A 288,358-nucleotide genomic window follows, 5' to 3' on the forward strand; every position below is an offset into this window, starting at 1 on the left:
TAAGGCTCTTCCTTCCAAACCCTCTACAATCCACTCCCTGTTAGATATTAAGCCTCTGTAGTTACTGGGACACTGGGACATTTTCTTAGCTGTGGGGGAGGGGCTATCTTCCCATGCTGCTCCCTACACTCACAGGCTGACAGATCTGCAGACACTGTGAAAACAATTTCCACAATACCTGCCACTCCTACTGTTATAGCGTGTGTGCGCACATTAAACTGGCTTTACTAATCATTTAGCCAGAATGTCTATAAATGCCCAATTGTCCTGGGAAAGCTGAGGGACTGGCATTCGGATACTGCTTCTTTGCTGACTTGCCCAGAGACAGAACAATGCAGCATGGAAGTGAGGAAAAGGAAGTACAGGACAGTGAACTACTGGCAGAATGCTAAGCTTGCATAATGCCCTCTTCCTTAAAGTGGATTGCAGACAGCAGAAAAATGGAGAAGACCACCTGAAAATCTGAATTAAAAAACATGAAATAGGGTGCAAACAGCAGCAAATGAGTAGATAAGGAGAGCTTGTTATAGTTTAGAAAACTTGTTGAAAATTCAGGTATGCTTTAAGCTTGCTAAGCACATACAACAGCAGTCGGCTAAGCTCATTCATTGAATAGCTATTCCTCCCAACCTTCTCATACCAAAGTTAAAATTAAAGATGCCCAGTCCTTCTTTTCCCTGATATTTGCTGTAGGGGGTGAGTCAGAACACCCCAATACACATTAGATAGCCGCCTAATCCCACTTATATCTAATGTGTATAGGAACCTTTAAAAATATGGGGCGGCTAGGAGGTGAGGAAAATGGCAATTCCCCCTAATAACATACATTAACATAGTTAGTCACACATACTACTGATTTAATGTATGCTTTGATAGTAGGTAAGCTTTAAGACACATTGGTCAATGGTTACTAGTGGTATGAAAGGTAAATACCATATTTAGACAACAGGAATATAGCATTGAAGGGATGAATAGAGCACTCATTGCCATCTATGTTATACATAAAATATATACTGGTCATGTGGAGACAGAATGTAGAAGAAGTAGGACAAGAACAGCTAATAGTATAGGCTTTATTGCACAAATTTACAGGAGCTCACAGACAAACATCATAGAAACAGTCTTATCTAAAGTATTCCCCATGCAGTATCTCAAACATCCTGTCGGCACTGACTGTGACCACTAGGATAAGGCCAGGAAGACAATAAAATACTTTCCTTTGTAACAGACCCAAGTAGATATGAGGTTACCCTACTTAGAATGGATACCTCCAACCCCAATGAGATCCTCAGGTCTACTCATGCAAGGGTCCTCAATGTTAAAAATGGATTTCCTAATTCCTGACCCCATTCTCCATTTTACAATGTATTCTCAACAATTATAGCCCCATCCATTATGTGCTGTCCCACCACTCCTTTATCATTATGTGAGAGCTTCTGCTGCAGCACCATTTTGATCTGATGACTTTATTTACACCATTAAGAACAGAAACACTCATAAAGTACTATGTAACCTGGTGACCGGCGAGCCCTAATGTAATCATGGCAGGACTCATATGGGTTATGTGCAAAGTAAACAAGCATTTCACACAAATGACTAACAAACAACTAATCCCTGTGGTAAGTTTTGTCACATCACGATGAGGTCAGGTGCTTGCATATAGTTCCTCCAGTGCTCGTGACCATAGCATCCCGCTACTTCTTGATAGGATATACGAATTTGTAAAACATGAAATGGTATTACAAGATACAGTGGTGCAGTGATTTATAGGTCATGTAGGACTTCGAGCACAACAGATATGGACCAGGCTTGTGTCTCACAGCTGAAGGAACAGTACTGACCATTCTCGTTGGTTAATTCAGGGAGACCCTTCCAGGAGGATCTGGAGAAGACAAATTCTCAACGTTACCAGACTGCAACATATATTATGACACATCATAATTGAGTTGATATATGATTACCGGGACCAATATCTCTGGAGATTACTATGGTAATACACTTGTTCACATTTTCGTTTCCACATAGGTATACATTAAATAGCTCTGCGAATACACTGGTCCCGATTAACAACCTATATTTTAGTTCAGAGCTGTATTTACTAGTCTGCTAGTGTTTCATACATCCAATAATTGGTAGTGCCCCGATGTAAAGATAACACTTCATTGAATGGAAATCATCAGAGCAAACTCGGCCAGAAAAGGATGCAGCTCTGAGCTACAATTTACGTTAAATGGCCGTATTTACAACTATCTGTTCATGGTTGTCTAAAACATAACATTAGGTAAACATGGACCATTATTATGGAGCTGTTAATGCAGACTTAAGGCTCATTTACACGCAAAGCTAATGTTTCAAAGGATTGAAAGATTGAAAGTTTTAGCGATCTTTTTGCATGAAGTGTTAACTGCCATTAACACTTTATGATCTTCATTTGCATGTAAAAGGGCCTACAGGAGCTGTTTGCAGAGCCCAGCATGTGATTAATCGCATTGTTCTCGTAGGGGCTGTCTGCAAATTACAATGTAATCTCCAAGCTTCCCTGGAGATAACAGCATGCAGTCTATTGGGAGACACTATCTCTCAGTAGCTGAACGATGGATTTTAAGTTCATCCTTCAGACAAAAAGTTCATGATGCCTGCATTTACATGCAACGATTATCGCTCATTTTACATTGTTTGAAACTAATTTTGAGTGATAATCATTACGTGTAAATGGGCCTTAACTAATGGTGCGCTTACACCGGCCCATATGGTATTTGCAGAGTTGCCCAACATGTTACCTATATCAACTCCTTCAAGCGGTTAATGGAATTAAAGGGGCAGTCTCACTTAGATAGCTCCCTTTCCAAATGCTCTATTAGAACACATAGAGAATATAGAAGGGGTCCACTGCTCAGGACTAACCTTGTATGAGCCAGAGAACCACTAACTATCAGTAACTCAAGCTCTAGTGGATTCAGCTCGTCAATGGATAGCAGTTAATTTCATGTTAAACAGTATGGACCGGATGCTGTTTAACATGAAGAAGCTTTCTTTCTGTACTACTTTTCCCCACCTTTTTCTTACTAATGTCCTTTTTAATGGCCAAAAGCAGTATGGAAAGAGCCAAGATAACTGCCCTGCACTATCATGAAGACTGTAAATAGTCACAAAAGTCCTTTCTGTTACAACTAATGTTATTACGCCGGTCTTCACCTCTCCAGATGTATGTAGTGCCGAGACAGTACATTCTTCACCAACACTACTGTTTTCTGGTATGTCTCCTGGTCTATCAACTTGGCAAAGTGCAGTTTGGCACGCAGGAAATAACCAATGGGCCAGAGCCATTCCTGGAAAAGAAAGCAGATTTGCTGTCACGCCTGGCTCAGCACAGGCAGACATAAAAAAAATGCACAAGCGTCTTACCGGTCCCTGGTGGTAATTAAATCCTTTAGCAACATTGTAATTCTCATTGTCCAGAGCATTGTCATATACTCCGCAGTAAACCATGTCACTAAACGATAGCAAAAAGAGAAAAATTAATTAGTCCTGAAAGTGTTGGGGCTTATGTTATGGCAGACTGACAAATGATTATTACCAATAAGATAGATATGACCTGTTGGCCTCGTGTACAAGAACAGCCGTGTACAGGGGGCCGTACTGTACTGTTCGGATATGGAGGGTACACAACTACTGTAAGCAACAGCTCTTGGCAGGAATGTCAGAAATTCATTGACAAATACTGATACTTCTTGGCACACAGTATAGGCAAAAAATGATTTGCATCTCAATTATAAATTTATGACTTACCTCGCTTATAATATAAGCAAGCTAAGTCAGTAACTTCTGTTCCCTATAGGTGCTTTAACCCCTTAACACTACAGGACGTAGTTACATCCTGCAGTTTCAGGGTATGTCTGAAGGGAGATCGTGGGGCGATCTCGCTTCATACAACGCGGGTGCCAGCTGTTTATTACATCCGACACCCACCAGCAAAAACTCCCATAAGCCACGCCGCTCATCAGAGCTGATAATCCATCAAATGTTGCCATCAAATCTAACAGCAGCATTTAAATACCCCGACCTATGTTCAGGGGTCATGCACTGCCCCCCACGATAAGATCAGAGGTTGCCGTGTGGGTGTCATGGCAACCGGTGGCCTTCTGAAAGGCCACAGGACTGTCGTTACAAAATTGCCTATCAAGCCATGCCTTTGGCGTGGCTTGATAGAATGCATGTCAGATCACGGTATAATTTAATGCTAATGCATTACATCATACTGCAGGAGTGATCAGAGCAGCAAAAGTTCTTGTTCACTTAAAAAGAAGTTTAAAAAAGTTTTACTAATTATTAAAAGGAAAAAAAAAAGTAATAAAAGTTTTTAAAAGACTCCTTTCGCCATATTTATAATAAAATAATCTAAATAATAAAACAAAAATACATATTTGGTATCACTGTGTCCATAAAAGTCTGATCTATCAAAGTAATGCATGAATTCCCCACACGGTGGACATCGTCAGAAAAATAAAATAAAGAACGCCAGAATTGCGCTTTTTTGGTCATCCAGTCTCCAAAAAAGAAAAAAAAGTTACAAAAAGAGATCAAAACGCTGTATGAATTTCAAACTACAGGATGTCCTGCACAAAATGAGCTCTCGCATAACTAGGTTAGTGGCAACATTAAAAAGGTATATCGATCAGAAGATGGCAACAGAAAATAATAAAAAAATGAAATATCTTTGAATAAAAATAAAAATAGTACAGCAAAAAAAAAAAAGAACACTTTACAAGTTTGGTATCGTAGTAAGCGTACTGTCCGTAGAATAAAGTGATCATCTCATTTTTGTTGCACTTTGTGCGCCGCAAAAACAAGACGTGCACAAAGATGATGGAATTTCTATTTTTTCCATTTCACTCCGCTTAGTTTTTAAAATTTTTCAGTACATTATATAGCACCGCTGAAAAATACAACTCGACCCGCGAAAAACAAGCCCTCAGACATCTATGTCGATGGATAAATAAAAGCATTAGGATTCTTTAAAAGGGATTCCGTTTTTTGAAGATGGGGACAACATTTGCCCTTTTCCAATCTTCTGGGACTTCTGATCTCCTGGAATTTTCACAGATTATGGCGAGTGGTTCAGCAATAACGATTATGGCGAGTGGTTCAGCAATTACCTCTGCTGCTTCCTTTAATATCCGAGGATGTAATTCATCTGGACCTTGAGACTTGAATTCATTTAAGTTAAGGCCCATTTAGACCCAACGATTCTCACTCAAAAATCGTTCAAAGTCGTTTTTTGAGTGAGAATCGCTGGCTCTAACTGCACGGACATCGTGCAGTTTTCATTAATGAGTCATTCATCGTTGTCTTTCAGCAAGCTGAAAGAGAATGATAAGCCTTATGAGTTTTCAGCTGGTATCCCGCTCGGAGTACACAGCCGGAGTATGAAGAAGACATCGTTCCTGCTCTGTTTTGCATACCCCATAAGGAACAATCAGCTGTATATTAGCTGAGCGCTCCGTAAACACAGCAGGAGTATGCAGAAGACAGCACTTCAGCTGTGTTCTGCATACCCCGCTCGGAGCGCTCAGCTGTATACCAGCTGAGCGCTCTGAGAAGACAACAGCTATACACAGAAGATAGCGGTCCCGCTTGTCTTCTGGATACAGCTTGAGTCTTCATTTACACACTTATGCAAAGTGAACTCTCAAAACAGTCACTCAAACTGCCATTTGAGCGAATTTTGAGCGATCATCATCTTGCTGTGTAAATGCACACAACGATTATCGCTCAAAAGATGTCTGCATTATTTTAATCCCCCAATAGCACAAGGAAGATCAGTTGATGTTACATCTACTTTCTGAGAGAAAACAGATACAAAATAGGAATTTAAAAGTTTAGCCTTCTCAACATCATTCTTAACTAATTCACAATTTTCATCTTGTAAGCATCCAATAGCATCAATAGTTTAGTGCCAGAAAAACCCTGTAAAGTGACTGTACTGCAATCCAGCTGCCAAGTAAAACTTGCTCTAAGTTACTACAATGTGTCCTTGCTCCTCCACGGTGGGATGATACTCCTACATATTTATAACTCAACGTATTTGTAGCTAGCTGCAGAAATAATTAATACAGATTCAGCAAAGTTTAACTTGCCTGCGATAACGTTCGTTGACAAGTTACCTTTTCTCCTTTTCTTGTCCGTATGATTGGAGGACCATTGCTATAGCTATTGCCTCTAGGAGGCAGACACTAAGCAACAGAGAAAATGCTAACTCCTCCCACTAGCTATATATTCCCTGCAGGCACCAAGCTAATCAGTTTTAACTTAATGCTTAATGTACCGAATGCATACGCTTGCACTCACCGACACCTCCCTCGGTTCTGCAGACGGCCATGGGCTGTCTGCATACATTATGACATATCCTCCCATCCCCGAGGACTGCTCTTGAGCGTCCCATAGTCAAAGTGGTGTCCCCCAATGATACAGATGAGAAACACCTCAATTTTTCAATTTTATTTATTTTTTTATGTTAATCTGCAGCATAAATGACATGATAAATTTTTTTCCAGTTAGCTGGTATGATTACAATATCAAAATTATTTTTTTTTTAGGTTTTCCCACTTCTGCACAATAAAAACCCTGCTTTGGAAATTGCCTGATTATGGTAAGATGTAAAAAACAATCCGCGCTCCTTTAAACAAAAAAAACTTCCATACAATGCTCCGAGATATGAAAGCACGATCTTCTTTTATTGTACAACGCGTTTCATCTCATAAAAGAGACTTTTTCAAGTACAACAGGCTCAGGACTCTACAGCACACCGGGTGAGTTTACACCTTGTCATAAGTTCTTTACTGCTATTTGGAGTGTTTGTTCCGTTGAGCGCTATTCTCATTGGTTGTATTTCACTGCTTTGGAAATTATTATTTTTTACAAAGCCTCATAATGTTTTTATTTTTTTATGGACAGAGCTCTGTGAGGGCTTTTTTTGGCGTAACGTGGCGTAACATTTTATTGGTACTTTTTTGGGATACATACGGCTTTTTTTAATCACTTTTATTGTGTTTTTTTGGGAGGCAAAATGAAAAAGTTTTTCTTCTTCTTTTTACTTTTACGTTTTTTATGTTTTACATTTTTTTGTCTCTGTAGGTAACTTGAACCCTGATCGCTATGATAATGAATTGCAATACACTAGTATTGCAATGCATTATTGCTCACAATAGCGATCACAGGCCATGGCAGGCCCAGACACCACTATATGGCAACTGACTGGCCTTCCGCGATGTAATTGCACTCCATCTGTGAACCCTTTACATGTACAATATGATCGTGGTGTGTAATGGGGAGGGAGGCCGGCTATCAGTCATAGCTGGCTCCCACCTGCAGGATGACATGGGCTCACTTCTTAGCCCGCACCATCCACAGGATGTAAGTTTACGTCCTATTAGGTTAACTACCACCCTGCCAGGACATAAATCTACATTCTGCAGCATTAATAGGTTAAAAAACTATTGCTCTCTTATCTTAATACAACATAACCTATTGGAAAAGGAATAAAAAGTGTAAATACACTGTTTTACATAAACTTCTAATGCATTCAAAAACATGTTAAATGTAACAAAATGAAGACAACCGTTTCAGCAAGCGTGGACGTCTACTTACTCCGGATCCAGGGTTTTCATCCCCAAAGGTCCCATTAATTTCATCTCTACAATTTCAAGAGCTTTCCATGCTTTGGAAGCTGTAAAGAGCTCCGGAGCCTGAAACGGGTAGCAATAAGATTGGGAATTGAAAACCAAGCCAGAATCCATACACAGACAGCCGTTTCAGGGTGTTTGCCCCTCATTAATATGCAATCTTTGTTAAGACCTGTATAAAAGGTTGGACATTGATTTGAAGGAATGCTGCCATCCAATAGGTGGCTCTGCAGAGGCATTATTCCATCCTCCTTATTTGCATATTACCCAGAGGAGCATGCATAGTCTTATAAGTCTCCTCACTCACCTTCTAGGTGCTCTCCTCAAGGAGAGACAATACCCCTCCCGACGTCTAGTAAGCTTCACACATAATCATTCTAAGATTTCTTCCGGGCCACACTAATACTCTGGAACGAGCTACCCGAACACATCAGACTCTCCACCACCTCGCTTCAAAAGGAATCTGAAAATGTATCTTTTCAGAAAAGCCTAGAACCTACAGTAATCCCTACTGCCATCATATTAGCAGCTTCTACCTTCATCTAATGTATCCTTCCTCTGTAGATTGTAAGACCTCCTGGACAGAGTCCTCTCTCCCTCTATAACAGTCTAACTCATTTAGTTTATTGTTACTTAGTAACTCAGTATGCTAGGCTGAAAAAAGACAAATGTCCATCCAGTTCAGCTTGTTTCCACCCCTCGCCCCCCACTTTTTTGTTGATCCAGAGGAAGGCAAAAAAAAACAAAAACTGTGGGCAGATGCCAATTTACCCTCCTTCTGGGGAAAAAAATTCCTTCCCGACTCCAAAATAGTAGTCAGAATAACCCCCGGATCAACATTTGCCTTTGCAGCAGCTGACTGGCTTTGGTTGCTCCAATTGAGTCTACAGTCAACCAGTACCCACAGGGTCTTTTTCATCTCACTTTTCCCTAGCAGTACCCCACTTAGTGGATATTGGTGACACCCGTTTCTCCTGCCCACGTGCATAATCTTCCTTTTAGAGATGTTGAACTTCATTTGCCATTTTTCTGCCCAAGCCCCCAGCTTTAGGTCCTTTTGTAGCCGTATATTGTCCTCATTGTATGAATTATCTTGTATAATATTGATATTTAACTATGCAGACCCTCTATCAGGTCATTGATAAATATATTGCATGGAATCGGGCCTAACAAGGGGGCCACTTGTTCTCTGCATCCAGCTGTTCCCCGCTGGGAGAGCCCGGCTGTCATACAGCCAAGCGCTCCCAGTGGAGGATGCAGAGAACAACCAGGGGGACGCTTGTTCTCTGCATCCAGCTGTTTCCTGCTCTGAGCGCCCGGCTGTTATACAGCTGAGCGCTCGGAGCAGAGGATGCAGGAGACAAGCATGACAAGCAATGTCATCAGCATTACTGGTGGGAAAAGATCTTTTAAAATCCTGCAAATCTATGTCGGAACGAACATCAAATGAACGAGTACATTGATAGAGAATATTTTGATTCCTGATAAACACTCACCACCACCATGGCAACAGGGAAGTTTGGCCGGAGCTGGTAGTCACACCAGGGACTGGACGCTCCACAGCTATCTTTGTAAATGCCACGTTTGTGAACTAAGTCTGGGCGTTGTTCATTAGGATCATTGGGATCTTCAGAGACATGGAAGTGTCTTTCAAAGTGATTTTGTATGAGCTTATCCCACTCGGAGAAGGTAAGCAACACTTCTTTCCCTGAATATATAAGACACAAGAACACAAAATGGTAACGTCAGAATATGAAGAGGTGGAAGTGGAAGGTAAGATGAAGCCACGGCCATGAATCATGGTCTACAGTACAGGGTTGAAAATGTAGCTGAATACTGCTGAAAATATATGACATACTATATACTGCTGGTCTTCCCCTTTAGGCCGCATACACACGGCTGGGTTGGATTTGAGATCCCACAGTGCGATCCAACCCTGTACCCGGCAGGTGACTCCCTGCGTATCTGTCCAGATTGTTCTTCTCTGTGCTGTGGATGTACTGACTGGCACGCCGCCGCACATGCGCAGTGCAGAGAATGCTGTGTCGGCGATGACACAGATCCGTGGCGATTTCAAAATTGACTTTTCAGAACCGCTGCGGGTCGGATTGCTTCTATCGACTGCAATGGAAGCCGTCCATGCGAGTCTCACACGAAAATAACGCGTGCTGCGATTCTTCCTTCGCAAGCGGAAATCGCAAATGATTTCTACTTGTGTGTGAAAGAATCATTTTACATTGCATGCTGTGGACGGACATTGCTGCGGAATTCGCGGCAGGCGTCTGGCAATGAATTTCGCTACAAAAATCAGTCCGTGTGCATTGGGCCATACGTTCAATCTTAATAATCCTATTTCAGTGTGTTCACATCACAACACAATGCGCTCACCCATAGGATGTTTTATTCCAAAATGCTCTGTTCTCCAGATGTTGATTCCTCTGGTTGTTTACTGATTGTTGCCATGGAAAAAAAAGAGTGCCTCTCCAATGGAAAGAAATAGCAGAGCCCAGTGAAAGTGATGGAGAGGAGCTAGTACGCATGCGCTCCTGAGAGCCCGGACACCAGATTTACATGAAGGTGGTATGAAGTGCACAAGCTCTGCTGCCTCTGCTATTTCTTTCCATAGAAGAGGTGGTCAGTTTCCCTGGCAACGCGCAGTAAACAACCAGAAAGCAGAGGAGTCAATATATGGAGAACGGAGCATTTTGGAAATACACATCTTATGGGTGAATGCATGTGATTTAGAAAGTATTGAAATTGGATTCCCAAGATATAAATACCTGTAAAAAGAATCTGAATACCCCTTTAGGCCTCATGCTCACGGCCGTGACAAACTCCGCCAGCTGAATATCGCAGCGGAGTCCGCCACGGCGCCCCTCAAAACCCCCGTACTCATCATTGCAGCTCTGCTGTGCGAGTCGCTCATGAAGGGCCGGGCGCATGTGCAGTACAGCGCATGACGCGCCGGCAGTGCTGGATAACGGGGCCGTCGGTGACACGTATTCACACAATACTTCCACTATGCTCCAGCGGAAGTATAGTGTGACGGCCATTTTCTATTGACTACAATGGAAGCCAGCTGTGCGTATTCTCGCGGCAAATAGAGCATGCCGCGTTTTCTTTCACGCTGCGGAATTCCGCAGCATGAACATTGAGTTATGAGGTTCAATAAACCCAATAGCACTGGGGTAACACCGCAGATTTATGCTGCATAGAACGCAACAGAAATCCGTCCGTGGGCATTAGCCCTTAAGCTTATTTATTTAGGAGCAATCCACATTCTCACATGCAGGATGGAAATTTGCACTTCCATTATTGCTTACAAATATTAGAAAATTGTGTTGTGAAAGAGGCCCTTTTACACGCAACGATTAATCGCTCAAAATTTGTTCAAATGGACGATAATGAATGATAAGTAGAGATGAGTGAGCACGCTCAGATAAGGCAGTTACTCGAGCAAGCATCGCTCTTCTCGAGTAACTGCATTCTCATCCGAGCAGGCTCGGGGGTGGGGGTGGGGGGGAGAGAGAGATCTCTCACTCTCCTCCCCGCCCCCCCCCCCCCCCCGAGCCTGCTCGAATGAGAATGCAGTTACTCGAGAAGAGCGATGCTTGCTCGAGTAACTGCCTTATCTGAGTGTGCTCGCTCATCTGTAATGATAATCGTTACATGTAAACATGGGCAGTCGTGCACTATTCATTCAATTATCGTTAGCCAAGGTTTTTAGGCTGGCATAAAATCCATTTTGCTAGAAATTCTTTCAGTGTGAATGCAGTTCGCTCAGTGTTTCAATGAATGCAGCATTTACTCAGGTGCAGGCCAGATGTTTGCTCAGCTGGGCGAAGTGTTTATGCAATAACAATCGCCTAAAGACACACAAAGATGAGCAAATAACTGCTGGAGGAAAACACACGATTACAGAAATTAATTTGTTATTCAGAAATGCGGCAGCTCGCCTGAATTTCGTTCAATCTTTCGGCAGTTTGAGCGATTGTGTTTGCGTGTAAAGGGGGCTTAAGTTAATCAATCTTGTACATGATCGTATTATTCTGTAATATCTTTTCTCACCTTCCCTCTTGACGGTGACTCCTTTGTATGGATATACTTTCTTCTCATTCAAGTCAGTCAGCCAGCGTACAGTTGACTTACTGAGGCCGACAATCTCCACAGCGGAGCCTTCCCTAAATCAGAAAGGAACAAGTGAGACATCTCCATCTAGTGGTAACATATAAATTGCACATCCTAAGGGTTCATTCACATCAGCATGTCCGATTTTGGTCCCTTTAAAATGGATCAATTTTAATCTATTTTTTTTAACTTCCGTGTGTCATCCCTTATATGCTTGTGTGCAAAAGAAATGGAAGGAGGCAGACTTTCTCTTCTACCATTGCTTAGCAATGATCAATGAATAATGAAGGACCCACTGATGTCAACTGTTTGCACTCATATTTTCCCCCGCACTCATTGACTTGAACAAGCGAGTGACATTCGAGAGATCGGACCAAAATAGGACATCGATTCATGGAGAAAAAGCGCACATCTGAATAGCCGCATTGGCTTTAAGGGAGTGTTCATACACAGCGGAAATGTTGCAGAATTTACAGTACAAGCAATGTGGAAGGGATTTTAAACATGGTGTGGAAGATTTCTGCAATGAATGCACAACGCTTTTGAAAATTGCTGCAGATTCTAAATCTACAGTATGTCTATTTAGGCGGGCTTCACACGGATGTCAGCGCATTACATGCGCCTGAACGCTGCGTTTTTGCAGAATAAACGATGCTTTTTTATGCACGCACCGATGTATTTAGTGTACTTTTTTTCTGCCCCTGCAAGGCATGTTGATTTGCGTGCGGCAAACAAACGTACCAATAGAAATGGTTAGTTCCAGATGTGTTTTTTTCCAATGCAATAACGCAGTGTTTCTTGAATCTCCTTACGTATTGTGCGCGCATTTGTGAACCCCCTCATCGATTTCTTTGGGGACATTTTTATTGTGCAAATACGCAGAAAAGTACAATATATTCTTTTTTTGGGAGGCTGAAATGCGCAAGAAACATACGGAAATTTGAATGAACCCATTGAAATCAACGGGTTCTATTCTCTGCGTATTGCAGATGTTAAAGCCGGCCATATTCTGTTCATTTATGCTATTGAACTCTACCTTTGAAATATAAGCGTTAAATGAGGCTGATCAGAGGCTGCAGCGTCACTGTCTGAACATCTGGCATCAACACTTACATCCTGGGCACCGTGATTCATGATGCCAGGAGTACCGAGCAGCTACACTGTGGCCTCTGATTGGCTGCAGTTATCACCTGAAGTCCACAGGACATACATGCCGAGAGCCGGTGTTGGGGCCGCGGGAGCCACTCAGCTGCATCCCAGGGGGCTGAAGAGCAGTGAGCAGACCTCTCTTTTATTTTAGAACAAGCCAACTGTTAGAAAAAAATTGAGGTGGTTGTGCCACCACTGAGACCCCCAACATTCCCAAGAATGGATGTCCTGTTTCCACCTGTTCCTCACTGCGGGCATACTACACTCCCTGCATGAAGGACATTGAATGAAGCGGCGGTCACATGTGCAGTGCCATTCAACAGAGCTGAATCATTTGGCTACTTCAGTCAGCCCGACTGAGATGCATGGAGTGGCCATTGTACATGCTGGACCCTTGCTCTATTCTATTTGATGTCATTGTGAGTGGGAAAACTAACCCCACAGTAATGAGAAGGGGGGGAAAACCAGGAACCCCGTTCTTTGGATTGGTGGGGTCTCAGCAGTGAGACCCCACTGATCAGTATATTACAGCCTATCCAATGAAGAGGTGATAAAAGTGAATTCTGGTACAACACTTTTAACATGATTGGCACATTGTGATAATTCAATACATTGTAGCTCAGGGTACTGTTGTATCTTTTCTTCACCAGCAGCTGGGGACGAACTGGCCTTAGCTAGAGGTAACGCCCCTATCACGTCCCTAACTGCCGATTGGCTCCTGGGCTCCGCTGTCCCCACTGTTAATTGCCTGCCATCCATCCATCGAAGGGCCAGCAGGGAGGAGATTGGCAGCAGAGTCAGGAGCACAGATCGGAGGCTGGTGCGGACATGTGCCAGCGGAGATGTGAGGTGCTGCTGTGCCGAGGACCAGACTGTAAGCTGGACTCTAACAGCTGAGTGCAATGATCCTTAACCCACGGCACTCCTGCGCTGACCGGCCCCCCTCTCCTCTTGTGTCAGCTTTAATGTGTGCTGCCGTTGCTGAAGACGGCCGCGCTGCTACCTTGCTGGCCCGCATGTCTGTCTCTCTGTCCCCGTCACGCAGCGGCTGTCATCCACTTTCTTCACCCCCTGTCCCGCATTTACCTTGCCGCCCCCGCTGTCTCAGTCCCTGTCCCCCAATGGCTGTCAGGCGCTTTCTTCACCCAATCGGCACATGTGGGTGTTGACTATAACTTTACCCCCACAATCCCAGGTCTCCACCCATAGTTCTGGTGGAGACAAGATACGACAGTACCGTAGTTCAGTTACTAATAACTTGTAAAAAATATTGATTTAATGCTTTACTGTAACTGTAGATAGCCCTTTCCCCATGCTAGTGTTTAGGGGCACTGTACATTACTTTCACCATCCTGTTGAATTGGACACCATGGGTGTGTTTCCTGAGAAAAGCCCCGTTAGTAAGCAGCAACCCTCCAATTAGTAAGAGAGACATTACTAAATATATACACATAAGACAGAGCAGAGCAGCACCTTGGCGTGGCTGGGATTCCTTTATTTCGGGCTTTTTCACTTTCCCCCATTTTGTCCATCCATGTCCCACAGTTCAGTCGGTTCCCTCCATACACAAAGCCAGTCACTGGATCAACTCCAACATTGATGTTAAAACCTAAAAAAAAGGGAAAACAGACATGAAGTATATAGTAAGTTACTTCTGCTAAGTGGGGTTGGTATTAGTTGGCAGGTAAGTAGTGCTGCATTCACAGAACTCACCTTCATCTCTCATATTCCTGTCAATCTGGGGGCCTGCGTTCCTCTCTCTGAAGTTCATACCTTGTGCATGGCGCTGCAGTGCTTCTTGGATAACCTCATACAGGGGCTGGTCCTTATCCAAAGCAAAACAAAGACCTTAAACTTAAAGGAGATGTCTCGAGGAAGCAGTGAATTTTTTTTTTTGCCCAGTCCCCCCCATTAAGTACACATTACTAAGCCCCCCTGTAAATGACATTTCTAGCTGGTTCGTACTTACCGTTCCAGCGTTTCAGCAACTTATAAAAGTTTCCCCAAGATGGCCGCCGGCTCTTTTCCCGTCGCTCGCTGCAGCCCGACGTGCGCGCTCCCGAGACGCTGCCAGCTGTGTCTCCATGGCAACCAGACGCCCCGCAGCCGCCGACCGGACCCACCGCAGCCGCCGACCAGTCACCCACCGCCAGGCAGCAGGTACCCGGCGCACCCCCCCCCCCATCACAGCGGCAGCCCCCCCGGCGCAGCGACAGCCCCCCCCCGGCCCAGCGCTAGTTCCCCCGGCGCAGCGCTACTTCCCCCGGCGCAGCGACAGCCCCCCCCCCCCATCGCAGCGGCAGCCCCCCCATCGCAGCGGCAGCCCGGCGCAGCGGCAGCCCCCCCCCCCCGGCCCATCACTTACCGGGACAGCTGGGCGGCTTCTCCGGACAGCTCGGCAGCTCTGCACCTTCCTCTAACAGAGGAAGGTACAGAATGCCCGCTCCAGCGCGCTCCCGAGCAGTGACAGCTCGTCTGCGCATGCGCAGAAGAGCTGTAGCGGGGAGCACACTGAAGCGGCTCGTGCTGAATGGAGAAGACCGGACTGCGCAAGCGCGTCTAAAAAAGCAAGCTGCCGGCGAATTTAGACGGAACCATGGAGACGAGGACGCTAGCAACGGAGCAGGTAAGTGGAATAACTTCTGTATGGCTCATATTTAATGCACGATGTATATTACAAAGTGCATTAATATGGCCATACGGAAGTGTATAACCCCACTTTGTTTCGCGAGACCACCCCTTTAAGGTGCATTTACACACACAGATGATCGCTCACAATTTGTCAGAAACGGACAGTTTTCAGCGATTATTTTGCATAGGTACTAAAGGGCTGAATCAGACCTTTAGTACCATATTGCATGTATTGAGAGAACAGCAGGTGGTCTATTCTCTAAATACACCGCTATTGTTCTCCAGCAGGACAGCAGCTATTAAAGAATGTTATCAGCGCTGACCCCGGAGAACACAGCGTGCGGTCCGTCTTATCTTATCGTTTTGAGGGATGAGGATTTCATGCAGATCTGAAGTCAGCGATGGACGAAAAAGGCACAGTAAGGGCACACATTTATACACAATGATTATCACTCAAAAGATGGCTTTTGAGCAAATTTTGAGCGATAATTGTTGTGCGTAAAAGGGCCTTAAGAAACCCTGGTTGTTGAAAAGCAGCAATAAGCTCCCAAAATAAGTGAATTTACACAACAACAAAAAATAACTTCTTAGTGAAGGGAGTGAGTTTAATTTTCCAACTATATGCATAATTGCTTATCAGCGAAGTGTATGAAATGTTTGTATCTCATCGGTTGTTTCATATACCAGGAAATGCTAATCATTTACCTTGTGAATGTTAATATATAATGTATATACTTAATAAATAGCTAATAATTAAGGTTCTTTCACAGTCTTTTATTTTGTTTCATTTGTAGTAACTGTACGGAGCATAAAATGTTCTGCAAAACCGTAACAATTTGTGGGAAAATACTAGTGCCATTCAGCATGTGTGAAGAACCATAAGAAATGAAGTCATTCTAAACCCCGAGATTTGGGAATAGTAGCAGTACGGATGTGTTCTGAAGTAACGCTACATATATGGATTGGAATTCAGCTGAATCACTAAATTTTAACTGTATAGAAATGTCACCATTTCAGTACTTTAAAAGATGTATAGAAAGTGATCTGTGTAATAATCCAGGAGTAAACTAGTATATAAATATAGGCAAAGAGCTCTTACAACTAATTGTTCAAGTGCCTCCAACTCTGCAAATGTTCATTAGTGAAATATATATGAAAAACAACAAAATTACCACTTGTCCTGCGGGCAAAGGAGTAGAATCATCTTTGGGATACATCCTGGAGACTGGACACTTCAGTATTGATATGCCATTAGGCACAATGTTGCAGTAATCTTGTATACATTGCAGCCACCACCACACAGCATCTCGGCAGTTATATCTAGCGTAGGTGCCTTGGCCAAGAAGATTGGGGATCAGCCCATGTCTCAGGGTGCCAGCAAATGCAAGAATAATATTCCTGAACATACAACAGTTACAATTACCAATATGATGATAAAATAGACAAATCCATTACTGCTTGATCATGAAGTACAAAACATTAATGTACCGTGATGGGTCTGTGTGATATACAAGTGATGTAATAAATATGCAACAGAAAGTTTTTTTCAAACTTTTATGCAGCATTTTTTTCAGGGCAATGGGATATAAAGCTCCCTTTACACGGGATGGATGTCAGGTACATTAGCGCCTTACAGCTGTCCTATGGACTATCGCTTCTGTGCTTTCACACAGGAGCAATAGTTGTTTAGCGAATGGAGGTGGAGTGGCTAGAACTCTCTTCTGGATGGTTGCCCCCATTCACTGAAAACAGGCAGTTGTTCATAGATGAAGTACTGCCTGTTTACACGGGCCGATAGTTGCTTGTTTTTTTCCGGTGAGCTAAAAACCAAATGACTCCAACAAGTGAGCGATTAGTTGCTCATTGCCTTGTCAGTGGCTGCGTGTACATGGGATGACTATCACCCAAATTCACTGTTTCAGCAATTGTTTGGGTGTAAAGGTACCTTAAGACAACAAATGAATATTTTGGGCCTATGGGTGATTTGCTAATGTGAATATGTTTGGAATGTTGGAGCCTATAGTCATTCTGTTGGAACAGTATATATAGGAAACTTCAATGCGATGGAAAGTACGTGGAAGCACCATGATAGAGCTGATTAATACAATGCTGTGATGCCTACTGTATAAAAATAGGCTAGGTTACAAACATTCATGACCCACCTGGCCTCGACATGCCGTCCAGTAACCAACAGTAAACCCCTCAGAGATATAAAAGTGTCTCTGCCCCAGCAGCGAAATATTCCAGAGGAGAAATGAGGAAGACCTGAAAAAAAATATCACCAAGTCAGTATTGTACAAGACTCATTAGATCCCGCTGGTTTCTGTATATAAACCTGAACCATACACGCTACGACAGAAGCTCTGAAGAACCAGTCTAGTTACCAGCCGCTAATGAAGGACAACACTGTTCCTTCTCCTGTGTGATGTTGTTGGTACGGTATGGCACATCCGTCAGAGAAGGTGATAGCACCGGCAGGGCAGGAAATCTTCCAACTCCACACATCTGCACCGATCCCAGAGCCAAGTGTTTCACTAATGTAGATCCATTTTGTACAAAGCTATGGGGGAGAAATGCACAAAAATGTCAAACAATACTTATTGGAAGACTTTACTCTTGTAAGTATAAGCATTACTCAAGGAGAAAAGATGGGAAATCGGAAAATGTCAGATGCATTTCAGATTATGTGACCCAAAGTACCATATGAAGTATTAAGAATTTAGTATATACTCGTACAATTATGGTAAAATGTGCTGGACTTTGCTAAAAGGATTGGGCATTTTATTTTCCGATTGTAGATTCTTTAAATTCTGTTTTCTCGGCATGACTATAGCGACAACCATCTGGCCTGAGCGGCAGTTAACACATGGCTTTACAGCAGCCAGATAGGCCATAGATACAATACATAGGAGGAGATTCCTATTGACTTCTAATGAAGAGTGATCTAGGTCATTGTGCAGGAGAGAGGAGGAGGTGAGCTGTAACCATCAGAGCTGCTGTAAACAGCTTCGGAGATTGGCTTTACAGCAGCCACAAGTGCCATAGCAAATGTGGAGTGGAGCTGACTCATTTACATCTATGGGAGAGCTTTCTAGGCATGTTCTGTGTAATTTCTAGAAAAAAGGAAGTCTCAGACTATTAGGAGGCACAGTGATCAGAGTGAAAACTGCAAGATTTCAGGATATTTTTTTAAAATATGGATAGTAAAATATCTATAATATAATTTTAATATAGATGGGAAATAAATAAGGGCTTCTATACTTTTATCTACCTCTGCTTTGGATCTTCCTCTGATACATTCTGCACAAGTGTGTCAATACCTTAATGGGGGTTAAAAAATCCACATTGCTGTATTCAATATGAAGGTACAGATGTACCAGTGCCACACAGGTCTGCGATAGATAAGCTACAAGATGTAGCTGATGTCTTTAGTGATGGCAGAGCAGTGTTTTAAAGGACCACCAAGTCTAGGGTAAATGCAGATGAGCTTTAGCTAAGGTGGTAGATTACGTATTGGGCTTTTGGATTAATGTGGTATAATGAGCGGAAATTCATTAAAGTATATGCAGACTGATGCGAAGGGATTGGTCTCCTTTGTTCACACAACAAGCAACCTATTACCAAACTCCATGTAGACTACTTGAAAACAATAAAAACACACAGATTAGTTGCTACTGATTATTGAGCTGTATGCTTCATACCTGGACATCTGTTTCCAGGCAGCTTCCAAAACGGTTGTGTATGCTCCGACCAATATGGCATCAAAATAACAGGGGATGAGGTAACGTGGAATCGTTTTCAAGTAAGAGAACATGGCTGAAAACCATTTACCCACCTTGAGAAAAAAAATCAACATTAATAACAAAGACATCAATGCAGATCGTATCTAAATATAATGCTAAAACAGACTTAGAATGTATAATATTTGAAGCCAATTCTACAGTGATTATAGCCAGTTCAATACTCAGTCTTTTCAAGGGATGTCATGAGAATCTTTATGTCATTCTAGGCAGGGGGACACTAAGGAGAAGGGCTTAAAATGGGCCACATTGGGCAATTTTGATGCAAGAAATTGGTCTAAAGTGATACAACTAAGGAGATGGTAAAAGATTAGGCAGAAATGTCTAAAGATGAGCCAAATTTATCAAAAACAATGAGCCACTGTGATAAATTCGGCACGTCTAGTCTAGTCTAGTTTGCTCCGGCATCCTAAACGAATGGGAACATATAGATGTAATTTTCTTTTTTTTTATAATGTGAGATACATATTGATGGATAACAGAAGTTTTTGTTTTGCTAATCTAGCATGAATCATAGGCGAGGGGGAAATTCATTAGCCTTAATGCATAGTGCACAGGAGTAAAATGTACATTAGCTATGAGCTGGCATACATTTGTATTACAATTCACATTAGCTTCTAACATGAGTTAAGGCCCATTTACACGCAACGATTGTCGCTCAAAATTCGCTCAAAAGCCATCTTTTGAGAGATAATCGTTGTGTGTAACCCCGTTTGTCTTCTGCATCCTCCGCTCCGAGTGCTCGAATGTATAATAGCTGGGCGCTCGGAGCGGGGAAGAGCTGGATGCAGAAGACAAGCGGGGACACCCTGTTTGTCTTCTGCATCCTCTCCTCGCAACACAAGGTGATCACTCATCTTGAGCGATCATCTTGCGCAATAATCGTTGTGTGTAAATGGGCCTTTATAGTAAATCTGTAGAGTAAGGGATGACTGTGCCTTCTTCTGCTAAGCCCTGCCGTTTTTTTTTTGTTTTTTTTCAAGTGGCAAGTGCTGAGTAAAAATGGAAGAAAGTTGCAAATTTTAGAGAAAAAAAGGCATTGCACCAAAATGTGCTACTTTTTTATGCCAGAAAACTGAAGTACCTTGATAAATTCCACCCCTGCACCCCTCCCCCATAGTCATTCTCATTGTGAGTTATGTGGTTTACAGTACTTTGTATGAGCTTATACAACGTTTGGTGATTTAGTTATGACTGAATCCGTCTGAAGTAATTCTGGAGAGTCAGCTGTTCACTGAGAAGATTGTAAAGCTACATTATTATCCACTGTATATACTTTATCTTTTGCTTACATCTGCACATGCTCCTCCACGAACAATAAGGCGATTACTGACGTAATCAATCATCCAATCTCCAGATCGCAAATTATCACAAAACGGATGTCCCAGATCATTGTTAGGCCTGATGTCAGCCATGACAGATAATAAACCTGGTGACCCATGAAATGCTTATTAGATATGACACTTCTTATAAACAAGTATTATATTAAGAATTCCAATGTAATAGATATATAGACGACGTAGTATTTGGCCAGTACAGAGTAAGAAAATATGTCATTCATTTAGCTGTGGATTGTCCTTTTCTTATAGTATCCTATAATACAACATTTTTTTATACATTATAATCCTGGGGAACTTTCAGAAATAAGTATATACTTGCTCAGGATCATGCTATCTAAATGACCATAGCCTAAATCCAAAGGTTATCCTTATTAAAGGGGTTTTCTAGGACTACACTATTGATGACCAATTCTCAGGATCTGCTGCTCAGGATCCCTGCCACTAAGCTGATTGAAGTGACAGGCGTGCTTGAGTAAGCCCTGATGTCACTTCGGACCATACCAGGTACTGCGCCATATGTTGTATACTGGCTGTGCCCAGTACTACAACTCAGTCCCATTCACTTTGATGGGACTGAGCTGTTCTCAGGCTATCTGACGAATGAATGAGACGTCAGAGGCCTGAGAAGAGGCCACTGAGCTCACCCAAATGCCACAGTATCTTCAATCAGCAATCATCATACAATGTTTCATCAATATTAAAAAGTAGCCAATGTACAGACAAAGGTGTAAGAACCACACCTTGCAGACCAGCATACTTTAAGGGGGTCCAGTTTGGTATGTTGTAAGTACCACCCCCATCTTCCTGTTCCTCTGCATCACAGCGATAGAGAACATGGTTCAGGTCAGCCAGAGACAGCTTAGATGCAATGCTAAAGGGTAAGAAAAACAGAAATAGAAATAGTTACAGCAGCCGATAGTGGTTCCTCGCTTGTTTCAGACGTGTTCTGGACTATACCCATTGTACAGCATAAGCGCTGCTCATCGGGGGGTTACATTTTGCATAGGAGGTTCTCAGAACACAAGTAAAAAGAAGTATTTAGGGCACTGATGAAGCAGAGCGCATAGGCTGTATGCAATTCAATGATCTACCTGTGTCAGAATCATGCAAGAAACGTTGCAAAAAATATATATACAATGTATCAAAGAAAGATAACAATCAGCTGACAGTCTTCATGGGAAGTTTGATTTACTATGGTTGTCCTGCTGTATTAAAAAACACCCTCGCTGCTAGTGCCAATAGTAATGTTATAAGGGAATCATTCCTTCTACGATAGAGTTTACCCTACAGGTTAATTCTCTCTGAAAGAATACTGCGGTTCACAGACATCTATAGACACTACATGAACGTTTGGATCCCGATATACTTTTGGGAGTGTCCGATGTTGGCATGTATGCCCATACATAAAAAGTTGCCCTGGAGTCGGACAGACTGTCTTTCATTGGATGTTTATAGGTGACTTTGATAGTAAATATGTTATAAACAAACAAGTCCAAATTAGCCCTTTCCAATCCAATTTGTATCCTGGTTTTCCTAGGCAGCTTACTCTTTTTCTGCCGTTATACAATGGCGCTATCTGCTGGCTAAAGCCAGTACTGCATGACGTGACACATTGGATAGGCTCCAACAGCAGAGGGGCTGGCAATATACAGTAAGAGAACCCCGATGGACGTCTTCCAACATCGGAGCTGTACAGCCTTAAATCATAATGTCTTAAGACATCAGACAGTGGATTGGAAAGGGTTAAGACAAGGATTATACTTGATCTGTACAATACTCACGTTTCAAATGGAATCTTCAAGATCGGATACTGTTGGTCATCCTGCAGACTGCCTGACTTGAAATGTGGCCTGAACTGGATCAAATGACTGCGCAAGATCCCCACAGACTTCTGAGCATTGGGATCCAAGCTAACCCTGCATGAAATATATATATAGGACTTTACCAATTAGAAAATCATTCCATATGTAAATTTAAATCCAATATGGGTGAAAGAATAGGGGATGTGCAGCTGCCATCGGACTGAGAGAAATGAATAGTAGATGAATACCTGAATATGATTACACTTCCTGGGGTCAGGTTCTCAAAGTCTATTTCTTGGACAAATTCATTGGGCCCTTTTGTTGTCACTCCAGCTTGTCTGACTATTTTACTATCTGCGAGCTACAAGTTAAAAATATATTAACAATCAGGTCAATAGTGGAATCTGACAGAGCCTTGCTTATTTATTGTGACTGGCCTTACCTGAATATGTTCCCTGATCTCTACAGTGTATTGTGGCAGGCCATTAATGAACCGCTCATCCTGTTTGTATGGCTCTGCGCTCCGTTCCACCGTCCGGGCTTCTAGAATCACCTCTTCGATTTTTCCTTCACACAGAAAAAATAGTAATATGATAATTAATTTTGTTTTCTATAGAAAATATAGAATAATAACAATGACATTGATGATAAATTATAATGTGATGTAACCTGGTGCTGTGATGGGGAGGAATGTAAAAAGAAATCAACCACCATAAATTACCGCATATACTCGAGTATTAGCCGACCCGAGTATAAGCCGGTCAATAAAAAATTGGTAAGACTTATTGACTCGAGTGTAAGCTGAGCTATACTCGAGTATATAGTAGGTAAAAAAAAAAGCAATACTCACCTATCAGCCGGCACCTGTGTCCTCAGCACGATGCTTCCCATGGCGGTGCGGCCGGCTGCTGCTATTTTTTCCCCGCTGTCGTCTCCCTGGCTTGCTTTTAAAATCCCCGCTGTCAGCGCTGTGATTGGATCGAGCGCCGGCCAATCACAGCCAGCGCTCGATAAACCAATCACAGCCAGTGATGTCATTCTGAATGGCTGTGATTGGTTTATCGAGCGCCCTCTGTAATTGGCCGGCGCTCGATCCAATCCCAGCACTGATGGCAGGGATTTTAAAAGCAAGCCAGGGAGAAGAATGCAGCAGCTGGCCGCACCACGGGGGGGGGGGGGGGGGGGGGGGGGGGGGGAGTATAGCGCCGGGAATGCAGACGTCGGCTGATAGGGGAGTATTGAGTTTTTTGGGGTTTTTTTAACCTCACTTGAGTATAAGCCCAGTGGGGCTTATACAGTAAGTGAACAAAACAAGTGGTAATTAAAGAATAAAGTCACCATCCTGAAAGGGTACTGGCCAGAGAAAATCATGAGGACAGTTGGCAAGTGTAAGGGTGCCTTCACATGGGGCGTATTTGCTGCAAGCTTTCCACAAAGGAAAACCCACAGCAAATAAGCCGCAAATCCGTAGTGGCCAAACTAACACCTAAAAGGTGCAGATTTGGCCGCGATTGTTGTAGCGAATCTGCTGTGCATTTTGACCCTTGTATTTTGTATAAAAAGACCTGCTGGGAATTTAAAATCTTCAGTATTTTCAAAAACTGCGCGGATTTGTTGTGAAAATTTCCAGCTGCATGTGCAGATTTTAGAAATCTCTGTGGATATTCCCTTTGATGAGGGTCCCCTAAATGTGCCTTTACTACGGGCGTAATCAGGTGTAGTGGCTAGGGCAGCATGAGCTGTAAATACAGTCATATATATACTTAACGCATATCTAATAAAAAGTTAATTTTCAGTAATCCTTCCCCGTCCCTTTTGCTTCACGATGCTTGTAAAGTTGCCGTTTTTGGTCAGGATATACAGAAATGTTGTTAATCAGCATTATTTTAGCTTTTTAACTTTAAATCCAATGTACTGGTTGACAGACGCAGTTGTGTCCTAGTATGCTACAAATATCACTGTACCTGGAATGCACATCTGTGGAACCTCCTTGCTGTAGAATGAAGTTTTAGGGTCTCTAAAAGCTGTCCTGGACACGGCCACCACTGACTGATGTGTATGGGGGCAGTGACGGGTAACGGCTACAATATCCTCGTCTACTTGATCCACGTAAACCTTGTAGGGTGCCGAGAAAAAACATTTGTATAAGACAAGGCTACACAAGTGTAAGACTGAAATAGTGATCCAACAGTACAGTTCAGGGATGCAGAACGTTCCAGCATACTGGAATGCCTACCTGAATGAACCCACGGGCCGCCAGCTCTTGGTGGAGTCTATTCAAAGCATTCTTCCCTGCGATTATTCCACTGCTAGCATTTACCTCTCCAGCGCTGAGGACAGCCACATTAGGGTTCCACTTAGTGTAAAACCTCTCCTCAGTCACCACCGAAATCTGCAAGTGGTAAGTAGAATCTAGTAAAGAACTCTACAATGTTGTGTAATTAAGTCTCACATTCATTAAAAGGGCCACTCCAGAGAATTTGTTTCTCATTCATTATGTACCTAGTCCCCAGTACATATGAATCCACTAGTATTGCCTTCTTTAGTTATTCCTTTCCCTCCTGGATTCCGTCTCTTCAGGTGAGTCAATTGATCTCTTTATGACCACCTGGGAATTAATTGGCATTGTGATCTCTTAAGAAGTCACTATTTCAGTCACCAGAACTTTGTTTGATTAAACGGCATGGACTGTACCATGAAGGCTCTTCACAGGGAAGGGGGAGAGGAAACTTCTACACAGTTATTGCTGATGACGATACAGCTCCTGTCACATAGTTACATAGTAACTTAACATCGTGTGTAAGGCTGAAAAGACGACATTTGTCCATCTAGTTCAGCCTATTACTCCCAATGTTGATCCAGAACGAAGGCAAAAAACCCAATGAGGTAAAAGTCAATTTTACTCATTTTAGGGGAAAAAATTCCTTCCTGGCTGTAGTCTGGCAATCAGAATAAATCCTTGGACCAACAACCCTTCTGAAGTAATCAGTGACTATTGTTCCTTTTACACAAGACGAAGGCTAGGTAAACGACTGAGTGTTGATGTCACCGCTAAGGTCATTAGCGCTCGTCCAGACCGTTTACACTGACAGACTTCACCACTGGATCGTGGGCTTCTCTCTCGCTCAGCTTCACCTTCTAGGTGAAGCACTGAGTGGGGAGCATTTCCACTAAACGAGGAGCCCAAGATCCAGCGATGGTTTTTATGCTGCCTCAAAGTCAGCAGTAGGAACTAGTGAGCGATTTTTTTTTTTGCATTTACACAGCACGACTATCACTCAAATTCAGTCGTTTGAACAAATTTTGAGCGATAATCGTCCCGTGTACGTGGCCCATACAACATGTAATGCTATTATACTCAAGAAAGACGTCAAGGCCCCTCTTGAACTCTTTTAGCGAGTTCACCACTACCACATCTTTAGGCAGAAAGTTCCACAGTCTCACTGCTCTTACAGTAAAGAACCCCCTTCTATGTTGGTGTAGAAAGCTTTTTTCCTTTAGACGTAGAGAATGCCCCTTGTCACAGTCCTGGGCATAAATAGATGATGGGAGAGATCTCTGTATTGTTCCCTCATATAGTTATACATAGTTATGAGGAATACGATGATATTTCAGCCCACCCGCCTGTATACTTCTAGTCTTTAGGTTAATATAGAATGTAATAACAACTACACTGTCATCTCAGCAGGCAGACACGGTTCTGTCTCTAGCTGGTTATGTGATGCTATGCATTGTGGGATTGCTGGTACAACATAGAAGAAAATAAACCAGGGACACTTCTCAGCATCAAAATGGTGCCTGGTAAGTAACAGAAAGGATGCTGCACTGCATGGAGGTGACTGTTCATAACAATCACATCTTGTGACCGCAAGGTCCAATGCATATACATGCCGTGTCTATATGATGGGACCTTGCTATGGAGGTCATGTCATTACGTAGGTTTCAAAACAAAAGGTGAGGCTACCTGGTAGAGAGCTGTGGCGGATTGTTAAGAGTGGAATTCAATGGTAAGTATATTGAAAAGTTTTTTATATTTTGGGTCAATTATATCCTGAAAAAGGCATTTAGGCTGCAACCATATATGTAATCCTTCAAGGATTGGCAAGGCCAGGTATGGAACCAAAAGGAAGGCAAAGTATAAAGCTATAAGAATCCATATAAATATCGCTCTTCTCATTTGTAACCATCAAGGTGTTTGCCACAAATAAGTGTCTGATGAAGAGGTTTGTTGCAACAATAGACATTTATGACAATCTCAACTAATTTGATGGGGACCAAGCAGCTGGCATCCAACTTGATATTTAGGAACAGCATGCATTGGTTCAATTTCTCAAAAGAAAGTTAGACAGATAAAATGAATATGTGACAGAAAACTATAAAGTTAGAGCGGCCATGAACTGTTTTATCATGGAGCCCATTTAATGTAGGTGTTTGCTGTTTCATAAAGCTACGAATCTTGGAAATGTAATAACTAACCTGATGCGGCACCAGCTCATCATATCCTCTTGTACTTCCAGTAGCGCAGCATGCCATGGACACAATGGCTGAACTAGGCAGCGAATCATAAGCAGATCGATGCTGGAAACAATTACATCAGGAAGAGGTTAGAGTTTTGCTACATAGTTGTCAAAAGACATTTTAGAGGCACTAATTTCTTATTTATTTGTACAATGATCTTCTAAATTTGAAACCCTCATAACTCACGTTTAAAGACACTCAGATGCATAAATCTGATATTAATGGAAACAGAAACTCGAAAACTTTTGTTGCACAACATCAAAAATGGTTTCCACATCAGAAGTGTTCAATGGGAGCCCTGTTTGCCATGTTGGAGCCTATAGTTAAAGGGGTTGTCCCGCGCCGAAACGGGTTTTTTTTTTTTTCAACCCCCCCCCCGTTCGGCGCGAGACAACCCCGATGCAGGGACCTAAAGAAAGCTTACCGGAGCGCTTACCTTAATCCCCGCGCTCCGGTGACTTCTATACTTACCGGTGAAGATGGCCGCCGGGATCCTCTTCCTCCGTGGACCGCAGCTCTTCTGTGCGGTCCATTGCCGATTCCAGCCTCCTGATTGGCTGGAATCGGCACGTGACGGGGCGGAGCTACACGGAGCCGGCATCCTGCACTAGAGGCTCCATAGAAGAAAGCAGAAGACCCGGACTGCGCAAGCGCGGCTAATTTGGCCATTGGAGGCCGAAAATTAGTCGGCACCATGGAGACGAGGACGCCAGCAACGGAGCAGGTAAGTATAAAACTTTTGATAACTTCTGTATGGCTCATAATTAATGCACAATGTACATTACAAAGTGCATTAATATGGCCATACAGAAGTGTATAGACCCACTTGCTGCCGCGGGACAACCCCTTTAAGTTCCTGTCGTACACGTTGTAGAGTATCACGACTGACTGATGTAATGGCTTCTGTGATATGTCCTCGCAGATCATACATGGGGGGTGGTAAGGGGGCATGTAGACTCTAACACTCCCCTAGAGAAAAAAAAAAAATCACAAGATTTAAAGGAGTTGTCTCACGGCAGCAAGTGGGGTTAAGCACTTCTGTATGGCCAGATTAATGCACTTTGTAATGTACATCGTGCATTAAATATGAGCCATACAGAAGTTATTCACCTACCTGCTCCGTTGCTGGCGTCCCCGTCTCCATGGCTCCGTCTAATTTCGCTGTCTTCTTGCCTTTTTAGACGCGCTTGCGCAGAAGGGTCTTCTCCCCTTCTGCTCGGTCCGGACACGAGCAGCGTTCTGGCTCCACCCCTTCTACGTGTCATCGCATAGCTCCGCCCCGTCACGTGTGCCGATTCCAGCCAATCTGGAGGCTGGAATCGGCAATGGACCGCACAGAGCCCACGGTGCACCATGGGAGAAGACCCGCGGTGCATCGTGGGTGAAGATCCCGGCGGCCATCTTGGAGAAGGAAGAAGTAGGAAGAAGAAAGAAGTCGCAGAGCGGGGATTCGGGTAATAATATATATATATTTTTTCTAACACATCCCTTGGGTTTGTCCTGCGCCGAACGGGGGGCCTATGCAAAAAAAAAAAAAAACGTTTCGGCGCGAGACAACCCCTGTAAGTCCAACGAATGTGGAGGCCAAGGAAGACGTTCATTATCATCACCACCTGTACGGCTCATCCAACTGTTTGGTAGTCGCCTATTGAGATCACTTCTGACTTCATTGTAAAGATGGGGGGGTGCCCCGTCCTGTTGGAAGACGAAACCTGGAATTTCCTGTTCAAACTGCAACAGAAGCCATATTTCTAGCGTGTCCAGGTACGGAATCCCTGGGATTGTTTCCGCATGGACAAATAAGGGGTCGTACGCTTTCCTGCAGGTTATAGAGCAAAACAGGTTCACCTTGGGGGAGTGGCACACACGCTCCACGTAGACCGGTGGGTTTTCCCTCCCCCGGATTCTGACATTACATTTGGTAACTGGGCCTGTAAGGTGGAAGGCGGCTTCATCACTAAACACTAAATATTCCATGAAACCATCACTTTCCATTCGAGTTTGCATACTCTTGTAGAAAGAACGTCGCCTCGCTTTGTCATCTTGATTCAAGGCCGGTAACTATTGCAATCAGTAGGGATAACATTGCAAGTGTTTGCGCAGAATCTTCCGCACAGTCGGCTGTCCAATTCTCTGCTTGCTCTGATGCTGGATTTCTGAGGACTTTGTGTGAAACTTCCACGGACACACTTCATTTTCCACGCTTACTGGTGGATGGCTGGATGATTTTCGCCTTTAGCAAACTTTGTTCGAAAATGATGTTGCACTAATAACAGACTAGTAGACGTAAAAATCAAGAACACAAAACGCTCTCCTGTCTTCGTCGGCAGTCATTTTGTCTCATATCCCTCTCAGTGACGACTATGGCAGAATTAAACTTTTTGGGCCACATTTAGCAAAACTGTCTAACAAAAAGATGTTCTTGTTGACCATAGCGACCAATCACAGCACAGCTTTCATTTTACCTCAGCAGCTTGAGAAATAAAAAGCTTTGCTGCGATTGGTTGCTGTGGTCAGCAAAGACATCCTACTGTTAAGACAGTTTTGCTAAATGAAACTTTTTGAGTTTTTGTTTGCATTTATATCAAATTTATGTATCCGAGTGTCATTAAAGTTCAGTTATGAGGGTTTCTAAGTGGAAAGATCATTTGTAACAACCCTGTATTTTAGCTCATTTTCTTAAAGTTACAAACAGAAAAAGAAAAGGAAATAAGATTTTCTGACGTGGTTTCCGATTTCCCCCCCAAACAAAGCAGATCCTTCGTACAACTATTATAACTAGAGATGAGCGAGCATACTCGCTAAGGGCAATTACTCGAGCGAGTACTGCCCTTAGCAAGTACTTGCCCGCTCGGAAGAAAAGATTCGGGTGTTGGCGAGGTGCTCCCCCCTGCTCACTCCCACAACTCACCGCTCACCCACGTCGACAGCCAAACCTTTTCTTCCGAGCGGGCAGGTACTCGCTAAGGGCAATACTCGCTTAAGTAATTGCCCTTAGCGAGTATGCTCGCTGATCTCTAATTATAACTTCAATACAATAAGTAGTTTCTCAGAGGTTTTCCACCTTAAGTCTCAATGTGATAAGTTCAAATCTTACTGTGATGGGACTCTCGTTGTCATGTGTAACATCCATAAACAGAGCATGGGCGATTCCAGGAACCAGTGGTCTAAGGGAAGGCTGCACAAAGGACCCCACCGGCTCACCACCGTAGCGATATACAAGCCGGCCTTCCTCGTGGCTGTTGTACGCACTCATGGCCTCTGGCGGAAAAGAGTCTGGTTATTTATCCCTTCCGAAACACGTAAGACAAACATTAGACACGAATGTGACTGAGACTGTCAAAAATGGACTAGCTTCACTTTCTGATTCATTGCACACACTACTGGCTGACTGAATGTAGCTGTGTATTAGGTCGCCTGTACATGGGTCAGATTCTGCACACGGAATTCGGCCCAGGCATTAGTGGCGTCTGCGCGTACTGCTTTTCTCTTTCTTCATCTTGCTGTCAAACATGCGCAGTACAGCTTTTTTTTTCTAACTCTTGCTTTCTGGCATCATCACGTAGCGATGGCGCGAAATCAGCGACCTTTTCGCAATTTGAATTGCGGAAGGACCACTGATCGGCGGGCTTCTAAGCAATCCGTGTGGAAGCCACGCCAAAAATAGAGCATGTTGTGATTTTTCCTCTGCAAGCAGAAACCGCAATTTGTTTCTGCTCGTGTGCTGAAAGAATCACTTTTCAATTGCATGCTATGGACGGTATTTGCTGCGAAATCCAAAGGCGGACGCACGCTCCGGATTCTGCAATGCAAATCCGCCCGCGTGCAGGTGGCCTTATATTGAAGAAATCATGTCTACGCTATTGTTGTAATGATATATAATAAACACCAACTAGAGTAAGTAATGACGGATTTTTCGGAGTATTGAGGCTTCCATTCTAAAACGCCGTGATCGAGTGCATGTCTGCGAGGCCCCATTGAAAGCAATGGGAGTGGTATACCGTGATTAGTCACGGTAAAAAGTGCATGTGTGAGAGTGGCCTCGTAGAGTATAATATCAAAGGTCTACTCAAATACAGGAATCATATATTGTATTGCTTTATATTCAGTGTAATAAAAGTTATGTTTTCCTTTTTAGTGACATAGTTAAGGAAATGTCACATTCCAGATGCTGAAATGCTTTTTCTGTGGAGCGGATTTCATTTACAACTAATGATATATTAAGAAATTGCTAATTGCATATTTATCTTATATTTTCTCTTAAAATATTCCCAAACCCGCATTCTTTAAATGGCGGAATTGTATGGAAGAAACTGCAATGACTGATGCCAATAACAAAATAAGCTTTAAGGTCTCATGGACATGACTGTATGATGGCTCTGTAAGCCCTCCAAGTTAGTTGGATCTGTAATACTGGACTAATAGCTGTCTATGGGGGGTCACACTGTACCTTTATATGCATTCAACATCATATGTGCCATTGTCTGTAGGTGACAATTTCTCTGTAATATGGTGCTATATGGAGGTACCACATGGCATGTTTATACTACAGAGCCATAGGCACAGTGTCACCATGCTCAGATTGTTATGTACTCTATGAGTCTGTACTGTATTAGATGTCCTTTCAAATATTGTATTCTATAAGTATAACTTCTACAAAAACTCTTGAATCTTTATCATATAAGACGATTTGTGATGTATAGCAGATTTACAGGTATGAATTTACACGTTACACGTTAGAAAAGCAGAAGTCTTAGCAAAGTTAATGCATGCAAAAACCAAGCAGCCTACCTCGTATGAGGGAGCTAATGCCCAACCTGGTCACAAACACATTGTCCAGTTCCTCACTCCCAGTGAAGAGCTCAGCCACTACATACAAGTCCGGGCGCAGCTTCCTAGCAGCATCCAGCATGTACTACAGATAGCAGGGAAATGCAGGAGGAAGAAGAGGAAGGGAAGGAAGACGAGGCGTGCAAGGCAGAGAACAGAAAGCAGTGCAATAAGGAGAGGGCGAAGAGCGACAAAAAAGTATCAAATGCAAAAAGAAACAAGGAGAAAGGACAAGTAGCGGAAAGATAAGAAGATAAGGATGGAAAAGAAGAATTAACATAAAAGACAAGGAGGAAATATGTGTTTGTGCAGACAAGAAGTGATGGGAAGAAAAGGAATTAGAGGGAGCGGAATACTAGGCACAGATGTGTTTGGGGGAGGCATGGAGGCCGGTGATCATGCACAGTCAGCAGGGTGAGAGACATGAGAAAAGTGATAAAATATTAAAGGGACAGAGAGATGGGGGAGACAAAGAAAAACATGGCAGCATTTAGTATTTGACAGCTAATAGTCTTTAGAGCAGCAGCCGATTCACAGAGCCGATACCTCGAATGAGGCTGGTTATCCCCAGGCGGTTGACAAACACATTGTCGATATATTCACTGCCTGTGAAGAGCTCAGCAATCACATAAAGATTGGGTCTGACTGACCGGGCTGCGGCCAGCATTTCCTACAGACACAAAGTGCTATGTATGATATGGTTCCATGCAAATCACAGAGAAAATACACAAGAGATATAGTTTTTACTAAATTTACTTCTATACAGTCATTCATACAATCGGGAGGGGTGGTGGTGGGTGGGGGGATCGCTACAAACATCTTAAATGTAACTCTAGGTATTCTGGAAACAATGACATAAAATAAGCACTTTCAGCATTCGTATTATTAGCAGCCTGAGTGAATGAATGTGTGCTGGGTCTACAGTTTTCACAATGATGTCTGTGCTGAAGTTGGGCAGATAATCCGCCTGTGCAAACGACCATTGACTGACAATAAGTGTGTTGGCCGGTGCTCACATCCTCCATGTACATGGGCAGATTATCCGCTTCTTGGGGATGACTGGTTGCTAACACAAATGTTCATCCATGTACAGCTGTCATTCATCGACTGCACATCTCCCCGATTACATTGACAGATGCTCCCCTACATGATATGATCAGCCAATGAATGAGCACTTGCGCAATTGTTGGTCCTTTTACATGGTTTGAATGTTTGGTAAACAGGCAGCCATAGAAACGTTCTGACCTGTGTTACCTTAAGCTAGCACTGCCTTCTTACGGTTCTCATACAAATTAGGGAAAAGTAGTCCGTACCCGCTGATTTTGGCAGGATTGGACATCTATTCCATATATATGGCGGCCTCCTGACTCTTTCCTGACAGATGATGTATTGAAAACTTTTGTCTAAAGTCTGGTGCAGTGGCATATTTGGATGGCTGGGGAAAAGGATTGGGAACTTTGAATTTTAATGCCTATTTTTTTATTTCACCTAGAGAAAAGCTGCTATCCCAACTGCATAGCAGCAGCTTATCTCCCTCTTCCTGTTAAAAAACCATGGGTGAAATGGTTGTCAGTTAGATGAGCCCTGGCCAACAGCTATTAAAGGTGTATGGCCATCTTTAAAGAGTTCTTCCCACACCAGAAAGTGGTTGCAAATAGTTCTTGCTCCATTACATGTGTAACATGGACAGCCATTTATTTGCATCTACTGCAGGGAAAATGAATGGCCAGGTTGATCTTTCCCTGGTAATTACAGCTCACATGTAGAATAATCCACAGTGGACTTGCATAGACTTTATAATACTCTGCTCAAAAAAGTTAAGGGAACACTTAAGCATCACAGTATAACCCCCATTATTTAAACTTCAGGGATATCAATCTGCCTAGTTAGGAAGTAGAAGTGATTGTGAATCAATTTTGCCGGCTTGAGTGCTAACAGGTGCATTGGAGGGGCAAGGGCAAGATAACCCCCAGGAAGGGACTGGTTTTGAAGGTGGTGGTCACAAACAGTTGCCTTATGCTTCCTGATTCTTCTTTAGTTTTGCCCTTTGCTAGTGTCCTTGCCACTACTGGTAGCACAAGGTGGCACTTGTAGCCCAATCAGGTGGCACAGGTAGTCCTGCTCCTCCAGGATGGTATAACCATACATTTCGCTGCAAGAAGGTTTGCCGTGTCTCACAGCACAGTCTTAAGAGCATGGAGCAGATATCTGGACACGGGTCATTACTTGAGGAGGGCTGGAAAGGGCTATAGAAGGGCATCAACCCAGCATCAGGACCATATCTGCTCCCTTGTGTGAGGAGGAACAGGAGGAGCACTGCTAGAGCGCTACAAAATTACCTCCAATGGGCTACTGGTCTGCATGTTTCTCACCAAAATGTCAGAAACGGACTCCATGACGGCCCGATAATCTGTAGTTGTACCTGTGCTCACACAGCATTGTGTAGCTCGATTTGCCTTTGCTAGAGAAATTGATTTTCTAGGTGATTTGGAATCCAGACGTTAATTCATTTATGATTTTCGTTTCCACTGACCATCAATAATTATTATTTTGTTCTTAACAAATTACACATTTTATATCAGCAAAGATTTTCAACTTGAATCTCTAGTTCATGGAGGGGCGATGTGCGATTTAAGGGTTTGCTTTTTTTTTTTTTATAAGCAGCGTAACTGTGCTTTCAAAAAACTTTTGACAGGTCATAGGGATATGTCAAAAGTTGAGATTGCTGGTGGTCTGGGTTTTGTAACCGCACGAACATTAGAATGCGGCAGCCGGAGTGCTCATCTGAGCATGGTCACAGCTCACTAGTTGGACACCGGCCCAATAGAAGGTCTATAAGATAGTCTTTAGCTAGTGAGTAGTAACAACACTCGGATAAGCGCTTCAGCTGCGGCATTCTCCATTGTCATTCTGCAGACCCATCGGCCGAAAAAAGGACTCTTCTGCTGACATACCGAGTTGGAAACCAGAGGGGATTTTAATTCACTAATGTTAAAACCTTTCTTCCTTATAGACTTGGAATCGCTACTGACACTCACAGACCATATACACACATCACACGTCTCACATGACACTCACAGTCTATATACACACACATCACACATGACACTCACAGACCATATACACACATGACACATCACACGACACTCACAGACCATATACACACATGACACGTCACACATGACACTCACAGACCATATACACACATCACACGTCTCACATGACACTCACCGTCTATATACACACACATCACACATGACACTCACAGACCATATACACACATGACACTCACAGACCATATACACACATCACACATGACACTCACAGACCATATACACACCTCACACATGACACTCACAGACCATATACACACCTCACACATGACACTCACAGACTATATACACACATCACACATGACACTCACAGACCATATACACACATCACACATGACACTCACAGACCATATACACACCTCACACATGACACTCACAGACCATATACACACATCACACGTCTCACATGACACTCACAGTCTATATACACACACATCACACATGACACTCACAGACCATATACACACCTCACACATGACACTCACAGACCATATACACACCTCACACATGACACTCACAGACTATATACACACATCACACATGACACTCACAGACCATATACACACCTCACACATGACACTCACAGACCATATACACACATCACACATGACACTCACAGACCATATACACACATCACACATGACACTCACAGACCATATACACACCTCACACATGACACTCACAGACCATATACACACCTCACACATGACACTCACAGACTATATACACACCTCACACATGACACTCACAGACCATATACACACCTCACACATGACACTCACAGACCATATACACACCTCACACATGACACTCACAGACCATATACACACCTCACACGACACTCACATACCATATACACACCTCACACGACACTCACATACCATATACACACCTCACACGACACTCACATACCATATACACACCTCACACATGACACTCACAGACCATATACACACATCACACATGACACTCACAGACCATATACACACATCACACATGACACTCACAGACCATATACACACATGGATGGACTAAATACGATAGTGCATGAATTTTCACTATATGCCTACCTCAGCAACGTGAATAGGAGTAGAATGGCAATTGTCAAGCCGGACTCCATGACAGTGTGTGGCAGTGATTTCTGTGTATTTCCTCATATGATCCCACAGATATGGGCAGTCTGATGGCTTGTCACCATAACGCAGCTTCACACTGTCCCCCCAGCAAATCAGCTCTCTACGGACATACACATTGGAATCTGAAAAGAAAGGAATCATTGACTGGGTCAGAAAAAGGCAACCATGTGTAATGCTCATTAAGAAACTGGCCAGCCTACAGATAGTCTGTGTGCAAATGAACACAATATCCATGTCTTTCAATACAAAGCTTTTTTAAGACAAGTATCTGTTTATATGTGTATATCTACCTGGGATTGATCAATCTATCTATCTGGAACCCCCCACACTGTTCATGAGAATGGGGGGCCAGAATCCCCATAAGTTGTGGTCTCCTATGTGCACTCCCACTCCATTCACTGTCTATGGAAGAACATTCTGCAATCTCAAATCGGGCCCATAGCCAGTGAATTTAGCAGTAGTGTGCAAACATAACCACTGCTCCATCCATGCAGGGGTCTTAGAGCCCCCATTCTCATGATTAGAGAGGGTTCCATGGTCTGACCTCCAGTAATCATGACAAATGTTATTGGTAGGCTAAGCCCTTTAAATGTGCATGTTAATAGGCAAACTGCAGACATCCAATACCAGAAGTCTACAACTTGTGGCTCTCCAGCTATTGCAATACTACAACTAACGGCATACTCTACTAGCTATACTGTATGGCTGTATAGTCCAATATGGTATACTATACCTGGTCCAGCAAAATTCCGCAGAGGATCATCTCCCATGACCCAGCCGTTGTGTGCCAAGAAGTAGCACCCTTTATCTGCCTGGTGCATAAGTGGCTCCTCCTCTTCTAGGGACATTTTTCCAAACGGGAAAGTGAAATATCTGAGAAAAAGAAAGTTTCAAAATAAAGTTCAGCCTAGGCTATGGCTTCAGTAGACTGACTGACAAAAGCACCGATTACGTTCCTCTGTACACACCACAAAATAAGAGAGTCCCCTGACTATAATATGAGACGTGCTGATTTACATGTATACAGTATGCAAAGCAATAACAAATGGCCTAGCAATAGTCCAATAAATACATAATCACAGCTCTAATATAAGAGCAGATAATTGGGTTAAAGGGGTTGTCCCGCGCCGAAACGGGTTTTTTTTTTTTTCAATAGCCCCCCCGTTCGGCGCGAGACAAACCCAATACATGTGTTTAAAAAAAAAAAACGGATAGTACTTACCCGAATCCCCGCGCTCCAGTGACTTCTTACTTACCTTGCGAAGATGGCCGCCGGGATCTTCACCCTCGGTGGACTGCAGGTCTTCTGTGCGGTCCATTGCCGATTCCAGCCTCCTGATTGGCTGGAATCGGCACACGTGACGGGGCGGAGCTACGAGGAGCCGCTCTCCGGCACGAGCGGCCCCATTCAGAAGAAAGAAGACCGGACTGCGCAAGCGCGTCTAATTGGGTGATTAGACGCTGAAAATTAGACGGCACCATGGAGACGGGGACGCTAGCAACGGAACAGGTAAGTGAATAACTTCTGTATGGCTCATAATTAATGCACAATGTACATTACAAAGTGCATTAATATGGCCATACAGAAGTGTATACCCCAACTTTGTTTCGCGGGACAACCCCTTTAATGGTAGCATCTTGTATGCAAAAGCATGTGGAACATGAATGCAGAAGTAGCATTCTGAAAGCAACAAGTTGTACTCCCACCCCAAAAAAACGCAGTTCCAGAGAGTGAAATGACTGCAAATAAGCCTGGGGGTTTTAGGGTAAAGTGGTTACTGGGATGTAAGACCCTACATGCTCTGTAAAGTGATCTCCATTATATGCTCATGGACAAGCATAAGAACATATTCTTAAGAGTATACACCAGGGTGGAGGAAGAGAACAAGCACAGCAGCCCCATTCTGTCAGGATAATTCATGATGTATGGCAAACATGATTCTAACTTGTTTTGCCATCAGTTTACATTGAATTATTTTCATCTTCAAACAACTCAAAAAACAAAGAAGACTCTGAGTTCCATTTAACAGCTAGTAATGACTGGCAGTAAGACCGCAGTACTGTGAGTGACGGCAGCGCAGGCTTGGATCTGAAACAAACTATTAAAAGGGATTTCCCAGGAGAAATACTATTGATGACCTATCATCAGGACAGATCATTAATAGTTAATCGGCTGGGGTTCATGCTGTGAGTGCTGCAATAACACAGAGGTCTGAGCGAAAGCCTCCACGCCGACCTTCTTATAGTGGCCAATGCATGTAACTGCAGGTACAGCTACCATTGATTTCAATGAGAGCTGTGCCTGCAGTTACAAGAGCCGGCCACTACACAGAGGTCGGTGCTGAGGCTTCTGCTTCAACCTCTGTTATTGCAGCGCTGACAGCGGGGCACCCGCTCAGCTGATTGATCGAGATCCCAAGCAGTGGACCTGGGCCGATCAACATTTGATGATCTATACTGGTGATATGTCATCAATAGTATTTCACTGGAAAACCCCTTTGATGGAATCAATATTCTTACTAAAATATTTAATATGAAATACATTGGCAAAACACAAAAAATGTAATAATAAACACAATAAAGTTGAGCTCAATGGAATGTTACCATACAGAGAGTAAAGAAAGGTATCAAATGTCCATAGTATCTGGGGAGAATGTCTATGTCTGTGATCAGCTTCACTGATGTTTAATCCCTCTTACCTGGTGACCATGGGATCTTTCCTTGTTATGGCTCCAAGCTTTGGACCCTGATTTGCCAAACGTTCGTATGTCACGGTTCCCAAAATGCAATTCACAGCCTAAATAAAAGAATAAATTAGCAGAATGTTACTCTGGGGTTCCTGCACAGCCCCCCATATAATGTCCATATGGTCCAATAGGGAATATGGAAAGGTGTTGTGTCTGGCCGAGATGCAATAAGCATTTGTATAGATTGTTACACTGCACCATATTCTCTCCCCTGCTGGTTGCATTGGTTATTATATTGTGATATACATTGCTCCTGGAAGTCAGCCATCACACTGTTCATTCTGCATTTCGACAAGATCCTGATATATCACCCTGGATTTCAGTTGCATCATCTATTTATGTCATGTGGTGTACCTGGCATCAGTCAATGGATCAGTATCCTTAGAATTAATTACGTTGGTGCTCCACAAGCTACCTCAATGGACTTCCCCGACTTGGACTGTTTTGGTAATATGCAAATAAGTAAGATGGAATAATACCTCCACAGTGCCACCTACTGTCTGTGCATGGAGTCTGGCTTTGCTTTTAATTCCCAATCATTGTTACAAGGCTTGTATAAAGAGTCTAACTTTGGCTTTGCCTTCCAATAGGTGGCACTGTGGAGGAGACTTGTGGTGTGACACAGACTTTTTGTGCTTCAGAAAGGAGCCTGTCAGCTCCGAAACGCGTTGCACTATATTTTACGTCTAAAGCTCGGTCTAAATAAACATCTTTCTATCTACCAAAGAGAGCTCCTATTGTTTCCCTTTTGCTTTATGGACCTTTCAGTCCATACACCTACACGCCCACCTTTATAGGTAGTCACGGTTGGCATTTCACGCGTCACCCTGAGCGCAGGAGATACTTTTTTTCTCATTTCTTATTCACTTTGCTATTACTGTAAGGCCTCCTGCATTGCAAAATCTGGAGTGGGATTCCGCAGCAAATCTAGCTTATAGCATGCTATGAGAAAACACGATTTCCTGCCCACAAGCAGAAATCGATTGCGATTTTCCGCTCGCGGTAGAGAAATCACAGCATGCTACAATCTTGTGTGGGCTACACATGGCCAGCTTACATTAAAGTCAATGGAAGCCATTCGTCCCGCGGCCAATCATCATTGCAGAATGGCCACTGGAGCCGCGCCATTGCCATAGCAATGCCATGGCGCCCTGTAAACTGCGCATGTGCCGGCCGGTGCTCTGGCTGGCACATTCACAGTAGAGGAGGCTGCGTCATCGCCATAGCGACGGCGTCTTCTGCACTGCGCATGTGCCAGCTGGCACTCCAACAGGCACATTAACTGCAGAGGAGACGACTGACGGAACAGTAAGCTGGAGTCACCGGCCGGGCATCGGGTCGAACTTCACTGCGGGAATCCCGCATGCAGGGTCCGACCCGCCCGTGTGCAGGCAGCCTAAATGCCGCGAAAATTCAGTGTGGAGAGTCTGAACAGAAAATCTGCTGCAAATCTGCCCGGTGTGAATAAAGCCTAATGGAGCCCTCTGAACATGTTTCATGTGTATTTCGGGAGCCTTCCTCACAAACACCTAAACAAAAGTATCAAAGGTGATGTGAACAGGCCATGAGACCAGCAGGTTGTGCAGATGGACAGTAATGCCTTCATACTGTACAGATAGTCTGTCACCCAGTAGAGAGCCCTGAAGAGCGCTTCTATGCTGTGTATACCAAGCAACTCAATGCTGCACAGTGTTATATCCAAAGAGACCTGTTCGTGGTGGAAGTTCATCTGCCTGTGCTTCTCAGCATTCAGTTCTTCCAGCCTCTTGCGGAACCAGTTGCAGCATTCTTCTATAGCGGCTGGCCCATTACTGCAATAAAAGGTAAGGTACACATCAGTCTACAAACATCTATTTGAGAGATTTATATATCGCATATGTATTCCGCAGCGCTATATACCACTCGATGTTCCCATTGGGACTCACAGTCTGAATACACACATCTGATAATGCCAAGATGTAGAGGACAATAAAGTGGCAAACTAATAAGAAATGCAGATAAAATATATATAACGGAAACTACCTGTTTGGTATGAAAGTGCCGAGAGCCGTGTTCATATCCACGGTGCTTCCAAAGCGTCTATATTGGGGGTCCTGGATGATCACTAGCTGCTTCTTATCAGATTTTGCTCCTTGCTTCTGAGCACCTACAATACAATAGATAAGTCATTGTTCTGGAGTGAGTGCAGAATAGGTTCACATAGAGTAATGTGTGCCATATTACCAGATGTCAGCAGGGCTCTGAATTGTTCCACGGCTTTAGCCACATTGACCTGGTAAAACTCCCAGAGTTTGATTTTGGGGTATATGTCCTCCCATATTACACTGCGGATATTCTGCAGAAAATACAACAGCAATAAACATTTTTTTTCCTGTTGCTTAAAGGGGTTTTCCAGGGAGAATAGTACTGATGACCTATCCTCGGGATAGGTCATCAATAGTTGATTGGCTGGGCTCTGACCAGCTGAGCGGAAGCATGCTGTCAGCGGGGCTAATACGCAGAGGTTGGAGCGAAAGCAGTGAAAGTCTCCGAACCGACCTCTTTATAGTGGCCGGCGCTTGTAACTACAGGTATGGTTTTAGGAAATAATTGCAAGTTGTGCCTGCAGTTACAAGCGCCGGCCACTATTAAGAGGTCAGCGCAGAAACTTCTGCTGCTTCCGCTCCAACCTCTGTATTTGCGGCGCTGACAGCATTTGCCCGCTCAGCTGATCTGTCGAGTTCCTGAGCAACGGACTCCAGCCAATCAACTATTACTAGTACTATTCTCCCTGGAAAACCCATTTAACCCTTTCCAATCCAATTTGTATCCTGGATTTCCTAGGGAGCTTACTCTTTTTCTGCCATTATACAACGGCGCTATCTGCTGGCTAAAGCCAGCACTGCATGAGGTGACACATTGGATAGGCTCTGACAGCAGAGAGGCTGGCAATATACAGTAAGAGAACCCCGATGGACATCTTCTAAGATCGGAGCTGTACAGCCTTAAATCATAATGTTTTCAGGGGTCAGACAGTGGATTGGAAAGGGTTAAATAATATGCATAATCATTCTTACAGCAGCTTTTACATTCAATTTCCTTATCTCACTTTTATTTCAGGAGCCACACCTAATATACCAATATTCATGTTAGGACAAACCAATGCATTGTGGCCAAGCGTAAAAGTCTATTTACTCAGCAAGGCATGTCAGCAATATTAGGTCACCCAGAAAATTAGGCAATACCAAGAAGGACTAAACGGGGTCTTTCAGCTACCAAAAACCTGAAATGTTTTGTTCCCTGCAGACTGGACTAAATGAACTGCTGTACTGTTCTCTGTTCTCATCTTTTATTTCACAGCCGGTTTGAGTCTTTGATTTTTGTCATGCTGATAGCTTTTAATCCAAGGACTTGTCATCTGGCAGAACCCAGAATAACCACATAGGTATCCTTACATTTGTGACTTCAGCGGTTCATCACCCGATCCCATCAGTTCAGCCATCAGTAAAAATGTCCAAACGTGAAACTCTAGAGAAAACTATGGCATGCTTAAAGTAGTAAGGTCTGCCATTAAAATACTGTACATAAAGAGATAACTCATTATATACAGAGGCATCACGGGGTGGTCGCCTATACAGTATGTGATCTTTTTGTAGATTGTTGGGATTTGCACCCTGGACTACTCAGATATGTTTTGCAGCCTTCACCACCATGCCATCAGCACTCTTGTTTTTCCTAGCCTTATTCAGCTATGTGCTCCCTGCATACAGAGATTATGTAAAAGGGGTATTTTGAGCTTTTTTTCCCCAGAGGACAGGTCATCAGCAGTTGAGGGATGGGGGTCCACCGCTCGCAATCCCCATCTATCAGCTGATTATCCATCCTGCTGTCTAGTGCAGCGGAACGGTCATCATCATCAGTGGACAGGGAAAGAGGTCGGAGCGCTGGCTTCACTCCCATTGAAATCAGTGGAAGCGCCGCACTGCTATTACACTTTCTGCTGTCCATAATAAGGAGCAGGAACTGAAATAGAAGCACAGCACTCCCAATCATTTCAATGGGACTGAAGTATGCGCAACCACTTCCTCCCCTGTCCGCTGCTGACTATGTCCAGCTCGCTGCACTGGACAGCAGGCAGGACGATCAGCTGGATGGGTCATCAGTTGGCAAAAGCCCAGAATACCTCTTTAATGACATCACCTGTTCTATGGCCAATCACAGTGAGCATTGGACTATTTTAACCCATAGTTTCTTGATGCTTCGTTATTTTGCCTGTAAGCCTGTATCCTGGTTATTGCATCACTGTGAACAGTCATATATGTGGGACATTATGCACAGAGCCTGTGCCGGTTGTTGCTGGAATTTGGAACCGTGAGTCCTGGAGATTAGTCTACATGCATGCCAAGTCATGGACCTGGGTGTGCTCCCATCCCCCAAATTGAAGTTTAGGCAGTTACTCGAGCGAGCATCGCTCTTCTCAAGTAACTGGATACTCATCCGAGCAGATGCGGGGGGTGGTGGCGGGGAGCAGGGTGGAGAGTGAGAGAGATCTCTCTCTCTCTTCCCCCCGCTCCCTCCCGCCGCCCCCCCACATCTGCTCGGACGAGTATGCAGTTACTTGAGAAGAGCGATGCTCGCTCGACTAACTGCCTTAACTGAGCGTGCTTGCTCATTTCTAGTTAGAATTATTAATAATAATTTCAGAAGGGTCGGTGATCCGGGGATTATTCCGATCGCCAGATTGGAGTCAGGAAGGAATTATTTCCCTTAAATGGGGAAAATTGGTTTCTATCTCATTGAGTTTTTTTTGCCTTCCTTTGGCTCAACATTGAGGTAATAGGCGGAACTGGAGGAATATGTGTCTTTTTTCGGCCTTACATACTATGCTACTATATTACTTTCACGTATTCACTAACCTGAGTGCTCCCCATTTCTCTCTAAATAACACACCCCTTAACCCAGTGAACATATGGGTATTCATTGAGACAGCTGCCCATTAGGCAGAACCCAGAAGAACACTGCAATTTTGCCCTGATGGAGGTTTTATGTGCTTTTACTTATATTCCCCGCCACTGTTAGGGCGGCTTCACAGTGTATGCACGCGCAACGCACAGAGAACAGGACCCATTCATTTCAGTGTGTTCATTCTCACCCCTCTCTATGGGACGTGCGCAAATGTGCACTCAATACCTGCGCAAATCCATGGAAAAAAGAACACATTAGGAAGTCATTAGGCTAAATAGCCTTTAATTTAACAGCGCGGGTGTGTCCTGCATTCCATGTGAAATGGCCCTGCAAAAGCAAAAAGTACAGTAGTATGTGCAAAAGTGCGTTGTTCACAGTGTAAGTGTGCTTCACTTACGTGGGCGTTTTTGTTCATACTCTTGTGTGAGGAGCTCTTACAGGTTAGCAAGAAAGAAAATGCTTCTCTCTTGTCCACACTAGTGTGATGCTGAATACTCGGTCCCATCCCTAGAATGTGCATATTGTCCACAGCTTCTTTTCCTGTTTTTCTAAGTCCTTTGGTCTGATCCCCAACAGACATAGCATCGGGTTCCTGCACCTACCTCCACTCCCAGTGCCTACAACTTCATAACCTGTGACTTACATTTAGCTGCTGGTCATTCTGAAGTACTGCTGGCAGTCCCCGGGACGCGTACTGCCCATCCGCCACACTGCAGGTTAGGTGCCATAGAGCTCTGTCCAGGAGCCACGCCGGCTTGAGGTGCGGTGAGTTCACCAGGTTGTAGCCGCACTCCGGGTGCTTTTGGATCCATTCGCTGTTAGAAGCTGTTGAAGAAAAAAGAAAAAAAGAGTTGAGATAAACAAGATCCTCGTTCACAGCATCCACAATATGACAAGATCTCACGGACATATTTATATGTGCTCCAAAGACGCTCATCCATTCTGCAGATTGCTCATAGCTGGGATGAAGATAGGGACGTCTATAACTGTACCATATATATATATATATATATATATATATATATATATATATATATATATATAGTCCATGAACTGCTGCTTGTATATAAATCACCTCCCTCCTAGTGATCACCTGGGCTCCATGCTATCTGAGAAGCACTAGATTATCTCAGGTGTTTTACTGCAACATACAAGACATGCCCTAAAATGAAGGGCTGCACACATCCGTTGTCTATATCCCAGCGGTCCTCATATAGGTTTCTCAGATATACAATAGGACTTTAGCCACAGTACATGGTACATCCACAATGTTAAGGCGTGCCATGAAAAAAAAAATGCACGACCAAATAAAAGAGAAATTTCTCCTAGAATTATTCATTTCAGATCCCCTTATTACCGTATATACTCGAGTATAAGCTGAGGCACCAAGTTTTACCCCAAAAAACTGGAAAAACTTATTGACTCGAGTATAAACCTAGGGCGGGTTTATACTCAAGTGAGGTCCATGCACCATTGCTTTCAGTGAATTCAATGAATGCCCCAGCGCTGCCTGTGATTGGCTGAGCACTTTGACCAATGACAGGCAGAGCCCGGCTGTCTTTCAATGAATGGATGAGAGCTGCCTGTGATCGGCTGAGCGCTCAGCCAATCAGTTACAGCCCTTTCAGCAGGCGGGGATTTTATATCCCCATCTGCTGAAAGAACTTCACTGCACTGCCGGAAGACCAAACGGCTGGATATGCCTGAGCCCCAACAGCGGCGGAGAGGTGAGTATTTATTTTTTACACGTTAGGGATGATTTTCTTATATTTAAAGCCCTTCTCCGAAAATCACAGCATGCAGCCCATTCCTTTCAGTGTGGCCGCCGGCAGCAGTGTTGGCCCCATTGAAAGAAAAGGTGCACGGACCTGCACTCAAGTATAAGCCAAGGAGGGCTTTTTCAGCATAAAAAATGTGCTGAGAAAAAAAAAAAAAAATCATCGTCTTATACTCGAGTATATACGGTAAAAATTTTCTTACCCAGTGTTTGCCAAGTTCAGCAGATCCTCGACATACAAAATTAACTAGTTCCGGGACGGCCATTGTATGTTGAAAATATTGTACATTAAAGCCATAGCTATAAGGAAAACTGGTACCTGGTTCCCAAATCCCAAAATGTCACTCAAAAGTGATACAGAATGATGATTAAAGGAAATGAAGCAGATAGCTAATACAGGTAAGGTACGTCCTCACATGTAATAGTCAGAAAGTGCAACTAGAAGCTGTAAATCTCTTTCTTTATAGAGGGCAGGAGCTTCTTCAGGGTCCACTACTGCGTATAAGGAGCCGCCCTCATCTGCTGTCCGAGAGAGCCGCTCATCCTGGTAGAGGTGAAGTACATGTAGTGCCACGCTGTATAATAGCGACGTGCTGCTAGACAGCCAATCAGCGCATGCACTTCAGTAATACAGGGGCTTTACCAGTGAAATGCCCACGCCGATTGGCTGGATTATCCAGAAAATGACGTGTGCTGCCGATCCGGACTGACATTAATATTGTATGCATGTTGGATCTGGTTCCAAATTGCAGAAAGACCATTGTATGCTGAAAATATTGTATCCTGAGGCCAATGTAATCAGCGGTCACTGCAGTAGCTTAATTATATTCGATTTTAGCAACACAAGCTGTGGCAAGCGCAAGACGCGTGTCCTTGTGGAGACAGCAATGTGTCACTAATTAGCAACAAACGTATTGATACACGCTGCCAGAGCTTCCTCTCCAATGCAGAGATGGAGCAAGATGGTTGAAATGAAAACAATTAGGCAAGTGCTCGTTTGTACAGTATTTAACACCGAGGGCACTGTGTATTAGGCCAGCTTCACATCCTTTGGAGGTTCTGTCACCTAATGTAAACTTGTGATATGTGATCGCTCCTGCAGTATGAGGTACTACCATAGCAGTACATCATACTGCGATCTGACAGGCAATCTATGAAGCCACGCTGCAGAATGAACGGCAGCATGTAAAGGGTTAACAGCTGCGACCAGCGGCGCTGCTGATTGGAGCTGTTGCGGGCGGATGTCAGCTGTAAGAAATAGCCAGCACCCGCATTGTATGGAGCGGAACCGATCCACCTACTCACGGACCCTGGAGCTCCAGGATGTAGAGTCATGGAATTAAGGTGCCTTTACACAGAAAAGTCATTGAAGCGTATGAACAACAATCGTTCATGTTTTTACACACAGCGATGATTGTTCATTAGTTGTTTGCTGGGATGTCGCTCATAAATGGGATCTACATGCAAATTTGTTTGCAAGTCGTTCAAATATGAAGACTGTGACTTTACAGCAGATGACCTTTAAATCAATGACTTACTGCTCGTCTCCCTGTCGGTGGCCGTGTTGACAATGACTCACCATTGTTTGGGTTCGCTCATTTGAGTGATTCTTCAGCTGATAGTCGTTCCCTGTAAAGCCACCCTTAGGCCACTCTCACACATGCTGTCGGCCATATGCTGCGATTTTACCGCCATTTTTGGGCACAGGTTCCTGCCTCCGACAGCAAGTTTGACGCACCCCATAATTCTGATGGGCGATGAGGTGCGTTAATCGCGGTACAATAGAGCGGACAGCGCTCAAAAATTTCAACGTGCGAGCGCAAGTCTGGGAGGCTCCATTGAAATCAAACACCGCACTAATCACGGTAAAAAACGGATGTGTGAGCGCGGCCTTACTGTTCAGACATACAAGTAGCACCCCACTACTTCTTATCTTTAGTATAAGGAGTACTCACACTATCTTGCTTTTTCTGACATGACTTCTATCCTTACCGGTGTGGTTGTACACAACATCAGTGATGCACAGCATGTTCCACTCTTTCTTCATTTTCTCCACTAGCTTCCCAACATCACTCCAATTATAGGTCTTCCCTGATCGGGAGAAGTCTGGATTTAGTTGTAACTGGTCAGCCAATGAATAACAAGATCGAGAAGTACCCAGGGTCTGAAGGGGTGTAAAGTGCACCATATTGTAGCCTACAAAATAATTACAGAAATGGCATTAAAAATTGAATAATGAGAATATTACCTACTTAAGTGCTGTAAGAGCAACTGCATTGGGTCATGTTCATATGTTTCCGATTTGATGAGGGTTTAGGTGTGGATTCCCTGCATAAACTCTCATCAAATCTGCAGACATTGTACATCCAATGCACCTTAATGGGAGTTTTATATTCCACTCAGAGGAAGAAGAAAAAAAACGGAGTAAAATATGCAGTATACCCTATAGAAAAGCCATAGTAACAACATACATAGTAACAATAGGTTAGGCCAAAAAGAAAGACACCACATGTCCATCTAGTTCATGTAACTCACTCACTTGGGATGAGGGGCCTTTGCTGATGTCACAGTCATGTGATTAGGGGCAGGGCATGTAACTCACTCACTCTTGCTCCGCTCATGATCATATAGAGTGAGTGAGTTACATGCTCTGGCCCTAATCACTTGATGGTGACGTCATCACAGGTCCTTCATCCAGAGGTCATTCCAAGTGAGTGAGTTATGCATCCCTTACAAACCCCCGTGGGCTTAGCTGCTATGGAATACGACCTGTGATTGAGTCACCGTCATATAATTAGGAGGGAACATGCAACTCACTGACTCAGAACGAAGGACCGTTGATGACGTCACTGTCATGTGATCAGAGGAGGAGCATGTAACTGACTCACTCACGCACAGACGGATAAGTGGTCGTTAGTCGTTTGATGGTGGGAGAGATATCTGTATTACCCCCTGATAGATTTATATATACGTAGTTAGTCGGTTGCCCTTCAGCCATCATTTTTCTAAAGTGAATAACAATTTTGACAACCTCTCTGGGCATTGTAGTCCACCCATTCCATTTCTTACTTTAGTTGCCCGCCTCTGTACCCTCTGAATGCCCTCCTTGCGTACCGATGCCCGAAACCGTACACAATATTCCATGTGTGGTCTGACCAGTGATGTGTTAAAAGAAATTATAATGTTTTCGTCATGTGCCCATGACCTCTTTTGATGCACCCCATGCTCCTATTTGCCTTGGCAGCAGCTGCCTGACACTGGTTGCTCCAGTTAAGCTGACAGTTAATTAAAGTACCCAAGTCCTTTTCAATGTCAGTGTTCCCCAGTGGTTTCCCATTTAGTGTGTAATGGTGACATGTATTTCCTCTACACATGTGCAGAACCTTATATTTATCAGTGTTAAACCTCATTTGACACTTTTCTACCCTAACCAGAAGTGTTAACTTTAAATTTCTGCCGCTGATCCTCTGGTAAAACACATGTCAGATTTAATCCAGGTCATAAGAACAAATCTGGTCTTAGCTGAAATCAGAAAAAGACAATGCTAGCCACTGATGTTACCTGACTCCTTGGCTACTCTCAGCCTGTCCTCCCACTCATCAAATGGCCCCAAGCATTTGGAGAGGAACGTCTGAATAGTGATGCAATCCAAGGGAAGAATATGGTTATCGGCTCCAACTCTCAGCACCGGGTCCACCACAATGTAGCCTTCACCACTCTTCTTTTTGCTATAGCAGAAAAAGAACAAAAATGTGAGAACATCGGGAGATGGTATAATTTATTGTATACATTATAATCTATTGTATATAATATATTGCATACCACAGAGATATTAAAGCTGGTATATGATGGCGGAATTCTTTGTTGACAAGATGCAATATCTCTATTCCTCCAAATTCCAGAAAACCGATCATTTGTCACGTGTGAATTGCAATTAACAAGCGCTGATCTCATGGTTTGTCAATTGGTACTTGTTACAGCAGGCTAATTCTCAACTTATAGGCCCTTTTACACGTTACGATTATCGCTTAAACAACCGCACGATTGAATGTACTGCCGATATTACACTTGCAGTTAATGGCTTTAATCATCTACATTTTTTTCCACGAGTTGTTTGCTCAGCTGGGCGTGTGTTTATGCGATGGTTATCTGACCAGCATATTCCGTTGTCTCTTCCCAGCAGAGTAAGGCTGGGTTCACACAGGGCAGATTTGCTGTGGCTTTGCCGTTGCATATCTGCACTGCTGCAAAACCGCAATGCAGTACAAATGTGTTTGGGCAAAAAGCTGTTCTCACAGAACGGATTTTTTCCACACAGCCGCAGTGCGGAAATGCAACTGTGGCACGGTTTTTCAAGACGCAGAATTTTCTTTTGTCTTTTCCGCAGTGCTTTTTTGTCCATAGATCTCTATGGACGCAGCAAAATCCGCTGCAAAAGTAAAAAAGCACTGCGGAAAAAAAAACGCTTGCGGATTTTTCCGCAAGAAAATCTGCAAGACAAAAATAACCTTTGAAGCGGTTTTGCCGCAGAAGCAGTTCTTCTGCGGCAAAACCGCAACGGAAAAAACGCAGCAAAATCGCAACAAATCCGCCCTGTGTGAACCCAGCCTAAACTGTGTACTCATTATGCATTCAAAGCAAACACAATAAGTACAATGTTAGGAACAGCCAAGGGATGGTTTTTATACAGGCTAAAAACCAGCTCTAAACAACAATACAATGAATAGTGCACGACTGCCCGCGTGTACATGTAACAATTATCGCTCACCTTCGGCTGTTTGAACAAATTTTGAGTGATAATTGCTGCGTGTAAAAGCACCTTTTTGTAAATGGCTCTTAAAGGGGTTGTCCTGCGCCGAAACGTTTTTTTTTTTTATTCGGCGGGAGACAAACCCAATGCATGTGTTAAAAATAACAAACCGTTTAGTACTTACCCGAATCCCCGTGCTGCGGCGACTACTTCCTTACCTTAGCAAGATGGCCGCCGGGATCCTCACCCACGATGCACCACGGGTCTTCTCCCATGGTGCACCGTGGGCTCTGTGCGGTCCATTGCCGATTCCAGCCTCCTGATTGGCTGGAATCGGCACACGTGACGGGGCGGAGCTACGAGGACCAGCTCTCCGGCACGAGCGGCCCCATTCACCAGGGAGAAGACCGGACTGCGCAAGCGCGTCTAATCGGGCGATTAGACGCTGAAATTAGACGGCACCATGGAGACCAGGACGCTAGCAACGGAACAGGTAAGTGAATAACTTCTGTATGGCTCATAATTAATGCACGATGTACATTACAAAGTGCATTAATATGGCCATACAGAAGTGTATAACCCCACTTGCTTTCGCGGGACAACCCCTTTAAGTCTCTGTTTACACTTGCATCATGGCTTCCGGTTCTTAGTGGAGCCATGACAGATCCGGTTCTAAACAGTTCCAAATGAATCATGGTGACAAAAACAGCTCTTCACACAATGCTATTCCTGCACTCATGAATGGGCTGCATTGTATCCCAGAACTGCTCTCTGTATACCAAGTGGATTAAAACCTCTACTTTCTGCAAGTGATCAGCCTTTAGGAGAAGCGAGATCTGCAAGAATGTTCTACTAGAGTAAAATGTACTGGTACAAAGCTGTATTTGCCATTTATGAAATGGGACATCAATGTGTATACAACGCTCGGTAATAAGTTATTCTGTAAGCCTCACTCTTCTCTAGTGTTTATTGGTAATTTCAAACACAGGCTGATTCATGTATAACCTGACTGGGCATGTCCACCATGGAGTCGGGGAAAAATAGATGTTGGCTGAACGAGCATCAAGCCAACATCTATTATAAGTGTATGGCTGGCTGTAACTAGTAAGGAGAACACAGCACATAAGTTACTAGTAATTACTAGTGCTATATGATGTCAGTTGTGTTTTAGTTTCTTACATGTAACTTGCATATAGCCATGTGAATACGACCCTAATCTATAGAACTTTCCGCATGCTCCTGAAACAAACACCTAGCAGAAATCTTGCAGACAACGCAAGTCTTAATTCCCAATTATCTCTCACTTTTTCATTTGACAGGGGTCTGAGATCTCCTTTAAAGGCTCATTTACACGCAACGATTATTGCTCAAAATTATTCAAATGACCGAAAACTAACAATAATCATTACATGTAAATGCGGGCATCATGCTCTTTTCGCCTGAACGATGATTTTAAGGTGAAGACTGTAAGCTGTGTTCTCCACAGGAGTCGTGAGATTACATTGTATTCTGCCAGCAGCCCCAACAGAACAATGCAGCTGTGTGCATAGCTGGGTGTGTTATTAATCACACATTGGGCTCTGCAAACAGCTCCTGCTGTTCATGCAAATGAAGATGATAAAGTGTTATTGGTAATTAGTGTCCATTAACACTTTATGCAAAAAGATCGCTAAAAATTTCAATCTTTCAATCGTTTGAAAGATTATTTTTGAATGTAAATGGACCTTAAGGCAGTCTTCATTTACATCTGGAGGAGTGGGGGAGGTCTCCGGCTTTACCCAATTATGTAACAGCCAAAGATCGTTCTGGTGTGAGGTTTTTTTTTAGAAAGTTGTGGTGGAAGTGGCTGATCTTTGGGACACACAGAACTCTTTAATTTATATCTCACAGTTTTTATTGCATATATGATACAGAATTAAATTAAAATAGAGGATATTAAGGGTAATCTGGCACAATGAGAAATGGCCTTCTGACAAGCAGTGCAGAAGACTACAAGATGCCTTATTAGCATATAGAGCATGGGCTGTTTGTTGGCTAATTGCAGGGGAGTGAAAGTATGTTCAAAGATAATAATGACATCATTGGAATCCGTGTCTCTTCAAACATCTACATTTTATACGAGGCCAGAGCCCCTGTTTATGGTGAAAAGTACTGCTGTGCTTTATATATATATATTTCCTGTTCTCTTCATATGGTGGCCCTTGTCTCTGTAGTGTTACGGCCATACCCAGTCGCACATTTAGCTTGCAGTCTCTCCGTATGAACGCGGTGTACTGCTCATTAATGTGAGAGCAGCATCTGACAGTCCTATCGGCTGACTTATGACCAGTTCACCTCTGTTGTGTCATAAATCAGCTGAGAAGAAGATTCAGCAGAAGAGATATAAAGGCTGAAAACAAGGCCGTTTGTCCAGTTTCACTGGCAGATCTCTTATAGAGACTCAGTCTGCAGTTTACTACATACAGGGATATGGATAGGGCTAAATCTCTTAATTAAATTGCAAAAATGATTGTCAGTCCAAAATACATGCATTTATGTGAATAAATGGGCCCCATGTGTGTCCATAGCCTTTAAACTGTTCAGATTATAACAATATATATCCAGGCCTTTACACTGTATACTGCTGGCTGACTCCCCTCCTCCAAGCTGCCCCCAATCTGTCACACCAAGTGTGAAACAAAGGACAGCAGAACAGTCGGCTCTACTCAACCAGTCTTTCCTCATTTCATTGCCCTTAAAACACATCCTCAGAATATTAAACAATGGGCATTGATTTGCATCCAGCACATCTAAATGGCTACTTTACAAACTCCAGTGGCTTGTAGTCACTCCATATGGAAACAGTGCACTTCAAGACTGATGCTCATTAATGTGACAGTATGGTCCATATTCACAATAGCAAAGCTGGCTATAGGTATAGATCTTACTAAAGGGCCATTTAAACCCAACGATTCTCGCTCAAAATTTGCTCAAAGCCGTCTTTTGAGTGAGAATCGTTCGGTCAAACGCGCGGACATTGTGCAGTTTTCGTTAACGATTTGCTCGTTGTTGTCTTTTAGCAAGCTGAAAGAGAACATTGAGTCTTATCAGGACGGCATGCTGAGATCTCAGTGGGATATCGCTGATACTATTGTTTCAGCTGGTATCCCGCTTGGAGAACACAGCAGAAGTATGCAGAAGACAGTGCTCCAGCTGTGTTCTGCATACCCCGCTTGGAGCGCTCAGCTGTATACCAGCTGAGTGCTCCATGAACACAGCAGGACTATCCAGAAGACAGCGATCCAGCTGTGTTCTGCATACCCCGCTCGCAGCGCTCAGCTGTGTACCAGCTGAGCGCTCCGTGAACAGAGCAGGAGTATGCAGAAGACAAGCAGCCCTGCTTGTCTTCTGCATACCCTACTTGGAGCTCTCAGCTGTATACCAGCTGAGCGCTTCAAAAAGAGAACAGCTGTATGCAGAAGAGAGCGGTCCCGCTTGTCTTCTGCATACAGCGTGGGCCTTCATTTACACACTTATGCAAAGTGAACGCTCAAAACTGTCCCTCAGACTGCCATTTGAGCGAATTTTGAGCGATCATCTTGCCATGTAAAGGCACACAACGATGATCGCTCAAAAGATGTCTTTTGAGCGATATTCGGTATGTCTAAATGGGCCCTTAGATTTTTCCTTATCAGAACATCAAGAAAGGAAATAAACAAAGTAAATACTACAAATGTAGCATTTATCACCACAAACTACCAAAAGCATGCTGATCAATAAACCAAGATTGTATAGCAAATTGATTCTAATAATAAAATTACCTTCCAGAGACGCCCGCGATACGTGAAAATCCGTGAAGTAGTGGCGTTATATTTACACAAATCAATCTACGGGTAAACTGCCAAACAATCGCAAAAGTGAACGAATCACGCGCTTTTTAATGATGGCAGTTTACCCGCAACGAACAGCAGTAGCCCGACTGCCAGAAGCCTTAGAAGGCGCAGAATGTTTGGGTGGCATCGCAGGGCTTGAAATACAAGATGTACTATAAATGCAGACTTGCACAAACTTTTCTCTTATGGGCATGTACGGGCACCGTGCAGGAGAACAAACAGACGGATGCTACGATTAGTGAGCCAATCGGCGCCCAGGATACAGAACACATTCCATCAGCCAATAGTGTGCCGTGTACAATTTTGCGTTGGCAAGCGCTAGTGGCGTACTGTATTTCCTGTATTACCGCAAAATTCCATGATATAGCGAAAAACTAAACTAAACTAAAATCCGCAATGCACTGAAGCCACAATCATTGAACCGCGATATAGCGAGGGATCACTATAATATATATACATATATACACACACAATAATGGTTGGCTGGATGAGTCCATGTTCGGAGAAATGGTGACACACTGTGCATTCAGCCAACATCCTGCATGACAGTGTGTGCCCCAGCTAAGCTATGGAAGGGGTATGTACAACAGTTTCCTTCTCTAAACTGAAGACCAACAGGACCTTCATCAGAAAAATTTTGCTGTCCTTAAGTTCCGCATTCTTGGCATCAGTTTCGCAAAAGAAATGGCACATTTTAAAGAAAATCAATCAAAGCCAAGTAATATCACTGTCACAAACGATGGCTTACAAATCAGGCATGGGGTTTTTTTTTTACTTACGAAAGGGAAAATCGATACTGAAAAGATCCAGCAATCTGCAAATCTATTTTACAGAATTTGTCGGAATCTTCCTCGCGGCCAGTTGGGTTGTGCCATTGTAGAGGATGGAAGGTCTCACGATTAAAGGTACCGCCAGGTGGTGGATAGTTGGTGTACACGGTGACATCTCTCCCTTGTAGAGTAGGTCCCAACCGGAATTGAAGCTCAAACCCTGAAAGAAGACAGCAAGTTGAGCATGGGCGATGTAGTCTAGTATATGACAGATAGGAACCAGAAATATTTTGTAGGCGTATTGGCTACCTGCCTCATGGGGTTTGGCCGGCCAAGATCTGGTATAATTTTATCAACAGCTAAGGAAAATTATTTATGTGTTTCAAAGGAATATGTGCATCCATTTCATATACTCTATATCTGCAATATCTCAGCTTGGGGTGACATTCACTTCCACCAGGTTATTATGAAATAAGGATAGGATACTAAAAGGTCACCTCCAGGCCCTATTCCAGTCTGGTTAATGCAATGACCGCTAATATTAGCCTGCCCTGCAAGATTATAAGTCATCGGTGTCCGGTTTCTAAGGGCAAAGACACCAGGGGAATATTTGTCTTAAATTAACTTGGCCTTATACCAACAAAGAGATGCTGGCAGTCTTAAATCTTGGGATAAGGTTAGGCATGTACTGTTACAGTCCTCCATGCAGGACTCCATGCATAACGTGCCTCAGCGATTCATGACACAGACAATATTTCTTCTGTCTGTCTATCCATCCATAGGTGAATGTTTGCTGATTCTATAGACCATAAACTACAAGAGGAACTGTAGGGGCTCATGTCCACGGGCGGATTTGAATTGGGGAATCTGCACGGGTCACCCACACGGGAGATCCACAAGTCAAAGTGCCCATAGGCAAACATTGGCATCCGTAACTGAATTTAAGCATGCAAATTTGATTTGCGCACCTCCCGTTGCAGAAAAAAACCTGCAGGATGCTCCATTTCACTGCGGTTCCCGTGCGGACAATTCGCAGTGCATCCGCAATTCAATTGCGGATGCACTGTGGATTTGAAAATTACAATCAATTAGGGGGGTGGGGAAAAGGCTGGAAGGTGATCCGCAGTGCAGCCGTGTACATCCGCGTGGAAAAAGAATTACATCCGCAATCTCCCACAAATGGTTTCCGCAGGAAATCCGCATTGGGAATCCGATCTGCCCGTAGACATGAGGCCTCAATCTATTATTTTCAGCAACTTGCCAAAAGCAAAATTCAAATATAACAAATTGAGTTGTCAATCCATCCAAATAGTCGGCATCTGATGATGAATCTGGCAGGAAATAAAATACACAGAATCTATATATCCAAAGGACACTGATACCATCGACCATGATCTGCAGCTCAGCGATCGCAAAGATCACTCAGCCACAGGCTTCCTGCTGGAGAAGGCTGACAGGTCATTTATTCCTAAACGTGATGACTTTGGTGGCTTTGCAATGCCCAAAATGATCAAAATCAGCCATTTCAGCCAACTTTAATCTCATGTGTTTGAGCATCTTTATGGTAACAATAGATAAACTGCACTCTTTCGTAGAAAATCATTAAGACTCCTTAGAAAAGAAGCATTCGGGCCTCTTTAATGTACTTTTGTATAGAGATAATTAACCGTTATGATATTTAGTAATCTTGTGCATCAGTTTGTTGTATTTGTTTTGTGTCATTTCTGAACACTTTAGAAGGTGTCTTTGTAATTTCTGCATGATGTATATTAGTAAACAATCCCTTAATCCCTGGTGTGTGGACAAGGTATCACATAATACCCAAAATTGGGGTCCGCCCACTTTCTACCCAGCTGCCACGTTTTAGAAACAGAAGAAAAATTGAATTTTCAGCTGCATCTGTGACGGAATATCCGGTCGCAGGTATCGAGATAGATATGAAACCAGCCTTATACCTGGAGTCCAAATTGGCTAATTGCCTGCAGGTTTGGGCATATTAGCATAGGACATATCCTGAGGGAGTAGAAGCAGTCAAGTAGATCATTCACAAAACTGATATTAGACTTTCCATCAGTAGATAGGCAAGGCCTGCATACCACTATATGTCATAGGGTGCTATTACACAGGACAATCTGTTGGGTGCAGATGCCCGACAGCTCGTCCCAGGGATAAGCATTCCTGTGCTTTTACATAGGAACAAGCATTGCTGACTGAATGAATGAGGATTGGCCGCTCGCCTCCACTCACAGTAAGAAAACTCCTATTTACACGGAATGATACTGCGTTCAGTTTTCTGCATTAAAATCCATTGTTCGGAACGTAATTCGCTAGACTGCAGGATGTTCTCCTCGTGGCATATTTATCCTAGCCGCAAGGAGAACAATGGAATGCTTTGGCAGCTTTTTACACAGCTGGGGCTGTGTTGAGATACACGCTGGGCTCTGCAAACAGCTCCTGGAGGTCATTTTACATGCAACTGAACATGATAAAGTGTTAATAGCCATTAAGACTTTATGCAAATATATCACTAAAGGCCCTTATACACGAAGATTACGAAGGTAATCTTTCAAATGACTGGAAAATTTAGCAATCTATTTGCATAAAATATTAATGGACAATAACACTTTATCATCTTCATTTGCATGTAAAAAGGCCTCCAGGAGCTGTTTGCAGAGCCCAGGGTGTGTCTAAATTGTTCTCCTTGCAGCTGCTTGCAGATTGCATTGTTCTCATCCCAGCAAGTGTAAACATGCTGTGGAGAACAGCATGCAGTCTATTGAGAGATAAATGTGTTTGCTTTATCTCTCAGTGGCTGAAGGATGGATTTTAAGTTAACCTTAAAATCATCGTTCAAACGAAAAGTGCCTGATGCCCACATTTACATGTAACGATTAGGTTCCCTTTAATGATGTTGTTTCACGAATGTGCTATTTAATCATACAATGTAGCTTTACTTTGGCACTACAAATATGCACACCTAATGCAACTTAACCCTTTCCAATCCACTGTCTGACGTCTAAAGACATTCTGATTTAAAGGTGTACATCTCCGATGTCGGAAGACGTCTATCGGGGTTCTCTTACTGCATATTGCCAGCCTCTCTGCTGTTGGAGCCTAGCCAACATGTCACCTCATGCAGTACTGGCTTTAGCCAGCATATAGCTCCATTTTATAACAGCAGAAAAAGAGTAAGCCCCCTAGGAAAACCAGGATACAAATTGGATTGGAAAGGGTTAAAGGGGTTTTGCCAAAATAAACTATTGATGACCCTTCTTTTGGATAGGTCATCAATAATTGATCGTCAGTGGTCCGCTACTCAGGGCCCCACCAATCAGCTGTTTGAAGAGGCGGTGTCTCTCAGGTGAACGCTGCAACCTCTTCTCAGGCCTGTGATGACACGTTCATCAGTCACATGGCATGAGAGCAGCTCAGTCCATTTGAATGGGACTGAGCTGCAATACCAGGCACAGACACTATACAATGTACGGCACTGTGTCTGGTAGAGAATGAAATGACAGCAGCATTCGCCAGAGTGCCACTGTCACTTTAATCAGTTGACCGATGATCAACTATTGACAACCTATCTTGAGGAAAGGTGAATAGTAATTTAGTGCTGAAATACTGCCTAATCTGGCCATACACAATAGATAAAAATTGGTTAAATCAACTGAAAAGGGTTCACCCTTGTACTCCGATAGTAAAAAATAAAAGTCTGTGCCTTGTAGGATTTTGGAAGTGGCTTATTTCTCTCTCCCCATTAGGCTGGGTTCACACAGGGCGGATTTGCCGCGCAGAATTTGGCCGCGGCAAATCCGCCTGCGGCCGCTAATCTCGTGCTTAGCCAGCCATGTGGATGAGATTTCTCAGAAACCTCGTCCACACGGGACGGCCAATCCGCTGCGGGAAATCCGGCTGAAACCGCGGCTGCGGCGACCGCCGCAGCCGCGGTTTCAGAGGATGCAGCATGTCTATTTACTTTTCTTTTGTTGTTTATTTTCGTCGCAGCCGCGCTCTCCTTTATGGGAGCGCCGTCCGCAACGGAAAAGCAAGCGGCCGGGCTGCTTCAAAGCCGCCGCGGCTTAAACCGCAGCGGTTCTCCCGCCGTAATCTCGCGGTTTTTGCTGCGGCCAAACCGCGAGATTTCTGACGGGAATCCGCCCTGTGTGAACCCAGCCTTAAAATAAGTTTGCACATTTGACTTAGTGTGCATTATTATAGCAGCAAAAGACCCTTCAATGAATGACATATACAGACAGTGTTTTATACTCAGGCAGATATATAATGGCAACACAAGAAATGCTTTACTTCATATATGGATGTTGTAAGACAAATGTTACTTCCTCTAAGGAAAATGTCAGCTTACTGGTAAAGAGGACATGTCATTATCCTACAGCCTGTCTGCAACTAGGAGCCAGAACTGAAGTGGGACCTTCCAAACTGGAGATGGGAAAGGTGGGCAGGAATAGGAGGTGCAGCGGGAGAGCCGCAGGCCAGGTTACACATAGCAGATCGTTGTTGCTGCAAAACCGGAAAATCCACAGCAAAATCTGCCTATCTTGCCGCGCAGTCTGCCTGTCACCACCAGGGCGGCCATCTTTCCTGAGCAATTTAACAGCATCTAGAAGATATGCTTTATGACAGCTTTATGGGCCCAGTCACACAATGGACAGGAGAAGACCCATTGACTTGTATGGGAGACTGTTCTAGACATGTGACCTGTGAGGAGGATATTCTGCAGGGAGGGGAGTAGATAGTTACAGCTTATACCTGTAGTGAGTGGTGGATCCTGTGTTATCTGCATATAGGCGTCACCTCTCAGTGTAATCCTACATGTGACTTTAGTGAGAGCAAAGAGTTCTCACACAGGCATTGGACGGGAGAAAGACGTGACCAAGTCGCGGCTAAATCTCCTGTTTTCTGGCCCAGTCATGTGGCTTGACTGCAGAGTATATACCCTGCAGCCCAGAATTCCGTGGTCTGGGGGGAAAGACCTTAACAGAGCTATGGTCTCTTCCCCTCCTCTAGCCAACTGATAGCGGCAATAGAAGCTCCCATAGAAGGCTATGGGAGCTGCTGGCAAGGTAAAGGGGAGGGACTTTAGCAAGGCGAGCCACTGCTAAACTCCCACCCCCTTCCCTTTTTTGATGGCTGTCATAGGCTTCCATAGGAATCTACTTGAAACAGCCAGCGTATTCCTGCAAAAGATAGGACAAGTCCTATCCTTTCCACCGTCGTGTAAAAGCGGCCGGCTGAAATGCGCAATCTTTTCCAGAGGGCCGATTTTACGCACGGAAAATCGGCTATCTGAACAAATGTATTGGGATTAGAGATGAGCGAGCGTACTCGCTAAGGCAAACTACTCGAGCAAGTAGTGCCTTATGTGAGTACCTGCCCGCTCGTCTCAAAAGATTCCAGTGCCGGCGGGGGGTGGGGAGATCTCTCTCTCACTCTCCCACCCCCCCGCTCTCCCCTGACCACTCCCGCAACTGACCGCTCACTCCCGCCGGCCCCCGAATCTTTTGAGACGAGTGGGCAGGTACTCGCATAAGGCACTACTCACTCGAGTAGTTTGCCTTAGTGAGTACGCTTGCTCATCTCTAATTGGAATCCGATGCATCAGGTGGTCGAGATTTTTGTCCGGCGTCTTATCACGGCAAAATAGACGTGATAAAACGCTTGTTTCAAAACAGATCAGGTAGTGACAGTAGTAGGCTCTGTGGTCAGTGTGAGAAATGCAGAATTTTAGAATTAAAAAAAAAAATAGATTGCGACCAAAAGTAAAGAAAAACAAAAAAAAACTAAAAACATCACCAAAAATTATTTCAAAATGTGATTTATATAAATAGGTCGTTTTTTGATGACACATTCCCTCTAACATCTCATGCCTGAGGCCAGCTGTTCCTGATTTGTATGTACATGGTAAACATTAATTAACATAAACCTTTAAGATCTGACCCTCATGGATTAGAAACAATTAGCATGTCAGTAAATGTAAGGAGCCAGCAAAGACAGGGTGGGATAAGAGAAACAATGGCAGCAGGTGGGGGCTGGGATCAGAGTAATATCCTTGTGTTATACCATTATCCATATTGCCTTATGCCCCATTTACATGGGACACTAAATGACTGCACGAGCGGGTGACGTCACCGCTAGCTGGCGCTCGTGCAGAACGTTTAGACAGCAGATCACTGCTGAGTATCACTGACTTCTCGCTCCGCGCTTCACGTTCTATGTGAGACGCTGAGCGTTTGGACGCAGCGAGCGAACCAGCCATGATTGTTATGCTGGTTGAAAGAAGGCAACAAACGAAAAGTAAACGGATAGTAAAAGATGGTTTTACATTTAGACATAACGAATATCGCGCATTTTCGTTCGCTTGAACGAATTTTGCAGGATAATCGTTCCATGTAAATAGCCCTCACCTTTATCCTAAGTCTACCATAAGAAGTAAATGTAGCAGTATGAGATAGACAGAGCAAGTAGCACGTGTTTTCTCATATTAGATCGTTTGGCCGCCCTCACACAGGCGTATTGTCACTGCAGGTCACGTGTGTCATTTTCCCACAGGCGATGCCAATAACCTATTGATTTCTATAGGGCCGCTCACACCAGCGGTTTTTTGCATGCATTACTTGTGTTAAAAAAAAGTGCAGCATGCACTATCTTGGTGCGTATTACGCCCGCATACACGCCGAGGTAGTGCATGGGGATTGGCCGCATGCAGCAAATACGCTTGTCATTGTAAACCTGGACTTTATGTCAAAGGCTGGAGTGTGAAACTTTGTTTCATACTTGCTCCTAAACGTTCTGCAACTACAAAGGAACAACTATCCGCGGTTTTGGCTTTGGCAACATTGTAAGTGATGTAACAGCAGCAGGGTTTTATCACATCAGCACTGTGCAACTAACATTTTAGGCCGGCTTCACACGACCAGATTTCAATAGCAGAACCCGCACAGACGATATGCAGTATTCCGTACCTATTGAAAAAAATAGTACATTCGCATGTCCACTCAGATGAGCCGATAGCGATTGCAATTTCCCTGAACGGATTTAAAAATCGCAGCATGTTCTATTTTTGTGCGGAATCTGCACAGATGGCTTCTATTGAAGTCAATGGAAGCCGTCCAACCTGCAGTCCATCCACAACTGACATTGCGGATAGGCTGCGGGTACCCGATTCATCGCCTAGTACCTGTGCGGGAAAAACAAATATTTAATTTTAAAAAATCTGTATTGCGCATGACCAAAGGCGAGCGTCCGCGGTCATCGGCAATACAGAAAGAGAAGGTACACAGGGTTGCCGGCCAGGGTCAGAGCCGGTTGAGCTCCAGCATGCGGAATCCGACCTGTTCATGTGCAGCCGGCCTTGACTGAGGGCTGTGCTGGCTTCTCCCTGCCCACATCGTGCAGACTGACTCTCTTCCCTTTTGTGCATAGGGAAAAATCTGTCAATCGGCATGCTGTGACCTGGGAGAGGTCGGTGCAGCTCAGCTACGGATCAAACATCATGAACGCGGTGATAGAATCCCTTTACAATGCAATCTCCAAATACCGTTCTCATAGTAGTGGCAGATACTTTCTGATAACACACAGGGCTGGGGGGAAGATTCACATTTTCTACTAATGCACTGCCATCTGTCAGCAGAATGGTCTAGAGTTCATTGACCGATCCCAGCTCCGCAGTCGGATTTGTAAGCCAACTATGAGACATTTACAAATCTCTGCCTCCCTGAGTATTATACCTGGTGGGGTGAGCTAATCTAACATTAGGGAATTGCTACTTCAGCAATACAGTTACTCCCCGACTTGCGAACAGGTTCCGTTCCGGGAGCCCGTTCGCAAGTCCGTTTTGTTCGCAAGTCGAACAAGTAGTAGTATGGAGCGGGATCGCGGGTGGATCCCGCTCCATACAACGTCGGGTGCCGGCTGTTCTTACAGCGGGCACCCGGCGGCAGCAGTCCCGATGAGCCGCGCCGTTTGTCGGAACTGTTAACACTTTAAATACCGCTCTGACAGCGGTATTTAAAGTGTTAACAGTTCTGACGAGCGGCGCGGCTCATCGGGACTGCTGCCGCCGGGTGCCCGCTGTAAGAACAGCCTGCACCCAACGTTCAGGGGGCCCGTACAGCGTCCCACGATGAGATCGCGGGACGCTGTGTGGTTGCTAGGCAGCCGGGGACCTCCTGAAAGGCCCCAGGGCTGCCTATGCAGAGTGCCTATCAAGCGCACGGCATGCTAGGTGCTCTGCATAGACAGCCCTGGGGCCTTTCAGAAGGCCCCGGCTGCCCAGCAACCGCGATGTGACCGGACAGGCTTCTATCAGGCTTGATAGAAGCCTCTCCGGTCCCTGCACAGCATGATGTAATGCCATAGCATGACATCATACTGTGCAAAACAGATAGTTCGTATCTAGCGAAATTCGCAAGTCGAATGTTCGCAAGTCGGGGACTATCTGTAACCTCCTATAATTCTGCATAAATGTTCAAGGGGTTTTCCGACAAACTTTTTATGGGCCCCCATCCAAAACTATATAAAATATACTCACCGTGGCGCCAAAGCTGCCTACGGCACCTGCCATCTTCAGGCCTGGTGTAGAGAGAAGGGCGGCAGTCAGTAGGTGCAAGTTTCTAATCCAACATCTTTATTCAGCTGCCACAAACAGAATGCACAACGTTTCTACCCAGCTTGACAAAGACCCTTACTGGGTCGAAACGTTGTGCATTCTGTTTGTGGCAGAAGAATAAAGATGTTGGATTAGAATCTTGCACCTACTGACTGCCACCCTTCTCTCTACAATTTGGATTGATTTGGGACTATTGGCTCATAGGACCCGGGGCTCGGCATGAAGTGGCTCACTCATTTGAGTTTACAAGGTCTGTGCTGCTGAGAAGTTGTTATCTTCTGGCCTGGTGACATTCCATAAACCGGTCATGTAGGCTAATATAGAAGCCCCCAGCGGGTTTACAGGACATCGCTGATGACGTCACTGTCAGCCCTTCTATTGGCTGCAGTGGTTACGTGGATAAACAACCCACATGACCGCTGCAGTCAAAGTAAATAGAAGACCAGAGTGCGAGGTGGGGCAGCACCGCGGCATCCAAGAGATGAGCAAGTACTGGTTCTAGTTAGTTTTTTTTTAATATAAAATGAATCCCCCACTGCCTACAATGTAACAATTACTTGGAAACCCCCTCAAAATAACATGAGTCGTAGACATCTACAATGTCCATTAGAAACAAAACATCGAAAAGAAAATCCTAATGATGTCCTCACGTTCCTCCGCTTTAGTGAAGTCTATACAATGCCCCATGCAGGGTAGTGCGGTGTATTACCTTGTTCAAGCCTGAAGAGTCTTTTCTCCAAGTTCTCCATGTCATTGAGCAGCAGAACCCGGACTTGCCTAGTGGACTGCATTGTGGCTTCCTGGCTCTGGTTTCCTTGTCAGATGACCGGCAGATGTCACATAGAAGTACAAGGGGCTCCTGCAAAACAAATAAACAATAGTAAAACTAGGGAAAAATGGAAATAACATGATCCAGAAAACGAGACTGCAGGCTTACATCACTCCAACCTGTCAAAGCTAAGCAATGAGAAAGAGGGTCAGGCCGTGCCTGCAGGACTAGGACTATGGGCTGGGATCCGTGTGGACCATGACAGTGTGACCCCAGAAATAGACACCATGTTGGCATGTAAGCAATCCTTGTTATCCCGCAGACAATCTAAATATATATGCATCTCACCTCCTCCTCACGTACTCCCCCTACAAAGACCCTCCAAATGTCCCTGAAGATCAGACAGAACCCAGGACGTGCAGAGAGTGACAGGACGGTGCAAAGAGCAGGGACCTCCCAATGTCCTCACACATGTCAGCCCTCCTCCTCCTCATCCAGGGTCCTCCCTCCTCTCTGGTAGGAGACGACATACAGGGAACACCTCCCAGTGCCTTCACAGTATACGGTATATACCCCCAGTGCTTGTACTCACAGGACACATACAGGGAACATCTCACAGTGCCTTCACAGTATACGGTATATACCCCCATTGCTTGTACTCACAGGACACATACAGGGAACACCTCCCAGTGCCTTCACAGTATACGCTATATACCCCCAGTGCTTGTACTCACAGGACACATACAGGGAACACCTCCCAGTGCCTTCACAGTATACAGTATATACCCCCAGTGCTTGTACTCACAGGATGCATACAGGGAACACCTCCCACTGCCTTCACAGTATACAGTATATACCCCCAGTGCTTGTACTCACAGGACACATACAGGGAACACCTCCCAGTGCCTTCACAGTATACGCTATATACCCCCAGTGCTTGTACTCACAGGACACATACAGGGAACACCTCCCAGTGCCTTCACAGTATACGGTATATACCCCCAGTGCTTGTACTCACAGGACACATACAGGGAACACCTCCCAGTGCCTTCACAGTATACGCTATATACCCCCAGTGCTTGTACTCACAGGACACATACAGGGAACACCTCCCAGTGCCTTCACAGTATACAGTATACGCTATATACCCCCAGTGCTTGTACTCACAGGACACATACAGGGAACACCTCCCAGTGCCTTCACGGTATACGGTATATACCCCCAGTGCTTGTACTCACAGGACTGATATAGGGAACACCTCCCAGTGCCTTCACGGTAAACGGTATATACCCCCAGTGCTTGTAATCACAGGACACATACAGGGAACACCTCCCAGTGCCTTCACAGTATACGGTATATACCCTCAGTGCTTGTACTCACAGGATGCATACAGAAAACAACTCCCAGTGCCTTCAGAGTATATGGTATATACCCTCAGTGCTTGTACTCACAGGACACATGCAGGGAACACCTCCCAGTGCCTTCACAGTATACGGTATATACCCCCAGTGCTTGTACTCACAGGATGCATACAGGGAACACCTCCCAGTGCCTTCACGGTATACAGTATATACCCCCAGTGCTTGTACTCACAGGACACATACAGGGAACACCTCCCAGTGCCTTCACAGTATACGCTATATACCCCCAGTGCTTGTACTCACAGGACACATACAGGGAACACCTCCCAGTGCCTTCACGGTATACGGTATATACCCCCAGTGCTTGTACTCACAGGACTGATATAGGGAACACCTCCCAGTGCCTTCACGGTAAACAGTATATACCCCCAGTGCTTGTAATCACAGGACACATACAGGGAACACCTCCCAGTGCCTTCACAGTATACGGTATATACCCTCAGTGCTTGTACTCACAGGATGCATACAGAAAACAACTCCCAGTGCCTTCAGAGTATATGGTATATACCCCCAGTGCTTGTACTCACAGGACACATACAGGGAACATCTCCCACTGCCTTCACAGTATACGCTATATACCCCCAGTGCTTGTACTCACAGGATACATACAGGGAACACCTCCCAGTGCCTTCACAGTATACGGTATATACCCCCAGTGCTTGTACTCACAGGACACATACAGGGAACACCTCCCACTGCCTTCACGGTATACGGTATATACCCCCAGTGCTTGTACTCACAGGACACATACAGGGAACACCTCCTAGTGACTTCACAGCATATAGTATATACCCCCAGTGCTTGTACTCACAGGATTGATATAGGGAACACCTCCCAGTGCCTTCACGGTAAACGGTATATACCCCCAGTGCTTGTAATCACAGGACACATACAGGGAACACCTCCCAGTGCCTTCACAGTATACGGTATATACCCCCAGTGCTTGTACTCACAGGATGCATACAGAAAACAACTCCCAGTGCCTTCAGAGTATACGGTATATACTCCCAGTGCTTGTACTCACAGGACACATACAGGGAACATCTCCCACTGCCTTCACAGTATACGCTATATACCCCCAGTGCTTGTACTCACAGGACACATACAGGGAACACCTCCCACTGCCTTCACGGTATACGGTATATACCCCCAGTGCTTGTACTCACAGGACACATACAGGGAACACCTCCCAGTGCCTTCACAGTATATGGTATATACTCACAGGCAACACTCATCGCATCCAGCCATTCTATACACAGAACACACATCACAAGAAAGAAGGGTGCTGCTGCAGCTTGTTGACTGCTCATCAACAGTGTCAAAGAAGATGCAGCAAGCATCGACGGGCAGCTACAATTTTTTTTTTTACATAAAAAAAGCTGCACATTGGAATGACTACGGGCCATGGACGATCGTGCATTGCGTTCCCTGCGGCCATAATCCAGCCGTGAGTAACGCAGTGCACGCTTTCCATAGCATTGCAATTGAAAGCGCGGCCTCCGGTCCATGAGTGGAAAATCATAGCGTTTCTCAGCTCGCAGGACTCAAATCGCAGCATGATGCGATTTGCCGCGATTCTCCGCAGTGAGACTATCTGTCAGATGAGCTCAACACAGAACTGTCAGCTCTCTCCCCTGCTCCCCGCCCATTGACAGGGGTCTACATTGACTTTAACAGGTCCAAGTTCTGTCAGTTGCAAACTTGTCCAAGTCCAAACAACTATACACGTCCCACTAGTGAGCGCAGAGGTGTCCGAAGCCTGCCTGTATCTTCCCGATGTACAGAGTGCCATCCGCAGCAGCCAAGATGGATTTTTACTGCATCCGCTCATGCCAGAGATTTTTTTTCTTACATTTTCAAACTTGGGCTGTGGCACATTGCGCCACCAGAAACACTGGTACTATAATTTCCTACACAACTCAGCAGTCCTTACAGAACACATTGACCTACCACCACTACAGAGATCCGATGGGCTGAAGGACCTGTGGTGATTTCCCTGTTGTGGGAGGAGCCAAGCTGTGTTTGTCTTTTGTGGTGATCAAGCTGCTGTGAGTGTGATGTGCCACCAGAAACACTGCTTCTATAATGTCCTAATAATTACTAGTCTAACTACTAATGAGAACCTGTCCATCTGTGCGTGAGTGAATCGTTGACTGTGTTTGAAATTTCTGCTTCTGTTTCTTGAGAAACGAAGATCCTTTTTCTAACTTTCTCCAGCTTCTTTAATTGGTGACCGCAGCAGATATTTCCTAGATTTGCTCTGGCGATATGCTCGGTCCCCGAGGAATAAATCATTATAGCTCTTTTCACTAAATGTGCACAATGGGAAATCTCAGAAAGCCTCTTATGAAGTGTAGACGATATAACTAATGCCAACAGTAATGCCAACCATACACACCCATTAGGCACAGTACCAAACAGTGAGTCAAACATATTGACTCTTTGCCTCTGATAGTTTTTAAATTGGATATTCTCTTTTTCAACTGAGCCAACGATGTAAAATGAGCCAGTCATTAATAGTGATAAAATAATAGTGTACAATTACTAAAGTTATAGATAGTTGCACACTTGGTTGACATTTAACCTTGGAGTCAAATTTAACAGCTTGTGGCAGCCCCTTGAGTAGTTTACAGCTCCCCCCCCCCCCCCCCCCTCACCCGACAGTGAACAGGGAAGTGATCATATTGAACATTTCCTTTAAAGGGAACCTATCTGTCACCACAAAGCCGCCGGCACAGTGTAATGTAGCATTACAAAAGGTATTGCACACATGCTTGCCCCCCCCCCCCCCCCGAAAAAACGATTTAGCGATAACTGTAAATCTTATATTATATATTTTGTGCCCCATATGCAGACATGCCACTTAAAGAAAGCTAAGCTCCATAGCAAAATTTTGAACGTGAGCATTTACCAGTCCTATGTAAAAGTTCAGGTAAGGATACCCTTTCCTGCTAAGTTGTGCTTAGAAAAACTGTTAGGTATACCCTTACAGGAACAGGAGTAGTAGGACAGACTGCTCACACAATATACATAATAACACTATATAAGGGCTCCCTCCCACGGACGGATTTCTGCCGCATAATACGCGGCGGAAATCCGCTGCGTTGCCCGCAGCTATTTTGGAATTCCGCACCGTAAAATCACCCAGACTCACCCGCGGCATTCTCTATTTGCCGCGGTTGTATGCGCAGACGGCTGTCAATGGAAGCCGTCCGTTCACGCTATCTTCCGCTGTAGCACAGCGGAAGATAGCGTGAAACAGCCTCTCCGCCTTGACGCGGCTGGCGTGTCATGTGACGCTGTGGGCGTGTCATATGACGCGGCCAGCACGTCACATGACGCTGCGGCGCGTCAAGCACTCTATTGCGCATGCGAGCCGAAACGTCATGCGGGACGTGGGACTCCGGATCCGGAGGTAAGTATTCGGGTCTCTGGGGGGCGCCGTGAAGGGCTCCGCCGCGGAATTCCGCAGCGGAGCCCGTCACGGCCGTGTGAAGCCGGCCTAAAGCCCAAATAATACCGCCCATCCGTGAACACATATTACTACAACATAGTGACAGAATAATATCACCACACTGTTACTGAATAAAGACCACTAAAAGATCAATATTACCAATAACACTATATGAAGGCCAAGTAACAACCCGAGACTATGACCACATTATACCACCATGCTGCTACGGAAGTTATTACCCCCCATACAGTGACCATATATCAGTAGGTAACCAACTCTACATAGGAGACTGTATAAGTGATTACTGTACAGTTAAGTCCAGTGATCACAGGTGATGCCCTCTCTAACTGGAGTTATTCACTTCCTCTTTTTTTTTCCTCCATCCTGCCCAGATATCTGTGATGACTTCTCCCAGTCATAACTTGTCTCTGCAGAATCTGACATATAGAGATCTTTGGCTCTTTAATTTTCCAGAAACTTGCTTTCATTTTTCACACCTCTATATGATCTCTCCACCTATAGTGCCCAAAATAGTATTAATACCACTTGAAGGGACCCCATAGTGATAGATCCTCCTTTTCGTTCCTCCTGTAGGTCCCACACAGAAAGTGCCATTTTTAGTGCCACCCACACAGTAAGTGTGTTCCCACTCAGTAGTAATGTCTTCTTTTATACTGCCCCCACTCAGTCATGACAATCCTTATATCCCCAATCAGTAGCAATGCCCCCTAATGCACGGTAAAATATTAAAAAGCCTATATGCAACTCTTCGCTCCCCCTGCCATTGCAGTGCTGCTCCAGTTCCCCTCTGACTTCTGGGTAGTGAGATTACAAGACAAGTACCCATGGTTATTGTGCCCAATCCCCAGTCTCAGCATTGTTGAGGTCAGGGATTAGCCACAGAGATCACATCAGGTAGTCATGTGATCGCGCCACCTAGAAATAGTCTGCAGAAGCAGGGAGAGCAAAAGGGGGGGATTTATTACTTGAACAATTTCCTTCTCACACAAAATTTAAAAAAAGTAAACTCAGGAGGAACCAGCTGCCATGTTGGACCCAGCTGCCATGTTGGACCCAGCTGCCATGTTGGACCCAGCTGCCGTGTTGGACCCAGCTGCCGTGTTGGACCCAGCTGCCGTGTTGGACCCAGCTGCCATGTTGGACCCAGCTGCCGTGTTGGACCCAGCTGCCGTGTTGGACCCAGCTGCCATGTTGGACCCAGCTGCCGTGTTGGAACCAGCTGCCGTGTTGGACCCAGCTGCCGTGTTGGACCCAGCTGCCGTGTTGGACCCATCAGCGCAGACCCTCTCCGAGCCAGGCCCGTGTAGCTAAACTGGATGCACAGGTTTGTCCGCCCCTGGAACCCTATTAGGCTATGTTCACAGTTTAAAAAAGAATGTGTTGAGGCTCACATATGTGCTAGGGCACGAAAAGCAACCGAGTACAACATACTTCACTAGGGGATTAACCCTTTCCAATCCACTGTCTAATGTCTTAAGACATTATGATTTAAGGCTTCACAGCTCCGATGTTGGAAGACGTCCGTCGGGGTTCTCTTACTATATATTGCCAGTCTCTCTGCTGTCGGAGCCTATCCAACGTGTCACCTCATGCAGTACTGACTTTAGCCAGCATATAGCGCCATTGTATAACGGCCGAAAAAGAGTAAGCCTCCTAGGAAAACTAATTTGATTGGAAAGGGTTAATCCTGTTTATGGTTTTACTATGTGCCAGATCTAAGGCATCATGTCCACTTGCAAGCACGGAATCCCGCAGTGACATCTGTGCGTTCCCGCGGACGTGGAGAGGGAAAATACATTTTCTTACCTCCCCTGAGGCTGCGGGGCTCTCCTCTGTGCAGGCTGGATCTTTTTTCTTTTGGCCGACTGATGTGCTCGGCATGCCGGGAGTGTGCCGTCCACATGCGCCGTGCACACCATTCTTTAAAAAAAATCTCCTGCTCTCCTGCATATCCGCGGCACAACACAAAAACAGCTGCGGCTGTGCCGCGGATACAGACGGCTTCCACTGGCTTCAATGGAAGCTACGGGGGCAGTCCGTGCGGCACATCTGCAGGAAAATGGAGCATGTTGCGATTTCTTCCCATGCGTGTGACCTGCACGACGGGAAGAAATCTCATCCGCATGCTTATAGCTGCCCTACGGATGCTAATGCATCCCTATGGGCAGTAAGACGCGTGGTTCTTATGAATCGAATCCACACGTGGACATTGGGCCTTAGGCCTCATAATCATGGGAAAAAAATCAGGCCTGCACGGATTTCTGCTGCAGATGCACTATATAATTGTCTTTTTTTTCATGCGGGAGATCAATTGAGATATGAGCTCCTGCACGTGTGATCCGCACTAAAATGGAGCAGGTCGCGTTTTTTTTATGCGCGTGAAATCCGCAAATCACTTAAAATACCATCCGTGGCTACTTAAATAGCCACAGATGGCAAATGCTTTCCTATGGGATGCGGATTTGCGTTTTTTTTCACGTGCGGATTTGCTAAATATAATTTCCCCGTGGACATGAGGCCCTGTTACTCTAAAACAAAACAAAAGGGCAAATAACTTTTTTAGGCATGCATTCCTAGCTTTAGATTAAAAAAAACCCCTATGGGGTAGAAGCCTCTTGTACTAGTGAACACCGAGATAGCAGTATATATGTATTATGTGCTGGCAGTGCCATTCTGTGGGCCCCCCGGCAGGACGGACGCTCATAGTGGTCAGTTTGTCTTTCAGGTTTAATGACCTGTATCTGGTGCCAGCCAGGCCTTCACAGCCAAAAGGAGGGGTGACCTAGTAAGGCGGCAGTGTTTATTAGGTGCCCCCAGAGAAGAATAGGGCTCTACTGCACGTAAGACACGGTAAAATAGAACATGCTGCGTTCTTTTTTTTTTATGCGCCTATTATATGCCGTGTAAATATGCAAATGTGAATGGATCAATGAAAATCCATGTACTTTCATTGCCTCCACTCACCGCGTACTATGCGCGCGTACATTGCTATTAAATTATAATGGGACCCCGTCCTTGTACAAAGTAGCTACCCAATGTTTTTGCATGTTCTCCTCCTGGTCAACCTTTTTCAATTTAGATGTTTGTCTTGCAAGCACAAAATTTATCAAGATGGAACAATACGCCTGCGGCGCCACCTATTGGAAGACAGCATTCCTGCAAGCCATTGTCAAACTATACAAGTCTTATAACACTGAATGGGAATTGAAGACCAAGCCAGAATCCACACACAGACAGCTCTTTCGGCGGTTTGCCCTTCATCGGTGTGCAGTAGTGAGAGGCCTATGACGTGTGCCGGGTAGGGCATCCTTTCTCCTCAGGGTTCATGCCCACGGATTGAGCGGGATACACCTGCGGTTTTACACTGCGGAAATTTCTTGGGGATAAACAAAAAAGTCCCCATTGGCGATTGCGGAAAAACGCGCTTTTTACCGTGATGTTGCGAGAACAAAAAAATCACGGCATGCTCCATCGTTCTGCAATGTACCATTTTTTGTTATCTCCCATGTTTCCCTATGGAGCCTCCAAACTTGCGTTGCGATGCTATTTTAATATTAGAAAGATCTATTGACTTTTGCGAGAAAAACCGCACAATTTTATCGCAGGCGGCAGCGATGCGATGCGAGATTATTCTAAAAAAAAGCATCAGTGGCGCTCAAAAATTGTAAAAACAAAGACGCGATTTTCTCACAGCAAAATCCCAATCGCGTGCGTGGAACTAGCTTTAACCCCTTGAGTGGCAGGTTTCCTACCACCCTGTCGTGCCCACCAGGGCAGGTTTTTTAAAATGGTCTAATCATTGAATTTCAACTAGTTTTGCAGTTGCGTCTCAAGAGCCATAACTTTTTCATTTTTCCATTGACATGGCCATATAAGTGCTTGTTTTTTGCGGGACAAGTGGTGATTTTTTAAACAGGGGGGAGGAAAAAAAGAAATGGGGAAAAAAGAAAAAAGGGGCCATGTCATTAAGGGGTTAAATAATGTATTAACTTCCTTCTCTGGGTCATTACGACGCATGGATACCACATGTGTGATTGTATTTTTGATTTTTTACAAAGTAAAGGGAGACAAGTGTTTTTTTTATTTTTTTAAATTTTTTTACTTTTTTTTTTTTAATTTTTAAAATTTTTTTTATTTTTTTTGTCCCTTTAGGGGACTTCCACAGGGACCCATCAGGACCCCTGATCACATTCCAGGGGTCCGATGGTGACAGCCCTTTACATGCTGCAGTGACAGCCCTTTACATGCTGCAGTCACATAGACTGCAGCATGTAAAGGGTTAACACAGCAGAGATCGGAGGTTTTCTCTGATCTCTGCTGTAAGAGCTGGTACCTACTAGCTGTCCTCTGACAGCTAACAACCAGCTCTCCCTGCCACACAGACCAGCGGCTTGCTTCTGACAAGCCGATGGTCTCTATGGCAACCTGTAAACAAAGCAGGAGGTTGCCGACATGTCGGCAATATCTTCTGCTGGTTTTTCAAAGCCCTTGCTTTGTTCTCTGTGGGTCTGTGCAGGCAGAGCACACTGTCACAGCTTGTGGCATTGTGCTCTGCAGCTCCCATAGTGATACATAGCCTGGAAATCTTCCGGGCTATGTTGCTATGAGCAGTGGAGCTTGTCCCGGAAAATTTCCGGGCGTGCCACTCAAGGGGTTAAGGAGAAACGATACACTTCCTGACCCACAAAATGTATGAGGGGCATACAAAATGTTCTGCATCTCACATTCATTGCATGGTGATCACGGTACACCGCTCCTGCCTATGTTGTATCACTGCTTATCCTGGTCGCACCATACTTATAGTTTGACTCCTGGCTCTGTCCTGACCCCGCTCACATATTGCCCATTGGCTTGGCACACCCAGTCTCCCCTCCTTGTCATGAACCTCGGCTACGTTTCTAACCATGCCACGTATCTTCCGCATTACAGACACCGATCACAACCTGCAGATTTCACAGAAGTCCATACCTCCTTGCAGGGGTTAAATGTGAATACCAAGATTCCCTCAGGTTCTGCACCCCTGTTTAGGCTGTGCCAGACAGATTGCGGCCTCAAGATCCCCATTTTGGTACGTGACCTGTAACATTTCCAACTCATCCTAAAGGTGTTTGGCGGGGTTGAAGTCTATGTAGGCTATTCAAGTTGCTCCACACCAATCCCACCTTATCTTTACGGACCTCAGTTTCTGCAGAGCTGAACAGTTATGCAGCTTTCTCTAAACTTTTGCAAAAAGGTGGAAGTATACAATTTTCTAACATGTCGTGCAATTCACTGGCAAGAGGGGCATTGAACTAGCCCCATGCCATTATTCCCACTCAACCTAATTTCAGAGTAGATACGATGTGTTCCCAGATTTGTCCACAAGACATTCCCGCTAGGCCAGAGCCTAGTGACGGATACATTACTGCAGCCGGTGTTTAGTAATATTACGCTTGTTGCAGCTAGAAACCCATTTCATGCCACTCTTGTGCTGATCTCACTTCACCAGAAGGTTCAGAACTTGTAGTGATGCAAAAGATTATAGTGCAGGCAATTTTTGATGCCATGTGCTTCAGGGCTGGATGGTGCCAGTCTGAGTTTATATGGTCTACAAGGAGACGGCTGAGCTGTTGTCCCTCTTAGCACAGCTGGTCGGGGCAAATCTAACACATTGTACATGTTACAAACTGATTTATGACAAATATTGCATCCTATGAAACGGTACTGGTGTATCTTGACACCACCGGAAGCTAGGGGCATGAAAGCTGTCACCAGGAGTGAACGGCCCTGTCACGCCCCTAGGTTATGATTGGCTGTCAAGATACAGCACTCAGGGCCACCAGCAGAAGCGCAGACAGCGGCTGACTGAGAAGGCCACCTGCAGTTATGTGCGGCGCTCCTCCTCTGAATGGACGCACCACCCTGCGGCGCACAGCTGTGCTGACACTCCGCTTCTCCATTGTGGAAGTGCTCTGCTTGTCCGATGATCACAGTGAGCACAGTCTGTGGTGCTGTCACAGCGCTACCGGCTGCCGCACTGCTACCTCCCTCGCTGTCACTGGCAAAGCTGGGAGACTGGCAGTGGGGTGAGCCAAAGCATGGCCACCAGCAAACACAGCTGCAGGGTTGCAGAGCTGGGACACTGCCGCAGGGGAGAGGCACAGCTGGTGCGGCATGAATTTAAGGTGCGTGGTCACGACGCAGGGACGCTACCATCGGGGATACTCACAGCAACAAGAGCTGGGAGTCTGCAGCCAGGGAGAGGTACATCAGGACCTGGCATCAATGAAAGCTGCGGGGTCCAGATACAGGGAAGTTGCCGCTGGGATATACTCACAGCAGAGATGGCAGCAGTGACAGGAGCCGGGTGGCCACATACTGCCGACCCATTCTCCTGACCAGCCAATCACGTTGTGGGCGTTGTTTGTGAGCGTGTAGCTTGACCCCACCCATTCTTCTAGTGGCGTCAAGATATACCAGTACTAGAGATGAGTGAGTATACTCGCTAAAGGCAATTGCTCAAGCGAGCATTGCCTTTAGCGAGTATCTCCCCCGCTCGAGACTGCAGGTTCGGGTGCCGGCGCGGGGGAGCGGTGAGTAGCGGCTGTCAGCAGAAGGGAGCGGGGGGGGGGGGGGGGGGGGGGGAGAGGGAGAGAGAGATCTCCCCGTTCCGCCCCAATCTCCCCCGCAGCTCCCTGCCTGCCGCCGGCACCTGAACCTACAGTCTCGAGCGGGGGAGATACTCGCTAAAGGCAATGCTCGCTCGAACAATTGCCTTTAGCGAATATACTCGCTCATCTATAACCAGTACCCTACGAAACATTTAAAAATACCAAGTAAGGCCTCCTGCACGCAGGCGGAAATTCCGTGATGGGATTTCCTGCAGAATGTCCGACCGGGCCATAGGATTGCAGTAGATAATGCAGTCCTATGCAGACAGCCGTGATTTGACCGCGTGGAAACTTGCGCTGTAAACAAATCGCAGCATGTCCTATTTCTGTGCGAGCCTCCAGAGGCCTGCACAGAAACGTCACCATTGACGCGCCGGCACTGCGCATGTGCCAGGTGGGCGCCAGCCGGCACATCCCAGTGCAGAGAGAGAAGACGCCGGACAGGTGAGTGTAAGGTCAAAGAATGTATTTTCGCAGCAGAATCCAACCCGGCCGTGTGCAGCGGCCCATGACCCATGGTACTTCTACCAGCGTTTGTTTGTGCACTTTTTAGCCATTTAACGTTTATTGTTTACATTTGGCAACATTTTTTCAGACATTTCAGTTTTTAGTAAGCGTGCTTCAAAATCTAGTTCATTATCAAATTTGCATACATTTTGTTTGCAGATCTTGTGAATTCAGCACCTATCCAGTGAATAGCAGACAGAAAATATATATGCTCTAGTGCCCTCTAGTGGAGTCCAAGAGAAAGAGGTCACCTGTTATTTTATTTAAGGACCACATTTATATATTAGCGCAAATCCAAAAAAGTCTGCAGTAGTTTTTTTTCACACTGATCAGCAAAAAAGTGTTCCAAATTTATAGAACAACTAATATGAATGCCAAATATGAGATGTGCACTTAATACCCCCTAAAATGTATACAATTCTTTATTATTATTACTTTATCTACTTTTTGTTAGCTATAATGTTTTGATATACATATGCACATGCAGGTATATTACATAGATGACTTTAATACTTATACAGTATGATTGATATCATATACAGGGGGTGGACAAAAATATGGAAACACTGTACAAAATGTATGCCTTAAGTTACGTGGGATTCTACATCATATTTCAGTAAGACATGTAGAGACCGATAATAAGTGGAGGTAATATGACACAGATGTTGCTGGGCAGGAGTAAACATCTGCCTGAGCAACAAGGTTCGGTTGACCAGCGGTTTGAGACACTCAGCTGCCGTTACCAGCTGGCTCCCAAAACCACCCAGAGCAGGGCAAGAGGTGAAGTAAACACAAATTCGGTGAGAAAGCTCTCAGCCCAACAGCGGTCGAAAGGGCAGCTCAGTGCTAATGATTAAAATCCCATGCATTTTGTATGGCGTTTCCATATTTTTGTCCATCGCCTATTATTCTACTGTATGTGCATGCTGGCTAAGAGCAGTATATATGCACTACAGATGATTAAGCATGAAATGACTATAGAGGTATGGCAAAGGGGAGTGCTTTACTGGGGCCATGTGTAAGAGTGGCCTAAGGGCTTTTTTTTCAGCTGTAGTCTTCATTTATCCAATTTTTGGGAACATATAACATTTTGATTTCTTTTTATTCCATGTTTTTCTAGAGGTAAAATTAACAAAATCTGAAATTCTGGCATATTTTTTATTTTTAACAGCGTTCACCATGCAGTGTAAATGATAGGTTAAAGTAATTCTGCAGGCCAGTACGATTATGTCAATACCAAAATTATAGTTTTTTTTTTTTGCAACTTTTTCACACTTTAAGGGCTTATTAACACGAGCGTATATCGGTCAGGTTTTGACGCCCGACCAATATACGCTCCCATCTAAGCAGTTCCCCCCTTACCTCCCGTTCACCGACTCTCTGCCTCTCTCCTCCCCTCCGAGCGGTTTGCAATGGGAGTGGGCGGGACAGGGGCGGAGCTAAGCTCCTGCCCCCTCTCCTTGTCTATAGCCAGCAATGGGAGTGGGTGGGACAGAGCGAAGCTTAGCTCCGCCCCCGCCTCCTCCCATCGCAAACGCCGGACTGGAGGAGAGAGGCAGAGAGTCGGTGAGGGGGAGAGAACTGCTTAGATAGGAGCGTATATCGGCCGGGTGTGAAAACCTGACCGATATACGCTCCTGTAAATAAGCCCTAAAACAAACAACAAAAAAGGTACTTTTTAATTGCTGCACTCAAAGACCTCTAACATTTTTTTTTGTCAAAGAGTTAAACACCAGGGATCAGAGGTTTCCACGATCCCCGATGTTAGAGCAGGTGCCAGGCTGTCATCCGACAACTGAGCACCCGCTCCGCATGGCAGGGCTCCACTGCTTGTGGCCCCTGGGGAACAGTTGTTATCCAGCCCAATAGGCCCTAGGCCAGCTGCACATGAATGTATGTGCATTGCAGAATCCCTGGTCGGCGTCCGCAGCGCGAATCTGCAGCAAATACCGTTCGTAACATACTATAGAAAAGCGCTTCTTCCTGCACACGAGCGGAAATCAATTGCAGCAGCCCGGGTTGGTAAGACGGGCACAGCTACCCTTTGGTTTGACTTCTTTGTGTGGTTTAATCACATGGCGGTGGTTGTCTCTCAATAACACAAACATGACCAGAATAATGAAAGTGAAAATGAAGGCAGTTTCCTTTCAATCTGCGTAGATGACTTGTAACCAGAACTTGCAAGAGCTAGCAGTGCATGACACCGACGCTCAGATAACGTCTGCATGATGGGGGTCCGCTTCGGCTTATACGTCTGCCTTATGGGGTACTTTGCTGCAGGATCAGGAGGTAAGTGAAAGTATCTTTGTATTAACCAACCTGATCTGGGCACTCAGGGGGGCCGCACAGTGATCTGCAGACACCGCATGCCCTCCTTAGCCTTCAGCTGATGGTACACCCTCTGTTTTTACACCCAGATGTCCCAATCTGCTCATCCAAGCAGCAAGCTACGGCCAACGCAGGGGAGACGGTCGTCCTGTCTTGTCACTTCTCGGACGGAGAGTCTACTAATAATGTCACAGTGATTTGGACGAAGGCAACAGAGGCAGCCGAGGACATTGTGGGGCATAAGCAGAGCAAAAGTGAGACCTCTAACAATCAAAGTGCAGCCTATCCAGCAATGTACGACCCCCGGCTCCAGAGCCACGCAGCCAGTCTGACCGTGGCCGGGATCAGAGCAGAGGATGCGGGGCAGTACCGCTGCTGGGTCCTACGGTCTCCACCAAGCCTCACGGATACCTACAGGTGTTGTACCATACATCTGCATGTGGGTCAGCAACGGAAAGGTGAGGACTTGTATGATACCATGTTTTAGGGCTTCCACAGACTAAGGCTGCGTTCAGACGAACGTATATCGGCTGGGTTTTCATGCCCAGCCGATATCCGGCGTCTCTTTCTGCAGGGGGAGGAGCCTGGAAGAGTCGGGAGCAGTGCTCTGAACTCCCGCCTCCTCTCCGCCCCTCTGCACTATTTGCAATGAGAGGGGGGATGGGGGGGCAAAGTTCTGGGAATTAGCTCCGCCCCCGTCCCGCCTCTCCTTATTGAAAATAGTGCAGAGGGGTGGAGAGGAGGCAGAGAGGGGGCGGAGAGGAGGCAGAGAGGGGGCGGAGAGGAGGCAGAGAGGGGGCGGAGAGGAGGCAGAGAGGGGGCGGAGAGGAGGCAGAGAGGGGGCGGAGAGGAGGCAGAGAGAGGGGGCGGAGAGGAGGCAGAGAGGGGGCGGGAGCTCAGCGCACTGCTTCCGGCTCTTCCAGCCTCCTCCCCCTGCTGAGAGAGACGCAATATACGGCCGGCGTGAATACCCGGCCGATATACGGTCATCTGAATGCAGCCTCATGTAAGCACAAATACGCTCGCCACAACGGAGTGTATTTGCGCATGAACAAGCGTTATCACACCCTTCACCTTGATTTTATAAACCTGCCATAGACTTCTATGGCAGCCTTTGGAATACAAGGTGAAATATAGGGCAGGTCCTATCTCTTTTTTGTGCGCAGGAAACACATGTGGGAGAATAAACCCATTGAAATCAATGGCTACACTTCATCATGATTTGCGGGCGCGAGTTTCTCTTGCGCAAAAACCCACAAAAACAAATAGTCTATTTAAACCTTTAGAGAGCGATCTCCACCACAAAATGACACAAGAAGAACAAAGCCACGTAGACACAAAATCTGGTATTTTCAGAGTGTTCTGACAAAACACATAAAAATGCACACCTTAGGTGGGCTTCACACAGGTGTATTTACGTGCCTTTGCGTGACGGCATTGCGTTTGTGTGCGTTTAGTGTATTTTTTGCCCAGCGTATTTCTGTATGCAAAAAAAAAAGAAAAACACGAGCGCGCCGTCCTACTGAATTCAATGAGCAATTACGTTTAGCTCAATATGTGCTATTTTCATGCGCAATACGACATGCTGCGTTTTTGTCTTGCGCAACTGAAATGCGGACTCTAAAAACTGAACATGTGACCGAACACATTGCAATCAATGGCTTCTATTCACGGTGTTTCCCCGAAAATAAGACAGTGTCTTATATTAATTTTTGTTCAAAAAGGTTTAACTTTTTTTTACATGTATAGCTGCCTGTACACTATTTAAATTGACTTTTTTAATTAACTGTTAGCAGGGCTTATATTTCAAGCATCCTCAAAAAGCCTGAAAAATCATTTTGCATCCTCAAAAACTCTGGAAAATCATGCTAGGTCTTCTTTTCAGGGAAACAGGGTATATAGTGCCAACAGTATATGTTGGCACTATATAAGGCCGGGCTCACACAAACGTATTAGCATTACATATTACGCTAGTATAATAAGCGGTAAATGGCGTCAAATAAAGTACATTGATTTTTATTGTTCAACTCGCACTGCGTATTTTATGTACGTAAAAAAGAACGCAGAATGTTCTATTTATTCGCATATTACGGGTGTAAGAAATGCATGGGAGCGTTCAAAACGCAGTGTATGCGCTATTACATTGTGTATCTGCTAGGAGGCATGCACAGGCATACGCGAGTAAAACGCGACAGTACGCAGTTCCGTGCGCTGCTAAAACGCTGTGATGTTTACGCATTGTATTACCATACGGTCGTGTGAGCCCGGCCTATTTCAGGCTGCTTGCACACGGGCAGATTTTTGCTGCGTAATCCATGCCAGCGCGTCCGCACCGCGGATCCACAGCTAATTCCGCCCACAGATTGCTATGGGAAAATGCTTTTTCATGCACATTTGCTGAAACCAACTGCGGTTTCCGCGAGCGGAGGAAGAGACACAGCATGCTTTATTTTTGTGCGGGTCTCGCATGGATGGCTTCCACTGAAGTCAATGGAAACCGTCCAACCAGTGGCCTGTCCACAATTAACACTGTGGACAGGCCACGGATACAGTAATATGTAATAATAACAAACAAGTACAATAAACATGAGCTTACGTAAATAAACATCTCGGACCGGTGACCATATCCTAAAGTGGAGGGCTGGTGGGAAGCCCCTTTATTAGTACATGTTCACAATCAGCAGATCTCTTGTCAACTTCATGCTGGAATTTCCTATCAAAATCCACAGGAAACTCCATTCGGTCATCACAGCCCCATTTACCACATTCAGGGAAACATCCACCCAGAAAGTGCCAGAGAGTGAAATCCGCTGTCCGACCTGCAGAAATGGGGGCTTTTCTATGAACCTTGTATTTTGTAGTTCTGCCTCCTGACTGAGATAAAGGAGTTACAGAGTGAAAGCTGATGGTTTCCTTTTCCTCCACAGGTAACGAGGTAGAAGTCGTTGTGGCTTGGAGCATTTATGTCATCGCCCTGTCGCTCTGTGTTTTCCTGCTACATAGTTGCGGACAGCAGAAGTCGCCCCCCGATAAGACCTACGACGTCTGAACAAGCAATAATTGTATCACTTGTATATGCTTTATAGTCAGTAGTGAATGTATATTGTCCCCAGCGGCACCGGTAGAAACCCTTATAGAACAAGGTATACAGCTATTATTACCAGTACATGGTAACATATATACACTTGCTGACTGCTGGAACTAATGAAGTGACCACTCCTCCCGTGTAACGGGGGGCCGCTACCCATTTCTCTCTATTTAGTTTGCAAAGATGCACATGCTACCTCCGCACCCCGCTACCTCCGCACCCCGCTACCTCACTACAGCTATTAACCCCTCCCGCTGTAGCCCTTTTTTCATTTTCTTATTTTTTTTCCTCCCCACTTTAAAAGCTCATAGCCCTTTTATTTTTCAGCTCACACAGCCACATGGGGGCTTGTTTTTTTCAAGATGAGTTGTATTTTCCAACAGTACCATAGAACACGCCGTAGAATGTGCTGGGAAACTTTTAAAAATTTCTAAGTGGGGAGAAGTGTAAAAAAAAAAAAAATAAAATTGCACAATTTTTTGGGGAGGGGGGTTGATTTGATGATATTCATAGTGCAGTAAAAATGACATGCTATCTTTATGAGTCTTGAAGCTGAAGAAAAACTATACAGAGGGGTTATTATTAGCTTCCCTATACTGGATTGTATTGTGGCTTTAAAGGGAACCTGTCACCGGGTTCATGGTGCGCAAATAATGCGCACAGCGCCCCATGTAGGTTATCCAGAATAAACACACTTTGAAGTTTGCCTCAGGAGAAGAGCTTTTAAGTTAAAAACGTGGCAAAATAGAACATGCTGCGTTATTTATTCATTGACTCCATTCACTGCGTATTACACAGTAAAATTACGCTGTTGTGAGCCCTTCCAAACACGAGGGCGCTGGTCATGCCTGGCCGGGGTTCATGCGGCCTGCGGTTCGGGTAGTATGAACCCGCTGACAGGTTCCCTTTAAAACCCTGCCTATATTAAACCACTAGTTTTATTCACTGTGCTGTGATAAATAAATATGTTTCTGATTGGGTTTTTGCTTGTATGTAAGTATGTCACCATAACGTTACACGAGGCTCCTTCACATCTGTGTTGGTAGTTTTGTCTTCCTTGTACTAAATTTCCAAATGGCAACTTTCTCCCCAGATAGAACATTACGATGCGGCGCTGGTGCTACAGACTGGTCACTATTCTTACAGGTTTTAGCAAAATCTATTTTAGAGGTCAGGAAATAAAAGTATTTTTGTAATTGTCAGCAGACCACCCCTCTTTTTTGTACCCAACAGAAAATTATTTTTGTGAGAACTCAGTCCTTGTCTTAAAAATACTAAAGCCCAATGTCCATGGGTGGATCAGATTCTGCATACGGGAGCCTGCAGCGGAATCCGACCCTGCCCATGGCCACTGCATTACCTGTCCGGGTCTTCTATTTCCTGGTCTGCGGATGCCTGCAGAAGCGCCGATCGGCACATGCACAGCAAAAAATTTTTTTTCACTCCTAGGCCTCATGTCTACGGGGAAAATCAGATCCGCTGCGGATTTGTAACGCGGATTTGGGCTGCGGATGCACTGTAATAGTCTTTTATTTTTCATGCGGGAGATCAATTGAGATATGAGCTCCTGCACGTGTGATCCGCACTAAAATGGAGCATGTCGCGTTTTTTTATGCGCGTAAAATCCGCAAATCACTTAAAATACCATCCGTGGCTATTTAAATGACTGCGGATGGCAAATGCTTTCCTATGGGATGTGGATTTGCGTTTTTTTTCTCGTGCGGATTTGCTAAATATAATTTCCACGTGGACATGAGGCCCTGTTACTCTAAAACAAAACAAAAGGGCAAATAACGTTTTTAGGCATACATCCCTAGCTTTAGATAAAAACCCCTATGGGGTGGAAGCCTCTTGTACTAGTGAACACCGAGATAGCAGTATATATGTATTATGTGCTGGCAGTGCCATTCTGTGGGCCCCCCGGCAGGACTGACGCTCATAGTGGTCAGTTTGTCTTTCAGGTTTAATGACCTGTATCTGGTGTCAAAGGGAGGGGGTGACCTAGTAAGGCGGCAGTGTTTATTAGGTGCCCACAGAGAAGAATAGGGCTCTACTGCGCGTAATACACGGTAAAATAGAACATGCTGCGTTCTTTTTTTTTTATGCGCGTATTATATGCCGTGTAAATATGCAAATGTGAATGGATCAATGAAAATCCATGTACTTTCATTGCCTCCACTCACCACGTACTATGCGCGCGTACATTGCTATTACATTATAATGGGACCCCGCCCTTGTACAAAGTGGCTACCCAATTTTTTTGCATGTTCTCCTCATGGTCAACCGTTTTCAATTTAGATGTTTGTCTTGCAAGCACAAAATTTATCAAGATGGAACAATACGCCTGCGGCGCCACCTATTGGAAGACAGCATTCCTGCAAGCCATTGTTAAACTATACGAGTCTTATAACACTGAATGGGAATTGAAAACCAAGCCAGAATCCACACACAGACAGCTCTTTCGGCGGTTTGCCCTTCATCGGTGTGCAGTAGTGAGAGGCCTATGACGTGTGCCGGGTAGGGCATCCTTTCTCCTCAGGGCTCATGCCCACGGATTGTGCGGGATACACCTGTGGTTTAACACCGTGGGAATTTCGATAAACAGAAAAATCCCCACTGGCGATCGCGGAAAAACGCACTTTTTACCGTGATGTTGCGAGAACAAAAAATCCCGGCACGCTCCATCGTTCTGCAATGTACAATTTTTTTATCTCCCATGCTTCCCTATGGAGCCTCCAAACTTGCATTGCGATGCTATTTTAACATTAGTAAGATCTATTGACTTTTGCGAAAAAAAACGCACAATTTTATCGCAGGCGGCAGCGATGCGAGATTATTCTAAAAAAAAGTATCAGTGGTGCTAAAAAATTGCAAAAACAAAGACGCGATTTTGCAGAGATTTTCTCACGGCAAAATCCCAATCGCGCGCGTGGAACTAGCTTTAAGGAGAAACGATACACTTCCTGACCCACAACATTTATGAGGGGCATACAAAATATTCTGCACCTCACATTCACTGCATGGTGATCACGGTACACCGCTCCTGCCTATGTTGTATCACTGCTTATCCTGGCCTCACCATACTTATAGTTTGACTCCTGGCTCTGTCCTGACCCCGCTCACATATTGCCCATTGGCTTGGCACACCCAGTCTCCTCTCCTTGTCATGAACCTCGGCGACGTTTCTAACCATGCCACGTATCTTCCGCATTACAGACACCGATCACAACCTGCAGATTTCACAGAAGTCCGTACCTCCTTGCAGGGGTTAAATGTGAATACCAAGATTCCATCAGGTTCTGCACCCCTGTTTAGGCTGTGGCAGACAGATTGCAGCCTCAAGATCCCCATTTTAGTACGTGACCTGTAACATTTCCAACTCATCCTAAAGGTGTTTGACGGGGTTGAAGTCTATGTAGGCTATTCAAGTTGCTCCACACCAAACCCACCTTATCTTTACGGACCTCAGTTTCTGCAGAGCTGAACAGTTATGCAGCCTTCCCTAAACTCTGGCAACAAAGGTGGAAGTATACAATTTTCTAACATGTCGTGCAATTCACTGGCAAGAGGGGCATTGAACTAGCCCCATGCCATTATTCCCACTCAACCTAATTTCAGAGAAGATACGATGCGTTCCCAGATTCGTCCACAAGACGGTCAGATAATAAAAGGGGATGCATTACTCGGGCTAACACATTCCCGCTAGGCCAGAGCCTAGTGACGGATACATTACTGCAGCCGGTGTTTAGTAATATTACGCTTGTTGCAGCTAGAAACCCATTTCATGCCACTCTTGTGCTGATCTCACTTCACCAGAAGGTTCAGAACTTGTAGTGATGCAAAAGATTATAGTGTAGGCAATTTTTGATGCCATGTGCTTCAGGGCTGGATGGTGCCAGTCTGAGTTTATATGGTCTACAAGGTAAAGCCTGAGCTGTTGTCACTCTTAGCACAGCTGGTCGGGGCAAATCTAACACATTGTACATGTTACAAACTGATTTATGACAAATATGGCATCCTACGAAACGGTACTGGTGTATCTTGACACCACCGGAAGCTAGAGGCATGAAAGCTGTCGCCAGGAGTGAACGGCCCTGTCACGCCCCTAGGTTATGATTGGCTGTCAAGATACAGCACTCAGGGCCACCAGCAGAAGCGCAGACAGCGGCTGACTGAGAAGGCTACCTGCAGTGATGTGCGGCGCTCCTCCTCTGAATCGACGCACCACCCCGCGGCGCACAGCTGTGCTGACACTCCGCTCCTCCATTGTGGAAGTGCTCTGCTCGTCCAATGATCACAGTGAGCACAGTCTGTGGCGCTGTCACAGCGCTACCGGCTACCGCACTGCTACCTCCCTCGCTGTCACTGGCAAAGCTTGGAGACTGGCATTGGGGTGAGCCAAAGCATGGCCACCAGCAAACACAGCTGCAGGGTTGCAGAGCTGTGACACTGCCGCAGGGGAGAGGCACAGCAGGTGCGGCATGAATTTAAGGTGCGTGGTCACGACGCAGGGACGCTACCATCGGGGATACTCACAGCAACAAGAGCTGGGAGACTGCAGCCAGGAAGAGGCACATCAGGAACTGGCATCAATGAAAGCTGCGGGGTCCAGATACAGGGAAGTTGCCGCTGGGATATACTCACAGCAGAGATGGCAGCAGTGACAGGAGCCGGGTGGCCACATAGTGCCGATCCATTCTCCTGACCAGCCAATCACGTTGTGGGCGTTGTTTGTGAGCGTGTAGCTTGACTCCACCCATTCTTCTAGTGGCGTCAAGATACACCAGTACTAGAGATGAGCGAGTATACTCGCTAAAGGCAATTGCTCGAGCGAGCATTGCCTTTAGCGAGTATCTCCCCCGCTCGAGACTGCAGGTTCGGGTGACGGCGCGGGGGAGCGGTGAGTAGCGGCTGTCAGCAGAAGGGAGCGGGGGGGAGAGAGGGAGAGAGAGATCTCCCCTCCGTTCCGCCCCGCTCTCCCCCGCAGCTCCCTGCCTGCCGCCGGCACCCGAACCTGTAGTCTCGAGCGGGGGAGATACTCGCTAAAGGCAATGCTCGCTCGAGTAATTGCCTTTAGCGAGTATACTCGCTCATCTATAACCAGTACCCTACGAAACATTTAAAAATACCAGTAAGGCCTCCTGCACGCAGGCGGAAATTCCGTGATGGGATTTCCTGCAGAATTTCCGTCCGTGCCCGCTGCCATAGGACTGCAGTAGATAATGCAGTCCTATGCAGACAGACGTGATTTGACCGCGTGGAAACTTGCGCTGTAAACAAATCGCGGCATGTCCTATTTCTGTGCGAGCCTCCAGAGGCCTGCACAGAAACGTCACCGTTGACGCGCCGGCACTGCGCAAGTGCAGAGAGAGAAGACGCCGGACAGGTGAGTGTAAGGTCAAAGAATGTATTTTCGCAGCAGGATCCAACCCGGCCGTGTGCAGCGGTCTATGACCCATGGTACTTCTATCAGCGTTTGTCTGTGGCTTAATTTTGTGCACTTTTTAGCCATTTAACGTTTATTGTTTACATTTGGCAACATTTTTTTAGACATTTCAGTTTTTAGTAAGCGTGCTTCAAAATCTAGTTCATTATCAAATTTGCATACATTTTGTTTGCAGATCTTGTGAATTCAGCACCTATCCAGTGAATAGCAGACAGAAAATATATATGCTTTAGTGCCCCCTAGTGGAGTCCAAGAGAAAGACGTCACCTGTTATTTTATTTAAGGACCACATTTATATATTAGCGCAAATCCAAAAAAGTCTGCAGTAATTTTTTTCACACTGATCAGCAAAAAAGTGTTTTAAATTGATAGAACAACTAATGTGAATGCCAAATATGAGATGTGCACTTAATACCCCCTAAATGTATACAATTCTTTATTATTACTTTATCTACTTTTTGTTAGCTATAATGTTTTGATATATATATGCACATGCAGGTATATTACATAGATGACTTTAATACTTATGCAGTATGACTGATATATACAGGGGTGGACAAATATATGGAAACACTGTACAAAGTGCATGCCTTAAGTTACATGGTATTATGAATCATATTTCAATAAGACATGTAGAGACTGACTTTAAGTGGAGGTAATATGATACAGATGTTGCTGGGCAGGAGTAAACATCTGCCTGAGCAACAAGGTTCCGTTGGCCAGCGGTTTGAACCGCTCAGTTGCTGTTACTAGTTGGCTCCCAAAACCACCCAGAGAAGGGCAAGAGGTGAAGTAAACACAAATTCGTCGAGAAAGCTCTCAGCCCAACAGGGGTCAAAAGGGCAGCTCAGTGCTAATGATTAAAATCCCATGCATTTTGTATGGCGTTTCCATACTTTTGTCCATCGCCTATAATTGTACTGTATGTGCATGTTGGCTAAGAGCAGTATATATGCACTACAGATAATTAGGCATGAAATGACTATAAAGGTATCTAAAAGGGGAGTGCTTTACTGGGGCCATGTGTGAGAGTGGCCTAAGGGCTTTTTTTGCAGGACAAGCTGTAGTTTTCATTTGTCTGATTTTTGGGAACATATAACATTTTGATTTCTTTTTATTCCATTTTTTTTCTACAGGCAAGATTAATAAAATCTGAAATTCTAGCATATTTTTTTTATTTTTAACAGCGTTCACCATGCAGTGTAAATGATAGGTTAAATTAATTCTGCAGGCTAGTACGATTATGTCAATACCAAAATTATATAGGTTTCTTTTTTGCAACTTTTTCGCATTTTAAGGGCTTATTCAGACGGGCGTATATCATCCATGTTTTCACGCCTGGCCGATATACACCGCTCCCGCCCCTTGCCACTGTTTGCAATGGGAGGGGTGGGACAGGGCGGAGCTACGTTATGCCCGCCTTGCCCCTCCCTTTGCAAACAGTGGTGAGGGGCGGACAGAGGGTGGAGGGGGTGTACGGGTCGGGAGTTCAGTGCACTAGCTCCCATCCCACCTCCTCCCTTTGCAGAGAGGGGCAGCGTATATCGGGCGGGCATAAAAACCCGACTGATATACGCCCGTCTGAATAAGCCCTTAAACAAACAACAAAAAAAGTACTTTTTATCGCTACATTCAAAGACCTCTAACATTTTTCTTTTTATGTCAACAGTGATAGTTAAACACCAGGGATCAGAGGTTTCCACGATCCCCGGTGTTAGAGCAAGTGCCAGGCTGTCATCCGACAACTGAGCACCCGCTCCGCATGGCAGGGCTCCAGGCAGCAGCTGTTATCCAGCCCAGTATCAGTGTGGACAGAGCCCTAGGCCAGCTGCACATGAACAGATCTGCATTGTGGAATCCCTGGTCGGCGTCCGCACTGCGCATCTCCAGCAAATACCATGCTAACATGCTATGGAAAAGCGCTTCTTCCTGCACACGAGTGGAAATCAATTGCAGCAGCCCGGGTTGGTAAGACGGGCACAGCTACCCTTTGGTTTGACTTCTTTGTGTGGTTTAATCACATGGTGGTGGTTGTCTCTCAATAACACAAACATGACCAGAATAATGAAAGTGAAAATGAAGGCAGTTTCCTTTCAATCTGCGTAGATGACTTGTACCCAGAGCTTGCAAGAACTAGCCGTGCCTGACACCGCCGCTCAGATAACGTCTGCATGATGGGGGTCCGCTTCGGCTTATACGTCTGCCTTATGGGGTACTTTGCTGCAGGATCAGGAGGTAAGTGAAAGTATCTTTGTATTACCCAACCTGATCTGGGCACTCAGGGGGGCCGCACAGTGATCTGCAGACACCGCATGCCCTCCTTAGCCTTCAGCTGACGGTACACCCTCTGTTTTTACACCCAGATGTCCCAATCTGCTCATCCAAGCAGCAAGCTACGGCCAACGTAGGGGAGACGGTCCTCCTGTCTTGTCACTTCTCGGACGGAGAGTCTACTAATAATGTCACAGTGATTTGGACGAAGGCAACAGAGGCAGCCGAGGACATTGTGGGGCATAAGCAGAGCAAAAGTGAGACCTCTAACAATCAAAGTGCAGCCTATCCAGCAACGTACGACCCCCGGCTCCAGAGCCACGCAGCCAGTCTGACCGTGGCCAGGATCAGAGCAGAGGATGCCGGGGAGTACCGCTGTTGGGTCCTACGGTCTCCACCAAGCCCCACGGATACCTACAGGTGTTGTACCATACGTCTGCATGTGGGTCAGCAACGGAAAGGTGAGGACTTGTATACCATGTTTTAGGGCTTCCACAGACTAATGTATGCACAAATACGGAGTGTATTTGCGCATGAACAAGCGTTATCACACCCTTCACCTTGATTTTATAAAACCTGTCATAGACTTCTATGGCAGCCTTTGGAATACAAGGCAAAATATAGGGCAGGTCCTATCTTTTTTTGCGCGCAGGAAACACATGTGGGAGAATAAACCCATTGAAATCAATGGCTACACTTCATCATGATTTGCGGGCGCGAGTTTCTCGTGCGCAAAAACCCACAAAAACACAGTCTATTTAAGCCTTTAGAGAGCGATCTGCACAACAAAATGACACAAGAAGAACAAAGCCACATAGACACAAAATCTTGTATTTTCAGAGTGTTCTGACAAAACACAAAAATTCGCACCTTAGGTCGGCTTCACACAGGTGTATTTACTCGTGGATTTGCGTGATGGGCATTGCGTTTGTGAACGTGTGTGTTTAGTGTATTTTTTGCCTTAGCATGCCCAGCGTATTTGTGCGTGCCAACAAAAAAAAAAAAAAAAAAAAAAATCACACAAGCGCGCTCCTATTGAGTTCAATATGTGCTATTTTCTTGCACAATACGACATGCTGCGGTTTTTGTCTTGTGCGACTGAAATGCGGACTCTAAAAACTGAACATATGAGCGAACACATTGCAATCAATGGCTTCTATTCACGGTGTACTGTGTGCATAAATGTTGCACGCGTAATACGCAGCGCAAATGAGCAAGTGTGAGTAAGCCCTTAACGAGGCTGCCAGCTCCTGTGAGCCCCATTAACTATACATCTTGATTTATATAGTGCCAAGAAAATATGTTGGCACTATATAAGGCCGGGCACACACAAACGTATTTGCATTACATATTACGCTAGTATAATAAGCGGTAAATGGCGTCATATAAAGTAGATTGATTCTTTTATTGTTCAACTCGCACTGCACGTAAAAAAAGAACGCAGAATGTTCTATTTATTCGCATATTACGGGTGTAAGAAATGCATGGGAGCGTTCAAAACGCAGTGTATGTGCTATTACAGGCATATGCGAGTAAAACACGACAGTACGCAGTTCCGTGCGCTGCTAAAACGCTGTGATTTTTACGCATTCTATTACCATACAGTCGTGTAAGCCCGGCCTATTTAAGGCTGCCTGCACACGGGCAGAGTTTTGTTGCGTAATCCATGCCAGCGCGTCCGCACCGCGGATCCACAGCTAATTCCGCCCACAGATTGCTATGGGAAAATGCTTTTTCATGCACAATTGCTGAAACCAACTGCGGTTTCTGCGAGCGGAGGAAGAGACACAGCATGCTTTATTTTTGTGTGGGTAACGCATGGATGGCTTCCACTGAAGTCAATGGAAACCGTCCAACCAGTGGCCTGTCCACAAGAAAGACAGAGAGTGAAATCCGCTGTCCGACCTGCAGAAATGGGGGCTTTTCTATGAACCTTGTATTTTCTAGTTCTGCCCCTGACTGACATAAAGGAGTTACAGAGTGAAAGCTGATGGTTTCCTTTTCCTCCACAGGTAACGAGGTAGAAGTCGTTGTGGCTTGGAGCATTTATGTCATCGCCCTGTCGCTCTGTGTTTTCCTGCTACATAGTTGCGGACAGCAGAAGTCGCCCCCCGATAAGACCTACGACGTCTGAACAAGCAATAATTGTATCACTTGTATATGCTTTATAGTCAGTAGTGAATGTATATTGTCCCCAGCGGCACCGGTAGAAACCCTTATAGAAGAAGGTATACAGCTATTATTACCAGTACATGGTAACATATATACACTTGCTGACTGCTGGAACTAATGAAGTGACCACTCCTCCCGTGTAACGGGGGGCCGCTACCCATTTCTCTCTATTTAGTTTGCAAAGATGCACATGCTACCTCCGCACCCCACTACCTCCGCACCCCGCTACCTCACTACAGCTATTAACCCCTCCCGCTGTAGCCCTTTTTCATTTTCTTATTTTTTTTCCTCCCCACTTTAAAAGCTCATAGCCCTTTTATTTTTCAGCTTACACAGCCACATGGGGGCTTGTTTTTTCCAAGATGAGTTGTATTTTCCAACAGTACCATAGAACACGCCGTAGAATGTGCTGGGAAACTTTTAAAAATTTCCAAGTAGGGAGAAATGTAAAAAAATAAAATAAAATTGCACATTTTTGGGGGAGGGGGGTTGATTTGATGATATTCATAGTGCAGTAAAAATGACATGCTATCTTTATGAGTGTTTAAGCTGAATAGACGCAATGCTCCACCGCTTAATGTGTAACTATGTCTGACAAAAACCATACAGAGGGGTTATTATTAGTTTCCCTATACTGGATTGTATTCTGGCTTTAAAGGGAAACTGTCAGCGGTCCAAATAATGCGCACAGCGCCCCATGTAGGTTCTTCAGAATAAACACACTTTAAAGTTTGCCTCGGGAAAAGAGCTTTTGAGTTAAAAACGTGGTAAAATAGAACATGCTGCATTCTTATTTACGCAAAGTACACAATTTGACTCCACACACTGCGTATTACGCAGTAAAATTACGCTCGTGTGAGCCCCCCCAAACATGAGGGCGCTGGTCATGCCTGGCCAAGGAGTTCATGATACCTGTGGTTCGGGTAGTATGAACCCGCTGACAGGTTCCCTTTAAAACCCTGCCTATATTAAACCACTAGTTTTATTCACTGTGCTGTGATAAATAAATATGTTTCTGATTGGGTTTTTGCTTGTATTTAAGTATGTCACCATAACGTTACACGAGGCTCCTTCACATCTGTGTTGGTAGTTTTGTCTTCCTTGTACTAAATTTCCAAATGGCAATTTTTTCCCCAGATGGAGCATTACGATGCAGCGCTGGTGCTACAGACAGGTCACTATTCTTACAGGTTTTAGCAAAATATATTTTAGAGGTCAGGAAATAAAAGTATTTTTGTAATTATCAGCAGACCACCCCTCTTTTTTGTACCCAACAGAAAATTAATTTGTGAGAACTCACTCCTTGTCTTAAAAATACTAAGGCCAAATGTCCATCGGTGGATCAGATTCTGCATGCGGGAGCCTTGAGCAGAACCCAACCCTGCCTGACGCTGGGGATTCTGTGTTACCTGTCCGGGTCTTCTATCTTCTGGTCTGCGGATGTGTGCGGAAGCGCCGGCCGCGCATATGCAGTAATTTTTCTTTTAACTCCTGCTTTACCGTGGAATCTGCGCCCCGTTCACAATTCAACTGCAGGCAGGCCGCAGATCGTACGGCTTCCAAAGGTCTGTAAATCAAATCCGCATGCTTTATTTCATTTGCAGATGCCCGTGTTTCCCTATGATTGATTTGCAATCTTCCGATGTGATATTAAGGCCCAATGTCCACGGGCAGCTTGATTTGCAATCTTCTGCACAGGTGCCCTTAAGCGGATTCCGCAAATCAAACCCGCCCGTGGACATTGGGCCTTAATATCACATTGGAAATATGTTTTTAAATTTTGAACCAGCAGACTTGGTCTGGACATTGTTTTGCAGCAATTATTCTCCTTCCTTTTGGCTCCCTGCACATGGCAGAGCCGGATTCCACATGCAGAATACCACTGTGGAATCCAGCTCTGTCAGCAGTGGCGTCCGTCCGTACTCTTCTGCTGTCTTCTTCTCTTCTCATCTGTACAGCGGACGGTCCGCACAGATCGCCGTCGGACATGCGCAGCTTTTTTTTTTTAAACTCCTGCTTTTCCCCGCTTTATAGTGGAATCCGCAACCTTTCCGCAAATCAAACGGCTTCCATCAACTTGTTGTGATTTTTCCTCCGCTTGCAGAAACCGCAATTGGTTTCCGCAAGTGTGCAGGAAGAATTGATTTCCCATTGCATGCTATGGGCGCTATTTACTGCAGATCTGCGGTGCTAACGCCTGCCGCGGATTTCGCAGCTAATATCCGTCAGTAGGCAGGAGCCCTTAGTTTTTCAAACTCTTCTTCTCCATCCCTCTTTTTCTGGATCTTTCCCTATATTGGAGTCACACTTCTTGCCTTCCTCACAGGCTTGATGTTCTGTACTACAGGGGAATTTTCTGTAATAATACAGTATTATGGTACACGGCACTGGACAGTAGTAGAAGGGAAAGGGACTTGTTTTTTGTATGGTGCCAACTTATTCCGCAGCACTTTCAGGTAATTTATTTATTTCCAACCCCCCCCCCAAGCTGGGGACTCATTTCACCTCGGAAGGATAGAATGCTGAGTCATATTAAATGGGTTTTCTCATCCAGTCTTAGGTTAGATGACACCATGTGCACAATTTCTTGGTTCCCCCGATCATAAGAAAAAACTATTTTATATTGCACTGATACGCAGTCTGATTATATAGCGGCATACCCACCCCAGAACTGTTCAGTGAAAAATTAAAGATACCAGAACCAAGCTTACAGCATAAATACAGGAGCAGAACCGGGTCTTTATGTTATGGGCAAAATCCATGTGCGGAATTCCCGACGCAAAAAGACACGTTTCCGCATCAAGAAGTGACATTTCATATCTTGATACGAATACGCTTGTCTCCATTTCGGAACTCCATGTTTAGATTTTGCCCATTGATCGTGCAAATTCTGCTTGTGGATGCACATCAAAAAACAAGTAAAAAAGCAGCGAATTTTGACACAATTTTAAAAGGCGGAATTCGCTATGGAAAATTTAGCGGGGAACTTCGTTGTGTGAACAAACCCTTTATGCTACTCGTTTTCTGCCTGGAAGTATTTCTTCTCCACGAGAACTTACCCTAGTGGTGGCAGAAACGCTCCTGAGCGGCGGCCTACTGGGGTTTTACCAAAACAACAAGCTATCCCCTATCACCGCTAAGACCCTCGTCGATCTCAAGAACAGGACTCCGGATTTCGCAATGCAAATCCGCCCATGTGCATTTGGCCTAAGGCCAGTTTCAGACGAGCGTATTGTCACATGCCCGTAGTAAGAACGCGTTAGCGCTCATTCACATAAATGCGTGCATAAACGCTATGGGAGTCATGCAGCGGTTTACCGGTCAGTGTGACCCCGCAGAGATTGTTTAGGCATATGAACGAATACCTCGCGCACCCAGTTATACGCAGTGTGACTTTTTTCTTTTTTTATTCCCCATTCTGTCTCATAGCGGGGTGCACATGTATGGTCGCCAAATTTATTGTGTATTGACAGCGCGGCACATGCCGCCCATAGAAAAGAATAGGGCTCACGCTGCAATGTTTTTCACGCACGTACCTACCTGCAACGGTCGTACTTATATGGACTCTATTCACTGCATGTCACGCAGCCGTGCAATACATGTTAAAATCACGGTAGTGTGAGTGAGCCCTTACAGATTACATGGCCACCGTATGTCATCTGTATTTGCCGGCCTTGCTTGTATCCTCTACTGGGCAGATACGGATCTGTACTAGCGCAACAGTAAAAAAACGAAACAAAAATCGAATTAGAATCTGCTACCGCATGCGCATAAAAGCATCGTTCATACCGCAAATATGCCGTGCTCAGGCATACGCAAATACGCTAGCGTGAAGGGGGTTTAAATGTAAACATGGAGGCAAAGAGGGACCAAAAAAGGAGTCACGCTGCGTTTTTAAGACACAGAGGTGAAAATTACGACCATGTGAATAAACACATAACGTAACGTAGCTCCGTATGGCGGTCTGTACACCACACACCCAATACGGGGTTAAAACACGCCTGTCCGCAAGAGACCGAATAGAAGGATTTGCGAGTCTTCCATATTCTGGCTTACAGTAAGTGTGAGCAACGCCGCAGACCGTCTCCGGACACAGAAAACAGAATGTCATGGAAGAAGGCAGAACCGCAGCCCACACTCCGACAGCAGTGTATATGGAGGTGCCCATTTATAGTTACAGTCCCAGCAGTGCAGGGGTTAACCAGCTGCCCGCTCTGCAGATACATAACAACTGTGTATAAACAGCACTCACCTTCCTGTCACCTCAGCTCTGCCCACAATGCTTTGTGACTCTCTTTCGGCTGACAATAAAGTTGATTCAATTTTTTTTCACCTAGCTTTATTAAAACAAAGACAATGTACAATAACCCATAAGGTAGTAAATGGCTCACCGTCTCTTTCTGTGCTACACCCACTCAGGCCGGTTGGCTTGATCTTAGGTGATCAAGATGCACTGTGTTATTTAAGTGATCAAGATTCGTCTCCTGGTCCCAAGAGCTTACAGTCTAATATACAATACATACCCTGGTCCCAAGAGCTTACAGTCTAATATACAATACATACCCTGGTCCCAAGAGCTTACGTTCTAATATACAATACAGTGGCACATTCCTCTTAAAACCCCCTATGAGGAATGTGCCAGTCGTGAGGGTTACTCCATTCACCCCATATCACACGCGTAATACGTGGTGAAAAAACATCCGTGGATAGTCCTTGGGCATTCAAGTCATAACTACACTTTTAAATTAAAAACTTGACATATCAGAGCGAAATCTTGATTAGGCCGGGTCACACAGACGTATCTGCATTGTGTATTACACGCGAATAATATGCGGGTTACGGTGTCAATGAAAGTACATCAATTTTCATTTTTCCACGCACACTTCCGTATAGTTTTTGCGTATGTTGTGTGCGTAAAAAAGAACGCAGCATGTTCTATTTTACAGCGTATTGCATGTGTAAAAGCCTTATTGTTCTCTATGGGTGCGTGTGAAACATAGTGCATATGGAATTATGGGCTTATTGGCTTCTGCCTCTTGGGGTTTTATGCCTTCCTCTGGATCAACAAGGGGGTTAAAACAGGCTGAACTAGATGGACATTGTCATCATTCAGCCTAACGTACTATGCTACTATGTTCTGCAGCGTTTTTTTACGCACATTGCTAGGAGGCATGAGAAGGAAATAAATATAAAAAAGGCAGCCGGTGCGGGACACGGCGTGTAAAATACGCTGTACATGCGCAGGCACAGATGAGTAAACACATGACAATATGCAGTTCATACACCAGCAAAATGCTGCGATTTTTACGTACCATATTACCATATGCTTGTGTGAGCCTGGCCATAGTGGGGGTCTGGGTGCTGAGACCCCCACTGATGGCTGAAATGAAGGGGCTGCACGGCTCACCCAAGTAATGTGCCCCTTCGGCTGTCTTCGTTCCTTGTCGGCTTCTCTCAGTAGCTGAAGATGGATGTGCATCCGTATTCAGCTACTTAGAGGAACTGATAGGCAACAAAGGGGGTGCAGCGATCTGTGGGGGTCTCTGCACGTCCGCTGATCAAAACATGTGATGTGTCTCTCTGGCATGTTAAAAGCTTATAAAAAGTACAGTTACTTTAAACATATGGAAACGTAAAGCTTAATGCTTCCATACATGTCCCATTGATTGGAATGAGGAGGAAGGTATACATCCAGCATACGACGAACGCTACGCTATTCTATCCTACAACAAGAGCTTGCACAAATGTAAGGAAGGTCAAACATAGCCAAAAGTATGCACTTTTGACCTAAGCTTCATCAATTGTAGGCTGTTTGTACGTTGAGCAATATGTCTGAATACATTTTTTTTTTCTGCATTCAAATGTATACGCCCAATGGCTAGCAAAAACGTAATGTAAAGCGCCCCTGAGATGCAAGGAGCTGTGTACCGTAGCCACTAGGCAGTACATCGCTGGTCAGAAGCAACAAGATGAGTAAGGGTTGGCTTCACATGGGCGTATGTGCAATTGCCCATTCTTTAGCACAATGTATATTTGCGCTATTAATGAGGTAGATTTGCGCATGTATCGACACATTTTAATGTACTTTTTGCGCATAGCAGACGAACACGCCTCAATTTAAATTACTATTTAGCCTAATGAGGTCCAGATGTGTTCACACAGATGTGTCATGTGTGCGTGTAAACTGGTTCTCTGCGTGCAAATATTATAGTAATATGCGCTATATTATATATTCCACCCACCCCGCCCCCTCCCATTGTAAACATGGGGCAGAGAGAGGGTAGAGAGGGGGTGGGAGCTCAGTGCACTGCTCCCGGCCCGGCCTGCCTTCTCCCCTTGCAGAGAGGGACAGCGTATATTGGCCGGGCGTGAAAACCCAGCTCTCTGCGTCTCTCCTCCACTCCATTGAAAACAATGCGCGCATTCCCTATGGTGCATGCATGTCCTATCTTTGTAGGCACACGCCTGTAAAGCACGGACATGTGAACACACCATAGGGAATGCATTGTTGCAAATGGAAGCGTGTTTTATGCTCGTGTGAAGCCGCCCTTAGTCGCGTAAAAAAATCACGACCATCTGAAGCATTGAAATCTGATGTATTCGTTTAGAGGAGTGGTTTTTAGGCCCGTAAAAATAATCGAGCTGGGAGAAATAGGTCATCGGCGATGGATAGGTTTGGCCCTATCTTTTGCCGAGATATGCAGGAAGCTCCTGTAGACTTCTACGGGAGCAGAAAAAATGGAAGGGGGAGGGAGTTCAGCAGTGTCCAATGCTGGGAAAGGAAGACAGCTGGCTCTATTTAAGCATTAGCCGTTATTCCGAGGATTTCTGCTGAGCGAGGGATTTCCGTGCTGCAGCATATTTTTTCCCTGGTATACTGCAGCCGGCCACTTCTTATCTTTGGGCGTGCTCTCATCACACTGCCCATTGTCATCAAAGTGGCCGGCGGCAGCATCGCACCACGTGCTAGGTGCAAACCTTCAATATAATAAGCAAAAGCAGCCAGCGGCACTCACCAATTCCCCAATCTGTGGGTGGAGTGAAATGATGCAAGCTTCAAGACGGGACTAGACCATTATCCCAGTAGTATCCACTTAGTCCAATGGTAGGAGCAGCATCAGGGATGTAACATAGCACTCCATATAATCAAGATGACTTCAAAATCAAATGGCAATTTTCTTTTTATTCCATGGTCAAGACAGCGACGTTTCGACCCACCCTCTTGAGAAAGACCCAGAGGGTGGGTCGAAACGTCGCTGTCTTGACCATGGAATAAAAAGAAAATTGCCATTTGATTTGAAGTCATCTTGATTATATGGAGTGCTATGTTACATCTCGGATGCTGCTCCTACCATTGGACTACGTGCTAGGTGCATGTGAAGCGATGTATGCAAGGTTTCCCCATTAAAAACAACTGCAGATTTTGTTAATCTTGCCTCTAGACTGAAAAGCAATCAGAATGTTATATGTGCCCAAAAATTGGATAAATGAAAACTACAGTTCACCCGGCAAAAAACAAGCCCTTTTAGAGCTCTGTCAATGGAAAAATACAAATGCTGTGGCTCTTGGAATGTGGTGACACAAAGGAAAATTATTTTAAAAAGTTTTTTTGTGTGTAAAAAAATAGCAAAACATAAAAAACTGTATAAACTTGGTATCGCTGGCATTGTACTGACCCACAGAGTAATGCTATTGCATTATTTATTTTGCACACTGAACACCATCAAAATTAAATCCCAGAAAGCAAAGGGCAGAATTTATTTTTTTCCCCAATCCCCCTAAAAAAAAAAAAATAAGAAAAGTTTTACAATACATTATATGAACCCTAAAATGATGCTAGTAAAAAATGCAACTTGTCCCACAAAAAACAACTCCTCATATAGTTATGTCAACGGAAAAGTTATTGCTCTAGGAATGCAAAGATGGAAAAGGAATTTGAGGCTGGATTCCCACAAGCGTATATCGGCTCGGTTTTCACGCCGAGCCGATATACGTTGTCCACATCTGCAGAGGAGAGAGGATGGAAGAGCCAGGAGCAGGAACTGAGCTCCCGCCCCCTCTCTGCCTCCTCTCCGCCTCTCTGCACTATTTGCAATGGGGAGAGGCGGGACCTTTCATTGCAAATAGTGCAGAGGGGTGGAGAGGAGGCAGAGAGGGGGCGGGAGCTCAGTTCCTGCTCCTGGCTCTTCCATTCCCCCCCCCATCCTGCAGATGAGGACGACGTATATAGGCTCGGCGTGAAAACCGAGCCGATATACGTTCGTGTGAATGCAGCCTAAAATTTAGTTGTGCAATTAGTCAAACCGCCTCAGGGGGTGGAATCAGAATATTTTAGTGATTAAATTGAACTCACCTGATGTGAGCAGCTCGGCACAGATAGGCTGCCGCACTGCTGGTCCCAGTTGGCCTATAAGTACAGTTGCCATCATCCACTCTACCAATGATTCCCGTCAGTATCTGCAATGACTGGGAGAGTGTCTGGGAGGATACCCAGCCTCGGACCCAAGGAGAGACCGCTCCGTGGTGTGTGCTGAAGGAACAAGGTGAAAGTGAGGAAAGTTTAAAGTTTGACCTTACTCAGGAGAGGGGTTTGTGTCCACAATGAACCTCCTCCAAAATCCAAGATAGCAGGATTTGATTTAGAAGGCTATCGTCTGGAGAGTCGGGGCTCATCCATTCTTTAATCCGTACATGATAAATCAGTGGCACAAGGTACAGTGAGTACAATGGATTTTGAAGGACTTTACAGTGTGCTGGTCTCCTTTCTAAAGCACAAACCTATAGATTTATGGTGTATGGAATAAAGAATGGATGAGGCCCAACTCTCTTAAAGACACCAGCACCATCTGTGTCATGTAGAAGGCTATCTTGGATTTGGTAGGAGATTCATTGTGGACATGCAGACCTCAGCCGAGTAAGTCCCCATTTTTACATTCCCAGATGATCGCTCAAAAGTTGCTCAAACGACAGTTTGAGTGACTGTTTTGAGCGATCATCTTTGCATAGCCTATAGTAGCTAATTAGCTACTAAAGAGCCATGCAGGTGGAACGGAACACCACCGCTATCGCTCAGCGAACAGTACAACTGTTTTGCATAAGTAAACAGCTGCATTGTTCTCTGTGATTACAGCTCAGCGGGATGCGAGCTGAAAGAATCTTATCAGCGCTGTCGACTGTGATAACAGCCTGCACCGCTGATAAGGGTTCATCACTCAATTCAAGAGAACTAGAATTGAGCAAGGAAAGACTCATGAACAAAAACTGCACGATGTCCGTGCATTTAGACCCAATGATTCTTGCTCAAAAGACGGCTTTGAGCGTATTTTGGGTCTAAATGGGTCTTAATTTCAAACTTTAGGCCTCTTTCACACAACAGCGATATCGCCGCTACAAAATTGCAGCGTTATCGCAGCTTTATCCCCGCAATTTTGTAGTGTCAGCAATATGTTTTTTCTGTGAAAAATCGCACATCACATCGCTGCTGTCCATTATAAAATCGCGCCTGATAAACTTGCATGGCATTATCTCGAGAAGGTTAAGTCCTAAGCCTTAGCTGCACTCCCAAAAAAAGGGAATACCTAAATAAAAGGCTCGGTCCGGGTCCTCCCACTGCTCTCCGGAGCTCTGCCGGGCGTCCTGCAGTCCTTGTTAGCCCACAGAAGATCACTTCCTTGTTGTGGGACTCATAAATCCTGCCTCCAGGAAGCAATGGCTCTGATTGGCTGAGCAGTGCTGAATCAACTAATCAATGCAGCACTCGATGAACCAATGTGATGGCTGTGATTGGTTCATCCAATGCTGCATTGATTGGCTGAGCAGCAGCCGAAGAATTAACAGCCAGCATGTTGTGAAGGCAGGATTTATGAATTGGCTGCGCTGTGGCATTGATCGACCAATTCACAAATCCCACCACAGCAGCGTACTGACTGTTGATTGCTTCTTCGGCCACTGCTCAGCCAATCAATGCAGCGCTGGATGAAACAATCACAGCCATCGCATGAGTCCCGCTACCAGGAAGTAATCTTCTGTGGGCAAACAAGGTCGCATGGCGAAGGCCCAGAGTGCAGTGGGAGGACCCGGACCGAGCCTGCTAGGTATGTCCTTTTTTTCCCTGGGAATCCAGCTAGGGCTTATTTTAGGGGTAGGGCTTATTTGCTAGTGTTAAAGTCGCATTACAACGCACGAAAACCGTGATTTTGTGCGTTGCGCAGCGATAAAAACAAAGGCTCCATAGGGAAACATGGGCTACAAATAAACACAATATAGAGCATGCTGCAAAATTTTTTTCCTTGCAAGACAGCACCAGAGAAAACATCGGTAATGTGAAAGAACCCATTGAAAAGCATGGGCTTCACCTACATGCATTTTCTTGCGCTATCGTGTCATGACAAAATCAAACAATTTTGTCGCCCTTGTGAAAGCAGCCTTAAACTTTATTCACTTCCTCTTGTTCCTTTAACATACGTAGAGCGTGTTTTTTTTTTTTTTTTATCATCTGTGTTTTTAGTTGGTCATTTAGGAGCAAGCAAGCTTCCCCAGTAAGGGGTTAATCATGCAAACCACACCTGTACTCTTATACTACCACATTGACTTTAGACTATAGACCAGTGATGGCGAACCTTTTAGGGACCGAGTGCCCAAGCTGCAACCCAAAACCCACCTATTTACCTTAAGGTGCCAACACGTCAGGGGGCGGGGCTTATCACGACGTACGATTTTACCCCCATAGTTCAAAAAAGGGCAGGGCCGCTTCAAAATAGACCGGGTGCAGATCTCGACTGCTTTTTGGATGCGGAAATGCTGCAAAACGTCCTCAGAGGAAATTTCAGTGGAAAATTCTGCAGCATTTCTGCATCCAAAAAGCAGTCGAAATCTGCACCCGGTCTATCTTGAAGCGGCCCTGCCCATTTCTGCCACATGTAAACATACTCCCGAGGTAACAGCAACACCCCCAGCGGCCCCCAGCAGAATAGCGACACCCCCCCAATGTAACAGTGACACCCGCTGTGGCCCCCAGCAGAACAGCAACACCCCCCCAACGTAACAGTGACACCCCCTGTGGCCCCCAGCGTAACACTAACACCCCCCAGCGTCACACTGACACCCCCCAGCGGCCCCCAGGGTCACATTGACACCCCCCAGCGTCACATTGACACCCCCCAGCGTCACACTGACACCCCCCAGCAGCTCCAAGCGTCACACTGTCACCCCCCAGCGGCTCCAAGCGTCACACTGTCACCCCCCAGCGGCTCCCAGCGTCACACTGTCACCCCCCCAGCGGCCCCCAGCGTCACACTGTCACCCGCCAGCGACCCCCAGCGTCACACTGTCACCCCCCAGCGACCCCCAGCGTCACACTGACACCCCCTCAGCGTCACACTGACACCTGCCAGCGGCTCCCAGCGTTACACTGACACCCCCAGCATCACACTGACCCCCCCTAGCGTCACACTGACACCCCCCAGTGTCACACTGACCCCCCCTAGCGTCACACTGACACCCCCCAGTGTCACACTGACCCCCCCTAGCGTCACACTGACACCCCCCAGTAGCCCCCAGCGTCACATTGACACTCCCCCCCCCCCCCCCAGCAGCCCCCCCTCCACTAACTCACAGTTATGGTGCGCTCTCCTCCTGCAACCTCTGCAGCTCCCAGGGTCGGCGCTGTCCTCTATCCCAGCTCTTCCTGTCTCGCCGCTGTCCTCTATGCTGGGGCAGCTGGCCAGGCCCTGCACTGCCTGTGCCGGCGCTCCCGGCCTTGGGCCCACCGCCCCCAGCCAATCACAAGCTGGGGGCATTAGTCAGTTGGGTGACAGGTGTATTACGTCGCCTCCCCCTGCTGCCGGTGGCAACGTGATACACCAGCATGGGGAAAAAAGTGCCCTCTGAGGAGACGTCGGGGGAAGAAGAGTCCCGGCTGCACACTGACATTACAGTGTGCGCCGGGATCGGCGCTGCTAGCAGCGCAGCTGTGTGAATGCGGGCAGGGGGAGCCCCCTGTCTGCATTCACAAGTGGTGAGCAGCCGATGGCGGCGCGTGCCAGCAGGCAGGGCTCTGCGTGCCGCCTCTGGCACGCGTGCCATAGGTTCGCCACCACTGCTATAGACTTTCAATCTGGCTGCTGGAATTAAAAAAACTGCCATAAAAACATTTGCACCCCTAGAGCTCCTCCCAAATCCATTGAAGTCTATGCTTGGTTCGCAAATCTGCACACAATATGCAAATCAATCCCATTGACAGCCTAAATACGTTGTGATGAAGTGCATGCAATAGCGCATACGCTCAAGAGAAGGAGCCCTTAGATTAGGGTGTGCATCATCCTCTATGCAGTTAGTTTTCTGGCCATACCCTACTGTTACCACCAGAGGGCAGTGTTTACTATACTGAGATTTCCTTTTAATTCTACATCATGTACTAGAATTTGTATCTAATAACTTCTGCTTGTTTTCTTCCTCAGGAAATATTTTTGTGTGTCCTTTTTGATAATCATAAACAAATCTGTCATTCTTGTTACTTTTGTTGATGACATTACATGGAGTGTGCTGTATGTTGTATATAATCCCTTAATATAGTGTTAATATCATAATAAATTCTGTTACTACCGTGTTTCCCTGAAAATAAGACAGTGTCTTATATTAATTTTTGTTCAAAAATGTTTAACTTTTTTACATGTATAGCTGCCTGGACACTATTTAAATCCTCAAAAGGCCTGAAAAATCATTTTGCATCCTCAAAAATTCTGGAAAATCATTCTATGTCTTATTTTCAGGGTATGTCTTATTTTCAGGGAAACAGGGTAGGAGGAGGTTTCAGGGTAGGCAGATGCAGGACTGCAGGCGAGCCTCACTATTGCACAGGCTACTTTTACCTACGAATTACTGCATATCACACGTGCGTACATTGCAGTAAACTTACACTTGTCTGAGCCCGGCCTGACTGCGGTGAAAAAAGGGTTGAACAGGTCGGATATTAACCTTCCCGATCCATTATTAGGCCATATTTCCATGGCTGAGAGTGCGTTACACCCAAGACTCTCTGGCGCAACTCGCATCATACAGCACACGGACACCTCATCCGTATGCTGTGCGGTGTGCTGGAGTCCGCACAGTGCAAGTCCTATATTCTCATGAGACTTGTACGAAAATTGGACATGCTGAGATTTTCCGATCTCGCACTATAAGTGCGAATAAAAAATTGCTCATGTACAGTAATTCATTGGAATTGATGGTTTTTTACAATGTGCTGGTTCTGAGAGTCTCGCAATCGCGCAGAACCCGTGCGTTATTCTCACAATGTAAATACGGCCTTGGGGCTCTGTTACTAACCATATTTTAGCACGTGGAAAAATCCTGTGCACAATATGCAGAACATAGAAGCCAGTGATTTTTTTTGTGCACAGTTTCACAGGTGCAAAATAGGACCTGCTCTATTTTGTGCGCATTTGCGCACCAAAAAGCTTCATAGAGGTCTATGGGAGGTGCGCACATATATACATGCAGGTATGCACAAAATGCTGCGCAAACCCCAAAACACCAGCACCTGATTTGACTTTATAGCCACATAGGGCAGAGGTCGTTCGCCTGCCCATCTGAACTGGCAGTGCCTGCGCAAATGAGCACAACATTCTGCATAGGCGTGTGCGCAAGGTACCCTCGTTCACTGCACAAAAAAGTTTTGCAGGAGTCAACATATTTTTCATTACACTCATGTGACGGCCGCCCACTTTCTGACAGATGAGCGGCATCGTAGTTGTCTGGGGGCCAGACATACCCTTATTGAAATAAACATGCAATCAGGTAGAGGAACTTAGAGGATTGATGGGCATAATAGAGTATGGAAAGATAGACCAGGCTAGAATATACAAAATATGCCAAATGCAATAGAAAACACTGGAAAAAGTGTGTCTGAAGGAGGACGGGTGGTTTTGGGGCTTCTTCAAATGAACATATTTGTGCGCATTTTAATGTGCAGAGATTAGAACCCATTTTGTGCATGCAAAAAATAGCAGCTGCTCTATCTTTCTGCGTATTGCACAGCAAAGGCCGCCATAGAAGACTACGAGGTCTTTTGTCCACACATGTGAACGGGCCATGCATGCACAAAAAGTAAAGAACTATGCACCAATACGTATGCATATTAAACTTGCTCATGGCGCAAGTGTGTTGCACTGAAGTCTGCATAATTGCGCATACAGTCTTCTGCAGAAACCCTTACACAGACATTTCTGGGAAGATGCTGTATTTCCATGGACTTTTCTGGGGACGCTGCGCTACGGAAGGCTATAGGGAATTATTACATGCACAGTTTTGTTTGTGTGTAGGGAAGAAATAGCAGAAGAATATCAGACAAAAATGTCATAGCCAGAGCATGCTGCGTTTTGAAACAAAACGCAAAAGAGTGCAAATAAACAAACTAAAAAGGCCACAGAAAAGTATCATTGAAGTAGTATGTTTCCCTATAAACAAAACAAAATGCTGAAAAAAGTCATAAGCTGTGAAAAATATGGCATTTGTCATAGAAATGCAGTGTTTGATTCACAGGCTGCGCTCAAACTGTATTTTTTTGTGATTATCCTGAAATCGCAGTAAAATGTTGCACTTTTGATGCCATTTACCACAAAAGTGTCATTTTGCTGCAATATTGCAGAGACTGTGACAACAACCCGTGAATATGAAATGCCTCAAGCAAGTCTCTGAAAATGGTACTGAAAATACCAATGAGGGGATAAGTACAAGTCATCATAAAAAATCGAGAAAAACAGAGCCTTGTGACTGCCCTGATATCCCTGCTGCTTTACACAAGTATGATGAGTGGCAAACACAAAGCCCCTGAGACTCTGCATTTAAGGGTGTGATTCTATGGTCCAACTAGACCAGGACTGAATGGGTGCCCATTCTACACTGAGGTCCCCAGTACTGTTATCCACTGATATTAGCTCTATTTAATCCTAATGTCTGAGGAAGGTCCATGCAGGGACCAAACGTTACCTTAGTGGCTGTGGTCTGATTACAATAAAAATGCTTTCATTGATGCAACTTTGAGTGCCGAACTATTTGTTATTTCACATTGTAAAGAGTTTGATTCTATCCAAACACCAACAAGTTATCACATGTTTTATTTATCTCTATCATTGGGATAGGTCATCACTTTCATTTCACTGTGGGGTTTTCTCCTACACTCCCGATGATCAGCTATTTGAAGTGTTGCTAAGGATTAAGCTGTAATACCAAGCTCATCCTCTATGGAATGTATGGAGCTGTACCTGGTATATAATGAAGAGGCTGCAGCGCTCGCTCAAGCACCACACTATCCTCAAACAGGTGAACAATGGGGTGGGTGGCAGGAGTCAGACCGCTCCCAAGCTGATATTTACGACCTTTCCCAAAGATAGGTCATCAGTATAAAAGTCCTAGATATTCCCTTTCATGAGTATAGCACTTATAGTTCTTTGCCTTTATTAAGAGAGATGTGCAAAAGGACTTGCTTCATATTGTTACATTCATGCCGGACCTCAAACACCTCGTCTGGATCAGACGTGATAGTTGTCCCAAAATAATGAATATACACACTGAAAATAAAGCAGAGAACAAAGAAGAACTAAAAAGGGAACTAAAATAGGGAAAACAGGGAATTTCACCTTAATATACTAATACAAGGAATTCCTGCCTAAAAGCGGGACAATCGCCCTAATGGGAGTGACCCCATGTCCGGAACCTGGGACTACCTTGCCTGTCCCTAGGTGATGACAATTGTAAGCTGTTATACACAAAACTCTCAACAGTACAAGGTAACAGATGTAATACAGCCCAGACAATAAATAGAGAGACCACAGACGTATCTGGAAGTGTCAGGTCACCAAACAACTGTTGACCGGAGCAGAACTCTACTACGCAGATGAATAACCAGCACCCTCGGAAAGGAGGAGTCTGAATAAATGCGCTATAATAATTGTTTATTGGCCAGGTACCATCCATACCCCCCTACAGATAGATACACACATATTGGCACCCAGCGCTGAATTGCAGTGTGTATGTGCCATTGCCATGATTATATGGGCCGGTATTGATGTCGTGACTTTCCCCAATACACCCCTGGATCGCAGCCAGCATGCCAAAACACATATGCTGCATGAACTCTGGACCCAGGGAAGAAGTTAGAAACATGATGGAAGAAGTGACCCTAGGGCTTGCACTGGCCCACCAAAGTACCAGAGGATCTTCTAATCTGCCCAGACTCTAACATATTTTGAGGTTCCTAATTCCACAAGCCCTCAAAGGTCCAGCAGAAGACAATCCCATTTGGAGCCAATCACTTGCAGCTAGGGCCATTTTCTTATGGGGTGATTCATAAATAGCTCGTTAGTCCTTATTATTGACTGTGTGTACAATTAAAACCACAAAGATTTTGATGCAAGTAGATATTTATATTGTGTATAGATGAAGGGTATCAGTAGTTTTTCCTTTGGCAGGTAAACTTGGTCCACAGCTTTTCCTTCTCTGCAACTGTTCTAAAGAAAATACTATGTTCTACAAAAGCACGATATATATCCTGCGTATTTGCACGATATATGCTGCCAGATTGTGAGAATCTCTGAATATATGCACCTCCGACATAATGGGGTATATTTACTTAGACCGGTATTTTAGTCATAGTAAGGTAGCGTCCCGTGAAGGGCACTAACCGTATCAAGAGGCGCAAGCTTCTGAATACATTTAGCGCCTCTTTCGGGCTGTTTGTGTGCCAAAGCTGAAACTACTGCCAGCTAGGAGATAGTGTAGGTTCCATCTGTCATTTGCGCCAGCTTCTTGCATAAATGATAGTAAATCTGATGGGCTACATGCAGCCACGTCCGCTTTGTGGACAGTTTCACAAATGTCAAAATATGTTCTGCTATAATCAGTAGATGTATCATTAAAACGAGTCTTCCTACATTTAGCTAGTTTCACACGGCCAATTGCGATAGCGAGCCATGAAACTCTGCCCAATATCGCGCTCGTGCACATGCGATGTCCCTGCGGATGCTAGCCCTTTTTTGTTAATTATGCCTCCCATCACTTCAGTACAGCTGCTTTCAGACACAAGGGAGAATCGGCAAGTGTTTCCCTTTGTTTTCAATGGGAAACCTTGCATCATACTTGCATGCGCATCGCACACCATGCAACGTTTTTTTTAGGCCCAATTGAAAACAATTGGTGATGTGTTCCAAAGCAATGCCCAAAGATAGGACATGCTGCGATTTTTTTTTCCCGCACTGCGATGCGATGCAGAAAAAAAAACACTTATGTATATGAACTCATTCAAAAGAATAGGGTTCATATACGGGCAAGATTTGTGCGTCTCGCAAGGCAAAAATCTCAAATGATTTCCTCAGCCATATGAAAGTGACCGCAAAGGGATTCTATCATCAGGTTCGCGCTGCCTGAACTACAGGCAGCGTGAACTCAGGACAGCTATGCACAGTGCCACCGTGTATGTTGTATTCTGAAAGTCTGCAGCGTTACAGAATAAGCAAACATTAACGCAGAGCTGCGCTCCAAATCATGGAGGTAAACCGCACTACTTTGGAGATAGCTGGTCAAGCTGCTCTATGTACCCAGCACAAAAATTAAAAATGACAAGAGGTATCAGTCCATTGTGAGAGCTCTGTGTGAAAACTGAGCTACTGTGTTTCAGCATTTTTATGTTTTTGATGACATAGAAAATTATTTTTAAAAAAACATGGGAAAAATAATCATATTTCTGGCCATTATATGCATTTTCGCTTTTGTTGGCTCAATTACTAATTTCCAGTCTTCCCTGAGCTGGTTGGTGGAGACAAGCTGCTATGATGTGTCCCATACTGATGCAGCCAGATTAACCTGACTGATAACATTCTGCAGCAAGTTATTTTTTCCTAAGCCATTGAAAAGCTCTTGCTATATTATCTTAACACAACACTCACTGTAAAGCAATTGAAAGAGTATCAAACTGTGACACAGAAAGTTATCATATGTTGACTCATGTTAAATTTAGCTCTTTTTATACATAAGATACAAGAGCTCTCCCCGTAGCACACCCTCACATGCAGCATAGAGAACATTATACAGCAGTGCTGAGCAGTGTAGATGTGAATCCAGAACTAAGATGAGATAGAAAACTTGCTAGAAGCTACAGCCACGTCTCTGTGTGTCTCTGCTTCTGTTTCCTTCCTCATCCTCCCCTCTCATCTCTCCATGGAAAACATAACTTTTATTGATATGCTTCAAGCCCCCTCATATTCATTAAGTTCTACCCTCTGAAGACGCTAATATAAAGCAAAACTTCTGAGGAGAGCTGTGGTAGTCTTTTTAACAGCAGCCACAGTGCTGTCAAATTATAACGAGACCCTAGGGGTAGGTCCATTAATTACTGACATCAGGATATGAGCGTATTCCTCCCTGATTAGTTGGAAGCACTGTACCGGTGGGTTTAACTAATACCAGGTGGTTTTAAACATAGAAATAAAAGTTATGTTTTAATGGGGCTCCTTATCAGGTGGTTCTGCCGTATGGGCAATTAATTTAGGAGTTTTCCCATGTAAATACAGGACTCGAGAGGGTACGGAGTATAATATCATTCAGTAGTTGCTAGTCACTTTGTTTCAGCTCACTGACTAGTGAGCGAGTTCTCCCTCAGTATGAACAGACAGTCACTCATCTTAGAATGACTGCCTGTTCACAGTATATGGAGGCAGGTGACCAGAAGAGATCTCCAGCTTGCCCTGCCTCCATTAACTGAACGACTATAGTTCCTGTGTGGAAATGTAGGAGCAATAAGTCATTGGGATGACTGTCAGGCACTTATGTGCCTGACAGTTGTCCTGTGAAAAGCCACCCTAACTGGGTACCATAATGGGGGACCCATTTTAACCACTGTTATAAGACCCTCCGTCTCATATGACCTAAGGTGCCACCAGTACTAGCTTGTTGTCGTAGCTACTTAAGAGACTTGTGCAGCAAATTTGCCTCCATTGCTAGGGAAGGGGATGGGCACTATTTAAATTACTATTTTTGGAAGTAATATATACCAAACAGTGGGCAACAATCATTTTAGTCCTTCATTGTTCCCCTCACTAGTATCCTATGAAACTCATAAAAATGGAGTCTGTAAGTGACCTGTGATGCATGAGCCAGTATCTGTCTATACGGTACATGCTAAAAGTGACATTGATTTCTCTTGATAATCTCCACCATATCTGTAATTTTTGACATGCTGATTCTATATCCAACTCTCAGCATAGTTAAATCACTAGCTGATAATAATTTGCCAAACCTGAAGTATCTTTTATCACATTACTGCCTTCTCTTCATTAAAATAAAAACCTACGCTCTGCGGAGTTCTTCATGGATGTTAATGGGGAATCAGAGGAGATAGTTGTGGGCCATGATTTATCCAGAACTGTCCAATGCACTGCAGGTATGTGATCAATTACTTTTGTACAGAGACGGAAGGAGGATGTTATAAAATCTGGTATCAGCTGTATCACATTGTCAGGCATGCTAGCTGGTTGGCCATGATGATGATGATCAACCGTTCTGGCGAGGATGACATTCGGTCACTTTATGGATCATCGTTCTCCATGCTTTCCTCACCTTGACTGCTTATTTCACTTATTCCATGTACATGTTTGTATCCGCCTTGATTGCGTCCAGCCAGCCCGTTCTTTGCATCCTCTTCACTGTGACCCACTAACTGTGCCGAACATCAATGTTGTTTCTAGAGAATTGGCTCGTATGATATGTCCCGAGTATGAGAGATGCTGTTTGGTGATTTTGGCCTCTAGCGATATTTTTGGTATGTACGCTCTAGTACCATCTTCTTGGTGACCATTGCCGTCCACGGTACATGCAGCATTCTTCTCCAGCACCATAGTTTGAAAGCATCAATTTTCCTTCTATCTGCGTGTCTGAGTGTGCAACTTTCACACGTGTATATGGAGATCGGAAACACCATTGCATTTAGCATTCGGATCTTTGTAGCGATGCTAATATCGTTGCTCTTCCATATCCTTGCCATTCCTTGTATTGCACTGCACTAGATAGTTGGCCATACCACAGTATAATTGGCAGTTCAATTGTTAGGTGACATTCACTGTAGGGCAAGTTTAAAGAAGGTAAAGATGCAAACATGTCATCCTATCAGATATATTTCCTAATATTGACTCCATATTAGATTCTGTGGCTAGGTTCCCATATATCAGATGCCATTAATGATCCTATAATAAACTATGGGATCAGTTCTGGCACCAGTTTGCCTCCGGGATTTCCTTAAAACACTAAAGAGGAGAAAAAAATGGATGGCCATATATATGTGGCCCCAGCAGATGACCGACTCTACATGCAGCAGAGTTCGTCCCGGTGCCCAGCCGGTGACCCCAACCTACCTTCTCGGCGGCTCTGCACAGCACTGCGGATGTGCCGTCCAGCACTCCATTGCGCATACGTAGTAGCCGTCGAAACTCTGGAGTGACGCAGATCCTGTGATACTTCCGCAGTGCTTCGCAATTGATTTCCGCTCGTGGAGATTAAATGGTGTTTTGCCATTGACTACTATGGGCTGTATTTGCTGCGGAGTCCGGAGACGGACGCCCGCCGTGGACTCCGCAATGCAAATACATCCGTGTGCAGGAGGCCTTAGTTATATAGTTTGGATTACGTTGCAGTTCTATTACTTCCTACGTCACATTAGCTTACAGAGACAGATACTTCAGGCTAAAGCCTGAGATGCCTTAGCTCTCCAAAGACGACCATATCAGATGTTTTATAAAACGGGGGGCATACTTTATGTAAATATCATAGGAATAACTTTCTATTGGTCCATTGTATTGGTAAAACAAAAACGTATTACAGGAGTGATAACTTTATTGGCTAAATATATAGGTTTTTCTGCTCAGCCAATCCACCTATCACTCCTGTAATACTTTTTTTTTTTGCACAAAAGTATTTGCCAACACCGATTTTTCTGGCTATCATGATACCGCGCTATTTCTGCTGAACTTGTACATATTAGTTTATACATATGTAGCCACCGATCATAGGACTTGAAGGAGTGTTTGTCTAGGAAAATCTTTAGTGCAGTACAACTTCTCCAAAAGCCGACCTCTTTGAGAAGACCTTCCTCTTATCCAGACCAAATGTCCTGTGCAGATTTACACCTCTGCCATATATTATGCATACTGGCCATCTTCTTTCAGAAGGACAGCTTTCTAAAGCTGCCTTCACACTAGCGTGAAAATCTTGCGAGATTTGTGCGCTGTGGGACAAGCAAATATGAACCCCATTCTTTTGAATGGGTTCATACACATTAGCAATCTTTTCCTGCATGGCACCACAATGCGATGATATGCAGGAAACAAATCGCAGCATGTTCTATCTAGCTGCCAGATCTTGCATCGTAGCCCCATTGACCACAATGGGAGAACTCTGTGATCCTCCACCATGGCTGACAGCTCCCTACGAACCTATTGGCATCAATGGGCTCTATTCTCGGTGCATTGCATGCGTATATTTTATGCACCAAATATGGTCATCTGAAGCCTCCCTAAATGTTGCGTGTCTGTAAGCAGGGTCATAGGGAAAAATGTACCTGCATTACACTTGTGTGAAAGTAGTCTTAGGCTAGTTACACCTGTGTTAAAATGCTTTTCCTGCCTACTGTGTATAATAAGTACAATAACATAAATGCAACCTATGGGTGATATAATGTACAAATACATTCTGTTATGTTTGACTCCAGACAAGAGGACTCATAATGCTGCTCCTGAGATAAGTTCATAGGGAGCTACATATTGCAGATACCCTGTAGATATGAATGAGTGTTTATACCCCAACCCCCTCACCCATTCCAGCCATGCTCCCTTTTCATCTTTTTGCAGGTGACCTCAGCCTTTAGTGCTATAAACGTTCACAATGAGATATAAGAATTAGTTACTGATGTACATTACAGTGTGAGATACCAAGAAACTGAGGGAGTGTGAAAGAAACTTGGATTTGTGCAAGATCTAAAATTTCAGAGAGTGGAGAAGAAGAAGGAGGAGGGATGTGGGAGAGGAAAGACAGAAGGAAAATTGGAAGGAACATCAGGAAGTTTTCCTCACAGGGAGTGGAAGATGTACTGGAGGATACACTACAAGTAAGCAGTGCATGTATGAAGAGCAGGAGGAAGAGGATGGGGCTGCTGTTAAATAGTGAATGAGGAAGAGTTACATGGAGAATGGGCTCTGCTCTCTGTTCTGTATGGATACAGAAATCTATGGCTCCAGTGTCCCGGCAGCAGCAGGGTGACCCCTGAAGAGTGACAGGTGTCAGAGGCTGGGTCCCAGTGACCAGTAACCACACAGCTGGGCAGGGCTCCTGGGTAACCTGTAGCCTGGAGGAGGAGACAAGTCTCAGGACAGGAGCAGCTCTGCTCCCTCTTCTAGCAGTATACTCGGTACTGGCTGTCAGAGTCTGCAGGAGCCGTCCTGTCCATACTGCTGGGTGAGTGCAGAGCCCCCTGTCCGGGGTGTCAGACCACATACCTGTCACTACTGACCCAACAGCATCAGTGTCTGTCGGGACAGCTGTCTTATTGTACCTACTGTGTAATACACTGTAACTATTGCATGTAAGATATGATGTTTTATATTAACACCTTGTATCTATCTAGTGATCAGAATACATCGTATCTATCTATTGCCTTTCTTATGTTGCCATTGTACCTCCTGTATCTGTTACATGTAATAACGTCTAAATTTAAAGCAACATTCTCTGCGTTAAAACGTGTAATATATTCTACCCTACAGCTCCCAATATCCAATATCTCCAGGTTCACACACACACACACACACACACACACACTATATATATATATATATATATATATATATATATATATATATATATATATATATATATATATATATATATATATATATATATATATATATATATATATATATATAATGGTATGCAAAGCCAAATGTGACATAGTGGTGTAGCGAATCATATGTTAAAGTCATTGGCTTCTATAAAGTGAATGTGTATTAGGCTGGACTTAAATGTCTATGAATAGATAACTCTGACTGATATCTAAAAAGTTGTAGAACGTTGTGGTGAAGAGATTCTAAATTAATACTGCAATAAATTGTCATTATAAATTTAGTCTAGGCCTTACTATAAGATAGTAGTTCATATATATTGTAGCATGGATATTCTATCTATCTATCTAATCTTTCATTGTGAGGTAGGTATGACCTAACTTGATATACAAGACAGATAGGAGAGATAGATGGATGCAAGAATTTCAACTGAAATAATTATTGCATACACTATTAAGGTTATTCTTTTATTTATCTATCTATCTAGCTATCTCTGTGACATAAGTATGGCCTAAGTAGACAGAAATGATAGATAGATAGATAGATAGATAGATAGATAGATAGATGATATGGGACAGAAATATTATGTCATAATTACTTCACTGAAAATCTATCTATCCCCATATCTATATTTTCTACATATTTAGGTCATACCTACCTCAAAATGATAGATAGATAGATACATTTCCAATGAAATAATTATGACAATCTATTTAGGTTATATATAACCTAAATAGATTGTCATAATTATTTCATTGGAAATGTATCTATCTATCTATCATTTTGAGGTAGGTATGACCTAAATATGTAGAAAATATAGATATGGGGATAGATAGATTTTCAGTGAAGTAATTATGACATAATATTTCTGTCCCATATCATCTATCTATCTATCTATCTATCTATCTATCTATCTATCTATCAATCTATCAATCAATCACAAACAAATACTAGCCTGTGACTGTTACACAATGAAAGGTTCAATCATTGATCTAAATGTACACAGACAACTGTATAATAATAGCATGGCTGGATCTGGGTTACTATATGACGGATGTATGTTTGTTCCCCTCAGTTTCATAATGCTTGATGGGCTTAAAATGGAAGAAAATATACAAAATGTCATTGACAAGTCAGCGGCTCTGTCTTTATTTGGTGAGTGTGACTCGGGTGTATATGTATATAATGCTGTATGTGATCTGGATATAACGGGCTGCTGCGGCTTGTCGGGACAGTCCTGTGCCTTCTAAATTACTATTGCCTCTCATGGATAATGCCTTCATCATTATCATCATCATTATCACCACCATCATCATCATCATTATTATAACTATTATTAATTGCAAACCTTTTTTCTAATTTACTAATACAAATATTCATTGCTTCAAATGAATTTGATATTTAATGGAGCAGAAGTTTCCCTACATAGAATACACCCTCCACTATGTGCCAGCCATGTAGGAGTCGTGTATATAAAGTGATTGTATGTGGGGTGAGGTCAGATATCTTGTCAGTGTGCTGTTATTGTGATCCTGCGATGTATACATGCTGAATATATAGCCGATAGTCACTCCTGCCCATGTATATACCTCTGCCATGTATATACCCCTACTATGCATATATCCCGACCACTGATCGCTACTGATCAGTTTGTATCAGCTTTAAATAATTTTCAAGAAGAACTTGTGATCTTCCTCCTCTGCTCCCCAGTAAGCCCTCAGCCAGGCAGCACTGATGTGCTAGTAATAATGCGGAGTCATTTGGGAGCAGGGGGGATCACACCTCCGGCGGAAGAAATTTAATAAAGAAATTTAACCCTTCCCGTGCCGCCTGCCCGGAGGTGACACTGATATCATCTGCTTTATGAAAAACCAAATCCCTACACCACGAGAAAAAGCGGAGCTCAAAGACAAGAGAATAGGAGCGTTACATATGCAGATATAGCGGAGTCTAGGCTATCAATGCAGCAGAGCTGACTTTGTCATTTATCAGAATTCGTTTCCCAAACCCAGCTGGGCTGCAAAAGTATGTAATTATATAGTAATAGGCTTATCCATATGGGAAGAGTGTTCACAAGTATAGACTATTTCATTTTATACAGAACTATTCACGACTGACAAATACAACTACAGGGAATGCAGTGATATATTGTCTTCATAGCAGACCGCGGTACATGTACTGAATACACTGAGATTAGATAGGGATGGATGGATATTAGATAGAATTGGTATTGACTATTACATATCACATATACTTTAAAAGAGAAAATATCATAGTATTGAATGCAAACATATCGATTTAGTAGTTGTCTATTTAATATCTATCTAATATCCATCTACTACCTCATCTTATCATATGCTGTATATATTTGGGAAATAGAGCACTAGGATATTACTAAGTGCCTGCAGAATAATCAAGGTGGAATATGTAGTGATAATTACAGTATATGCTATATGGAAGCTATTATTACATGAGAACAGTGCTTGTATTGTAAAGTGTGTCCTATACGTAGCTCTCATACACTTCTCTGCAGCTGCAACTATTTATCGGTGTGTTACTCCTATATGTGATTAATTATTATAATTTATATATAGTGATCAGACGAATCTCAGTGATCCTGGTTATGTGATCCAGATAGAGTGGGAAATATTGATTTTACCTACACCCTATTACTACTACTACAAGCTCTACTGCTGCTACTATTACTACTACTATAGATGTCACATGGTTTAGTAATGATAATAATATTAATTAGTAATAGTTTGTGTGCAGCCCTGTAGTAACAACCTCTGTGAGATGATATCCCATCTACTCACATTAAATTACACCTCCATATAACATATTATATAAAAGAATATAAAGCATAAAACTACTCTTTAAAATAATATGAAATAGCTAATTTTCTCAGGTTCTCAAAACTGCAATCATGAAACAAATCATATGTTTTGATAACTTGTATTTGATTCTTCTTGTGTAGTAGTCTTCCAAAATTATGAAATAGCTATATTTTTATTAAATAGATATTTCCCTTTTTATATGGAATATTCTGTTTATTTTTCTAGTCTGATTTGCTGCAGATCTGCAACAAAATCTGCAGCAAATGAGTGATGCGTGAACACACTTTTAACGCTGGTTTCAGATGAGTGTATTGTAACACGTCCATTATACGGATCCGTATTACAGATGTGTTATAATTGACATTACAACTATATGTTATCAGTATTTCAGCACTGTTTGATCAATATTTTGCTCCATATATTTTATTTCCTATTGGACAAATACTGATCAGTTTTTACCCAATAGAAAATAATAGCAATACAGAGGCAAATAGAGAGAAAATAGGTCATGCTGCACTAAAACAATACATAGATTTACATTAGCTATGTGTTACCGTTCACAAAACATGGACCAAATACGTAGCTTGTCTGAAAACAGCCTTATAGTGATTATAGCCTTATATAAGGCTGAAAATAGTGATTACAGCCTTATAGTGATTAGCACATAAACAATATTCAATGTTGCTTTCATTTAGAATTTGATGTCTACATTTAACAGAGAAGTGTATTAAGGCTCCTTATAGGACACACTTCATATTATATACAGTATGTCTGTATTTCCAAGTGATATCTCTGAGCTTGTACAGCTACTTAAACTCTTACCAGGCTTTTACTTGTGTGTTTGAAAGGGCCAAAGTGACTACTCATTGGACTCTTGATATGGTTATCAAAGGAGTGTTGCAGTTATCTATTAATATACTACCAAGTGTATCAAGTATATCAATGGTTGACTTGCATTCAATTGAGAACATATATCAAGTACCTGATAAATAAATGTAGGTAAAATTGAATGTCAGAAAATATGATGGGCAATGTAGATACAACCATGAACATTATTTATTTCTTAACATTAGCTACAACAGCTCAGACAGTGTTAACAATAGTGTCTAAACTGTTGCTGTGTGCATATATATATATATATATATATATATATATATATATATATATGTGTGTGTATGATATTAATACAATGCTAATATGAATATGCACAAAAAGCACTATTCTTATATGGCCTAATATCTCCTCCTAGGCTACCTTCTTCTTAGTTGCTTATGATGGATTACATACACATTATATATATATATATATATATATATATATATATATATATATTTATTTATATTTCAACATGAAAGTTATTTGCATAAAATCTTATCTTTATTTCTAGATTTTATTAATACATTTATGTCACATTACAAGATGGCTGTAGTCCATGGTTGACTTCTGCAATCACATTAGGTGCTCAAAGTGGTCACCACTGACTTCCAGACACTACTGATTTCAGCAAACTACTGCAAAACAACATTGGTGCTTGCATGTCAAGTGTGTCTCCACTGTTTGATTTGACTTTCCTAATGGCCACATGGTGGTTTTAGCAATCGTGCGACTACTGATATCTTTAGAGCTAACATAATACTACGGTATACATTGCCACCATAATTCAATTTGGATTTTAAAAAGGCCATAGATTATCACTACTGAAGTGTGTTTACATTTTTAGGACTATCTATCTATCTATCTATCTATCTATCTATCTATCTATCTATCTATCTATCTCTTATCTATCTCTCTATCTATCTATCTATCTATCTATCTATCTATCTATCTCATATCTATCTTTCTATCTATCTCCTATCTATCTATCTATCTATCTATCTATCTATCTATCTCATATCTATCTATCTATCTATCTATCTATCTATCTATCTATCTATCCCATATCTATCTATCTCATATCTATCTATCTATCTATCTATCTATCTATCTATCTATCTATCTATCTATCTATCTATCTATCTATCTATCTATCTATCTATCTATCTATCTATCTATCTATCTATCTATCTATCTATCGTATAGCAGATTGTGATCTTATTATTGCAATATTACCTTACAGGGAAAGCTCTAGATCAGAAGTGGGTATGTGAGGGCTGCGAGCGTGTGATCTGTGATCGCTTCCTTCTGCGGATCAATGACAGTCTCTGGCATGAGCAGTGTGCTCAGTGCTGTGCCTGCAAGGAACCCCTGGAGAGCAGCTGCTTCTACAGAGACAAGAAGTTGTACTGCAGGAATGACTATGAGAAGTAAGTCCTAGAATGAGGCCTCTAGATTGTGCTTCTTTATGTCTGGCCTGACATTTAGTCAAAACATTCTTATACTGTTTGCCGCCTGTTTGTAGAAACACAGGGTCTGAACAGAGCTGATATTGTTATATGCAGTGGTTTTGGACAGTTTTTCCAGTGCTTTATAGAAGTACCGGCTTGCCTGGCCCACATGAGCCTCCTTGGCGTTCATCACTTGACATTATAATATGTATATCTGTCAGCAACGTGTAATATTTAGTACGGCATACAATAATTATAAAGAAGCAAAGTTTCCTAAACAATTAACTACAACAGTGCAAAGGACTTTCCACATATTATTGTAAACGATCATTGACAGCTGTGTCTGGGTGAACTGTAATTTATGACAAGGTAGACTGTGAAATGTATACATGATGCTTACACAATGACAAAGAATTAGAATATGGCCTAGGAAATCATTTCTAACAAGGGATACAAAGTTGTAAACTCTACTCCCCAACTTTCTTTCATCTACAATCTCACCCAATTGAAATTGATGGACATATATATATATTTCATCCCATGATAAACAAAACATAAAAAGCTATTTATTTATCAAATACATAGAAAAGACAAGGATTTGTTTTGTTACATATTTGTGTTGGACATTGACCAAGTCTTGAATGAAGATTGTATATTGGAAGTTGTAGGTGACACAGCTGGATGTAATGTATATGCCAAATTCAAGAGTACAGACATTCAGTTTACTGTAACAAAACAGAGAATCTTGCATATAGTAAACTATTCGAGGGCCATGCTATGCAATATAGGGCCTGTATGTTTATTGTGTTCTGGTTTTGTGGCCCCTGCCACCTCATACATGAAAGCAGCTAAGAAGCATTGTTCTCTCCATGTGCTTCACATATGTGCGTGATGTGACAGTATCAGACAGAACATAACATTGGGTCATTGGTCAATGACAAAGCAGAAATGTATCCATGGTCATTACACAGTGTTGACCATGTCACTGTTGGTATAGTAAAAGGAGATTTACTCTCTACTACAACCTCCGGTGGAACAATTTTGGGTATACCCATACTGTCATACCTGTTGTAATGGTATATGAATAAGCATCAGCATTACTTTTGGTATATTGCAGGGTAGTGCTTTAAATTCTGACATTTTACTAGACCTACTATCACTGGATGTATTACTGCAGATCGCCCATTAAAAGGCAGTAATATTGGTATAAGAGTGGACATTAACTATTAAGTTAAAGGGGTATTCCACGCTTTCTCCATTGACTACCTATCCTCAGGAAAGGTCATCAGTAGTTGATTGATGGGGTCCATGGCATGGGATCCCCGCCAATCAGCTGATCCTCCGGCCCGCTGTCAGTGCAGTGGGGCCGGATGTTCTCATCAGTGGTCAGGACCGGAAGTGTTATAAAAGCTTAGCTCCCATTGAAGTCAATGAGACTGATGCTTCCTATTACACATCCATTGTGGTCAAAGTGAATGGGAGCAAAGCCTTTGCTACACTTCCAGCTCTGACCACCAATGGCGACATCTGGCCCCAATGCACTGACATCAGCTGGAGGATCAGCTGAGATCCCAAGTGGCAGACGCCTGCTGATCAGCTGTTCATAATCTGTACCAAGGATAGTAAAAGCCTGGAATAACTCTTTAAAGGCTTCTGTTCACTATTAGGGGAGTTATGGAAACAGCCAGTTTGGCTGTTTCTGTAATCCCAATCACTGTTGGCTGTGGCGTATAGGCTGGTATTCCCATCTACGCCATGTTTGACTGAGTGGGATTGCCCCTTTAATAAATCTGTCTAAATCCAGTTTCACAAAAGTGTATTGTAACACATCTGTAATATGGATTTTTACCGAGGATATAATAATGAAACTGCATCTTTATTGCATCAGTATTTAATGTTTATTTTCCTTCAAATATAGAATTCAATTCAAACTCACTACCTTCATCCATAAAGCTCTCCATAGCACTGTGCCGCCCTACATTGCCTCCCTCATCTCAATCCATCACTCAGCCCTCTCCCTCCGCTCCGCTAATGAAATCAGACTGAGTGCCCTTTCATACAAAGCTCTCTTTCCCACCCCCAAGACTTCTCCAGAGCAGCACCAGTCCTCTGGAATGTGCTACCCAAAACTATCCGGGCAATCCCTGACGCACAAAACTTCAGGTGTGCCCTAAAAACGCACCTCTTTAGGGTGGCATACCACATCTCCTAAACCAAACCCCTCTGTACTCTGCCTGATAACATACTCCCTGTACTAGTGACTGCAACCCCTGCTAGCCATCATAAACCGCTCCTGCAGTCATACTGATTCAGCCACCACACTGCTTATGTCCGACTATTGTCTATGAGTATAGAATCCCTCACTCTCCACCCCGCCATACCTGCACATCTCCAGACCCTCTACCTTCTGTATCACCCCACCATCTGTAGTATATAAGCTTATTGGAGCAGAACCCTCACTGTTTTTAGCAATCGATTACTACATGTAAGTATGGTTTTTGTTTCTGTTCACATCCGTTTTGTAAGCACTGCTGAATATGTTGGCTTTACATAAAAAAGTTTATTATTATTAATTTAAACTGAGCAAATACAGAACCGTTTTTTGCCTAACAGAAAATAATACCAATCAAAAATGGCCAAAAGTAGTGATGCTGCATTGTTATAATACAGCCATGAAAATAGATTTCTATTAGCTCCATTTTATGGTCACCAAAATACAGACCAAATACAGATTAAATATGCTCTCATCTGAGAGCGACCTAAAAGTTGTTAATCACACCCATTCCTTGTAAACGATGACCATTTTCACACCATTTTCAAATTATGATTGAAATGAAAAATGTAAAAGATTTTTGAAAATAGAAACAATTTTGTTAAAATAATGAAAGCAGTGGTACTTACCTGCCCTCAGACCCGGCCATCCATCCCTGCAGCCTTGCAGTCCTCTGTTGTGGAACGGCTACCACCAGACCGCTACAGACAAACAGAGGCCGCAGCGGTCAGATGTCGTTCTCCTTCTCACAGCATCTGAGTGGTGATGCCAGGAGGACGGCATCTGACCGCTGTGGTCTCTGATTGGCTTCAGTAGTCAGGTGGCAGCTGTTCCACAATAAAGACTGGGAGGACTGTGGGGCTGCAGGGTTGGATGGACAGGTCTGAGGACGGGTAAGTACCCCTTACTGTTAGTTTCAATTTTTAAAAAGTTCTTGTAATACCTGGACAACCCCTATAAATATTATTTCAGATTACTTGAGACTATTATGTTTCTGATTTTTAGAATGAACATTTCTAGCTATATTTTTTACATAACGAGCTACGACAAACATTGAGCTGCACTCCGTCTATCACAAGGTGTGGAATGTCCTCTGACAAAAAATGAAATTTACGACATGTGCTAACTCCATAAAAGCAGTTCACAGATGGGTGAGGATTTGGAGCCATATACTGGAGCAAGATCACTAAAATATAAAATGTTGCGAAAAATGCCCTTATGACATATTTGTACCTTTAAAATAGACCTATTAATGATATACAAAGGGCCTGAAGAAAACAGCCGACAGATTTTAGACCACACCCCCAAACATAAAATATCTGGCTTCATTTTTGCATGTTTTCCTTATATCTGCCAGTTTTCAAAATGCAACAAATGTGCTTGCGCCAATTTCAACATAATAGTACCGCCCCTTTTTTTTTATAACTATGTCAAATTTTGGGCACAAATCTGATCAGAATGACCCCTGTATGGAAGTGAGGGCAATGAAATCCACTTATTTGTCCTAGAGCTTTACTGTCAGCAGTTTATAAATGTAGCGAAGTGTTACAGCACACTCCAGTTTATGTGCTGCCAGCTGAGCGGATATCTTTATAGTTATTATCTGAGTGGATTCAAAAATGTAACAAATGTATTAAATGTCACACGATGTAGATACATCAAATATGTCCTGAGATCTGAAGTCACTTTGTTCGCTACCCAGGAATGAGATTATGACACATTTTATGACTTTTTTAAAATAAAAGAGTCACAATACTTAAAGGGGTTGTCCCGCGGCAGCAAGTGGGTCTATACACTTCTGTATGGCCATATTAATGCACTTTGTAATGTACATTGTGCATTAATTATGAGCCATACAGAAGTTATAAAAAGTTTTTACTTACCTGCTCCGTTGCTAGCGTCCTCGTTCCCATGGAGCCGACTAATTTTCGCCCTCCGATGGCCAAATTAGCCGCGCTTGCGCAGTCCGGGTCTTCTGCTCTATTCAATGGAGCCGCTCGTGCAGAATGCCGGCTCCGTGTAGCTCCGCCCCGTCACGTGCCAATTCCAGCCAATCAGGAGGCTGGAATCGGCCATGGACCGCACAGAAGAGCTGCGGTCCACGGAGGAAGAGGATCCCGGCGGCCATCTTCACCGGTAAGTATAGAAGTCACCGGAGCGCGGGGATTCAGGTAAGCGCTCCGGTAAGCTTTCTTTAGGTCCCTGCATCGGGGTTGTCTCGCGCCGACCGGGGGGGGTTGAAAAAAAAAAAAAAACCCGTTTCGGCGCGGGACAACCCCTTTAAAGGGGTTGTCCCGCGAAAGCAAGTGGGGTTCAGCACTTCTGTATGGCCATATTAATGCACTTTGTAATGTACATCGTGCATTAATTATGAGCCATACAGAAGTTATTCACTTACCTGTTCCGTTGCTAGCGTCTTCGTCTCCATGGAGCCGTCTAATTTTCAGCGTCTAATCGCCTGATTAGACGCGCTTGCGCAGTCCGGTCTTCTCCCTTCTGAATGGGTCCACTCGTGCCGGAGAGCTGCTCCTCGTAGCTCCGCCCCGTCACGTGTGCCGATTCCAGCCAATTAGGAGGCTGGAATCGGCAATGGAATGCACAGAGCCCACGGTGCACCATGGGAGAAGACCTGCGGTCCACCGTGGGTGAAGATCCCGGCAGCCATCTTCGCAAGGTAAGTAAGAAGTCACCGGAGCGCGGGGATTCGGGTAAGTACTATCCGTTTTTTTTTTAAACCCCTGCATCGGGTTTGTCTCGCGCCGAACGGGGGGGCTATTGGAAAAAGAAAACCATTTCGGCGCAGGACAACCCCTTTAAGTCTGTCTGAAACCCCCACTCCACTCAAACCCTGCCCTCATTTCCAGAGGCGTAACTTAAAGCTCCCAGGCCCCAATGCAAAACCTGTAACAGGGCCCCCAACTATAATGCTTTATTCATAGTACTGGACTTCCTATATGGAGAAGAGAGGCCTTATGGGCCCCCTAAGGCTCCTGGGCCCGGGTGCAACTGCATCCCCTACATCCTCTATAGTTACGCCCCTGCTCATTTCTAAATCCTTTTGACAATAGAGAGACGTAATATCTCTTTTTCTTTTTGGTGCAAATCAATAGTAAATTTGTAAATTGTATACTTAAAAAGGTGCACGTTCCATCAGAATTCTGGTGAAGCATCAGAAATAAATGTGCTCCATTATGTTGCAGAATTTTAGTGCTTTTTTTAATTGGCTTTTACAAGGTAGATAAGCTGTCAATATAGTATGCAGTCATCTATGCCTCTTATAACATCGGCACAGGTGCTAGAAGACACTCTTGCATCCCTGCAGCTCCCTCTATTAGTGGCGCAGCTCTTTAGTGGATTTGTCTCTATATTTTAGAATGCATCCAACTACTGTCTAATTTTTGCACAATTACTGTACCTGGCTCTACTCCACCCATGATCTGTCCAAGGTACTGAATGGATTGATGAGACATGCTATACTAATCATAACTCCTCTTGATGGGACACATTGTGACAGTGAATAGGTGGAGGAAACTCATTTCAGACATGTGCTGTGATGTTATTGCAGAATTGTAGTCCACTGCCAGAGTGAACCAACGGCCCTTGCTGACCATGTACTTTGCTTACTATTAACGTCAATGTACTTTGTCTGTACCACATTCACAGACATTAATTAGTGAGGCATTTTAATGAATTAATAAAAACTGTAAAAGTCCGGAAACTTCTGAACATTTATGAATAATTACCCTCCTTTTTATTAAATGAAATATTTTTTATATTTGTAGGTATTTTGAATGTCTCTTCTACCAATATTTATGGTGTTGGCCAGAGAGTTGTAGTTAGGCTTTACCGTACCCAGGGCAAAGATTCATTTTGATGTCCTAGCTATGTATCTGAATACCCTGGGAAAGGGAGACTTGCATGGTGGAGCCCCGGTGGCACTTGGCACCCAGGGCATGTGCCCCACTTTGTCTCTCCTTGTTACACTCCTGGTTGACCAGATTACATGAATGCTTTGCATTCATATTCTTCTGTCCCCATTCTATCTTATGCTTTCCTTGCAGGTTGGCAGGTTGTATCTTGTATGTGTTCTTTCTACCAGTTTTACTTCTATTGATCTCTACAGAACTATGTAATTCACAGTAGAAATCAAAGGCATAGCTAATCATTTCTGCAGTGAATTAGCATTTTCAGATGCTCAGTAGGGTTAACCCATGAATAGACAACCTGACGTAGATTCAATGTAACACACCATTTCCCCCCCCCCATGAGATACATTTCAAACCTACGCCTGAAAATCAGTGCCGTACAAACTATGATGCGGATTCCTATTCAAGTGATATGGAATTTGCAAGGAATTGGTGTGGATTCCATGTAAAATCTGCAGCAAATTCTGCGGTATGACTATAATCTAGTATGAAGGGTTTCATTCATAAATCAGTACCACCATGTTTACCTGAAAATAAGACCCAGTCTTATTTTAATTTTTGCCCCCCAAAAGGCACTGGGTCTTATTATACTTACCTAGCAGCTGCCGTCTGGGTCCCTCCCGCTGGTCTCCGGAGATCCGCTGCGTTTGCTTGCAGTCCTCAGCCACCGACAAGAGATCGCTTGCTGGTAACTGGGTTCCTTTAAGGGCTTTGATTAGCTGATCTACGGCATTCAAGAACCAACCAATGCAGCGTTTGAAAAACCAATCACAGCTATCGCATTGGTTCATCGAGCGTTGCATCGATTGGCTCAGCTGCAGTGCTCGAGAGCCCAAAAGAGCCATTGCTTGCTGGAGGGGGGGATTTATAAACCCCATTACCAGCAAGCAATCATTTGTCGTGGCAGAGGACTGCAAGCAAGCGTGCCGGAGCTTCAGACACCAGCAAGAGGGCCCTGGACAGCGCCTGCTAGGTAATGTATTGCTTTTTTTAATGTAGTGTAGCTAGGGCTTATTTTCTGGGCAGGGCTTAAATTGAAAGCCCCCTGCTTCGACAAGAATCAAGGTAGGGCTTATTTTAAGGGTAGATCTTGTTTTGGGGAAACGCGGTATTCTTGGCTCATGGATCGCTATAAATGGTATTTCCTGCTGACACACCTCAATGATGTGTCAGAAGGTAGTTGAAATCCTTAGGTCTGATACCAGTGAAAGTTAAAATAGAGCTCTGTGATCATCTCTTCAATGAAACGTTGCTCCTTAACCCCTTCCTGTAAAGTCTTGCCACAATAGTAATACAAGTGTACTGATGTAACAAGACGTGTAAAGCAGTAATACCGGCATTAACAGGTCCATGCGGTGCCAAGAAGATGTAAGAGCCCTCAGTAAGAGAAGCAAAATAATCTTGTAGATATGATACCTCGCCAAGAAGATGAAACATAATAAACAAGCTCCTGTTCGGGAGGCCAAGAACATATCGGCCCTCCGTATTGATTCAGACTTTTGTCAGTTAACTTTTGTTTGAAGACATGTGGAATTTATTTTCCTTTTGCCCAGATATCCATAGACTTAATTCTGTATTTGTTGCTTCAAAGTACTTAGTGACGATGTTGAACATTTTTAGAAGTACTTTTATTCCTGGCTGCAGATAGTTTTGCTTAAGGGGTTAATTAGCTCTTTGAACCTGCTGCTGTCTAAACTCTGAGGGATCACCAGAGCTATTTGTGGAATGTCCGAGTGGGCCATAATAAGAAGCCCCTGCTGGGTGTCAGCCCTGTGGCTACAACCTTTGTCATCCGCACAATCCCGGGCCAAAAACACTGTCTCTGACCACTTTGCTCACCGCTTTGAGTTAAAAGGTTAAAAGTGCTCATTTTTTCCACGGGTGATTTTAAAAGAAGTGTTTGAACCAAATACAGTATAACACATGGAGGGAGGCCAGATAACCAGCATTTTAATCAATGCGTTGCATATGATAAACTGTATTTAAAGGGGGTTTTGGGAACCCCTAAAAATTAAAGGTCTTGGTTGTATCCGGTTACCCTTATCTTACATGTTTTCATTGTCTTAGGCCTCATGTCCATTGGCGGATTGGATTTCTCATGCGGGAGCCCGCAGCGGAGTCCGACCCTGTCCGCAGCCAGCGATCCTGCGTACCTGTGTCTGCAGGCGGCGCCGTCCACGCGGATCTCTATTCTTTCGGGACATCTGTACTGCGGATGGTCAGCATGGCTCCTTTTTTACAAAAACGTTTGCTCTTCCCGGGAAATCCGCAGCTGACACTTCAATGGAAGCCGTCTGGAACCGCACTGAAGTGGAGCATGCTGCAATTTGATTTCCGCATCCAAAGATCAACCAATCAAATTGGCATGCTGTAATTCAGATCGGACGCCCATGTTTCCCTATGGATGGCTTGCACTGCGGATCATCCGTGCGGGCGTCCCATGCGTATTCCACAATTCCACATTGGGCCTTAGTATATTCTATTTTGCTTACTTACAGTTGAAACTTAAAAGGGACACTTTTATATGTGTCTTAAGACATATTTGGCCATATTTACATGCGTGGGTGCGATACCGGTCCAAAAATACCAATATACCAATCTTAAACCAGTGATTTTGTCTGCAAGTGCAATATGTTTTAAGAGAAAAACGCATTGCATCGCAGTACATGCAATTGTCGCGTGCATTTTTAATGCATGTGAAATTCGTATGTTATGTCTATAGGAAGAATAAAAATCGCATTGCATCACATTTCCATGAAAATGGTATCTGCATGTGAATGTGATTTTATTTCTTTCATAGGTAATAATGGGTGATATTCCTCAAAAATAGGATTTTATTACTGCTGCGAGAGATAAACCAACCATGTAAAGCCTATGTCACATGGGTGTATTTGCGCAGCATTATGCAGCTCACGCAATATGCAGTGAATAGAACACATTGATTTCAGTAGGTTCATTCACATGTACGTATTGAATGAAATACACAAATCACTGGGCGCAGTGCAAATACACATAGTTTCTGTGCACAAAAATCCAATGTCCATCATGCAAATACACAGTGTAAATGCGCTTATGACCATGTGACACCGGCCAAACTTGAGGTATGGCAAATAATCTATTTTTGTGTGAGTTTTGTGTGTCCCTGCGGTTATGCACTGTATTTTGCGCATCCCTTTGTGTTTTGCGTGTGCCTTTATGCTCCCCCATAGACTTCTATGGGGCCCTTTGGTGCACACAAGAAAGAGCATGTACTATTTTTTTGCACATGCATGCAAAGTCAAGACTTGAGAGCAAATCCATTGGGTTCTATTCTCTACATATTGCACACGCAAATCTGCCCGTGTGAAGGAGCCCGTACAGACATGATCAGGGTGAAAACAGCAGCAAATGAGAGGCAGAGGAGAACCTGGTGTGTTTTAGAAAAACTTGTTGAAAACTCAGGTATGCTTTTTAGGGGTTGTGCCGTGATGGCTTTCTCTATTCAGCTACGCGCAAATCAATATGGCTTGCAAAATAGACTGGTTCATTGTGCAAATACTTTGTGTTGAGTCACGCGCAAAAACACATGTGCCTGTGTGAAGCCGCCCTTACACCTCTGGCTCCTAACTGCAGTAAGAGATACAAGTGTCATAAAAGGCATCATTCCCATTGATTTCATTTGGAGTGACGCCATCTATGACACTTCTGGCCTTGACCAGCGATTCTGACGCCTGGCCCCATTGCACTGACAGCAGACCGACAACCAGTTGATAGGTGGGGGGTTCCAAGCAGCGTATTGACAGCCATCTATCGATGACTAAGGGCGGCTTCCCGTGGGCATAGTTGCGTGTGTATTTATGCGTGCAAAGTTTACATGTGCAATACGCAGAAAATAGAGCACATTGATATCAATGGGGTCATATACATATTCTGATTTAAGGGCGCATTTTGCATGTGCGCAAAAAAATAGAAGGTGCTCTTTCTTTCTGCGCATTTGTGCACCAGAGGTCCCCATAGACCAGTGTAGGCATATGTGTGTGCAATATTCAAGGGGATGCGTGAAACACTGCGCAAATGTGTGAAAAAAAGAACACATTTTGAACTCATTAGGCTAAAAAGCCATTTACATTGTATCTATCTGCCGCATGCAAATGAGCGTGCCCTTCGCGCAAGTACAGTAAAATACGCCAATACGCACACAAAAAAGGATAGATCATCAATAGTAAATGCCTGGAATACCCCTTTAAGTCCTAGATAGCTTATTTAATTATCCCAATGTGGCGTATTGTGCCCAAATAAAGTTCATTGCTGCATGATGTAAAGTTTACTTAAACATCCAATGCAAGCTATCATCAATAATCCATCTTTGAGATAATGTCGATGTAATACAGAAATAAACCTTTAAAATGTAGGGGGTTTTAAGCAACTGTCTGTTTCCCATATAGGAACGCCGATGAGAACCTCGAAAGTTCCGGTGTTTGTCTGCTACTAGTCTGCAGTATTTCTCTACATTCTCTTCCCTAGCCCCAGGCAATGAGTGTCTTCCTACTGTGACTCTCACAATAACCGTCATCCCTACATTTATCTTTTCCTAAGTCTGGTGACTAATGTGACTCTGTGGAGACTATTCTCTGTGTGACAGCGCAACAAATCCTATTTAGGAAAATTATCAGTGTGTTCTGATGGTAACTGATGGACCTTCCCACATAGAAGATAGATCACCTATTACAATTCATCTGCTGGGACTCAGTTATCAAATGGTTAAGGAGACCAAGGAGACGGGATTTTCTAAACATATGATGATCTATTAATGAATTTCTTAAATAGCTATTTCCTAATATAGTCTAAATAAGGAAGATGGAATAATACCTCTGCAGCGCCACCTATTGGAAGGCAGCATTCCTACAAGTCAATGTTATACTCTTCAGACAAGCCTTATAACAATGAATGGGAATGATAAATCAGGCCAGAATCCATACACAGACAGCTGTTTCATGATTTTTATTCCTCATCAGTGTGCAGTAGGTTTCTGGCTTGGCTAGTGAGAGGTTTACGATGTGAGTCAGGAGGGGTAATATCTCTTCTTAAGGAGAGCACCTAGAAGGTGAGTGAGGATACTTATAAGGTCACACATGCTTCTCTGGGTAATAGATGCAAATAAGGAAGGTGATACAATACTAGGTGCTTTCCTTAAGGAGAGCTGATACCCTTCCCAATCCAGGCCTCTCACCAGCCAAGCCAGAAACCTACTGCACACTGATGAGGGGAAAAAAAACAAAACAGCTGTCTGTGTATGAATTCTGGATTGTTTTTCAATTCCCGGTCATTGTTATAAGACTTGTATAAAGAAGTCTGACATTGACTTGCAGAAATTCTGCCTTCCAATAGATGGCGCTGCAGAGATATTTGAATATTTCCCAGAGGAGCATGCATGGCCTTATAAGTCTCCTCACACCTCCTAATATAGTCTGTATTGGCTCCCTTTCCATCCTACTTTATGTTGGAGAAACAGGACTAAATCTTAAAGCAAGGAGGAGATCTCATCACCACATAATTAAAGAAGGAAAGAGCGACTTACCCGTCGCTGAGCATTTTTGTAGCCAAAGATGCAAACTAGAATACATGAGGATTTTTATATTTAAAGACAACTTCAAATCTGATACTCTGAACACAGGTCTGAATATCGGTCCACGTTTTATTGGGAGGAGCCAAAAAAATTTGTGGACTTGATTGGCGCAAGTCTCATAAATATTTCAATGAGTATTATACCCAGTTTTTCTTTTATTAATCAATTTAACAGCAGCCAATATAACGCATTTCGGGGATACACCCCATCTCCAGAAATGACTGAGCAGCACTGAATATAGTTATACAAGTTTTATGGCAAGGTGTAACATCGTACAGACCTCGTCCATGGATAGAGGGAGCAACAGGTCTTTAAACTATTATCAATATAGAGACTACAGATGAGCGAGTATACTCGCTAAGGCACATTACTCGAGCGAGTAGTGCCTTAGCCGAGTATCTCCCCGCTCGTCTCTAAAGATTCGGGGACCGGCGCGGGTGACAGGTGAGTTGCGGCGGGGAGTGGGGGGGAGAGAGGGAAAGAGAGATCTCCCCTCCGTCCCTCCCCGCTCTCCCCCGCCGCTCCCCGACCGCCGCTGGTCCCCGAATCTTTAGAGACGAGCGGGGAGATACTCGGCTAAGGCACTACTCGCTCGAGTAATGTGCTTAGCGAGTATACTCGCTCATCTCTAATAGAGACCATAAAGCTCTTACACCTTTATCTGTGGACTAATTAAGGATTTATGCCCCTACAAGGGATGAGCATCTCATGATTCTCATGCGCCCGAGTGAACTGGTGATGACATCATCAGCTCGTTCGCGCTCAGGCCGCCAGTTTAGACTGCACAATACTCGTTGAGAATCATGCAGCCCTCCTGCACTAATCCTTCAGTGATTCGCATTCCTATGTGAAACACTGACGATCAATATTTAAGCAGCACAATAAGTGCCCGAGCCGGCGCTGATTTTTATGCTGGCTGAAACTGAACTTTGAACGAGAACCTCACGAATCTCGTTCGTTGCTCAGTCATTGCTCGCATTTAACCAGAAGAATTATCGATCAGTTTCGCTCGTTTGAACGATTTTCTGAATGATAATCATTCCGTGTGAATGCAGAATTACTCTTATCCTCACTCTGTCCTGTTATTGTTTTAAATGCAAATTCATCACACCATGGGGGACACTTATAAACCTGAGTTTCTGGTCTAAAAAGTTGCAGCTTTTTGCACAATTGGAAATTTACGCAAAAATTTGCAACTTTTTGCTGTGAGCGCTATTGCCCACCCCTTTTTTAAAAAGAGGGCGTGGTTTGTCAGGAGAGGGCATAGCCACCCTGGACCAAAACATTTATGTGTAATTTAGGCCAGAAACTGGCCTAAATTATGCCAGAAATGAACGCCAGATCAGATATTTCCCTCTGTCACTGTCCTTTTGTGTGTATGCATATATGCTTCTTCAGGTCTATCCTGTTATAAGGGCAGCTTCAAATGACGGTATGTGTAATTGCACATGCTGCAGCAGTGAACAAGATTTGATGACGTAGATTTGCATGTGTATCAAACCTTTTGCGCGCGCAGTGCCTGTTCACATATGTGCTCGACACCCTCATAGAAAGCGCCATTTCCCATGCGACCTTCACAGTGCAAAAGAGTCACGGTATCACGAGTGTTTCTGTGCATGCGCTCGTGTGAGGCCACCCTTGAAATCAATTGGATAGCGTAAAAACACAGCAAACATGCAGCTGCCTTAGTATTTACTTCGGTTTTTCCCCATATTGCCAGTGAGAAAAATAAAGTGGCATCAATTGGACTTTCATGCATTTTTTTATGAGCGTGAAAAACGCAGTGAATACGGATGCAATGCAGATGTAAAAAACTTGCACTTGCATTAAAGAAACATGCAACATGCACATACACAAGCAGTGATAACAGCAGGGGCGTAACTATAGAGGGTGCAGGGGATGCGGTTGCACCCGGGCCCAGGAGCCTTAGGGGGACCATAAGGCCTCTCTTCTCCATATAGGGAGCCCAGTACTATGAATAAAGCATTATAGTTGGGGGCCCTGTTACAGGTTTTGCATTGGGGCCCAGAAGCTTCAAGTTATGCCTCTGTGCAACATGGTTTAGGTATGGGTACGGGTACAGATACAGATAGGGGGGGGGGGGGGCATCTCACCTTTTGCATCAGGGCCCCTGAGCCTTTAGTTACGCCCCTGGATAACAGTACATTTTTTCAGGGACCAAAATAGTACATGTCCGCAGATAGAACTGCGGATTTTGGTGTGGAGTTCTGCAGCTGCGGATCTGGCTGTGTCCTGCGGCGTAATTCCCTCCCGTGTGAAAGTTCCCTGAGCATGATGTTGGATAACGTTTCATAACCGAGCGGCCCAGCCGCAGCCCGGCACGTGTCACCTTTTGCATAGTCTGTTCCTGATGTATATCTAAAACCTGCTCCTTCCTTCCATCCATTTCAGCAGCATGTAATATGTCAGCGCTACACAAAGATGTTACTGGCAAATGCCACATCCATATAGACACAAGGCTTTCTATTCTGGTACAGCTTCCATCTGGTTGTAATTAAGTCCTGCTCCTTGTCACTAACCTTTAAAGCCACGATCTTACCATATGTGATATGTTAATTATTATTAGCAGTAATAAAAGGAATACCAATAATGGGGGTGAATGCAAAAATGACGATTGGCCTGTTCATGTACTTATAGAATGATGATGATCATCCGTTCAGTAGAGGATGACTTTCGGTCACTTTATGGATCATTGTTCTCCATGCTTTCCTATCCTTGACCGCTTCTTGCAGTTCTTCCATGTATATGTTTGTAATGCATTTATCATTTGGATCTTTGTAGCTATGCTAAATCTTTGCTCTTCCATATTCTTGCCATTCCTTGCATTGCCCTATGGCCAAGTACAATTCTTTGCTTGATTTCTGGTTCTGATTCTTCATTGCTGTCAATCTTGGATCCGAGGAAGAGGAAATCTCAAACCCCTTCAATTTCCTTTTTGTTGCTTTTTACGTAGACTGTACCATTACTTGCTGTTGTCATTACCTTTGCTTTCTTTATGTTTAGGATCAGATATTCCAGGTCCTTTTCACTTTCCGCAATCAACATTGTATCATCGGCGTATTAAAGGTTGTTGATTAGAGATGAGCGAGCATACTCGCTAAGGCTAACTACTTGAGCGAGTAGTGCCTTATTCGAGTACCTGCCCGCTCGGCTGCCGGCGCGGGTGAGCGGTGAGTTGCGAGAGTGAGCAGGGTGGAGCTGGGGGAGAGAGTGAGAGAGAGATCTCCCCTCCGTTCCTCCCCGCTCTCCCCCGCTGCTCCCGCCCCCCGCTGGCAGCCGAATCTTTAGAGACGAGCGGGCAGGTACTCGAATAAGGCACTACTCGCTTGAGTAGTTTGCCTTAGCAAGTATGCTCGCTCATCTCTATTGTTGATGTTTCTCCCACCGATTTTTCACTCCATTTGTTGATTCATCCGAGTTGCATTATCTCATGATTGCTTCAGCGTATAGATTGAACAGGTGATAGAATGTAGCCTTGTTGGATGCCTTTCTCAATCTCAAACTAGTCAGTCTTACCGAAAGCTGCCCATACTGTCTGTACATATGTGTATGTAGCGACCAGTAATATAATAACCGGCCCTAGGGGTTTAATCTGAGTCATTTTGCACAGGTGATGCAGGTAACCTAGCAACCAGTTAGGTTGTTTTTATTCAGATTCAGGTGATGCAGGTCGCAGGCGGAGGACGAAGAAAGGGAGAAGCAGGAGAGAAGTGGAGAAACAGAGAGAAGCAGAGAAGGAGAGTCAGCTGTGACAGTGAGCAGAGGAGACTCAGCTGTCACAGTGAGGAGATGAGGAGATGTTGAGATGCAGAGGACAGGAGAAATAAGACAGAGAGAGCTGAGATGAAGAGAGGGAGATAAAGAGATGTAGATATGAAGAGGGATGGAGAAAAGAAATTCTGAGTAAGTGTATATAAACATGTTATACACAAGAATCTTCATTGTTGCAAATTGTATATAATTCACTGGTAATTCGCTGGAGATATCATTTGTTACTCACTGTGTGTGTTGAAGAGAATTACCTGAGCCCCCTGTCTGACTTGATAATAACACCGTGTTTACTACAAGTTAAGCAGAATATCTGTGTTATTCAGCACCTTACTACTCACTACTACAAATTGTGCCCAAGGGCACTGGCGTCTCGAACCAAACCATTCATACCGTGCTTCCCCGAAAATAAGACATTGTCTTATATTAATTTTTGCCTCAAAAGAGGCACAGTGTCTTATTTTCAGGGGGGGGGGGCTTATACTCACCTGGTCCACGGTGTCCTGATGGTATCCGGTGGCGCTGCGGAAAACTGCAGAGTCCTCCCCATCTGCCATCTCAGCTTTGCTGGTAACGGGGCTTTGAATACCCCGCCTCCAGCAACGCGCGCGCTGTGATTGGCTCATCGAGAGCCGGCAGCCAATCACAGCCAGCGCTCGATGAGCCAATCAAAGCCACTCAGGTTGTGAGTTCAATCCCCACTTAGTTTAGGTAGCCGGCTCAAGGCTGACTCATCCTTCCGAGGTTGGTAAAATAAGTACCCAGCTTGGTGGGGGGTAATAAATAAATTACCTGAAAGTGCTGTGGAATAAGTTGGCGCTATACAAATAACAAGATTTATTTATTTATATGCCCCCCTCTTAAAAATTCAGCACCAAAATCTGTACTGCTAATGTGGATTTTGGTGCAAAATTGAAAATGCAGATTATCTGTGGAATTTAGGGATGGCATATTCCACAACGCTGTTGCAGAATATTCCATCCCGTGTGTAAGATCTTTTATGGTTTACATGAGGTGGTGATTTTTTTCTGGGCAGGCAGATCATCAATATTCTATAGCATTTTTAGGGTTAATATCTAGGATGATGGACTTTGGCACTCTTGTGTGATATCTCTCACATGGACTCTTCTGGGATGATGTGATCATTGAGTCACTTCACAATTAGCTGCAGGCGTGTGGAAGTGTTTGCCTCCCTGGCCGATGGATTTTGTGTAGTTGCAGGTTCCAGCAGTTTCCTGCAAGACATTGCGGGGCTATGGTGAATTTACAGTGTAGCTATATGTGCTCCTGTTGACCGCAACACTAAGGGCTTCTGCAAATAGATGATATTGCGTGCGCAAAACTGAATTCGATTTTGCGATGTTAATCGATAGTGTGCTGTCCTGTGTAGATGGGAAAGGGCGCCGCTGCGCAGTACAGTAAAACGTGCAGATACATGGGCGATAGCCCACGATAGTGCTCTCTTCACAGATTCTCCAAATCTTACTATTGTCAGCAACTAGAGATGAGCCCGAGTAGTGCCTTAGCCGAGTATCTCCCCGCTCATCTCTAAAGATTCGGGGGCCAGTGCGGGTGACAGGTGAGTTGCGGCGGGGAGCAATGGGGAACGGGGGGGGGGGGGAGAGAGGGAGAGAGATCTCCCCTCCGTCCCTCCCCGCTCTCCCCCGCTGCTCCCCGCCCCCTGAATCTTTAGAGATGAGCGGGGAGTTACTCGGCTAAGGCACTACTCGCTCGAGTAATGTGCCTTAGCGAGCATACTCGCTCATCTCTATCAGCAACACATTCTTAAATCGTAAAGGGGTATTCCCATAATTGACATTTATCATCTATCCACAGGGTACATGATAAAAGTCTATGGGGGCCCTGTATTCTTCGTTCCTCCTCACTGCAACTTCTGTAATGGGGAGGATGTTGAATAGCGCATTAGCCAAGCATACTGCTATTCCATTCTTTCCTAGGACTATATCTATGGCACTGAAACAAATGGAACAGCGGTGCACACACTCATCTCCATTAAAGCTCTTCCTCACTGTGGTGGTGGTTGGGGGGTATAGTGAGAGGGAAAGGGATAGACAGGAGCCCCATCCTCGTGATTAGTGGGAGTCTCGATGGTGGGAGACTTTTATCACCTATCCTGAGGATCTGTGATAAGTCATTTTTGAGGAGACCCCTTTAATGCCAACGTATGCAAAAAATATAAGCATCACCTTGTAATGTGGTGGGATTGTAGATGCATGCACTTGCATTTTTGTTTACCTAGAGTCCATGGAGTGGAAGCATGGACATAATATGCAGTCCTCATTATTGGGCATGCTCCAGGAAAATGAGTGCCAGGGGCTGCAGATCTTCAGATTTATTATTAAGCGCCAATTTACTGTGTAAGTGCATTAGAAAGTGTGATCAGATTGTGTTCCATTCACTGCAGGTTGTTTTTAATGAAGCATCCCTATACATTATAATAGTGGCATTTAAAATCTTTATGCCTGTGAGTATATTATAAAGCGGTTGTCCAATTGTAAAATTCTAGATGGCCTATCCCTCAATAAGGTAATAGTAGATTGGAGGTGTCTACTGCCTGGGACCTCCTCCAATCAGCTGTTTGGGTCAGTGTGCTTGTGCACTAAGCAGTTTCTGCAGGAAGCAGACAGCTCCATTCCCACTGCAGTGGCCAGGCTTGGTATTACACTCAAAGTTCCCACTGAAGTGAATGGGAACTTTGCCTGTAATACTAAGTCTGGTCACTGTAGTGGATAGAAAGAAGAAGTAAAACAGCGCCTCGTTGAGTAAAGTGCATAAACACTCACCTGGTGCCAGGTTGGCTAACCCAAATAATTGGGAAGTCACCCGCACCTGAAATCCGGGTTTGCATATAAAGGATGTATATCCCTTTCCACAATCCAGCAGGAAGGCTGGAGAGACGTCCTGGAGTCAGTAAAGGATCCCCAACCTGGGGAGCATTGCAGCGACTAAAGATCAGAACTGAAGAAAAGTATTGACTCCGCGCTCACCGAGCCCAGGAAAATCATTAAGAATATTCCAAATAGGACTATTTGGACTATTCTTAATGATTTTCCCGGACCCGGTGAGTGCTGAGTCAATACTTTTCTTCAGTTCTGACCTTCTTTGGCCACGGTAGTGGGAATGGAGCTGTCAGATTTCTGCAGAAATCAGCTCAGTGCATAAGCATACTGGCCTGGTAAACAGCTGATCAGCAGGAGTCCCAGGTGGAAGAATCCCGGCAGTCTACTAATGATGCCCTATCCTAATGATAGACCATCAATATTTTACAACCGGACAGCCCCTTTAATCTATACACAATCACATGCTTCATTTTAATTGGGAGGATAGACTGTTACCAGTGGCTACTGTATAAGAAACAGCACCTCTACTGTCTACAACTGTTATTGCAGCTCTGTGCCATTACTAGCTTTAGGAGCAAATCACCAAGGTGAAAAGAGTTTATATTTGGAAAGCAAAAAGAATGCACATGACACATGCTGAATCTTGCTCTAAGCATGGCTCCTCAAGACTAGGTCATTGTCACTTCAGAGACATTGGGGCTGCCGATCTTCATGTTGAAACACATAGTTTATCTGACTCTAGCAGCTAACACTTCTTGACATAGCCTTTAAATGTTGAGTTGGGGCAGTTTTCCCTTCAACAGTCCAGATGTCTTAGTGCACAATAGAACTTTTCATGTTGAAGAAATAGAGGGAGCACTGTGGAAATCATCTCAAGACTTAGCACAACCTTGGGCCAAGCAAGATCAAACAAATAGGACATTGTTACAAGCTTAACGTGACAGGAGCACAGCATCTTCCACACCTGTGCTCCGGGGAGACCAAGGTAAAGCAGACGTCTTACCGAATACACAAGCATGCTCCTAATTCTTATGAAATGAGCTTATTTCAGATTTTTTTTGGAACGCAAGTAGATTCGAACGTTGAACAGTATCATTTTGTTCTATTCTTTATCTGTTCATTGTTTGTCTTATCTCCTCGGCAGAACATTCATTACTAATCCATAGTGCTGTAAGAGACTCTGGGAGTTGAGGGGTTAAAGTGTCTTGGGTTTTGTTAGTTCTTGAGTCAGTACATGGTTTTCGACAAGTAACCAGAAGGGCTCCAGGGATAGGCCAGATGTTTCACAACAATCCTCCCCATCCAGCTGTGCAGAAACCTCTCACAACTGGAAGGAGTTCCAGAGTTTTAGTCACTCTGCATTAACTCTTGCATGATTGAATATGTCTCAAATAGTCCTAGAAGATGTTTTTTTTTTCCTTTTACAAATCCTACAACCAGGAGGATCCTAGAACAGTCAAGTTCTGGTGTCTTCTAAACACCTGATATCAGTCAGTTCCCTCAAGTCATGTTCAGGTCTGCAACTTCTAATAGAATCACAGCTGCACTATTCCACATCTCCACGCTATAAGTCATCCTTTTATGGGGGGTGAGAGGTTAGAAGACGGGATCGGTTTCCACTAAATGAAATTTCATCTTGTATTATGAATCCAAATGCATATATACCAAGTCAGATATATATTTATATAACAACGGAGGGTAAATAGTGAGGGGATTAGGTCTATAAAATGTCAAATCCATGCAGGAACGTACTTATATTTAGTGCATGGATGGATTTTAGTTTTATGTTGTTTCATATACAGTTGCAAGTGAACCTTTAGGAGTGCTCTGGATTAGTGTATTGATTACTAATAAGATGTGGTCTGATTGTTATATCTAAGTCACAACTATAGACAAACACAATTTAACTAAACCAATAACGCAAACAATTGCACTCTTCGGCCGGGCTCACAAGACCATGTGAGCTGGTGTGCCTTACGTGAATCTCTCACAAGCGGGCATGCACAAGTACACAATAACGTGCATACTTGCTATGTGCTGCCAATCCCAATTCACTATTCTGGTGTGTAATACGCGCCAAGATACTGCATACTGCGATTTTTTTGTCATGTGGTGCCAGCCTCTAGTAACAGAGATAATAAGATGGAAAACAGACAATGGAGAAGGCTGATGACTCATGCTGTCCATAGAAGTCTATAGAGAGTAGAGCGGAAGAGGAGCGAGCTGCTGGAGAGAGACATGACTACAGTAAATATTTACAGTGTTATACAGATGGGTTACTTTTTAGCTTGACTTTGGGTTTTGTTGTGTTAAGAGATCAATAGCTTTTTACTTGGTTAAGATAACATTTTGTGTCCTTACAATCACAATCAAGGTAAAATGTGTCCGATCTGTAACTACTGGAATCAAATTTTCACTGCTCAGTGCTTCCCTACTGACCTACATGTTGATATTACATCTGTATTTGCACTAAAGGAGCAATATCTGCTGTTTTTTCTGTGTACAGTATATAGAACACAACAGAACAGCAGGTTAATCTTACCAGGTCAGAGAGAACTGAGAATCAGATATACAGCCTGCAGAGGGGAAAGTGTTGATAAATGAGGATACAACTCATATAATAGCCAGAAAAGGTGTTATTCCTCATGTACATACACATGATAGCTAATTCAAAAAAGTCATAAAGGTTAGGCATGTTTTAATGCGATGAGGTTAAAGGCGCAGAATGCCTGGTTACTGACTAATATTTTCTTCTCAAGAAAGATCAGTTAGTGTGAACCATTCCTCAATGCAAACAGCTTTCAGAAAACCTCATATACGTGCTGTAGAGATGCTAAAAAAACCAATGCTAAAGTCCTAAATCTACTTGTACAGCAATCCACGGATGAAAAAGATTCAGAGCACTCCCTGGGAAAGGGCATCTGGTTAAGATCACTCCAAGAGCACCATGCTCAATTTGGAAAGAGGTGAGAAAGAACACAAGGGTAACAATAAAAGACCTTCAGAAGATTATGTACATTTGTTCAATGTTGAGGAGAATTTTGGGATCTACAGGGTATTACATTCAAGGGTTAACATACTGCTTCTTCCTGTATTGTGGATGCTTACTCAATGTGTTCAATAACAAACATGAACAACACAACTATTTGTGTTGCATTAGATTCGATTTGTCACAAATTGTGACTTAGATAACAATCAGACCACATTTTATTATCAATTAATGCAGAGATACAGCTGATTACATAGGGTTCACTTACTTTTTCTTGCAACTGTATATTGTAAAAAAAAAAGTGACAGGTTCCGTCAATGGATCCCCTTCAGTTTTAGAGTAAGTCACTAACAGACACTTTCCTTCACTCTTTTACAATTTGCAGTTGCAAGAAAAAGTAAGTGCAGCATTTGGAATTACCAGGTTTCTGCATTGATTACTAATAAAATGCAGTGTATGGCTTTAGGGGCCAGGGCATGATTCGAGATTCAGAGATTCAAAGAACCCTAAAAAGGGAAGTCCGTGTATAAGGTTTGCCTGGACTGTTCTTTTAAGGGGGGTTTCCAGACAATTTATTTAAAAAAATTCTCAGGATAGATCATCAATCATTGATCAGATGGAGTCTACCACTTGGTACCCCAACCAAGAATGGTATTTAACAAGGAGAAATGCAAAGTCCTACATCTGGCCAAGAAAAATGAAGAAAGCACATACAGAATTGGAGGAATTGGGCTAAACAGCAGCACATGTGAAAAAGACTTGGGTATACCAATAGATCATAGACTGAACATGAGTCAACAATGTGATGCAGCAGCCAAAAAGGCAAACACAATTCTGGGATGTAATAAGAGAAGCATAGAGTCTAGATCACATGAGGTAATTATCCCCCTCTACTCTTCCTTACTCAGACCTCATCTGGAATACTGTGTCCAGTTCTGGGTACCCCACTTTAAAAAATACATAGACAAACTGGTGCAAGTTCAGAGAAGAGTTACAAAGGTGGTGAGCGGTCTGCAAATCATGTCCGGTGAGGAAAGGTTAAAGGATCTGAGAATGTTTAGCTTGCAAAAACGAAGGCTGAGAGGAGACTTAATAGCGGTCTACAAATATCTGAAGGGTTGTCACAGTGCAGAGGGATCAGCCCTATTCTCATCTGCACAAGAAAAGACTAAAAGCAATGGGATAAAACTGAAAGGGAGGAGACAGAGATTGGATATTTGACAGTGAGGGTGATCAATGAGTGGAACAGGTTACCATGGGAGGTGGTGAGTTCTCCTTCAATGGAAGTGTTCAAACAAAGGCTGGACAGACATCTCTCTGGGATGATTTAGTGATCCTGCACTGAGCAGGGGGTTGGACCCGATGACCCTGGAGGTCCCTTCCAACTCTACCATTCTATGATTCTGAGCTGTCCTCGTATATGTGTTATCATAATAAATACCAGCGCCATGTCTGCCCACACAGGCAGATTATATTACGGTTACTAAGTAAATATAAACCACTATTCTCTTAAAGAAGTATTCAATTTTTTCTGTGAGTAATCCATCACAGTATTAGTGACCGCTGCTGTGAAGAATCCAATTCTGTAGCTTGTCCCCTCCAGGCTATGTATTCTGCATTTTTCTTCCAGCCTTCATGAGCAGCACTCTGAAAATCCTCTGTGTCCTGCAGGTAATGTTTTTTTTTATTTTGTATTTGTACATTTTTATGTTCTGCTCTTCGAAATTAAAATTGTGCTGTGATCAGTTGCTATGGGCAAGAATGACTGTTTTTCTATGACAGTTGATATCAATCTGGCCCATTAACTGCAGGACACAGAGCTTTGTCAGAGTGCCAGTCATGTGACCTTGAGAGTAGAAGAAAAGTGCAGAACACGCAGCCTGGAGGGGGCCAACTACACAACTGAATTCCTAACAGCAGCGGTCACTGGTATTGCGATGGATTTCTCAAAGAAAAAACCCAGAGTGCTTCTTTAAGGACAATATAAACTATAGAAATATAACTATACAACTCTGTTTAGGTTCAGGTTGCTCTCTCTAGAAATGTGGCATAGGGTCTAAGTAGTTGAGTTCTGTTTTTCCACCCCTTATGGACCTTTTTATTAAGGATCTCCCTTTGAGCACAGGGACTTTCTAAGGTTGGAACAAAACAGAGTCTTCCCCAAAGTATTTTCCCAAAGTTGGGGCTTGTTCAAATGGCATACAGTAGTTCATGAACGTTTGCTATACGTGTGTCTAACGGACTTCACACAGACTGCACACTGACCCATAGTAGTCAGTGGGTATATTCACACATGCATTTTTGACATGCACGCTCATTTGAATTAGCCTTAGAAAACATACAGTTCTCCAAATTCCAACCCATGAGAATTATGAGATGATGTAGTATGAAGCATCAAAAGTCCATCATTTCTACTCTAGAGTTTAGTGGTGGTGTGTTGAATGGACAATGTACCAATAAATTAATTCAATGAATGGCTGAGCGCTGCCTGTGATTAGCTGAGCACTGGAACCAATCACAGGTAGCGCTCAGCTGTCATTCAATGAATGGCTGAGCACTGCCTGTGATTGGCTGAGTGCTCAGCCAATCAGACACAGCCCTTTCAGCAGGCGGGGATTTTAAAAAGTCGGCTAATACTTGAGTATATACGGTATCTCCAATTTCAGTAACAAAAAAAATCACAAACTTTACTATAGCATGATTAAAAAAATTGGGGTGCACAACCCAGATTTAAAAACTTCACGTGTTTTTACTAATAGCTGTAAATGAGAGCCAATCACAAGTCAAAACACATAGGAAACTATCTGAAGATTTCTAGTCACGTTATAATAGTTTGGGATTTTTTTTACTGAAGCTGGAGATACATTGTGCTTTCAAGGTACTTGCCAAAGGATCGGCTCGGCATTGACGTTCTCTCCATGCTTTGGGTAGCTTTCCAGTGCTAATAGCTTTCATAAGGACACTGTGAGTTTATATTTTATTTCTTGGACTTGCTTTAGTGGTGTTTTACTTTACATAGCCCTCTAATGGGCAACTGACACGGCTAATAGTGATCTCAAGCTTAAGGGCAGTTCTTCCCCACTAGCTAGAAAGGAAGTCCACATACATTGGTCTATATAGTGTAGTATTAGCACACAACAATATGCAGCAAGCGACAATAAGTAAGTTTAAGTGTTACTCATATCAAATGTGCTTCTTGATTCCCTTCTTTAGCCCCAACAGAGGATCTATCGGTAACCTTGACGGTCAGTCCACACTTGGCTGCTTGACACAACTAGAACTATAAATCTATACGCTCGAATTCCTACTTTGCATTGTTGGACTGAGAGCTGTGTATTTCATTAGCAAATATAGTCAGAGGGACCAACTACTGTGATGAAATTCATATATTACACAGAACAAACATCTCTTAGCCTAAACATTCAGTAATACTTGAAGAATCGCTCCCATACTAAGTGAGAACATGAGATCATGTTGTCCTAGTTCTAAGCGTGCCGTTGGGGCCTACTGAGCAACATCAGCCTGGCAAACATCTTACATTATTAGATCCTAGTCCGAGCACTATGTTGCATTAATACCCTGCCCAAACAGTTGTTTGACTTGGTCGCAGAGGAGGTTTCACCGTATTGGGTTTTGTGAATCAGCAGATTTGTGTGACTACAGGAGGTAAATGTGTGGGAAACTGGCAGGAAAAATAATATGAAGATTCATGAATTGTTCAGGATTGTAATTATATTATCTTTAATATTGGCTGAAATATATTACTATACCCATACAGGTCTAATGGTGTGAACTGTAAGGTTACAATAGTACGAAGGTCTCCAAGTATTTGTATTAGCCCAATTTACAGGGTAATGTGAGTTGTATGGGCAATGAGTTATCTTGTGGATGGATAATAGATACAGGCAGATACCAATAGATAGATACCGATAGAGATATATAGATATGAGATAGATAGATATGAGATATATAGATAGATATGAGATAGATAGATAGATAGATAGATAGATAGATAGATATGAGATAGATAGATATGAGATAGATAGATAGTTATGAGATAGATAGATAGATATGAGATAGATAGATAGATATGAGATAGATAGATAGATATGAGATAGATAGATAGTTATGAGATAGATAGATAGATATGAGATAGATAGATAGATAGATAGATATGAGATAGATAGATATGAGATAGATAGATAGTTATGAGATAGATAGATAGATAGATAGATAGATAGATATTAGATAGATAGATAGATCATTAGATATGAGATAGATAGATAGATATGAGATAGATAGATAGTTATGAGATAGATAGATAGATAGATAGATATGAGATAGATAGATAGATAGATAGATAGATAGATAGATAGATAGGAGATAGATAGATATGAGATAGATAGATAAATAGTTTTGAGATAGATAGATAGATATGAGATAGATCATTAGATATGAGATATATAGATCGATATGAGATAGATAGATAGATAGATAGGAGATAGATAGATAGATTAGATAGATAGATATGAGAGATATGAGATAGATAGATAGATAGATATTAGATAGATAGATATGAGATAGATAGAAAGATAATTAGATATTAGATAGATAGATAGATAGATAGATAGATAGGAGAGAGAGATAGATAGATAGATAGATAGATAGATAGATAGATAGATGATAGATAGATAGTTATGAGATAGATAGATAGATAGATAGATATGAGATAGATAGATAGATAGATAGATAGGAGATAGATAGATATGAGATAGATAGATAAATAGTTATGAGATAGATAGATATGAGATAGATCATTAGATGTGAGATAGATAGATAGATCGATATGAGATAGATAGATAGGAGATAGATAGATATGAGATAGATAGATAGATAGGAGATAGATAGATATGAGATAGATAGATAAATAGTTTTGAGATAGATAGATAGATATGAGATAGATCATTAGATATGAGATATATAGATCGATATGAGATAGATAGATAGATAGATAGATAGATAGGAGATAGATAGATAGATAGATAGATAGATAGATAGATATGAGAGATATGAGATAGATAGATAGATAGATATTAGATACATAGATATGAGATAGATATGAGATAGCTAGAAAGATAATTAGATATTAGATAGATAGATAGATAGATAGATAGATAGATATGAGATAGATAGATAGTTATGAGATAGATAGATAGATAGATATGAGATAGATAGATAGATAGGAGATAGATAGATATGAGATAGATAGATAAATAGTTTTGAGATAGATAGATAGATATGAGATAGATCATTAGATATGAGATATATAGATCGATATGAGATAGATAGATAGATAGATAGATAGATAGATAGATAGGAGATAGATAGATAGATAGATTAGATAGATAGATATGAGAGATATGAGATAGATAGATAGATATTAGATAGATAGATATGAGATAGATATGAGATAGATAGAAAGATAATTAGATATTAGATAGATAGATAGATAGATAGATAGATAGATTAGATAGATAGATATGAGATAGATATGAGATAGATAGAAAGATAATTAGATATTAGATAGATAGATAGATAGATAGATAGGAGAGAGATAGATAGATGATAGATAGATAGCTAAGAGATAGATAGGTAGATATTGGTAGATACCGATAGATAGCACTGCAAAAAAAAGTAAGTGAACCCTTTGGAATTACCTGGATTTCTGCTTTCATTGCTAATGAAATGCTGTGTAAATGTTAGTGAAGATCATGCTACTGAGTCCTGCCAAGCCTTGGTGCCATGTCTATGTTCACAGATCAGTGTTGAACTGAAACTTAAGTAATCTGAGTTACCTAATAATGCCCAATCTAGTACCAGGCCTCACTTTGCGTCTTTTTTAACTAGCAATCAGGAAAGGCAGAGTGTGCACAAACACATTGAGTTCTTCAGATGAATGTGAGTGACAACGCTGTCTATACAACAGTGCGGACAGCGCGGAGACCTTGGTTGTCACCTGCCAGCCACATCCCAGCAGCTTAATACTTTGCAGGAGGAGATGCACTTCGATTCTCCTTACATCTGCTGACCTGCAGACAGCTCCTCTAACAAGAATATCCAGGCTGAAGCCTTCTTGGAAGCCGCCTGCGAGTTTTAACACCACAGAAACACATTTAGCGAAGCTCTTCTAGATTTTGCCAAAGAGAAATTCAGCATGAGGTGCAGAGATACAGAATCAACATTGAAGCAACGCCTGAAAATTCAGATCTGTCAAAGCTGAAATCCATCTTTGTGAACTTAATGAAATGTGGATACAAACCTGTGACGTTCTATGTTGCCTGCGTGTGCCACCCTCCATCAAGTAGTGATACCTTGCAGAGGGGGGGGATTATAGAACTCTAAAATAAGCGCGCATTAGGCTATTTATGATTATCTCTGAAAGGGTTTGTTCACATAGGTGTTATTTTCACTCAAAATAGGTGCGTGAAAAAAATTGCACCTAACTGCAAGAAAAATCATGTGAGCAGGCAATTTCGAGCTATCAAGTCCCAAGCTTAATTAGCAATAAAATTGTTATCCAGCTCCTATAGGAGTCAATGCGCAGCTGGCACCATGGATAGGTCAGGTCCTATCTTTTCACGCAGTATAGACCTTAGGGCTCTTTCACACGAGCGTAGCGATTTTCTGTTGGCTGTATCACGGCCACAGCGTAACCAAAAATAGTGTAAACGAGCGCACAAATCTGCCGTTTGTGTGCCCGTTCAAACATCCTGCGTCCGGCACATATATACGTCATGCCCAGATTACTGTCTGGTGGGGAGAGACAGTTTAGCTCTGCTAAACTGCCTTCCCCTTTCTGCCCCCGGGGTGGACGGGGCAGGAACTAGTGTGCTAAGCCCCTTGTTGGCTGCCAGCAATGGGAGGGGTTGGGACAGTGAGGGAGCTTAGCAACTAGCTCCCGCCTTGTCCCGCCCCATCCCATTGCAAACAGCCGGCATGGGGTGAACGAGTGGAGGAAAAGGGGTGGGAGTTCAGCAAACATGCTACTAAACTCCCTCCTAGCTTCCCTTCTCCGGCAGCTACCATAGGCTCCTATAGAAGTCTATGGAGCCTACGCCGTATTCCGTATCTTGGCTGGCTGGGTGCTTTTACACCACAGGAATATGCCCATCCATACTGATGCGTTGTAGACCAATGCAATCAGATGGGCAGAGTATATTGGCTGGGCGTAAAAGTGCGTCCGATATATGCTTGTATGAATGAAGTCTTAGATGCGGCCATTGTAGCCGCGCATGTCCTCTCATTTGAAGGTGCAAGTTTTTTGCGCGTCTAAAATTCCTTCATCTGAACGTTTCTATAGGAAACCATTGGTTCTATTAGACACGATTTAGTCACACGCCTATTCTGTGCAAACACGACACCCGTGTGAATGAGGTCAAAGTCAGGGCTTCTTCAGACGGACATATTTGGGCACATTTTTGTGCACGCAAAATATACGTGCGCATATGCAGAGAATATATTTCATTTATGTTAATGGGTTTGTTCTCATTAAAAAAAAATTTGCACACATTTAGTCTGTGTGCAAAAAAATAGAACATGTTTTATTTTCCTGCATATTTGTGCACCCAGGATTCCAATAGAAGTCTATGGGAGGTGTGCTTATGCGTGCGCAATACACAGCGGGATGCGGACCTCATTAGGCTAAATAGCCTTTTAAATTACGGTGGGGATGTGTTGCACGCACACATGAACAGGCCCTGCATGTGCAAAAAAAACCAGTACAATGCACTGCAAAGACACCCAGTACTCAGCTGCATCGCTGCAAAATATAAGAAATAGAAATAAAATATACAATGTATCCAGGGGCGTAACTATAGAGGATGCAGGGGATGCGGTTGCACCCGGGCCCAGGAGCCTTAGAGGGCCCATAAGGCCTCTCTTCTCCATATAGGGAGCCCAGTACTATGAATAAAGCATTATAGTGGGGGCCCTGTTACAGGTTTTGCATTGGGGCCCAGAAGCTTCAAGTTATGCCTCTGTGCAGCATGGTTTAGGTATGGGTACGGGTACAGATACAGATAGAGGGGGGGGGGGGGCAGCTCACGTTTTGCATCAGGGCCCCTGAGCCTTTAGTTATGCCCCTGAATGTATCTATAAAATCCATCTATAAGTTACTGATGTTGATATTTGTGTCTCCTTTAATGAACAAGTCTGACTGCGAGGGGGCCGCTCCTGTGGATGTGTTTATTGCTAGTTAATGTGAATGTTACTGGCACATTGGATGACCTGAGCTCTTTAACAGTCTTCTGCCTCGTACACAGGAGACCTCTGAAATCTCTTCTGAAGAGCCAGACATATAAGTAGTTCCGTAATCTGTAATTCCCTCAGCTTCCCTCCCATCCATTGCAGGAAAAGGTTTACATTAATATAGACATTAATTATTCACCACCCATCGGGGCAAGTAATCGGAAGGTTTGGCCGCAGCCGACTTGGATAAAGGTAAATGCACTGACAGCCCAATAAAAAAAAGGAAAATTATCTTCTTAGCGAACTTGAGGTTAGCAGCTGATGGTTCTGATGCAGATAGGATGTTGGTTTTATAATATAAAAGGGATTTCTTAAACAGTCGGTTGGTTCTAGCTGCTAAGTAGTCTCTAATGCTTATATATGTCATTTTTCTAGTTCGCCAATAAAGGTATCACCTCTGGAATACTTTTGTTTTTCTATTCCAGAGTATTTAACATCACATCGATTTTTAACTATGTTTTTGTTTAATAAATAGTAAGTGATGAAAGCAAATAAAATCAACATGTTGGCACAAACATATAGACAAGTAACATAGTAACATAGTAGGTAAGGACGAAAAAAGGCACATGTCCAGTAGGGTGGCCCAAAAAACTTAACTTTCAACTACAAAGAAAGGCACCCTCTATTTTTTTTCTTTTAACAGACCTTTATTTGAGGCAGAGTTTCAGGTTTTTATATCTATGACTAGGTTGTGATCAAAGAGCATGACATTTTTACTAATGATGAAGAAGAAAAACAACTGTTGCTTCAAGTCTGTGTCCAGTGCTTAAGAACTGACTGACAAGGATTTGTGTCATAATTCTGACTATTTTCATATATTTGGAGGTATTTTTGTAGGAACGGCACAAATGTGTAGATTGTAAGGACAAATGCCATTGTCAATACTTAATGTTTTGAAGTCTGGTGGTTCTATTGCAAAAGGAAATTGTTAATATTAATGCTGTAGTTTGTGTATTTGGAAATCTTGTGCGGAAGCGCCATTTCTCATAATATACATCAGTTTTGAGCACCATTTTGCTCAAAACCCTAAAACTTTACCCTAACATTACTATTAGCAAATGTAACAAATTGGGAAAAGGTCTTGCTGTATAGCTGCCACTTTATTTTTGCCACATCTCTATTAGCCTCCCTAATGACCATCCAGTTCAGCTTATTACCTCCCAATGTTGATCAAGAGGAAGTCAATTTTTCCCATTTAGAGAAAAAAAAAAAATCCTTCCTGACTCCAATCTGGCAATCGAGGTAATTTAATGATTGTAACATATAGTATTGTATCGCTCAAGAAAGGCATCCACGCCCTCTTTAACTCTTTTATTGAGTTTGTCATCACCACATCCTCAGGCAGAGAGTTCCATAGTCTCACTGCTCTTACAGTAAAGAATTCTCTTCTATGTCGGTGTAGAAACCTTCTTTCCTCTAGACATAGAGGGCGCCCCCTTGTTGCAGTCACAGTCCTGGGTATAAATAGATGATGGTAGTAGAGTAGAGATAAAATATAAAGTACCAGCTAGAGCTGATACAATAAAGTTGTCTACATATTCAACAGTACTATGGATTTTTTTTCCACAGATTTCATCCAATATACTTTAGTGGGTTAAATCTGCAATATGTTCAATGCCATTAAATCCACGCATACTTTTCTTTTTTGAGACAAAACCCTAACACCTCATACACAGGGCACTACTTTAGGGGGATGTCCTCTTTGGAAAATCGCTTTTTGTTAGAAGCTGATCACAAATTGTGCCCCTACTTGGACCCAAAGCAATCATCTGTTAAATGTAGAGAAATTGGGTAGTGAGTGATCAATTTCCCTGCAGCGCCACCACAGATAAAATGGAGCATTACACAGTGTCCATTCAGATTAGTAGGTTGTATGTGTAATCTAGGACAGGACAAGTCATTTATAGTGAGAGATGACATTTGTAAACACTCTCTAGTCTGACCAGCAGATGGGGTCCTGGACATAGGATTCCAATCTACTTGAATTGATTAAAAGGGTTTATGAAGATAGGTTTTCTAAAGTAGACAACCCCTTTAAGTGTGGATTATATAGCGAATATATGCAACAAGGGCGTTTCATGAAAATATGACAATAGATTCAAATTCTGGGAATTCTTTCCTTCCTCTTGGAATGGGCAAGATTAACATTTTGTAATTTTGGAGGTTTAGATGGGAATTTTGTTTAAGACCACCTATCAAACCCCTAAAATAACTGCGAATTTGGGCTATAATCATCCTGTGTATACACGGCTGCCGGCAGGGCACTCAACGAGAAATGGCTCACCTGTCTGAGTCGCTTGGATTTAAACTAAACTAAATGCCGTGTAAACAGGAGTCGTGGAATGTTTCAGCGACTCCTATTTACTGTGAATAGAGGACGGAGCGATCCTGGCCCGCCCCACTTCCATTCATTGAAAGACTATCGCTCCTGTGTGAAGCAAAAGAGCGATAGTTGGGCGGTAGCCCGTGGGACGGCTGTTGGGCGCTGTGTAAAGGTGCCCTTATTCTTCTGTAAGCAAGTAAAGGAGCAACATACCTATTACTTCACTACTCTAGTCTATTCTAGAATCGCATTTCTTTGTGTGGTGGTACAGATAGATTGTATATTCCGTATGACTTTGCTTTACGCTGCCAAAGGAGCGGCAATGAAAAAAAATGAAAAAATGTAGTTAATTGTAAAGCTTATAGATTACTGTACTATGTATTTAGAATTGCATTAGGATATTAAAAAAGCCCCATCTGTTCTTTTCTTTCTCTCATACTGACTTTTCTTTCTATGACTTGACTCAGATTTTAAGGAACAGGTAATATAATCTGCTATATGCATCTTAAGAATGGGATCTCCCCTTTCAGCAATAGTGAGGAGCCTTTGTAATGTTATAAGGACATAAATGAATATGAAGTCTGTCTATGTGGCTATTCCATCTCAGGGTCATGTCTTAGTAAGATTCTTCTCATACTTCAAGCACTTAAGTAGCCATTTGAGAGTATAAAGCACAATAAGACTTCTACAATAAGAAGCAGTAATAAAGACGTATGTACTGTAACATAAACAGAATGTGAAAGGGCTTTCCTGAGTTATTGAAAAATTGGGAAGATGCAGGAAATGGTTAAAAATAATTATTTTAACCATTTTCTATCCTTTCCCGAATGTTCCCCAATAACTATAAGGGCTTCTTTACACGAGGCAGCAGGTTTTTGCGCAGGGAAGATCGCGCATGTATCTGAACATTTTACTGTAGTTTTTGTCACATCCACACAGGACACACATGCACCATGATTTAGATGGCTGTGCAGCCTAATTAGGTGTGTTGTTTTCTAGAGATGAGCAAGCACCAAAATGCTCGGGTGCTCGTTACTCAAACCGAGCTTTTTGTAATGCTCGAGAGCTCGGCTTGAGTAAGGAACCCCATTGAAGCCAATAGGAGACTCGAGCATTTTTCAAGGTGACCGATGCTGCGGGAGGAGCGTGCATTGTTTGCAATGGGGCGACGGCTGCGGCCGGCGGCTTCATTGAAAACAATGGTCTGCTGGCACCCCTGAATTGTTTTTCAGGTAAGGACTTTACATATAAGCCCTTCCCCGAAAAACTAAAATTTAGTGTAAAAAAAACACAAAACTTTCCTGTCTGCCGCTGCTGTGTCCCCTGCAGGGATGAAGAACACATCTGCCGCATGCGGCAGATGTTTCCTTCGTCTCCGCTAGTAAAAAGAATTCCCTGCTGCTGTACCTGCCACATCTGTGACAGATGCAGGAGAGGAATTCTTCAATTCCCTACCACAGCTGTCACACATGACAGCTGCAGTAGAGGATCCTGCTGCCGGCAGCCCATCATTGAATTTCAGGGAAGGGCTTTAAACATAAGCCTTTCCTTGAAAAAACAGTAAAAGTGCTGTAAAAAAATACTCACCTTCCTTCAGCTGCCGGGGCTTCTGCTGCTGTCCCCAGCTCTGTGGTTCTGTTCTTTGAGCAGGTGGGGATTTAAAATCCCTGCCTGCTGAATGAGCTGATTGTGATTGGCTGAGGTGCTCAGCCAATCACAGGCAGCTCTCGCCGAATGAATGGCGGGCGAGAGCTGCCTGTGATTGGCTGAGTGCCTCTGCCAATCATAATCAGCTCTTTTAGCAGGAAAGAACAGGACCACAGAGCCGGGGACAGCAATGAGAAGATGCGGCTGAGCTCCGGCAGCTGAAGGAAGGTGAGTATCTTTTTTTTTTTTTACACAACTTTTACTGTTTTTTTTTATCAGGAAAGGGCTTCTGTTCCCGGCAGCAGCTGCGGCTCCATTGAGGACATGTGGGGAGGAGAGTGTGAAATGTTCTTGAGCACTGTGTGGTGCTCGCTCAAGTAACGAGTACTCTCGAGTATGCTAATGCTTGAACGAGCATCAATTTCGGACGAGCATGCTCGCTCATCTCTTTTGTTTTCCCAATTGTGCAGATATCGGGTGCGTGTTTATGCACCCCTGATAAACTCCTATGGTGCCTTTGGTGTGCAAATATGCACCAAAAAAGAGCATGCATGAAATGTGAGACTGACAATGAACCCATTAAAAACAACATTACTCTTAAAGGCTCCTTCCCATGGTCGTATTTGTGAACACAAAATTAGTATCAATGGATTTGTACACATTTTCACGTGTGCTTTTCTTACATGCGTAAAAAAATAGGACTTGCTCTATTTTGTTTATGGGGGGTTGTGAAATGTGTGCGCAATGCATACACAAATACACAATATGTTGTGCAATTCTGTGAAAAAAGAACACATCTGGAACTCATTAGACTAAATATCCATTTAAATCAGAGCTTGTTCAGCTGCTGTGCGCAAAAGAACATGCCCTGCGTGCATGAAAAATACAATAAAATGCGCTGATGTGCGCACAAAAAAAGCCTCGTTCATAGTGGTGAGGAGCAAGCAAAAGATCATATGCCCGTGTGACGGAGGCCTAATGCACATAATATGCACCTTAATAGGATCTGCTGTGTTCTTTCTCACTCATGTGAAAATGCAGGTCTCTTAGGGCTGAATGGAAATCAATGGGGTTTTAGCACTGAGTATTATGCGCAAAATAAATATGCGCATAATACGCATCCAAAATATGCTTGTGTGAAGGAGCCCTAATACCCAGCTACTCCATTAGCTCATTGATATCTTCCCTAGGATATGTAGAAAACTATATATGTTCTAAAGGGCTTCTTCGCACGACCATATTTGCACACGTAAAATATATGCACACAAAACACGGAGAATAAAACTCATTGATTTCAATGGCTTGGTTCTCATGAGCATTTTTTGCGTGCACATTTCACACACACGAAAAAAAATAAACCTGCTCTATCTTTCTGCACATTAAAGGCCACCATAGAAGTCTATGGGAGGTGTGCAGATACACGAGGGGACATGTGAAACACTGCACAAAACTGGGGGTGGGGGGGGGGAGAACACATCTGGACCTCATTAGGCTAAATAGCCTTTTAATCCATGGAAGCGGTATTTCACACTCGTGTGAACTGGCCCTGCGTGCGCAAAAAGGACAGAACTATATGCAGACATGTGCGCAAATCTGCCTCATCCAACCTTGTGCATCCACAAATATGTTGTACTGAGGCGAGCATTTTTGCACATACGCTCATGATAAGCTGCCCTAATACCTATTTAAAAGGCACTTATCTCATTAAGGGAGAGCTCTTTTTCTCTCTATATCTATATATCTATCTATATCTATATATATCTAGATATAGATATATATATACTCATCAACGCAATAGATATCTCTATATTCTTATTGCATACAAGTAGCAGATGAATTGTCATATGCAGCAGTACAACAGTGGGATACATAGTCTACATCGGTGTTTCCCATCTTCAGTCCTCAGGGCCCCCAACAGGCCATTTGTCCAGGATCTCCTCAGTATTGCACAGGTGATGTAAATATTATCAGTGCCTCAGACATTGCCACAGGTGTTCTCTCTATGGGATATCTTCAAATCATGACCTGTTGGGGGGTCCTGAGGACTGGAGTTTGGGAAACACGGGTCTAGATTTATATAGAAACAGTCAGCAAAGTTGCAGAGTTTATTGTTATTATATTGTTATACAAAACACATTTACACATCAAAAAGTTTCTTTTTATAGAGGGTACAGTAAAGTATGCTAAAACCCCCTGAATCCAGCACCGCCGCCACTTTGTAGGGAGGATTACTGGCTAAATCAGTGGAAATTGGACTATATTTATATGCTATTTCTGGGACCAAGTTACTACAAAGCCCTCATAACCACTGCCTCATAGTATTATATGGCATTTAGGACATTTGATACATGTCCACCATATTCTTGTCACTGGAGATTATTTGGGTAATCAGACATACGGTATGATTTCATCAGTGTGGACAAATAACACTTAGCTGGAGAGAAAGAATATAACCTCTATTGTGGCCCATTGTGCAATCTCTTATCTTGTATCTAGGACTTATTTTCAAGCTGAACTCTCCCTCAGGCCAACATAGTCGGAGGTCGCTGCCCTAAAAATGACTCCCAAAATGTACCAAGATTGCACTATAATGCCCTTATTTTATGACTGCGAAGCAGTAGTGAGCATTAGTGCATGACATTCACATTACACAGGGTATAAAGGCAGTGGCTGGGTTGCCAGAGGCTATCAGCAGTCCTCCTTTATACTGATTAGTGCCACTGGCTCTCCACAGGGCTGTGACTATTGAATTGTGGCCTTTCTGCTAAATCGGTTTAGAGAAAATGGGACTCTGCACATCAAGTAGTTAGCCCCCACAACCATGATTAGACAGATCTTTTCCCATAATTTCTAACCCCATAATACTGTTATATAGTGCTAAGAGAACACTGCCATATACCGGGCATATAACATCTCCATATTGTGTCCATGCAATCATTCCCACATAATATTGCAATTCAATTGCCGAATAATCCCACCATACATCACTAATTCACTATGGTTTGTAGTTTGATTCTAGGGTTTAGCATCTTTGGAGCCCCCTACTACATGTCGGCTCTAGGCAATTGCACAGCTTGCACAGTTTTTTCAGGTACCATTTAGCACATAAATCATTTATTGGAGAGTTGTATAAGTAATTGTAAAAGGAAACAATGTTTATTATTATTATTATTATTATTATTATGCTTTTGTTACATTGCAAACTTATCTTTTAAGGGGTTTTCCGAATTATTTCTTTTATATAGTTCTGGGTTAATAGAACTTTACGTACATTTTTGAATTCCGGCTGCTTTCAGTACGCACCTTACTGTACAAATGGAAACCTTAATGTCTGCTGTCACCAATTCTTGCAGCAGGTATTTTTGCAGTCGCTTGAGGGTTTTTGACCACCTGCCTCCTCAGGAATCTGGTGGCAGACAGTGATAGCTTCCTCTTTCTTCCACTTCCAAGTAGTATAGTTGGTATTCCTTCAGCTTCCAACTGTATCTCTAGCGCATTCCTTGCTTGCGCTGTCTATTTGTATCCTTTTCCTTGTTTGTCCAAGGCAATAATCTCTTCTCTTAACTTTTTGGACCACTTTTTTTTTTTTACTAAGGCTGCCTGTCCACGGTCGTGACGGAATATCGCTAATGATATTCCGCCGCGGGGGAGGATGGGGGAGCACTGACAGGTCTTTGCGATGAGCTTATCTAATAGATAGGCTCACTGAGGAGAATCGTGGCAAATCGCGGCATGCTGCGTTTTGAATCCCGCAAGCAGAGAATCACCATGATTCTCCGCTCGTGGACGTCAGACTGCGCTTTCCATAGTTAGCCTATAGAAAGCGTGTCATGCGAGGTCCGCGGGCGATTTATCGCTGCGGATCCCGCAATGACAACTCGTCCGTGGACAGGCAGCCTTAGCCATATTTTTAATATGCATTCAAATGTTACAGTCAACAAAGCCCTCACCAGTCCAGGTATTTGATGTGGTTATTTCAAACGCACTTGATACAACTAATGAAGCCCTTAATTAGTTGTCTCAGGTGCACTTAAGACAACATCTGCTTTGTAAATGTGTCCTCTTGTGAGAAATTATATTTAGGTGCTGGAATAATTGTGAGACTGCAGTAGTCATTAGAAGTTGCATTTTGTGTTGAAGTTTGGAGAATCCACTTGTTGAACTATTTTGAATTGTTCTTTAACTTTTTTGCAAATAGCTGAAAGTTTGTTACATGTTGCAAACAAACATATTTTGCTATTGGGGTTCAATAATTTTGATTACAGCTGTTTATATACACAAGTATATGTTTATTTATGTGTGTGTTGGACCTGGCCAATCAGTTTTATAGCAGATGATAGGGAAATTTACTGAGCTGGAGTCAATAGTTTTCATATTCCCTTTTGTGCAAGAATACACAGAAGCATGTAAGTAGCCTGTATATATTACAATGGGAGACGAGTACGGAGACCCATCTCCTAGTGATGAACACGACTATTAACGGGCATAGGGCTGGGATCACCGCCCCAAACACAAGCTTTCATAGTCACTAACAATGAGGAGATGAGATTGTATTTAACTTTCCAGCCAGGATCTGTAATTGGTACAATAAACAGGAGCTATAAAAAGTAATTGGGGGAGAAGGGTTTATTTACAAAGCAGGAAATTAACACATCCATAAAAATAGGAGCCGGGTCTCCTTATGATGAGCCTTTTTAATTATGAAGTAAATATTTGAAAGAGGCAGAGGTAATAAAAATAAAGGCTAAAATGTTAATAAGTTCTAGCGCTCGCGTCCGCGCTGCTTCCAGAATGTGTGGGCTGCTGCTTGCATCCTTGTGGTTCGGAGAGACTGTGCTGAACAGTCACACCAGAAAGAAAAGGCTCACAACTTGCATTATGCACTTTCTTGGCAATTTTCAAACACATGTAGCAGAGTTGAGCTTGTCATTGGGAACAACCTGTGACCTTGCAAATAGATTTGCTTTAGAAACCTGCGTAAACTTTCATCATGGACTTAAAGGTTAAACGTCATTTCAAAAAACTTCTGATATGTCACAAGTTGTGATCAGTGGAGGAGTAGGTGCTGGTGATCACTGCACAAAGGTGCAGAAGTGCCCAGCTGCGCCCTTCAACTGTGATGGCTCTGCTTGTACCCCTGCTTGCTGTCTAAGGAACGCTGACCAAAGTCAATCACAACCAAGGAGGATAGGGCTCAGTTGATCACTTCTGCCTGTTTGCGTGGAGATCTGAGCACCCAAGCCCCCACTAATCAAACTTTGTCACTATTACATGTGAATAGTATTTGTAAATAACAATTATGTTTTAACTTGGGGTACTTTTTCACGGGCTGGTGATTGGTCAAAAATCGCACAAACGAGTGATTTCTAGCGATAGTTGTCTCGTTTAAAAGCAGGACTTGACAGGGAACTGAGCGAGAAAGTGATCATTTATCGCTAGTCACTTACTTTCAGCAACTGAAGAGAAACTTCTAGTTCAGTATAAACAGGAGGTCATTCAGCTTTGAACGACTGCCTGTTCACAGTGAATGGAGGTGGACAGCTGGAAGAGATCTCTGACATGCTCTGCCTCCATTCACTGAATGAAGCGCAGATGGCAGAAGCCTTTGATTACAATGGGTTTCCTCATTTCAGCCTTTTTGCGCTATATTTTCAGACACGTGAAAACATACGCGACATGCTATATTTTTTGTACGCATATATGCACCCAAGGCACTATAGGAGTTTAAGGGGGTGCATAAATGCGCACCCTGACCGCACGAAGTTGCGCACTGAAATGTGTGATTCTGCGGTGTTAATACCAGAGACTAATTAGACTGTTTAGCCTGTTCAATCACAGCGCAGTTGTGTTCTGTGCCAATGTGAACGGGCCCAGCAGCGTAGAAAAGTACAGTAGAATGCATGGATATGCGTGAGATAGCCAGCAAGAGCGTTCCCTACATAGCGCAATTATGTCACGCTATCGCGAGCATATCTATGAATACGCTTGTCTGCAGGAGCCCTTAGTTATTTGCTTACAGTGCAGGTCTTAGGGGTCCTGCAGATAAGCATATGTGTAGATACACTCGCGATAGCATGACGTAATGGTGCTATGAAGGGAGCGCCCTTGCCAGCTATATCCACCCATATCATAGGCACCCATATCCACACATTCTACTGTACTTTTCTATGCTGTCGGTCCCGCGCTGAAATTTAGCAGACTGAACAGCCTACTTAGTCCCCGGTGTTATTGATTTAACATCGCTAAATCGCGTAGTTTAGTGTGCCATTTCATGGGGCAAATTGCATATTTGCGCAGCCCCCAAAACTCCTATGTCACTTTAGGCACGCACAAAAATAGGGCATGTCGTGTATATTTCCATGTGGAGAAAATCTGGAGTAAAAAGCTGAATCTGAGGGACCCATTGAAATCAGTAAGTTTTACCCTCTGCAGTTTGCGCAAGTGATTTTTGCGCGCACAAAACTGCCCATTAAGGAGCCCTTAAGTGTTAAAAGACCATACCCAATATTTTTGTATTAAATCGCTTTATGCAAAAAAGAGACAAAATCTCCACTGTGGTAGAGTGTTTAAAATTAACATCGCACCAGAAAAATGTGATCAAAAGCATTTAAAAGTAAGGTAAGAGTATTCTAAATGCCCAGCCGCTGTAGCTTCCTGCCTTACTTCATTCCTGCACAACTACGATGCCCATCATACCGAGCTGCCAGCTCGTATAGTGGAGGCCATGGATGCATGCCCATGTATTGGTTAAAGGGTTTGGACCGCCCCTTTTTAAATCGAAGCAGCCTTTCATGTTCAGTTTCTATCACTGGGGAAGCTCTGTCGGCCACTCATGTTACCTGCAAGAGCTTTCTGCCTTGGCTCACAGACAGTTGTCCCATTATGTAAGGTCCATGTGCCCTAAAAGTTGAAAATCGCTTATGTAACTACATAAGGCATCTTCATATTTGTGCTAGCTAATTCTTACACAAACTTTAGGATTGTTCACAACCAGAGATGAATGAACTTTTCAAAAGTTCAGTTTGGCCAGTTCAGTTCTGTCTGAATTAGTTCAGAAACCCCCTCAAAACTAGCATTCCATGCAGAGGCGTAACTTGAAACTCCGGGGCCCCGATGCAAAACTTGTAACAGGGCCCCCAACTATAATGCTTTACTCATAGTACTGGGTTCCCTATATGGAGAAGAGAGGCATTATGGGCCCCCTAAGGCCTCATGTCCACGGGGAAAATCAGATCCGCTGCAGATTCTCCATGGAGAATCTGCAGCGGGTCCCTCCTGCCCCGCGGACATGAGCGCTGAAAATAACAATAAATAAGAATAAACTCATCTCCCATCCGCTCCGTTTCTTCTCTTCGCTGCGGCGTCATCTTCTCTCGTCGCGGCCAGATCTTCTTTCTTCGGCTCGGCGGATGTGCATGATGACGTCGGTGACGTGCCCCGCGCATGCGCTGGGCCGAAGCAAAATGATCCGGCCGCGACTGAGAGAAGATGGCGCCGCGCCGAAGAGAAGAAACGGAGCGGGTGAGTAAAATATGATTTTTGTCTCCCGCGGATCCGGACGGCTTCCATAGGCTTCAATAGAAGCCCGCGGGAGCCGTCCCCGCGGGAGACCCGCATGAAAATGGAGCATGGTCCAGATTTTTCCATGCTCCATTTTTTTTAAAATCACTTTTATTGACGATCCGCGGGTATTTATCTACCCCGCGGGTGGTCAATGCATCCCTATGGGGTGCGGATCCGCGGGCAAAAGAAGAGTTAAAATCCGCTGCGGATTTTAATTCTTATTTTGCCCGTGGACATGAGCCCTAAGGCTCCTGGGCCCAGGGCCAACCGCATCCCCTGCATCCTCTATAGTTACGCCCCTGATTCCATGTCCTTCAATGGGTGTAGCTCTGCTGCCTTGCAGTGCTAAGGTCCTAGGATCAAATCAAAGACCGCATTTGTAAGGAATTAAAAAAAAACTCCATGCAGGTGTTGTCTTTGGTCAGATTTGCACCTATGACTCTTACACCTAGTGTTATCCACTGAGCCTCCATACTTCTTCTTTCTCTGCAGAAGAAGAGGCAATACACAAACTCCATGCAGATGGCATCCATGCCCAGATTTGAATTGGCATTGCAGAGCTATCCACTGACTTTACAATGCAATTTCCTTCTGTGCAAGAAGAAGAAACACAAAGAGGACATACAAACTCCATGCCGATGCTGTCCTTGCTCAGATGTGAACCTAGGACAACCAGAGCAGCAAGTCAGCAGTGCTAACCACTGAGCCACTACCTTTTTCCTTTTTCGAAGGAGGAGACAAACAATAAACTCAAACACAATGAGAACATGCAAACTTCATGCAGATGTTGTCCCTGGTCAAATCTGAAACTAGGACTACAGCGCTGCAAGGCAACACTGCTAACGACTAAGCTGCTGCTTCTTTCTCCCTCTTGCACAATATTGAGGAAATTAAATTAGGCTCATACCTCTGTAGCATGTAGCTTTCCAAAGAGAGAATGCATAACGTCTCTAACCCTAAGGATATCCTGAGGTGACCTTGGCTAAAAATGATTGAAACAATATAAAATATTGCATTGGTTCTATTGTTATTATCACATGCAAAGTAATTCAAGCCAATCATAATACCCCTTATTTATTCATGGTGTGGAAAGCTGAGGAGAGGGTGTAATTAATAGACCCCCTTGTGCTTAACAAGTGGGAAAAACTGTGAGGTCACCTAGAAGGGATTATCCACGGCCATGAGCAGTGTCCATCAACTCGTTCATCTACATCACGCTGTTAAATATCCCATCAGTTACTTGGTATATTAAAAGACCCAAAACAAACAAAAACTCCGTAAATCAAGTTATCGGTATGTGCTGGGAGTCGGGTCCTGATGGCAATAATAATGCCACCAAAGATGGTCCTTTATCCCCTGGATTAAATATAGTGCTATTTAATGACCATGATTTAATACCTTCAGTATTCAATTATAGCCGTGCATATATCACATCATTGTAGTAATTTTCTCGTACTGGGGAGAACACACAGTGTTGGCCATAGTGGGGTCTCTAACAATACCTATAGACTGATAACAGAGTAGTTACAACTAGAACACAAAAGTTACACTTGGACTGCAATATCGCAAGAAAATAGAATAAAAGGAGGGAGAGAAGTCAGTGGCTGGAGCGACAATGAAGCCCCTGCTGGCTCCCAGTGGGTACATGACTGATGGCTATGCAGTCTTAATAATGGCAACAAAGACAGTGTCAACTCAGGCATCTACTGGTACAAAATTTAGGACCACTTAACTCATACTAACATTAACCCCTCAAGACCCTAATGGCCCTATTAGACACGATTCTCGTTTGCCCGAGCGAAAAGCCGGTGACGTCATAGTTGAGAATCATGCGCTTCTTGTTCAGGGTTTCACATTCCTAGGAATGATTAGAGTTTAAACTGCATGATAAGTGAATGAGCCGACGCTGAGTCTTATGTCGTCTGCAACTGAATCTCATGATTCTTGTTCATCATTGAGTTGTTGGCTCGCATTTAAACTAAACGATTATTGTTCCCCTATGTTTGTTAAAAGGAGTTTGTGAACGATAATTGTTCCATTCATACAATATCATAAGGGACGCAGTCAAAACCACAGCTTCGGAATTCCACATTTATCTATCTATCTCCTATCTATCTATCTATCTATCTATCTCCTATCTATCTATCTATGTATCTATCTATAGTATCTATCTCATATCTATCTATTTATCTATCTATAAACTATCAATCTATCTATCTCATATCTATCTATCTATCTATCTATCTATCTATCTATCTATCTATCTCTCATACCTATCAATCTCATATCTATCTATTATCTATCTATCTATATACTATCTATCTATCTATCTATCTCATATGTATCTATCTATCTCCTATCTATCTATCTATCGCTCATATCTATCTATCTCATATCTATCTATCTATCTATCTATAGTATCTATCTATCTATTTCATATCTATCTATATACTATCTATCTATCTATCTCTCATATCTATCAATCTCATATCTATCTATTATCTATCTATCTATATACTATCTATCTATCTCATATCTATCTATCTATATAATATCTATCTATCTCATATCTATCTATATACTATCTATCTATCTCTCATATCTATCAATCTCATATCTACCTATTATCTATATATAGTATCTATCTCATATCTATTTATCTATCTATAAACTATCTATCTATCTCATATCTATCTATATACTATCTATCTATCTCTCATATCTATCAATCTCATATCTATCTATTATCTATCTATCTATATACTATCTATCTATCTATAGTATCTATGTATCTATCTATCTATCTCCTATCTATCTATCGCTCATATCTATCTATCTCATATCTATCTATCTATCTATCTATCTATCTAGCTATCGCTCATATCTATCTATCTATCTATTTCATATCTATCTATATGCTATCTATCTATCTCTCATATCTATCAATCTCATATCTATCTATTATCTATCTATCTATATACTATCTATCTCATATCTATCTATCTATATAATATCTATCTATCTCATATCTATCTATATACTATATATCAATCTCATATCTACCTATTATCTATATATAGTATCTATCTCATATCTATTTATCTATCTATAAACTATCTATCTATCTCAAATCTATCTATATACTATCTATCTATCTCTCATATATATCAATCTCATATCTATCTATTATCTATCTATCTATATACTATCTATCTATCTATCTCATATGTATCTATCTATCTCCTATCTATCTATCTATCTATCTATCTAATATCTATCTATCTCATATCTATCTATATACTATCTATCTATCTATCTATTTATCTCTCATATCTATCTATTATCTATCTATATACCATCTATCTATCTCATATCTGTCTATCTATCTATCTATCTATCTATCATCTATCTATCTATCTATATATGGTATCTATCTCATATCTATCTATTTATCTATCTATAAACTATCTATCTATCTCATATCTATCTATCTATCTATCTCTCATATCTATGAATCTCATATCTATCTATTATCTATCTATCTATATACTATCTATCTATCTCATATGTATCTATCTATCTATCTCCTATCTATCTATCTATCTATCTATCTATCGCTCATATCTATCTATCTCATATCTATCTATCTATCTATCTATCTATCTATCTATCTATAGTATCTATCTATCTATTTCATATCTATCTATATACTATCTATCTATCTCTCATATCTATCAATCTCATATCTATCTATTATCTATCTATCTATATACTATCTATCTCTCTCATATCTATCTATCTATATATCTATCTATCTCATATCTATCTATATACTATCTATCTATCTATCTATCTCTTATATCTATCAATCTCATATCTATCTATTATCTATATATAGTATCTATCTCATATCTATTTATCTATCTATAAACTATCTATCTATCTCATATCTATCTATATACTATCTATCTATCTATCTCTCATATCTATCAATCTCATATCTATCTATTATCTATCTATCTATATACTATCTATCTATCTATCTCATATGTATCTATCTATCTATCTATCTCATATCTATCTATATACTATCTATCTATCTCTCATATCTATCAATCTCATATCTATCTATTATCTATCTATCTATATACTATCTATCTATCTCTCTCATATCTATCTATCTATATATCTATCTATCTCATATCTATCTATATACTATCTATCTATCTATCTCTTATATCTATCAATCTCATATCTATCTATTATCTATATATAGTATCTATCTCATATCTATTTATCTATCTATAAACTATCTATCTATCTCATATCTATCTATATACTATCTATCTATCTATCTCTCATATCTATCAATCTCATATCTATCTATTATCTATCTATATACTATCTATCTATCTATATCATATGTATCTATCTATCTCCTATCTATCTATTTATCTATCTATCGCTCATATCTATCTATAGTATCTATCTATCTATCTACTATCTATCTCATATCTATCTATCTATCTATCTATCTCATATCTATCTATCTCATATCTATCTATATACTATCTATCTCATATCTATCTATCTATCTATCTATCTATCTATCTATCTATCTATCTATCTATCTATCTATCTATCTATCATCCAAGCATCCTTTGCAATCTGGAAGATTAGGGAGCTATTCTTTTGATAATGCATTAGTTTCTAGCCTTAACATAGCAATGTGTGATGTTGCCCCTCTCTGGACAGATCATGAAGCTTCCCCTGATTAACTCTTTTTTTATTTTACCACTGACATAGTGGTATGAAGGTTTGTTTCTAATTGGGACAAGTTGAATGGCACCATGTAATGTACTGAAAAACCTTTTTTTCTAAGTTTGCACCATTTATTTTTTTGGGGGTGGGGGTCATTTTTATGGTGTTCACGGTGAAGTAAAAATAATATGTTATCGCTATTCTGTAACTCTGTACAATTACAGCCATACCAAATTTACATAGTTTTTAATGTTTTGCTACTTTTAAAAATATAACCCTTTATCAGTCTTCCTATTACATTTTTTTTACAGCAGTGGTAACTAAAAAAAAAATAAAAAATTTTGGCATTGCAATGTTTTATGGCATTCACAATGAGGGATAAAAAAAAAAACTAGTTACGTTTTTTTGATGTATATTTTTAGGCAAGAGGTGAAAAGAGGTTTTTTAAAACTGTTAATACTTTTAAAAATATATATTTTTAAAGTTTTATTATAATTCTTTCTGCATTTTTTAGTTCCCTAGTGGGACTTGAACATGTGAGCTCTTGATGATGTTTAAGAAGTACTGCAATATTTCTGTACTGTACTGTATTGGTCACTAGCTGTCATTTTATTAAATCCTACCATAGGCAGGGCATAATAGAAGTAATGCAATGGCTTCTGGCTGTCAGGATAACCAAACAGCCCCCTGCTGTCAGAGATCAGGGGATAGAAGTAGCTTCTTCTCTGTCCAACTATGTAGATGCTGCAGTCATCATTGACCACGGCATCTAAGGGATTAAATGGTCAAGATTGGAGCTAGATCTGATCCCTGGTTGTCAGCTGTGTTTCACGGATGTCACCTGCCACATATAGAGCTCCTGAGTCTGTTCTATTCTTTGACCCCCCCCCCCCCCCGACTTTGGTCGTGCATGTCGGGTAGGGTTTAAACAGAACTGATTATCTCTCTTGACATGTCTACTATTTCAGACTCAAACAGTTGCAACCTAAAGCTGCAGACATGCTGTATATGAAACCATGTATAATATGCCAATACTTCTGATTACCATTATGATTAGGCTATATGATTCAGTATGGATACGGTATCATTCTATTCATCAGTTTATCTTCTGATACAAAATGCTGGCACTGTATATATATATATATATATATATATATATATATATATATATATATATATATATAGTTTGTTATGAACTCAGTTAATGACCATCCATCAAGATAAGAGACCCCATGAGAATCTCCCGATAGTTCCCCCTGTTGAGTTGGCGTTGATACCTCCTGGTCTTGATTTGTTGTATTTCTGTACAACATCTCAATTTTCTACAATAATATGGATTTTTCATTCTTTTCTGTATAATAAAAGTCATTCTTAATATTTGTGCACTCTATACTGTCTGCAATTTACGCTAACATGGAATCGCCTATCTCATGCTGAGCCAACAATGTGCTTTCGCCATGTATATCTTAGAATATATATTATCTCTTGCCTAACATCACAATGCACTCACTGCTGTCCATAACACTAATATACGTGTTTTCGTAATGTGATATATCATGTACATAAAAGTGATTCCTGCCTCCTCGCTATTCTATCAAAACCACAGAAATAATGGCTTGCCTTTAGTGTAAGCATTCATACAATGAGATTTACGAAGCATAATATGCCGTAGCTTGCACCAAAATAATGGCACATGCTACATTTTACACCTACCTCAATGGGAAAAGTTGTACAAGTAACGTTCTATCACGCTTTAACAATGTTTTTTGATTTGATGTTATTCATATAGCGCCAACATACTCTACATATTTATACAGAATGGGGCATATTTACTTAGATTGGAGTTTTATATGCCGGTCTAAGTAAAGTTTGCATTAGCATAACTGCAAAAAATGTAGAAGAAAATAGAGGTTTTCCAAAAGCTTGGGAGGTATAACATTTGCCCTTTCCAGTAAAAACATAGATAAAAAACCCAGCATGAATGTTTGAAACGTCTACATGTTTCAAGCAGGAGGTCTTAGTCATGGCACAAGAACCATGACTTATTATATGACAAAGAGCTCCTGCTTGAAACATGTAGATATTTGAAATACACTTGCTGGGTTTTTTATGCATGTTTTTACTGGAATGCTGAAATGAAGAAATCCCTTTTATACCTAGCAGCTGCTGGAAAACTTCTATTTTTCTTCTATGTTTACCAGCAGGGGCTCAGTGGGGTGCAATAGCAAAGCTGGGTGAGCTGGCAATTTCTCCAGTGTAATTGTAACAAATGTGCTAAGAGGCACCTTTATGCACTGAATCTAGAGTAGAGCGAACGTACTCTGTCGCGCTTCATGCTCGTTCGAGTATTAGCGTACTCGATGGTGCTCGTTACTCGAACAAGCATGAAGCCGTGTTCGACCCCGCCCCAGTTTTTGGCTCCTCCCCGCTGTGACGTGCCTGTTCTGGGCCCTCCTCGCTGCAACGCAGCGTGCCTCATTGGCAATTTTTTTGTCTGGCAGGCAAGGGAGAGAGAGAGAGAGAGAGAGACGAACCAAGAAGGAAAAAAAAAGCTCGGGACTCGGTGTCCCACATACAAGAATGCTCGAGTCTCCCATTGTAGCCAATGGGGTTCATTACTCAAGTAGAGCTCTCGAATTTTACGAAAAGCTCGACTCGAATAACGCGGACCCGAGCATTTGGGTGCTCGCTCATCTCTAACTAAATCTGAAAGCTATGCCAGCCCCCCCACTTTTTTATGTTTTGGGTGGAGCCGTATAAACTTTCAAAAAGTTGTAAGTTTGACATTTAAACCAAAATTGTGGTTCTTTAACACTGCAATTCTGGCACAAGCCGGAAAATAAATATGCCCTATTGTATGCTGCTATATTCTGTCCCAGTGCCCGATCAAGTGCGCAACCCATTCTCCTTATATTAGGCTCCATTCCCCTTTTTTTTTTGGTATTTTCATGTGTATCTGTATTTTTTGTGGTAACAATAGCAATATTGTATGTAAAAATAAACAGAACTCCATCAGAGACTTGGCGGACCCCATTATAGGTCAGTAGGGTCCATCAGGATTCATTGGGATCCATTTGATAAAGAGATCCATTATAGCTGTAATAGATCCATTATGAATGATCTAATAAGCTGAAGCTTAGGGTCATAGTGTTACATAGCATCAGAATCGACTTTGAAGTCGCTAATGAATTTTTTGCATGTATGTTTCTATTTTACTTGCTATGATATTCCTGCTGATTGCAAGCAACCATTAGCTACAATGTACCACAGCCCGGGACGTAAACCGTGTACAAAGGCCAACAATCAGATACGGATTTCTGTATTTTGAGTCAAGTTTAACAATATTAAAATATTCTATGTTCCATTACTCTATTGCATACAAGGCAGTCATATTTCATTTATACAATTAGATCATATTATAACAATGTCTATCAGTGAGATTGGAGACTACTTATTCTACACAGGTTGAAATTAATATTTTATACCATTAATTACATTTATCATTTCTTAAGATTTAAAAAAAAAATCCAGATGACCTGCTGGGGCGCTGCTCTCTCCAGGGATGGATGCCCTTTCCGCCTCACTATTTCCCACATATTAACTTTATAATTGGAGATATTTATCCCTCTGGGTTTAATAATTTCTGACTGGAAGCTTCATCTCATGGCTTAGCTCATGTATCTTTCATCTCTGTATTTGTATTCATCTTTTTTCATATAGACGGACACATTCACTGTATTGAGATTGTAAAGACAATAGAAGCTGAGAGGGTTTACAGCTGTCTATGTCTATCAATTATTCATCCATCCTACTATGTCACAGATAGATACATAGATGTGGAGATAGATTATCTAATATCATATTAATGAAGACCACAATATACAGTGGTAGAGCTGAAGATAGTATGGACACCATGTGGACAATCCTACTTTCCTCTAGTAGTGCCATCTCAATCTACGTAGACACTTAAGCACAGTTGTCCAGTATAGGGGGAAAAGGGCAGTGCAACCCTTTAGCAATGGTGTCAAGGAGTGAGCCATAGGGGTTTGTGTGTTCATTGACTAGTCTAATGTGGGACAAAAAGTTTCCAGTTGAAACAGCATGGTGAAAGAGCTGCCAGGCCAGGGACTCTAGCCCACTAAGGGTGTAAGTGTAGTAAGAGTGCTAAAAGATACCAGAGCGAAAAAAAACTAGGTTGTGATGTGACCTTATGCACTGCCATGCCAAAAGTCATAAGATAGGAACAAATATTTTGTAGGACCTTCTCTAGTCTGGCCAGATGCAGCAACTGGACATGGCATCAACTTCACAAGTGGACGGAAGATGGCTGGAACGATGTTGATAACCACCCACAGCTCCTTGGTATTTGTAGGTGCAGGATCTCAGGTGTGGATGGACCTCTCCACCACATCCTATAAATGCTTGATTGGGCACATGTCAGGCGAACATGCAGGCCACAACATTCGTAGGAACAACTTGGACAACTTGGACCCGATAGCATGGTGCATTATTCTGCTGGACTATCCCATCATTGTGGGGATACTTTAAATCAATGAAGGGCTACAAATGGACACCAAGTAATGAAACATAGCGGGCACCAGTCAATGATGTGTTTAGGTGGATCCAACCCATGCCATGAGAACACACCAGTATGGATACACTACCAGTCTGTACAGTGTCTTGTTGACAACAGGGATCCATGGATTCACGGGGTCTCCGCCACACATGAACCCTACCATCAGCCTCAATTGCTACTGAGACTCATCAGACCATGCCACATGTTGCCAGTTCACTAGGGTCCAGTTAGTAACGTCACGAGCCCAGCTGAGGTGCGGTGTCTGGTGTTGTGTGTTAACAGAGGCACTCTGGGTAGGTCTTTTGCTCCCATATCCCATGGAAGTTAAAGAAGACTACACCGACCTGCGCCATATGCGTGTGGGGCCTCCTGCACTGAATGTGGATGTGATTTCTGCTGGAGTCGCTTGTCTGTGTGCACGGACAATTCTAGGCAGATGCTACCGGTCGTGATCATTAAGCACCCATGGGTGGCCACTGCGCTATCTACTGTAGGTGGTAATGTCTTCAATGATGTATTTCCAGTACACATATGACCCTGTGGATCAAAGAATGTTAAATGCCCTTCAGAAATCGAATGTCTCATCCATCTGGTACCCACTAACATGCCTCGTTGTAATGCTGATAATTCACATCACCTTGCCATGAGCACGCTGGCCAGTGTTCAACCTCACAAGATAATATCTCACAACTTATACAGGTAAGGGCATTCCAAAGCGTCACCTGAGGTAACACCACTTCATAATCAGTTTACATATTGCTATACCACCACTTTTGGCTTGTCAGTGTATAAGAAGTTTGGTCAAAAAGTCAAGGAATGTAAACTTGACTTCTCTTTATTTAGTCTATCGGTGAGATTGGAGACTACTTATTCTACACAGGTTGAAATTAATATTTTATACCATTAATTACATTTATCATTTCTTAAGATTTAAAAAAAAAAAATCAAGATGACCTGCTGGGGCGCTGCTCTCTCCAGGGATGGATGCCCTTTCCGCCTCACATATCTGAGGAAGCAGCACTATCGCCTCAAAACATGTCATCCCTGCTGGAATAAATAAGAAGAAGTCAAGTTTATATTCAGAACGAAGTTGGACGTGGGCGTGGACGTATCCATGTACCCACGTCTCCTAGTTGGACCAGATTGGAGATGCAATCAGCGTCAAATTGAAGGTATACATTGGCGTCATGATGTAAGGACGCACTCACGTCACCACATTGTGAGCGCGACGGTGCTCATGCGGGCCCACGTCACCGCGTTCGCTAAGTTTGACCCAATTGGACCCATTCCTTGCCATTGAATTTCAGCCCTGCCACAAAATGACCTGCGTACGCTCCAGCAAGAGCCAAGGCTGTCTCCTAAAGAGAATTCAGCTAGGGGGGCATTGATTCAACACCAATGGGCTCACTCATAGCCTAAGAACATGGCAATGAATAAAGAATGGTATCTAGATATCTTCGAAAACCAACTTCTCCCAAACATCGAGGAGCAATTTGGCGATGAACAATACTTTTTCCAGCATGATGGAACCGGATGTCACAAGGCAAAAGTAATAACTTAGTGGCCCAATGAACAAAACATTGAAATTTTGAAACATTGAAGTCCTTATTGTTGATGTACTGTGCAGCTAGAGCATGTATATATATATATATATATATATATATATATATACACACACATATATATATTATATATTTATCCATGAGCAGGAAGTTCCACAGATCTCAATCCTATTATGAGCCTGTGGTCAATCCTCAAAAAGCGGGTGGACCAAAACCTCACAGAAATAGTTATAAACTCCAAACACTGATTAGACCAGAATGGGTTGCTCTCAGTCAGGATATGAACCTGAAGCTGATTTCCAGCATGCCAAGAGGAATTGCAGAAGCATTGAAAAATAAAGATCAACACTGTAAATATTAAGTCTTTGTCTAAACTTCGTGTATTTGTCAATAAAAGTTTAAGAACTTATTAAATACTTATAAGGGCTCGTTCAGATGAGCATGGTTTTAGATGCTGCTACAGCAGCATGTAAACCACGCTTCTATAGCAACCAATAGGTTGCTATGGAAACTCTCACACGGACCCTTTTTAGAAGCGCAAAAACTAACAGCTAGTGCCGACTAGCCTGCCAGCTCCGTGGTGTGCACTGCCCAGGGTGCTTACCATGGGCTCTTATGGGAGCTGTGAAAGTGGGTTGCCCCCACCACGGACATGTGAATGGGCTGCTTCTGCATGTCAGCAGCGTGGTTTACATGTTGCTTAGCGGCGTGTAAACCATGCTTGTCTGAACGAGCCCTAATTGGCCGGCAACTGCACATACCTGTCCGGGTCTTTTTTTTTCTGTACTGCAGATGTTTCCGAAGTGCCGAAATGCGCAGTACATTTTTTAAAAAATTCTTGCTTTCCCGCGAAATCTGCGGCCCGTCTGCAATGCAAAGGAAGCCTTCCGTGCGAGATCATCACATCACTGAAATGCAGTGATTGGTTTGCGGATCCAAAAGATCCGCAAAACAAATCCACACGCTATAATTCAGGTGCGGACGCCCATGCTTCCCTATGGGTGGCTTGAATTGCGGATCTTCCCCAATACAAATCCACCTGTGGATGTTGGGCTTAAGGCTACATTCACACAAATGTGACTCTCATGGAAGTTTTGTGCATTGCGAGATCCACAAAACTCGTGCAAATATGAACTACATTTTTGTGATGCTGCGATGTAAAAAAATTGCTGCATGTCATATTTTTTCGTGTCCCTCGGAACGCATCGCCCATTGTTTTGTGAAAGAGCCCTAATGAGTATTGTTTGAATAATGAAATTATAGTTCTATAATTTTCCAAAATACTTTCTGTATTCATTCTCCACTGTTTTCAAGATCTCTGCTTGCTGTCATTCAATGAAAACTTCATTGTTTACTCCCAGTGAGTTTCTGGTCATGTGATGGACACACAGGCGCTGGACAACTTCCGGGAGCAATATGTGTATCAAGCCATGTCTTACCAAGAGTTATGAACCTGAGTATCAAATGACCTGGAAAAGTTTTTACTCCGTAGAAGTAAAGAATGAAAGTTCCAATTCATTGACAAGGACCTTGAAAATCACAGGCTGTTAGTACAGAAAGTATATCTGAAATATCATAAGTTATGTAAAGAATTATCTGTACTTTCTGAAACTGGAATAGCTATTTATTAATCAATATATGTGACTGCTGCATCTGAATTCGGGGCCGTTAGATGACAGGTTATTTGTTTAGGGGGCATCCTGTGTAATGATGGTCACTGTGCGGTAGGATCATATGGCTGGATTTAGTGTGCTGTGAAAATGGCATTATACTGGACTCCTCGGGGACATATTACTTCAGCAGACTGACATTCAGTGAATATGGGGAATTCATTGCCCTAGAAGCAGCTGCCGGATCTCTAATTATACCAGAATTCATTGCCAGTGGAGCCACATGGAGACCACAGTCGGCACTTGCAGTAATGTTTGTAATAACTGAGTGGATTGGATCAAAACCAATAAAAACTGCATTGGCAGAGGTACAAAAACTGCAGCAGTAAACCGGCTTGACCAATTTTTTGTGTTTTTTATTTTTTCTAATATGCATGTACTTATGTCCTACTGATGTCACATACTTCTTCCTTCTTTGTGTTCTAGATTAACCCCTTCTTGTCCACCATCTGTATATATGAGTCCTAATTTAGGATGCACTGTGCAGCTAGGATATATATATATATATATATATATATATATATATATATATATACATATATATATATATATATATATATATATATATATGTATATATATATATATATATATATATATATATATATATATACATATATATATATATATATATATATATGTCCTCCACTTTAGTGGTAATTCTCACCGTATAGCGCTCTGCCACTAAAGAGATTGGGCCAGCACTTTGTCAGTTCAACCCTAATGAAGTGACACCGGCTTTGTCCTGGTACCACAAGAAAACCCAATCTATTCTGCAAAAAAAAATAGGCAGCAAATAAAAAATATTAACCCCTGGAATGTATGGTTTTGAAAATATGAAATGTTGCTGCAGACATTTAGGCATCAAAGACCTTGGTCACAAGGGGGTTAATACTGTTAATACTGTGTTAGGTTAAAACTTCCTGGCATATAACATGGAGCCATTTCGGCCAATGTATAGGAAAGCACCGAATGTAAAAGCTATGGAAACATTTTCTGGTTTGATGTGAATAATCATGGTATTATGAAAAGTTATAAATATGATTTGTGTTACAATTCTGGACCGTTTTCAGGATCGCTGCTAGTGAATAGGAATTCTTGCTTACAATATTTTTTTTTACAAAACTTTGCAACAATTGTATCCAGTGCAGGCAAAACAGTTTGGGCTTCAGGCTGATACATATTACTTAGGGCTCACTCACAGGGGCATATGGGAGATGTGTTTTACACATGTACTTTTTACGTGCATAATAGGGGCGTAACCATAGAGGATGCAGGGGGATGCGGTTGCATCGGGGGCCCAGGAGCCTTGGGGGGCCCATAAGGCCTCTCTTCCCCAAATAGGGAGCCCAGTACTATGAATAAAGCATTATAGTTGGGGGCCCTGTTACAGGTTTTGCATTGGGGCCCAGAAGCTTCAAGTTATGTCTCTGTGCAGCATGGTTTAGGTATGGGTACGGGTACAGATACAGATAGGGGTGGGGGTGGGGGGGGGCATCTCACCTTTTGCATCAGGGCCCCTGAGCCTTTAGTTACGCCCCTGGTGCATAATATACATTGCACAGTTAAAGGGGTTGTCCCGCAATAGCAAGTGGGGTTCAGCACTTCTGTATGGCCATATTAATGCACTTTGTAATGTACATTGTGCATTAATTATGAGCCATACAGAAGTTATTCACTTACCTGCTCCGTTGCTAGCGTCCCCGTCGCCATGGATCCGTCTAAATTCGCTGTCTTCTGGCATTTTTAGACACGCTTGCGCAGTCCGGTCTTGTCCCTGGTGAATGGGGCCGCTCGTGCCAGAGAGCTGGTCCTCGTAGCTCCGCCCCGTCACGTCTGCCGATTCCAGCCAATCAGGAGGCTGGAATCGGCAATGGACCGCACAGAGCCCACGGTGCACCATGGGAGAAGACCCGCGATGCATCGTGGGTGAAGATCCCGGCGGCCATCTTGGTAAAGGAAGAAAGAAGTCGCCGCAGCGCAGGGATTCGGGTAAGTAATAAACTTTTTTTTTTTTTTAACCCATCCCTTGGGTTTGTCTCGCTCCGAACGGGGGGCCTATTGAATAAAAAAAAAACCCCGTTTCGGCATGAGACAACCCCTTTAAGTATGCACGTAAAAGGCGTATTTACTGCAGGTTTTAAATGCTCATATCCTATAATGGGTGTATTACGCACATAATATACCCCAAAATAGGACATACTGTGTTTTAAAAAAACACAACAATATGCATGTCTGAATGTCCCATTGTAAATCTATGGGCTTTTAGGACTGCAAATTACATATGTGAAAAATACAAGCATAATACACAGCAGCCATACATCCATGTCAGTCGTAACACTGAGGGGTCCTTCCGATGGATGTATTCTAAGATATGCTTGCAACGTTTTCACATAGATGAGTGCACTTTGCACGCAGGCCTGCGCAAATACTGTGCATATTAGTGCAGGCACCACTAGCTCACATGGGTGTGGGAATCACTCCTACTTGATTTAAATGGCTATTAAATCAAACGAGGTGCTGGTGCTCACAGGTATGCGATATCGCTGCTATATGCACCCGATATTGTAGCACCAGTGATTTTTCTTTTCTTGGAAAAATGTAGTAGTGAGTTGCTGCTATCCACAATTTTTTTGCGCGAGCTAAAATCTCGTGATTTTGTAGCAAGAAGGTTAATAGGACTCTCTAACACTAATCGCAATGCATGAAAACTGCAAGTTTGTGTTATGTGCTGCGATAAACAAGGAGGCTCCATATGGAAACATGGTTTACAGTAAATCACGGCAGTATAGAGCATGCCACAATTTTGTAGTCTCGGAATGTCGCAGGCTACAAAACATCGCTCATGTAGAAAATCCCATAGGAAAGCATCGGCTCTACATACATGCGATTTGTAGCACTGTCGGATCGCTACAAAATCGCGTTAGAAAATCGCCTGTGTAGAAGCGGCCTAAATTCAATCATAGGCTTTCAGCAGTGATTATGCCATAAATGGCACCTAAAAAATCCAAACATCCTGCAGTTTTCTCATTGACTGCTAATCCCAATAATGGCCAACCTTCCTGTTCTGTAGAGAAAACGTTTCAGCATTCATTCCATTATCATCACAGCCGGGATCACAATGGAAGGTGTCAATGCACCATGGACATTAGGTGATCACTTCCCTCTCCCTGTACAAACGATGTCGCACAGAACTCTCCGATAGAAGCCAATAGGTGCCTGACCCTCCATTGTGTCTATAGCCCATGAAGCTACTGTAAAGCATATCTTGAAATGCTGTTAACCTCAGCTCAGTCAAGATGGCAGTCCTCATACTTATGTACAGAAAAAAAAAAAAAAAACACACTTAGAAAAATATAATATGTTTCACAAGGTGATTTTAATTAGTAGAAAATAATGTAGGTGATACATTCCCTTTAAACGTATGATTGGGGTTTCATACACAGCTTTTGCGGGGAAAAAAGTGCAGTTTTTATAACCGTTTTGAAGCCAAAGCCGAAAGTAGATCCAATTGGAAGAAGAAATATAAATCCTTTCTTTATATTGCTTATTTTTTTTGGAATCGACTTCTGGTTTTGGCTAAAAAAACTTGCATTAAAAACTGCAATATTTTTAAAAATGCAGAGCATTCCATTACCATTGCAATTAGTAAGGTGGAGTTTCAATGTAGTTTCAGTGCCTAGTCACTATAGTGCATGGCGAAACATTGAATCTACAGTATACGCAGAGCACGATGGAGGAGCTAAAATGTATTTACTACTAACAATATGGAAAGCAATTTGTCTTTTATCCCCTTAACTGTGAGTTATATAGACAGCATTATGTACAAATGGGTAGATGACAAAACGAAGCAAATAAACACAAAACATGTCTATAAAATCCATCCTGCAGCTGCCAATCCGCAGAGACGTATGCCATGCAATCTGCTGAAATGTCATTCGTTCTATGTGTTCCAAGCAGATAGCGGCAATAAATAGTAGATTAAGCAAGCATGTGTTCAGTGCAGACTGGCGCAGCACAAGTCAAGGTGTCCCGTCTTAACTCCGACGGTCGGAATATTACAGAAAGCAACTGTCTTTACAGCTCCTGGAGGGTCTTTTTTTTAACACACATCGGAGGTCTTATTCTTGGGTAGGCTGTCCTTTTTGGATCATTTCACAAAGACCCATCTAACAACAAAGACTGATTTGCCATGAGGATTGCCCAAAATCCAAATGTCTTTATTCCTTGATCTGTCATGTTGTCTCCGGCTTGAGGCGAGAGTCAGAGATCGCTAACAAAGTAACAGCCCTAATAGAATTTAATTAAACACAATCGCAATCTCCATTAAATGGATTGTTGCACAGCTTCAACATATCAGTTATGCTAGCTGTCACAGCTTCACGGTATGAAACCTATGGCCGGGCAAGACTTGGGTCAGTTGATTGACTGTGAAATGAAGTTAAACTTGACAGATTTGTGGGAGTGAAGGGGTTACAGAGGAAAGAATTCTCCATTACACAGCAATATGCTGGGAATCAGCTTGCTGAGTGCAGGCTACATTGGCTGTCTTTGTTGAGGGGCCTTGTTAAGTATTAACTAGAGAAAGACTGTGCCCGGCCTACTCCATGGGAACACTTTATCTCCTCTTCACTGGAGCCACGGCCTGCGGTGTTTAATTTTTCTCTCTCGGTTGGGCTGCGGCCCTGTGCCGTTCCAGCCAAAAAACGCTCATATTTGAGGAAGCTTAACTCTCCCTTGGTTGCCAGGTATTAAACGAAAACTTGTCTGTCACAGGAGGAGAGGGTCAGGGGGAGAGAATAAAGGGTCATGTTAACTACTAAGGCAAAAAACAAACTGCAGGCCAAGTAGTCACGTGAGGCAGCTTTTAGCTATGGAGACAGCTCTGGGGCCAAGAGAGAGATACAGTGGTGACCCTCTGGAAGTAGGAGGAAAGTTACAACAGTTCCCTCTTCATTCCCCCAGTAGTACAGGAACCCAGCTTTGCTTCATTAGATTACTTACACTATTTCCGCTCTTGAGAAATAATACTGAACACTCAATGGTATATTTAACTCTTGTGCAAAAAGCATACAGTGGAAAAATACTACTTTATTCATACAGTATGTTAAATAAGTTTATGAAATACTTGCACAAATTCTGCGCAGACGATTTCCGACCAGCAAACATACTACATACATGTGGAGTAGGAAAAGAGTAGCGATGAGGGAAAAAAGTGCAGTCCAGTCCGACTTGGTTTAACTCAAATTAGAAGTGGTGTATAGCACTATCTAAGGGACATAAAGGCCCTGTATAACTATCTTAGGTCAGCCAGGAGTGCATCTAAGTATTTTTTGAGCTGCTTTTAATGCAAGGTTAACCCTTTAAGGACATGGCCTATTTTGGGCTTAAGGACGCACCGATTTTTGGCAGATTTTCACCTCCATTTTTCAAAAGCTGTAACTTTTTTATTTTTCCGTTGACGCGGCCGTATAAGGGCTTCTTTTTTGCGTGGCGAGCTGCAGTTTTTATCAGTGGCATTTTTTGGGTACATGGACTACATTGTAAAACTTTTTTTTATGATCGCAGGGAGAGAAAACGCATCAATTCTGCCATGGATTTAGGGCTTTTTAAAAAAAGCGTTAATTATGCAGCATAAATGACATAATACATTTTTTCCGTGGGTCGGTACGATTACAACTATACCAAAATTCTTATTTTTTTTAGGTTTTTCCACTTAATAATAAAAACCCTTTTTTTGGAAATCTTTCCCCCCCCCCCTAAATCGCTGCATTCAAAGTCCTATAACTTTTTCATTTTTTTATGTATGGAGATCTGCGAGGGCTTATTTTTTTTAGAGACGAGCTGCAGTTTTTATTGGTACCATGTTGGGGTACACGCGTCTTTTTTGATCACTTTTATTGCATTTTTTGGGAGGCAGAATGCTAAAAATTAACATTTTGCCTCAGTTTTTTAGCGTTTTTTAAATGCCTTTTTCCGTGCAGTATAAAAAGCATGTTCAACGTATTGTACGCATTGTTATGGACACGACGATACCAAATATGTGGGATTTTTAAAAAATATTTTCTTTATACTAATATGACAAACAGCACAAAAAAAGGGTTTTTTTTTACATTATTTTGATCTTTTTACACCATTTGTGTCCCTTGGGGGATTTACACCATAGCACCGATGATCGCTATGATAAGGCATTGCAGGACTTCTCTCCTGCAATGCCTTATTGCTTGTTATAGCGATCATAGGCAGTGGTAATACAGGATGCCTGTAGGTGGTGTCCTGTTACCATGGCAACCAGCCAGACCAACCATCGAGAGCCCGATGACGTCACAGAGGGAGCGCACTCCCTCTGTGCACCCTTCCCATGCCACGATCTACATAGATTGCGGCAGGTAAGAGGTTAATAGCGGGGGTCGCATCTGAAATGCACCCCCGCTGTTACAGCAGGAGGCCAACTATCAGTGACAGCCGGCTTCCGCTGCCAGATAGCATGAGATCTCTTATGATCTCGCGCTATCCACATGACGTAAGGCTATTTCCAGTTGCAGAAAGTACCCTACTGCCATGACGTACTCTAACGTCATGTCTAAGGTAGGGCTTAATAAAGAAAAAGTAGGGTAAAGAATGAAACAGATTTTAACAAGAAAGAAAAGGAAGAATTCTAATGGGTTCTGCCAAGATGAACCACCCAAGGTTCGGACTTGAACTAGTATGAACTTTTAGCAAAGCTCAACCTGAAACAGGGTTCTACTGTTTCAGGTCACTCATTACTAGAGAAGAGCATGTATGATAGGTGTAGTTTTATCTATTTATATTATATTACTAATTTATCTATCTATATATATGTGTGTGTAAAATCATGATGGGATGAAACATATGTCATAATATTGGGGTTGCTTGGTCGCACCCCTATGTTTATAAAAAAAAAAAAGGAGTTATTTGTACTTAGCAGGAAAAGTGGAAAAACACGTTGAATGTGTCACTTGTTTGGAAGGTCATATTTCCTACATCTTTTCACAATCTTACATTAGATACATGAGCCACTTGTAGAGTATTGACAGTTTATAAAATTGCAGCTCATTATTGTATTGGAATGTAATGAGTCTTAGAATAAAAGCTGAATTTTGCTCCTTCTGTTCCATGGCTGCCCTCACTCTGCGTACCGTATAAATACACTCTCAAACTGTAATACAATCGTACCTCCAAAAGCGCACAGTAAGTAATTCCAACTGTTGACAAGCAGCGGCCAGAGCTGGGAATCCGTCCAGAGCTCATCTCTATATGGAAAAGAGGTTTTTCCCTGTTTATTAAATAATAAAATGTCTTCAATGTCTCGAATCCCAGTTCAGTCTTGAAAGCTTTATGAAAATGATTTACTGTTTGACAGAATGTTGCAGGCTCGGGTTTTTTTTCTTTCAATCTTTTTTTTGTTTATTTGGTATAAATTCACATTGCTTGTTTTTGCAATATATCAGAATTAAGGCCGGCTTCACATCTGCATTGGACTCTCCGGCCGGAGGTTCAGTCACAGATCTGGCTCAAAATATCGGAAGAAAAGGCACCGTGTGCAGCGGCTTTTCTTCAGTCAAAAAGTCGGGCAGCTGAGCGCTAACCAACAGACCCCATTATAGTCAATGGGGTCCATTCGGTGATGTTCGGTTCCATCTTGAGACAAAGCTGTTTGGTCACGAGAGTTCTCTTTTCCCGAACAGAGCAGGAAAGTGGAACCCCCGACACACTCACTGCTGAGTCCCTTGCTGATCCTGAGACCCGGGGTTCCATGTCTCTCTCAAGTTTACTGCATTCCCTGCAGTTAGTCGGAGATTGGATGGAGCGGGAGTTGTGCATGCACAGAGCCACTCCATTATTTTTCAGTGAGACTGCCAGAAATAGCTGATAGCTTGTTCTTGGCTACTTTCATCAACCCCATTGAAATGAATGTGCAACATCTGAGGAGCGGGCCCACAGCCGAGGAGATGGCGGGGTAGATAAGGATAATTATGTCACAGTGGCTCTACCATCTCCTTCCCTGGGGGCAGCTCGGGACCCATCCAAGTTACTGCTGGGGGAGGCCACAGGGAAAGGTAACCAGGAGTTACCTTAAAGTTCTTTGTCACTCGTGACACCAGCGTTCCATCCTCTGCGGTGAATCTCGGTGAAGCAAATAACTTAGTCCACACACAGGGAAACTTTCTGGACAAACCGGGAACGGTCAGGAATGTCAGTTTACTGTAACTTCAGTAAATCCCAATTTACAACAGTAGTTTGGCACAATTACACGCATTGAAGGTGGTGTGACAGGGAGGACTCTCTGAGTAATCCGGACAATCGACAGTCTTCGTTATCTGTGTGATCCTACTCTCGGTGACTCTCTTTATTTCTCCAACACTCTACTGGTCAACACTCACACTTCTGGTGCCTTTTCTCTCTCAAGCAGTGGTCCTTCTTTCTCTCTTTTTGTGCCGGTGCTTAGTGGTAGCACCGGCACAACCTTGGTAGAGTAGGCTCAGGCCATGCAAAATGGAATCGCTCAGCTTCCTCTATTCTCCACACACAGACCAATAAATGTCTGCGGGGGTCACTCACTGACTTGAAAGCAGAACTTCTTGCATTCGCACTCTTAGACTGCCTCACTTTGACTACTCTCACTTGGACTGCCTAGACTAGCATCCTTACAACCACATATGTATAAAACATAGTCACATGACACACAACATGATACATTTTCCAGACATAATGCAGACATTAACTCATTCAGTGCTGCAGAGGTGCAATACACATACCAAATGCACACTACACATAAGACACTGACCAAAGAATGGCACGAGACCGACATATAACATTATGGAGGGGCCCCACTAGCTCTGGGTCACTACAAATGCTGAGTATGCATGACCAACGTTCCATTCTACCTGACGTTGCTGCAGGTGGATGCAGCGAGTTTGCATTGACAAGAAGAGGGAGACTCAGGAACCTTGCTCCTGGGATTGGTGGAAGTCTCAGTAGTGCGACCCCCACTGATCCATAGTATATTCCAGTCCCAGCAAAGTGGATGTCAATTAAATAAATCTCATGCGTACATGGTATAAAACTCAGCTGAGCTTCAGATTTAATATATGCAGCATGTTGGATTTATGCTGTGGCTTTCACTGAAGATTTCACTCTTTCAATGCACAAGGAAACTGCGTGACACATCCGCATATTAGACATGCGGCTTCTGCTGTGGATTTTTCGTGGATTTTCCACTGTAACATATAAGTCCCATATGGAAGTACCCTTAGGCTTCCTAACACATGACGTCTGAGCTGTGGAAATTCTGGTGCGGAATTTCTGTTGCTTTACTGCAGATGGGAAGAGTTAACAGACTTTTCAGAAGTTGCTCTGGTTTTTCATGCCTATTTTGTATATGTACTTATGTTTTTTGTGCTCATTTTCAGCTATGAAATGTGTTGTGTTTTTGTGATATGGTTGTGGTAGTATCTGCATCGAGTTTACGCTAGCAAACTTTATTTTCAGATTCAGTGCATTTCTGCATTGAAACTGCTTTGAAATCTGCAAAAAAAGTATATTTGCGGATTTCGGGCGAAGTCAAACAAGCAATTTTTTGCATGTGCCTATGTACGCAAAAAAAGCTAATCTGATAGAACCATTGGTTCCCTATGTAGTGTTCAGATTTCCATCTTTAACAGACAAAAAATACTCGCACCTGCAAAAGATAGGACATCCTGCACCGGGAAGGTTTGTTCTGTGCGGAAAAAATCCCCATGGGGCGTCGCCTCATCACTGAACACTGTGGCAGAGGATCGCGATGTTCTCCCATTGCTTTCAATGGGCTTGGCGCTGCTTGTGTAAAAAATAAAAAAAATATATACATCACCTCTCCACCAATGTGCTGCTCCGATGTGTGTTCTCCATGGCTGCTGGCAGTGTTCTGATGCTCTTTTAGCAGGCAGGGATTTAAAAACCCCTGAATGCGCTGGGTCTGATTGGCTGAGTGCTCAACCAATCACAGGCAGCACTCAGTCATTCATTAATTGACAGCTGAGCACTGCCTGTGATTGGTCACAGCGATCACCCAATCATAGGCAGCTCTCAGCCATTCATTAAATTCACAGGCATCACTCAGCCATTCATTGAATGACAGCTGAGCACTGCCTGTGATTGGTCCCAGTGCTCAGCCAATCAGAGGCAGCATTCAGACATTCATTGAATTCAATAAATGGCTGAGCACTGTGACCAATCACAGGCAGCACTCAGCTGTCATTCAATGAATGGCTAAGTGCCGCCTGTGATTGGCTGAGCGCTCAGCCAATCAGACCCAGTGCTTTTAGGAGGCAGGGATTTTTAAATCCCTGCCTGCTGAAATAGCTTCAGAACATTGCCGGCAGCCAGGGAGAACACATGTTGGAGCAACACAGCAGCAGGGAGGTGATGTATATATCTTTTTTATTATTTAGACCAGTAAGAGATGATTTTCAAGGAAAGGCTTATATTTCAAGCCCTTCCCTGAAAATCACTGCAGGGTTGCCAGCAGACCATTGCTTTCAATGGGGCGGCTGCAGTGCCAGCCCCATTGAAAGCAATGGTAGAAGATCGCGATCCTCTGCCACAGCTGTCATAGCTGCTACAACTGTTGCAGGGTATTCCTTTATCCTCATGGGGAGTCGTCTTGTCACTGAACACTGTGACAGTGCTGTCACAGTGTTCAGTGATGAGCGGACTCCCCGCGGTGAATCTTTCCACGCAATACGGACGTTTCCGGCACACAGATGTCCTATCCGAACACTACATAGGGAACCAATGGTTCTATCAGATGCGCTTTTTTTTGCGCACATAGGCTGCACAGCTGAAACAGAAAAACAATACTGAGCCTCAATGGATAGTTTCAATGGTATTAATGCATCAATAGTTAAGCCCATACAGTGAAAGTCCCTTTCCCCAGCAAACATGCACCTCCTCTTTAGGCCATCAGCCACAGCTTATGTGTGACTTGCTGCATTACTGGGTCTTTTAAATGCCCCATCAATGTAGGACTAGCAGTCAGAGGCATCACTAATGTTTTGAGATTTTATATATATATATATATATATATATATATATATATATATATCGGCTGCAACTTTGATAACGTGGCAAGCTCATATACAGTAGCTCAGCTTTAGTGTACCTCTAAGTAATGCAGTCATCAAATAATATTCAGATACCAAGATAACACTTCTACACAGTAATAGTGATTACCTCCACTGATCACACGTGAATTTCCTCTGATTGACGTCCATTTTCATTTTCTTTATCTGAGCCAAGACAACTTTTTGCAGCCACAACTTGCCTCTGCACAGTCTCCCTATCCTTCTGATACCATCAGGCCTCTCAGTGCCCCATACACAGTACTTGTACCCCTGTTTGTTCCCCATAAAATAATGGTGCCCCCACATAGTAACAATTTCCCCATTGTGCTCACCACAAAATAATAGTGCCTCTTAACGCCTCACAGTTATAGCGCCCTTCTTGGTGACCCTGCACAGTGATAGTCTCCCTTTGTGACCACAAAGTGATATTATCCCCTTAGTGTGCCAGTTATGTCAGCCTCTTTGTGTCCCACCACAAAGTAATAGTGCCTCCCCTTAAGGGGTCATTCACAAGGGAGTATTGTCCTATGTATTACGCTCCCGTATTTCTTGTGCGTAATACACTGTGAATGGAGGCAATGAAAGTCAATGGACTTTCACTCTTCAATTCACACCTGCATGTGGCCTGCGAGCAGACAATGCATATGATACGCAGGAGAAATAAATTGCAGCATGCTCTATTTCTGCACGTATGATACTCAGCCCTTGAAAGGGCCATGTAGAAACGCTGTCCACTTGCAGGCATTTTGTATGGGCAGTGTCTAATATGCAGCCCTGCCCAGCACAGAGTGGGGAATTTGAAAAAAAAAAGTCACACTGCGCATGTCCGTGACATCAGATTTCCCAGACATGCGCAGCGCCAATCACAGTGGCTCTCTCCGGCAGAGCGTATGGGCTGTGATGCATACAACGCTGTGGGAGACTCATTGTATTGTACGCATATGCTTCTGTGAATGAGCCATCAAGGTAATAGTGCCTCTGTTGTGCACCATCTCAATCTCTAGATTTCTCCCTGCTTTCTCCTTTTTTATCCTGTGCTATCAATCCCATGATGTATCAGCACAGCATCACGTGACCAGCTAGAGACAGTACTCTCTCTGCCTGCTGGGAGGACACTATAATTATCATTATCCTCCACATTTATCTAAAAAAGCTGAAGGCCATAAGCATACAGTCATGGAGGATGAACTGTCTTCTTCTTCGTTATAACTGTCTGACGGGGAACCTCACCAGTAACTGCGATAGGATTTATTTTTGCCCTGTGAACAGCCTATATGGTACAGTCCATGTAATTTCATCATACATGACGTTTTGGTGACTGCGCTCTGGTGACCCTTTGAGAGAACAGACGGACAAGTAATTCACAAGAGGTTACCATGAGATCACATGACACAACTGAAGGAAGTCTTTCAGCTACAAAAGGAACAAATAAACAAGGTAATACTAGCTGAAAACAAATCACCAAAGTGTCTCTTTAACTGTATGATGTAAGAGAGCGACTCAATAAATGGCATCCTCCCCAACATATGTTACAGGGAGAGCTGCCTTTGTTGGGGGTTCTTGTCGAAATGTACGGTGACACCGGTGTAATTTTGTGAGTCTCTCTCATACATCCTATGGTTAAGTATTAATTTGCACTTTATATTATTTTTTCATAATTGTTACACTTGCACTTTATGATTGTTCGCGCTGACAAATTTATGGAATATATATATATATATATCTTGATACACATCACTTGGGATGAATATATTTTGTTGCCATTTGCACTTGAACTTTATGTTTTGCACCTTTGATGTTATATGGATTTGTGACTATGGATACATTAATACCACTAGGACTGTCGTTGTGACTCAGTATTGTTTTTTTTTTTTGTGGTACTCAATCTCTTTTACGTGTTTTATTATGATAAACAATAAAGATTATATTATCTCTTGGCGGTTATGCGCAATTTTTTCCTGCTTTCATTTTTGCAGTAAGGGCTCGATCCCATCAGCGTCGGAGGTTCCGTTCTGAACCTCTGTCGCTGTTTTCTGCTGGAGACCAGGACAAAATAACACAGCAAACTGCGCTATTTCATCCTGTACATTTCAACAAAATTGAACTGACCCCATTATAGTCATAAGACAGATCCATTCAGCCAGGGGGGGTCGTTTTCCTGCTCCCCGAATGAGCAACCAAATGCTGATGTGAACGAGCCCTAACCTACAATTTTACACAAGACATACCTGTAAGGGCTCCTGTCCAGGGGCGATCTTGCATTTAGGTACTCGCGGCGATAATCCTGACGCGAGTAGCACAGTGAACACTTTCCATAGCGTTGCTATGGAAGGTGAACCCCTCTGTCCACAAGTGCAGAATCATAGCGATTTTCCGCTCGTGGGACTCAAATCGCAGCATGCTGCAATTTGCCGCGATTCGTCGTGGTGAGCCTATCTGTCAGATAGGCTCACCGCAGAGTACTGTCAGTTCTCTCCCCTGCTCCCCGCCTCACCTATGGACAGGGGGCCTAAGTAGTTGCATTGCCCCTGAAACTCTCAATTGTCAACTTATTTATAAATTTCCAGGAAGAATGAGAAACACACAATGCAGAATTCTAAGTAAAAATGCCCAAAATACTTTTTTCTCCCATTAAATAGTTTTCTAAAAGTGACATGTTTGGAGAACTAATTGAGAGGGCGTAGCTTTGTCAAATATGCCTTATTCCCAGACCTGTACAGAATGTGCTCATAAGTTTAAAAAAGTGGCAGACGGCTTCTTATTTGTTAGGGAATCTGACTAAATTAGAAAAAATGTGTATTTATTATATGAAAACCTCTATTTTATGGGACAAGAATACATAATATTAGCTTCTGTTTAATAAAATGATTGCTCTCCTGCTTGGGCAAACATCTTCTTGATGTATCCGCAGGTCCGAGCCTTGGCTGAAAGCGCTGCTTCGGTAGCAGGAGGGTGGCAGACATGTATGCAGACACCATTCTTTTACTTGCAGCTGCTTTTCCTCCTGTGTAAGAGTCTTAAGACAGACACATTTCTTCCTCATCTGTTGTGGGTGTTTTGTAGAATGGTTAATCCTTTAGTTTAATTAAAGGAAAATAAAAACACAGAGTACGTGAGTCAGTCTATTGTTGGGCTCCTGGAACAGAATGTCAACCGGTAACTTCTCAATAGGGGATGGATAAAACCATAGAGGAATCATAATGTCCATGTGTTAAATCCTCTTATCCCAATCCCACCTCCTTCCTCACTTCACCACTGCCCTGCTGAGAGTAGAGGCCTGGGGACATGCTGTAAACTGCCTAAAGAACAGCCTTACAGATAATGGCTTAGCACTTGAGGAATTTTACAGCTCCTTGTAAACAGGGACCATAGAGAATGAAATAGCAGAGGAGCAGTGAAAGTGCGAACAGCGACTAAATATTAGCCAATGAAAAGTGCTGATAAGGGAATGATATATACAGTGGAAGAGAAGAGAGTGAGTATATATGTATATATATATATATATATATATATATATATATATATATATATATATAAATATATATATATATATATATATATATATATATATATATACTGCAAAGCTCTATATGTGTTATGAAATGTAGAATAAATATATTGCAAGTGTATCTGGAAAACTGGGCAATGTAGGTATCTGTGGAATCACTTATCTCTGTGTGTGCAGACTCTATACATACAGGGGAGATTTGTTCATTGCAGGATTTTGCACCAAATTGAATATATTTAGAAAAACATATGACCCATTTTCATGTGTTCTAAAATCTGAAAATGAAATGTACATCTACTTTGAGATCTGTTCTAAAATGTGCTCCATTTTCTGGCTTTTAAAAGTATAAATCCCACGCCCACTTCCAATAAACCCCGCTGACTTTCCTTGCTACTTTTCAAGACTGATGAGTTCCAAGAAGTTACACATTTTTGCACAAATATTGAATATACCGTGATTTGTGTCTTTCCTACACTAAAAAAAATTGGTAAAAATTGATTAATTAATTCTCCCCACAGAATAATCTAGCACGAGTAGACTGAGTCCTCGGCTGTCAGTGACAGCTGAGGACCCGGAGGAGAAGGCAGAAGTGGTTTTTAACCCCTTTGACTACAGGCTATATAACTTTCAATGAGTGCTATGTAGTGAAGAGAGAAAGCAGAAGTGTCACTTACACTATTGAACCCAGTGATCACATGATCGCTGGGTTCCTCCTGCCACAGTAGAGCTGCGGGGTTCTAGCAGACTCAGATCAGTTCTTTAAGTGGCTACTGTCACTACAGGGGGATGTTTTCCCTTGTAACTGGAGCTCCTAGGGGGCTTATATAATGTCATCAGGGACATAAATTAAAAAAATAATAATTTTAAAAAATTTACGACATAAAGCAAAATATATATATACATTTTCCATTTTTATAAAAGTTTTTTTTTTCTGAGTGTGGAATGTTTTATTCTGCTGTCTATATATGACTATGGGAGTGGCCATGTTTCCTGAGCTACATTTAACAGCCTTTAGAGAGATTTACAGCAGTCTCATGGGCCATTCACACAATGGACAGGAGGGGACCCATTGACTTGTACGGGAGACAGTTCTAGATATGCTCGGTGACCTGTGCAGGGCTCATTCTGCAGGGAGGGGAGTAGATGGTCACAACTCATACCTATAGTGAGTGGTGGATGCTGTGTTCTCTACATATAGGTGTCACCTCTCAGTGTAATCCTGCCGGTAATGTTAGTGAGAGCAAAGCTTCCTCTACAGATTCGGAAGTTGCAGCCTACCTGCTCGGTGCTTAGTGTAAATAATGCAAGATTTTAGGATTTTTTAAAGTAAAGATTGTGACCAAACGTTTAAAAAAATCATTTAGCACAAAAATGTGATTTATACAACAGGTCGTTTTCTGATGACACATTCCCTCTAAGTGAGGCCCCCTGTCCACGGATGAGGCGGAATATCGCCAGCGATATTCCGTCGCGGGGGATGACTGGGAAGCGCTGACAGGTCTCTGCGGTGAGCCTATCTGACAGATAGGCTCACCGTGGAGAATTGCAGCAAATCGCGGCATGCCGCGATTTAGATCCCGTGAGCGGAGAACATAACATAATGCTATGGAAACCTTTAAACAGCGTGATCCGCTCGTGGACATGCAGCCTAAAGTGAATAGGATGAGTCTGCAGTACACAGAACAGCCGCTAGAAAAAACATGTCCTTTTGAGTACCTACAGGGTCGTACTCTGATGTAAGCATCCAAGGGGTGCTTGCGTAAATGCCATGGCCCCATTAATCAGCTGGCCGGGGTCCTGGGTGGCAGACCCCCTCTGATCACATATTGATGACCTGCTCCGAAGTAATAGCTGATCATTTTTAAAGCCTGGATAACTCTAACAATAACTATTCACAATCTGCACAAGGAGCAGTAACAATGCATTGAAGAACACTAAAACACAGATAGACATTAATCTGCTCATACAGTCAGGTTAGAACTGTTCTGAGGCTGGCACCCTTGTCCACATTCTCCGAATGGGTTTAATGTCTTTATGTGCCGTCTAGCCGTGGTGGCATCCAATGCTAAATTACTCCAAATTAATGTGAATGGTACATCTAATTAGATCACAGCCTATAAATAGATACAGCGGGGCTTGTGGAAGATATGAAGCCATCTGGCCGCCGCTACCCTTACATCAGCCTTTCAGTTCTCAGTGTGACTTGTCATTATAAATACAAGTCCTGCTCTTCTCTGCAGCCGTTAATGGGAAATAACGTTTTATGCTCATCTCCACCGCTGTGGTGGACCAGCTGTAAATCACATGAAGTAGTGGTGAACACAACGCATCCCGTAAATGTATATGTGTTGACATCAGCAGCAATAGATACATTAAATGTAGTATATTCTTAGGCACACGGGTAATGACATGTAGTCCCATGAATATGGCTGCCCATGAAATTCCTGCCCCTCGACACAAGAATAATTTGGTTCTCCAGACTTTTCCAAAAAAGTGATCTGAGGGCGCTGTGGTGGAACTGGAACCAAATGGAGAAGGGTGAATATGTGGGGACACTACAATCTGTCATCTAATTACATTAATAACAAGCGCTACCTCTAAAATCATTTCTTAAAGGGGTTGTTTCAGAAGTGACTTTTATTGCCTATCCTCAGGATAGGCAAAAAAAGCCTGATCAGCGGGAGTCATCACTGCTAAAACTCACACCGATTCTGGCAACGATGGTCCTCTCCTCCTGACTATGGGCTGTCTGCACCCCCTGCAGTCAGGAGGAAATTAAATGGAGCGGTGGTTGCAGATGCGCAGTACCACTCCATTCATTTCAATGGGGCTGACGGAAATAGTTGAGTACAAGCGCTCGACTTACTCCGGCAGTCCGTTCCATTATGTATGCTGCATTTTCCTGAGGTGTCCGCCCAGATGGCTTCCATTAGAGTCAATTGATATTGCGGACAGGCCGTGGATTCCGTGGGAAAAGCAGGAGTTCAAAAAAATCTGTACTGCGCATGTCCAACAGCGAGCTGTGCGGACCATCTGCAGTACAGAAAGAAGAAATATAAAGCAGGTACGCGTAGACGCCGCTGCTGCCAGGGCCGGGTTTTGCTGCCGGATTCCGCATGTGGAATCCAACCCACTCGTGTGCATGAGAATTGGAGTGGAAGCAGCAGATGAATGGGATTGCAGTAGTAGAGATGTACCTCATTTGGATACACTGAATGTAAACATCTAGCTGCAGTCGTAACAGCTGCTCTTGGAGACCTGTAGTGTTGAGCAAAGTGAAACAGTTGAACCCTGTTTTGGGTCGAACTTTCCTAAAATTTTGGTTTGGCATGAACCCAAACCTCAGGCGATTCATCTCGGCCGAATCCACTGAAATGGCATCTGGCACATGGCAGAAAGGAGAATGAGTAAGGATCACATGACCTCAGGGTATACCATAATGCTTTGGAAACAGTTCTTCTTCTAGTACTAATTTACTTTGCCTTAAAACAACTTAAGGCCAAGGTCAGATGAGCGGGGTTTTTTGCACACCTATAGGTGCAAAAAAAAGCACCTTTTGCATGTCTGCAAATTGCGTGAACTGACAAAATTTCTAAACGCAGAAGACCTGAGCTTCATGCGTCTGAAAATTGCGCATTTCCTGGAGCAGCTGCGCTTGGAGAAGCACAGCTGCTCCAGGAGGAGAGAGATGGAGTCCCACAAGGCTTCGGGATTTCCCCATAGCAGGTAGAGATGGAGCTGGGCTATGAGTTAATCCCTCATTGCTCTGCTCTCTCTCCCTTACTATGAAGAAATCCCCCATAGATCTCCCTGCTATGGAGAGATCCACCATAGCTCCCCTCTATCTCCCTTTTATAGGGAAATCCCAAGGGATATCCCCATAGCACAGAGAGAGTGAGTGGGGCTTGAAAGACTGGGTATGGCTATAGGGATTCTCACAGAGAGAATAATTTTATGAAATACAGAAAAAGCATCTAGAAAGTCTTGTCTTTCTTGCGTATATTTAGATGAGATATTAGATCCACTTAATCTACAATGGTGTAAATGTATATCTATTCTCCAATGTTCATATAGAGAATATTACACATATTCATCTTTATCTATATCATTATCTTTCTTCTGGATATAAATAATGTGAAGCACTACACAATCCTCTAGATCCAGAAATGTGCAAAAAAATGCTATAGGATGTTTTTGGAAGCTTTTAGAGGATAATTATGCTTTCTGGCCTTGGAAACAAATCTGTTGTCAGCAGAGAGCTGTATGTCTGTCAGTAATGGAGGTCTCGGTGGTACTTTTTATTAAGGAGTTCCCTAAATGTTACAAACACAATGTACATAAGCACAAGGAGAGTGATGTTTTATGTCTGAAACAATTTGCTAAACACATTTACCATGAGGTGGCCAGTTTATTGGGACTAGTAGGACATTTAAAGTGTAACTGTTATTTTGCATATATTGCTGAAGCTTTATCACAAGGAGGTTTAAGAAGGTGAATGTAGAAGCATTCAGCAGCTAGCAAAGTGTTTAATACTTGAAACTCTGGCAAAACTATAGAAAATACATGGGATGCGGTTGCACTCGGGCCCATGGCCCTCAGGGGGCCCATAAGGCCTCTCTTTTCCATATAGGGAGCCCAGTACTATGAATAAAGCTTTATAGTTGGGGGCCCTGTTACAGGTTTTGCATTGGGGCCCAGAAGCTTCAAGTTATGCCACTGAGTTAAAGTGTTAAGAAAAGTTGGGGGCCCCAAGATAAACTTTTGCACCCGGGCCCAGGAGCCTTTAGCTATGTCCCTGGCTAGAAATAATGGTAAACCACTGCTGGGTGTATTTCCTGCACAATAAACTGGCAGAGATGGTATGGTGGCATCCTACCTTCATTTTCTATTGTGATAACGCACAACAATTTAATCTCACCAACTGACAATGTGATTTATGTGAAGCTCTCGCTTAAGCGTACATGTCCAGTGCATTAGTGGAAAGCTCCAGAGCAGCGGTTGTCAAAGTTTTCAGAGGGTGGACCAGCACTTATTGGTCCACTAGCTGAGAACTTTGACAACTGCTGCTCCCTTGGAATAATTCACAAATCAAGCCAGTAATCTGTTATTAAATGTTAGAGCTCAGCATGGTGGTGGTAGGAGGGTAAGACTAGTACAGATGAACAGGCGTTAAACAGTGGTTGATCATCACAACCAGAGACAAAGTTAGATCTCAGCCTCTCAGTGTACAATACAATGCCAGGAGTATAACCTATGGGTATGTGTAGAAGGTGGCCCCACTAACTATTATTAGGTGGTCATAATAAACTGCCACTAACAGTGTCACCTTTGAGCCGTGCAGCGTTTAAACAACATACTGATGAGTATTATGTAGCCCCTACAGCTATTCCTATGTGCGGGGCTTGGAATTTTCCCTTCTATTATTTCCAGAGCGAACACCTTAAGGAACAGTACATAAATATATGTTCGGTTGAGTTCTCTGAAGACTTTCTCATTGTGACGTACTGTATGCCTCTATAAACGTGTTCTGTACAGATATATAATGAATAATATCGCAAATCCATGTAGATAGATTACACTGAATGCTGTATACTTGTCACTGGTATCTTTATTCAAAGCTGGTGATTACATGACTAGGGTTTCATTATCTTATGGTTCAATGTACAGAGTTGTGAAATGTGTGTTCTTTTATGATGACCCACCTTGTTCTTCAGCTTTTTTAAATTTAAAGTGGTTGTCTCTGGAAGGCTGTCCCTATCTATATGTCCAATTGAGACATGCCGATGTCATAAAGAGGGTCTACTGCTCAGGATGTCCTCTGGAATATCCTACCTACAGCTTTGTGAAAGTTGTCTTCTTCTTTGATGACCCATCTTGTTCTTCAATAGAGATGAGCGAGTATACTCGCTAAGGCACATTACTCGAGCGAGTAGTGCCTAAGCTGAGTATCTCCCTGCTCGTCTCTAAAGATTCGGGGGTGGCGCAGGTGACAGGTAAGTTGCGGCGGGGAGCAGGGGGAGAGAGATCTCACCTCCGTTCCTCCCTGCTCTCCCCCGCCGCTCCCCGCCCCCCGCCGGCCCCCAAATCTTTAGAGACGAGCGGGGAGATACTCGGCTAAGGCACTACTCACTCGAGTAATGTGCCTTAGCGAGTATACTCGCTCATCTCTATTCTTCAACTCAAGTTACATGGGTTGCCTCTGTAAGACAATGCTGCTGCTGAGGAATTGTGTGCCCAAATGTGAAGAGAACCTGGAATCCTGGAGATCTGCTGATCACCATGTTGGTTTCATTTTATAAAGGGATTGTCTTCATGTAACAACCCTTTTAATAGTCTTTTCTAATTGAGTTTTATCTTTTCATGTCCAAAATAAGCTAGCTCAATCTTAGTTATTTTTTTCTTCAAGTGAAAAATGGTTTAATTGCATTGGCTTATTTCTTAGATTTCTAATTTTTTTAAATTCTATTTGTTATTTGTCTTTATTTTTAGATTTCACAAAATCCTCAAAATGTCAGTTATAATGTAAAATCTCAATAAACATTTAAAAAAGAAGAAAGAATTACAGCCAACACAAAAGTTGAAAAGTATCATTATCATTACTGTCCTGCTTCTCTATTGTTCTTGCCTTTGTAGTTGCACAGTGAAGTGCTACAATGACAAGACTCCTTGGGTTGTAACAACCTATCACACACAAGACGATGACCCTGGTCTGCATCAGCCATTAATGTATTGTATTGCTCAGTGTAGAGGAGGGATCACAAATAGCAGCTACTCAGTTCTAGGCACATTATTCTTGAAGACATTTTATAATTCACATTATCCATATGGTTGATGGTTTTGTAGACCGTAAAAAGAGTTTGGCTTTTATGTTGCATCCCTTGGTTTCTTCATAGTTTTTGCAACTACAATATTGCTGTTTATTCAGGCCACTTTCAGACGAGCGCATGAAAAGACGTCTTTCGTGTGGCGCAGAGTGTTAAGGCAGCACTATGCAGTCCTAAGCTCTCACTCACGACCTGAAAACTGCGAGTTCAATTCTTGCATGGTTCAGGTAGCCGGCTGAAGGGGTTGACTCAGCCTTCCATCCTTCCGAGGTCGGTCAAATGAGTACCCAGCTTCTAATAAACAAATTACCTGAAAGCGCTGTGTAATAAGTTGGCGCTATACAGATAACAAGTCCCTTTCCCTTAATATGGATCTATATTACAGATTTCAAAGGACATTACATGTGTATGCCATCAAATGTAATCCAGATTTGTATTCTTTTCTATTGGACAAACGCTGATGCACATTTGTCCAATAGAAGAGAATACAAATACGAGGGCAAATACACACACAAAAAAAGATCATTGCTGCATTGTCGAAAAACCACCATAAAAAAGTCCATGTGATTAGCCCTATAGGTTAATATCAGCTCTGTATTACTGTCCCCTCAGCACAGATCTAATACGGAGCAAAAATACACCGCCGACATGTAAGATGTCAGTCCACATAGAACTGAATCAGGCCTACTTTTTGTGGGACAACTTGTAGTTTTTATTGGCATCATTATTGTTATATATGATTTTTTAATTATTGTTTGTTGCCGTTTTTGATTTTACTGTGCTGGATATGTGTGATATTTCAAAGTATGTGTTGTTATGGATGTGGCAATACCAATTATGTCTAGTTATTTTTTGCTTGTTTTTATTTTTTTCATTATTTAAAGTCTTCTATAAAAGGGAAACAAGTTTACATTTTTTTCTGTAAAAACATTTACATGCCATGGTCAGCGGTGACTGCATAGTTAAATGGTGTGAAGGAATAATTAGATGAGCAAGTCTTCACCATTCCACTTTTTCTGGGAAAAACCTCATATGTGATATTGGAGAACAAATATACTCTCTGATTGGAGGATAATATGAACAAAAAATCATGTCCACCTTCCCTGGGACAGAGCAATAGATATAGGAGAATCTCATATTTTCTCTGCTTCTCAGCTGCCTCTTCTAGGCTCTCCTCTGCACACGCTGACTAAAAAGGGACAGCTTAAAAGTCAGGATTTGCGACTGCTTTTTAAATGGCTGTAGCACCAGTTCTATAAAGGTTACCAACATGGTTTTAGTGTCCTTTTAAGAATCTTAGCTTTATAAGTATGTTGGGTGCCCTGATAGAATTGGACCTACAGCCGTTTATAGAAGCATGAGCTCTGTTTGTTCAAAACTGTAACATCCTTTTCCCGCAGAACGAACAAAGCTTGTCTTAAACTGCCGGGGGTTAAGAAATTCATATCTCTAAACACCTCATATTAAAACGTAATAGACTTAGATCTATAAACTTTTCCAATCTGCAGCACATGAATAAAATAACCAGTACAGAAAGTGCCAGTTTATCAACTGGTGAAGTCATCTCTTAGCAATGAGGTTCTAGTTCCTTTACTTTCTTAAATACTATCAGCAAGTTCTGCATCAGTCTTCTTCCCAAGTTCCTTCTCCATCATCACATGAACCACAAAGGGGGTCTATGACGGTTGTACATTTTGCACAATGTGGCCTTGGGATAAAGTGTTTAAATAAATAATAATGTGTAATTCGGTGTCCTTCTGCTGATTAAACAGCTGGACAAGATCAGACTTTGTAAAGGTTCACTTGTGGGACGTGTGTGGTTGTGCAGCTTGAAGTCCTAGGCCTTGTTATCTTCAGTCCATGTTATTGCTGGATTTAAGGAGATTATCTCAGTTCTGAGCTATTAATGAACTCTGTACATAGTCAGTAACAACAAACCCCCAACCACTGATTTGACAGAGGTTAGAGAGTGGAATGGGCCACCTCGGAAAAAAGAATAGAATTGGACGTAGAATTTAATAATTTCAGAATTATTATCACATCCGCATTTTAACTATAGCAATTTTAGTTCTACATAGAAATAAGTAATAGGTGGAATTGCTATTGATCCCACAGCGTCTTAAGTCATGCTGTAGTTTATATTGAATGCATGTAAGTTGAATGGCTAAGACTAATTCTAAATATTTAATATACAGAAACAAATAAAAGGCTATTGCTACCCAAAATAGTTGTATTTGATTGAGTGCAATAAAGTAGCCATAAAAGTCATCTTATAGCATTGTTGTCAGTGTCAACCTTAAAGGGGTTGTGTCATTACAAAAACGACAAAAAAAAAGTAATGTCGGCATGGGACAAAACAAGAAAAGAAAGGAATTTGTTATTAGTATAGCGCCAACGTATTCGACAGCGCTTTCAGGTAATTTATTTATTTCCCCCTCACCAAGCTGGCTACTCATTTTACCGACCTCGGAAGGATGAGTCAACCTTAAGCCGACTACCTGAACCATGCAGGAATTGAACTTGCAGCTTTCAGGTCATGAGTGAGAGCTTACGACTGCAAAACTGTTGCCTTAACACTCTGTGCCACACTCAGCACAAGTTCCCCTGCTTTTGGCCCCCGGAAATACAGCTAGGTGGTTCCTATGGCCCTGTCTCTGGAAGTCAGGTGACTACTGTAACCAATCATAGACTGCCATGCGAACTCCTGGAATCAGCACTCACATCCTGGATGCCATGATGCCAGGAGTTTGGGACAGTTATGCTGCTGCATCTGATTGACCACAGCAGTCACCTGACTCCAATTGTGTCCTGGGTGGCCAAAGGCAGCTGAGTATACACAACCTCTTTACAATGCATTCCTTGTTACTAATGTGGAGGGTACTGATAAAGTTGAACCCTATTTTGGGTTGAACTTTGCTTAAAGTCTGGTTTGGTGTGAACACAAACCTTGGGTGATTCGTCTCGGCTGAATTCACTAAAATTATTTCTTCTTCTTCTTCTCCTCCTCCATAAATGTATGTGCTATATAAACGAAGGTGATGCTTATGATCATGAAACACACACAAACACAGGAAAAACCTGCAAACTCTATGCAGATATTGTCCTTAGATTTGAACCTTGGACCCCACTGAGCCACCATGCTTCTTCCTCCTAAGAGGAAGAAGGAGGAAGAGGAAGCGTGGTGGCAGAGTCATTACTGCTGTCGCCTTGCAGTGCTAAGGTCCTAGGCTCAAGTCTCAGCAAAGACAAAATCTGCAAGGAGTTTGTGTTCTTTCTGTGTTTGTGTGAGTTTATTCTTCATAATAATAATCCCCCTTATTTATATAGCAAATAAGTTGTTTTAGGGCTCTTAGACAGTGTTGAGCACCAATTTTAGGGGTACTAATTAAGTTCTGGTTTGATTCGTACCAAATTAAAGTCCGGCAAACGAACTGAGCTTTTGAAAAGTTTTGCCGAACACTAATTGTTACTGTAGTAATATTTTTTCCAGGTTCTTGTATAGCCCCAACATACACCGCATTGCTGTGCAAAGAATATCATTACTCCAAATCTAAACCGCCTATCTCAAGCACACATAGTATGACCAGTTTCATAGGACACTAGTTAACCTATTGGTATGTTCTGGGATTGTGGGGAAAAACTGGAGTATCTGGAGGAGATCTGAGCAACAATGGTGAGACTGTTCAGGCTACATGGAGATATGGTACTTGGACAAATTCAAACCCTGGACTCCAGGGTTGTCGATCGACAGAGAGACACCGTGACACATTGAATAAATTACGTATTAGGAGTCGGTTGGAGTTAACATTTAGAAACCAACAGCTAAGTTATTTTATGATGTTGTCACCTTTCAACAATAAAATATTAAAAAACTCATTTGTTTCCCGCCAGGCTATTTGCAGTAAAATGTGGATCCTGTCTAGATGCCATCACTGCCAGTGAGTTTGTCATGAGGGCGCAGAAGAGTGTCTACCATCTGGGCTGCTTCTGTTGCTGTGTATGTGAAAGACAACTTCAAAAAGGTGACGAGTTTGTGCTCAAGGATGGACAACTTCTCTGCAAGAGTGACTATGAGAAGGAACGGGATCTGCTCAGCCTTGTCAGCCCAGCCGCCTCTGACTCAGGTACTTGTTCCTCCACATGAGCGTTTTACTTCAGTTTCTATGCATATGCTTTATAATAATGATTTCTATTTATATAGTGCCGACATATTCCACAGCGCTTACAAGACAGGGGGAGAACAGATACAAAACCACTATTACATGTAGTAATCAGTTGATGGAAACAGTAGGGGTGAGGGTCCTGTTCTAACGAGCTTACATGCTTCCAGTAATTGGGTGATACAGAAAGTAAAGGGGCTGGAGATGTGCAAGGTATAGTGAGATGGAGAGTGTGGGATGCTATACACATAGACAATGGTCAATTTGAGCCGTATAGTCCCCGAATCAGTATGACTGCAGGTGCCAGTTGATTGCAGCTAGCAGGGATTGCAGTCAGTAGGTCAGGGAGCATGTTATCAGAGGGAGTACAGAGGGGTTTGGTTTAGGAGATATGAGGTGAATTTTTAGAGCATGCCTGAAGTTGTGTCAGGGATTGCCCAGATAGTTTTGGGTAGTGTGTTCCAGAGGACTGGTGCTGCTCTGGAGAAATCTTGGAGGCGGGAATGAGAGGTCTGAGTTAAAGGGGCGCTTAATATGATTTCGTTGGCGGAGTGGAGGCTGGGAGCTGAGTGGTGTATTGAGGGGAAGCAATGTAGGGTGGTGTGGTGCTATGGGGAGCTTTGTGGATGAAGTTAATGAATTTAAATTGGATTCTGTATTTGATGGGCAGCCAGTGCAGTGACTGGCACAGGGCAAAGGCGTCTGAGTAGCGGCTGGATAGGTAGATGAACCTGGCTGCCACATTCAAAGTTTACAGTTACTATCTTTGTCATTGGACCTGGCCATCCATGTTCATGGAGCTACTCATTTCATGGATTGAGTGGAAACATGTGGCCATACTCATTAGATATAAGTTAGCTGAACCCATCAATTTCAGAAGGATTGACTGATGATCTAAAGTGTGTGTCCGCCAATGCGATATGTCTGGGTAAAGAGGGATCAAACTTGTTTTGGATTTCAACTTACCCAATCCTTTGTTTCCATTGCTAGAAGGACAGCTAAACTTCTTTTTCTCCGTAAAAATAGACGTGTGAACCAAGCATGTACATTTATATTGGGTTCGGGAAAACCAAACTTTCAACCATCAGTTATATCTTGTGTATAGCTAACTTTAGAGGTTCTGGTTTATGCAGAGGCGTGAATTGAAATTGTTGAGCCCCAACTATAATGCATCATTTTATAGTTTTTTCACCTTTTGAGCATCTACTGGTAATCAGGCATTTTGTTGTAAATGCATTACTGCCTGAAAATAATATTTTCTTTATTGCTTGTTTCTACTAGGATAAAATAGAATAGTACATGGATACTTATTAGTTACAAAAAAATATTATGTCTTTGTAGCAAATATACGGGAGTTGTTGTCTGAGGCTCGTCTATCCAATGCCATCTTCATTCTCTGGGATTGGTTTTTCTCCTTCTATATCCCGCTGCCTTGCTTTTTCTTTTTTCAAGTGTCTATCTTTCAAAGGGTTTTCTATAGACAAGAGGGTGAGAGAGGGAAAGCATAAGTTAAACCCAATTTTATTGCAAAATGTAGAAAGGGGTAGAGCTTTGCTGCAGATCCCATATGCTGAGGCTAATCTCCAAAGCCTGTACTTCAATTACAGCCTCTGTCGACTCAGGCACTCAATCCTATGTAAACAGAACCAACTCAAAAACCATCCACATTTCCAATTAAGTGCCCTAACTCTGCCTATCCTTCTAATTCCCTCACACCAAAAGAAGTAGTGATTCAATAGGCAAGAAAAAGACTGCTGAGTGCAGCTTTATTATCTGAGATGTCCCTTTTAGCCGTCATCTCATACAATGATAAACACCACTGATACAATATGGACCTTACAATTGTCTAGAGCCATCCAAGACCAACTCATGCAAAGGTCACCAAACACAATATGTTTCCTACTTCTCAGGCAAGGCTAAGAGAAGAGGGTTAAGGCTTAATTAAGTACCCCTTCTAACGCCTGAGACATTTAAGATTGCAGCGATCTCACTAATTAAAATTAAGACTGCTCCTGTTGAATTTGCATTGGTCTTATGAGCTGTCTCCTTTTATTCCACACAACTATGATCTTTTCTAGCAGGTGGTGACAAGCTGGGAGATATTAGGGTCTCAGCATGTAGGCGCTCCCTGTGTGTTAATGTTTGCTCTTTTTCAGTCTTTCCTCTTTGGCATTTGTGATACAGACCTATGGATACACTGTTCTTACTAGAACCCCGTTATAAAGGACAGTCTGTCACCATAGCAAAATGGAGCTGCTTTGTCTCAATCTACACATTTTATTCTTAGACAGGGCAAAGTTAAATCAAAGGATAGAGGAAATATAATTTACTTACCATTTGCAGTTAATTTTAAGTTCTTTTAAATGCATTGAACTTCTATAGCATAACCTAGTCAAAAGTGGTACTACAACTGAGTGTTAACATTTAAAGGTTATTTACACCTTTGCACTCTTTTTTTTTCTTTTAATCAATATGTTTTTGGAATTAAAGACTTTTTTTACAATTGGTTTTCATTAAAAATTTCTGATTGTTTTTTTTTGCTTCTATAGTTTTTCAGACTGGAGGACTGAAATCTTAGCTAATTCTGTCAGATTAAACTGACAGCTCCGTTCCTAGCCTGCTTTTACACTGTACTATTACAGAGGGCTGTATGACAATGCCAAGGGCATATAGTGGAGCAGATCAGGGGGACTGAGAGTAGAGGAAGCTACTATTACAGAGGGCTGTATGACAGTGCTGGTGTATGATTGAGTAGATTAGGGGGACAGAGAGCATAGGAAACTGCTCTTACAGAGGGCTGTAAGACAATGCCCGTGGCATATGGTGGAGCAGATAAGGGGGGCAGAGAGCAGAGGAAGCTACTATTACAGAGGGCTGTAATTCACTCTTTGAATTTTCTCCTGTTAGCAGCAGTCAGGAGGAATTACGGGAAGCTACTCATAGAGAGGACAAGATAGACAGAGAAATAACTGTTTAGTATTGAGTGAACGTGGTTATGCTATACAGCCTCAGAAAGAGGAGAGGGGAGGAAGAGCTGAACTTGTGAACATTCATGAGAGACACCAGCTGATCGGTGCTGGAAACACACCCAAGTCAAAAATTGAATGTAGGAAAGCCTGCAAACCAAGTATGAGACTTTCTAAATGCATGAGAAGGTAAAACTCAATACAAAAAAAGGACATCATTTTTTCTGCATGGACTTGTGTGTATTGGTTATTTTTTGCACAAAAGTTTCCATAATCTTTAAAGGGAACCTGTTATGTCCTCACAGCACCATAAAGTATGAAAATCATGTATGTAAGAACAAGAGCACTGGACTCTGAAAAGAGTCCAATTTTCGTGCCGCTTACCTACTTCAGTGGGTAACAGAGCTGGACGGCGTAAGTTAAGTTTAAAAAATACATCACCTGGCTCCTTGTTATATCTGGATACAAACTAAGGAATACAGACAGAACTCGGACTGCAAACACAAAACACAGAGAGCGGAACAGAACTGAGATGGCACAGACAGAACTCAAACTCAGGAATACAAACAGAACTACAACAGAAGTAGGTGACCAAAGAAAGCTGAGTGTAAGAACACACATCAATTCTGAAGCAAAGGGGAAGTGCAACAGCTCCGCTTTAATAGAGAAGTAAAGCCTAATTAACCTCGCAGGTGAGCTGAGAGCCAGAGAGCTGGTTAACCCTCTCAGTGCTGGACGAAAGCAGACAGCTAGAGCAAAGGGACACTTGCAACTGCTCAGAACCGCATGATGGCAGCAGACATGAGCAACAAACTTACAGTAGGGATGTAAGCCAGATGAACCCAACTACAGTCAATGGGGTACATCCAGACCCACTTGTTTCAGTCATTAAATGGATCCAGCATTCCGTTTTCTTATTCCCACTGGTGTGAACCCGGTCTTATCTCTTACAGTCATTCAGTATATACCGCAGCTATAATTGACTGAATCTTCAAGAGTCTTGTAATATTCAGATGTATTTTTTTCAGCCATTGTACACCGTCCGGTTCACATCATACCTATAGTCAGAAGCAAATTACTGATTTATGGATTTTTGTTTCAATATTATCTTTCATACAGCCATTACTTTTTTTGTATTTTGTCATGACAGATTTGCAACCATCTTAAAAGCGTTGTCCAAGATTTAAACTAATCCCCCGACAATCACAAGAATGGGGGTCCCTCTATTCCCCTCTTATTAATAGAGCCATTGCTGAGTCTGTGCACTACCACAACATGCATCTCTATGGGACTGCCAGCAATGCCCGAGAAATGAAAAGAACGGCAATGTACATTCTTGGCTACTGCTCCATTCATAGGGGCACAGGAAGTGGGCTCAGCAAATCAGCTGTGTGTGAATGGAGCGTTAAGTAGTAATGCAGGCAGTGAAATAAAGCGTGAGAACAAATGCGTAAATACCTTTAGATATAAAAAGGAAAGCATATTTCTTCTTTGACTATATAAATGGTACATAATATTTAAATGACTGTAGTAATGTCATAAATCAGAGGAAGATTGGAGAGACCTGTACATTTATCATCAACTACTTTGTTATTAATTAAGAGGATACTTACATCTTCCCGCTGTGTTCTAAATCAAGCCCAATAGACATATAAATTTGCTCTTTTAATTCAGTGATCATTTCCTTTCCAAATTGGCTGTAATGGAACTAAAGAAAAAGTGCTCTTAATAATTTATGCTCCATTACAGGTAGTTTAGGATCTGAAATATTCATTAGTTTTGCTGATAAGTTTTACAATCTTGATCGCCTCATCACAAAATATACTCAAAAGGTATTAAAATTACACAACAACAAAAAAAATGGGGGAGGCCTTATAAACGGGACAGAATAGACAGATACAATATCAAGATAAAGTACAAATCTACTGGTTTATTTACCTTAAAGGGACATTGTTCACTCTGGACAATCCCTTTTTGTTAGAAGGGTCCTATGACAAATCTCTCCAGGGTGCCTCAGAGTTGGGACGACTATTGGACGAATAATCACTCGAAAGACTGAGCTCAAACAATAGTTGTTCAGTGTAAACATGGCCATCAAATGGGTGATGAGTGATAAGTTGCTAGTCGTTTCAGCTCACCAAAAAAGTAGTCGCTGGTTGATTAAAAGTTGTTTGTAGAGTGGTAGTTGTTTGTATTTGAACGGCTTGTGAATGAATTTGCATGGAAAACCCCATTATAAATGATATCTTGGCAAAAAAACTAATGAACAATCATCGCCTTGTGATCAAACAAATGAACGTCTGTTGGTTGTAGACTTTCTGAGCAACTATTTGAAAAATAGTTGCTCCATGTAAAGCTACCTTAACGTGTGCTGGCTGCTTTATTCAGCCGACTACTGTCTGTCTTCGGCCGCTTGCCTGCTACTGTCTCTGGGTTGCTGACCAAACCACACTCTGTTGGCTGCCGCTCTCTGATGTCAGCTACTTTATTTTCCTGTTGCTGCACTGTGCTAGGTGTTGCCTCCTCACAAAAACTGGCAGGCCCATTGCCTACCCACCTAAGTAGCCCTATGGCCATCCATTGACCGGTACCTACATGTGGTAGGACCAGCTAGCTACTGCTGTGCAGCCCGAATACAGTGATGACAGTGTCAGTCATGTAGTAAAGTGGGTACCCACACAAGTGCAGTGGACCTTGGCACTTGCCTGTGTTTGTCGGGTACTGAGGCCAGCCCTGCTGGCAACAAGTGTTCAATGCGCTTGTAGCACCACCACAGGGGTAATTAAGTACTAAGCAGTGCTGATTGAGATGGAAGAGTTGTCTGTTAGTGCGGGGACAAACCAGATCCTCCACACAGAGAAAGTGAATCTTTTTGAATCCATTGTCTGCTCCGGCTGATGAATTGGGGTTTTGAACACGGTGCTCCCCTCTATTAACTCAGAAACATCTCAAGGGGTGTTTAAAAAGTGTTTTTCTAAACCAGACAACGCCTTGAAACGAAGGTATCACCTATTTATATATTTTTTTACTAATAAAAATGAAATACTGACATGTATTATTTTTTCTAATCTGGTTTTCTTTTCTGATTGCAGATATTTTTTTGCATTCTATTTTCTGTATATGAATGTGAGGGGCGGCCATCTAGCCGGAAAAGCAGTTAACAGCATTTAGAGATATGCTTTACAGCAGCCTCATGAGCCGTACACACAATGGACATGGGGGCCCATTGACTTCTATGGTATACTGCTCTAAGCACGCCCTGTGACATGTGCATCGGTCATGCTATGTACTTCATTTGCTTAAAATTACGTTTCTATCCTGAAAAATCATTTTAAAGTGCTGTCTCCCTTTCTCCTGGCTTGCTGTCCACTGCCTTCTCTAAACTGATTGACAGTAGATGTGGAGATGTTAGAACAGGTGGAGGAGAGGGATGAGTCGTTGTGCTCATTGAAATAACATAGCATAGTGAGGGGAGGAGGAAAGGAGGGTTTCAAACAGACATTACCTGCAAGCTAGTAGTAAGTCACTTTTTACAGTGTTTTGGCTACAAAATTTACATCTCCACTGCTCACTCTTGCTGTACACTGTCCTACAACCTGGTCTTATGTCTCTGTGTGTGTTAGAGACAGAGAGCAGGATCTTCAGTTCTCTGAGTACAGTCTATAGAACACAGCACATCAAAAGCTCTTCCCACCAGTCCTGAAAGGAATTTAGAAACAATTATAGACCCTACAGAGGGGGAAAATGGGGCGAATGTAGGATACAAGTCATGTAATGGTCAAAATGTGTCACTCCTCATGTACACATATGGCAACTTTGTCTGATAAGTCATCTAAATAGGTACGATTTGAAATAAAGAAATAGTTTGATATCATGGTCATGTGAGGCCTGTCTACATTGATTATGTTATCTTGGGTTATAGTAATCAAGCAAATCTGTGACCTGTTTATATGACTGTTGTGATGTTTGCTAAAGCTATCCTTTTTCCATTCTACCTGTAAATGACAGATGACTAGAGATGAGCGAGCACCAAAATGTTCGGTTGCTCGTTACTGGAGCCGAACTCTTTGTAATGCTCGAGAGCTCCATTTTCTCGAGCATCCGAGCACCGCGTGGTGCTTGGCTCAAAGAAAAGAGTACTTCGAGTATGCTAATGCTCGAATGGGCATGCTTGGCATCTCTACAGATGACGACTCCACATTCAAGGTTTAAAGGGGAATTCCACATAAAATTATCTCCTGGGCTGTCATAAAATTACATTGTTCAGCATTTGTAAAGCAGAAACACATTCACAAAAACTTCTCATATTAGTAAGACATTCCTTCCTAAATATTGCATGTAGACCATGTTAGAAAGCAAAGAGCTGACTGCTATCGCATAGTATTATAATTGTTCTATGATTTCCCACTTCTTGTCTTGTAGGTAAGAGTGATGATGATGAAGATGGCAGTAAATTTGAAGATGGGAAGGGAATTGAGGATGGGAAAGACCAGAAACGGCCTAAGAGACCAAGAACTATTCTGACAACACAGCAGAGAAGGGCGTTTAAAGCTTCATTTGAGGTGTCCTCTAAACCATGCAGAAAGGTAGGATGGTGCAAGCTTTAGTTTACCTCCCTTTGTCAGAAATACCTTGTGGGATCTACTGTCATTCTGCTGGATGTTGCAGAAATTGGAAATGTTCAACAAACATAATAAGATTACAAATGCACAATTTTTTGGAAAAAATAAGGTAAATGTAGTTGACATCATGTACGGAAATGAACACATTGGAGACATTAAATGTTAGGAACCAGGCTGAGCTTCTGAAAAGTAAAATGATTTGGGATTAATAAGGAAAGTAAATGGAAGGAAGCCAAGGAAGAGAACATTAATATTAGTACATTTTACTATTGCAGGAAAGTCGAAATCTGTAAGTTTCCACAGATTGGTATGATGGAAATGTTGATAAAATTTGAATATATTTATGGCACATCTATTAAAATCTCAGAGAATAGAAAATACTCAAAATCAGTTATGAGGGTCAACGGAACCCCATTGAGATTGCCAACCTGAATTTTTCTTTTTTCTGGACAACTTATCGAAAAATCACAGACAGTCAACATTTTTTACGGGCATATCGGAGAACAATAACAAATGATAAGGATTTTAAGTGATGTTTATAGGTCAGATACTGATACGAGCTTATTACCAACATCCATTGTGAGCTGTGAAATGATGGTAATTACACAGGTTATAATAACCTGCTCAAGTACCACCAGTCTCAAAAAATTCATGGATGCATCAATATTTTCTCACGAATACCAGAAAAAAGTGCCCTATTTTTATTTACTATCCAGACATTTGTGGACGGTTTGCAGCCCTGAACCTGATTGTCTTGATAAGTGAGGATCACAGAAGTGGGACCAGTACTGTTTATACATATATGTATAAGGCATCATAAACAAGCAAGCTGCTCACCGTGTATCCAACTGCTTATTAGGACCCCCACACTTCAAATCAAAATAGTGCAGTGATAGTGAAAACAATAAGCAATATGAAGAATGCTGAGTCCGCACACACTTTTTAAAAATATCCAAACTTTTATGGATAGTTTTATTTGAAGAATTGGGCAAATGTGCAAACTCTCCAGCATCACTACCACACATTTGCCTACATCTTCTACGAAGTTGCAATACAGTTTGGGATATGCTACAAAGCAGGTGCAGACTCAATTTTGTTCATAAATGTATAAAGCTTTGTTTAACCCCTTAAGAACCACCCAACGTAAATATACAGCAGGTGGTTGTGGGTGCTATATAGAGCAGGCTTGGAAGCCAAGCCCATATAGCAACCAAGCTGTTTCTGTCAGTTTCAAAGTTGAGAGCGCATCTAAGCAGCAAGTTGAAGGGACTTCTCCCATTACATAATTGCAAGGTGCTGATAGGTTCACCTGGCAGTCCAGAGACTAGAGAAGGTGCTCAGGGCTGCCATGTAGTGCAGTCTATTAAGCCCTGCCACGGGCAGGGCTAAATAGACTATAGTTAAGAATACAATACATAGCAATACTGAAATATTACAGTATATTGTGGACACAATAAAACTATTTTAAGTAATCTATGGGGACTAGAGATGAGCGAGCACGCTCGGTTAAGGCAGCTACTCGAGTGAGCATTGCTCTTTTCGAGTAACTGCATACTTGTCCGAGCAGATTCGGAGAGGGACGGGGGAAGCGGGGGGGGGGGGGGGGGAGAGTGAGAGACATCTCTCTCTCTCCCCCCTGCTACATCCCGCCACCCGCCCGAATCTGCTCGGACGAGTATGCAGTTACTCGAGAAGAGCAATGCTCGCTCATCTCTAATGGGACTAAAAAATATATAAAAATAAGTTGAATACATTTTTTAAAAATATAAAAAATTTACAGTTCAAACGCCCCTATTTTCCCAATCAACAACCAAAACAATAAATTAAATAAACATAATAGGTATCGCTGTGCCTGTAAAAGTCCAAACTATTAAGCTATGTAGACATCGTAAGAAAAAACAACATGAAGCCAGAATTGTGCTTTTTGGGCACTCCAAATATAAAAATAATCCAAAATAAAACTAATCAAAAAGTTATGTCCTCAAAAATGGTAACTATAAAACTACTATTTGGTCCACAAAAAAACAAGCCCTCATACAGCCACAAAAAATAAAAACGTTATGGGTCTCAGAATGTGGGGACAGAAACATTTTTAAGGCTGGGTTCACATGGGGCGTATTCCCGCCGGAAATCTCGCGGTTTGGCTGCAGCCGAAACTGCGAGATTTCCGCCGGGAGAACCGCCGCGGAAAACCCTGCGGCGGCTTTGAAGCGGCCCGGCCACTCACTCTTCCGCTGCGGCCAGCGCTCCCATAGAGGAGAGTGTGGCCGTGGCGGAAATAAACAATAAATAGACATGCTGCATCTTCTGAAGCCGCGGCTGCGGTCGCTGCAGCCGCGGTTTCAGCCAGACTTACCGTAGCGGATTGGCCATCCCGTGTGGACAAGGTTTCTGAGAAATCTCATCCACATGGCTGGCCAATCCCGAGATTAGCGGCCGCAGGCGGATTTGCCGCGGCGAAATTCCACGCGGAATTTCCGCGGCAAATCCGCCCTGTGTGAACCCAGGCTAAAGGTAAAAAATTTAATAAATTTGGTATTAGCACATTTATTCTGACCCAAAGATTAAAGGGGTTGTCTCGTGAAATCAAGTGGGGTTATGCACTTCTGTATGGCCATATTAATACACTTTGTAATGTACATCGTGCATTAATTATGAGCCATACAGAAGTTATTCACTTACCTGCTCCGTTGCTAGCATCCCCGTCACCATGGATCCGTCTAAATTCGCTGTCTTCTGGCGTTTTTAGACGCGCTTGCGCTGTCCGGTCTTCTCCCTGGTGAATGGGGCCGCTCGTGCCGGAGAGCTGGTCCTCGTAGCTCCGCCCCGTCACGTGTGCCGATGCCAGCCAATCAGGAGGCTGGAATCGGCAATGGACCGCACAGAGCCCACGGTGCACCATGGGAGAAGACCCGCGGTGCATCGTGGGTGAAGATCCCGGCGGCCATCTTGGTAAAGGAAGAAAGAAGTCGCCGCAGCGTGGGGATTCGGGTAAGTAATAAACAGTTTTTTTTTAACCCATCCCTTGGGTTTGTCTCGCGCCGAACGGGGGGCCTATTGAATAAAAAAAAAACGTTTCGGCGTGAGACAACCCCTTTAATGTTAATGTCAGTTTTGCTGCACCGTAAAAACAGTGAAAACAACCCCCCTAAAACAACGGTACAGTTGTATTTTTTTCTACTTCACCATACCTAAAGTTTTTGCAATGCATTATATGGTACTTTAAATAGAAGTATTAAAAAATACGAATTCTTCCACCAAAGCAAACTTTTTCCTCTATGTAATACTGCTATACAATGTATCATATCTACTGTATATATTAGCATAGAATATTCTATACACCGACTACTTAATGTTTTTCTTTATGAAGGTCAGAGAAACACTTGCAGCAGAAACTGGCCTCAGTGTCCGTGTGGTGCAAGTCTGGTTCCAGAATCAAAGAGCAAAGGTAAGAAATGTACAGCAGCTTACAAATCATACTGGGTAATTCTCATTTAACCCTTTCCAATCCAATTTCTATCCTGGTTTTCCTAGGGGGCTTACTCTTTTTCTGCTGTTATACAATGGCGCTATATGCTGGCTAAAGCCAGTAATGCATGAGGTAACACACTGGATAGGCTCCGACAGCAGAGAGGCTGGCAATATACAGTAAGAGAACCCCGACGGGCGTCTTCCAACTTTGGAGCTGTACAGCCTTAAATCATAATGTCTTCAGAGGTCAGACAGTGGATTGGAAAGGGTTAAGGGGGTTTTCCGTTACCTAAAATTGCTCCACAGACCCTCTGTACTTCCTGGTTGCTGCTGACCAGGACATGTGACTGCTGCAGCCAATCACTGACTAAACCTGTGACCTTCTATAGCCAGTGATTGGCTGCAGCAGTCACATGTCCTGGTCAGCAGCAACCAGGAGGTACAGAGGGGCTGTGGAGCAATTTAACTCCTTAAGGACCAGGCTGTTTTGTACCTTAAGGACCAGACACTTTTTAGGGACTTTACCCATGTGGTGGTTTAACTGCCCTATATTTTTTCCTTCAGCTACCAAAATTATTTTTGCTGCGTTTTTTTCTGTAACATATAGGGCTATATTTTTAACATCTTTTTCATTGACTTTTTTTCCTGTCTTTTAGTTTTATTGCAGTAAAAAGCTAAAAAAAAGATTTTTTTTAACATTTATAGCTGTTATTTTTTAAACTAGTATATTTACACTAAAATAAAGTATGGGAATGGGTTTCTCATTTTGTTTCGGACGGATTACAGGGCACATATGACAACGGTTTTGGTTGCCGTTAGCTTTGGGTTATTTTCTTTTTTATGTACCGTATATACTTGAGTATTAGCCGACCTAAGTATAAGTCGAGTCAATACGTTTTACCACAAAAAACTGGTAAAACGTATTGACTCCAGTATAAGCCTAGCTATGCTCGAGTATATACTAGGTAAAATAAAAATGCAATACTCACCTCCCAGCCGGCGTCTGTGTCTCAGCGCTATGGTCTCCCCGGCGGTGCGGCAAGCTGCTTGAAAATTCTCCCAGCTGTCATCTCCCTGCTCAGCTTTAAATTACACCGCCATCAGCGCTGTGTAAGTAAGCTCTGTGATTGGATCGAGTTCGATAAACCAATATTACTTATTTATGCAATTACGTTTTTTACCACCTATTTCCCCCCTGACGTCAAATAAGGCCTCTGGGGGACATTCACATGTTTTTTGTTTTTCTTTAATTTGACACTTTCCCACTGCAGCTGGGGCATCAATAGGAGCCCCAGCTATAGGAGAAAACATCCCCTGTAGTGACAATAGTGACTGGCAGAGCTGATCAGGGTCTGCTGGGACCCTATAGGTCTGCTGCAACAGGGAATCTGAGTGGTCACGTGACTGCAAGCTTGTGTAGTGTAAGTTATACTTCCACTTTTACCTTTTAGTACATAGCACTCGTTGAGCGCTGTGTACTAAGGAAAGGAGAAAGCAGAAAGGGTTAAAAAACCCTCCTGCCTTCTCCTCTGCGTTATAAACTGTGACTAACAGCTGACAACCCAACATGCTTCTAATTTATTGCAGAAGAAGAGGTTTTAAATCCCCGCCGCATTTTTACAATCAGATGGGTTTAAAGCCCAGGAGCAAGGGCCGTAAATTTACAGTGCTTGGTTCTCAATGGGTTAACGTAATGGTAAAACCCCTTTAAGGCCATTTTAAATAAGTGGTACAGTAGATAATCCCAGCAATCGTTCTCTTAGAAAGATTTTCTATTAACAGAAGCTTAAGGGGATATTCTCACTAATTACATTTATGGCATTTTCAGAATATATAGCATAAGTGTCTGATAGGTAGTAGACGCCAAACTTGATTACAGTTTCTGTATCTTCCATAGACATTAGAGAGAACCACACGCATGTATCACCAGTTTACTATACGCTTCTCTGCTGTTTCATATTACTCCCTTTATCCTGCTAGGTCAGAGACTCGGAATTAAGAACCCCACTCCTCTGGCATTTATGACATGACATTTGAATATGCAATAAATGTGTTCCTTTATAAATAACATATCATTCATTTTTCATTGACTGTGTAAAAAGTGAAATGTTAACACACAGAATGCTGTACATGCATCTTAATCTGAATTGTTCCGGAGTAAGAGGCGCCAAATTTATTAAAGGGGTTTTCCATAAAAATGCAATTGATGAACTATTCTAAGAATAGGTCATCAATAGTTGATTGGCCAGGCCCACTGCTTGGAACCCTGGCCGATCAGCTGATCAAGCATCTGTTGAAATTAATGGGAGCTACACCTGCAATTACAAGTGCTGGCCACTGCATGGGTCATAGTAGCGGCTTCGACTCTGACGCCAGTATATGCAATCAATGTCAGAGGGGACCCAACCATCTGATCGGCCAAAGTCTCGAGCGGCAGGCCCCAGCCAATAAACTATTGATGACCTATCCTGAGCATAGGTCATCAATAGTATTATCATAGAAAACCCCTTTAAGACGTGCTAAATTTATTAACCCATTAAGGACCAGGCGCTGTAAATATATGGCGCCTGGCCCTGGGCGTAAAGCACCGCCGATAGTAAAATCACGGTGGCGCTTTAAGCCTCCTGGCTCTGCAATCAATCAGAGGCAGGAACAGGTTATCAGCTGTTAGTGACAGCTGATAACCCGGAGGAGAAGGCAGGGGGGGAATTTAGCCCTTCCTGCCTTTTCCTTCCCCGAGTACAGCGCTCAATGAGCACTGTGTACTGGAAAGTGAAAGTACAGTGTAACTTTCACTACGGGAGCCCGGGGGGGGGGGGGGGGGGGGAGGGGTCATGTGACCTCCGGGGTTTCCTGCTACAGCAGAGCTGGAGGGTCATGCTAAACCCTGGCCAGCTCTTCCAGTGACTAATGTCACTACAAGAGTTGCTTTCCCCTGTAACTGGGGCTTCTATGGATGCCCTAGCTACAGTGGGAAAGTGTCAAATAAAAAAAAAAAAGAATGTCCCCCAGAGGTTTTACATGACGTCATGGGGGACATAGATAGTAAAATACACAATTACATACATAAGTAAAACAAAATAACAGAATAAAACAACAATACATACGTAAGAAAGAGAATAACACAAAGCCGACGCCAACAAAAACCGTCGCCACATGCGCCCTGTAAACCAAAACCATACATACTATATATCAAAACGTCCGAAACAAATAGAGGAACCCGTTTCCATACTTTATTTTAGCATAAATATACAAATTTTAAAAAGTAACAATAAATGTTAAAAAAATCATTTTTGGAGCATTTTACCGCCAATAAAGTTAAAAAACGGAAAAAAAAGTCAGTGAAAAAGATATTTTAAAAATCGCCCTATATGTCATGGGAAAAAAAAGCAGTAAAAATAATTTTGGCAGCTAAAGGAAACAAAATAGGGCAGTAAAACCACCACATGGGTAAAATCCCTAAAAATGTCTGGTCCTCAAGGTACAAAACAGCCTGGTCCTTAAGGGGTTAAAGGTTGTGCGTATCCTTGGCTGTCCATATGCCAGAAAAAGAAATCTAGATTTCTGCTATAAATTTCACCAATTTCTGGTGTAAATAATGGTAAATTTACAAGTCAGCAGAAGGCCCCACCTCTTTGGCTAAGCATCACCCACGTTTTTGAAAAGTGGCAAAAGCGGTGCAGAAGTGAAAAAAGGCACTCCTTTTTGTGCATGAGGCCTTAGTCACACGGGCGTTTTTTCACGCGATTTGCGCATCGCATGACGGATGCGCATGCGCAAATCGCGTGACCGGCGCCGAAAAATCGCCCGAAAATCTGCTCCTAGCCGCGTTTCATTAGAAACGGGCCGGAGCTGTCCAGTGCATTGCATTCAATGGAGCCGGCAATACAGCCGGCTCCATTGAATGCAAGCGCTGCGGGAGAGTGTGGGATGAATTGTCGGGAAGGGGTTAAATATATAACCCCTTCCCTGCAATGCATCCTGAAAAGTGAAAAAATAAAAAAAATGTATGTACTTACCTGCTTCTGGCAACCGGAGATCCCCGCGGCCGTCCTGCAGTGGGTGTGAAGGGGGTGTGACTCAGGCTTGCCCCTGATTGGCTCAGCGCTGAGCCAATCAGAGGCAAGTCTCAGTCACACCCATTCATATATGTCTTCTATATGTTCTCAATGGGGTCGGCGCTGCTGCCGCCGGCCCCATTGAGCGCATATAGAGAAGAGAACAGGAATCGCAGATCGCAGATAGGTGCGATCTGCGATTTCTGTTCTCTAATTTATCGGACGAGCGCATAAAAAGCGCTCATGTGTCCGATACCATTGCGAAGCAATGGTTTTAAAAAATCGCCGGACGCATGCGCATGCGCAAATCGCGGCAATAAACGCCCGTGTGACTGAGCCCTTACCCCTTAATGCCAGTAAAACAGGGTGGATTGTATAATAAATTCCACCACTTAGGGTAATTTTTTTAAAGGTGAAATGATCTTAGCGAAAGAATGGCGGAAGTGTGAAGAGGTCAATCCCATAATACAATATACTGTACCACTCAATATTATGGTAAGGAGGCCCAATCACTGAAGCTATGTGAAGAGCTCATCATACCATTCCCGGATCTGATTTATAAACAGAGTGCACTGACTGAATTACCAGAATACTACGTAGACACCTACTGTACCTTCTACTCTTATTCCTGTACTGTGCTTTAAACAGATGAAGAAGTTGGCAAGGAGACAGCAACAACAGCAACAGCAGCAAGATCAGCAAAACCCATCCCGTGTACCAGCAGGTAGGAATGTGTCTAGGAACTGTGCACTTTTACAGCAAGGGACTATATAGATATACAGTGCATTATCATTAATTGAGCTCTTTTTTTAAATTACTGATTGAATTGTCCTTTACAATACTCAGTTTCCTAAATGGGTATTTTGGGCATTTACTATTGATGACCTATTATCAGAATAAGCCTTCGATAGTTGATCGGCAAGGGTCTGCCACTTAGGATCCCCACCAGCCAGCTGATTCTCCCGCCCGCTTTGTGTATAGCGGGACAGGACATCCTCATTAGTGGTCAGGGACGAACGTCTAAGAGCCAACTACGTTCCTATTGAAATTAATGGAGCAATACCTTCCATTACATTTCTTGCTCCTCATTGAAGACAGAGCCAGAAGAGTAATGGGAGGCATCAGTCCCACTGATTTCATTTTATTACACTTCAAGCCCTGACCACGGATGTGGATGTCTGATCCCGCTACACTGACAGCAGGCAGGAGGATCAGTTGATCTGTGGGAATGCTGAGCAGCAGACCCCAGCCAATCAACTACTGATGACTTATCCTGAGGATAGTTCATCAGTAGTAAATGCCCGGAATACCTCTTTAATGTTACAATATATAATTAACTATTAACCCCTCTCTCTTTTTTCCTCCTTGTCTACATTCATTTGGAATGGGGCTTAGTAATTTATTATAATTCCAAGCTTTATTCACTATTCTGCTGGTTGTCACTGAGTTAAGGCTGATTTAGACATGACAATTTCTGCTCACAAATCGCTCAAAGCCGTCTTTTGAGCGATAATCGTTGTGCCTTACAGCATGCTGAAAGATCAGCGATCAGTTATCAGGAATTCACAGCGGGGTACAGCTGATACTATTGTTTCAGCTGTATCCCGCTTCCTGAAGACAGACGGGGTATGAAGAACACAGCTGTCCAGCTGTGTTCTTCATTTCCTGGTCGGAGCGCTCAGCTGTATAACAGCCAGGTGCTTCGAGCAGAGAATAGCTGGATGCAGAAGACAAGCGGCCCCGCTTGTCTTCTGCTACCTCCGCTTGGAGCGCTCGACTGTATAACAGCCGGGCGCTCCGAGCAGGGAACAGCTGGATACAGTAGACAAGCAGCCCTGCTTATCTTCTGCATCCTCCGCTTGGAGCGCAAGGTGATCGCTCAATGTTTGAGCGATCACCTTGCACTGTAAAAAACCGCACAACGATTATCGCTCAAAAATCGCTCAAAAGATTTTTTGAGCGATAATCGTTGTGTCTAAACCAGGCTGTAGTCAATACATATGTTGACAGTCTCATTTACAACTATGCTGAGCTCCTATAATATAGTATAAAACAAATTTTTAGTCCGGGCTCACACGAGCGTGTCAGATTCCGCATGCAGATATCCGAAATAGAAAATCTACATAGGATCGCGGAAGCGAATTAGGTATGGTTATGTATACATGCAGTTTTCTGTGCAGATGTACATTTAAGGACAGCATAGCATCCACGTGGAAGAACAGACGCCAGCAGGGAATGACATCAGGAAGTAGCCAAACCCCCTGGAAACACCCTTCTATGGCCCAGACAACATTCTCTTGTGCCGTCGTGCTGAGATGTTCTGAGAGCCTTCAGAACGGGATACTGTTTCCAGGCTTAGTTGGTTTATACTACTTAAGTATAAACCACTTTTAAAGTGCATTGCCCACAAAGCCCTGCTTTCTTTATACCATTCGTTATCTTACACAATCTATTTGTGTGAGACCGGCCTTATACAGATTGCTGTACGGTGTCTGGTCTACAAGACTGCACTTCTCAGAACCAGCAAGTCAAGCTCTTTACAGACATTGCAATGGAAAGCAATGCATGCTGATTTCAGTTCTGAAGCCTGCAGGATTGTTAATGCAGCTTTTGATCACAATACATGCTTTAACTCTGAATGAGTAATGGTGGTTTCACATCTGCGTTGGAATCTCTGGTCGGAGGTTTCATCGCAGATCCGGCACAAAATACCGGAAGAAAATGTATTGCATACAGCATTTTTTCTTCTGCTTAAAAGCCAGGCAGCTGAGCGGAAAGCGAAGAGACCCTATTATAGTCAATAGGGTTAGTTCGGAGCTGTTCGGCTGCATCCAGAGACGGAGCTGTTCGGCTACGGGGATTCCCCTTACCTGATGTGACTTACCACCCTAATACAATGTATTTACAAAGTTTTAAACTCCTAATAATACAGCTTTCATTTTACTAAAGTGCGCATGAAACTGTTTACTATACACAATAAGTTCACTGACTAATGATGACTAATATTTGACTAATATTTATATACATATTTGCATATATTGTCTATAATCACTAGCTCTCATTACAAAATCCTCTGCTGATTTGTATTGAGAAGCAAAATGATACTTTGTTTTTGTATATTACTATAAAGAAGCCAATTCATTGTTGTTTCTGCTTATTTTGCAGCGCAAACACACAGCTCCAGTAACTCCAGCATTGAAGGAATCATGAATGTCTTTACATCCCTCCCTCAGCAGCATCTACTTTCCATAGAGCAAAACATCTATAGTTCCGACCCATTCCAGCAAGGGCTTACACCTCCGCAGATGCCAGGAGATCACATGCATCCTTACGGTAAGATTTAGGATTTGTAATTTTCCTTACATTACAGACAATTTTTATGTTTTAAGAGGACTTTAAACTAAAGCCTCTTCTACTTAGGCCGCCTGCTGACAGCCAGGTCGGATCCGGCTGCGAGAATTCTCGCAGCGGGACCTGACCCGAGCGCCTGCAGAGAGCAGCGTGTCATTCACCTGCTCACGCGGCCCCGGCTCCGCAGAGCGGAGCCGGCGCCCGGGGAGTGACGTTTCTAATAATAGAGCAAGCCGCGATTTGTTTGCCGCACGAGATTTTGCGCGGCCAAATCGCGGTCGTCTGCCTAGGATTGCGTTTGCTAACGCAATCCTACGGCAGCTTCCAGGGGCGGAAATTCCGCAGGAAATCCCGTCGCAGAATTTATGCCTGTCTGCAGGCGGCCTTATTTGGTTGGGAAGTTAAATACAATCTGTAATGGGGTTATGAAAAGGAAATCCAAGAGAAAGTGTTTTCATGACCACTGCTTTATCTCATGAATCTCTGTTTCTGAGAACTACCAGTAACCTACACATATAGGGGGTGGACAAAAATATAGAAACAGCGTACGAAATACATTCCTTAAATTACATGGGATTCTAAATCATATTTCAATAAGACATGGAGAGACTGACTTTAAGTGGAGGTAATATGATACAGATGTTGCCGGGCAGATAAGAACATCTGCCAAAGCAACAAGGTTACATTGGTCAGGGGTTTGAGCCACTAAACTGCTGTTACCAACTGGCTGCCAAAACCACCCAGAGCAGGGCAAGAGGCGAAGTAAACACAAATTTACCAAGAAAGCTCTTAGCTAAGCATGGGTCAAAAGGGCTGCTCACTGCTAATAACTAATTCCATGCATTTTGTATGGTGTTTCCATACTTTTGTTCACCCCCTGTATATGCTGTATTAGTAACAGGTATGGAATATGGCACCATTTATAGAAAGGCTTTACACCAGTTCAGTTAGACAAGTAACACTTTACTAAGTGTCTGGTAAAGAAAGTTATGACAACAATATACAGTAGCTTTATTTGGACCCAATGAAACAGGTTGCTAATGATGAAATAACACTAGAACTCAGTTTGTACCCTATGAATGAGATACACTAAATGCTATGCGCCGACTTTTGGGATTTCACAATTTACACTAGCCAGGGGCAAGTAGCTCCACAACTAGTATTTGGAGGCAAAAGCACCCAACTAAACAACTTAATTTTTCATAATCTTCAATAAATTAAATAACGCTATCCGGCTGATTAGAATATACATTCACTGTCCATTGAGCAACTGATTAGCACAGTACCTTTAGGGAGGCTGTACAGGGATGAGTTGATCATGATCCAGTCTATTGGAGATGACATGGAGCTCTGAAATCTCGGGGCTCGCTGTTGGTGACCGCAGTTGGGCAACTGAAGTCTCCTCTGGCACAAGCTGAATCTGTCCCTAGAGCCCAGACTGCATCTGTTGGCAAACTCTGCCTCAATCACCCGAGTCTTCCTCTCTCTTGGGTACACAAGTCCAGCTGCTGTCAGTGAATGAGTCTCTCTCTTTCCTCCACTCTGTGAAACTGTAACACCAAAATTAGAGTGAACAAAGTCATGTGATCTATCTGTGAAGGTCCTGACAGGAACATTAATAAAGTACAGCAATCATAGTCATAACCCCTTTTATATGATATTAGCAGCACTTTTTAAGATTTTTTGAGATTTTACTGAGTAATATTATTTATTTATGCACAAAAGGGGCCTACAGTAAAAAAAAACATGCATTTACCAATATGCTTCACGCACATACACCAATTGGTCATAATATTAAAACCACTGGCAGGTGAAGCAAAGTACATCAATTATTTTGTGACCATGGTATGAGTCAAGGGGTGGGATATATTAGGCAGCAACAATCAGTTCTTGAAATGCTGGAAGCAGGGAGTATGGACAAGCGTAAAGCTCTGAGTGACTATGACAAAGGCAAAATTGTGATAGTGAGATGTCTGGGCATCTTCAAAGTACCAAATCCAAGGAAAGAAATCTAGTGAACCAGCAACAGAGTCAAGGGTGCCTAAGACTTGCTGATGCATGTGAGGAGCAAAGGCAAGCCATCTGGTATAATACTGCAGAAGAGCTACTGGAGTGCAGATTGCTGAAGACGTTACTGCTGGCTATCATAGAAAGGAGTCACAACTAGCCCCGATCAATATCACTAATGGCACAAGACAAAGCCGCCCTCTTTCTCCTCTTATATTTATTTTTATGCCTTCGCCATTCCTTTGTCATGTTGGTTCCAATCCAGACATAAAAGAAGTACATGTGGGTGTTATACCACATTAGGTGGCAGCCTACGCAGATGACTTACTAGTCTTTCTATCTGCCCCACGTACCTCGCTACTTATTCTCATTGCAGAAATTCCTACCCTGTCTCACTGTTAGAATTACCAAAGGTCAGAAGCTCTCAATTTCTCTTTACCTCCCTCTTTCATTGCCAAGCTAGTGTGTTCTTTTTCTTTTTGATGGGCCAGAGATTACAAAAAATATCAACCGCAAAATTGCATCTCGAATTTCCTTCAGAGGGTGGTATTGACTGACATTACAGGTTCTGATGTTTATTGTGGACCTTTCCCCTCTCCAACTGCGCCATTCTCTGTTGTCATTGCCTCCCCCCTCAGGTTTTGCCTGCACTAAGTCTACCCTTGAAGAACTATGTTGACTTTCTACTCCCTCTCCCTGCAAAATGACCTCAGCATAGGTAATAGCATATGCTTAGACCAGTCTCTCATACACAATCAATGGGTCCCTTCCTGTCACATTGTGCGAATGGCCCATGAGGCTGCTGTGAAATATATCCCTAAGTCCTCTTAATGCTGTTAAATTCTGCTCAGGAAGGATGGCAGCCCTCATATCGTGTATAGGCAACAGAATAAAAAAATTACAATTTAAAAACAGTTTTGAAAAATAGAAAATGTTGCACTATCTGGTTTTAATTAATACAAAAAAATGTTGGTGATATAGTCCCTTTCAAGGATCTGCTGCTAAAGGTCCTGTTGCTAGATATCACAGGACAGCTTTCAGAGAGCTTTTGAAGTCCACATCTTGACGAGTCAGAACTGTTTTGGAAGTTTTGTGCTGGATTTCAACATTGCATATCCTTTTTTCTACTGGGGGTTAAGCCATTGCCAGATATTTTTGATGTACCTCTTCCCATTGAAATACACATATGCTCAACCAAACCTAAAGTGCATGTTTATAGTGGAGTTAGGAGAAACAGGTGTTGGTCAAAAGAGCCATCTCGGATGTATAGCCCACTTCAGACAATGCAATTGCTTGATTGTACCATGGGATGCAGATAGATTACAGTTTGCTCTAGTTTACTACTTTAGCATCCAACATTTTTTACATACAAAGACATTTGAAACGGGGCTAGAACACGCCTCACTTTTAATAAGTATAATTTATTATAATTTATTTATTATCATTGGTTATAAAAACTCAACAAGAGCAGTGATGTCTTCATTAGGACTTCTCTTGGGCTGATTGGAACTAAGTCTCATGAGACTTCTGTAAAATGGCCTTGTCTGCTCTAACAATAGTAAATCCAGTCATAAATCCCATCAAGTGCTTATGGATTACTAATTAATAACCATGAAACAATAAAAATAAGGCTTAATTTTGCTTATATTTTCCAGGTGGAGAGACCATGTTCCATGATATGGATAGCGATGAAGCTTCCCTTACCTTGAGTGAATGTCTTCTAGCAGCACCTGAAGTAGGGGCACTGCAGACGCGGGTGGGAAATCCCATTGATCGTCTTTACTCTATGCAAAGTTCTTATTTTACTTCCTGAAAGCAATGAAACAAAGTTGCAATAACAATAATATCCATAACTGGAAATGATGCTGGCTGGCTGCAATTTCTAGTCAATCTGGCCAATGTAGAGATTGTGGCTGTTCATGATGCTACTGAAATTCTTGCCAGGCATTACTCTTTAGAAACTATTTCCACTGGACTATCATCCATAATATAAGAAATGTAGTTCATTTTAGACTCTGTAAAGTTAAACCACTTAGTCATTGGCATTACATTGGTCACCAGAACTTTATGGAAGATATTCAGCACATTCTACATAACTGCTGCTGAGGTGGAACCTGACTTAATAAATTGAACCCTCATCACTAAGTATGGACACTTCCTACAGGAATAACCATAATTACCTGTCATGTATTCGGAAGCTATGAAAGAGCCCCTTCACTTCTAGCTGAAGATGTTGTTGAGTTTGTGCTATTCTGGATTGATGACAAAAAGGTTGCAAGACTCATTTTTATTAAGTGCGCCAATCAAAAATGACTCCAGATTAACATAGATTCATTGTGATTTTATCTACTGACTCCGAAAATGAAGAAGCACATTCACAAGCATGACGTGCCGCAGAAACTTTTACACTTGTGATTTCAAGCACATTCAGTCATTCACTTGAAGGATGTTGACTGACAATAAATTCAATGTATTAGTTGTATTATCTATGACACTGATTGTACAGCCCAGCAATATTGCCATTGGGAGCTATTTAATATTGCACACTTGTGCATTAACTTATGTCAGATTTAGACCGTTTCTTTTTTTTCTCTTGTCGAAGGCTGAGAAAATGTCTGTGACTTTGTTTTTGTCCATTAATTGCATCATGTTTTGTTGTTATCACTGAAATAGATGAAGAAAGTTCAGTTGTGCATTACTACTTGACTGTCCTTGGAAGCATTAAAAGAGATTATGGCTGTAGGGTTCCAAGAAAAGATTGGAGTTAAAACTCCAAAAAGTTGGTCATCATGACCACAAAATGATTACCGTATATTGTGTGCATGGAAGGATGAAGAGCTATATCCAAAAGGCAGTCTTACATGGTTTTAAAGGGGTTTTGGAGACAAAAAAATAATAATTTGGGCGGGGAATGGCCTGGAATAAAAAAGGAAGCACTTCCCACTTGTTCAATGAATCCTCCGATCGAATGCATCCACCCTGATTCCTATAGCTTCGGTCCCTGATGCTTCTTTGGTGGTCATGTGTCATTCATCATTCACATGACCACTTCAGCATATTACCTGCTTCAGTGCCCATGTTTCATTTGTGGCAACATTGCCATCGAAGCCAGTGATTGGCTACAACAGTCAACTAAACAATAAACAGCACATGGCCGCTGCAAGAGCTTCTGGATCTAGAGCATCAATGGGGAGGGGCAGCTCACTGAAACGGGGGCTATTTAGCAACTAATGTTTTTTTTTTGTTTTAGCCCATTCCTTTTCCCCAGGTTTTTTTTAAAGTCATAAAATCCCTTTAATACCTGAAGCAAAGCATTGTGGTGACTGGAGAGGGGTCCAGCCTTGTTACTGTTCTCTAAAAGGAGTGTCAGCAGTATTTGGAGTATGCTTAGGAAAACGAAACATCAAAGCATAAGGTAGATGTGAATGATTGGCAAAGCTCTAACTCTTGAATACTGTACAGTTATACATGATGATACAAAGGACTGGAAACTCACTCAAGTTACACAAAGGGTCTGCCTTTTACAATGGGACTGGGGTGATGGCACGGCATTGGCTCTGGCCCTTGTGATTCTCATGTCGACGCATGCCCACTTTTAACCTGGCACTGGGCGTTGACATGAGCACATCTCTGTGCAGGGACGTACCTAAAGACTCAGGGGCCCGGGTGCAAAAGTTCAGCTGGGGGCCCCCCCCTTGGGCCTCCACCCCACACTCCCCCGTACCCATACCTAGATCGTGCTGCATACATGATCTGCCCCTTGGCGTAATCTTTCCAAACATGACACACTTCCTGCAGGCCACTCTCACACACACCAAGTTTTATCGCTATTAGCGCAGCATCCCAAACGCCGTGCTAACCGCGGTACAACACTCCCATAGATTTTAATAGGGTTACTCAAACCTGCGCTCGAACGTGGTGTTCCTAATGCCACGATTTTGGAGAGCTGTCCTGTTTTTGCGTTTTCGTGGTTTTTAACACACCTCATAACCTATCACAATGATGGGGTGCATTAAAAGCGCTGTCAAATGCTGTAACCTGTGTTCAAAAACACTGCTCGAAATTCTGGTAAAAATTCTATGATTTCAAGCTGCGTTTTCTGAACACATGTGAGAGCGGCCTTAGGCCTCATGTCCACGGGGAAAATCAGGCCCGCTACGGATTCTACATGTAGAATCTGCAGCGGGTCCCTCCTGCCCCGCGGACATGAGTGCTGAAAATAGGAATTTAAAAGAATTTACTCATCCGGAGCGGGCGGGGAAAGTCTTCTCTTCCTCACGGCCGGATCTTCTTTTTCGGCCGGCGGATGAACTCGTCACGCCGGCGGCACGTCTCCGGCACGTCGCCGACGTGCCGCGCGCATGCGCCGGGCACATCTGCCGAGCCGAAGCAAGAAAGATCCGGCCGTGAGGAAGAGAAGACCTTCCCCGCCCGCTCCGGATGAGTAAATTCTTTTAAATTCCTATTTTAGGTCTCCCGCGGATCCGGACGGCTTCCATAGGCTTCAATAGAAGCCCGCGGGAGCCGTCCCCGCGGGAGACCCGCACGAAAATGGAGCATGGTCCAGATTTTTTCATGCTCCATTTTTAAAAAAATCACTTTTATTGACCATCTGCGGGTATTTATCTACCCGCGGGTGGTCAATGCATCCCTATGGGGTGCGGATCCGCGGGCAGGAGAAGAGTTAAAATCTGCTGCGGATTTTAATTCTTCTTTTGCCCGTGGACATGAGCCCTTAGGGTGTGTTTGTGTTTTTGTTGTACTTTAGCTCCACAATTAAGAAAAACACCTAGAAATCCTGCATGCAGTATTTAAAGACAACATATGTTATTAAGAAACTGCAGACACTATTAAAAACCATGTGTGTTTTTTATGTATTCTTTAATTGTGTGTAATTATATGAAATAAATCCATGGAGATGTTTAACTTATACCAGTGATAGATAGATAGATAGATAGATAGATAGATAGATAGATAGATAGATAGATAGATAGATAGATAGATAGATAGATAGATAGAAAAAGAAGATAAGATAGAGAGAGAGAGATAAGATAAAGAGAGAGAGAGATAAGATAGAGAGAGAGAGATAGAGAGATGAGATAGAGAGATAGATAGAGATGAGATAGATAAATATGAAATAGGTAGATAGAGAGATAGATATGAGACAGATACATAGATAGATAGATAGATAGATAGACAGCTATGAGATAGGATATAGCTCGATATGAGAAAGATATGAGATAGGATATATAAGATAGATAAACAAATTGATAGGATATAGATAGATAGAGAGATAGATATGAGATAGATAAGAGATAGGTAGATAGAGAGATAGATATGAGATAGGAGGGACAGCGGGGGCGGCGGGGAAAAGCGGAAGGGAGTGGGGGGGAGAGTGAGGGAGATCTCCCTCTCTCTCTCCCCCCCCCCCCCGCCGCTCACCCCCGCTGCCCCCCCAAGCACGTTCGGAGGAGAAGGCAGTTACTCGAGATGAGCGAGGCCACTTTAGTAACTCACCTTACCGAGCGTGCTCGCTCATCTCTAATAGATAGATATGAGATAGGATATAGATAGATAGATACATAGATATGAGATAGGATATAGTTAGATAGATACATAGATATTAGATAGATAAATTGATAGATATTAGATACATAGATAGATATGAGAAGGATATGAGATATGATATTTAGAGATAGATAGATAAATAGATTAATAGGAGATAGATAAGATAGGATAGGATATAGATAGGATATAGATAGATATGAGATAGGATATATATAGATATTAGATAGATAGATAGATAGATAGATAGATAGATAGATAGATAGATAGATATGCGATATTAGATAGATAGATATGCGATATTAGATAGGATATAGACAGATAGATATGAGATAGGATATAGACAGATAGATAGACAGATATGAGAGATTAGATAGATATGAGATATTAGATAGATAGATAGATAGATATGAGAAAGATAGATAGATAGATAAAGAGATAGATATTAGATAGGATATAGATAGATAGAGAGATAGATACACACACAGATATATATATACATATGCCCCGGGCCCAGACCACTTCTCCTCCATATGGTAGCAGCAGCACAGGCAGATGCAGCAGCTTCCGTTGAGCAGAAGGCAGGGGCAGCACAGGATGACATCATCACTGTGCCCTTCCGGCCCATGTGACTGCCTCCCTCCTCTCCCTGCTCTTCTCTGGTTCCTATAAGGCTGGCCGCTCTGCATGCTGCGTGATCACTGCTGTGCTGCAGACAGAGTGGACAGCCATTAATGCACTGAATGTGCATATGCGTATGGCGAAGGTCGGCCTCGGGGACACCTGAACGCAGGGGCCAGGTCGCCTCCGCAACCCCAGCGAGCCCTGATGGTACACCTATGTCTCTGTGTATGGGTGGATTGGTTGGCTGGGAGGTGTTTCAGCTCAGTCAGCCAATCAGCACTAGTCTTTCACATTTATTTCAGCACCTCCTCTGAGAGTGCGCAAGTTATACCTTTTGTTAAGTTTGTGTAGACAAACATCTGAAAGTATTCCTGGTCTAGTCTGTGGAATTCTGTCTGAACATTGCTGTCTGGAGGTGTTCCTGTGCGGTCTGTGATTTCCAACCAGTGATTGCCTACCTGTGAGCTTTTTAACACCTTGCTGCCATGAGTGTGTCATTTACATATTGTAGTGCCATCTATTGTTTGACACAAGGTCATCTTAGGTTCCTGACTTTGGGTCGCTCTCAACAGGGTGAGCTCTTGGATTTTACGTTACATTGTGCTCTTGGGATCTGTAGTTTTGTGGGTATTCAGGAGCACACTTCCACAGGTATGGGATAATCAAGCTGGTTGGGTGTGCATTTCATTAGCCTTCCATTCACCACCGGTCTGCTGCCCATAAATGCCGTCTGCTCTTGCCAGAGGGAGCTGGTCATTTTTTTTCTCCTCATTCCCTCTTGGAACCTTGGTGTTTGGTGTCCTGCATGCTTTGCTTAATGTTGCTGCATATATGGGTTTTTTGGGTGGAGTTCCCTCATATATTGGTGTGAACAGTGGTGTTTTCCACTGAGCCCCTAGGTTCCAGTGTGGGGCTGTTCCTATTGGGATCATTGCCTAACTTGTAGGCAGGACACCTGTCGTTTGAGTTGTCTTGTTAGAGTAGGGACGCACGAGACAATAAGGACCCTTGTCATGGGCTCGTGAGCTTAAGTATCTTGGCCAAAATACGAACCAATATTTCGTACATACCTTAGCTATTCCATCTGCTTATGCATGTTGGTATTCTAGGTAGTGTCTTGACGTTCATTAGTCGTTGTTGGATGTCTGCTCGTAAGTCCTGTTTGCAGTTCACTTTATTCTAGTTTGCAGTTATTGCTTGCTTGAAGCAGATGTGACAGCAGGGTTCCCTTGTGTCAAAGGGTTAAGGGTCAGATTCACTTTCTCCCCATTTTTTGCTTAATTCTAAATACTTTTGGTTCTCCATGCTAGTATATTGTGTGTATATCCATCCTGTTTGGTTATTAAATTTATGCCTTTGTAGGCCATGTTTGCAATGCCTTGCATGGACGAAGCATTTTGTTTAAGACAATCCATAAACGTGTCATTTCAGTCTAAAGGACCTTTATGGAACGCTTGCTGCTGTGGAAAAGAGAAAAGGATTTGTAGATGTATAGAATCAACATGGATTTTCATTATGGCAGCAGAGGTTGCATGTTCGCTAACATAGAGCTCCATATTTTTGCTATACATCTACAATCCTTTTTCTTTTCCGTGGCGCTCAGTGGTTGATAAATGTCTTCTGCACCAAAATGTCCCAGGTGTGGATTGCCTTAAATGAAATTCCAGCATTCAAAAGACTTGATATTGTGTCCGGAGTTCTGCTTAGTATTTTATATCCAAGAGCGCAGAACCCAAGTTGCTCAGCAAATGGAAGAAATTCTCCCCTGACCCCCATGTAGCTTTGGCCTTGGTCAAAAGATCGAGAGTCTTTATCACCAGATAGGCATTAATGCTGGCAGTGGGAGATTGTCCTCTTGCACCATGGGTTCATTCTAGGTTGTTCCTCTGGGATACATACATATGTTTGGTAGAATTTAGTTCAGAATAATTATAAGAAGAAGAAGGGGACAGGTTGTGAACATTTGGTTGTCAAACCATACCAGCCGCTCACACCACAGTATCCAATATCTTCACAGTCAGAGACGTTTTTCATATCGGGATCACAATAGACCAGATGTCATCATAGAAAGAGTTAAACTCCTTCTTTTTAGGCATGAACTGGACTGTATGAATGGAGGTCATATCATTATTTTATTCCTGAGGAGGTGGCTGGGATCCAGGTGACACCTGTTCCAAATGTTCAGATAAGGTGGGGGGGATGGATCAGCTAGCGCATAAATTAGCACCTGATGACAGACTTAACTAGAAGACTGACCTGCATACAGCTTATCGTCTCAGCAAGGGGTGGGAGAGGTAAATATGTGTGGAACAGAAAGAGGATTCAAGATCAGATTCCATTGCACGTCAAGCATTATCGTGAGCACAAGATACAAGACCATTTCTTACTAAGATGCAAATCTGTTTTTTTTCCACACAATGTGATGTTATTTACATTCCAAATGATGGCAAGGAGGATGAAATTACTCGCGTAAATCATTTATATATCAAGATAAAGGTGTAGAGTAATCACAACAACGTGCTTAAACGACTTGAAAGCTTTCCCTATGATATGAAGTTGTGCACGACTAATAAGCACCATCTTGACTGTGCCATCCTTATGCCCAGGCAATGAAGTCTTTCCTGTGAAGGCAAATGGCAACCATACTGGGCACATTTAACGCTTAAGCAACAAGGCCGACCTTTTACACCAGATCATGTAGTATGGCAATGTTGACTTACAGTAGGTCATTGGTCTCCAACCAGTGGCCCTCCAGCTATGGCTAACCTACAATTTCTAGACACATGCCTGACTGTCTTGACAATTGTAATTTTGCAATGGCTGGAACCACAAGTTACAAGCCACTGACCTCAGTAAAAGGATAATTTGGGCCTCTTGTATGAAAACTAACTTGCATTCAGCTTTGGAAATTTCACAAGAAATTTGAAACATGGAAACTGCTTGTTTGCTTTAGACAACAAGGACACTCTCTTCTGAGACAATTTTTATATATAAAGGCTTTTAAGTACAGACTGAATATGATTCTGTTGATAAAACGGACCATGGAGTTTAAAGAAAAGTCCAAAAGGAACCCATTGCTTAGGCCATCGCAAAGTCAGCACGAAGGCATATAAAGCCCAACCTTTAAACTAAATCATTGTATTCATGAACAGGGCATGTGCCAAGTTCATAAATGTGGTATATGCTACACCAGGAAAGGATCAGCTCACCACTTGTATGGTATAGATAAATCTCCACCACACCCAAACTTCTAACGTCCCATTTAGATGGGACAACAGTCGTCTAAACGGGTGCATGAGTGCTGACGTCACAGCTTGTGTACAGCATTTAGACAGACAGACTTCACCGCTAGATCGCTGGGTTTCTTGCTCAGCGCTTCACCTTCTATGTGAAGCACTGGGCAGGGAGTGTTTACACAGAACGAGAAGCCAGAGATCCAGCAATGTAGTTAATGCTGACTGATAGTAATTGATAACGAGAAGTGAACGAATAGTAAACGATTTTTTGGGCATTTACAATGGATGATTATCGCTCAATTTAGTTTGTTTTTGCAAATTTTGAGCAATAATTGTCCAGTGTAAATGGCCCTTAAGAAGTTTTCGATGATGAAGTTCATTGGTTCTCAATGATCTCTGTCGCCTCCAGACTCTTTCATGGCTGTCACGTGTACTCAGTCTGATCCTGCTCTCATCTGTGAAAACAACGGGGCACCATTGGAAGAATTGTAAATTATTATGTTCTCTGACAAATGCCAGTTGAGCTGCACGATATTGGGGTGTGACCAAAGGTCCCACTACATGATATTGGGCCCTCTTGCCACTCTTCTGGAATAAGCCGTGATGCCCTGTGTGATCTGACAACTTTCTATCGGAGCTAGCAGTAACATTTTCAACAATTTATGCTACAGTAACTCTTATGTGGGATCAGACCGGACAGGCTAGCCTTTACTCTCCACATGCATCAATGAGCCTTGGGCACTCATGACCCTCTTGCCAGTTTACCTGTTGTCCTTCCTTGGACCACTTTTGTTAGGTACTAATCACTGCATACTGGAACACTCCACAAGTTCTGCCATTTTGAAGATGTTCAGACCAAGTCATCCATCCATTACTATTTGGCCATTATCATCCTTATGCTTGCCCATTTTTTCTGCTTTCAACACATCAAGTCCATGCATTGACTAGTCATTTGCTGACTAATGTGTCACATTCCTTGACTGGTGCCGGTATCACAAGATAATTATTTTTATTTATAGACTAGCTTACCCGTCGTGCGTTGCTGCGAAGACAGACAGACAGACATACATTCATTCGTTTTTATATATCTAGATAACAACCAATCACAGCGCAGCTTTCATGTTACCTCAGTGGTATAATATATAACAACCAATCACAGCGCAGCTTTCATGTTACCTCAGTGGTATAATATATAACAACGAATCGCAGCACAGCTTTCATGCAACCTCAGTAGTATAAGAAGTAGCCACCAATCACAGCACAGCTTTCATGTTACCTCAGCAGTATAAGAAATAGCAACCAATCACAGCACAGCTTTCATTTTACCTCAGCATTCTCAATATCCAGCAATTGTCTTGTGAAACGTTCGGTGGATGCATCATTTTCTGGTTGAACACGCATCCCGTTGCTCGTAATGCCTTTTGCTTTCGTGCTTGAGATGGAAATCAAACGATCTTTGTCTGGGGGGCATAACTGTCGACGATGCTCGCACGCGCGCCACCTATCGTAGGATAGTTGTACTATGCCTATAATCTTCCCAGGATTGTACTCAGCAACTTCCCAAAGTCTCATGGCAATTGGATGAATGGTGTAGTAATGCATAAAGGACAGACAGACAGACAGACATTCATTTATATATATCAGGAAGTGAGAGAATTAGATTCCGTACGTAAAATTTGGACGCTAATTCTTTTGCGCTTAGAATTGAATAATCGAGTTGGGACCCATTAGCTTTTCCTATTTATGACATATTCAATGCCCGTGCCAAATTTCAAGTTTCTATGTGAGAAAATGACATTCCGTACGTAAAATTTGGACGCTAATTCTTTTGCGCATAGAATTGAATAATGGAGTTGGGACCCATTAGCTTTTCCTATTTATGACATAATCAATGCTCCTGCCAAATTTCATGTTTCTATGACATTGGGAAGCGAGAAAATTAGATTGCGTACGTAAAATTTAGACGCCAATTCTTTTGCACATAGAATTGAATAATCGAGTTGGGACCCATTAACTTTTCTTATTTATGACATAATCAATGCTTGTGCCAAATTTCATGTTTCTATGATATTGAGAAGGGAGAAAATTACATTCCGTACGTAAAATTTGGACGCTAATTCTTTGGCGCATAGAATTGAATAATCGAGTTGGGACCCATTAGCTTTTCCTATATATGACATAATCAATGCTCGTGCCAAATTTCAAGTTTCTATGACATCGCGAAGTGAGAGAATTAGTGGCAATGATGGAAATCGAACGATCTACGTGGGGGGGGGGGGGGGCGTAACTTTCTACGACACTCACACGCGCGCCATTTATCGTAGGATAGTTTTACTATGCCTATAATCTTCCCAGGAGTGTACTCAACAACTTCCCAAAGTTTCATGGCGATCGGATGAATGGTGTAGTAGCGCATAAAGGACAAACACACACACACATACACACACACAGACACGCATACATTCAATTTTATATATATAGATGTATATACTTATATATTAGAGCAGGGTAGCTACTAAAGTGCCAAGTTTGGGTCCCAAACAATGACATTTCAGGCAACAAACAGACGCATAGAAGAAAGCCTTTCTCTGTAATCAGTTAGGTCCAATACCCAGAATTTTGCCTGGTTGCAGGAGTTGGGAAGACGATGACATAATCACAGGTCCTGTCTTCTTGTGCAGATTATGGGTGGACTACAAACCTTCAGTTGCTATGAAATACTAACAAACACCTAGCCGGACAGCAACCATGTGTGTACCGGACTTGTGATGATGTCACCATCATGTGATCTGGGACAGAGCATGTAACTCCCTCACTTGGGATGAAGGACCGTTGATGATGTCCCCATCATGTGATCAGGGGTGGAGCATGTAAGTCACTCACAAACCCACTCACTACTCAGGGACGGACAGGTCATCGTTAATATTTTGACTATGATGTGAAAATCACTTTTCCTCTGAGAAACAGGTGAATAAAGTTAGCTGAGAACAGTTTATACAAAAAGCTGGTAAAGTCTTAGTGTACTAACCATCTTACCTAATGGACCTTTTAGACGAGCCGATTTATCGTCATCGTTAGCTCTATGCTCGTGCACTCTGTTTATACAGGCCAGCAGATACATCGTTTGCTCATTCAAACATGAAATCATCAAGAATCGTTCAGTCTTTCCCATTCTCTGTATAAGTGAATGAGAACAACTGAGTGAGTGCTGTTTAAACCGAATGAGTGAATGAGCAACGATGGTACGTATGGCTGCATAAAATGAACGGAGAACAAAAAGCGAACAATTATCATTTGTCTTTTGGTCCTTGGTTCGTGTTTAGTCCGAACAATTATTGTTCACTTTCGCTCCTTTGAGCTAATTTTTGAACAATGTCATTCCGTATAAAAAAACAACCTAAGAGATAGAAATAAGTCCCCCAAATCAGTAATGGCTCGCAAGGAAACCAAAGTCATAGTTGTTGACTATGGCCTCTTAAAAGGATTATTTAGAAAAACCCTTTTTAACGACCCTACTAGAGAATTCATAGAGTTAATTGAGGTGGATATTTTGGGATCTTCATCAATTAGAGCAGAAAGTGGGTACACAGAGTGCCTCTCTGCAGGACCACATGCACAGCCCATCGATTTCAGGGGGTCCCATTTAACCCTTAATTTCCCTTAAGGTGGCACTGCAGTGGATTTTAAACATTGCTGTCAAGGTCCCCAAAGATTGCAGCCGATCACTGTGAGTACCAGTGGTGTGACATCCTGCGATCACCTTATTTTCCAGAGACGTTTGGAACAAAGAGGTAGTGTCAAAGTAGAAAATCTCTTTAAGATCTTGTATTGGATATGAGGGATAATAGGATGCTGTGAACTTTATCCTACACCAGGGGCGTAACTATAGAGGGTGCAGGGGATGCGGTTGTACCCGGGCCCAGGAGCCTTAGGGGGCCCATAAGTCCTCTCTTCTCCATATAGGGAGCCCAGTACTATGAATAAAGCATTATAGTTGGGGGCCCTGTTACAGGTTTTGCATTGGGGCCCAGAAGCTTCAAGTTATGACTTTGTGCAGCATGGTTTGGGTATGGGTACGGGTACAGATACAGATAGAGGGGGGGGGGGGCCCAGCTCACGTTTTGCATCAGGGCCCCTGAGCCTTTAGTTACGCCCCTGTCCTACACCATTCGATAATACTAGTAATTGAGGATTTAAAAAAAACATTGTTCTCTTTACACTTGTCATGATCAGACTGTATATAATTATGTGCAAATATCTCAAAATCCTTTTCCTTACTTCATTTGGAAACTGTTGAAATTATATCTACCCCCCTTCTTTTAATGTTAGCTTCATACTGGCAACTGGTTTCCTCTTTCAGAATAATGAGGGTAAATTATATTTATCCTCTCTCTTTCCTAAGGTCTAAAATTAACAAAAAAAAAAGAGAAAAATACAGACATTTTCCAAAATTACCAAAATTGCTTTTATTTGGATGACTTTCAAAATAATGTAAGGCTTAAGAAAGAAATTCACAGAGTGCTCCAAACTTGTTGGCAACCATGACATAGAACTATTGTGTTGTATGGTATCTGCATGCACATTATTAAGCTGATAAGTGTGGCTCACATGTGCTATCTTGATAACCCCTGATGTTTTCTAAACAGCATTAGCAGGCATACAAGAGTCTGTTGTGTATGCAGCCAAGTAGCAGATATGCATAAGGGTCAACCTGGCCAATTAGGTCTTAAAGGGTTATTGCATCCTGTGAAGGGACGGCATATTGCTAGGGGATGCCATTATTGTAAGCTTAAGGGGGATCAGAACTCTTGGATACCCACTGATCCTGAGAATGAAGATTTTTCAGTAGTGATTTTTTTCTGCGTGACCTTTTTTTACATTTATCCTGCACAATGACGAGAATGGGGCACTGGAATGGAACCTTACTGCATTTCCTTGTATAGCGAGTGGCCAGGCAACCTCTATGCAGAGTAAAACAGTGAATGGGATGCAGTGTTACATCAGCACTTTGGCCCTTACAGTCTAAGGATTGATGGGGGTTCTACAGTTTAGACATTTTATAGTCGGGGAAAGACAAGTGACAAGAGTGCTGTAATGGCTGCCATCTTATAGCTGAAATTTCCCAGAAATCATTATCAATAAGGCTGGATATACATTTTCAGCAAAAAAAAAAATTGCTTATCATAGACTTCATTTTAGGTGTAAACAATCTTTAATTGTAATTTTTGACCCGTCAAAAGATCTGAATTATAGGGAGGGCAAAAGGGGCAATTGCCCATGGGCAGCCATCATCTTCACTATCGTATCAAAAATATTTGGACACCCATGTCAGTAGAATGGATTATGTTTTATTAGCATAAACCATGCAACATAAATGCAAACTCTTGGAGGTGTCGGCTACAGTTGTGACTGGAACTGCACACTACTGGATATATAGATTAAACAGCTGCACACAGGTCATCCATTACAAAGTGCAATGCATCGGCCGGTCTAGAATGGTGCAAGGAATGTCGTCATTGGACAGCTGAGCAATGGAAGAATGTTCTATGGAGTAACAAATCAGGCTACTCCATCTTCACATTGCATGGATGTGTGATTCCTGGGTGAGGAAGATACCTGGGGAACACCTTTTACCTGATTGTGTCGTGCCAACAGTTACATGTAGCGGAGGTTCCGTTATGGTCTGGGCTTGTTTTACTTGGCATGGTCTCAGTCTGTTGGTTGTAGTGAGGAAGCATGAGCATGGAGGCGTACCTTAACATTCTAGACAATAATATGCTGCCGACAATGTGGCAATAGTCTGGGATTGGTCAGACATACTTCCAACCAGATAACGCACCTTTTTACAAGTCCAACACTGTTTTACATTGGTTGGAGCATATGAACGTTCCATGATTGAACTGCCCTACACAGAGTCCTGACCTGAACCCTACTTAACATTTTTCAGATGAACTTGAACATCGGGTCAGGAAAATGAACAGCGTCCATCTTCTTAAAGAGAACTCGCCAGACATCTTCAGGAAGAATAGAGGGAAATACCATTAGAAGTGTATCAGACAATAGTAGAAAGTATGCCACAGAGAGTATCCAATGTCATTGAAGCCAAAGGAGCCCCGCTAAGTATTAACATATGTAAATAAATACTACTTTAGATTCTTGCTCTGGTTCTCCCAGTTCTATTCAGACAAAGTATGGGAGTTTGAAAAGTTTTTAAGTTTAAAGCAATATAAATTCTTTAATAAATTGGAGAAGAAGCTGATACTAAGTTATGTAGTATATTGGTGAGTTTTTATTTCCTCGGTCATAGCTCTGATACCTCATCTGCTTATACAGCTACTGAGAAGAAATTCAGTGGTCAAGTATGCATGTTTATTGCCTGCATGTTACGGCTTCAGGCAGTGATTGGCCACTGTGGTCACTTTCTCTGAGCAAGATGTCATCTCATACTGTTGTAAGCAATGAGCAGTGGGGACAGAGAATACCAGAAGTGGGAAAATGAAGAAGTTTTTGTTATGTAACTATACTGAAAATTGCTTAATTTTCATATTTTGCCCCCAAAAAACAGCTGTGTGCCGACATGAGCTGCTGCTGTGCTTTATCTCTCCAGAAGGTGGCATGTCCGGCCTTTTTGACCTGTGGTATCACTATGATGACAGAACACCTCTACTTTCTGCAACATGTAAGGTTTGCTATGGTTGCAACTTCTTAGGTCCTCAAAGAGGAGTGGCTCCAGTAATTCGATTGCTTAGCCCTGTGATGAGTTTCTTGGCTTTTTTACTGTTTGCATTCTATGGGATTTCCGACTTTTGACCCAACTTGCCTGACTTTGTTTGATCTGATTGTACTGACCCCTGGCTTGGTCTTCCGATTCTGCCTTTTGAAACCAATATAGAACCTGATTTTCACCTGTCCATTTCTGACTGCAGATCTGTCCTAGCTACATCGTTAGCCTAGTCTGCTATTAGATATGTGACCATTTATTAGGGACTATCCTGTAAACCTTGACCAATAAAGTCCACATTTTCTTGTGGGGAGGTTATGGGTGAATGACGGAGGATACCTTAGACTACGCACCCCATGTTAGCCTGCACCAACCTAATAATGGTCTACTGAATTGCTCTCTTCCTTGTTCCCAAGCTGGTTTCAACATCCTCAAGTCCAACTCAGTCTTAGTTCTAAATATGCTACTCTACATCACTATCTAGAAAACCCGCTGACCGCAAACCTGTTGCAACTGGCTAGCAGTGTCCAGGTGGGCTGTTGGATAGTGATGAGCGAACTTTTGAAAAGTTAGGTTTTGCCAGTTCTCCAAACTTTTGCAAAACATTTGGTTTGGTGCAAATTAGTTCTAAATGAACTAGAAGTTCACCCAAACCGCTACATTCGATTATAGTACTATATGACAACTATTAATATCAGTCCCTACAACTTTAATGGAGTGCAATAAACTCTATGCACTAAATACAAATTGCAATACTCATTTAGACATATAATTCGAATCATGTGCAACACTGCAGCCCATTTATATTCACTAATATGGCCTAAATCTTCCTCCCATTATTCTTTTAGCTTTATTGATTCTTTAATCATTATTCTTTTATCTTCATTTTATCTTATATCATTATAAGGGGATTAGAACTAGAGATGAGCGAGCACCAAAATGCTCGGGTGCTCGTTACTCGGGACGAACTTTTTGCGATGCTCGAGGGTTCGTTTCGAGTAACGAACCCCATTGAAGTCAATGGGCGACCGGAGCATTTTTGTATTTCGCCGATGCTCGCTAAGGTTTCCTTGTGTGAAAATCTGGGCAATTCAAGAAAGTGATGGGAACGACACAGCAACGGATAGGGCAGGCGAGGGGCTACATGTTGGGCTGCATCTCAAGTTCACAGGTCCCACTATTAAGCCACAATACCGGCAAGAGTGCCCCCCCCCCCCTCCCAACAACTTTTACTTCTGAAAAGCCCTCATTAGCATGGCATACCTTAGCTAAGCACCACACTACCTCCAACAAAGCACAATCACTGCCTGCATGACACTGCTGCCACTTCTCCTGGGTTACATGCTGCCCAACCGCCCCCCCTCCCCCCCACAGCGCACACCAAAGTGTCCCTGCGCAGCCTTCAGCTGCCCTCATGCCACACCACCCTCATGTCTACTTAGAAGTGCGTCTGCCATGAGGAGGAACCGCAGGCACACACTGCAGAGGGTTGGCACGGCTAGGCAGCGACCCTCTTTAAAAGGGGCGGGGCGATAGCCCACAATGCTGTACAGAAGCAATGAGAAATAGAATCCTGTGCCACCGCCATCAGGAGCTGCACACGTGGGCATAGCAATGGGGAACCTATGTGCCACACACTATTCATTCTGTCAAGGTGTCTCTGCATGCCCCAGTCAGACCGGGCTTTTTAATTCATAGACACAGGCAGGTACAACTCCCTATTGTGAAGTCCCTGTCGACCGACAGCATGGGTGGCTCCCTGGAACCCACCGGCGATACACAAAAATATCCCATTGCATTGCCCAACACAGCTGAGGTAATGTCGTGCTTAATGCAGGTGGGCTTCGGCCCACACTGCATGCCCCAGTCAGACTGGGGTTCTTTACAAGTGGACACAGATGCATTTATAATTCCCTGTGGACCCACAGCATGGGTGGGTGCCAGGAAGCCACCGGCGGTACATAGAAATATCCCATTGCATTGCCCAACACAGCTGAGGTAGTAATGTCGTGCTTAATGTAGGTGGGCTTCGGCCCACACTGCATGCCCCAGTCAGACTGGGGTTCTTTACAAGTGGACACATGTAGGTTAAACTCCGTGTGCACCTACAGCATGGGTGGCTCCCTGGAACCCACCGGCGATACACAAAAATATCCCATTGCATTGCCCAACACAGCTGAGGTAGTAATGTCGTGCTTAATGCAGGTGGGCTTCAGCCCACACTGCATGCCCCAGTCAGACTGGGGTTCTTTACAAGTGGACAGATGCAGGTTAAACTCCGTGTGCACCTACAGCATGGGTGGGTGCCAGGAAGCCACCGGTGGTACATAGAAATATCCCATTGCATTGCCCAACACAGCGGATGTAACGTCAGCTGTAATGCAGGTGGGCTAAAAATTCATTTGATTACACTGTAGGCGAGGGCCCACAAAAATTGCTGTATCAACAGTACTAATGTACATCCAAAAAATTGGCCATGGCTAACCAAGAGGGCAGGTGAAACCCATTAATCGCTTTGGTTAATGTGGCTTAAGTGGTAACTAGGCCTGGAGGCAGCCCAGTTTAACGAAAAATTGGTTCAAGTTAAAGTTTCAACGCTTTTAAGAGCATTGAAACATATGAAAATTGTTTAGAAAAATTAGATGAGTGAGCCTTGTGGCCCTAAGAAAAATTGCCCGTTCAGCGTGATTACGTGAGGTTTCAGGAGGAGGAGAAGGAGGAGGAGGAGGAATATTAGACACAGATTAATGAAGCAGAAATGTCCCCGTTTTGGATGGTGAGAGAGAACGTAGCTTCCATCCGCGGGTGCAGCCTACGTATTGCTTACGTATCGCTGCTGTCCGCTGGTGGAGAAGAGAAGTCTGGGGAAATCCAGGCTTTGTTCATCTTGATGAGTGTTAGCCTGTCGGCACTGTCGGTTGACAGGCGGGTACGCTTATCTGTGATGATTCCCCCAGCCGCACTAAACACCCTTTCCGACAAGACGCTAGCCGCAGGACAAGCAAGCACCTCCAGGGCATACAGCGCTAGTTCAGGCCACGTGTCCAGCTTCGACACCCAGTAGTTGTAGGTGGCAGAGGCGTCACGGAGGACGGTCGTGCGATCGGCTACGTACTCCCTCACCATCCTTTTACAGTGCTCCCGCCGACTCAGCCTTGACTGGGGAGCGGTGACACAGTTTTGGTGGGGAGCCATAAAGCTGTCCAGGCCCTTAAAGACTGTTGCACTGTCTGGGCTGTACATGCTGCTCGATCTCCGCACCTCCCCTGCTACCTGGCCCTCGGAACTGCGCCTTCTGCCACTAGCGCTGTCGGATGGGAATTTTACCATCAGCTTGTCCGCCAGGGTCCTGTGGTATAGCAACACTCTCGAACCCCTTTCCTCTTCGGGAATGAGACTGGGAAGGTTCTCCTTATAGCATGGGTCGAGCAGTGTGTACACCCAGTAATCCGTAGTGGCCAGAATGCGTGTAACGCGAGGGTCACGAGAAAGGCATCCTAACATGAAGTCAGCCATGTGTGCCAGGGTACCTGTACGCAACACATGGCTGTCCGCACTAGGAAGATCACTTTCAGGATCCTCCTCCTCCTCCTCCTCAGGCCATACACGCTGAAATGATGACAGGCAAGCAGCATGGGTACCGTCAGCAGTGGCCCAAGCTGTCTCTTCCCCCTCCTCCTCATCCTCCTCATGCTCCTCCTCCTCCTCAATGCGCTGAGATATAGACAGGAGGATGCTCTGACTATCCAGCGACATACTGTCTTCCCCCGGCTCTGTTTCCGAGCGCAAAGCGGCTGCCTTTATGGTTTGCAGGGAACTTCTCAAGATGCATAGCAGAGGAATGGTGACGCTAATGATTGCAGCATCGCCGCTCACCACCTGGGTAGACTGCTCAAAGTTTCGAAGGACCTGGCAGATGTCTGCCAACCAGGCCCACTCTTCTGAAAAGAATTGAGGAGGCTGACTCCCACTGCACCGCCCATGTTGGAGTTGGTATTCCACTATAGCTCTACGCTGCTCATAGAGCCTAGCCAACATGTGGAGCGTAGAGTTCCACCGTGTGGGCACGTCGCACAGCAGTCGGTGCACTGGCAGATTAAAGCGATGTTGCAGGGTGCGCAGGGTGGCAGCGTCCGTGTGGGACTTGCGGAAATGTGCGCAGAGCCGGCGCACCTTTACGAGCAGGTCTGACAAGCGTGGGTAGCTTTTCAGAAAGCGCTGAACCACCAAATTAAAGACGTGGGCCAGGCATGGCACGTGCGTGACGCTGCCGAGCTGCAGAGCCGCCACCAGGTTACGGCCGTTGTCACACACGACCATGCCCGGTTGGAGGCTCAGCATCGCAAGCCAACGGTCGGTCTGCTCTGTCAGACCCTGCAGCGGTTCGTGGGCCGTGTGCCTCCTATCTCCTAAGCTGAGTAGTTTCAGCACGGCCTGCTGACGCTTGCCCACCGCTGTGCTGCTACGCCGCGCGACACCGACTGCTGGCGACGTCCTGCTGCTGCTGACACATCTATATTGCGAGACAGAGGTTGAGGAGGAGGAGGAGGGTGCTTTAGTGGAGGAAGCATACACCGCCGAACATACCACCACCGAGCTGGGGCCCGCAATTCTGGGGGTGAGTAGGACGTGAGCGGTCCCAGGCTCTGACTCTGTCCCAGCCTCCACTAAATTCACCCAATGTGCCGTCAGGGAGATGTAGTGGCCCTGCCCGCCTGTGCTTGTCCACGTGTCCGTAGTTAAGTGGACCTTGCCACTAACCGCATTGGTGAGGGCGCGTACAATGTTGCGGGAGACGTGGTCGTGCATGGCTGGGACGGCACATCGGGAAAAGTAGTGGCGACTGGGAACTGAGTAGCGCGGGACCGCCGCCGCCATCATAGCTTTGAAAGCCTCCGTTTCCACAACCCTATACGGCAGCATCTCAAGGCTGATAAATTTGGCGATGTGGACGGTTAACGATTGAGCGTGCGGGTGCTTGGCGGCGTACTTGCGCTTGCGCTCCAACACTTGCGCTAGCGACGGCTGGACTGTGCGGTGCGAGACATTGGTGGATGGGGCCGAGGACAGCGGAGGTGAGGGTGTGGGTGCAGGCCATGAGACGGTTGTGCCTGTGTCCTGAGAGGGGGGTTGTATCTCAGTGGCAGGTTGGGGCACAGGGGGAGAGGCAGCGGTGCAAACCGGAGGCGGTGAACGGCCTTCGTCCCACCTTGTGGGGTGCTTGGCCATCATATGTCTGCGCATGCTGGTGGTGGTGAGGCTGTTGGTGGTGGCTCCCCGGCTGATCTTGGCGCGACAAAGGTTGCACACCACTGTTCGTCGGTCGTCAGGCGTCTCTGTGAAAAACTGCCAGACCTTTGAGCACCTCGGCCTCTGCAGGGTGGCATGGCGCGAGGGTGCGCTTTGGGAAACAGTTGGTGGATTATTCGGTCTGGCCCTGCCTCTACCCCTGGCCACCGCACTGCCTCTTGCAACCTGCCCTGCTGCTGCCCGTGCCTTCCCCTCTGAAGACCTTTCCTGTGTAGGCGTTGCACACCAGGTGGGGTCAGTCACCTCATCGTCCTGCTGCTCTTCCTCCGAATCCTCTGTGCGCTCCTCCCTCGGACTTACTGCCCTTACTACTACCTCACTGCAAGACAACTGTGTCTCATCGTCATCGTCCTCCTCACCCACAGAAAGTTCTTGAGACAGTTGGCGGAAGTCCCCAGCCTCATCCACCGGACCCCTGGAACTTTCCAATGGTTGGGCATCAGTGACGATAAACTCCTCTGGTGGGAGAGGAACCACTGCTGCCCAATCTGAGCAGGGGCCCGAGAACAGTTCCTGGGAGTCTTCCCGCTCCTGAGCATGTGTCATTGTAGTGGAGTGAGGAGGCTGGGAGGAAGGAGGAGCAGCAGACAGAGGATTCGGATTTGCAGCAGTGGACGGCGCAGAACTGTGGCTGGACGATAGGTTGCTCGAAGCACTTTCTGCCATCCAGGACAGGACCTGCTCACACTGCTCATTTTCTAATAAAGGTCTCCCGCGTGGACCCATTAATTGGGCGATGAATGTGGGGACGCCAGAAACGTGCCTCTCTCCTAATCGCGCAGCAGTCGGCTGCGACACACCTGGATCAGGAGCTCGGCCTGTGCCCACACCCTCACTCGGCCCTCCCAGTCCTCGGCCGCGTCCACGTCCTCTAGGCCTACCCCTACCCCTCAGCATGCTGTATTACCAGTGATTTGATTTCACAGGCAGGAAATAAATTGTCGCAAGCCTGCAGGCCAAATATAATTTTTTCCCTTTTGTTTAAAAGGAAAGGCCCACTGTGCCTATTCAATGACTTTAATAACTGTGTTGCGGCCCTGCAAAACTGTCACAGAACTTTACTGTTGCAGAGTTACTAACTGTGGCAGAGCAGGTATTTCCCAGGCAGGAAAGAAATTGGCGCAAGGCTGCACTCAACCGTAGCTGGTTGCGTCTGATTTTTTTCGTTCTCCACGCAGCACACACGTACCCAGAGCCCTTAGGACTGTCAGAGGCAGGGCAAATATACTTTTTTCCCTTTTGTTTAAAAGGATAGGCCCAGTGCGTCTATTCACTGAATAATAATTTTAATAACTGTGTTGCGGCCCTGCAAAACTGTCACAGAACTTTACTGTTGCAGAGTTACTAACTGTGGCAGAGCAGGTATTTCCCAGGCAGGAAATAAATTGGCGCAAGGCTGCACTCAACCGTAGCTGGTTGCGTCTGATTTTTTTCGTTCTCCACGCAGCACACACGTACCCAGAGCCCTTAGGACTGTCAGAGGCAGGGCAAATATACTTTTTTCCCTTTTGTTTAAAAGGATAGGCCCACTGCGTCTATTCACTGAATAATAATTTTAATAACTGTGTTGCGGCCCTGCAAAACTGTCACAGAACTTTACTGTTGCAGAGTTACTAACTGTGGCAGAGCAGGTATTTCCCAGGCAGGAAAGAAATTGGCGCAAGGCTGCACTCAACCGTAGCTGGTTGCGTCTGATTTTTTTACGTTCTCCACGCAGCACACACGTACCCAGAGCCCTGACGGCTGTCAGAGGCAGGGCAAATATACTTTTTTCCCTTTTGTTTAAAAGGATAGGCCCACTGCGTCTATTCACTGAATAATAATTTTAATAACTGTGTTGCGGCCCTGCAAAACTGTCACAGAACTTTACTGTTGCAGAGTTACTAACTGTGGCAGAGCAGGTATTTCCCAGGCAGGAAAGAAATTGGCGCAAGGCTGCACTCAACCGTAGCTGGTTGCGATTGATTTTTTTACATTCTCCACGCAGCACACACGTACCCAGAGCCCTGACGGCTGTCAGAGGCAGGGCAAATATACTTTTTTCCCTTTTGTTTAAAAGGAAAGGCCCACTGTGCCTATTCAATGACTGATAACTGTGTTGTGGCCCTGCCTACACAATTCTGTGCCTGTAGTATCAATGCAGGGTGCAATGCTCTGCACCGCCGATTTTGAGAAGAAAAAAAAAGGAACACAGCTAACAGCAGCCAGCACAGTACTGCAGATGGTTAAATGTGGCCCTAGAAAGGACCGTTGAGGTTCTTGAAGGCTACACTCACTCCTAACACTCTCCCTGCCTAATCACCACTTCTGTCCCTAATGCCGGGTGCAATGCTCTGCACTGCCGATTTTGAGAAAAAAAAAAAATTTCTCCACTGCTAACAGCAGCCTGCACACACGTAGATGTGGCCCTAAGAAGGACCGTTGGGGTTCTTGAAGCCTACACTCACTACAAACACTCTCCCTACAGCAACTCCAATAGAACAGCACTTTCCCTCAGCTAACTCACAAGGCATGTGTGGCGAGCCGCGGGAGGGGCCGACTTTTATACTCGGGTGACACCTGATCTTCCCAGCCACTCACAGCAGGGGGGTGGGATAGGGCTTGAACGTCACAGGGGGAAGTTGTAATGCCTTCCCTGTCTTTCAATTGGCCAGAAAAGCGCGCTAACGTCTCAGAGAGGAAACTGAAAGTAACCAGAACACCGCGTGGTACTCGTTACGAGTAACGAGCATCCCGAACACGCTAATATTCGCCCGAGCATCAAGCTCGGACGAGTACGTTCGCTCATCTCTAATTAGAACCTGTCATCTTAGAAACCAATCTGCTATTCAACCCCTCCTCGTTTCCTTCTCCCCACCCCTTCAACTGTTGCACTTGAGACACCAGAAAATATATCCAAGCATTTGGAATTGCTAACCCTCCGGACCGTTTAACCCTTTGAAGGGTCTCCAATTTAATTCTAGCAGATTTCTTGTTCAATAATTAACTCCTAATTAACATTCTATGGAGTCTAACAATGTATTGCGATGGAATCCAAACCATAGAATTTTGAAGTGTATGAAGGTGTTGTGGCATCAAAACCATTTTGATTAGATTACCCCTGCCAATTATCGACAGTTGGAGACAATTCCAGACCTTGATCTTATCCTCAAACTTTCGTATCAATGGAAGCAAATTGGCAGAAATATAGTCTAGAGGCTTAGAAGATGCCACAACTCCCAAATACTTGAATTCCTTCACTATCTGTAATTGCAAATGTTCCAATGAATAGTCCACCACTAAGGGATCCAAAGCAAGAATTACAGATTTCATCCAGTTGAGAGTGAAGGTGCATTTACACACACAGATGATCGCTCAAAATTCGTCAGAAACTGACAGTTTTAAGCAATCATTTTGCATAGGTAATAATGGGCTAATCAGCCCTTTAGTACTTAATTTGTGTGTATTTAGAGAACAGCAGGCGGTCTGTTCTTTAAATACATCGCTATTGTTCTTCAGTGGGACAGCAGCTGTTAACAAGTGTTAAAGAATGTTGTCAGCGCTGCCTGCGGAGAACTCAGCGTGTGGTCCCTCTTATCAAGGGCAAAGATGTCATGCTGATCTGAAGTCAGCGATGAACGAAAAGTACACGGTAAGTGCACAATGGGCACACATTTACACTCAACGATTATTGCTCAAAAGATGGCCTTTGAGCGAATTTTGAGCAACAATCGTTGCGTGTAAAAGGGTCTTAAGATCCGACATCTTGCCAAATATATAAAAAATGGACATAATAGAGTCATAGATCTACTGATATCTCCTATATACAACAACAGATCATCTGCATATAGTGAGATACGTTTCTCAATTTCTCCATACTGCAATCCAACTATATTGGATGATTGCCTTATCAAACCAGTCAGGGGCTTGATTGCCAAGGCAAAGGGAAGAGTAGGCAGGGGATACCACTACCATGTTCCCCTCTCTAACACCATCTGTCGCTAAATATGATCATTCACCCTCACTCTTGCCCCTGGCATTGAATAAAGCAGTTTAACCCATGCCAAAAATCTCTCACCAAAACCCATCCTATGAAGAACAACCCATGAATAATTCTACTCGGTGCTTGAGTGAAAAAAACAGCCTTGTTCCCACAAACTCGATGATCCACCTGACGATTCAGGTAAAACCTCCTTAAATTAATAGCAGTTGATTTGTTTGGCATGAAGCTGGACTGAATTAAATGAGTCATTACTAAAAGTAATATATTACTGCAAAACCACAAGATTAAATTCTGCAGCGGAAAAGATTTCTGCTGCGGAATTAAGGACGTCTTGAGAAATTGTTGATGTGGATTTCTAACATACAGGAGATATAATTCCACAATTAAAGTCTATCAAAAAAACACAATAAATTCCACAAGATGTTTAGCAGAATGCATTCTGCAGTTAAAAACTCAACAAAACCCTGACTAATTGACCAAATTCACATCTAAGCTGTGTCCTGCGGACATCTCCATCTCATATAGAAGATCCTTATACACCAGTATTCAAGATTAGTGTTGAGTGAACCCAACCAGTAGAGCCCTGTTTTGGATAGAACTATGCTAAAAGCTTGGTTTGGGTTCAAGCTGAACTGAACTATTGGCAAAGTTTGAGCCAAAAGAGAGTTCTACGGGTTTGCTTCACTCAACACTACTCTTGGACAACAACCCGTAGGAAAGGTATCACAAACTGATTATACATTTGTTCAGTAAATGATGAAGTAGAAAGGATACGTTCATATTGTCATGGTTAATGCTTTGATCTGTCACATATATGAAATAACCATTTTTGTTAACAGTTTGATAATATCTATGTCCAATACACACAAAGGAGGAGCCTGTAGATAGCAATCCATATAGACAAGTCAAGCTCTGCACCCTCGCTACATTCGATTATAGTACTATATGACAACTATTAATATCAGTCCCAAGATACTGCCAGAAAATATTGATTCTCAGCCTGGGTTGCCGTTGAATACAAATAACAAGCGATCCTATTGAGGTCTTCAGTCTTGTGAGTTTAAATGTCCATGTTTTGCTCTCACAGGCGAGATTGACAAGCTGAAGTACCGTACACCCTACACAGTGGTGTGAGCACAAAGGCCGCGTCACAACAATGCAGGCGATCAAATACCACCATGCGGTCAACCTGAGGAGAAAATACATTTTCAAGACATTTCATGGGGAACTATGGAATAGATCTTGTTTCTTCCTGTTTGAAAAGTATTCCTGAATACAAGGGGTCATTCATTCCATAGAAGCTGCTGTGCAAAGAGTGTTCAGCCGTGCATTAAGTTTATGCTAAAAACTATGTCTTGCTTATTTCTTCCTATGAGGCACAAACCGTAGCTCAGAAATATGAATCCGGCTCAAGAATTGCTTTATTACAGGGGAAATATATGCGTGTTACAATGCGAGTCAGGAATCTGTGGATGCAGGACACAAGTGGTTAACAATTATACATTTACACAATTATCAACTTTCTGTCTACGAAAGGCGATTTCACACACAGGGGTTTTGGGGAGAAAAAAGCCAAAGCCTGAAGTGACACCACTCGGAAGGAGATGTATTAGGCCACCTTCACAAACAGCGTGATCTCTACGGGCAATGGAAATCCCGCAGCAATTACGCAAAAAAAAAATGCAGTGGCAAAGTCCATACCTAAATGATAAGGATATGACCGCATTATTAGTTGCCTTGTGTGAATAGACATTTTTCAAAAATGCTGCAGATTCGTTGCACAAATTTTCCACACCACGTGAAGGAGATTTAAAAAAAAAAAAATCCCCTCCACATGGCTTGTACTGGAATTTCCGTAGTCAATCTGCCATCGGAAATTCCACAGCACTTCTGCAATGCCTTAGGCTATTCGGCCATAGTTTCTCCTTCAGATCCGCACACGCATTGAGCTCTGTAAAATGGGCAAAATCCAGGTGCGGAATTCCGTCAACAGATGGTTGTCAAGAAATGACATGTCACTTCTTCACGCGGAAAGGCACATTTAGATTTTGCCCACTATCAGGGGTAAATCTCTGCAAACACATGAAAAAAATCCATGGATTTCTGCAGAGGCTTTGCCGGTGGAATCCACATGGAAAATTTTGCAGCAGATTTCACCATTGGGAAAATAGGCTAATTTCTTCCTTGATATTTCCCATTCCTTTTGGATCTACTTCACACATAAAAAAGGGTGTAACACCACCCCAATAAAGACAAACAGAGAGAAAATTTACAGTTGTTTTTCCAGCCCCAACATAGTCTGTAGCCCGAACAACCCCATTAGCTAAATGACTAAATCCGGCAACTGAAATATGCTGTCCCCTGATCAGCGCAGTACCTTTGGGGAGGTTGTACAAGAATAAAGTCAAAATAATCAGTTTTACTGGTGATGCACCTGGGTGATGGTACACCACCGAAAAGTGAATATCCGAATACTAGATGTTGGTCTGTCTGCTCTCTCTGGTGGTTTCTCTCCTAGTAGCAGATGAGCACTTGTGGTCAGTAATTGCAGCTGATGTTTCTTTCGATGACCTTCAGACCTCCCTCCAGCACTCATGTTAGGAAGCACCACTCTAGGAATCCAAGTGGTGCTCTCTCTCGTTCTCTGTATAGGAAAACCCAGCTCTCCACTACCATTGGGAGTAAAAGAAATGAAAAAGGAGGGTGGAGCAAGACCCAGTGAGGGTAGTGGAATATTTATGGAGTACAAAGAGTTTTCAATGATTGAGTATTTTGAATGGTGGAGGTGCTGCCAACCAGATGACGCTCACACATTGGACTTTGATCTACATCTTCTAGTAGCTTAGAGTGTTGCGCCTCCATACCAGTTCTTTTCACATCCTTTTCGCTCCACTACCATTGGGGCAGCTCACTCCTCACAGGGCTCTCTGATCTCTGCTAAAACTACTGAGTCATACCCAGGATATGATATATATATATATATATATATATATATATATATATATATATATATATATAATGACATGCAGTGCCCAACAACATCAGTAAACAATGCTTTTCAATTGAAATATACAGTATATTTTGTATTCGGAATAGTATGAGGCTTTACAGTTTAATGGCAGAGCTACAATCTAATCTATCTATCTATCTATCTATCTATCTATCTATCTATCTATCTATCTATCTATCTATCTATCTATCTATCTATCTATCTATCCATCTAATGAATACAAGTCCTAGTGTATCATGGTTAAGATAAAAGACAGTATCCAAGCCCACCTAGGATTAAACACTATGCAACCACGTGCTGCAGGCCAACCCTAATGTGATAACATCTCGCCCAAAATAGTGTGCACATTGTGCACCTTCAGAGATCCAGTTACTCGGCACTGGCTGGCAGAGCCGAGTTCAAGCTGGGGATGACTAGTCAGACGCATTAAAAGGTTTTGTTATTGAAACTCTATATGTAGCATGCCTGCCGGGCCCTGCAGGGGCTTCTCAACAACACAGACATATTAATATCATTTAGACCCCTGTGCTTTACCATTGGGGACCTACAGACCATTGGCACCAGGATCCTCTCTCTTGACACGTTAAACTCTCAAGAACTGGTTGTATTGGGAAAGTGGAGGAACTTCAGCAAAAGTGAAGAATCTCTGAAAGGAATGGGGCTGGAATAAACTAAGTATTATAAATGAAAAATAGCTGCATATGGGTTGTGCTGCAAATTCTATGTATTGTATAAATGTCAGCGTAAGCACTTAAACACACGTGTGCATGCGCAAACGCACTTACCGCAAAGGAGCGCATTTAGACATGAACCAGTGAAAGGTCTCTCTCTCTCCCCCCGCTCACCTCTGCCACCCCCCCCCCCCCCGCATTTGCTCGGACGAGTATGCAGTTACTCGAGAAGAGCAATGCTCGCTCGAGTATCTGCCTTAACCGAGCGTGCTCACTCATCTCTAATGGTAACCTTAAAAAAAAACCGCGCAGAACCATGAAAAGTGCAAAGCCAATCATGCAGGAGTTTTATGTGCATAAAAAAAAATTCAGGACTGAAAAAAAGGCCCATGTGAATATACCCTCAGCGGATTTTGGTGAGGATCCGCATCCAAATCCACTTCAAAATCTTTTTACGTGGATTTCACCGCCTCATTTGAAGTGATGAAATTCATGTTGAAAATCTATAGCATAAATTGACATGCTGCAGACTAACTCCGTACTGCATGTCAGCTCTGCTGCAGATTCTGCACTGATGTATGACGCACAATGTGGATTAGATTTGTCAATATTTCATCCACACGGCTTGTACTGTAAATGGTGCAAAATATCCATATGAAAAATTTGCAGCATTTATGCTGCATGTGAAGATACCTTCAAGGGGTATTCCTGTATTTTTAATTTTTTCTATTGATAACCGACTATGGATGATTAGCCTACCACTCGGACCCCGTCCGATCAGCTGATTCCCGTGGCCACTGTTACTGCAGTCAGCGCAGGAAGCAGAAAACGCTGACCATAGCACAATGGCCTGAGGTGGTATTGCTGGAGCAGCTCCTATTAAATTTATGGGATGGCACACGCTGATTGCAGCCTGTAAACAATATGACCCTGAGCCGCCGATGGAGGACTTCCAGGGACAGGTGAGTATGAGCTCTTTATCAGGTTTCTCACACAGGGGACCTGTTTTTATAAAGAAGCTTTATCTCAAAACTTGTAATGTTACTTGCTACTGAACAGTCTCAGTCAGGCCTTACAACTAGCATATATGCAAGGTTGCTCTTACACCAGATGTCATTAATCTGCTAGGTCACTGACTCGGACCTCTCTGATACAGGTGTAATAGTACAAAGGCCTCTCCAGACTTTGAGTCTCCTGCCGGCCTCTCCAGACTCTGAGTTTCCTGCAGGCCTCTCCAGACTCCGAGGCTCCTGCAGGCCTCTCCAGTCTCCGAGGCTCCTGCAGGCCTCTCCAGACTCCGAGGCTCCTGCAGGCCTCTCCAGACTCCGAGGCTACTACAGGCCTCTCTAGACTCCGAGGCTCCTGCAGGCCTTTCAAGACTCTGAGACTCCTACAGCCCTCTCCAGACTCCGAGACTCCTGCAGCCCTCTCCAGACTCACTAGTCCAGGACATGCACTCTTCTCGCTGCTCAACACTCTCAGGAGGAGGTGATGCATGGGTGGGCCAGGCTATTGACTTCACTTGAGGAACAGAGACACTAACTCTGTTCTTCTTTTTCCAGCTCACCTGTTATCACTCTGGTTAGGCAGGATGGAGACTCATTCTCCTCCTTTATTAGGGCACTCGCTCTCAGGGCCACATGCACACTTACAGCACACCACCACCCCGAAGATTTTTCTTCAGGTCTCCCATAGCAAATTCAGCAAGGGAAGACTCTTTCTCTCTGCATCCTATGGACTGTGTGCTTACATTTTTTCTTGGGATTACCTGGCCCTCTGCTCATCTCCTGGTGGTTTCTCAGCCTCCCTGCTGCAGCAGCCATCACAGCAGAGCTTACACAGTTTCTCTTTCCCCACGCTTGCCACGCAACTCACGCCGCACTAACTCTATAATGGCTCCTCACTCCATCCCTATAGGAACAGTAGCACAGCTTGTTTCTTCAAGGGAGGTCCGTCATTCCCTTACATGCTATAGAGCAATAACAAGTTTTTACTAGCAATAATGGTTGGCATCACATTGATTTGTAGTAATATAGAACTTGAAGTCACATTTGCAGACGTGGCATTAAAAGTTTTTCTCAGGGGGGCAACACATTGCAGTAAAACACTTCCAGCTTTCATCCCTGGCTTTGACCAATGTGGAATAGACACATCAGTGACTCAATTATTTTTCTGTTATCTGCTTCTCTCTTCTCCTCTCATCGCTCTCTCCTCTGTTCTCACTTTAGTAAAACCCAACTTCTGTTCCTTTAGTTTCTGACCGTTTTCTCTCTCTTTAGTTCCTTTGGGCTCATACTCACACTTTGCATTCCTTCTCTCACCACACTGATTTAGACTAGATGATCTCCTTCTTCTCTCTGTTTGCCTTCAGTCTCTAATAAGCTGGCTAGACTTGGATGGAACTCCTTGTAACTCCCCGGTCTCTATCTCAGGTTCCTCTGGACTGGACTCTCTCCAGGCCTGGACTAGACTAGCTAACTCCACCCACTCAATACTTTTTTTTTTTTTAAGGAATGTTTATTGGGCATGTCATACATCACAATACAGAACAAGGGAGAGTGATAAGGAACACTTCACAAAATTAAAACATTACAGTTTTCTCACTCCCTTCAGAGTTTATAATACCCCCTTTTTTTTTTTACTTAAAGGGGTTGTCCCGCGAAAGCAAGTGGGGGTATACACTTCTGTATGGCCATATTAATGCACTTTGTAATGTACATTGTGCCTTAATTATGAGCCATACAGAAGTTATTCACTTACCTGTTCCGTTGCTGGCGTCCCCGTCTCCATGGTGCCGTCTAATCTTCAGCGTCTAATCGCCCGATTAGACGCGCTTGCGCAGTCCTGTCTTCTGAATGGGGCCGCTCGTGCCAGAGAGCGGCTCCTCGTAGCTCCGCCCCATCACGTGTGCCGATTCCAGCCAATCAGGAGGCTGGAATCGGCAATGGACCGCACAGAAGACCTGCGGTCCACCGAGGGTGAAGATCCCGGCGGCCATCTTCACAAGGTAAGTAAGAAGTCACCGGAGCGCGGGGATTCGGGTAAGTACTACCCGTTTTTTTTTTTTTATCCCTGCATCGGGTTTGTCTCGCGCCGAACGGGGGGGCTATTGAAAAAAAAAAAACTCGTTTCGGCGCGGGACAATCCCTTTAAACAAATTTGGCCATTATAACAAAGCAGAGCAAGACTCCCAACCTGGGAAATTGTAACAAATAGAACAAATAACTATAAACTAATCCCACAGCTCCAGTACCAATATTGTGTATACATATTGTCCATGTGAGTCACAACAACCAATAGAGAAAAGACCTTCAGTTTTCCCAGAAAAGAGGAATTAGTCAAATACGACCAGCAGTATTGGGGCAGTCAACCCACCGACCCCATATCTTGGTGAACTTGGCAGGGACTACTTTTTATACTCATTACACCTACTAATTCTCTGCTTGGTCCTTCCTAACTAACCAATCCCCAAGCTACCTATGGGCACCTTCACACTGGCGATAAAATTGCAATTTTCGTGTGATGCAAGAGTGAGTGAAAACGCAGAATTGTGAAACCAGTGTTTTTCAATGGTTTTCTTCACATTTCTGATATTTTCACTCATGCAATGTTGGGAGAAAAAAAAATTGCAGCATGTCCTATCCTTCTGCGTTTTGTGTTTTTTAATTTCCCATGTTTCTCTATGGAGTCTCCTTTTTATCACATTGTAAAGTGCAAACTTGCGTTTTTTGTGCAATGCTTTTTTAACATTAGAAAGTCTTATTGACTTACTAGATAGATATAGTGACAGAACTGCACTTACCACATAAATACAGTAGTAGAACCAAACTTATTAAATAGGTTCGATAACAGAACTAAACATACTACATAGACACAGTACCAAAACCAGACTTGTGTTTGCCTCTCTCAAAATAAATACCACCCCTGAAAAAATGGATACATTAAAAACAGCGCATAGCAGACATACACTATTCTGTCCAACCAAAATGCTGGAAACCAAAAGAAACTCTTTCAGAATTGACAGTTCTATACATATATACATACAGAGATACACATACAGGTGCTTTTACATACACATATATGCATACATTTCATATCCATAAGCAGGGGCATATGCAGGAACAGCTTTACACATACACAGGTCAAAAGAAAAAAAGGTATCATATCTACATGATTACTTAGTTTACATCATTCTCTCCAAATTAGACACAGAGAAGCTGGGTACTGGCGCATCTTGTCACCACCGAAACTATGTGTGGAGACCTGGGATTGTCAGGGTGGAGTTATATGGAACGCCCACAGATTGTGATTGGCTCACTGGATGGAGGCAGAACAAAGTGCCTGACAGCCGCCGGGGGACGGGAAGAGAGAGTGAGCGTCCTGACATACGTCGGGGGACTGAGAGATCTCACAGCTGGCGTTGGACGGGTAGATGTTACATCTGCCAGGGACAGGACAGAGAGACAGCGAAGCCGGCCAGGTGACAGCGCAGTCGTCTTGAGTGACGGCAGCACACATTACAGGTCATATGGCAGGCTGTGGGGGTGACTGTCAGCGTACCAGCCATGAGGGGAGAAGAGAGAGCGCCCTCGACATTTACAGGAGCCAGGAGTGGACATTGTACAGCAACGGCAAATGTAACTGCGGGATCCAGAGCTAAAATGCCAGGGTCACAGCCACAGACTGATAGTGGGGCCAGCAGCACATCTGTGGAGGAATGTCAGCACTGAATTGATTAACTGTCTGGTATGTGAGATGTCTGGAAAATGTATCTTGTTGTTTGTCACGTGATTGTGCTATATGTATATGTGATTGCAAAGTATTGTGCAAGGTCTTCTGTTATGGTCTTGCAAGGGAGAGGAGCATCTGGAGTTCTGCAAGTGAGCCACACAGACACCTTCAGTTCTGTGTGGGCTGGAATGGAAGAGGCTGAAAGGTATCCTCAGCCTTCCCTGGGCCTGTTTTACCCAGGAGATGCCAGTGGTATCCTTGACCACTGAGAAGAGAGAGAGAGAGAGTGAAACAGTCAAGCAGCGTGGAGTGCCTGCCTGCCAAATGTGAGTGCTGACTGGTAGAGAGCTGGCAAGCGTTAAGGAGTTTGGCTGGGAACAGAACCCCACTGATAACGTGGACTATGGATTCTTCTGATATCCTGTGATTTCCTCCGTCGCACCATTTTATGATTTTGCACCATTTTCCTACTGCTGTGAGCTTTATACTACTGGTGGACTGTAAATATTCTTCAAGAAAATGAGCAATGCCGACTGTTCCTGGCTTTGCTCCTAAAAGTTTCCCTGTGTGTGAATTACTTATTTCATCATCTGGATTCACCACGGAGGAGGGAACGGTGGCGTCACCCGTGACAAGACTGTGTAAGGTAAACCACGTATTGAGTTACCCCCGTGAAAGTCCTCCCTCCCCAGTGGCAACTTGGATGGGTCCGTGCTACCCTCAGGGTGGGAGATAGTAGAGCCCTGTGACAAGGCCCAAACTTTATCCTGTTGTCTCCTCGGCTGTGGGCCCGCTCCTCAGATGCTGCATATATATATATGCCACTAAGCACAGGAACCACAGTGAAAATATTTTTGAACAATTATCCAAAACTGCATTGGAATGTGGTGGTCTTAATGGGGTGTTTTTAATAGATGTATAGGTTATCACTGTTTAATGTTATTGTCACGTTGTTTTTTTATGGCAGGGACAAAGTGGGAAGAAACTGGACATGTGTGGTATGAAGGGGCCGCTAAGCTGCAGACAGAGGAAGAATAGAGCTTCTCTTGGTTTACACTACAGGATTGTAGCTACTGCGTTTTCCCAAAAATAAGAACAGCGCTCTAAGAACCAATCAACAGCCATCACGTTATGGAAGAGGGTTTTTTCAATTCGGCGTTCATCTCAGCAGAGTCTCCGATGGTGGCTTCTCCTCACTCCGCAGCAGATATCGCCAGAGATACAGAGACGAACGCCGCTCTGTTACTTTTGAAAACTCCCACTTCCCCAACGCAATGGCTGTTGAGTGGTTCTTAGACTACTGCTCAGCCAATCAATGCAGCGCTCGATGAACCAATCACAGCCATCGCATTGTTTCATCAAGCGCTGCATTGATTGGTTGGCAGCGGTCGGGAACCAATCAGAGCTATTGCTTCCTGGAGGCGGGATTTATGAATCTTGGAACCAGGAAGCGATCTTCTGTCAGTGGCTGAGGATTGCAAGCGAGCGTGCCAGAGCTCCGGAGACCAGTGGGAGGACATGGACTGCGGCTGCTAGGTAAGTATAATAAGACATCCCCCCAAAATAAGACCTAGTGCCTTATTTTTGGGGGCAAAAATTTATATAAGACAGGGTATCATCCTATGGATAGTTGCCAACATGCGGGGAAAGGATTACTGAATAGTGAAGTCAGTTTTATGCAGTTCTCCCATTTCCTGCCCTCTAACAATGCTAAACCCACATCATGGGACCAGAGAGACAGTCATCCATGGTCATCTGGGCATAGTATTGCTACAGGTATCACATGCTGACAGGCCTAAATATTGCTTGATGCATCCACTATTATTTACTGTAGTTTACAGTAAACTGGGCCTGGACCTTGAGTAACGAACATTTTCACAGCCCTTTGGACATCCATAGATCAACATATCCCGGGTTACCAGAGCAGAGGTTACTGCATTACTGTTTGTTTGTTAATAAATATATTGTTTATCTAGCTATGACAACTCCCAAAGGCTATATAAGCTATTCACAGAGCCTCTGGGCCATGACGGCCTACTTCATGACAAGGCCCTCTCCTGAATCGGTGTGGCTAGAACTGAGTTATATCCCAACTGCCTACCCGGGAGGACTATGACCTCACTCAACGGGCTTGGCCTGTTACTCCTGGCTCAGGCATCAGGTCAGCTGTATTCCCGTCAGGCTATTATCGTCACGGAAAACAGGGAAAGCCTTGCTGACTGCACCCTCATACATGCTCTACTCAAAAATGATGGCCAGTAGGCATAATATACGGAAAACCTGGAAAAGGGGTAGTCTTTTGGAGGGGTTTCACTTAATGCATGTTTATTGCTTGGGCAATTAAGGGTTAACAGTAATTTTGAAAAGTATTTGTTTCAGTGAATGCCAGCATCAAAGACTTTTCATTGTGGTAAGATTAAGCTAATTCCTCTCCTTGGTTGAGACAAACATACTGTTGTACATAGCAGATGGATGGATAAGCGGAGGGGATCTATGAAATATCTGAGTACATTGCAGCCTTTATCTTCTATTATGCCTGTTGGGTAACAGAAAAGTAGTAAAATAATAATCATCATCACTAATTTCATCTCCGCTGTACTCACTTGTATATAACTCTACTTTGCGTTAAGATTTGGCACCTTGTGATGTAAAGGGCTTGTACCAGAATTAACTTTTATCACTTATCCATAGCTGAGATGCTCACTGATCCACTGAGGGTCTCATGTCTCCCCTTCTCTTCACTAAGGGCTTACTGCACACCTACCGTGTTTCCCCGAAAATAAGGCACCCCCGAAAGTAAGACACATTGAGAAATTTGCAAAAATCGCAAATATAAGGCACACCCCGATAATAAGGCATACTAAAGTATGCAGGCAAGTCGAGAGGCCTGTCCCCTGCTGCCATACCCGTTGTCTCCTACCTCCTCCTGTGCTGTACGAGTGTTTCTGTTGTGAGCTCCCCTTGCTGGCTGGAAAAGTCCATACTGTCGTTCTGTTGCTGCTGTACACGTCTGCTGTGATGAGCTCCCCCTGGTGGCCGGAAGCTGCAATACCATCCCTCCTTACAAGTGGTACAGGAACTTCTGTCTGCAGACAGGTACGTTACTTAAATTACAGCCCTTATTTTTTTTTTATGGCTCTGTGTGTGTCAGGCAACCATATGTGTGATTCTTAAGGCTGGGTTCTCACAGAGTGTATTTCCAGCCTTAGGGGGTGAGCATTACAGTCTCCAGACAGTGTGTGGGAGCCAGGTACTTTACAGCCCTTATTTTTTGTGGCCCTGTATGTGAGTCAGGCAAATTTTCTGTGCCAGAAAATGATGACATGACTGTCATTGAGTAATTTTTGCTTTGTTTTCACAGTTTGTCTAGCTATATTGGTTTGTGGTGACAACTACGGTACTGTGCAGTATATACGGTAATAAATGTTCATTTTTTTTGTTAAACAATAATTGGGAATTCTTCTTCATTGAAAAATAAGACACCCCCTGAAAATAAGACGTAGCGCATATTTGGGAGCAAAAATTAATATAAGACGTGTCTTATTTTCAGGGAAACAGGGTAGCAGTAAAGAGAAGATTGAATGGAGTGATGGCAGCACATGTGCAGTGCCGCTCATTGCTGGAGAAAGCCAAGAACAGGCGCTCCACTATTTCCATCAGCCCCACTAAAATGAATGAAGCAGCAGTCGTGCATGCACTCTCACTCCACTCAAAGAGACATCACTGGGGGGGTGGGTGGGTGGAGAAGCATCCCTGTAGTGAGAAGAGGGGGGCACGGGTGAGACCCCCACCAATAGGAATTGTTTGCTGAAGATCAGGCTGGATCGGTACCTGGGTTGAGCTGGTACAGTGTCGGTTTGCATACCTGTTTCGGCCCAACATGGAGTCATGGTACTCTGATCAGCTTTGGTGGGTAACAGGGTCATAAGGCGTTTGTGTCCCGTCTTGGGCCATGATAAATCTGGTTTGGTCTGCGACCGGATCTCTGTGAAATAGACACGGGGCAATGCGGCCATTCTCATCTGCCATGAACAGCTGACATCTTCTATGGGAACAACAGCTCAACTGTATTTTAATGGAGAAAAAGAACACAGCAGGTCCAAAGCCATATAGGGAGTGACTACAAGTAAAGTCCCACCAGGGTCCAAAAGTCCTTACTCTCTTACCCGGGGGAGCAATAAGCAAACATAAACAACAGTCCTTTATTGCACCAGTACTTCACAGTCTGACCTTATTTATGAGGATTTTCCAACTTGGTGTTGATCAACTCATACAGCGGACACCTAGTTGCAGACACTTGTGTTTTTTTGGTATGACATTGAAATGCATTGAGTCTAATGTAGCTGTGCTCGTTTGCGATGTTTTCACATGTGCGAGGTTGCATTTTTTTTTCTTGCGTGCTATGGTCCTATTTCTTTGCAATGTGCTATTTTATTCTCTCCCATGTAAGTCAATGAAGTGCTGTAATATCGCATCGCAAAACACATTACGCGTGCGAGAATGCGATGCAATGGTGCTATGTCTTCTGTGTGGAATAGTGACTAATAAGAAGGGCGGCCTTTTACAAGGAAACAGTAGTACATCAGCAGTGCGGAGGAAGTTTGGACAAAAGCAAGACCATAAAAAAAGAGAGGCATTAAATACCGTATATACCGGCGTATAAGACGACTTTTGAACCCCAAAAAATTTGCTCTAATGTCGGGGGTCGTCTTATACGCCGGTAATACAAAAAAAAGAAAGTGTCAAAAAAAAAAAAATCATTACTCACCTCTCCCAGCGTTCTGCGGTTCTGCTGCAGGCTGTCGCTCCCTCCTGGTCCCCAGCAGAGCATTGCTTTCTGAATGCGGGGCTTGAAATCCCCTCCTCCAGAAAGCTAATACTGTGATTGGCTAACACACGCTGTCAGCCAATCACAGCCATTCAATGACATCATTGAATGGCTGTGATTGCCTGAAGGCACATGTGTTTTAGCCAATCACAGCTTTCAATGATGTCATTGAATGGCTGTGATTGGCTGACGGCGTGTGTTAGCTAATCACAGTATTAGCTTTCTGGAGGCGGGGATTTCAAGCCCCGCGTCCAGAAAGCAATGCTCTGCCGGGGACCAGGAGGGAGCAACAGCCTGCAGTAGCGCCGCAGAACGCCAGGGGAGGTGAGTAATGATTTTTTTTTTTGCTCCGCTGTATTCCCGGCGTATAAGGTGACAGTTGGGAGGTCGTCTTATACGCCCCGTCGCCTTATACGCCGGAATATACGGTATTCCTACCATGCGATGCGAGTTTTCAGAGAACAAAAACGCATCGGAATCGCACAAAAACGCAAGTTTGCACCTGCGATATCACTGTGATTTTTTTTTCTCGCAAAAACGCTATCCCAAGTGGGTGTGAGCCCTTAGGTTGGTAGGCAAAAGGGTCTAGATTAGAGATGAGCAAGCATGCTCAAAGTACTCGTCACTCGAGCGAGCACCACGCGGTGCTCGGGTAAATTTCAGAGGGGGGGGGGGGGGGAGAAGAATGTGAGAGAGAGAACAATCCCCTATGCCGAGCATGGGGCACCATGAAAAATGCTCGAGTCTCCCATTGACTTCAATGGGGTTCGTTACTCGAACCGAGCCTTCGAGCATCACAAAAAGCTTGGCTCGAGTACCGAGCACCCGAGGATTTTGGTGCTCGCTCATCTCTAGTCTACATCATAGCTTTTAGTCCCCATTGTCCCATTGGGATAGATATTTGTCTGAGCTCTACATTAATTGACTGTGTCTAATGTATATGTATGCACTGTGTTGATCTAGGCCTTTTTAGGACCACCTGAGGAAATGATTTTTGAGGGGCCACCGTCTGCATACACAAAATATAGTCATGTCTACTTTTAATTTCTTCATAATCTTTATCAGTTCCATATATCAGATTGGGCTTGATTCTGAAGGAAATATACAGATTCCTGCGAGCCCCTTTCAGATTTATAGGACTCTTGCAGAATTGTCTAAAAAAATCTGTCCCCTGTGTATATACCCTTACCATGTGAGAGTCTGGGGTCACCGGTGTATCATCTTGTTCTCTACTTGGCCAGGCTGACTGTGATTTTGGATAGCAAAAGCTAGTATCAGACAGCAGCATGTAAATCCCCCGATCACTTTTGCAGGGTCCTGAACAGCCCCCCCATGATGAGATCAGGAGGTGTCATTCAGTTAGTATGGAAGCCTGGGGCCTTCTAAAGACCCCCAGCACTGCCATAGCTGATTGCCTATCAAGCCATGCCTATGGTGTGGCCTCATAGGTTGCCTGTAAAATTGTGGTGTAATGTAATAGTATTATACTAATTATATTAATAGTAATATTATTACATTATACGGCAGGAGCAATAAAATGATTGCAAGTTCAAGTTTCCCATGAGAACTTAAAGAAAATGTGCAAATGAGTTTAAAAAAGTATAATTGATTATTAGAAAATAAAAGGTAGTAAAAGATTAAAAAATATTTATAATTAGAGATGAGCGAACGCGTTCGTCCGAGCTTGATATTCGTGCGAATATTAGGGTGTTCGGGATGTTCGTTATTCGTAACGAACACCATGCGGTGTTCTGGTTACTTTCACTTCCTTCCCTGAGACGTTAGCGCGCTTTTCTGGCCAATTGAAAGACAGGGAAGGCATTACAACTTCCCCCTGCAACGTTTAAGCCCTATACCACCCCCCTGCTGTGAGTGGCTGGCGAGATCAGGTGTTCGCCTAATATAAAAGTCGGCCCCTCCCGCGGCTCGCCTCAGATGCGGTGTGAGTTAGATGAGGGACAGTGCTGTTTATACCGGAGCTGCTGTAGGGAAAGAATTGGTAGTTAGTGTAGGCTTCAAGACCCCCCAAAGGTCCTTATTAGGGCCACTGATAGCTGTGTGTTGGCTGCTGTTAGCAGTGGAATTTTTTTTTTTCTCAAAATCGGCTCTGCAGAGCGTTGCACCTGGCATTAGGGACAGAAGTGCTGCATAGGCAGGGAGAGTGTTAGGAGTGCGTGTAGCCTTCAAGAACCTCAACGGTCCTTTCTAGGGCCATATTTATCCGTGTGCAGTACTGTCCAGGCTGCTGTTAGCTGTGCTGCATTTTTTTTTGGCTTCTCAAAATCGCCTCTGCAGAGCATTCCACCCTCCATTGATACTGCAGGGAAAGAATTGTATAGGCAGGGCCACAACACAGTTATTATTCATAGAATATACGCAGTGCTGCCTTTTGGTGGAAAAACAAGTGAAAACAAATCTATTTGTCCAGCCTCTGTCCGTCCTTACGGGCGGTGGACACGTGTGAGCTGCGTGAAAAACATTGCTAAATCATACGCACCCAGCTACGCTTTACTGCTGGCTTCGCCATTTGCTTTCCTTAATTGGGAAAAAAAATACCTGCTCTGCCAGAGTTATAATAACTCTGCTATCCTCACGTTCTGTGACACATAAGCAGGGACACAGCACAGTTATTACACTTCTCATGTTCATTGAATATACGCAGTGCTGCCTTTTGGTGGGAAAAAACTGAAAACAAATCTATTTGTCCAGCCTCTGTCCGTCCTAACGCCTGTGGACACGTGTGAGCTGCGTGAAAAACATTGCTAAATCATACGCACCCAGCTACGCTTTACTGCTGGCTTCGCCATTTGCTTTCCTTAATTGGGAAAAAAAATACCTGCTCTGCCAGAGTTATAATAACTCTGCTACCCTCACGTTCTGTGACACATAAGCAGGGACACAGCACAGTTATTAAACTTAGATTATTCATTCACTAGAGGCAGTGGGGCCTTTCGTTTTCCCAAAAGGGCAAAAATTATATTTGGCCTGCAGTCTTGCGCCAATTTATTTCCTGCCTGTTAAATCAAATCACTGGTAATACAGCATGCTGAGGGGTAGGGGTAGGCCTAGAGGACGTGGACGCGGCCGAGGACGCGGAGGGCCAAGTCAGGGTGTGGGCACAGCCCGAGCTCCTGATCCCGGTGTGTCGCAGCCGACTGCTGCGCGATTAGGAGAGAGGCACGTTTCTGGCGTCCCCACATTCATCGCCCAATTAATGGGTCCACGCGGGAGACGGTTATTAGAAAATGAGCAGTGTGAGCAGGTCCTGTCCTGGATGGCAGAAAGTGCTTCGAGCAACCTATCGTCAACACGCAGTTCTGCGCCGTCCACTGCTGCAAATCCGAATCCTCTGTCTGCTGCTCCTCCTTCCTCCCAGCCTCCTCACTCCACTACAATGACACCTGCTCAGGAGCGGGAACACTCCCAGGAACTGTTCTCGGGCCCCTGCTTAGATTGGGCAGCAGCGGTTCCTCTCCCACCAGAGGAGTTTATCGTCACTGATGCCCAACCATTCGAAAGTTCCCGGGGTCCGGGGGAAGAGGCTGGGGACTTCCGCCAACTGTCTCAACAACTTTCTGTGGGTGAGGAGGATGATGACGATCAGACACAGTTGTCTTGCAGTGAGGTAGTAGTAAGGGCAGTAAGTCCAAGGGAGCAGCGCACAGAGGATTCGGAGGAAGAGCAGCAGGACGATGAGGTGACTGACCCCACCTGGTGTGCAACGCTTACTCAGGAGGACAGGTCTTCAGAGGGGGAGTCAAGGGCATCAGCAGGGCAGGTTGCAAGAGGCAGTGCGGTGTCCAGGGGTAGAGGCAGGGCCAGACCGAATAATCCACCAAGTGTTTCCCAAAGCGCCCCCTCGCGCCATGCCACCCTGCAGAGGCCGAGGTGCTCTAAGGTCTGGCAGTTTTTCACAGAGACGCCTGACGACCGACGAACAGTGGTGTGCAACCTTTGTTGCGCAAAGCTCAGCCGGGGAGCCAACACCAACAGCCTCACCACCACCACCATGCGCAGACATATGATGGCCAAGCACCCCACAAGGTGGGACGAAGGCCGTTCACCGCCTCCGGTTTGCACCCCTGCCTCTCCCCCTGTGCCCCAACCTGCCACTGAGATGCAACCCCCCTCTCAGGACACAGGCACTACCGCCTCATGGCCTGCACCCACACCCTCATCTCCGCTGTCCTCGGCCCCATCCAGCAGTGTAGTTCAGCGCACCGTTCAGCCGTCGCTTGCGCAAGTGTTCGAGCGCAAGCGCAAGTACGCCGCCACGCACCCGCACGCTCAAACGTTAACCGTCCGCATAGCAAAATTCATTAGCCTTGAGATGCTGCCGTATAGGGTTGTGGAAACTGAGTCCTTCAAAAGTATCATGGAGGCGGCGGCCCCGCGGTACTCAGTTCCCAGTCGCCACTACTTTTCCCGATGTGCCGTCCCAGCCCTGCACGACCACGTCTCCCGCAACATTGTGCGCGCCCTCACCAACGCGGTTACTGCCACGGTCCACTTAACTACGGACACGTGGACAAGCACAGGCGGGCAGGGCCACTACATCTCCCTGACGGCACATTGGGTGAATTTAGTGGAGGCTGGGACAGAGTCAGAGCCTGGGACCGCTCACGTCCTACCCACCCCCAGAATTGCGGGCCCCAGCTCGGTGGTGGTATCTGCGGAGGTGTATGCTTCCTCCACTAAAGCACCCTCCTCCTCCTCCTCCTCTGTCTCGCAATCAAGATGTGTTAGCAGCAGCATGTCGCCAGCAGTCGGTGTCGCGCGGTGTGGCAGCACAGCGGTGGGCAAGCGTCAGTAGGCCGTGCTGAAACTACTCAGCTTAGGCGATAAGAGGCACACGGCCCACGAACTGCTGCAGGGTCTGACACAGCAGACCGACCGCTGGCTTGCGCCGCTGAGCCTCCAACCGGGCATGGTCGTGTGTGACAACGGGCGTAACCTGGTGGCGGCTCTGCAGCTTGGCAGCCTCACGCACGTGCCATGCCTGGCCCACGTCTTTAATTTGGTGGTTCAGCGGTTTCTGAAAAGCTACCCACGCTTGTCAGACCTGCTCGTAAAGGCGCGCCGGCTCTGCGCACATTTCCGCAAGTCCCACACGCACGCTGCCACCCTGCGCACCCTGCAACATCACTTTAAGCTGCCAGTGCACCGACTGCTGTGCGACGTGCCCACACGGTGGAACTCTACGCTCCACATGTTGGCTAGGCTCTATGAGCAGCGTAGAGCAATAGTGGAATACCAACTCCAACATGGGCGGCGCAGTGGGAGTCAGCCTCCTCAATTCCTTTCAGAAGAGTGGGCCTGGTTGGCAGACATCTGCCATGTCCTTGGTAATTTTGAGGAGTCTACCCAGGTGGTGAGCGGCGATGCTACAATCATTAGCGTCACCATTCCTCTGCTATGCATCTTGAGAAATTCCCTGCAAACCATAAAGGCAGCTGCTTTGCGCTCGGAAACGGGGGCGGGGGAAGACAGTATGCCGCTGGATAGTCAGGGCACCCTCCTGTCTATTTCTCAGCGCGTACAGGAGGAGGAGGAGGAGCATGAGGAGGATGAGGAGGAGGGGGAAGAGACAGCTTGGGCCGCTGCTGACGGTACACCGGCTGATTGCCTGTCATCCTTTCAGCGTGTATGGCCTGAGGAGGAGGAGGAGGAGGATCCTGAAAGTGATCTTCCTAGTGAAGACAGCCATGTGTTGCGTACAGGTACCCTGGCACACATGGCTGACTTCATGTTAGGATGCCTTTCTCGTGACCCTCGCGTTGCACGCATTCTGGCCACTACGGATTACTGGGTGTACACACTGCTCGATCCACGGTATAAGGAGAACCTGCCCACTCTGATTCCCGAAGAGGAAAGGGGTTCGAGAGTGTTGCTATACCACAGGACCCTTGCGGACAAGCTGATGGTAAAATTCCCAGCCGACAGCGCTAGTGGCAGAAGGCGCAGTACCGAGGGCAAGGTAGCAGGGGATGTGCGTAGATCGAGCAGCATGTACATCCCAGGCAGTGCAACAGTCTTTAAGGGCCTGGCCAGCTTTATGGCTCCCCACCAAGACTGTGTCACCGCTCCCCAGTCACGGCTGAGTCGGCGGGAGCACTGTAAAAGGATGGTGAGGGAGTACGTAGCGGATCGCACGACCATCCTTGGTGATGCCTCTGCCCCCTACAACTACTGGGTGTCGAAGCTGGACATGTGGCCTGAACTAGCGCTGTATGCCCTGGAGGTGCTTGCTTGTCCTGCGGCTAGCGTCTTGTCGGAGAGGGTGTTTAGTGCGGCTGGGGGAATCATCACAGATAAGCGTAGCCGCTTGTCAACCGACAGTGCCGACAGGCTAACACTCATCAAGATGAACAAAGGCTGGATTTCCCCAGACTTCTGTTCTCCACCAGCGGACAGCAGCGATACGTAAGCAATACGTAGGCTGCACCCGCGGATGGAAGCTACGTTCTCTCTCACCATCCAAAACGGGGACATTTCTGCTTCATCAATCTGTGTCTAATATTCCTCCTCCTCCTCCTCCTGCTCCTCCTCCTGAAACCTCACGTAATCACACTGAACGGGCAATTTTTCTTAGGGCCACAAGGCTCACTCAAATAATTTTTCAGAACAATTTTTATAAGTTTCAATGCGCTTAAAAGCATTGGAACTTTAACTTGAACCAATTTTTCGTTACACTGGGCTGCCTCCAGGCCTAGTTACCACTTAAGCCACATTAACCAAAGCGATTAATGGGTTTCACCTGCCCTCTTGGCTGGCCATGGCCAATTTTTGGGATGTACATTAGTACTGTTGATACAGCAATTTTTGTGGGCCCTCGCCTACAGTGTAATCAAATTAATTTTTAGCCCACCTGCATTACAGCTGACGTTACCTCAGCTGTGTTGGGCAATGCAATGGGATATTTTTATGTACCGCCGGTGGGTTCCAGGGAGCCACCCATGCTGTAGGTGCACACTGAGTTTTTAATACATCTGTACACTTCTAAAGAACCCGTCTGACTGGGGCATGCAGTGTGGGCCGAAGCCCACCTGTATTACGCACGACATTACTACCTCAGCTGTGTTGGGCAATGCAATGGGATATTTCTATGTACCGCCGGTGGCTTCCTGGCACCCACCCAGGCAGTGGGTCCACAGGGAGTTTAACCTACATGTGTCCACTTGTAAAGAACCCCAGTCTGACTGGGGCATGCAGTGTGGGCCGAAGCCTACCTGCATTAAGCACGACATTACTACCTCAGCTGTGTTGGGCAATGCAATGGGATATTTTTGTGTACCGCCGGTGGGTTCCAGGGAGCCACCCATGCTGTAGGTGCACACTGAGTTTTTAATACATCTGTACACTTCTAAAGAACCCGTCTGACTGGGGCATGCAGTGTGGGCCGAAGCCCACCTGTATTACGCACGACATTACTACCTCAGCTGTGTTGGGCAATGCAATGGGATATTTCTATGTACCGCCGGTGGCTTCCTGGCACCCACCCAGGCAGTGGGTCCACAGGGAGTTTAACCTACATGTGTCCACTTGTAAAGAACCCCAGTCTGACTGGGGCATGCAGTGTGGGCCGAAGCCTACCTGCATTAAGCACGACATTACTACCTCAGCTGTGTTGGGCAATGCAATGGGATATTTTTGTGTACCGCCGGTGGGTTCCAGGGAGCCACCCATGCTGTAGGTGCACACTGAGTTTTTAATACATCTGTACACTTCTAAAGAACCCGTCTGACTGGGGCATGCAGTGTGGGCCGAAGCCCACCTGTATTACGCACGACATTACTACCTCAGCTGTGTTGGGCAATGCAATGGGATATTTCTATGTACCGCCGGTGGCTTCCTGGCACCCACCCAGGCAGTGGGTCCACAGGGAGTTTAACCTACATGTGTCCACTTGTAAAGAACCCCAGTCTGACTGGGGCATGCAGTGTGGGCCGAAACCCACCTGCATTAACCCTTTCCAGTCCACTGTGTGACCTGTGAAGACATTAGGGTTTAAGGCTGTACAGCTCCGTTGTTGGTAGACATCCGTCGGGGTTCTCTTACTGTATATTGCCAGCCTCTCTGCTGTCGGAGCCTATCCTACGTGTCAGCTCATGCAGTACTGGCTTTAGCCAGCATATAGCGCCGTTGTATAACAGCAGAAAAAGAGTAAGCCCCCTAGGAAAACCATATACAAATTGGATTGGAAAGGGTTAAGCACAACATTACTACCTCAGCTGTGTTGGGCAATGCAATGGGATATTTCTATGTACCGCCGGTGGCTTCCTGGCACCCACCCATGCTGTAGGTGCACACGGAGTTTTTACTACATCTGTACACTTATAAAGAACCCCAGTCAGACTGGGGCATGCAGTGTGGGCCGAAGCCCACCTGCATTAAGCACGACATTACTACCTCAGCTGTGTTGGGCAATGCAATGGGATATTTCTGTGTACCGCCGGTGGGTTCCAGGGAGCCACCCATGCTGTGGGTCGACAGGGACTTCACAATAGGGAGTTGTACCTGCCTGTGTCTATGAATTAAAAAGCCCGGTCTGACTGGGGCATGCAGACACCTTGACAGAATGAATAGTGTGTGGCACATAGGTTCCCCATTGCTATGCCCACGTGTGCAGCTCCTGATGGCGGTGGCACAGGATTCTATTTCTCATTGCTTCTGTACAGCATTGTGGGCTATCGCTCCGCCACTTTTAAAGAGGGTCGCTGCCTAGCCGTGCCAACCTCTGCAGTGTGTGCCTGCGGTCCCTCGTCATGGCAGACGCAATTCTAAATAGACATGAGCGTGGTGTGGCATGAGGGCAGCTGAAGGCTGCCCAGGGACACTTTGGTGTGCGCTGTGGGGGGGGAGGGGGGGCGGTTGGGCAGCATGTAACCCAGGAGAAGTGTCAGTGGAGTGTCATGCAGGCAGTGATTGTGCTTTGTTGGAGGTAGTGTGGTGCTTAGCAAAGGTATGCCATGCTAATGAGGGCTTTTCAGAAGTAAAAGTTGTTGGGAGGGGGGGGGGGGCCCACTCTTGCCGGTATTGTGGCTTAATAGTGGGACCTGTGAACTTGAGATGCAGCCCAACACGTAGCCCCTCGCCTGCCCTATCCGTCACTGTGTCATTCCCATCACTTTCCTGAATTGCCCAGATTTTCACACATGAAAACCTTAGCGAGCATCGGCGAAATACAAAAATGTTCTGGTCGCCCATTGACTTCAATGGGGTTCGTTGTTCGAAACGAACCCTCGAGCATCACGGGAAGTTCGTTCCGAATAACGAACACCCGAACATTTTGGTGTTCGCTCATCTCTATTTATAATTAAAAAATCAAAACAAAGAAAAAAAATATTTGATGTATCAAAGTAATGCATTATTTATTCATGTTGTCATAAAAGAAAATACACAATGCCAGGATTGCGCTTTTTTGGTCACTTTGTCTACAAGAAAAAAAGGAATAAAAAACTATCAAAAACACAGTACAGGACCTCCCCCAAAAAACAAGCTCTCACAACCATGTCAACAGAAAAAATAAAAAGTTATGGCTGTCAGAAGGTGGTGGCAGAAAATAATTGTATGTTTTTTCCAAAGATATTATATTTTTTAAAAGTATAAAAAAAAAAATAAAGGTTACAAAAAAACCATATAAATTTGGTATCGTAGTAATTGTACTGACACACAGCATAAATTTATCCTGTCATTTTTGCTACAGTGTTTACGTCATAAAAACAATACCCCACCAAAGATGATGGAATTTCATTTTTTTTTTCATTTCACTCCACTCAAATTTGTCAAAATTTTTAAGTACATTGTATGGTACATTAAATAGTACAATTGAAAAATGCAACTTGTCCTGCGAAAAACAAGCCCTCAGACAGCCACGTTGGTGGATAGATAAGAGAGTTATGGTTTTTGAAAGTAGGGAGGGAAAACCAAAACAAAAAATGAAAAAGAGCCGTGTCCTTATGGGGTCAACTCTGGATAATGTTTTGTTTACTATATAGAAAAAAGTGTACATTACAGAGTGCATTATGCCTTATGGTTGCATCTTCTTTCTGCATATAGCTGAATATATTTTTGGCAATAGAATGTATACTTGAACTTCATATCTCAAAAAAGTGTGAATGGCTCACCATCATCCTAGGCTTTAGGAAACCACTGCTCCTTGAGATCTCCGCATGGAGTCTTGGCCAGCTGCACGTCTCAGCAGCAACAGACAAGAAATCCAATGTGTAATAAATAGAGATGAGCGAGCACCCAAATGCTCTGGTCCGCGTTACTGGAGATGAGCTTTTCGGAAAATTCGAGAGCTCTACTCGAGTAACGAACCCCATTGACTACAATGGGAGACTCGAGCATTTTTGTATGTGGGACCCGAGCTTTTTTTTCCTCCTAGGTTAGTCTCTCTCTCTCACTCTCTCTCTCCCCTGCCTGCCAGACAAAATTTTTTTCCAATGACGCGCGCTGCGTCACGGCGGGGAGGGGCCAAAACAGGCACGTCACTGTGGGGAGGAGCCAAAAACTGGGACGGGGTCGAACACGGCTTGATGCTCGTTCGAGTAACGAGCACCATCGAGTACGCTAATGCTCAAACGAGCATCAAGCTCGGCAGAGTATGTTCGCTCAACTCTAGTAATAAACTTATCAGCTTCTACACTAGATTTCTCCTTTGATTCTTTATTTCAAATATTCAACATAATAGAATGTATACCTAAGCTGTATGCCAATAACTATAATGTGAGAGTAACCTTATTTCAATGGAGTTGGGGGATGGTGAGTGCATCTGGCACCCTTTAAAGGGGTTGTCCTGCGCCAAAACGGGTTTTTTTTTTTTTCGGCGCGACACAAACCCGATGCAGGGGTTTAAAAAAAAACCCGGATAGTACTTACCCGAATCCCCGCGCTCCGGTGACTTCTTACTTACCTTGTGAAGATGGCCACCGGGATCTTCACCCTCGGTGGACCGCAGGTCTTCTGTGTGGTCCATTGCCGATTCCAGCCTCCTGATTGGCTGGAATCGGCACACGTGACGGGGCGGAGCTACGAGGAGCCGCTCTCCGGCATGAGCAGCCCCATTCAGAAGGGAGAAGACCGGACTGCGCAAGCGCGTCTAATCGGGCGATTAGACGCTGAAGATTAGACGGCACCATGGAGACGGGGACACCAGCAACGGAACAGGTAAGTGAATAACTTCTGTATGGCTCATATTTAATGCACAATGTACATTACAAAGTGCATTAATATGGCCATACAGAAGTGTATACCCCCACTTGCTTTCGCGGGACAACCCCTTAAACTCCACACTGGAAAAATCCAATATGCCAGTTCTTGTTTTGCCTGATAGTAGCCCTAGACGAAGACACCACTAGGCCTTGTCAGAATCACCTGCGACTGGAAACAAAAGTATAATGTCTATAGCCAACTGTGATGTCAATGATGAACGCCCTCCTCCGTTATGATACTGATTTCTGTAAAATTACATGTAGATTAATAATTGCCGGTCGATTTAATGAAACTATTTTTTGAGTTGCTCTGTCTGATTTAATTACTTGTCTTCCTCCTGTAAACGCTCAACCCAAAGCCGTCAGATAGCATTTGATCATGCATAATGACATTTGGCTGACTGTTAAGATAGTGTTTGTAGAGATAACGGAAAATGCCCTTTATACAGAGGCTGCATGAGGAGAGCATGTTGCACGCCTCTGCTGTCTTGCAGCCCATACCGCTGACATTCCTGTGCACCGGGCCCAGGTGCAGGCTGAGTGTACCTGCCCTATACACACTGTAGCCCACCTCAGAGATAGACCTGTCATGGAGACAAGGTACCTTTTGTCCTGTCTTGGCCAACATGAGCTGCAGATTAAAAAGCTCTCCCAAAACATAACTCATCTGTTTATTGCTACAAAACTGGAAGCCTCTTTCATTGGCACAGCTCAGTGAGCCCATAGACTCATTTTACTTTACCGTCTCCAGCTTTGATCATTTAACTCAAATATTACACACAGGTGATTTAAAAGTTGCACCCAAAGTTCTCGGGTACAACGTGCATCGGACTGCACTCAGACACCCCATCTGTTTGCTATCCGATGTGGTTAATTCTTTTTACTCTATCAGTCCGAAAAAAAAAAGCCAGTATGCATACACAGCCGGACAATGAGAAAAAACAGTTAAAAGGCTTAAAGGAATTCAAATTGAATACTCACTTATCCAGGCGGCTCCTCGATGTAGCAGGTGATCAGGTGAGAAGGAGGCATGTATTCTAGTGCTCTGGGGATTGGGAACCAGAGAGCCTTGGCGTTCCATCACACAGGCTTGTTGTTCTTGCTCAAACAAATTAACTTTTATTAACAGAGAAAACTTACAATCTTGGCTGCAACAAGCCACCAGGCAGGAGAAAACATGGACTGGAAGACGTAGGCTTATATCCTGATCACAAACAGGCAGCCTGGAGGACAACTTCATCCATCGCAGAGTCAGAAATCACAGTACAGACCTGTAGTCATGGCCCCCACATTTTTTCAGAGGCCCCCTTACCAGAATACCAACTGATTCCCCCGTCACACCTTCCCCCCCTAGTCTATCCACTCTCTATCCCCCTAAAAATTTTGCTATGGTACTCTGCGTGTTTTAGTCAAGGTGGAAAAAAAACATCCAGTACATAAAGTTATTTTATTTGATAAGTGTTCATAAAATACCATAGATGACCATTCACATGAAAATAGAAACAGCCTGTCATGTCTCCTGTGACATGTCAGGGATCTGGGGATGTGATTGTTATATTTACCGGGGTCCCCGCTGACCATCGATCCTCCTCCAAAGTCAGCGGCATCTCGCTTTAGTACAGTCAAAAGTGAGAAGCCACCGCTGCAGGGGAGAAGTGTGGACTTGATGAGCAAAATTCCATACTGGGGTCCCTGTCATGTCCCCACAGCACCTTAACTTGACTGGGCCTCACCATACGTGAAGACAAACAGTCATCTCAATAACCTTGCTTCCTTCACTATCGCTATGGATCAGATATATGATGATTCCAATCACTGTGCTACAGCTGAAGGAAGGTTACATGACCTCTGGCAAGAGTGATGCTCCATTGCTGAATTCATGGCAGAATTTTGTTGCTGAGTGATTGATGCCACATGGAACCCTGCTGCCAAGCAGAGGCAATTTCGAAGAGTCTTATCTGAGAGTATAAAGGACAAGCTTGCCAGAATGGAGACCCTCTGTAACCTGGAAGATTTAATTCAACTGTACATTCGAAGTGACCTTTTTGAGCAGCCAAAGGAGAGACTGTGGGGTCTGGGTAACAACACCCCTTACTCCTTCAGTCAATTCACATTGAGTCCCCAGCCAAAGACTGAGACCGCACCAGAACTGAGGCAGGTGAATGACATCCATCAACCCCTTTTCACCACTGAAAATGAAAAACACTGCACTGAAAATCTGTGCCTTTATTGTGGAAGCCTGCGACATTATGCCTTAAACTGCCCAATTGAGTTCCAAAGGACAATTGCCCTGACCAATGTCAAGGCTGCGTCCAGTCCAGCCATTACGAGACAACGAGAAACATACCTTTGCACCGAAAGAGCAAGACGGTGTGAAAACCTTTCCTCCATTCCACCATTTTGTTCTCCCCATAGAGATTCAATTGAAGTTTGGAAGATACAGTGCTCAGCAATGTTAGATTCGGGAGCAGGAGGCAACTTCGTAGACTTAAGATTCGCTCTTGACAAGAGCATTACAAGTCGACCAAAGCCAATACCTGTCTATATGGAAACCGTGGATGCATCACCCTTGTCATCGGGACCTGTCACACAAGAGACAATCAAACTGCAGCTCCGTATGAAACCTGACCACCAGAAAATGATCAGCTTCCAGCTCATCTAATCCCCTAAATTTCCAGTGATTCTTCTGATCCCTTGGTTCTCTGTCCATAGTCCTTCTATTAAAGGGGTTGTCTCGCGGCAAACCTCAAAATTTTACCCTACCCCATTCCCCCTGTCACCCCCCTGGCATAAAATAGCAAAGTAAAGCGGTTTTTAAGCCGCTTGCTACTCACCGATCCGACGAAATAAGGACTTTAAAAAATCTTCTCCCAAGATGGCTGCCGGTCCTTTCCCAGGGATGCACTGCGGTTTTCTCCCATGGTGCACCGCGGGTCTTCTCCCATGGTGCACCATGGGCTCTGTGCGTTCCATTGCCGATTCCAGCCTCCTGATTGGCTGGAATCGGCACACGTGATGGGGCGGAGCTACACGATGACGCGTAGAAGGGGGTGGGGCCAGAACGCTGCTCGTGCCTGGACTGAGCAGAAGGGAAGAAGACCGCACAGCGCAAGCGCGTCTAAAAAAGCAAGAAGACATCAGAATTAGACGGATCCATGGCAACGGGGACACTAGCAACAGAGCAGGTAAGTGAATAACTTCTGTATGGCCAATATTTAATGCACGATGTACATTACAAAGTGCATTAATATGGCCATACAGAAGTGTATAACCCCACTTCCTGCCGTGAGACAACCCCTTTAACTGGGAACATAGGACCATTGCCTTCCCTTCAAAGTACTTTAAGGAGAACTGCAAGATAGTACCATCTGCCCCTAAACCAGTGCAATACCCCGAGGATGGTCAACAGGACTTAGAGAAGTATACCAGATGTTCATGAACATCCGCAGCAAGAACAAAGCTGACCAGCTGCCCCCTCATTGGCCCTATGATTGCCCAGTGGTGTTGCTGCCTGGTGCTTTTATTCCATTCCATGCAGATCTACAACCTTTCGGAAGGGGAGTTGAAGGTACTCCAAGAATACCTGTATGAAAATTTTAAAAAGTGGTTAATTTGCCATATTTTTTGTGGAAAAAAGTGACTCAAACCTGCCACCATGTATTGATTACAGGGAGTGAATTAAGATTACAGTCAAGCATCGCTATCCCCTTCCCTTGATTCAAGAACCATCAGAGATGCTCCGTTCCGCCAAGATCTTCACTAAACTAGGTCAAAGAGGGGGCCTATAATCTTGTATGGATTGGCCCAGGGAATGAGTGGAAGACTGCTTTTAGAATGCAATATGGACATTTCAAATTCCTAGTGATGCTTTTGTAATGCTCAATGACGTATTTCGAGACCTGTTGGACCAATTCGTAGTGGTATATTTTGACGACATCCTCATCTTCTCTGATAATAGAGGAACATCGTAGACACGTTCAGGTGGTCTTGGAACGACTCAAAAAAAGTAATCTCTACATCAAACTAGAGAAGTGTGAGTTTGAACAGACTCAGATGCAATTCCTCAGATACATTATCTCCCAAGATGGCCTAAGTATGGACCCCAGCAAGATTAAAGCCCTCCTGCATTGGCCCATACCAAGAAATTTGAAGGAAGTACAGTGCCTGATCGGTTTTGCAAACTTTTATAGAAGATTTATTAAGGACTTCTCTAAGGTCATCTCTCCCATCACCTCCCTCACAAAAAAAGCATACACATTTTCCTGGTCCCTGGAGGCATAAATCGCTTTGGAGAAACTAAAGACTCTGTTTATTTCAGAGTACTATGGGAGATGTAGCAGCGGAGATAGTACCAGTATAGATATGTGAAACACTGAACGAGAAGTGAACAATCCTCAACAATGAATCTGCTGGTCTAAACAAGCTGCACCAGCACAAACGAGGTGCTGATGACGTCACCAGCTCATTCCCTCATGCAAAAGATTCTCGTTCAGAGAAAAGGAGCATTACTCACTGGCTGTCAGCTTATCAGGTTGGTTCCTCCACCCTAAAGATCTCTTCAAGAAAACAAACAATAAAACTCCTTAGTCAGTTATTGAGTTGTTCTTTATAGTGTAGCACCTCAAAAAAATCAAATAAAGTATTGTTTAAAAGTAGACAGGTTCATCTTCGGTGACAGGTCTAACGGAGAAATCGTAGAGAATTTGATTTGCCACTCCTGGAATTGGATCCCTCCTCATAAAAGATGCATGTCTTTTACAAGTACACTACTTTATGTTATGGAATTGCTATTTATATCATTTTAAGAGTCACTTGGTGAAACAGTCAATCACAACATGTTGTCGGACATCACAGCTTGGTTTGGCACTGTGTTTAGGAACATTGATAGTAAATTTGTATTTATTTTCCATAGTTATAGGTGCTTTCACATCTGTGGTCAGGGGTTCTGTTTTAATGCTTTCTTCGGGAAGCAGGAAAGGGGAATCCCCTGGCCGAACGGCTCCGTCTTGTAATGGGGCCCGTTTGGTTTCCGATCAGCTGCCTGGCATTTTACTGGAAGAAGTAGCACTGCATGCAGAGTTATTTCTTACGGTATTTTGTGCTGAATCTGAGATGGAATCTCTGAATGGAGGTTCCAGCACAAATGTGATTGCGGCTTTACATGCTCTCACATGCAGGAGTTATTACATCCACAGACTCTGAACACGGAAAGATTGCCATACTGTTATATAATGCAGGAAATAAGACATACTAGTGACCACCAATGCAATATCTACATAAATGCATCCATGAAAAGAAAGAATTACTAGAACATACATCAAATAGTCAAGTAGGTCAATCTATCTATCTATCTATCTATCTATCTATCTATCTCATATCTCTCTCTCATATCTATCTATCTCATATCTATCTATCTATCTATCTATCTATCTATCTATCTCATATCTCTCTCTCATATCTATCTATCTATCTATCTATCTATCTATCTATCTATCTATCTATCTATCTATCTATCTATCTATCTATCTCCTATCTATCTATCTCCTATCTATCTATCTATCTATCTATCTATCTATCTATCTATCTATCTATCTATCTATCTATCTATCTATCTATCTATCTTCTATCTATCTATCTATCTATCTATCTATTTATCTATCTATCTCATATCTATCTATCTCACAACTTAGTGCTGGCCATAGATATAATTATTCTGCCAACAGCTAGATCCCCCAAGTGTCCTATAGACATGCACAATCAGCCAAACCTCCACCTTTATTACACTGGAGAGAGGCAGATAACTCGCTATCAGACTCATCGATGATACTTCTCTCCTGGGGCAAGGGAATAGCCAACATTTATCTAATGTGTATAGCCAGTTTACTCCACTCAGATGTCCCCTATTCTGCAATGACTATAAAGACAAAAATAACATGAAAGTACAACCACCCAGGTTTAAAGGGGAAGTCCAATTCTTATGTTCATCCTAAGTTTACGTGGGAGTAATGCTATAATTTAGTACATTTCATATGCTGATTACTCCACTGGACATCCTCTCAGTGCTAACATGTACAGAGGCAGAGACTAATTAAAAACTTGTCACAGTTTCTCTTCAAGTTATAAGTCTGTTACAAATAACAGCTGTGATCAAAGAGAAGTCTACTGCCACCTAGGGGCCAACTACCAACTGAATATATTCACATTGCATTTTTTAAAACAATTTCTTTCATAATGCAGGAAGGTTCATATGAAGCATTCGGGATGATAGAAATGCTTCAGCTAAGGCTCTGTTCACATCTGCATTCAGGGTTTTTGTTTCTTTGCTCTGTCATGGAAAACAGAATCTTTTTTGGGAACGAATGCATCCTATAGTGAAGCAAACGACATCAGACGGATCCCTTGGGCTATAATGGAGTCCATCCGGCTTCCGTCATTCCTTTTGGTCTTTTCCCAGAAGAAATACTACAACATGCTGCGCTATTTTGTTCAAGATTTTGGGACAGATCTTCCCTGGAGGCTCTAAGCAGCGTCTCCAATGCAGATCTGAACGGAATCTATTAAATTAATTTACATTTTGGAGAACTAATGAAATAAAACGTGTTTCAAACATTCACTCACCAGTCGTAAAGATCCACACTTAACCCCTTCGGGACCAAGGACTTTCCATTTTTATTTTTTGCCTCTTGCTTTCCAAGAGCTATTACTCTTTTAAGCCCAATGCCCGTACTTGCACTGCGGGATCCAGAGCGAGCATTCGCCTTCGGATCTTGCAGCAAATACTGCCCATAGGACATGCTATGGAAAACGCTTTTCCAAGCCCCAGAGCGGAAATCAACTGCAATTTTCCTCACGTGGGGGAAAATGGCAGCATGTCCTATTCTAGTGCACAGACGGCTTCCATTGCAGTCAATGGAAGCCATCGATCCCACTGCGAGTTGCAACTGATCCACGTCATTGCCGGCGATACGGCTCTGCACCGTGCATGTGCAGCAGCGCGCCAGCCAGCACATCCGCAGAGCAGAGAGAAGAAGACAAGACAGGTACGCAGGGGTCAATGCCAGGGCACAGGATCTGATTCGGCTGTGAGATTTCAAAGTCAGAATCCGACCCGGCCGTGGGCATTCGGCCTTATTCTTCCATTTATATAGGCATCAGAGGGTGTGTTTTTAATGGGACAAGTTCTATTTTTTAAAGGTACCATTTAATATACCATGTAATTTATGGAAAAACCTTAAAAAATGTGCAAGTATGGAAAAAATTTAAAAAATGCATTTGCATCTTTTTTTTTGGGGGGGGAGGGGCGTTTTTACAGCGTACACAGCACAGTAAGGGCTCCCACCCACTGGCTATATTTTCTCCACTGCGATGCAATTCTAAAGTTAAAGTCTCGCATCGCAGTGTAAGAAAAAAATCGGCATGACGCCGACATATCGCCAGTCTTTTCAATGGGGCCAGCGGCAGCAGCGCTAGCCCCATTGAAAAGACATGGAGAATGCCGGGGACTTTTGCCACAGCTGTGACAGCTGTGACAAAAGTGGCAGAAGTCCCCGGCATTCTATTCCATTGCTTTCAATGGGATCGGCACAGCTGCCCATCCCATTGAAAGCACTGCTTTGGCAAGCCCCGTGGAATGATTATCGGGGAAGGGCTTGAAATATAAGCCCTTCCTCAATAATCATCAATAAGTGTGAAAATTTATTTTTAAAAATTATACTCACCTCTTCTGTTCTCAGCTGCGTCCTCCGGCTGGCTCCCCGGCTCTGCTACTGAGCTTTTTCAGCAGTCGGGGATTTAAAAATCCCCGCCTCCTGAAAGGGCTGTGCAGATTGGCTGAGGGCTCAGCCAATAGCAGCTACTGCTTAGCTATTGGCTGAGCTCTCAGCCAATCACACATAGCCCTTAGCTATTCATTCATGAGTTTTAATTTTTTTTCAATTGGGCTGTTTGGGGGCTTTAGATTTTATTGGTACCATTTTGGGAAACAAATTGTTTAGATTTTTTGTGAAATCTGACATAAAACACTTCCACAGTGGACCCAACCATTTCGGATTTGAGGGGATGTAGGCAGCTGTTCCACCGTTTCAGGAGAACATGCCACCATCTTGCCTAGCCACCATCAGGCCCCTCCTCTCCATTAAAGGGGTTCTGTCATTAGAAAAAAAAAATCAATACTTCCCTATTCCTCCCCCGTCAGTCTTCCTACCGCATCTTCTACTCACCGATCATCTCCCACCTCCTGCAGTCCCCTGGGTCATCTCACCTCCAGCCGGCTGGATACTCTTCTTCCTGTGACGTTACGTCCATTCTTGGCAGTCTCCTTCCTACAGGTCGGTGTACACTCTGTCACTAGTGACATAGCGTTCACTGCCTAGCAGGGAATGCCAAATCCTATGTCAGGCTATTGCCGAGAATGCGCATGCACACTGACTTGCGGGAATGGTATATGAACACTTGTGGCAAGACAGCACGCATGCGCAGTCTTGGCAATAGCCTAGCATAGGATTCGGCATTCCCTGCTAGGCAGTGAACGTTACGTCACTTGTGACATAGCGTACATTGACCTGCAGAAAGGAGACTGCCAAGAATGTACGCTTTTTACTAATGACAAAACCCCTTTAAGCACTTTGATTTGCTGTCATCACACTCACAGAGTCTGATGCGACACTCAGCCAGCATCACGCCTTCCCCTGGCTCTAGATGCCTTGTCCTGTGAGTGTGATGACGGCACACTGCAGAGAGATGAAAGGGGTTAGTGGATTGGGGCACTGTAATAGGGGCCACATAGGTCAATGTAACTAAGAGGGGCCACAGGGGTGTCACTATAATTAAGAGGGGCCACAGGATGCACTATAAGTAGGGCCACAAGGGGTCACTATAACTAAGAGGGGCCACAGAGATGGTGCTGTAAGACGATACACTCTTATTAGGAGGGGGCACTGTAACTAAGAGAGGGTACAGTAACTAAACGGGGATTCAGAGAGGGCAGTATTACTTTGTGGGCAGCAAAGAAAGAACTATTATTAAGTGGGGCCATGAAGGTTTCGCTATAATTAAGTGGGCCACGGAGGGGACACTATTACTAATTTGGACCACAGTGTGGCACTGTTCTTATAGGGGGCTACTGAGAGGAACATTGGGAATAGTGGCTGGATTGAGAGAGTGTGCAGAGTTCAGTCATGGCTGAAAGCAGTCTTCATGGCGGTCTAGGTCCAGAGAAAAAAAAAATGGACGTCATCAGTCAGGAATGACATCACCAGTGATCACTAGAGGTAACAATGCTGTAATCACCATCACTGTGTAGAGCTAGTATCTGCCTATTTAAAGGTTTACTAAAACTGTGAGGGGGTCACTGAGGGGCAGTGTTACTGTGTGGGTATACTAAGGGGCACTTTTTTCCCCCATTGATTTCAATAGGGCTTCAAGAAAACAGAAAGCAAATAAAAAGCTTCAGTTTGCTTCTGTTTCGTAAGGGCTTTTACCCACTAGTATTTTTTTAACGCTGCGTTTTTTTCATTGTGACTTTCTAATATTAAAATTGCATTGCACAAAAATCGCAAGTGCACAAACTTGCGATTTTTGTGCGATGCGATTTTAACATTAGAAAGTCCCATTGAAGAAAATGCAGCGATATCGCAGCGTTAAAAAAACACTAGTGGGTAAAAGCCCTATTTAGGTTTCTGTTTTTTGGATGGCAAAATAGCGCAGTCTGCAGCATTATTTTCCTCCCCCCCCCCCCCCCCAAAAAAAAACTGAAACCAGACAGAATGGAAGCAAAGGGAAGCATTTATATGAATTACATGCAGTTATACTAATAGGAGTTGTAGAATTACACATTTTGCATTGTGATGATGCACAAAGCAACGTCATAAGCAAAAGTAGAGAAATGGTGCAAAAAAATTAATACCTCATGTGATTTGCGTGCATACAGCGGTCCCTTTTCCATTATATTGAACCAGTTGTGGACCTTGAACTGCTCCCATTGAAACATACAGATTTTTATTTTTTGCAGAATATTGCACTGATTTCAGTTTAGCCGCCCACTGAACTTGCAGCAGCTGAAGGGTTAATGTAAAGGTAAGGCTCAGGTGACCTCGGTGCGGCAGCGGCATGGTTTGTCAGGCTTCGAGTTCATCCGCAGTTCAGCAATATTCTGTAAATCTGTTTTACCCTCTGCCTCATTCCGATGATAACAGACATAATTGGCCTCAGATCAGAGCAGCGATTACCTATCAATGTACATACACAGAGGCTGAATGGATGTTCTGATGGAGACCGGGGCTGTGCCAATGCTAGGTGACACGAGAACATTTCCAGGGACATGGCACTGTGTGTGCCCGCGGATCTCATTCAGTGGTTAGACCTCTACAATGCACTACTGTGTACAGCGGGTACTGCCGTCGACCTACATTTACATATAGCCCCAATTAGCAATGATCTTACACTTAGGGCTTCTTCACATGAACATATATGCATGTGCAATACGCACTGATATCAATGGGTTTGCGCATATTTTGCATTTTTGCGTGCACCAAAAAATAGTACATGCTCTATTTTCCTGGGCATTTGTGCAGCAAATGTCTCAATAGAAGTCTATGGAAGGTATGTGAAAGTGTGTTCAGTGCGCTATATGCTGCTCAACTCCATTGGAAAAAGTAATCAACCTCGTTCCTAGTGCAAATATTTGTGCATACGCTCGTGTTAAGCAGCCCTTAAGACCCTTTTATACATATCAAGTGGTCTGACACTTTGTACTTATCCTTTTGTTCAGGAATAAGCACTAAGCAGCACCCCCCCCCCCCCAATATAAGGAGGTTTGTGAGTGGCGGTTCATCAGTGCCCTTCACATGTGTAACTTACTCCTTCGTTTAGCAGTTTGGTTATATGCATGTTTTGGGATAAAAAAAAATACATATCTTGTTATTTGCATAGCACAACTTACTCCGCTTTCAGGTAATTTATTTATTACCCACCAAGCTGGGTGCTCATTTTACCGACCTCGGAAGGATGAGTCAACCTTGAGCCGCTACCTGAACCACATGGGTATTGAACTCGCAACCTTCAGGTCGTGAGCAAGAGCTTAGGACTGTATTCTGCAAAATTCTTTTACCGAGCAAAAGTGAACAATAATTGTTTAGTCTAAATACACCCAACGGCCGAACTACGAATGATAATCGTTCATTTTATGCATTGTTGGCTCGTTCCCTAATCGTTTGGTTTAAATAGTCTCATTCAGTTGTTCTCATTCACTTATACAGCGAATGTGCACGACTAAACAATTACGCATTTGAACAAGTCAACGATGTATCTGCCTGTATAAACAGGCTGTCCGAGTGAACTCTGACGTCATTCACTCATTCAAATGAGAAATCGGCTCATCTAAACGGACCCTTAGGGCTCAGGCACTCAGGCACAGAGCCAGTATGGTCGTGCGAGGCTCCTCAGCGGTATTTCATAGAACCATAGAATGATAGAGTTGGAAGGGACCTCCAGGGTCATCGGGTCCAACCCCCTGCTCAGTGCAGGATTCACTAAATCATCCCAGACAGATGTCTGTCCAGTCTGCTATCAGAATAAATTTCTGGATCATCGACCCTTTTGAAATAATCAGTGACTATAACATGAAATACTGTTACGCTCAAGAAAGGTGTCCAGTAGAGATGAGCGAACGTACTCGTCCGAGCTTGATGCTCGTTCGAGTATTAGCGTGTTCGAGATGCTCGTTACTCGAGACGAGCACCACGCGATGTTCAAGTTACTTTCAGTTTCATCTCTGAGACGTTAGCGCGCTTTTCTGGCCAATAGAAAGACAGGGAAGGCATTACAACTTCCCCCTGCGACGTTCAAGCCCTATACCACCCCCCTGCAGTGAGTGGCTGGCGAGATCAGGTGTCACCCGAGTATATAAATCGGCCCCTCCCGCGGCTCGCCACAGATGCATTCTGACATAGCTCAGGGAAAGTGCTGCTGATGCCGGAGCTGCTATAGGGAGAGTGTTAGGAGTTATTTTAGGCTTCAAGAACCCCAACGGTCCTTCTTAGGGCCACATCTGACCGTGTGCAGTACTGTTGAGGCTGCTTTTAGCAGTGTTGCACAATTTTTTTTTTTGTATATCGGCCGTGCAGAGCATTGCGTCCTCAGTCTGCAGTCATTGTACAGAGTATAGGGCCAGTACTGGTGAGGCAGGGAAAGAGATATTCAGGCTATATACGCAGTGGGCTTTTTCCAAAAAATTGATCGCCGTCATCCCGCCAGAGGGAAACAGTATACATAATATTATACGCTGCCTACAGTATCTATCTGCTGGGGGTTGTAGTCCTAATTAATACGCAGCTAAGCGTTACAGCAGGCTTGCGCAAAATTGTTTCCTGGATCTGCTGTCTCTGTTACATCAGCGCTGTCATCCCGCCAGAGGGAAACAGTATACATAATATTATACACTGCCTACAGTATCTATCTGCTGGGGGTTGTAGTCCTAATTCATACGCAGCTAAGCGTTACAGCAGGCTTGCGCAAAATTGTTTCCTGGATCTGCTGTCTCTGTTACATCAGCGCTGTCATCCCGCCAGAGGGAAACAGTATACATAATATTATACGCTGCCTACAGTATCTATCTGCTGGGGGTTGTAGTCCTAATTAATACGCAGCTAAGCGTTACAGCAAGCTTGCGCAAAATTGTTTCCTGGATCTGCTGTCTCTGTTACATCAGCGCTGTCATCCCGCCAGAGGGAAACAGTATACATAATATTATACACTGCCTACAGTATCTATCTGCTGGGGGTTGTAGTCCTAATTCATACGCAGCTAAGCGTTACAGCAGGCTTGCGCAAAATTGTTTCCTGGATCTGCTGTCTCTGTTACATGATCGCCGTCATCCCGCCAGAGGGAAACAGTATACATAATATTATACGCTGCCTACAGTATCTGTCTGCTGTATCAGCTCAGCATTTAAAAAAAATAGAAGCAAAATACTTATGGCCTACTACTGGCCTTTGGCCACTTGACTGCTTCTGCGCTGTGAATTCCACTAGCTCAGTCATACGCACCTACGTCTCACTACAGGCGTGCGCAAAATTGTTTCCTGGCTCTGCTGTGCGTTCCGTAAGGGAAGTCAGCCTCCAACCACAGGCCAATAAGCGGCACATTTAATTACAGCATTCTGTTTCTGCACTACTGGTAATACAGTATGCTGAGGGGTAGGGGTAGGCCTAGAGGACGTGGACGCGGGCGAGGACGCGGAGGCCCAAGTCAGGGTGTGGGCACAGGCCGAGCTCCTGATCCAGGTGTATCGCAGCCGACTGCTGCGGGATTAGGAGAGAGGCACGTTTCTGGCGTCCCCACATTCATCTCATAATTAATGGGTCCACGCGGTAGACCTTTATTAGAAAATGAGCAGTGTGAGCAGGTCCTGTCGTGGATGGCAGAAAGTGCATCCAGCAATCTATCGACCACCCAGAGTTCTGCGCCGTCCACTGCTGCAACTCTGAATCCTCTGGCTGCTGCTCCTCCTTCCTCCCAGCCTCCTCACTCCATTACAATGACACATTCTGAGGAGCAGGCAGACTCCCAGGAACTGTTCCCGGGACCCTGCCCAGAATGGCCAGCAATGGTTCCTCTCCCACCGGAGGAGTTTGTCGTGACCGATGCCCAACCTTTGGAAAGTTCCCGGGGTCCGGGGGATGAGGCTGGGGACTTCCGGCAACTGTCTCAAGAGCTTTCAGTGGGTGAGGAGGACGATGACGATGAGACACAGTTGTCTATCACTCAGGTAGTAGTAATTGGAGTAAGTCCGGGGGAGGAGCGCACAGAGGATTCGGAGGAAGAGCAGCAGGACGATGAGGTGACTGACCCCACCTGGTTTGCTACGCCTACTGAGGACAGGTCTTCAGAGGGGGAGGCAAGTGCAGCAGCAGGGCAGGTTAGAAGAGGCAGTGCGGTGGCCAGGGGTAGAGGCAGGGCCAGACCGAATAATCTACCAACTGTTTCCCAAAGCGCCCCCTCGCGCCATGCCACCCTGCAGATGCCGAGGTGCTCAAAGGTCTGGCAGTTTTTCACTGAGAGTGCAGACGACCGACGAACAGTGGTGTGCAACCTTTGTCGCGCCAAGATCAGCCGGGGAGCCACCACCACCAGCCTCACCACCACCAGCATGCGCAGACATATGATGGCCAAGCACCCCACAAGGTGGGACGAAGGCCGTTCGCCGCCTCCGGTTTGCACCGCTGCCTCTCCCCCTGTGCCCCAACCTGCCACTGAGATCCAACACCCCTCTCAGGACACAGGCACTACCGTCTCCTGGCCTGCACCCACACCCTCACCTCCGGTGTCCTCGGCCCCGTCCACCAATGTCTCTCAGCGCACCGTCCAGCCGTCGCTAGCGCAAGTGTTGGGGCGCAAGCGCAAGTACGCCGCCACGCACCCCCACGCTCAAGCGTTAAACGTGCACATAGCCAAATTTATCAGCCTGGAGATGCTGCCGTATAGGGTTGTGGAAACGGAGGCTTTCAAAGGTATGATGGCGGCGGCTGCCCTGCGCTACTCTGTTCCCAGTCGCCACTACTTTTCCCGATGTGCCGTCCCAGCCCTGCATGACCACGTCTCCCGCAACATTGTACGAGCCCTCACCAACGCGGTTACTGCCAAGGTCCACTTAACAACGGACACGTGGACAAGCACAGGCGGGCAGGGCCACTATATCTCCCTGACGGCACATTGGGTGAATTTAGTGGAGGCTGGGACCGAGTCAGAGCCTGGGACCGCTCACGTCCTACTCACCCCCAGAATTGCGGGCCCCAGTTCGGTGCTGGTATCTGCGGCGGTGTATGCTTCCACCACTAAACCACCCTCCTCCTCCTACGCAACCTCTGTCTCGCAATCAAGATGTGTCAGCAGCAGCACATCGCCAGCAGTCGGTGTCGCGCGACGTGGCAGCACAGCGGTGGGCAAGCGTCAGCAGGCCGTGCTGAAACTACTCAGCTTAGGAGAGAAGAGGCACAAGGCCCACAAACTGCTGCAGGGTCTAACAGAGCAGACCGACCACTGGCTTTCGCCGCTGAGCCTCCAACCGGGCATGGTCGTGTGTGACAACGGCCGTAACCTGGTGGCGGCTCTGCAGCTCGGCAGCCTTACGCACGTGCCATGCCTGGCCCATGTCTTTAATTTGGTGGTTCAGCGCTTTCTGAAAAGCTACCCACACTTGTCAGACCTGCTCGGAAAGGTGCGCCGGGTCAGCGCACATTTCCGCAAGTCCAAGACGGACGCTGCCACCCTGCGGACCCTGCAACATCGGTTTAATCTGTCAGTGCACCGACTGCTGTGCGACGTGCCCACATGGTGGAACTCTATGCTCCACATGTTGGCCAGACTCTATGAGCAGCGTAGAGCTATAGTGGAATACCAACTCCAACATGGGCGGCGTAGTGGGAGTCAGACTCCTCAATTCTTTACAGAAGAGTGGGCCTGGTTTGCAGCCATCTGCCAGGTCCTTGGAAACTTTGAGGAGTCTACCCAGATGGTGAGCGGGGATGCTGCAATCATTAGTGTCACCATTCCTCTGCTATGCCTCTTGAGAAGTTCCCTGCAAAGCATAAAGGCAGACGCTTTGCGCTCGGAAACGGAGGCGGGGGAAGACAGTATGTCGCTGGATAGTCAGAGCACCCTCATGTCTATATCTCAGCGCGTTGAGGAGGAGGAGGAGGAGCATGAGGAGGATGAGGATGAGGGGGAAGAGACAGCTTGGCCCACTGCTGAGGGTACCCATGCTGCTTGCCTGTCATCCTTTCAGCGTGTATGGCCTGAGGAGGAGGAGGAGGAGGAGGAGGATCCTGAAAGTGATCTTCCTAGTGAGGACAGCCATGTGTTGCATACAGTTACCCTGGCACACATGGCTGACTTCATGTTAGGATGCCTTTCTCGAGACCCTCGCGTTACACGCATTCTGGCCACTACGGATTACTGGGTGTACACACTGCTCGACCCACGGTATAAGGAGAACCTTTCCACTCTCATACCCGAAGAGGAAAGGGGTTCAAGAGTGATGCTATACCACAGGACCCTGGCGGACAAACTGATGGTAAACTTCCCATCCGACAGCGCTAGTGGCAGAAGGCGCAGTTCCGAAGGCCAGGTAGCAGGGGAGGCGCGGAGATCAGGCAGCATGTACAGCGCAGGCAGGGGAACACTCTCCAAGGCCTTTGCCAGCCTTATGGCTCCCCAGCAAGACTGTGTCACCGCTCCCCAGTCAAGGCTGAGTCGGCGGGAGCACTGTAAAAGGATGGTGAGGGAGTACGTAGCCGATCGCACGACCGTCCTCGGTGACGCCTCTGCCCCCTACAACTACTGGGTGTCGAAGCTGGACACGTGGCCTGAACTCGCGCTGTATGCCCTGAAGGTGCTTGCTTGTCCTACGGCTAGCGTCTTGTCAGAGAGGGTGTTTAGTGCGGCTGGGGGAATCATCACGGATAAGCGTACCCGCCTGTCAACCGACAGTGCCGACAGGCTTACACTCATCAAGATGAACAAAGCCTGGATTTCCCCAGACTTCTCTACTCCACCAGCGGACAGCAGCGATACGTAAGCAATACGTAGGCTGCACCCGCGGATGGAAGCATCGTTCTCTATCACCATCAAAAACGGGGACCTTTTAGCTTCCTCAATCTGTGTATTCTATTCATCCTCCTCCTCCTGCTCCTCCTCCTGCTCCTCCTCCTGAAACCTGACGTAATCACGCCGAACGGGCAATTTTTCTTAGGCCCACAAGGCTCAGTCATATAATTTTTGTAAACAATTTTTATACGTTTCAATGCTCATTAAAGTGTTGAAACTTGCACCTGAACCAATTTTTATTTTAACTGGGCTGCCTCCAGGCCTAGTTACAAATTAAGCCACATTAACCAAAGCGATTAATGGGTTTCACCTGCCCTCTTGGTTGGGCTTGGGCAATTTTTCTGAGGTACATTAGTACTGTTGGTACACCAATTTTTTTGGGCCCTCGCCTACAGTGTAATCCAATTAATTTTTTGCCCACCTGCATTAAAGCTGACGTTACATCAGCTGTGCTGGGCACTGCAATAGGATATATTTATGTACCGCCGGTGGCTCCCTGGCACCCACCCATGCTGTCGGTCCACACGGAGTTGTAACTGCATGTGTCCACTTCTAAAGAACCCCAGTCTGACTGGGGCATGCAGTGTGGGCCGAAGCCCACCTGCATTAAACATGACATTTCCTCAGCTGTGATGGGCACTGCAATGGGATATATTTATGTACCGTCGGTGGCTTCCTGGCACGCACCTATGCTGTCGGTCCACACAGAGTTGTAACTGCATGTGTCCACTTCTAAAGAACCCCAGTCTGACTGGGGCATGCAGTGTGGGCCGAAGCCCACCTGCATTAAACATGACATTTCCTCAGCTGTGATGGGCACTGCAATCGGATATATTTATGTACCGCCGGTGGCTTCCTGGCACCCACCCATGCTGTCGGTCCACACGGAGTTGTAATTGCATGTGTCCACTTCTAAAGAACCCCAGTCTGACTGGGGCATGCAGTGTGGACCCAAGCCCACCTGCATTAAACATGACATTAGGTTTGCTGTCCAGGGCACTGCAATGGGATATATTTATGTACCGCCGGTGGCTCCCTGGCACCCACCCATGCTGTCGGTCCACACGGAGTTGTAACTGCATGTGTCCACTTCTAAAGAACCCCAGTCTGACTGGGGCATGCAGTGTGGGCCGAAGCCCACCTGCATTAAACATGACATTTCCTCAGCTGTGATGGGCACTGCAATGGGATATATTTATGTACCGCCGGTGGCTTCCTGGCACCCACCCATGCTGTCGGTCCACACGGAGTTGTAATTGCATGTGTCCACTTCTAAAGAACCCCAGTCTGACTGGGGCATGCAGTGTGGGCCCAAGCCCACCTGCATTAAACATGACATTAGGTTTGCTGTCCAGGGCACTGCAATGGGATATATTTATGTACCGCCGGTGGGTTCCAGGGAGCCACCCATGCTGTTCTTCCACACGGACTTCACAATAGGGAGTTGTACCTGCCTGTATCTACTTATAAAAAACCCCAGTCTGACTGGGGCATGCAGTGTGGGCCGAAGCCCACCTGCATTTAATCTGACGTTAGCTCTGCTGTCCAGGGCACTTCAATGGGATACATTTATGTACAGCCGGTGGGTTCCAGGGAGCCACCCATGCTGTGGGTGCACACGGAATTCCCATTGCGGAGTTGTACCTGCCTGTGACTATTTATAAAAAACTGCGGTCTGACTGGGGCATGCAGGCACCTTGACAGAATGAATAGTGTGTGGCACATAGGTTCCCCATTGCTATGCCCACGTGTGCAGCTCCTGATGGCGGTGGCACAGGATTATATTTCTCACTGCTTCTGTACAGCATTGTGGGCTATTGTCCTGCCCTTTTTAAAGAGCATCGCTGCCTAGCCGTGCCAACCCTCTGCAGTGTGTGCCTGCGGTTCCTCCTCATGGCAGATGCACTTATAAATAGACATGAGGGTGGCGTGGCATGAGGGCAGCTGAAGGCTGCGCAGGGACACTTTGGTGTGTGCTGTGGACACTGGGTGGTGCGGGGGGGGGGGGGGGGTTGGGCAGCATGTAACCCAGGAGAAGTGGCAGCGGAGTGTCATGCAGGCAGTGATTGTGCTTTGTTGGAGGTAGTGTGGTGCTTAGCTAAGGTATGCATTGCTAATGAGGGCTTTTCAGAAGTAAAAA

The 288,358-nt window shown here is 43.8% G+C and overlaps 2 protein-coding genes across 5 annotated transcripts; one reads left to right on the plus strand and one right to left on the minus strand.

Moving 5' to 3' along the window:
- Nucleotides 1-1,059: 1,059 nt before the first annotated feature.
- On the minus strand, nt 1,060-96,016 carry AGL (amylo-alpha-1, 6-glucosidase, 4-alpha-glucanotransferase). Of its 4 annotated transcripts, none has more exons than XM_066597245.1 (34): nt 95,995-96,016; nt 64,325-64,474; nt 54,999-55,209; nt 49,159-49,325; nt 47,590-47,793; nt 44,464-44,645; nt 41,100-41,211; nt 40,899-41,022; nt 40,585-40,687; nt 38,829-38,926; nt 36,863-37,002; nt 36,064-36,251; nt 32,427-32,550; nt 30,148-30,311; nt 27,009-27,110; nt 24,769-24,924; nt 24,497-24,647; nt 22,975-23,099; nt 22,781-22,893; nt 22,512-22,646; nt 21,471-21,601; nt 20,683-20,819; nt 19,292-19,425; nt 17,975-18,150; nt 17,753-17,855; nt 16,763-16,988; nt 14,673-14,784; nt 14,433-14,568; nt 11,751-11,863; nt 9,179-9,390; nt 7,648-7,745; nt 3,406-3,493; nt 3,196-3,329; nt 1,060-1,882 (listed from the first exon to the last, which is right to left on the minus strand). In XM_066597245.1, exons 2-34 carry the CDS (start codon nt 64,404-64,406, stop codon nt 1,765-1,767), a joined length of 4,599 nt encoding a protein of 1,532 aa, XP_066453342.1. In that variant the 5' UTR covers nt 64,407-64,474; nt 95,995-96,016; the 3' UTR covers nt 1,060-1,764. The 4 variants fall into 4 exon arrangements, with proteins under 4 accessions (XP_066453342.1, XP_066453340.1, XP_066453339.1 ...); XM_066597243.1 differs by lacking the exons at nt 32,427-32,550; nt 95,995-96,016 and adding exons at nt 31,842-31,965; nt 64,733-64,851; XM_066597242.1 differs by lacking the exon at nt 95,995-96,016 and adding an exon at nt 64,733-64,851.
- Nucleotides 96,017-114,190: 18,174 nt separating this feature from the next.
- On the plus strand, nt 114,191-222,409 carry LMX1A (LIM homeobox transcription factor 1 alpha). The gene is made up of 9 exons (XM_066594732.1): nt 114,191-114,239; nt 115,695-115,774; nt 119,573-119,759; nt 198,979-199,211; nt 206,636-206,799; nt 210,206-210,283; nt 215,013-215,088; nt 217,530-217,697; nt 221,378-222,409. Exons 2-9 carry the CDS (start codon nt 115,702-115,704, stop codon nt 221,533-221,535), a joined length of 1,137 nt encoding a protein of 378 aa, XP_066450829.1. The 5' UTR covers nt 114,191-114,239; nt 115,695-115,701; the 3' UTR covers nt 221,536-222,409.
- Nucleotides 222,410-288,358: the final 65,949 nt, after the last annotated feature.

This window comes from Eleutherodactylus coqui, chromosome 3, assembly GCF_035609145.1.
Source record: "Eleutherodactylus coqui strain aEleCoq1 chromosome 3, aEleCoq1.hap1, whole genome shotgun sequence".
Lineage (NCBI taxonomy): Eukaryota > Metazoa > Chordata > Amphibia > Anura > Eleutherodactylidae > Eleutherodactylus > Eleutherodactylus coqui.

What these genes read in the sequence shown, in the direction of transcription:
- AGL (XM_066597245.1), bottom strand. Translation starts at nt 64,406, where the DNA reads ATGCAGTCCACTAGGCAAGTCCGGGTTCTGCTGCTCAATGACATGGAG. An exon ending in GGCACTTTCATACCAAACAG is followed by an intron (nt 40,688 to 40,898) that starts GTAGTTTCCGTT and finishes CTTTTATTGCAG; the next exon opens with TAATGGGCCAGCCGCTATAG. An exon ending in TTGTCCTTCATTAGCGGCTG is followed by an intron (nt 17,856 to 17,974) that starts GTAACTAGACTG and finishes ATTTTTTTTCAG; the next exon opens with GTCTTCCTCATTTCTCCTCT.
- LMX1A (XM_066594732.1), top strand. Translation starts at nt 115,702, where the DNA reads ATGCTTGATGGGCTTAAAATGGAAGAAAATATACAAAATGTCATTGAC. An exon ending in CCTCTAAACCATGCAGAAAG is followed by an intron (nt 206,800 to 210,205) that starts GTAGGATGGTGC and finishes TTCTTTATGAAG; the next exon opens with GTCAGAGAAACACTTGCAGC. An exon ending in CCCATCCCGTGTACCAGCAG is followed by an intron (nt 215,089 to 217,529) that starts GTAGGAATGTGT and finishes CTTATTTTGCAG; the next exon opens with CGCAAACACACAGCTCCAGT.